The 238,873-nt window shown below is 41.4% G+C and overlaps 3 protein-coding genes across 6 annotated transcripts; all 3 read right to left on the bottom strand.

The window, feature by feature from the left end:
* Window positions 1-51,519: 51,519 nt before the first annotated feature.
* Window positions 51,520-71,887, bottom strand: adamts9 (ADAM metallopeptidase with thrombospondin type 1 motif, 9). 2 transcript variants are annotated; one of them, XM_079579205.1, is made up of 39 exons: window positions 71,530-71,887; window positions 70,871-71,271; window positions 70,168-70,330; window positions 68,939-69,279; window positions 68,384-68,467; window positions 68,167-68,291; window positions 68,050-68,090; window positions 67,868-67,973; window positions 66,953-67,099; window positions 66,566-66,707; window positions 66,338-66,442; window positions 65,694-65,839; window positions 65,419-65,600; window positions 65,201-65,337; window positions 64,830-64,947; window positions 64,660-64,755; window positions 64,305-64,471; window positions 64,062-64,191; window positions 63,344-63,470; window positions 63,057-63,267; window positions 62,813-62,977; window positions 62,461-62,622; window positions 61,740-61,859; window positions 60,794-60,901; window positions 60,558-60,725; window positions 59,844-60,092; window positions 59,593-59,754; window positions 59,003-59,179; window positions 55,958-56,128; window positions 54,959-55,135; window positions 54,011-54,181; window positions 53,752-53,940; window positions 53,496-53,628; window positions 53,173-53,267; window positions 52,871-52,965; window positions 52,630-52,763; window positions 52,246-52,337; window positions 52,061-52,165; window positions 51,520-51,956 (listed from the first exon to the last, which is right to left on the bottom strand). In XM_079579205.1, exons 1-39 carry the CDS (start codon window positions 71,624-71,626, stop codon window positions 51,867-51,869), a joined length of 5,829 nt encoding a protein of 1,942 aa, XP_079435331.1. In that variant the 5' UTR covers window positions 71,627-71,887; the 3' UTR covers window positions 51,520-51,866. The 2 variants fall into 2 exon arrangements, with proteins under 2 accessions (XP_079435331.1, XP_079435332.1); XM_079579206.1 differs by lacking the exons at window positions 51,520-51,956; window positions 52,061-52,165; window positions 52,246-52,337; ... (6 more) ...; window positions 54,959-55,135; window positions 55,958-56,128 and having other exon boundaries at window positions 57,439-59,179.
* A 31,186-nt stretch (window positions 71,888-103,073) lies between these two features.
* LOC306980085 (uncharacterized protein) lies at window positions 103,074-105,808 on the bottom strand. The gene is made up of 2 exons (XM_079579325.1): window positions 105,729-105,808; window positions 103,074-104,992 (listed from the first exon to the last, which is right to left on the bottom strand). Exon 2 carries the CDS (start codon window positions 104,931-104,933, stop codon window positions 103,806-103,808), a length of 1,128 nt encoding a protein of 375 aa, XP_079435451.1. The 5' UTR covers window positions 104,934-104,992; window positions 105,729-105,808; the 3' UTR covers window positions 103,074-103,805.
* A 27-nt stretch (window positions 105,809-105,835) lies between these two features.
* magi1b (membrane associated guanylate kinase, WW and PDZ domain containing 1b) lies at window positions 105,836-218,207 on the bottom strand. 3 transcript variants are annotated; one of them, XM_079579218.1, is made up of 23 exons: window positions 217,570-218,207; window positions 165,560-165,676; window positions 150,211-150,330; window positions 149,074-149,313; window positions 144,427-144,652; window positions 143,881-143,963; window positions 143,322-143,357; window positions 141,030-141,087; window positions 139,597-139,727; window positions 136,809-136,928; window positions 134,798-134,983; window positions 133,966-134,625; window positions 126,040-126,071; window positions 125,607-125,651; window positions 121,869-122,115; window positions 118,356-118,447; window positions 117,758-117,950; window positions 116,512-116,895; window positions 113,612-113,815; window positions 111,338-111,431; window positions 110,816-110,900; window positions 109,604-109,747; window positions 105,836-107,395 (listed from the first exon to the last, which is right to left on the bottom strand). In XM_079579218.1, exons 1-23 carry the CDS (start codon window positions 217,853-217,855, stop codon window positions 107,207-107,209), a joined length of 3,972 nt encoding a protein of 1,323 aa, XP_079435344.1. In that variant the 5' UTR covers window positions 217,856-218,207; the 3' UTR covers window positions 105,836-107,206. The 3 variants fall into 3 exon arrangements, with proteins under 3 accessions (XP_079435344.1, XP_079435345.1, XP_079435346.1); XM_079579219.1 differs by having other exon boundaries at window positions 139,615-139,727; XM_079579220.1 differs by lacking the exon at window positions 125,607-125,651 and having other exon boundaries at window positions 105,837-107,395; window positions 139,615-139,727; window positions 217,570-218,206.
* Between the last annotated feature and the right edge of the window lie 20,666 nt (window positions 218,208-238,873).

The following is a 238,873-nucleotide window of genomic DNA, read 5'->3' as shown; positions in this document are numbered from 1 at the left end:
AGTAAACACAAACACATTAAAGTGATAGTCTGTAAGCTGAAATGTTTTACAAATTTAATAGATTGTTTATAATTAACCGCCTGGGTCTGAAATTTGAGGTAACATGTAATATTAAATCATCTTTCCTTTCTCAAGTCCTTGCCTTTGCTGATTTTAGACACTAATCAGAAACCGCGGAATACCACTTTGACCAATGAGACGATCTTTTCCTGTGACCCGGCCTGTCAGGTCCAATCGGGTGGGGACGGGGAGGAGCTTGATCATTTACTTTTGAAAATTCAGTTTCTGCTCTCCTCATTTTCCGAACTAGGAGTTGCTTTCTGGACCACGAGGGGAGGAATTCGATTGTTAACTTTCAAATTTCACACTATCTCTCCTCACTTTGCAAACTTACAGACCATCCCTTTAAAGGCTGTTCTAATGATTTGTTAAACCTAATTAGTGCAATATTTTAAGAAGACAAAGTATGTTACTCCTCAATATGACATTTGAGAAAGAGCAAGTCTGTGCCTCTGATCTCTGACAGACAATTTAAGTTCTCCTCTCGTGTGCACCTACCCGTAACCTCCTTTTCACCTAAAAGGCATTCGGACATAAGCTGAAGGCATGTCATGGCTATCGCACCAAAGGGCTTTTCGGTGTCCATGTCCGGCTCGGATAAGTGTCCCATTATTCAACCCGTGTTCACCATTAACAGGATTAATCTGCCCCGGCTGAGGGGTGAAATGGTATTTGTCCAAGGGGAGGGAACAGGCGAGGAAATGAGTTGAGTGGCCAGCTTGGTTTGAAATTCTAATGAGCCTGTGGGTTCGTTAGCACACAAACTCAACTCTCAGAGCACGGGCCTCGCTGATCGGTCTGTGTAAGCCATTAAAACTAAAGCAAACACAGGCACGCAGCAGAAAAGGAAGAGAGAGTCAAGGGGAAAAAATGCTCGGGCATGAATTTTGGCGAGGAGAAGGCGCAGGGCAATGAGGTGACCTTGTAGAGGGACTCTTCAAGGGGAACGAGCTGCTGTCTGTCAGTCTGTCAGACCATCCATCTTCTCCAGTGTGGACAGGGCTTTTCCAAACCGGCGAGGCTCTCCCAGCAGCTTTGTGGACCAGAGATATTACAGCTTCTCTCAGCCTCACATTCACACATGTGCATTAACTCGGGGAAACTGGGTCACTTCTCCAGTAGGAAAAGGGGAAATGGGAAAGAGGACGTACAAAAGCATCCTGGCACGTATGGCAGAGTGAGCTTTTATGGAGGCTACATTACCATCATCTGACATTTTTTCATTCATTTTGTTAAGGTTAAGCTTAAAACAAATATGCCTAATCCTCTATAAGAGCAGAATAAGTCATTTTAAGAACTCTTCACCGGGTCGCCAATCACCTTGCAGGCTCGTGCCCACAATCACATGCAGACTGAGCAGATGTTCCTCTCGTTAATAATGAATATTAGCATAGCCATTAGCTAAACCACAATTGCAGGGTAGCGGCCGCACTGGCGATACTCGATAGCCTCTTGTTTTCAAAGCCAAGCCGAAGTTTGACAAAAGCCCAGCGTCAGTGCGGAGGAAACACAACAAAGGTGCAACACATGCTTTATGTGTTTGACACTCTCTGGCGAAGGCACTCCATTTGGCAGAAGTGGCCAAGTGATCTGTCGAAATGACCAAGTTTGTCTGGGTTGCCATTTTGCCAAGATGGTGGTTTGGACCTGTCCCCCTCCACTCGCTCCAGTAATAGTTAAATAAACTTTGCCACGATTAAGTACTTGCAAAAACCTAAGGGCAGACAGAATCAGTTCAGACAGACACTATTTCAATCAAGTGTTTCAACCAGACGTGGTGTCACTGTTTCCACGAGATTTCCCACGACTAAACCAACTGTACGTCCCTGTCAAAAATTAATGGCATGCAGTAATTGCTTATGGCTGAGTCATCGCCATAATTAAGTGTTCAGTCAACTTTCGTCTTTTGTATTATTGGCACACAGGTAGCAACAGGCTGGAGACTTCAATGACTTACATTTCAATCATTCTGAAGCACAATGAAAGAAATATTTAACCGTCACCTGAAAGAAGGCTAACAAAAGATCAAACATAATAGAATATTTATTTTACTAACTTTGAATCATTCACAATCAGACGGACACCGACTATCTTCACAGCGGGCATTCATGGGTTACCGAACACATGCATGTATTTGGACGGTTTGAGCCAGCAAAGAGGGAATCAAACTGTTGCCATTTACTGACTGTTTATTTGGACATTTTGCTTTGTCTGTGTCAATGTTCTGTTTGGCAAATCAGCAAAATTCAGGAAGCCCTGTGAGGCAACTGCTGTTGTGATATTGGGCCATACAACAACAATTTGACATGATTTGATTTATTTACACAAAACAGTTTATTTCTCGAAGTCCAAACTCCAAACAATGAGCGGTTTCCGCCCCAAAGCCAGTCCATTAAAACAGAGGTTCCCAAAGTGGGGGTCGCGGGACACTGAAGTGAGGGTCGCAAGATGATTTGGAGACAATGTTTTTTATATTTCTGGCATTGAATTTAATGCATTTTTGATTGAAAGCAGCAGATTTGAGTGTAATTGAGCCACATATCAAAATACAGTATCCAAACAACCACATTTGTAAATGTTTTTTTTACCTGAAAAGGAACTATACAGAGTTTAAAGATGTTAAAGGAATAGGCCACCGTTTTTACATACTGAGATATGCTCTTACCTCACTTTAGCCGAGTTAATATATCCCCGTCTGGTCTTTGTCCGTGCGCTCTGCCATGCAAACGGAGAACATACGCAGCCTCTCCCACATGTCACATAGCTCCAAAAAAGCTCACGATAGAAGCTACCAAGCTCTTCCACGTGTTCCCTATTTAAATAAAGTTACGTGAAGTGTTTTCATGCGAAGTATATTTACACAGAAATGTAGCATGTCGATTTTATAAGCAAATAAAAAGGGGGACTATATTGTGAGGCGTAATGATACGAGGAGCAAAACGTCCGCGCAGTAACTCCTAAAGACTTCCCCCACTCACTTCCGTCAATAACCTTTAGGAGTTACTGCGCGGACGTTTTGCTCCTCGTATCATTACGCCTCACAATATAGTCCCCCTTTTTATCTGCTTATAAAATCGACATGCTACATTTCTGTGTAAATATACTTCGCATGAAAACACTTCACGTAACTTTATTTAAATAGGGAACACGTGAGCTTTTTTGGAGCTATGTGACATGTGGGAGAGGCTGCGTATGTGCTCCGTTTGCGTGACAGAGCGCACGGACAAAGACCAGACGGGGATATATTAACTCGGCTAAAGTGAGGTAAGAGCATATCTCAGTATGTAAAAACGGTGGCCTATTCCTTTAAAATTAAGTATTGTTCCAGCCATGTCCTAATGTGTAGAATGAGCCCAGACCTATCCACCACAACTGCCTCTAATATCCTGCACTGTCACTCAAAAGGTTGTTAATTCGGGTCTGAAGTGCCGTCATGAACGAGCTTAATATAGAACCTGCAGTTACGCGTAAGACCTGAGGTGGCAGTAATGAGTATAAAATGACCAACTTGCATCTAGTACCTTTAAATTATAATAAATATGAATTGCATTTTACAGAGGGGGGTCCCAACCTGAAAAGTTTGGGAACCCTTGCATGAAAAAGCTGCAATAATTGAGACTGACCATAGATTTCATCACAATTACACAGCCCTGATTAAACACATAACCTTCCAGCTTTTTATGTATGGGCATTTCTATATTTTCAACACTATTTCCATTGTGTGATTCTCATTGAAGACATTAAACGAATGAACACGTGGGATTATGTAGGAAACAAAAAAGGGTGAAATAAAATATGCTTTATATTTTAAATCCTTCAAAATGGCCACCCATTACTCTTGACATTTTCTCAGAGAGCTTCATAAGGTCATCCCTGCAATGGCTTTACAGTCTGTGAAGTGAAAACCATTTCCTGGTGGCATTGTGAAGCACATTGTGAAAATGTCAAAAATGTTTAAAACAATCAAAGCAAAAGGCGGCTATTTTGAAGAACTTCAAGTCAGGTTTTTTGTTTAACATAATTCCATATGTGTTCAAACACCTTCAGTGAGAATCTACACTGTAAATAATCTTGCCCTGTATGTTTGGGTTAACCAGATTATTGAAGTTGCTAATAATTACAAGATCCCTGCATGATAGTGATGGAACTTATGGCTTTATGATGGGAGTCAAATCTTTGGGATCTGTTCACAGACAAGAGACATTCTGCTGTACCATAATTTCTATAGATGAGCTCAAAGGCTGCACAGGTCCTAGTCCAAGCTAAGTGCCGGTCTATCTTTTGTCACAAGCTCATTCTGCACTTGTGCTGCTCTCATCCGTGCACTGTTTGGAGCATGAGCCATTAGAAACCACTGAGAGAGAGCGGCGCAGAGGAGCAGCTAACTCAGCCCGGACTGCCGTATACACCACGGCTGCTTAGGGCGCTGTTTATTTGAACTGTGCACCTCTGTGTGAGCCGTGTGTGTGCGGAGACAAACCCGGTCCTGTGTGTATGTGTGAAAACCATGCAGCCGAGGCCCGCGGGGGAGGGGAGACGCACAAAACCCAGTGTCTCCTCAGCGCATGCAGACAGGGCTAAAATTTACAGTCCAACAGTGCCACGGAGTCTTCTCTGTGCCAAATCGAGTGTATAGCTACCATTTAAAGTTACTTCACTTCACCGTATGCCCTTTAGACGCAGAACTTCAACATATTTTAGTAGTGAAGCTTACATCATCGACAATAAGCTTCACAATATTTTGCTCGGGGTGAGATTAAAAAATGACTGTCCGTACCAGATTAGATTAAAATTTATTACAGATTGATATGGCAGGAAAAATAAAAAAAGGTTTGACCAGAAATGTGTAAATCACAATATAAAACAGTAAACACAATCAAGATTTATGAAACAAAAGCTTGAGGGATAAAAGACATTTCAGGTTTTTTAGTGTTGCTCTTCTTGGCTGCAAATTGTATTGGACGATTGTATTGTATCTGGGTCAAAAAACACATTTGTATGAGCATCACCAACCCTGTCTGGCCACCCGGAGTTGGCTTTTCTTTATTTTTATTTGCCTTATCGTTGCCTTATCTTATGTCCAGTAAAGGAGAGACCTACCTCACTGGCCTGGAGACTAGTTGGAGACTAGAGTGGCCGCAAGTCATGGGGATGACTCTGAGACGTCCCCTGGAGATAAGGCGAGTTGCCAGGTAGAACAGTTTCGATTTCAGCCGAGTCTCTGCATGGTCTCTGAGAGGTCTCCGAAAGGTCTACGCAGTCTTGAAAACATCTAACTGAAATCGAACCTGTTCGTTTTCACGGAGATTACTTGGAGACTCACCTTTTCTCCGGGGGACGTCTCGGAGACAGTCTGTGACCAGCAGCAATTCAAGTCTCCTAGTCCTCAACTAGTCTCCTCGAACGTTGAGATAGGCCCTTAAATGATCACTAAGACTGAACAGGCCTTTCTGTGTGGACTGTGAATGTTCTCCCTGAGATTCATCGGGTGCTCAGGCTTCTCACACTAACCTAAAACATGCAAAACAGGCCAAAATCCTCATGACTGAAGCAGCTCAAGCGCAGGAGACGGGTGCTGCACTGCGGTCGCTGTGCATTATCCCTACAGTATTTCCCCAACTGGATAATGAAGCACCTCAACAGCACCTTAACCGTATGATGCCAAAAGCAGTTCAAAATATGTCAGAATGCTAAGTCTGAACGCCTGCACGTATCAGATGGGGAACAGTAAGGTCAGTGTGCGCTGGTCAAAAGTGCAGCATAAAAAATAAAAGAAGCATACTTAGGCGAGCGGAGCATCAATGAAGCCAGTGTTCCGGAGGTGCTGCTTGGCTAAATGAGGATCTGCGAGGTCGCCAAGTATTCCGACACAAGAACAAGTAGATACACTGAAGAGGCGTGCTGAGAGAAGACGTATGTTCTCAGCCAACCCAAACACTTCACGCCATTTATGTAGCAGCAGAGCATGGGGTGAAAAGAGCACTGAAATTTGCTCCCAAATGTGGCCTATAGAATCTCTAATAGAGGCATGAATCATACAGAAAAAGCCCCTGAAAAGCAAACTTAAAACCGCCTTTTCAATCTAACAAAGGGATGTTTTAAGAAGGGCACTGCAGCTGACAGTCAAATGGTAAAGCGAGCCTGTGTTTAGATAGACGTTATTGATCTGAAGGCTTTGGTAGGACCGTGTGTGATGAGTGCTCGAGTTATTATCTATTCAGCAAATTGTCGGAGCCTGCGATTGCCCGAGACAAGCCCGGTTTCTTCACTGTCCATTGTTTTAAAATTACTGCAATGATTGGTCAAAGATACAGAATTAAGATGAAGATAAACCAGCGGTACGGACAGAAATATCATCAAGAGGCGACAGATGGGGGGGAACCTTACGTTAAAGCGTGAAAATCAGGAGGGATAAGCTCATCCATCTAAGACCAAGCTACATGCCAATACACCCATGTGCTTTCTTGCATGACCTATGGATCTGTCCACCAGTGCTGTTGACCTCTGGATTGCTTAGTGAAGAGGGCTCTTTTAACCAAAAGAGATGATGCAAAGCACTATTAAAATGTGCTTTCTTGGCTTTCCTATCATTACATTTCAGAACCTTGTCTTACAATATAACAGCGAATCAAAATGTTACAAAGGTTTTATTGAGTTCCTCCAAAGGACCAACGCTCCATTGACCGCAACAGACCTTATTGATTCTGAAGTCAGTTTCATCTTCTTTGAGAGGGACGTTCATTTTCTTAGGCAAGGTCAAATCGATGGCTCAACAGACAGCTGGATTTTAGAAGAAGACTCCTATTTCGTCTGGATGCTAATTGGAAAATGATCAGGCACGCCTATACTATATCGTAGAAATGTGTCCGATGTCAGAAAAGCGGATGCCAGAAAGCAGGATTCTTGATGATTTAGCATAAAACATCCAGGGAGCGAGTGAACAACGCATGAACTCTTACATCTGGGACACGTTTAGCCATGTGCTACGAATTAGGCCTTTCTGAAAACACAGTCAGGCTGCAATCTGCCGAGGACGGTTTACTTCTGCTGCTCTCTGTTTGGTCTGCCGTGACCCAAAGATCGTAAGCAAAGATCCCTCTGAAGGGATGTTGACAATCAAAGAGACTGTAAACTAGCCGAGCCACAGTGGTTATAGTCAGTCGTCAAAATGACACGGGCTTCACACTATCAGAATTCCCAGCTGTAAATGACTGTTTTAGAGGCCGGGAGTGAAATGTGTCACCGACCGGTCAACAGGCTGAGTAAACTTTACAGATCTTGCTCTATACTCACATCAACAGTCAAGAGTGGCACTGGCAATACTAGACTTAGACTAGGAAGAATCGGAAGAAAATAACTTCATTCACAGCATTATCAAAAACACCAGATCATTTCCTCTCAAACAACAACACAATTTAAAGTTAGATGCAATGAGGCAGGAAAACAATATTATTGAACACTTTTAATGCCACAGAAACTAACCTTAAAGGAATAGGCCACTGTTTTTACATACTGAGATATGTTCTTACCTTAGCTTTGACGAGTTCTTTAGGACCTGTCTGGTCTTCACCCGTGCCTTCAATTACGTAAACACAGCGTTAGCATTTAGCCTCTCCCCCTCTCCTCTATAGCTCCAAAACAGGTCAAGATAGAAGCTACCAAGCTCCTCCACGTTTTCCCTATTTAAATATGGTTACGTGAAGTGTTACACTACAAAGTATAATTACACAAGATTAAACAATGTGGATTTTCTAAGCGGATAAAAGGGGGAACTATATTGTAAGGCGTAATAATACCAGGAGTAGTTCAAAATCCGCGCAGTAATCCTCACTTTACTGCGCAGTAATCTTCACTTTACTGTGCGGAAGCCTAAAAAGGACAATAAAGCTTTGTTCTGAATATACTTAATCTTGAATTTGAAAATTGAAAAAAATGTATATATTACACTAGAAAAATGGGGACACAAATGCAAATGAACATACAGACAAAATATTGAGCCCATTATTAAACGATCAGTCAATATAGTAATTATCATGACAGTCCTATCTCAGACCTGAGTCAGTCACTACTCAGTATTCCTATGTTGTTTAGGCCAGTAGGGTATCGTCATGAGAAATATCCAGGAACATTTATTCACAGACAATACAAACCCACAACATTTCTGTTCAACATTTAGCTTGAAGAGTTCCTTGTGTATTTATTTATCATGGTGTTAGTGCGGCTAAAGCAGTCACACAGTCACACTGAAGACCACACTCCCACCTGCTCATAAAGACCTCCTTAACTCCAATACGGAATCTGTTCATTTGACTCACTGAACAAAAGAATGAAAATGACTCCTGTCCTTGATGCGCTTAGCACCAGATAATGTGAAGCCAGTTTCAAGCCTTTAGGATGGACCAATTAGGATAAAACATTCATGGCCATGGCTATAAAGCTGCGCTGCGCAATGGCCATCAACAGCTTTTATGATAATGTGTGTGTCCAGTAAGCCATAATTCCAGACAAGTATGGGAAGATGCAGAGCGATAATGACAGCATTAGGGCACAATGGATGCTTGCAATTCAACAGTGAAAATAACCCCATAGGCCTCGTCACTTGAAAAAAAACATCAACCTAAAACTCATGGGGCCAATGCAATTTGTCCCGCATCCAATTTAGCTCTAACCAAAAGCGTGAATAACAAAAAACAAATAACTGATGGATACTGAAGTCTGGAAAGATTGATATAACATGGATTTAAAAGACCAGTGATGACTTATTGTGTTCAATGTCACTAAATTGAGTCCCTATAGCCAAAACTGCCCCGACAAGGAGAGGAAAGCAGTACCTACTTTCACTGCAGTACTCTCAACACTGTACCTCAGTTTGCTGCAATCCGCTGAGTCACAACAACTCGAACAGAATTTGTGCAGAACAGCAGGACAAAGGCCACCTCCGCCGTGTGAACAAGGAGTATTTTTAGAGCAGGAAGATGCAATGGCCGGAATTGGACCCAGTCAGCGCACAGATTGTGAACAATTAAGCCATGAGGCAGGTGGAAGCCAGTGTGATATTTCTAAGCAGACAGTCAATCTGCCAGTGGAGGAAAGCCAAACATACAGTACACAGGAGGAGTGCTCGCACATGGCGCCGCATTCCCTGTACTGTATTCAACCAAATGTTCGGTTACAACATGCAGCAGTAAATGTTTGCATGAGCTGTAGTGAAGTGATGTTCATGACCAAATAGGGTCTTTTAGTGCGGCACTTTATTAATGCTGCATTTGTGAAAGAAGCGGCATATTTTTCTTTCCTTTTCATGCAATTCTTAACAGATGTAGGACGGTGAACAAACACAAGTATAACACTGACGAAGGCAACATGACTGAAAGCGTGTGGCTGTAGACTTTTAGCTTACAAACCTGCTTTTGGGCAGCTCAGCCTCAACCAAATAATGTCTGTGTGAGAAAAGGACACTATCAAGGGCAAAAGGCTGTATTGGTTTGCCGTTGTTTGTTTGTTTGAAACAGTCAATGCTCTGAATGGATCTGGTCTGGAATGGTTTATGGACTAAATGTAGAGGACATTGCCATGTTTTAGCTAATAGGCAACAGAATCCATACCATTCAAATTCCTAATATGTGAGTGAAGCAAAAAACAGTAATCCTGCAGGTAGTAGTAGTTTAGTAGTAGTTCATTATAAAGATTTAGAGCACATGTCACATATTTTCAAAGATCTTCTACATTATACAATAAGAAAAACGTGTACATTAAGTATGTTAAGTGCTAAATGATGCCTGACTGAAAGGCGTTTAGGCTGAAGTCGAGACTTATAGTGCCTAACCCCATTAATAACTGTGACACTATGACCAAAGATGGCACATTATACAGATAATCAACAAAAGCACAAAACTTCAACAATCAAAATTATGCTATGTGTCTGCCATTATCTTCTTTTCTAATGATCTTCATTCAAGTGATCTATACTTTTCCATATATTTAACTTATAGATTTTTTTTAATGCTTTAATAGTTTTGGAGCCCTTAAGTTGAATAGGTAAACTGTTCCATAGATCAACTCCTTTGACTGATAAACACCTCTTCTTAGTATTAGTCCTCGCCATGGTTTTTTGTAGCAGATCAGTACCTCTGAGGATTGAACAGTCAGGAAGCATGAAGTTATGAGCCTTGTACATCACTGCTGTGTAAACATCAACAAGATCATGCAATTTTCAGACATTTAATCTAATAAAAGATTAAATATATATACTTATTGCTCTGTTATATTGCCTTAATGTTTGGGGCAGCCCTGTGAGGCAACTCCTGTTGTGATATTGGGCTATACAAAACTATTGATTGATAGATTGATTGATAAAAAGTGGATTTGTTGGAGCGAGGTACTCTGCATGGCTGATTACTCTAATTGCTTTCTTTTGTAATAAGAAAATAGGTTGTATATTAGTTTTATCGGTATTCCCCCATATTTCCTACTACTAAGGTATGGAAGGATGAGGGAATTGTAAAACATATATAATGCATTTTAATTCACAGAGGTTTTGATTTGACATAATACAGCCTGACCAGAGACAAACATTATTACATATAAAAAAAAAAGTCCTAAAACTTTAAACTTTAATGGTGGATACTTCAAAGGGTACAAACTTTCTCACGGTATCAGTGAATCAAACTGTGCTCCCAGCAATTTCTTAGACACAATTTGGCAGTGTTTTGAACAGCTCTTAAAAAAAAAAATACCCCCAAGATACGGCTCTAGGCAGAACCTGTAAATCCTACCACTAATAGGTTAGTCAGAGACTTAATGATGCTGTCTTCTTCAATGTGAATTGTGTAGAGTATAAAAGCCCCAGGCAATTTACCGTTTGTAGCAGGTTCACTGTGACAGATCTGGGTTAAATGAGACACCTGAAGGGGAAAGCGTGCCAACTCCAAGTGTTGTCGCACGTGATCAAGTGGCGTGGCATGTGATTTGTGAAAAGCTTCTCATAACGGGGGTAAATTATTGACTCGAGTGAGAAGAGGGAACACACATGCCCACTCGAATCTACCTCAACACCTGTCATTACAGGACGCCCCACCTGCCAGTATCAAACAATTTCAACCAATTCGCTCCCAGCAAGGCAGGGAGCAGAGCCTTGGAGAAAAACACAATAAGAATGAGAATCTAGCCAAACATGTGCTCTGTCAAAAGTCTTTAAATAGGCTTTTCACACTATATACTCCCTATAAGGTTAAACCGTAGTACACGAGCGCTTTGGTTGGACAATGGACATCCCGTGAGTAAAGAATATTTGTAGCATTCTGTAATAATTAGTTTGGAAGAGCCGTAATCACATACAGATTTGTGACTTGAGGAAGCCAATGGAAGTGTGCCAGATACCAGCACATATATTTCACTTCCTGAATGTGTTTGCCATTATCTCGGTGTGAGCCTGTGCGTGTGGCGGGGCGAGCATGTTGCAATGATGGGGGCATCCAGCCACATGCAGCGCTACGTCGGAGGTGAAGTCAGCAAGTATGTTGCTTTTACGACTTAAGGAATCCCTCACAGAGCTGGAAGCCAACTCATACTTCACCACTGCACGTTTTAGCTCGAAAAATAATAAAATAAAATAAAAATAACCGGGAACATTTTGGATTTCTTGTGTGCCAGTGCTTAAGTCTGGCACTGACATGTTGGGACAAATATTGCTGTTACAACAAAACAAAGTACAATAGTTTAAAAATGCAGTTTTGTCCTACACTTGTGGCCACATAGAGATAAGAGCCATGGAAAGCAGGGGAGGCAGCTTCCTTATCTGCAGCATGGTCTTTGTAGTGACTGTGGGAACGTTTAGGGGTGGTCTGATCTTTCCTCAGACCTAATAATGGGCCTGCAGCTCGCTGATACAGGAGGCTACAGGAAGACATTCATTCAGTTAGAAGTAGCTTTACTTATGGAATATAGGACAGGATGAAATGTTGTGGAAATATTGATATTACAAATGTGTGTAACATCTTGTACATAGTCTCCTGACCTCTAAAATCTCAAATGCATATTTCAGTTGATGATTATTATAGACTAGATTATATGCTAAATAAAAAACACAAGGCATATTACCTGTATTCTATTCAAACAACATGAGCATCACAAATTTGAAAACAAACCAAACCTGTCATTTTATGTGTCTAAGAGCGTTTAAAAGTGCCTGACTGTGCACTAATGTCTCTGTGTAGGATTGCAAGTCTGCACTAAGCATTTATGAGCTCATTACAGTCTGGACAGGACTGGAAGCTCCTGATAAGGCTCGTCTCCGGCCCGCTCATTAATGCTACATGCTCCACTGAGGTTACACACATACACTTCACAAACACACCGGTCTGCAAAATACCACTGGCAGTCCAGTTCATAATTAGGCAGTACTTAACTTTAGTGGAAAACATTATTGTGTAATTACAGCTTACATTAAATTGTGACAAGAGCAGCTTAAGGGGATTATATGATGTTTCATCAACTACTCAGGAAGAGTATGACCAAATAAACTTCAAATATTAAAGCAATACTAAGTAACTTGTTTACCTTAATAAATCCTTTTCGTAGTCTCTCTGGGGGTAATACAAGTGTTAATGGGATGATTGGAGGGTCTTTCTTCTCCCCCTGGTGTGTCTGGCCAGAAAACCACAATTACAACTTGACTGCCACCGGACCGGAGTAACCAATACACTGTAATAGAATCACGAAGAAGAAGCTAACAGGCTAACGGGCAAAGCTAGCTGCAGCCTAGCTCCACTTAAACAGTATTTACAGCCAAGTTTGAGTCAAAAAAATTATTTCCATTGAGTCATTGGATGTACAATATCCCTCTCTCCCTTCGCCTTTTCTGTCAGCGTAGTATTTACTCACGGACAATTAATAAGTTATAAAATCGCAACTTGCTATGACACCTGCAGTTACGCTTATGGCCTCTAGGGGTAAGAGTTACTTAGTACTGCTTCAACAACGATAAACTGGATGTGCTTTTGCTAAAGATGCAACACAAATTCAAGCCACAAATGAAACAATGGAGGCACTGACTTATGTCTCAGGAAGCCTTAGAGGGCTCCTCAGAGGGTAAATCAGGTTACAAATCATTTCTCAAACTCACTTTACTTCAATACAACTGATGTAATTTCCAGCACAGAAACTAGCTAAATGACTGTTCACCTCTTCAACGATGGGCTTTTGAGTTTTGAAAGTTATTTGTGTGGTTATTTTATGTTGAAATATGTGTAAAGATGAGGCTACAGATGTCTAAATTAAGTGTCCTAACTTACCCTCATTTCCTTTTCTTGTTTCCTATCCTCATTCCCTTCACAAGTCTCCATTCTTCTCTCTCAGCAGCCCATTCTTCATGCACCACATTCCTCTCAATGCATTCACTGACAATGTTTATCACACTCCATTTTTTACACTGGAGAACGGTAATGCACTGTACACAGTTTTTGCAACACAAGGCATGACGAAACCACAGCTATTCAGTGAGACAGAAAAACACGAGCGTCGGGTATATTTTTTTTTACTGCACAGCTTTGGCCAAATGAGCGGAGACATGGATCACAGTTGTGCATGGAAGTGGTTCTCTAAACAATAGTCAAGATAACAGATGGTGAAAACAATGTGGCGAGAGGAAAATCAAGCTTAAGTCAGTGTTGAATGTAGAACATGAGCAATCCACAGGCTACAGTGAGCAGGACGCCAAGCACACCCACTCAAACACTGTGCACTACAGCCTCCCGCATCACACCAGCCAAGATCTACAGACCCTCTGACACGAGCATCTATTCAGGAACTAACACAACTGTCTACTGTGTAGTTTCAACAGCTTTAACAAAACAGTATTGCAATGTTTCATAAAAGACGTTTATTGCAACTTGTAACCAAAAATGTTAAAGCAATACTAAGTAAGTTGTTTACCTGAATAAATCCTTTTCATAGTCCCTCTGATACAAGTGTTAATTTCATATACCCCCGGTGTCTCTGGCCAGGAAACCACAATTGCAACTTGACTGCCACCAGACTGGAGCCACCAATACACACTAATGGAATTACGAAGAAGCTAACAGGCTAACGGGCAAAGCTAACTCCGGGCTAGCACCACTTTAAACAGTAATTACAGCCAAGTTTGAGTGAAAAAAAATATTTCCATTGTGTAATAGAATGTACAATATCCCTCACTCCCTTCGCCTTTTCTGTCAGCGTAGCATTTACTCTCACAGACAATTAATAAGTAAAAAAAATCGCAACTTGCTACGACACCTGCAGTTGCGCTTATGGCCTCTAGGGGCAAGAGTTACTTAGTACTGCTTTAAATTACCTGTTTATCTGTTTCCGTTTTACAGAACATGCAAATATACGCAACTTGAGACAAATTCAACTTTTAAGGCTGCACAATAAGAGGATTTTTTTAAATATATATTTGAACTGTCTAGTATTGACATTGGGAAACTATTACTGCAATATTTTTCATCAAACTGTGCCGAAACAAGATGTAAAACTATACTAAATCATCAAAGCAAGGCTAAAAAGATATCCAGATGGAAGACCTCGGAGATTTGTGATATAATGTGTGTTTAGTGGCTTCTTCTACATTGTGATTAATGCATGATCTGCAATATTTTGTCAATAAATTGTTCGTCCCTAAAGGCTAGTGTCTTGTTACTTGACTGAATGATAGAAATCTGATAAATATAGCCAACAGAGCATTATTAACACATAATGCCATATATGTGAAAGTTTATACCTTTTGCCAAAACACAATGCCTAAATAGCATGGGGCTGAACCTCACCCAGCCTAACCTGGTATACCCTTCTCAGTATACATTTTATAAAAGGAACTTTTAGCCTTGTCTTTGTTCCAAGTTTGTAGATAAACTTTCGACAAAATGAATGATGGGGAGTGAAAGCCTCTGAGGCAATCCTCCCTCGTGTTGAGAAACCAGGTCAGGTGCTCTGTGATTTAGTGCCTTCACACCAAATCCAATGCAGTCGTCTTCCTTTGAGGATACAATGATTTTCAACCACAGGGCTGTTTACCATCACTTCCCAACATGACGGATTTGTCCATTACCCAGTAGTCTGCCCTTGGATCTGACAAATGAAGCCGTAAGAATTCACGTAATGAGCTTGTACCATCTTGAGAACTGGCTCCCACCTGGCTGCCACTTTCTGCAGTTCAATGACTGCATTAAGTGGAGGTCGGTGTGGCTAAAGGGAATAACTTTTTTTTAAATAAAGATCAGCGCCAAAGCTGAACATAATTATTGTGCAAAACAAGAGAGGACGAGGATACAGAAAGAGACCAGAATGATTGATTGACTCTCCACTCTTTTGGGTCATTATGCCACTTAATTTATCAAGGCCTGTTTGTTCTTTTAAAGTTTAAAGAACTAAGTAACTATAGTTTACCTTAATAAATCCTTTTCGTAGTCTCTCTGGGGGTGATTCAAGTATTAATGGGATGATTGAGGGGGTCTTTCATCTCCCCGGTGTCTCTGGCCAGAAAACCCCCCTTGCAACTATCCCTGCACCGGGTCGGAGGCGCAATACGCACTAATGGAATCACGAAGAAGAAGCTAAAAGGCTAACAGGCAAAGCTAGCTGTGGGCTAGCACCAATTAAACAGTATTTACAGCCAAGTTTGAGTGAAAACAATTGTCTCCATTGTATAATTGAAAGTAGAATATCCCTCTGTCCCTTTGTCTTTTCTGTCAGCTTAGTATTTACTCTCACAGACAATTAATGAGGAAAAAAACTTAACATGCTACGACACCTGCATATCAGCATAAATCCTCTAGGGGCATGAGTTGCTCAGTACTGCTTTAAAGGGATATTTGAGGATTTTTGACATAGGGCCTCATTTCCTAGTTATCCAGAGTGTTGCTGATTTCTGGAGATATTTTTTTTAATTCAAGCAGTTCTTAGAAGAGTTTCGTGGCGCTAGGCTAGCACAAGGCTAGCGTATTTATACGATATCAGCTAGCCTGCATTAAAAACAGTCTGACCCGCTCCACAGTACTTATATTTGAGCAGCATCAACTTCGTGGTTGTATAAGCTACACAGCGGCGGAGTGATCTGCTAGAAAATAGTCCCTCAAAATGCGATCATTCATGTGATGTCAGTCAGTTATATTCCAAAAAATACTCTATCGACACAGACATTTATATGGTTAGTCTGGCGTTATAAGTGATTTGCCTCAGGTGCACTGTGCTTGGGTCAGACTGTTTTTAATGCAGGGTAGCTGATACCCTAGAAATGCGCTAGCCCAGCACAAGCCTAGCGCCACGTAACTCTTCAAATATGAGAACTGCATGAATTATATCTCCAAATATCTCCAGAAATCAGCAACACTCTGGATGACTAGGAAATGAGGCCCTATGTCAATAATCCTGAAATATCCCTTTAAGATCTGCATTGGAGCAGAATTCAAGTAACAACACATACAGAGGTTATGCAGTGAGGTCATAACATAGCAACAGCTGGACCATTAGTGTTCCAACAGCAGCAAATGGAGTGGCAAGTCTGCAAAGTTAAAGTAGATTTAAAATGTGCTTACCCGCTATAGAGGATTCAGTGGCCTTCGAAAAAAAATTGAGCCAACAATTAAAACTGCAGTTGTGTCTTCGAGCAAAATCCTTCATTCTTTCCCTAAATGTGTTTGGTATCGTGTTTCAAGAAGCCTCATGCAGTGAGTTTCTCCTGATCAAAATGCTACATTCAAGTGTTCAAGTGATGCTGGGTACTTTCAAGTGTTTATAAAATAAGATAAGGTATCAAGGAAATCTTTCATTGTATGGTTCCAAAAGCCTATCAAAAAAGGAAAAAGCAGAATGGTAAACAAGTGGCAAAAATATAAGCTCAAATATTCCACTAAATACAAATCCATAGTTAATAATAATAATAATAAAACCACACTTGAATCGAAACCCTACACTTCTTGTAGTGACATATGCACGTCCATTGTCTTCTCTATCGTGGCATTGTTCGGCGTCACTGGCGCGCGGACAAGCTGGCAAAGCGGTGACAACACCACTTGTTTACCGACAACAAAGAATCCACCAATTGTCTCATATCATATGCCGTACGTGTGGATGTCATACCCAACAATAGCTCGTTTATTTTACCAAAACCCAACTGCGTGCTGCCGCCACTTCTGGTCTGGAGAGAGAGACACAAAGAAACAAAGGGGGGTTGAGTTGAGATTGAGGAAGCAGTGGGTGGCAGGAGATGGATCATGTGTCTGAGGCAGTAAGTATGCAAGGCGCTGGTGGATTTGTCCGCGTGCCGTGCCAAGGGGCTATGGCACTTCTCCGCTCGGGAATCGGAAAATTCACTATGGGCTCATTCATCACCCCTGGGACAGCCTGGCACAGCTCTCCTGACCCCCCCTTCATAACTCTGTCCTGGCTTCTCTCCGCTGTTCCCTCCTTTCACCTCAGTGCTCTCTCCCCCCGAGTTTATGTCTTAGCCCTGGACAAAGACTTCCCGATGCTACAGTCACCTCCAAACGACCTTCATTCTTCTGCTCTTTTTTAATTAACTTCCTCTAATCCTCAGAGTCCTGCTCCATTCTCTCCAGCCATACATCTTTACATTTTCATCCCTGAAAGCCATTTGCGGCCGTTGAATAATTATTTACCTTTATGTACCAAGAATTCAGACATTTTAACTCTAAATTGTCCAGATTGAATAACTGTCTGTCATTGTGAACTCTTTTATAGTTTGATGTCGCTGCATTGTGCACTAAACACAACCATACTGAAATTGTTAGAGTAAAATATCCATTCTTCATGGGATCTTGATCTTAAAACATTCATTGTAAACGGCGGAGTCCTAATCTAAAAGGTTTCTCCCCAATTTCTTTCATTCGCTCAATCTCATCCACTGACCACACTAAAGGAAAAGTCGTGGAGAGTAAACCAACGCAAACTAATTAGACTAAACATTTCCATGTAAAAACTGTTATATCGCTTAATCGCTGCCAGCCTCCATTTGCAGGTGCTGAGCCCTTAATCTAAACTCCCCTGACCACTTGAATAGTGTAATAGCATGTGTGAGTAAGTGGCAGAGGCCTATACCTGATGTCCCATATGGTTGGCATTGGGCCTAATGAAAGGATTTGTTGCCCCACAAAGAGCTCCACACACGCTCTGTATTTATGGTAACTTGGCATTATAAACAAGGATAAAAGGAGGGAGCGCACGCACATGTCTCTATTTCTCTACATGTCGCCATAGAGACGTGCCACGGAAACAGCAGCAATCTATTATTGCAAATGTGAGAGCATCAGAAAGGCCTTTGTGTATTTTAACATTTTATTGTGAAAGAGTTGACGTCCAACAAAACCTGACACATTATTTATTGTGTCCACATGTACTTCTACCTTATTGTAGAATTGTGATTACAATTCCACTTCTCTGTTTGTGGAGTTCAAGTGACAAATGCAAACAATGGGGCATTAACATTTGAGGCAAAGTATGATATTTAAACTACTTCAAGAATCAGATGCGTTTGAGAACATGTCTAAACTACAGAGACCTCACAGAGACAGTAGCAGTAGAAGTAGTATTACAATTGCATTGCAGTCTTGGAACCAAAGACGCATAATTACCAAAATGAAAGTGCTATAATCTGACTAACAATCAACTGATAACGTTGCTCAAATAGAACATATTTTAATCAGGGCCATAATGGACTCAGTGGGGCTGGCACTTCCTCTCTCGTTCTATCCAAAAATAATCTTGCTCTGAGCCGTAAATTTAGCAGATGGATAAAAACCAACAAAGAACTTTCCAGTGCCAAATTTTCCATCATGAAACCTTCCTACAGACAGAGGTGATGCCGTGACTCAGCAGAGGGACCCATTTACTTTTAGGGTGCTGTGCTTCCAATAAAACTCCAATTTGTATTTTTTTTCCAAGGAATTTGTAATCTCGCATTGCAGGCTCCAGTTGTTGCAAGATTTATTATCCGTCTCCCTTTGTTTGAAACTGTCCAACTGGTGGGACGAGCTGATCGCAGAGTCACTGTAAGTCTGTTATTTCCACTATAAGATTTTGATGCTGTTGGTCCACATTTTTCCCCCATCTTTGTCTTTTTTTTTGTGTACCACTTTTCCTTATTTTTTGCCCTAATTTCCCCCAGTTTCCCCACATTTTTATTGTAAATGAATTGTAAATGTGCTTCCATTATTGTTCTGTTTTCTGGTTCTAGATGACAAATATGTTAGTACAGGTATCGTTCAGGCATTGGTATCGAAAACCCAAGTGTCATTAAAGAGACTAGATGCAAGTTGGTCATTTTATACTCACTACTGCCACCTCAGGTCTTACGCGTAACTGCAGCTTCTATATATTAAGCACTTTGGACCCGAATGAACACCTTTTTGAGTGCAGGATTTTAGAGGCAACATTTTTAAACCCTGTATAATCCCTTTAAAGTACTGGTATCGAAAAAAAGTAATGGTACCCAGCCCTAGATTCCTATCGAGGCAAAAGCATATCGTCCCAGCCTTAGTACTTCCACTTTGCGCACATTTTTACTTTTACTTGAGTAACTTTTTGGGTCAATACTTTTTCTTCCTTGTTGAGTCAAATTATTCTTAAAATAACACTACTCTTACTTGAGTAAATATTTTCGCTACTCCACCCACCTCTGCTCTTCAAACCCAAACACTGAGGTGGAGTCAGTGTCTCCGTTTGACAAAGCCTTCACTTTTTCAGAGCCATTGCCAGGATTATGGTGTAACCTAATCACAGCTTGAATGTGTAAACAAGAGAAAACTGCAGACAGAGAGTTTGGCTCGCTAAGCCAAGTGACACAAGACAAAGTCATGCTCAGCTGACGCAAACAGCCTCACACTTTTATACGTATGTTGATCCATAGGCAGATATTGTACTGTAGGTATACACCGAAATAACTGTATGAAGATAAAACCTTTGGAAGATGTGGCGTTTGAGAGAACTCTCTTTCATGAAGGCTATTTTTCCGGCCTCTCCGGGGACATACTTCAATCCTCCTGCTCCCCAGTCACTCCATATCTGCCCTCCCCTGTAATCTGTGCATCTCTGTGGGCTGACGAGGACAGGAGAGCCTCTTGTGTTTGATGGACAGGCCCTGAGCAGCTGACCTTATCACAGGAGAGGCACTCAGCTTTTTCCAGACACACTTCTCACCCCTGCCGCGCACGTTTGCCAAAGTGTGCGCGAGGTAGTGTGTCATGATAAGTCAACGCAAGGCACCGAGGAAACCACTGTAGATATATATCTGCAATTTGTTTTTTTAATGAGCCTGTTATTGTGACTTTGAGATGTCATTCATTCACAGCGGAACAGGGGGGGCCTTTGCAAAAATGGGTGCTCCCCTGTGGAGACCTTGTTTCCCCAAGATGGATGATGTCTGGCAAAACAGCAGCAGCAATCCTGATGCAATCTCGGATCATAGGTGCTGGTACTCCATTTTTTATTTTTTTTGCAGTTAACTGAAATGTCAATAGTGTCAAATAAAGTATGTGAACAACCAACAAATGTACTGCACATCAAGAAAGTCAAAGATGTGAAATTGATTCCTACATTAAAAGCCACAAAATGTATACTGGGCGAATAGATTAGAAATTCATTAGTTGTACTTTACACAGTATTCCTTCGTTTTCCCTCCCTTTCATCCAAGCTTGTAAATGTGCAGGTGGTACCTCCAGCCAAGCATATGATTAGATCTGTGAGTGTTATTGAGAACAACAACAACAGGATTTGGATCAATACATTTGATCAATGCAGCTGGAATGCTACAGTGATCCATCGACCTGTTTATGGTGCACTGACACAGCGGCGAGCCTCGGGGCCGGAGAGGGACTGCTCTGTTACTTTCTTTATCCTCCAGGTCTGAGGAGAACACGAGCGACTTAAAGAAGCCTTTCATTCGTTGCCCCTTATTCACCCGTGACTCTTGACTTCCTTACATTTGGTGAACTCAGCACCTTTTTGGAAGACTGTCGTCCTGTTTAAGTGAGTGACACTCAAACGCTCAAAGTAAAAGATAGATAGGATGATGACACTGCATATGCTTTTGAATCACATATCCCCCCAGAAATATTGCAGTGAGTCAGTGGATCACACAGCCAACAGAAATGATTGCATACTACATTTGTTTGCACATTTAACTAAAAAATGGCTTCTGGAAAATGAAATATGCACGCAAGATTCGTAACGGCGTGATGAGGGAGTGTCTGCTTACCTGGAAAAGGGATTGTGGAAAATGGTGACAATTAGAGGTAGACCAATATATCAGGCTGATATTTGGGGATTTTACAATATCGGCTATTGGCCTGTCTAGCACCGATAAAAGCCGATATCTCCGGGACCGAAAGGGATAGAGACTTCTCATTGTTTGCTTTGGAAAGCACGAAATGACTCAGAGGAACTGAGAAACATTGCGATTGATTAGATACAAGTTTCATCAGCTAAACCTCAGTGAATATGCACATGCTGCATGCCAGTGTGAAGGACAGAACCCGGATAATTCAATTGCTGAGTTAGTTTAAATCTCCGCCCACTGTATTTTTGATTGCTGCGCAAAATGCTACGGCTAATAACAGTATGCTAATGCTAACAGCAGCTAATCAAAGAAACTATGATTGAATCACCTAAAGTAGTAAAATAAAATCGGTCACTGCTGGAGTTGCCAAGTATTTTGTGTTTTTACAGGATTACAGACCAGACTTAGAAAAAAATCAGGCAAAAATATTGGTCAAAAATATCAGCCTTAGATCCCTATCGGTCGACTTCTAGTGACAATAAATGTGTTTCAGTCTAATTTAATTAAGATGTACATAAATGATGATGTTAAAATGTATAAATTGTCTACATTGAGAATCAGTTTTATACTTTAACATTAACCTGCCCAGGGACGACGCGTGAAAATTAGCATTTTTGCTATAACCTGGTACGTAGCATCTTTCTTTTTTGGGCAATGTTTAATTGTGCACATGTTTAAATACAAAAAACATACCAAACCCTACCATATGGATGCTCTTATTTTAGCAATTTCTCACAATGGTGCCATCACTGGTTCTCGCAGCATGTCTGTGAGGAATGCACTCACTTGGTTCAGATACACGCTCACATGGTCAGTAAAGTCTACTGAAGGAGCTACCACAAACGCTCTTAGCACCATCAGGTCCAGTGTGACTGAAGGTTCAACATAACATTGTGTCAAAGGGAATTGTATCGTATGGTGGAGTGCTTTCAAAATGACCTAAAAGAATAAAAAGTACACATGATGACTAGAAAAATAACAGGGCCAAAACCAGGTTAGATAAGCCTATGAAGACATGGCAGGATAAAAGCAGAATCAGGACTAAAAAACACACAATTAACATAAAAACAAAACCTAGATAAAAGCTCATCCACTACTTGGACCACTTTAGACAATGAAATATAACATTGCCTGATTCATTTATTTTATAATAAGTAAAGGATAATGTGCAACAACAATCAAAATGTTCAATATACGCACAAAGCTTTGAACAAAGCTTTGAGACAATAGTCAGGAGCCCAGTCAGTGTGTTAAAAATAAGGGAGAGGCATGTGGCGCAGCTGTGGGAGGGAGGCAGTCCACTTCAGTTCAACAGCTGAGAGGACAAGGCCTGGTGAGCAACTGTGTCCATATCCATTTGATTTAATTCATCCTTAAATCACTTCAAGCCTTAACCAGTCCAGCACTCCCTCGGCTGATCCTTATCACAAAACCATATACCGGCGCTGTCATATTTGTAACGGTTCTGTCTTTTGTTTTGTTGCTTTCGAAATTGTCACAGCTATGCATGTACGTAATTGGGAACTTGACATAACTAAATTAAGGTAAATTAACAGGGCATATGCGGTTATACCCTGTTAATAAATAGGACAATTAGCTACAATAACTTGTAAACAAAGCTGAGCCTTTGGGATCCGATCATTTTAAAGAGCCGTTCCAGCCGAGCCAGATAACTCAATCGATAAACCTTTTTTTTTTTTTAAATAATCAAAATTTACAATGGGACTGATAGTCACGCTTTGAAAAACGTGCTTGTTAATAAAATTTTGCACCACAACTAATAAAAAAAGGCTGCGACTGTCTGACAAATCATTTTTTAGTGTATTTAGATTTCACTAGAGTGCAAAAAGCTTTCTCTTGTGTTGCTCCATTGTTGAGCTGATTCTTGTGTTCGTTCGGGGGAGTCCTGAAAAAAAGATCTGTCTCGTTTCACAATTGAGATACAGTTGGAACCGCTCACTTTAAAGAGACGTTCAAAAGAGCCGGTCGGTCATGAACGTCACATCACTAGTTGCAAGATTATTTTCGGGCCTTTGTCAAAAACAGCTGTTGCCAAATTGGCTTGATCAGTTTAATGAGAAATGCTGTGCTTGAAACAACACAATATGGTCAGATAAGACTTTATTGATCTCACAATGGAGAAATACAAGAACACTCAGTGCGTGAAAATAGTCAGGAAAAAATTTCCATTCAAAGAAGAAGCAGAAGAAATCTCCCAACTGCAAAAATGTGGAAATATTAGTTAAATATCTCCCTTTCCAACTTCTGTTTCACCAGAGTTATCAGCTAATTGTCAGCTAATCCTTTGTGGAAATATTCATGTTAAATATTTGCATTTGGTGTATTTTCCAATGCAGCTTAGCCCGATTATTCCACCTTGTCATCTGATACAGCCGCTTTAATTTGTTATAATTTTGTGCTGTATTTTCATACATTGATATACCTTTCTTTGTCAAGCTCGACTTCTCCACACTACTGTATGTGACAGAGTAGACAAGCCTTTCAGTGTGTGCTCCAGCTTCCTTTATTAAAACAATCCTTTATGTGCGAATTTTCAACAGCGCCCTCGAGAAAGCTCCTCCATCACTTCCCCGGCGAACCTTCCGAAAACACAGTGTCAAAGTGGCAAACTTACACCGCCCCAGGGAGTATTCTGACTCGCTGCCAAGAACAACTCAGCAGCACCTATCAACGCTTAAGAAACCGACGGCATCAAATCAGCAGCTAAAGGAGAAAAATGTTTAGGAGCTCCTCACGGCATCCTGCTCCCCTCAAGAGTGTCAGGAATGGGGGTGGAGACCAGAATGTGCTTTAATTTAATAGAAAAGGTCTGTTATGTTAGTGGGATACACTGCGGACATGAGCAAGCACAAGAGAGAGAAGTTTGGTGATTGTAGAGGCCGATCTGTCTCCATACGGACAGAATAGTGTGAACGTGTGAAGAACAACAGGAAATCACAGACCAGCGCTCTGTTTCAGGCTTATAACACATAGCACATGAACGCAATCAGTGGAAACCGCAAAGTCCACTGCAGAGAGCCATCATTCCCCCAAATGTAGCCATTACACCGCAGGCAGACATTATGCACTGTCAGAGCTGAACAAACTGTACGATAGCTACAACACAACTACAGATAAAGAGACATTCCATACTCGCAAGTTTGAGAGTAGGAAACCGTAAATTATGTTTTGTCAAACAAGTTAGCAGCGGTATTATTTCAAGACAAACACAACTTTGTGCCAGACATGTTTTCAAATCAAAATTGTTTGTAATACAGAAGTTCAATACCAGCCCTTCCTGGAACTGCCACCTAAACATGGGGGAGGGGTTTGAGCACCTGAAGGATCCTGGTGCCCCTGGTAGGGTCTCCCATGGCAAACAGTTTCGAGGTGACGGGTCAGACCGAGAGTGGTTCAGAAGCCCCTTATGAGAGACCAACAGGCCCAGTCAGAATCATGAGGCCGTCCTCACATGGACCTACCACCTTCAGGAGGAGCCGTAGGGGGAAGAAGATGGATGGATGGAAGTTCAGTACCATCATTTTTCATGCCCAAATACTATATTTTAATGCCACAAAAGCAGTTCTAAATCTGCGGCATATTTAACTTCTTAAGATTTGAAAAAAGGAATCAGAGGAATGAGATTTGGACAAAACTGGCAACTTTTGAGCAAAAAATCATGGTCAATTTCAGCCGCAATATATTGTAGAGCACAATTTTGATATTTTTGATGAACTTACAGCACGGTAGCACAGCAGTTAGCGTTCGTGCTTTACAGCTAGAAGGTCCCGGGTTCGATTCCCATCTGGGCCTTTCTGTGTGGAGTTTGCATGTTCTTCCCGTGTCTGCGTAGGTTTCCTCCAGGTACCCCGGTTTCCCCTACCATTAAAAACATGTACAATAGGTGAATGCTCAAGCCAGGGGATTCTGACCAACAGCCTGGCTCCACATCAGGAGATGGGTCCCCGGGCGCAGCACTGTCGCCGCCCACTGCTCCTTACAGGTCGTCCCAGTGGTGTCAAATGCAGATTGTACACTTGTATGACAAATAAAGCACAGCTTATACAGTAAAAAATGTTGGGCAATGTCGAAATTTTCCAATAAATTTAGATTTAATGCCAGTTTGAATCTAATGTAATGCTTTTCAATGACATTTAAGGGCTTGATTTTGGCAAAATTTACTGAATTACTTTTAATGCTTTTTAATGCTCTGCGGAAACCCTGAGTACAGGCATCTTGGACTCTTTATCCCACACTTGTGACAAAGTTCACTGATACACCAAAAACCTACTGACTGATTGGATCTCAAGTCTGTGCTAGATTCCTGTGTATTCTATTAAACGCAAATTGCAGCTACGATGACTGATGTCTAAGGGAGTACAGCTGAAGTATTCCCGTCAGAGAAATCAATCAGTGAGTTGCCCTGAATCTCCACCGGGCAAAGGCCTGTGGAAACATCTGCAGAAGCACTCCTGTCTCACACACCGTCTACCTCGGATACTTTCAGGGAGCAGCGGATAACCTAATTCAGCACAAGCCCACTGTGACGCTGTAATGGCTCTCTAGATGCTGAAACCTAAACTAATTGTTGCTCAGTATGTCTGAATGTGAGAGGGAGTCTATGCAGCTCCTCCCTGCCGGCCACGACAAATAAATACAGGAGCAGTGAGCCGAGGATAGAGCCGCTGGTCTGTGAGGTGCAGTCCAGAGGTGTGGTTTGTGGTCATGTGGGTAGAATGTCCTCTCCTGCACTGTGCACTACTGTTCTTCAGCGAGCACTCATCCAGGTCATCTACACAGCTTTGCAGGTGAAAGAGGGCAGTCCTGTCTGCACCTAACAAGAGAGTTCTGTAGAAACACACTAATCTATTCGTTAAACAATAGCAATTTTACTCCAGCGCAGTTCTCACACGCAAACACAAATCCTTCATTGAGCGGTTCCTAGGACAGACAGCCACGTTTCTAGCTGAGCAAATGGAAAAGCAGAAAAAATCTGGTTATAGTTTTCACTATTTTGGTGGCATAAATTACATTTTCATGAATAAAGAAACAACAAAGCTATGAAACGGGTGAAACAGGCACATCTTAGCAGCTGCACTGAAGAATCATATTGTGCCAAACAAAGCGAAGGGGACAAACTTCAACCCTGTTGTTGAAGGAAAAAGTAAATCGCAATCCAGTCCATGTACTGTGAGAGGAAGAGGTAAATACAACCTTTGGAATTTCTTATATTTCTGCCTAAATTGGTCACAAAATGTGGTCTGATCTTTATTAAAATCACAAGAATGAGTAAACAGTACCACCCAAACATCATATTTGTATCGGCCATAACACACAGAGCAGTGAGGAATAAGTAAGTACACCCACTGGCTAAGGATCCTCCAATAGTTAATACGACAAATTTAATCAGACATTTAGAGTCAGTTGTGAGCCAACCTGATTTCCTCGGATGATTCAAAGGGCACAGCGCAGAATACTCAATGAGGTGAAAAAGAACCCTATGGTGTCAGATAAAGACTTACAGAAATCACTGGCACATGCCAACATCTCTGCTGACACATTTACAGTATGTAAAACATTGAACAAGAATGGGGTTCATCGAAGAACATCAAGGAGGAAGCCACTGCTGTCAAAAAGAACAAACATAGCTGCACGTTTGAAGTTTGCAAAAGAGTGGACTTGGATGCTCCACAGCACTACTGGCAAAACATTTTGTAGACTGATGAAACCAAAGTTCAATTGTTTGGGAGGAAAACACAACGTCATATGTGGAGGAAAAATGGAAAAAAACACACAAACATCAAACCCTTATCCCCTCGGTGAAGTACGGTGCAGGGAGAATCATGATGTGGGGCTGCTTTGCTGCCTCAGGGTCAGGACAACTTGCTATCATCAATGGAAAAAATGAACTCACAAGTTTATCAAGATATGTCCCAGAAATATTTGAGGCCATCTATCCAACAATTGAATCTCAAAAGAGGATGGGTGCAATGACCCAAAACATAGAAGTAAACCATCTTCAGAATGGTTTCAGCAGAATAAAATATGTGTTCTGGAATGACCCAGTCAAAATTCTGAAATAAACCTGATTGAGATGCTATGGCATGACCTCAAGTAAGCGATGATTCATCCTGATCGTCGTGCACGTCTAATCTGCAACTACAGGAAACGCTTGGTTTACGTTATTGCTGCCAAAGCTATTGATTCCAAGGGTGTACTTACTTCTTCCTTGTTGTCCTGTGAATGTTTACATATTATGGCCAATAGAAATATGACAACATATAATGTTTGGGTGGTATTAGTTTAAAAAGACACTGTTTACTCGTTCTTGTGATTTTAATAAAGCTCAGACGACATTTTATGACCAATTTATGCAGAAATGTAAGATATTCCAAGGGGCGTACTTACATTTTCCTCCAACTGCCCATTTAAACAACTAAAACATTTCCCAAATGAGGAAAAATATACTATCAAACAACACTATCAATGTAAACTAGTAAAATTCAGTAAAAGCAATACCATACAATAACAGTGAATTGGCAAAAATCATCATACATAAATCCATTTGGGAATTGAAATGAAATGCTGGGGTGATAAGAGACAATTGGCCACATTCATTGTTGTTGCACAATAGTCCCAGTCATTTTCCAAACGGCTGAGCTAACGCTTTTTCAGAAAGCACCTCATTTGTCAGCATTAACTCCAGGATGTGTAAAAGACCTGCAGTGACGGAGACAGCGGAGAAGAAAACCCCTGTCCATCCATCCCACACAGAGCGGTCCTGTCATGGGAGTAATGAAGTTATCAGTCACACTCATCAGTCTAGCACAGGGTCAAATATCAAATAGCCATCAAACTGCAAATCCAGACTCAGTTTGTAGTGCACATTTTAAAACACATCCATGAGCCGAAAAACAAAATATGAACCGCAAATTAATAGAAGAATCCCACATGGTTCAGAATATGTCTGTGTTGACAAGCAGTTACAACTTGTTCGTTCAACTCAATGAAGATTTTAGAAGTGGACTTTAAATGGTGGTGTTGCTTCAACTGCTAACCCTCATAACAAGCCTCTTTGCGTGATGTATTGATTAGAGAAAATTTTGCTAACCCACTTGCTTGGAGAGATCATTCAGAAATATTGAACACTTGCGTATTTTAGTGGAGCAATCCCCAGCAGAGCAATCAGGGGTAATAACATGGAAATGCATTCATTGCTCCAGACTGGAATGAGGTCAAATTTAGCATTCATATCCTCCTCGAGTTTTTGTAAATGATGATGCCCTAAAGTCATTAATAATACAGCCAAAGTGTTAAGATCATGTTTCGTCATTTTTAGCATCAATAAACAGTTTTAATCAGTTTTCTAGGGCTGCACGCCAGTGATTCAAAATCTTCTCTCAAATGTTAATGCTAATGTGGACATGTTTCAGCTGAATTTTGACCTATGCAGTCTTCTCTTCTTACCATATAGACACGGATTCATTATTATATTATAAAAAAAATGCTAATGTCTCCTTCTATTTAAAATCAATCACTGACACATTTCTCTAGGGTCACACTCGTCACATGTTGCTGCAAAATGCTTCGGAATTTGTCTTGTGACCCAACAGTATTACGGCAGATTCCTCGACTCATTGAACTGTCCTGTTTCATTTATCTAAAGTCAGCACTGTAGCGGTGCCTGAGAGGAACGTACTAGCCAGAGGCGACTATTCTTACGGACAAAAGGGAATGAAGAATAGACGCGGGTCACATGTACAGAGAGGGGAGACATCTTGAAGTATTTCGTCTTTTGTTTCGGAGCAAGAGGAAAACAAAAGTAGTGTGCGGCTGGGCTGGGAGAGGAGTACAGAGGAGGATCTGTGCTCATTCCTCTTCTCGTGGTCTGGCAGGGAGCCTTTTGGCAAACTGTGTGTTATCCATTGCATATTGGATAACCCCGCAGACACACTCATGCAAACAGAGGAGCTGAGTCAAAGCAAAGCTGCTAAATGTGTGGAGATTTAAAGCTCTGGTAGAAAGAATAAGTCCTACACGCTGCTTCTCCAGCTGTGGGTCCACTGGAACCGTTTCCAATCCTGAATTTGACACTCTTTGTTCGTTTTGCATTCTTAATTTTGGGCCATTCTCCAGTTGATGAGGAAACCACTTGTCACAGCACTGTTCAGTCCTGGTTTAATTCGATTTAGACTTGGTTTAGATTTGTCCCAGGTGGCCCCTGCTTAGTCCCATCTTTGTTTAGTCATAGATCATCCTTGTTTTGACCTGTCTAACATTAATCCTGGATTAGACTTGGTAAAGCCCTATATTAGTATTTCATTTGAGCTTAATTTGACCAGGAATTTCCCGCAGAGAATGACCTTCTCATCTCACGTCCTGGCCCCGAGGTGACCATCTATATGTCTAGTTGATGGGAGAAACCGGAGCACCTGAAGGACACTTACACAGAGTCGCAGATATCAAGAGACTGCCAACTCCACAAATACAGACAGCCCTTGTTTTGGAAATCACACCCTAAACCTTATTGCAAGGAGCAGCTTCTAACCACTAAGCCACTGTGATGCCCTTGGCCTGACTGTGTCCTAGATGATCGAGGTTTAGTCACATTTAGTGCGCTTTACACCGAATCCACTGAAGAAGACAAATTCCGTTGTAGAAATTCCTTTGACAACAAAAGCACCTTAACCATAATGATGGACAGAAGAATATATCACAGCTGTTTGTTTGTTTTCCACATGTGCTGTAACAAAAACAAGTCAAGAGGCGAGACATAGGAATGCAGGATGAAGGAACATTTAGCCAAAGCCCAGTAGAATTTCATTGGACAGTGCTCAGCTTTAACCCCGTCACATCCACTCCTCAGGCAGTTAGCAAAGTGCTCACCGAGCTCTTGAAGCAAATCCCAGCACTTACAGCCAATCTCGGGTTTCACGGTAGATAGCCATTTCACTCAAGCATCCACAGCCATAGAGTTTGTGTTAACAGGCTCACACGCAGATGGACAACAGCAGTTCACAAGTTCTCATTTTTCTCTCACATCTTTAACGGCCTCAATATCGTGTGTTTCTGCTTAAGTTTTAAAGCAGAATAAAGCTCTGAGGAAATGCAGACGCTCACGCACTAACCAGTCATTCAGTGCACTTTACAACTATAGTACTGTTAGAGAAATAACAATGGTGTTTGAGAGGGTAGATGAAAAACAGGCAGCAGTCTGGATGTCTTATGCAGGAGAAGTTTATTTACCATCGGTGCGGGACCCGGAGACATGAACTCGAGACATTGCGCTAGTCCCACCATTCAAGTCTGTCCATGCTTCCACAGAAAAGGGATAAATACCCTCTCAGAGTGTCACACTGATACGCAAGCATTCAGTGGCTGAGAGTCTCAAGGCTATGACAGAGATAGTACGAATGTACAGCCTGACCCAGTATGATAAATAGCGATTTAATATTATCCTCTAACAAGTACCTCGACAATACTTTTTCGATACCTGTATTAAAATATTTGTCACCTAGAACCAGAAAACAGAATAATAATACAAATTCATATCAGAAATTATTTTGAATTTGTATCACTTATTTTAGCTGAAACAACTGAGCACCTTTCTGTAATGCTCTCCCTGGACCAACAGGCATAAAAACTCTTGAAAGATTTAATATTTTTTTCCAGTACCTGCTTTTATTTTTCTATACCAGTAGTACCTAAACTTTTTTGCCCCCGTTACGATACCATACTGGTACCATCGAACGGTACCCAGCCGTATTCACAACTAACTTCCTGCAATATCTTCTACAAGAACTAGAGGGCGACGGATATAGGTTTTTCCAAGGCCGATATGATTTGGACGATTTTTCCAAATGTCTGGTCTCAATTTTAATCCAATTCAATCATAGTTTCTGTTCCAGCTTTTATAAGTTGTCGCTAGTATTAGCATGCTGCCGTTAGCATTAGCATGCTGCCGTTAGCATTAGCATACTGTTGCGCGGCAATCAAAAATACAATTGCAGAGATTTTAGACTAACTCAGCAATTAAATATTCTAGGTTCTGCGCTTCAAAATGACATGCAGCATGTCCATATTGACTGAGGTTTAGAGAAACGTATATTTAACAAACTTGAAGCTAACCAATTTTCATTGCGATGTTTCTCTGTTCCCCTGAGGCCGAGGGAGTTGTACACTCGATTTAAAGCCCTGACTTCACTCTATTCAGTGCAAAAACCGGGAAGTCTCTATCACTTTCAGTCCCGCGTCAGATCGGCCAACACCCAATATTGTAAAATCCTAAAACATATCGGCCCGATATATTGGCCGGTCGATATATCGGTCGACCTCTAACAAGAACCTTATTTCGACCCTCCTCACTGTGGGGTTTGAGCAATGTTTGACCGCAAAAGCGATGGTATAGCTAAAACTAAAACTTTAACAAAAGGAGTCCCAACAGTTAAAATAAAAATAGGACTACCTAAAAAAACTATTTTGAGCAACGAAAAATAAAAGGTAAAAATTTAGCTTATTCAATAAATGTACTAAAAATCAAGTTCCACAAAAAAACATCTCATAATGTTTTCTATGTTGATGCCGTGAGCTGTATGTGGGTGTCAGCCCAATCACATCACCATTACATTTTATCACTAACAAATCAAGATGAATAGAAGTCTTATTAATTTCCCATTTGGAGAAAGTGTAAAACACGGTTTGTGACAGCAACACTTAAAACTCAACGCCTCCATTTGTGAACGGGAATCGGACAAAGTGCGTTTCATAACATTTGATTGATCCAATGTTGGCAGCCGAAAAATAAATGAAAAATAAATGTCTCTTACTGCAAATACACAGTGGGATGAGCTCAAAGGTTCACATTCTCTTTTATTTTTTTCCCACCTTTAATGCGTCTTTTAAAGTGCTGTAAACCTCCATTGACGGCAGACACAGTTCCTCACACCCCCACATGCACTTTCACAGGCCGGCGTCATCCACTTAGTCAGCGCGCCACCTCCGCAGCTCAGTCTAATAAGAAGTGTCCATCATTTACTGTCAGTCACGCTAACGACGTGGACAAGGCAGTAAAAAAACAGAAAAAAAGGAACAAACCAGCGTCTTCTGAGATTATAAGAGCAGCTCCTGTTTGGTCAAAGCTGTCCCCGCTGCAAATGATGGAGGACTTAAGGAACATCTAAAACAGCAATTTCCATGGAGAGGTAATTAATGTGGACTAAAACTAAATTTGCCACCAAGCCACAGAGCAATAAAACATGCGGATACAAATCATTTGAACTCTGCATTTAAAAGACACTCCTTTCTATGACAGATCGTCGGGGGAATTATAAAGAGCTTAAGGCTCGTCACTGTGTGTATTTGTAACCAAGGAACAGTAACTAAGTCATCAACAAGTGTTAGTGATTTGTACAGGTACAGTTCAATCACAAGCGCATCCAAGTTTTGATGCTGTTGGTCTGGGAACAGCATAAAAAGACTCAAGACTCAAATACAAGATTTTCCCCCCATTCTTTTCCAATATTTTGCCAATATTTTCATTTTTTTTTGCCAAATGATTGCATAATTTCCCACCAACTTTTTTCTTATTTTTGCCCCAATTTTTTCTCGTTTTGCCAATTTTTCCCCTCATTTTTAATTACTAATATTTTCCCTATTTCCCCCGCATTTCCCCCCAAAATGATTTCCTATTTTCCTCACATTTCTTGACATTAGTGATGAACCCGATATTGTAAATTTGCAAATCTTCCAAACATTAGTGTTCTGTTTTCTGGTTCTTGGTGCCAAATATTTTAGTATCGCTATCGAAAACCAAGCATCGATAAAATACCGGTATCAAAAAGAAAAGTTACAGAACCCAGCTCTAGTTCTGGAGGATGTTGTCATAAGTAAGCTCCTTAGTGGGAGAACCGAAAACGGATTTTATCATAATTGGCCACATACTGTGTCCGCTAACTACTTATGAAGACTTATAGACAGTTTGAAGGAGAGTGTGTCACTGAAGACAAGACTGTACAAATCCCTTAAATATGATATGAAATAAAAAATGGAAAAAGTTAGCGAACCACTTTTAGATCCCGATCCACCAGTTGAGAACCACTGGTCTATTCTACAGACATTTTGGTTCATCAGAGAGTATAGAAATTGGGTAAAGGGTTCTGCAGCTCAATAAAATACACCATGTGACAATGTGTAGAAGGTACACTTAGGCTAATGGAGGATAGTAGTAAAGAAATTGCTAAGCCAGGTAAAAAACAAAAGCATTTTTATGTCAAACTCTAAGCTACATATTTTCTCTGCCCGATGTGTCCCCTATGTTTAGCCCCATCTTCCACCAAGCCTTCCAGATGTCCCGATCGCCTCTCATCCCACTCCAAGACGTGTTCCATGGCTTTCTTAGTTCGACCACAAACCCTCACGCGCCAATCATAACACAGACTCCACTCCCCTCACGGATGGGAACAAAACGGTTGGAAAGAAGCATCCCTCAATTACACGGTGGACACATGCCCCGCTCCGAGATCTCGTTAAAAAAGCCACTGGGCGATCTCAGGAGTGCCCCTAAACTAACAGCATCATGAAAGGGGAACTGGGCGGAGGAGCGTGCAAGCATCTGAAGGCACTCCCTTTGTATAAGCGCATAACAGGAGGATCACTGGGAGGGTTTACCAAAACGGGAGCGCGGCCTGTGCTCTGGCAACAGCTGAGACCCCCACCACTGCGGCGCACGCACATATGAACTGAGGTCTCCAGGGACGACTCAGCGCGACACAATCAATCAGTGCATATTGCTTTTATTGACATCCCCAGAAGAAGAGTCTCTTTCTGCTTGATGATCTCTGCCTTCCTGGGGTTTGCCGCTCAACCTTAACGTTCTCAACCGTTCTCTCTTCGCTCCTTCTTTGAACATTCCCTGTCGCCACCACCTACACTCCTGTCTTTTGTCTTGGAGGAAAACGCCGGAGGGATGTGGCCAGGAGAACAATGCGCTGATCCAAGCCTCTAACCGATTCAGACAGCACAAAATGATTTCTTCCTCTGGGGGTGCGGGGGGATCCACAGGGTCTCATGCATGTTTTATGGATGTGCTATGATACACTTTCAGCCTAATGCATAATGCACAGTGTGTTTAAGGATATTGGCAAGGGGCTTTAGAGGAACTAAAGTGGAAATAGTGTCATTTGTGCGAGGATTAAAACATAGAAATGCCAACGCTGCAGAAAGAAAAGCTGGCCTATTAAATTTACTTGTATTCAGTATTTAGATCAGAGAGTCCAAGGCATAGGATCTGGCAACCCAAAGTGCGGGGCTCAGTTGTTTTCCACTTGGATTATCAGCTCGAAATAGAACAAAAACACTTTAAATAAATTAAACTAAATTGACATACATATCACATGAACATGTTTGCTTCATATGGACATAAAGAGGTTTATGAAATATATTTAATTTATATTTAATATCCATCCACTCTCTTGATTCTTTCATCTTCATTTGCATAGTTTTGAATAATATGCATCTATTTATGCATCTGTTCTCTGTTGCTTCAATATATTTGAACTGGGAGGAAAATCCTTTTTCCCCACTCAAAGAATAAAGCGGTGTCTGAGAATTTCCCTTGCGTGAGCAGTTGAGTTCAGGGTGAGCAGATGTCATGCATCAGGCTGCTCGAGACCAGGCCAAGCCACTTGTCCCATTGGACATCATTTGACAGCACATACAGAACATCCTCTGTATTTTAACTTAACGTGGACAGACTTGGACCAACAGCAGGTCCATCACCCCACACTGACAAAGGAAATCCCTCCGCTTTAGTGCCTTTGACGCTAAGTTGTTAAAGTGCTTAATGCCTGGTTTTATCAGGGAAAAGTAGACAGGAAGTCACGCAGTTACAGCATGACCACTTCAGTTGAAGATCTCCACTTGAGCGGAAACAAGACTAAGGATCCTGATAGGGCTTTTACCATTTTACAGCCTCAACTTCCTCTTGATTTTTCCTTCAAATTCCAGAAGTATGTCCATTTATTTCTTCCATGCACACAACTTCATTTATTTCTCATGCGTACTGCTTTCTGTGAGGGAAGCAATGAAAATCAAAGCATAGTTTCCTCCCTCTTCTCAGTGGCTATGGACGACGGAAGACTAAACATCCTCCACACTTAAGAGGCCTTGTAGGATTTCTAAATGACGAATGAGATGAGGAAAAACCTTAATAGTTGAACAGATTACTAATAAGTCCTAATCCTTCAAGTAGTGTTGAAATTCACAACGATTTCTGTCAGACAGCCTTGGTTTGGCAGCAGCTATAATGCAGTCGCTCTATTTCCCACTCATCTTCCATCACAGCGATGACAACAATAACAAAGCTAGTTAATGCCAATGAGAATGCTTTCCTCATTGACAGACACCCCATTGTGTTTCTGGTTGGAGGCCAAAATGACGCATAAAAAGGTTATCAGCTGGCTCATTATAACGGGTTGGAGCGGAGTAGCAGTCATTTGTCACGCCAGAAGGAAGCGGTGACGGTGGGGGCACTCAGACGGGATTATCAGACAGATAAATGAGCCCTATACATCTGCTGGCTAATTTGGAGATGTGTTAATATTTCAGAGGCAAAGTTGTCAACAAAACAAAGTTGAGATTGTGAGTGGGTATTTGTTAAGGATATCAGCTCAAGACAAAAGGTGGAGCACGGGCCAAATGGGATTTCATTTGGGAAATATTTCTGATTGTTCAGACGATTGCCATTAGATCTGTAATTCACAAGCAACTGACAGTCTTGTGGATGAGGCCTACATGTGACAAAGAACTGTTCTGTCCTCAATGACACAAGAGTCCCAACCGGCTCCTCCATACTCTTCATTCCCTTTTACCCTGAACTATCCAGTCAAAGTACCACTTCATTACATAATTGACTTTCCGAGAACCACCAGGCCTTAATTTAGATCAAATCAAGACTGAACCGGGAAAAAAAAAGGGTCCATAATTCACCAAAATGCTTCAAAATAATAGAAGCATATAATGGGTGTAAGCCAGCCAAAACAGGGAGATCGTCACCCGACAGACTTGTCACAACAGACGCCTTCCTGACATAACCAGGCACAATATTGTGACTAGGGTGGAAAATGCCTTCAAAATGTCATGGGCCTAACACACAGAAAGAGCTCAGGCTTTGTGATCCTGCTCTGACAAATGCTGAGGACTATTGCACTACTGCTGGCCCAAATGTTTTGCGTGCAGTTTTATTCAGTTCACTACAATTAGTTTGCCTGATGGTAGAACTACGTTCAGATGGGCTTTATTTTCGAGATTTTCAATCCGGCAAAGGGAGTTAGTGGTGTGAAGCCGGGACCGTCTCTCCCCCCTCCCCAGTGTAGGGCCTATCAGTGTCCAGGTTTTTCTGTTCACGGTTCAAGGCTTTTTCAATGATTCCCCTGTGGTTCTACGAAGCGTGACAAAAGGGAAAGAAAAAACCTAATCATCTGCTGTCAGTCTTAGACAATGCAGGAGTGTAGCTTCGATGCAAAAACAAGACAAAGGGCACAGATGTAACACCAGAAATGTGCTACTGATTTATTACGAGAAGTCTTGACAAAATCCTTAAGAGTTTGAGAATGCGCAGTGAGTGGTTGGTCTGTGAGGGTTTCATGTTGGATTGTTAAAGTCGCATTGTGTTGGGCCCCTTCAAAAGCCCACAGTCGATGGGACAGATAACAAACACACAGGCCTCTGAAATGAAGAATTAAACGTGGAACAAAATCAATATAATAATAATGCAATTTTCACAAGGAAAAATGTTTGAAAAGAGTTTCTGTTGTATAATGAATACAACGATAATAAAAAAAACTTGAAGACTCAACATGGCAGCAGTAATTACTTACATTTTCCCGAATGGTTCATTTATTATCAGTCAATCATCCAATTATACTTTCAATTACGTTTATCAGTAAGAGGATTAGAAACAGCTGCAGCTGCGTATGATTTGTATGTTCTCAAATTAAAATTAACTCAATATTCCACTATTTCTTTAAAGTCTGAATCACTACTTTTAAGGGATTAAGATTCAAGCCAAGACTAAATTCCATACAATTATAAACTAGTAAATAATATCAGACCTCGTCCTACAGTCCTCCCCATTTTACAAAGTTTTGATTTTGACAAAGTTGGGCATATTTTTACTCGTTTTTTTACTCGTATTTTTAGGGCTGAAAAAGCGCAAACAACTGCATTGCAAAAAAAGGTTTTCTGGTGGAAAAGACGGAGATGTTTTCACCTTCTTATCAGCTATACTGCATTAGAAAATGTATATCTTTTGGCTTTTTTTCTACTGTGCAATTAATGCGAAAGATTACAAAGGTTGTAGAACAACTAGTAAAACATGTACGAAAAGGAGAAAACACATTCAAAGATTTTAAAGGACTGGGCAGTATTTTTGACAACCTAATCTTTGTTAAGTATGTTGTTCTATTATTGCCATATAAATGTGAGGATATGGGAGTGGTGGTCCTTTTTCTGTTTACTCTGCAGCTTTTCATTTGCTTGTGTCAATGTCTTCTTGGCCTTGGTCTGTGTAGCAGATGTGAAACATATTAGCACACACAACAGTGACATTTAGATATGAGTCGAAGCCGGGAGTTCCAACTATGACGAGCTACAAGCCAAAGCAGGAGGATGTGCAATAAATGAGTACGAAAAAAAGTTCATAAAGTTGCTCATATAGAGATGTTTTTCATTAAGAGTATATTGAAAATGTAATGGAAACTATAATTATTACATCACAATAATTTATACTAATTTGACTTTTATGGACAATGCCTGTATCATCGCTCTGAGCATCATGCATCAAGCATCATGATCCAACATGAGTCGACCAGTGCCCCATATCAGCACCACGTGTGCATCTAAGCCTGTAGAGGGCAGGAGTGTGAACTTTACCGCCCTAAACAAGGCAAACGATCCACGCAGAGTTTGATATAAGTCCACATGGAAAATCAGAACTAAACCAGGACTACTCTGTCTTAAATCTGAGATCAAATTAAATCTCTTTTTTATTATGAATCGAGTACGAGTAGCTAAATACAGTAATATGAAATTCTAAGGGCAGGGACAGAAATAGCCTCTCTAGAATCTTGTTTAATAAACCAAAATGCTGCTAGTACAGGTGTTTGCTGAGTCTATGGTGTTGGTTAAGCAAAGTCATGCCTCTCCCTTGTGTCACCACACATCATAAATCATAACAAGCTGTAAAGATGGTCTTTGTGCTAAAAATACAGTGTACTGTATACACACTCATTCCAGTGTACACAACATGGATTTTAGAGGTCGACCGATGTGGGTTTTTCTAAGGCCGATTATAAATATGTCTATGATCCTGTGTATGATGCTCCTTAAACTGTAAATGTCAGTGTAGAACTGTGACAGCAGGGGGCGCTATATGAGGGGCATAGGGCTGATTTATTCAGGGCATTCCTGTTTAGTAGGTACTCCAGAGGGATGACAAAGCATAATTATTGTTTAGTTACAATTTACCCTGGCAGATATGCAGATTTTGTCAAACTACTCCCCACTTTTCTGGATTATACTCCATCCAGTACCAACAGAGCTCTGTCTCCTGATTTACTTTTGGGCTAAACATCTGTCCATAACCGGAGGCACGCTTTCCGACTCAAATGTCAAGCTATTGAATATTAAGCACGGAAGCTATTCATAACAAGCCAAACATGGGTGGACACGTGCAGGAGCAGAGGTGCGCATGGTCTGCACCTGCTTTGGGACGTCCCACAAGTGAATGTACATTATGTTGCCCTGCTGTTACACCTCCCTCTCTCATTACCCACATGTTGCCAAGCACAAGGCAACCTGTACTCCTCACATACTAAACAATAAAACTACTTTTAGTTCTTTACTAAATGAATATTTTATGATAGAAATGCAACGAAGCCAGACCAACCAAAAGAGAGCAGACTTTAGAGTGAACAAGGTAGTAACCAGAAGTAATGAGCTTTCTTCTTTCTTTTGGAATAAGAGGTTAAACGAGACAACACAGGTTGCCCTTAAGGTACTGGTTGAAGAATATTTTCTGTCCAAATATCTGCTAAAGTCACGTTACTTCCCCCCCCCCCCATAAAACACCCAACAAGTGGCTTACACCAGATCACAACACAGGCACCACTAACGTCTTGTGGCAGATGCGGATCAAAAGCAGCTTATGAAGGGCAGAACAAATGAGCGCGCCTTAAAACTCATTAGACAATAAACAAACAGAGAAAGCCCAGAGGCGGATTAGCAAACCAGATGGGAGTGAAAACGCGCCATCAAAATCAGGCCCAACAGACAGGCCGTTCTCATCTCTCAGTGCTGCAGGGAAACTATTTACATTCATCTGCAGTGTGCTTCATTATAAGTCAATTAGTCTCTACTCTGAGGAGATTAGAGGGGCGGTAATGAGGAAGAGGTGGCACGGTTTTTGAGCGAATAAATAAATAAACTCGGATAAATAAAGGGCAGATGGGACAGGCCCTCGTCAGAATCAAACGAGATACTAATTACGCTCCAAGCCCGCTGTAAATACTGCAGACTTTGATGTCCGCGGAAAACGAGCGCGTGGGGAGCGAGGAGAAGTGAAAGAGGAGAAGTGGATGTGCTCCTTCAGGGCACTCTTTTATACACAGGTTTAACTGAGGTAAAGAAGGCGCAGGGGTACGCGTACAAAGCATTCAAACAAAGCAAACTGCCTTTGGGTGGACGATAATGTGTGCAGTGATTGTGGCTCAGGTGGAATAGAGGTCGTTTTATGACCCAAAATAGGCTAATCCTCCCATGAGTAATCCTAACCAAGATCCTGGCTCGAGATCTGTAGATAGGGCTGTACAGTTCAGGAAATTAATCTATTGATTGATTTTTCTGACAAGTAATGCAAATGTGATTAGATTTGCAATTTGTGTTTTAATGTAGATCTACTTTAAAGTGGACATGTCATGCTAAATCGACTTTCAGGTGTTAACGTTGTTCCCACGTCAAAGACAGATCTGGAGTGGTATTTCGCAACATTCATTCAGTTTTGAGTAATCCTCGGACAAAGCTGTTAAATTTAGCGGTTTCTTCTTCTACGGTGTCAGTGCCTCGTTTTGTACTTCCTTCTTTACTATTGCGCCATTGTTCAAACCCAAAAACTGTTCTCCACATTTTTAAAGGCCATAATCCAACATTATTAATTTTGAGCTGCTTAGTGCTCGACGTGTGTTTATCACGCAGTGCTGGAGTTGCTTACCACGCCGCACATTCAAACTTGAAGCTATTTGTTAAAGCAGAACTAAGCAACACAGGCCACTGCGGGTTAATTGTCTGTGAGAGTAAATACTACGCTGACAGAAAAGACAAAAGGAAAGAGGGATATTGTATATTGTGCCACAAACCAGTTACACAATGGAGATCATTTCTGATTTTTCACTGTAAATACTGCTAAAGCAGTCTCCGGCTCGGTGCTGGAAAAGTTGCAAGTGTGGTTTTCTGGCCAGAGACACCAGGGAGAGATGAAAGACCCCCCCCCAATCATCCCATTAACACTTGTAATACCCCTAGAGGATCTACGAAAAGAATGTATTAAGGTAAACAAGTTACTTAGGAATCATTTTCTTAAAGCAGAACTATCCTTCTGTCAGCAGGAAAAGCCCCAGTCAAGATTTTCGCCAGCTCTTTTGCCTTTATTTCGTTGTTACTATTTAATTCTGACAGAGACAAATTTTCAAATTATAAAACATGAAATATCAAAGCTGAAGCACACAAAATAAGGTTTCGTCTATTTTTAGGCTCTTGTTGGCTTTTGTTGATGTAACAAGTGAATTTCTGAACTGTGAGATCAATAAAGCCTACTGAAACTACCTATGTAGTTTCAGTTCATCAATTTGCCCACTGTGACCATTCAAATTCTGTCATCGATTCGACAACAAATTTGGCCCAAGTGGTAAGATGCTCGGGTGCCATCCTTGACTGTTTGCAGGATTGGACAATAGAGTACATACAATACAATACAATACAAATAACCAGAAACATTTGATCCCAGCTTTGACCACTTGCATAGGCCTGGGCACTGTCCTTGTGCAGGATACTTTAACCATGTATCATACCCCTACATCACCAAGCAGCTAAAGGAAAAAAGCACAAACTAAAGATATATACAGTATCCCATGGCGAATATAGTGCCATGTTCAGAATTAGTTTACGTTGATGTCACTGTTTTATGCATTAGATGTGCGTGTGATGGTGCAGTGGTGTGGGAAAGCCCCAGGACACAGGATTAGACCAGGGAAAAGGGGATTTGCTGGTTAAAGCTGCCCTTTGACATGAAAACACTGGCCTTTTGATTGAGAGATCAGCTCGTTTAGCTCAGCGCCTCTGCTTCTGCTGTCATGTTCATGTTCACCGTCACGGCTGAAAAAACGGATGAACGGACCTCGAGAGGACCAAGTGAACAGTTGTCAGGGCGCAAAGCTGCTGAGACGCAGAAAGTGTCATCACACAATGCTCATGTTACAACCGGTCCCAAGACATCAACGCGGCTTCATACAGGACTGTTTGCCGCTGTAGAGACTTGGACAGTCGGGTGAGATTCTTATCGTGGATATAAATCAAATTACACTGAAAACCATTCAAATTAGAGCCTTTTTGTTCTTCCGGAGCTTCCAAATTAGATGTTAAAGCTGGATGGATATCAAGGATCATGGAAATTCTCTGGAGTGAGAAAAGTGTTGCTCACATTAAAGGAAAGAGTTGCTCCACCATCCAAGTACTGCTTTAGAAGTGTGAAGAGACATGTTCAAGTAATTGTAGCCAAGTCTTTGGAGGTTTTTCAGAAGGCTACTCCACCCCTTACAAAACATAAGAGAATGAAACAGGTGGAATTACTTTCCAAAAACATCAATAAAAGAAACAGGCAAGGATTCATCACAATTATCTGCTTTCTGTTTTTAAGGAACACATTCACAGTCAAAACATTATTTTACACAGCAAGTCCTAGATAAGTTGATTATTTGGGCCAACAAAAAGCAATTGTATTGAGTTCAGGATGCAATGTTATGAATTTAACGTTGCCATAAAACGTCTGCAGTATGCTAAGTGGCACGGAGGCGCAGCAGTTAGCGCTCGTGCTTCACAACTAAAAGATCCCAGATTCTGTGTGGAATTTGCATGTTGTCCCTTTGTCTGGGGTCTGGGGGCTAATAAGGTTAGGGTTAAAGGGACTAAATGGAAGTTCTACTCGCTACTGCCACCTCAGGTCTTACGCGTAACTGCAATTTCTATATTAAGCTCGTGTATGACGGCAATTCGGACCCGAATTAACACCTTTTTGAGTGACAGTGCAGGATTTTAGAGGCATGCGGCGAATTGGTCTGGGCTCATTCTACACATTAGAGCAAGTAGGGGGAGGAAAATAGATAATTTTAACATTTTTAAACTCTGTCTAGTCCCTTAAAGGTGCTTTATTTGTCATTATACAACAACTGTACAACAAAATTTGTCATCCTTCGATGCCGCTTGGACGACCCGCGGGGACCCATCTCCAGATGTGGAGCCAGAATCAATTTCTGGCAGGAGGTGGATTCAACTATTGTACATGTTTTTAGTTGTTGTGCATGTGAGAGTGTGTGAGTGAGTGGTTGGAGAGGCCGATGTTGCAGATTGGCCGCCTTGCTTCCATCAGTCTGCCCCAGGGCAGTTGTGACTACAGAAGTAGCTTATCATCACTGACTATGCAGTGAATGTAGATTGTCCCATGTAAAGCGCATTGTGACCATATCTGTGAAAGGCTCTGCATCAAAAAAGGCCTTCCCTTTCCTTTTGTTTAGGGTGTCTGTACTACTAGTTAATAGAGTTTGGGATGGAATGTTATAAATTTATCGTTACCATGGAAATGTGCCATGTTTATGGATACTAGCATTGTCTATAGACGAACATTAGCTAAACGGTGGAGAAAAGTGCTGTGGGACAAGCCTATAGCAGCTGAGTCACTGCTGGTAAATACATCTACTGCTGTAGTATACAAATGTTTAAATGTGAACAACACCCCCAGTATTTAACCTTTCTAAATATCCTGTAGTTTATTATGGAAAAAAGTCCACTGCATTCATTCAGCGATCCAGAGGCCCTCGCTGCTTTTGTCCTTGATGTGCCACACTCGTCTGTAGTCAAGGCAACTGTAAACATAGTGTGCCCATTGCCTTGACAACCAGTCAACCTTTCACTATAATATTTTGAAAGTGCTTTCAAACTAGACAATGCAAATTACAGCACGTTTTACAAAAGCTACCCCTGTATCCCATGAAATCAATAAATATATCAATCAACCATGTTTAGGAGCTGACAATAGTGGCTCAAATAGATGATTGAGTAATGAACTGTGTAATGAACTCATTGTCTAAGTGGCAAAAGGGTTAATGTTGGGTAAGTGCATAGACAAATACAGCACATGAAAGGCCATACAAACTACTTGCTTACAACCAGATGGACATGAGTGCCTCCTGCTGGCCAACCATTAACATTATTCATAGTAAAGTATACCGAGTGTAACCTAACAATGAACAATGAAGTCCAGCACGTCAATATCAACTACAACCACAAATGTTAAAAATAATTATATACAAATATCCAAACATAACATGCAATGAGGATCATGGCAAACTTAAGAATTCCTGTGAGTGTGGGTTAAGGCCCTGGAGGAAGAAAGGGAGCTGCTCTGTGTATTTTTACTTGTTTGTTAACAAAAATAAATAAATAAATAAAAACTCCCAGGCAGCACAAAAGAACTCAACGTGAGTCTGTCCTCTGGCTGTGTGCAAAGTGGATAAGCTGTGTAACTAGTTGTGCAGCACTAATGATGCGCAAACTACAAAAAGCGTCTGACTTTAATACTAGCACATGGTCACCTGACACTGGGACACAGTGTAGTGTTTCACAGGCAGAGCCCACCTGCTGCATCAGGTGGCACACAGCTCTCCCATAATGCATGTGTGAATCATTCTCCACTGTTATCACAATGAACAACAAACTAAAGGAAGAGAAACATCCAATCTATATCATGGACTTATAAGTAGTCTATATTTTCTGCATTAAAATCGCTGTAAAGATCATGATTATCAAAGTGAAATCGGTCAAAATCAACAAATTAAAAAGCATGTATTACGATAAAAACAAAAGCTCTCCATTTGGCCTCACATCCACGACAGGCCTCTTAGCCAGAGCAAGGCATCTTCACACATAAATCTATTTTGAAGAGGCTGCCCACCAGTGGCTGCTCTATTCTCTGGCTCCTGTCTCTTCAGAGTAGGCCTTCCAGAGTCCTTTCACATGCCTGGGCCCTCACACATTTATCAGCCAGTCTTGTTAACACAGTGAATAGCAGGCCCAGCTTGTGTTATGCAGATCGCAGTGGGTTACCGAGGGGACAGGCGTCAGGGAGGCATTCAGGGCTGGGTTAAAACTCAACTTTAGTCATTCTTGTGCTGCTTCCCCTGAGCCCTACTCCTTCAGAGTGGCTTTATCTGGTTATGTCAGAGATCATTGGTATAAAAAAAAGTATTTAAAATCTAAGAAAAAAGTGTAGAAAGTAGTGTAGAATAAAAACAAACAGATCTAGTGAAAGCTTGGGCCACTCAACAAAAATATGATCAAGGAAAATTGAATATGAATAAACAGTGAAACATGGGCTGCAAGAATCACATGTATTGTACTTTTAATGATTTTGGGATAAAGATTGAATGGTTTTTGATAGTTAAATTCACGGTCATGCTTGAATCAAGAGTGCAAATTGTTTTTACTATGTTGAAATGTATATTTATTTGAGTCATGGCTTGCCCATGATTGGTTGAAAGTGGGTCCCGAATTTACACCAGTTGGAACCACAGGTGAACAAAACTTTATCATGGAAACGGTACATTCTGTCACAGTTGTAATACATTATCAGTCACGTTGTCTCCATAAAAACATTCAAAATGACTCTTCTCATCAGTCCGTAAAAAACAAAAATAAACAATAAATTAAACTAAACTAAATGCAGTCTTTGTGATCTCCGAACCAATCAAATTGCAACTTGACTTCGTTTGCGATTAGTTGTGCAACCCAAGTGCAGGCCGAAAGCCTCGTCTGACCACAGAGCATTACTATATGCATAAGGAGGCCCATATGATCTGTTATCTCAGGTTCTCCCATTGACACTCACACGTTAATAAGTCTGGTAATGAGGATCATTAGCACAGGCAAAATCAATGGAGCCAAACGCAGCCATGAAATATTCACAACACTCCTGACTCCTGTTGCTAAGTTGGGCCAAGCAGCAAGTCACTTTGCTCAAAAGATTGTCAAAGTCAAAGCCTCTTTTTACACAGACCAGAAACCATGCAAGGCCTTCCTTTATACAGACAGAGGAGACAAAGAAGATTGGACTGGATCTAAATGACGTCAGCTACAGAGGGCCAAGCCTACTGTTTGGGTAGGCCTGGGCGACAAGAATTTGCCTCATTGGCTTTCTCACACAATGAAAGTAAGACAAATCCTGAAACATTCAATGTGTGATAAAAGAAGCCATACAAACCGTTGGGTATTAGTGGATTGGGACAGAAAGTTTGGTAACTAGCGATACATCCCCCTTCAATGTAAAACAGTGCACAGAAGCCTAATACTCTGGCCAGTTCAACGGCTGCAAAGGTTTCCAATGGGACTTGCTTACTGACAGGTCAATCGCAGACGACAACTTACCTTAACCTTAATATATACTTTAAATAGAACTGAAATTCCCAGGAAAAAATCGTCAGAAATGGGTCATAAACAACCACTGGCCTCAAAAGGCTGCATCTCATATCTAAAGCCCAGAGTGCATTTGTGCTCCAGTACCTCTCTCTCTGTCTAACCTGAAGGTCATGTCAAGTCCAGCGCATTCCACAAGGCAGGACCGTGCTAAACTTGCAGAAAAACACATTTAGATTCTTCTCTTTTCCTGAGGACAAAGGCTGGACTCATAAAGACGGGCTTAGACACTTCTTGTAAACACTGATGCCAGTCTGTTGGGGGAAAAGAGGCTTGACTTTTTATTGTCAGCCTGAAAAGAAGACAATTAGGCTGCATTCCTGAAGCATCTGTAGCTCCTGTATCTGGACTCTTACTGTTTAGCCCCACCCCTTCTATTCAGCTGTCCTATTAAAACACAAACGCCTGAGAAATATATGGCCGTCATCTTCACATTCCACTGATTATCCTCACTCCGAGATGCGTTTGAAAGTGCACTGGTAAAACAGAGCCGAGTCGTCACAGTAACTATATATGGGCAATGCGGGCAGCAAAGATTTTCAAATCTTAGTCATGATCTGCCCTGGGTTGTTTAGAAGTTTGGTCTCTCATCCAAAGATACTGGGACGGCTACTTTTTGCAAACCTTTACCGTAATGAAAAACTCCTGTACAACTAAGAGCTTAGATGCACATAAACTGAATGGATTGCACTTGTTTCTCAATAAACTTTTGTTTGACTTGAGTAATACACCAGCACAGTTTCTGCCAATGGCATCTCACTTATCAATGTCATCAGGATTTCTATTTTTGTCTTGCCTTATAAGACAGGGGTAGGCAGGTTTGCTTGGTGAAGGGCCGTTTTTCTTCATCATCAAAAGACTAAGGGCCAAACCCCCCAATAGTAGTAGTTTTGTACATTTTAAAGGAATTTACAGTATTTTTCACATTTTTGAGTACTTTAGCAAGCATTTGATCTCTGATTTCTAAAATGTTATTTCTCAATATCATCTCGAGGGCCAGAGGTTTGATGATGGAGGGCCGGATTTGGACCCCAGAACTGACGTTACTTACCACTGATGTAAGATATAAGATGCAGTTCATTATTACCATTTAATTTTTTTTAGGAGAAAATACTATTACTTGACACAATGTTTAACAAAACTGTTACACTGAGAACAATTTTAACACTTTAACATTTCTTTTTGATGAATAAAGCATGTCAACTTAAGCTACTATTTGCTACAAAAAACAAAATCCACAGAAAACACAGGGAAACTAAAACAGAGACAATGTTACTTTGCAACTATGCTCTTGTGACTGCTGTTGTAATGAGGTGAGACCAAAGTCAGATGATGGTGATCTAATAAAAGAAAGTGTCGGCTCGCATTAAGGTGAATGAGATTCGCTTTGCATCAACATGGGTAATGTATTGTGAGCAGTCAACTAAACTAGACCATGATTTGCTTGAAAAAGAAAGAAATACTGTTCTGATGCCGACAATGTGGTTCGACTCTGTAAATATTTGTTGACACATACAGGGGAGTGTCTCGTGTTTCGTCTGAATATATTAGGAGTTTTGGTTACTGTATCCTATGCATGAATGGTTCTTTTTAATAATCATCCATCAACAAAAGCCTGGAGTTATTTTACCCATTAGTTACAGTATATACTGCAGAACACCAGCTTTGACATGTGGTGTCATTTCACGTCTTGGCAATGGTTATAGTGATATCCATTAGGAAGAGGAGACAACACTGTACCTCCACTTGTGCAGGGCAAACCCAGGGCACTGTTCTCCACAGGTGGCACAAGGCTGTCCTCTGTACACCTCCTCTGCGCAGTTCAGCTAAAACAACACACATCATCATGAAATGTTTCCATTAATAACTCTTTACATAACAAATTCTCAAACAGTGGCACAACGGTAAGACACAGGTACAGTGGGAAACATTATCCTAATTATAATGGGGGGAAAAGTGAATGTAACAGGAGTAAGGTGGTAGAAAAAAACATTCTAGTTTGTTGGCTAAATCTGTAGGATATCTACTTGAAGGACAGCAAAACCTCTCTTTAATTTAGCATCCATTTATATCCACTAACTACCATGATTAAAAAAAAAGATTACGCATGTTAGGCTACTTTATTCCCATGATCTTGCACAAAAAACACTTCTAGCTTCATGGCAATTTTAGGGTAACAATGCTTAAAACGGTTTAACTTAGCAATAGCAGGTAAACTTTGCACAGACAACAAGTGTTTGCATAAAGTGCTTAGCAACGAAACTTTAGGAAACGCACCGTCTTGGAAGAGCCGCCGAGGTGGTGTCTCTTCTTGGAGCTGCGGCTGAACATGACAGCAGGACCCGGGCCGGGAGAGCGAACTCACAACTCCAGGGTGAAATGCACTCAAGGAGGAATCAGAGAACAGTCACTCCAAATAAAGGTTGTCCAAGTTGAAGCTCTGGCTGCATCCTCGACCCGCGCTCATGACTGCAATGAATGGATGAATGGAGCGGTTACAGAAAACAGCCCCGCCCACACGAGCAGAGCGACCAGCTGAGCGCGGAGCAACGCTGGGGTTCAGTTAATACAACCAATAAGTCAACTTTTGTTGTGTGTGTGTGACAATCCTGACAAAAAAATAGACTTACAGAGAAAAGGTTGGGGCCACACCGCCTTTGCTATGCCCGATCCCGTCAGATCTTGGAGGCTAAGCAGGGTATGGCCTGGTTGGATGGAAGACCGGTTGGGAACACCAGGAAGTAAAAGGAGTGAGTGAGTGAGTGAGTGAGTGAGTGAGTGAGTGAGTGAGTGAGTGAGTGAGTGAGTGAGTGAGTGAGTGAGTGAGTGAGTGAGTGGTCGAAAGGACCGATGGCGCAGATTGGCAGCCTCGCTTCTATAAGTCTACCCTAGGGCATCTATGGCTACAATAGTAGCTTACCACCACCACCACCACCAAGTATGCAGTGAATGAATAATGCAATATAAAGTAGTCACTATAGGTTTTTGGTCTCATGCTTTGGACCTAGCAAAGGCTTTGTTAGGTCCACGGACTCTCGTTCTAACACTACAAAGAACGCCTGTGGTCACAGGTTTATTTCATTCTGAATTAGTGTTTATCTGGACTCAGAGAATGGCTCATTAAGTCCCTCAGCTGAGAGCAGAGAAAAGGTTTATGCGCGGTTTCCCTGCAGGGGAGCTGTGACTCAGAGGCACTTGTCACCCAAATGTGTGTTATTATGGAGGCACAGATTTTTCTGAAGCCTCTGATCAATAGGCATAATACAGGCCTGTCACTCTCTTGACGTTGGTCACTGCCAGTCTCCAAAGCACAAAGTACTAATTATTCTTTTTATTCTCAAATGCAAGTGAAGTTGCCAAACGAGAAATTATAGATACAAAAGCTGACTGATGCACGAATCAGACCAAATAACAGAGTTCGTCAAAACGAGATTCAAAACTTGCTACTAACAATTACAACCATTAAACTTAAGAAATAGTGCAGTGCTAGCAGAATATGTATAAATCTTAATGTGCAAATGTTTCATCTGTCCAAGAGAAGAAAACAAAAGTATACATTAGGTAAAAATAAAAAAAAAATCATCATCCCAACAGCCTAAAAAGGAAAACCTTGAGGTGCAGATTGATTATTAAGTCTATTGGAGTTGAAAATACAAATATGTCCACAGTGAACATCAGATGAGTGCACCTTAGGTCGGCAGACAATGTTGAGAAGATAGGAATGTTTATAGATGTCTACAGGAAGGGCAATGAACTTTACTAGGGTCTTAAAATTAGAAGTATGAGTTAGACGACATTAGACGATGTCAAAACCCTCAAATAATATATTATATATTATATAATAATAATAAATCTTCTACTATGATGTGTGTTGACACTATAGTTCACTTGTACGACTATAAAAAGAGCATGTAATTATGGGCATACCTTTGTTCAATATATGGAACAGCAGACACATGAGTAAACTTTTTTATTTATATCTGATCAACTTTATTTGATCACAAATGATATCCACTGATCCTGCTTTACATTGCACCAGTGAAAGCACATAAAATCACAAAAAAGGAGTTGCCAGATTGTTTTTGCATTCTCTGTCATTACTGAATACAGACTATATACATTCACAAGAAAAGTGAAATAAATAATTATAAAATAGGATGTGGTGTAACAACATACAAAATACAATGGTTAATACAAACAGTTAATATCAAAATGTTGTCCCTTCGTTATATACACACCCTGAGAAGTAAACATGATTCAAATAATCTCATAGTTAATATAATGAATTCCCTTTGGCTGTTGAATATGTCAGATGCAAATGTAAGCACAGAATTGTAGAAATAGCACCATGTACTTTCAAAGATTCTCAAAGTGTATATGACTTTTGAAATTTATCAATACAAATCAGTACAGACACAGTAAAACACATAAAAGTAACGTACCCTGATATTGTCAAGCAACCCAACACTTGTAGACAGAGCAATTATAGTGCACAGATCAGTCAAAACATAATGACCACAGATGATGTACTGTATGTTGTCAATGGCCAGTAAGAGGCCTGTGGATTACAGTTTGTAGACAGTACTAGTAGTATGCAAATCAATGTCACAATGATTTGCTTGATCAGTGTATATTCCAGATGAATGTGGAAAAAGTGATGAAAGAAAATTGTGAGGTACAATATTTCAGTCAGTAATAGTAAACCTGGACAGTGTCTGGACAGGTGTCAGGGTCCGGACTCAGCTGTGTGGATAAAAATAATCATGCAGTAGTATTTTGATGACCTGGGGTTCAGGAATTGATCTTGCAGCTTTAGATAATATTCTTGCTTCCACAGCCAGGGCCGTCAACAGAATTGTTGGGGCCCACGGCAAAAAGGTCTCACACACCCTCCTCTCATTTTTTTGCCATAAAAATAAATGATAAATTCATAATAGAAAACAGGCTCCTGGGGCTGGGGCAACAAACCCAGTTGCCACCCCCTGTTGAGGGCCTGCTCACAGCCAATAGCTCCCCACTGTCAGTGCATTGATTGACATGTAACCTGCAAGTACCATTATATTGAAAGTAACAAACAATAGCTACATGTTTGAATAAGTAAAGTATAGGTAGTTCAGTAAAATACATGTCTATACTATAACATTTCAAAAATTAAATAGAAATTGTATTTTTGTTATTAACAATAAAAAATGTTTTGTAAGCAGAAAATGCATTAATTGTTTAACCCAGTGTCTAGTTCAGTGTTATTTAATAATGTATAAATGTGGACTAACCCTCATTGCAATATTTTGGGGAATATTTTAAGAGTTACAAAGACTTAAAGAGCACGGATGCACATAAATAATAATTTGTAAGACATTACAGTACAATACAATATACAATAGTAATGCATTACAATGGAATAAATAATGCTGTTTCCTACTATGTACAGAAGTGTACACTATTGTATTTACACTATAAACACTATAAGAGGTAATGTGACGGACGGGCTGAGGTGGGAGGAGTGATATCTGAGTACAAAAACCTGAAAACTCTGGCCTAAAGGAGCCACATACTGAAATGTTCGGACTGTACACAATGGTTACTCCTATTGCAACTCTTGAGTATTCCCAGAATATACCACTGGATGGAACATTTTTGTGCATTGCGCTTGACTTCACATGAATGGAGGGGCAGTATGACAGGTCTATTCTACAGCCACAGGCAGCCGAGAGACTGTAGAGGGAGTACATTTACCACAGTAGCCTCCGCACACTCCTGATACTCTGCTGCCATCCTGTGGACAGTTCAACAATATGATGTACAAATACAGCAGATAAAACCTTTAGTATTATCACATCAATAAATACGTTACTTTAAGCACTTAATGTTTATATGTACCTGTGACTTATGCACATCAGCCACGGCCTTGTTGCCTTGTGTTATCCATGAGACGTCATCTGCCACTTTAAAACCAGTTCCTGAAAGATTCACTTGGAATTGTCCCTGAAATAAACAAAACACGTGAATCAGTCGCTAAATAGTATGTGTATACAGAGTACTTGAAAGGTCTTTTGTTGTCTCACCTGTGGGCAATGGCTGGCACTGTAGCAATCCCCAGCTGTAGCAAAAGGAATTTTCTGGCCTTCTGGAGTAAAAGCAAACCGCCAATCTGTTGCTGGAGAAGAAAAAAAAAGACAAATTAAGTGCTGCAGAAACTTGAAGGGAATTCCTAAGATGCATTTACACTGATAAAGCTAACATGCTATTTTTGAGATAACCAAAACCAAGCTCAGAGCTGCCTTCAAAATAATTCAAAAATAAACAACAAACTAAGTCCAACACAGACCTGCAAAAAGGCAAATCAGATAGCATTACAAGTGAACGTAAATATTTTTTTCTCCTTTTCACTAAACGTGAAATTGGTTTATATGTGGCCAAAAATGTTTGTGTGTGAATCAGCAGCTCACTGATAATGTTCATGGCGCTTATATCAAGGCGAACTTTCGAGAAGGTGGTCATTCCCGCAGCCCCATAGTCTTTGTGACAATCACAGTTTTCTCTGTTGGAGCCGTTTGCTGGACACAGGGTTGGATCATTCAGCCTGGAGAGTAAATATAGGCCAAACATTATTGCATTGTCTGATAACATAATGCAGTATATACAGTAGGCCTACTTGCACTGGGGCTGTGTTCAGTCTGAATTATTTACCTGAAGCCAAAGATCTCAGAAAAATTCTCCCCTTCACCCGTTGTCAAGGTGATATACTCCTGCGGCATCTCTGTCTGCATTCCTGCACAGAAGACCTAAGACACAGTGGGGAGAGGAGAGGGCAGAGAAGTGAAGAGTCAACGTGAGTGGAAAGTAATAAAACAAAAACAATCGGGGAAAGCGAAGAGTGAGTTCAAACATGGAAATCACACAAACGTTTTGCAGCTGTGTGGCACAAGCATGACCCTTTCCTTTGTTTTCATTCTTTGAAAACAAAAAAACAAAAAAAAACAAAAACAAACCTTGAGTGCTTTTCCTTGAATGTTGAGAACATGCTCGCTGTCAGGGAGTGGTCCACTGATGCCTCTGACATCCTGGCAGCTCATCGGCAAATGACCTGAACACAGGAGCAGTATAATTCAGTGCCCGAGTGTGCCCCACAACAACAACAACAACAACAACAACAACAACAACAACAACAACAACAACAACAACAACAACAACAAAAACAAAAACAAAAACAAAAACAAAAACAAAAACAACAACAACAACAACAACATCAACGACAGCAAAAAGTATACACACAGTTTGTTGTTGTTTTTAAGGGATATGTTTGTGCACTTACATGTCTGGTGGTTTTGGCAGAGTTTCCTGGAGTCTGGCATAACTTCTGGTGAGCACCTATGACCCTCTTGTCCATCTGCTGACATACACTGCACCGTCCTCTCCATAACACCATGTCCACAGCTCACTGAGCACTGCATACATTGAACACATGCACATATACATTGAACAAAGTCGGTCACCTATATATGCACACTGGACTTGTGAAGTGTAATCTATTGATGAGAATGCTAAGAAACAGATTACAAGGTACTCACTTGTCCCCAGCTTCCAACCCTCCACTCCTGCGCACATGGCCCGCTGTTACAGGATGTGTAGCTCTCTGGAGGGGTCCCGGGGCAGCTGGACACAGACTGATGGCTGTACTCATAGTTGTCCTTCTCCGTATGAAGCTCACTGCAGGAGACCAGGCGATGGCGGTAGCCCTGTCCACAGCTCACAGAACACTGCAATGCAAATAACACAGTGAACACTACGGTCACGCTGAGCCGATGAGAGCCACGTCCTCACACGTACCTCAGACCAGTCCCCAGTGATCCAGATGTACTCGCAGGCATGAGCGTTGCAGCTTTCTACGTGTGGTGGTTTGATCTGGTTTACACAGTACATCTCATGCACCTCCAGCTCCTTATGGTCCACACATTGTAGGGCCCGCTGTCGATGGCCGGATCCACATGACTTACTGCACTAGATTAAACAAGACACATGCATTTATGTGTGCAGGTAATGGAAATCACTGCTGTACACAAATACTAACAAGTCAATGAAGCTTTTGTAACATCCAGTAGTAACACATTTAGAATGTTTAGAAGAGACATATGCAAAGTGTTGTAATAACATCCTGCTGTTAATGGGACCACTTGGGCCGGGACCTCCACTAACTTTCCACAAACTTTCCACACTAATTAGAGCCTCCTTAAAGAAGACATATCATGCAGCTCTGTGACCCACATTGACTGTGAGAAGAAGACATTGCTTTAGCTGCGTGCTCCCTCCTAATATTCTCCACTCTAAATTAAGATTTATAGCCCCAAGCATACAGAAGAAAAAAGCTGAACTCACAGCAGGAATGTAGTCTAGGACCACTATTATTCAGAAGATTAGGAATGTTAAAATATTGTCAGAATGAGAGACAAAACACTGCATTATCTAATCAAAAAGGCTGATATAACCCAAACCCCATTATCCCATTAATACCTTAGATACACAGGTACAAAAGGAAGGAGGGGGAGAGGATTGTTTTATTTGTTATAGCTATCTTTGCAAATGACACCAACACAGTCTCCTTGGTTAATCAGTGTTAAAAGTGGAAAAGTTATTCCTGATGTTCCCTGAGAGGAATCAGCAGCTCTTCTCCCCTCCTCTTGGCCTCCTCCCCCAAACCCTACTCAATCACTCACACATATGGGACATACTGTAACAGTGAAGAGCCTCTACAACGTATCAGAGTCAGAGAGAACTCACCGTGTGCCACGGCCCCTCTCTCCAGCGAAAATGAGAAGGGCAGTCTGCCACACGGCAGCTCTGGCTGGAGGTAGGTCTGCTACGAAGGGAACAGCCGCTCTCAACCGAGCTGCGATGCTCTCCAGTCTGACAAAAGACTTTTCGACGCTGGACGCCATCTCCGCATGTCGCTGAACACTGAAAGTGGAATAGGTAAGTGTTATAATCACTGTGATACTTTGCTATTTGTTGAAGCAGTCATTCACAGTAATGCATGACTCAAAGATGACGTATTAAAGGTTATTAAATGGTAATACTTTTTGGTGTAACACTACATAATACTATCTACGGATATACAGGCTCTGATGTTAGAGACCAGAGACTGCGTGTGTATAAACAGTCTGTGCAAAGTAATGTGCATGTTAAAAATCAGTCTCATTTGCAGCACAGACAAACATGTAAAAAAGTATTTCCTCATGGCCTCAATCCTATCCACAGCTGTCCTGGGCTGACTCAAATCATCCCGGCCATATGGAGGACACGTGCATTCATACTTGAACCTCAGACCATTGAGTGAATGTAGACAGTAGTAAAAGAAGGGGCACAGGGATCTCCATGTGCATATATTGTATGTGATGCTTCTTGCACGGTGACAGAAGCAGGTAAGACCTTCAGATACAAGGCTTTTCACACATGTGGCTACAGAATCCAAGCACAATCAGGTCATGTACTCCAGGACAGAAAGTGATTAGGGGGGAAGGATGAAAGGGATAGAAAGGAGATACTTGGGACTAAAATGGAGTGTAGACTAGCAATTTTGATGCCTCTACTTCCTTGCTTTCTGCTCAGACTAAACCCAAACCCTGTTCTTGCACCCAACAAACCACTTCATCATAGAGGCAACTGTGTTAGAAGTGGCTAGGCACTGGGAGGGGAAAAAAACTACATATATTTTGTTGCAGATGTTTAACCACCACATGGCATTGGTGAATGGGGAAAGATCTTTGACTCAAAACCTACCTCCTCCCAGGTTCCTGCCCTCCACTTGGGGCAGTGTCCTCCTCGGCAGCGCCTCTGTCTGTTAGGCTTTGGGGAGAGATGCTGGCAGTTCTGATCTGGGACAGAACTCCCCGACCCTGTCACACAGCTCACTTTGCGGTACTTAAAACCTCTTCCACAGGAGGCAGAGCACTAAGGAATGAAAGAATAGGAAAAGTTAGGATAGTTCAAAACTATTTGAATGCTTTAAGTGTATGTTTCACAGATTATCTTAAATATTATTTTGTCTAGTGACAAAGGCGGGTGGATCAACCGGTAGTGTAATGTTCAACTTCCGAGTTGAGAGGATGAGCCTAACTCTTTATGACAGGCTGAAAAGTTTGTTGTGCTTGGATAATCAAGGGGGGTATTGCATGTGTGATAGATAGAAACTGACAGGCCCAAAGTTGAATGAGTGCGGGGCCCAGCGAGTGGCGCTCTCCCCTCCAGTAAGTCTTTACACTGGCTATGAACTCTCACCTCATTCAGGGCGGGTTCAGGGAGGGATAGGCGGGATCACAAGGATTTCATTTTCATGCATATTGATGAAAATCAAGTGCATACAGACTCTTTTAGTTTTCTTTCTATCGGATATGTTTCTTATTGCAGGCACAGAATATTACAATGTCTTACAATCATGGTGCAAAGATTATTGCTACTGTTACTTAAACATTAAAGCCAAATAATCTGAAATGACATAAATACTTTCATTATCTGGATGTTTACATTTTATCTATAAATTGTTTGTTAGGAATTGTTGACACCGACTATTGGAAACATCTGCAGTTCATGGTCCATAAAGCTTTGTTTTATCCATTTTCTTTTGAAGGAACTCCAGCACATCCCAGAAGTTGGTGTAAAATACAAATGCAGGGACCAGGGAGGCCTCCTGTGATCAAACGTAACCTCTGACCCACTATATCTATCACTACAGTGTTCTGCTTATGGTCTCTCCTACTGCCCCGGCTCAGCCAAGATTAGAGCATGGGGCCAGGTATGGCCAACATCCTAGGCTAAGCATGTGTCACCATTCATCCCAGAAAATGCACATGTTGGTTTTGAGAATGAATGAACATGGTACGTGAGATTAGAAGAAATGTTGTTTGATTGTAAGTTTGATATTAGCAGATGATGACACAGATCTGAGCCTGACCTGCGTGCTTTACAGGGCTCAGGATTTATTGTGAGTGAGTTAGGGTAAGAGAGGTAGATTGTAATGTGACAGAAAGATTAGGCGAGCCTTCTTGTTTGTAACTGAAGTGGGCCAGTTAAAGCATGTGACAAAATGTTGAAAATAAAGGAAAAAAGCCGTTGATAGTACCTCGACTTCTCTTTAATTGCAGTTTTTTTTCTCAAAATAAGCACATAGTAAAACATATCCATATGAAATTAAATACTGTAATTACATAGTAATAAAAACAATAAATACAGGTAATAATTACATAAATATACAAAATCTTGTACAGATACTAATACTGCCATTTGTGAAAAAGAAACACAATATAAACCCAGAATCTGTTGTTTTTGCGTTTGAGCTGTATCTCTGTAGCACCAAAATAAAAGACAAAAAATATAACATTTGTACATTGACCTCTTCAGCGTACGACTCTTAAAGGTTGCTTGCTTGTAATGACACATGGGAGACATTATGTACAGTAGTTGTCTTTAGTAAAATGAGCACCATAAAAGGCAGTCGCTGCTGTTTTAACAGGCCCTTAAAAAAGGTGTAATGTCAGCACAGACATTTATGACCAAACGGAGTCAGCCGGGTGGGCTGAAGAGACATGATGCTGCCCCCCACCACAGATACCAAATGAGCTTTAACTGGCCTCAAAGGGTGGTCAACTTGAGACAAAAGGAGAAACACACCATGGAACTGTGCAATATTAGGGCGAAGCAGCCTCTATGCTGCAGTTTAGCTTAAACACAACACTCCCTCCAGTGCAGGGAGAGCGAGGTGCAGCAGGGGGCAGTCATATCAGACACTGAGGTAGACACATTATGTTGGCTCAGAGTAAGAGCTCCATAAACAAAGCACTAGTAACTTCCCCTTCAGTATTTGACAACTACATCTTTCTCTTGAAGGTCAGGCTCAACAAGTCGACAGGGTATTTTAGTTATGGAATCTAACACACAAACTGTACAAGAGTCTCAAGTATGACATGAATGGCCTATTAATCATAAGTTGTTTGTCATACAAAATTACATTTGATCAACATTGTTTCCCTTGCATTTCATGTTAAAATCATAGTTTAATGGCTACTTGAGCTAGTTGTGAGGTATTTTGAGCACATCATATTGGACTAAACCACGTACACAACTATAAGGAGCAACCTCAAATAGACATTTGTTGAACAACTAAGAGTTGCAAGTGTGATGTTGCATATACAACTATTTCACAGTACTGGCATTGTCAGCGTACTTGGATACACAGTATTACTAGTATTACTAAAAGTGTTTACCCTATTGTACTGAATGTGTCAGGAAGTGTATTCTTTGGAATCCTAAGTGCTTCAAAACTACAATATCAGAACATTTCCTCATAAATAAGGGCCTTGAGACACCATTTTCGTAAAGCACCCCAGGAAGTGTTGTTGCAATATTGACCTATCGTCACAGATTCTACTATTACGGGCCTTTTCTTTGGTTCACTATGGCAGACTTTCTATTGTCAATTTCACTGCTTTTTCCTACTATACAAAACATTCTTTTGTTAGGTCAAATCATTTTTGAAAGGGTAACTGCAAGAAAACTGAGCTACAAAAGAAAAAAATAATAATTTAAGCCTATGTACAAACATAACTGTAATAAATTATAATGAAAAACAATATTTTACAAAAACTCAGAACTATGATAAACGTGTTGTATGTTGCAACTGCACGTCTATTTGTCATCAAGGCCCAACAGAAGCAATTTTACAGGTGTCTTGGGGAAGCAGAGGGCAGGTTGAGAGCCCAGAGTGGGAGCAGGAAAAGAAAGGGAAGAATGGGAAGATAAGCAGTAGTAATGTTTTATTTACGAGCGTACCGAGCTCCAAGGGTCTGTGCTCCAATGGGGGCCGGAGGGGCATGGCTGAGTATTGCACTGCTCTCGGTCCGGGGGCTTGTCGTGGATCTCACAGCTCAGGTCGTTGAAGCGCTCGCCGTTCGGACGCTGACAAACCACAAGCCTTGTCTTTATCCCGCCGCCGCATGGCTTGGTGCACTGTACAAGAAAGTCAATAAAAGTTTTTCAGAGAAGTTTTCATACTTTTCTTTGTACTTTGCACTCACTCAAAAATAAACATAATTGCCTTAATAGACAAGATATTTTTGGGGGCAGTGAATATATTTGTAAATAGTTCTCAAACAATTGATCAAGCAAACTGTTTTTTATAAAGTCCCTTATTGCAACAACAGTTGCCTCACAGGGCACAAACAGAAGAAATCAACAATATAACAGATATCAAACGTAAAAAAAAAGCAATCTCTACTGAATAGTACTCTTTTATACACTACACTGCTTTCAAGATTTGAACAAATACACACTTAAACCTTCATCGGAGTGAAACATGTGGTTAAAGTATCACCTCTGGATATATATCAGTGACTATTACAAACAAAAGAAGTTGGTGGTACCTCTCCCCAGTCGCCGTAGATCCACTGTGGACATGGACCTGACTCACAGGAGCGCTGTTCACTGGGCCTGCCACGCTCCTCACAGTTATTTGCAGGGTAACCATTCTCATCCTGGCACACAACCACCCGTCGCTGAAAGCCTCCTGCACAAGTGCTGGAGCACTACAACCAGACACACATTAAACAGTTAGAATCTGTGATCTGTCTAATGTACAAGGCACTCATAGGCTGCAGTGTTGAGCACAGCTCACCGCGCCCCAAGGTCCTGTCCTCCACTGATGTGCCTGGTTCTGGGGAAGGCTGTTTCTCGTGCTGCTGTTGGGTGAGGACGGGGACAGACGAGGGTCGCTGGAGCGGGAGGAACACTGAGACATAGCACAGTCCTGTTCTGTATTTGGACGATCATCCAGGTCACACTCACTGGCATCCACTTCCTGCTCATTGAAATTGACACAAAGCACCTGTCGTGTTGTTTTTCCCTGACCACAGGTCACTGAGCACTGCAAAACATAAAATGGAGTTATGGACAACTTAGATGTAGGCTCAGCCTTTCAATTCTGGCAAAAGTTTCTAGTGTGTATTGTACATGTCTGAACTGAACTTAAGCCAGTTTGCATTTGTGGATAAACATTTTCTCTTTGGGAGCGTCCATGAGCGCCATAGGCCCGGTGCAAGTGTGAGGGAGAGCATGTGTGTATATGCGCGGGGGTTGGAGTGACCAAAGCTGTAGTCTGACTGAACTGTATCACAGTGCTCTGATGAGAACCATCTGTAAACAAAACTCAGCCCCTCACTGTAGCCCCTCTGCTACTCTCACAACTCACCCTACTGCTTTCTTCAACACTCAACAGGTTTATGTGAAACTGTGAGCGCCTCTATGCTTCAAGCTAATGCAGCAACTGTAAACAAATGTATGTGAAGTTCACAGTATGTTCGAAGCCTGTGGAGTTTGTTAATTTCCTTACCATTGACCACTCCAGTACTTTCCACTGGCCACAGGCCACCACAGAGCACATCTCTCTTGCTGGGGGTTTAGGGAGGTGGGCACATGCTTGCTCCTCTGCAACACCACCTTGGTTGTCACGGCAACTTACATAACGCATACGGCTCCCTTTTCCGCAGCTGGCACTGCACTGTAACAGAGAGCGCAAAATCAGATCAACATGTGCTCACAGGTTAGACTGTGGATAAAACCACAAACCTGTGTCCAAGAACCATATCGCCACTGAGTTTTGTGGCTTGGAACAGAGGGTACTTTAGTTCCTGGAGGATCAGAGTGGCTATTTGGACATTGGGCCACTTCACAATCCTATAAAAAAATAATAATAATCAGTACAACAAGCTGTTAATCTAAACATACCACAAACAACAGACCTCAGCAATTGTGATGTACGATATAAACAAATAAACTTATTTTATTTTAAAGCAATGTGCTTTACCGCAGCCATTCCCAGCAACCCTGCCCCCCACCCATGTTACCAAAACAACAAGAAATAGGTCCGCTGTCAGTTCAAACTATGGATTGTGGTAGTAAGCCACTCAGCATAAAGCTCTGATCCCTGTCATAACAGGTCACAGTGGAGTGGTATTTGGGCCACCAATGCCCATGCCCGGCAGTGGTAAACTCCGCCCTCATCCATCCCTCGCCCTCACCTTCTGCCCTTTCACTTTTGTCATTGTGCCCTCTGCTGACCTCTGACCCTTCTCTCTAGAGGTGAGGCCCATAATCGAGTTAGACAGGCAGTGAACTGGCTCCACATTCCACACAGCCATTTCACGGAAGTCACTTAGAACGAGCTCGAAGTATGAAACGTTGATCAATTCGATAATGCCTGACAGTAAATTTAACCCGTTCCATTACCCGTTGCTACTAAATAATCTCTGTTGGTGCATTGTAGTGGCCATAGTAGTGGAATGGCTGGCATTGTGGCCCACTTTATGACTGGTTGGTTGAAATAATAGTGAGGTGAGGCCATTGGCTCTGTTAAGCCCATCGTTAAGCCAGCGGCTGGAATTCAGACCTTCTTGCTGGCATACCCACAATTTGACTCAAAAGCTTTACCGCACAAGATAAACAAACACAGTAACCTCATGAAAAGGCAACAATGAATGAAATTAAATGAAGTGTGCCAAAAGGGCTTCTTTACCTGGGTGTCAGTGGGACGGGTAGCAGCATTACATTCAGTATCATCCATTACAGCACCATAAGATCCAACAACACACTTCACTGCTCGCATCTGGTAACCTGGCCCGCATGAGGTAGTGCACTGAGTTCAAAGAGAGAGAAAAAAAGGAGTGCGGTGGGAGTATGAGAAGAAGACAAGAAAGGCATATCAGAGTGACTACAAACACTTCCACAGAAGAAAACGAGTAAATTAGCCCCGTCAACAGCCAGACGTTTTCTGCACTGCTAAATCATTGGAGCCATCTCATTTCTCTTCAGCCTCACTGCGTCCAATAAAACAAGGTCAAATCTGCGTAGTGGCTACTTCAACTACAATTTGACTATGCTTCATTTAATGGCTTCAAATGTTGCATGTGGCTATTCCTGAATGCTCTAGCTCGGCGTTACAGCAGCATATGTGCATCTGAAATTTTACGTTAGACTAAAGTGGGGAACTTCAGTCAAACTTGTCAAATTAGTTTAAACGTGGGCAGTGATTCATAGTGCACCAGCATGATCTGTTTTTAATGAAGTTGTATATTTTCATGCAGATTTTCAAGAATTAAGTTGATTTAAAATTTGAAATGCAGCCACACAGCGGTTTACGTCTGTAGCCAGAGCAACCCCTTGAACAGAACAATGGTGCTGACATTGGCGTGAAGTGTCTTTCTAAATGACACAACACAGACTAAAGTTACACTCACCAGTCCCCAGGGTCCGACCTGCCAAGAGGCACACTCCTGCTGCTGACATGTCTGAACTGACTCTGGTTTAGATGATCCACAATGGCGGTCTTCCAGTCGATCTTCACCAAACTGACACCAAATTTGCCTGTGTTTGTAGCCTTTTCCACATGTAACCAGGCACTGCAACATACACAAAATGGTACTGTCTAAAAATGTACTCAGTTATGTTTAGTTTCGGCACATGAACATTTCACACAAGGTAGATTAGAGATGTATTTAGTATGGGAGTATGGGAAAGAGCTTCTTATTAAAACATCTCAATTCTAAAAGATTTCAAACATGGTGAGAGAAGCAGCCAAAGTGAAGTCACCTCAGACCAGTCCCCACTTTTCCACAGTGGGCAGAGGAACTCGTTGCAGGACTGGACGGCGAGCTTGTCCCTTTGGCTGCACATGTTGTCATCACCCCCACTCTCTGCTGCCTTTCTGCAGACTGCCCCTCGTTGGCGGGTGCCTCCACCACAGCTCTTGGAGCACTACAGGCCATGTATGACTCATATCGTTACGCAGATTTATAAACAGAAACATATTCATACATAAACGGCATGTTATTACCTCTGACCAGGGCGAGTACTCCCAGCCCCCTGGGTTACAGTCACCATGACAACCTTCCTTGTCTTCAGGTTTATCCATGTTACTACAGTGACGGTCATCAACCTTCTGCATCTTACTATCCGTAGGATTTATTTTGGCACAATATATTTCCAGAGTGCGATATCCTGGGCCGCACTGGGCAGTGCACTCACTTTTACGAGCAATATACCACCTGTGTGCACACAGTTACATGTGAGTATGTGTAAATAAGCACATGTTTGTGCTAAAGGATTACAAGGGCCACAAACCTGAGTTCACAGTCCGTGTTGCAGGTCTCTGTGATGACAGCTGGCCTGGGCGTACCATGGCACCTCTGGTCTGACACCACCACTCTGTCGGATTCTCGGCTACACACAATCTTTCGCTTACGTTCACCTGACAGAACAAAGCCCAACTGTTTAATAGAATCAATGAATGACAAAATATTTATGGACAAAATAAAACATTTCACAAACGACTGTATATCTAACATAAATAATAATGACAACACTGGACAAAAAAACAAAACAATTATTGTTGATCCATCCATCTTCTTCCACCTTTTCGTTTCCGGGTTGTGGCGGCAGCCGTTGGAGCTGCCCAAATCACACTGCACAATTCTAACTGGGCCTGCAGGTCTCTCATAAGGGGCTTCTGAACCGCACTTTGTATGCCCTATCAACTAGGACCTTGTCCTGGGAGACTCTACCAGGTGCACGAAACCCCTGACAACAGAGCTCCCAGGATCATTCGGGCGCTCAAACCTTTGAGGAGGTTTGAGGAGGGGAATTATTGTTTATTGTGAAGTAATTATATAGTGCTCAATTCATGTCCCTGTCAAACATAGTTTATGTTTCACAGAACTCTCGACTGAGTGTTGGACAATTGGCCTTTCCTCCATCCCCCCATCTTTGAACCCATTCATTTTTTCACAGCTTCCATACAGTTATCACCCATCTTTGTCAGTGGGTTTTGCCTCCTACTCACCTTGGCACAAGCGACTGCACTCCTGCCAAGGCCCATAAGCATCCCAGAAAAAGTGCTGTGGTCTGTCCTCTATGGGAATGTTGAAAGAGTACCTGACATTTGGGTTGTACAAATTCCCCACAGACAACACCTGGGAAAATAAACATAGGAAGGAATACTTTAAAGACATTTTTGACAAACGTTAAGTTATTCATTAAAGCTGTAAGGGATTATTCTGCAGAGCACATGAAGATGAGGTAATACCTGAACAATAATCTCTTCCTCGATGCGCTCAGTACAGTTGATCCTTTCTGTGACATGGTCAGATCCACTATACTCAAGGATAGCATTACCCACTTTGATTTCCCTTTTAAACATGCTGACCACAAAGTCCCCGTTAAGAAGGAATTCTCCATGGATATTTGATATGGCTGCAGCGACAAAGAGATGATGCTTTCATTTTAAAATACATGTTTACAAGCGTATCTATGCAAACAAACAAAAAGCAAATATTCCGACATGCTGCCCAGAAACTCTGTCTAACAACTGAAATGATAATAAAGGGGTTGCAGTAGTCATTTTACAAAGTTTACAGAACTAAACAGCTTAAGGTGCTTACCAAGGTAGTTATCATCCTCTGGTTTTCCTGAGTAACTGTGCTGCCGAACATCTATGTTTGTAGCACCAACAGGTATGCGCACAACTTCATTATAGCCTGCCAATGACATGCGGCACATCATCTTTTATGTAATACATTCACAGTGATTTACATGTTGGTAAGTGTCATACCATAGCGGACTGTGTTGAAGGTGTCCGCTACAGGTTTGCAGGATGAATTGTCACCTCCACACACCCCACACTTGTCCCTCCTGGCTTTGGAGTTTAGAACATGGTCACAGCCTGCTTGCTTCATAAATTGAAAACAAAACACTGTAATCACATTGTTGTTTTTGTTTTATCTTTAGACTTTTTATAGCACTTTGTTGTGTATGTCTGTTCGAACCAGAGACATGAACATGGAAGAGGTAGTCAAATAGCTGTTTAACAAGTAACTAATGGTTGTTGATGTTTGGGATAGTTATAAAATAAGGATGGATATGTGTTTGGAATTTATAATCCCAAAATGTAATGACACAACAGAAGGAGAAAAACAATCTTACCCTGCACAAGCCCTGGACACAGATGTCGTTGGTGTCTGGACCACACGTTGTGCCGTCTATAACCCTGTCCCTGAGCTGATAGTAAGCTGTGCTCCCTGCCACCCTGCAGAACAGCTTACAGCGGTCTTTCATGAGAACTGGAAGACAACAGTTAGCAACAAATCATTCAACTTTATCTATTTGCGTTTAGTTACTCTGCCACAATGGAAAAGCCTTACTTCCGCTGTACTTGGGAACCCAGCGAACATTTGGAGGTAGTCCGTTGATGTTAAAATGCCTGCCATCAAAAGCAGCACACTGTTCCTCCCTAAAGTCCTTCTTTTGCCTCGAGCAGGGCTCAGAGTTACAGGAGCGAAACTTCATCCGACGGCCCACACAGTACATTCCACCATTTCTGGGCCTAAAAGAAGCACACAGTCAAAGATCTTTGTAAGATGTAGTTAACTAACCTGTTAAAACATAATAATGTGAACTAATGAAGTGAACTGCTCACACTGGTCTGTTGCATTCGCGTGCAGCCACCTTGATGCCACCGCCACATGTGCGTGAACACGTTCCAAAAGGACTCCAAACGCCCCATGCTCCCTCGACAGGGGTCGCATCCTGATCTTTGCCTATACACAGGCCATGCTTGCAGTGCTACACAAGAGGAGAACTGACTCTTAGTAATGTGAGATTGAGTTGAGGACTGGACAAAGAATGCAAAAGAGAACCAAGGAGCACAGCACCACAAAGCAACGATCAAATCGTATCCATGCAACCATAAACTGTATATGTACTGCAGTTGCACAGCCGCTCTTTTTAACACTTTACACACTAAAGTCATAAAAAATACATACCATGCATACAACACCATAGTCATAAGATGTTTTTTGTTTGTTTTATAAATACCACACATTCAAAGTCAATAATACCTTACAACTCCTCACGCTGGCCAAGCAATGACAACGGCAGCATGAAGAAAATGTTAAGATTATTGAGAGTTCTTGAATTATCCAATACAAAACATAGAACTTTCACATGTCTATTGGACAATGTGTGTTCAATAACTGCTGTTTATTATATACAATGACTTTATTATTATTTGACTATTTGGTGGTCACGTTACACTTATCTATGTGTTGATGAGGCATTTACCTTTCCAGGTGCACAGTCAGTGCCATCAGCCCAGGGCATGTGCTGGGTCCTGCAGCCGCGCTGAACCCCCTCTGGACTGGTGCACCACAGGCGCCGACACTGAGTCTACACAATGAAAGGAAAGTAATGACCCAACACTGTTTAATATTCATCTTAAATGTCTATTAAACTTCCTACATTTTTGTTTCTTTAGAATGTAACAATAGATTTCACAGAAGAACCTCTTACCATGTAAGGGCACACCTGGGTTCCTGGGCCAAATATCAATTCACATTGTTTATTGACATTGTATACTCGTCCTGGCAGTTGTTGTGAAAGACTGTAGGGTCTAGAAACTGGCTCGTCAAGTAAACATTCACCATATCCTGTGCTATTGAGAAAAGCAGATAAAATGGCATAAAGAAAAGAAAAGCAAACAGCCAAAACTCTCAAAGTATCAGGGACAGGTATTAATTATCATTCACAACTTCTGAACTGACATCTGGATTATAGATTGTTCTATGTTGATGCAGCAAATATAAGGATGCGTTTGTAAGACAATCACAGTATATTCTATACTATGCTAAACAGTGGTACATGAAATCAATATTCACTACTAACGTATGCGAAACTCACTCTAGAAACTCTGTGATATATTTCCTGCTACATTTGGACCACATCCAGGGATTTGTGTTGTAGTTGAGTGTGGGAGCCATCACATGCTGCTGCACTTTGACTCCATCCTCTTTACACTTGTTACTGTCATCGTGAGGCATGTTGAACCTGGCAGGCAGAAAACAGAAATCTAAAACGATTGCAGTCCATGTATGAATTTATCTTGCTTTAGACATGCAAGCACTTCTCGGTTGTGTAACGGCAGTCTGCTAAATCTTTGATAGGGTAATTAGGCTCTGGGTTGGTGCTAGATTGTGCCAAGAATCCTCAATGCGCTACTGAGCAGCCTACTGCGCAGGTACCATACAACGCTAAGCTCAATGGCTCAAGCTGTCACTACTTAATGCACAGTTCAACAATCCTCTCTTTTGTTGGGGTCAGAAAGAGCCTTTTCTGCAGATGACGGCTGTTAAGAGTCTGTAACAGTCTCCGGTGCAGCCGACTAACACCACAGGCACAGCCTGACTCAAGACTTTGCACAGACTTAGAAATAAAACCCGTGTTTTAGAGAGTGTGAATGTCTCCCTTTCATATTGATCCATCCTGTGTTTTGAGCATTTGATTCATCTGCATTCAAATAATCTTTCTTTCTGATCAGAGGTAACGTAATAAAAATATCATGAAAGAAAATTTGAGCACAGAAATGCTCAGAATGAATCTGGTGAAAGTATAAACACACAGTATAAAGACATGCAGGAGCACTTGTTGGAGAAGAAGTGGCCACAGGGAACTCAGGGAGATGGCCGACAGTATTACTCAATGTGTAAATGAATCTAAGCACAACCTCAGGTATGTATTTGACCAGGAAAAGTCAAATAATGGACAGCTTAAAAGATAATACAAATGCTATGCTTAAACGTCTAATGGATTACTTACACATGTCCAAGTTCATGGGCAATGGTGAAGGCAGTACTAAGTCCATTGTCTTCACTGATGCTGCAGCTCCTGTATGGATCACACACTGTTCCCAGTTCTGCGAGGCCTGAAAACATCAATTTGACATTATTCATGTTGTTTAGAATAGTATAGTTTGATTTATAAAGACAAGTAGGCCATACCTAAAGTGTCGCATTTATCTCTTGCTCGACAGATGTCCTGTCTATAGAATGGAAACAGAATCAGGTTAAATAGTAAAACAATTAATAGGGGTAAATAATATACATATTTTCTCACACCTTGTGATAAGGATGGCTGTGTCATGATGGGAATGATGGTTGTCATCGAGAATATTTTGACTCTGCTGCCAAATGCAAAAGTTTTTTAAAGTGGTCTGTGCATTGAAAGATATGACTGGACCCTCCTGTGGAAAAAGTAAATAAGAAAACTATGTCAAATTTGTTTGTATGGTAATACAAGTTTCAATGGCAGGCATTACTAATGTGCGTCTATTACCTGCTCATGGTTTAAAATGACCAGCTTTACAATCACAATGTTAATGACATTTCCAATGCTGGGGTCTTTGTATATTGAGGACACCTGTAGATACAATTAATAGAGAGGAGATTTATATCAAAACTTTAAACAAAACCTGCCATTCAATGTCATTTAGAAGTGTTTTGTCTTGCTGTCTCTAACATAAAGCTTGGTTGTTAAAGGATCATGTTGATAAAAGCTTGAGCTCCTGTTGAGAACACAATCTTTGCCAAGACCAAAATATAGGTCATCTCAATTCCCCCTGGGAACTGTTGGCCCCAGACACAGTGGATGTTAGTATTTAAAGTGGTCAAGAGACTGCTGTCTATGTAACATACCTTACCTTATTTTACAAGCGACAAACTGTCAGGAAGACCGTCTTTCCAACTGACATTTGGAAAGTTTGCAAATGTTTTAGCAGGAGAAAAATGAAGCTTACCAACTAACTAAATCTCTTTACTCACTTACAGATGTACAGAATAACTGACAGAAGAAAATGTCACATGTTCATATTTTCTCAGTGTGACGACTTACAATGGACATTAACGTCAGAATGTAATGCTGTAAATTGCTGCCGTGGTGCTCCACCATTTTGCTGTCGGCGACCAGCATGACTTCAACAAAGCGCGGGTAGGAGAGGAAACGCTTTGATCTCCTGTGAGGTCCGGAGTCGTTGCTGCTATCATTTGATGGTCCAGCACTGCCAGAATTGCTGCTCTCTGAAGTAAGAAGGGCTCCATTGGCTAATTCAGCGCTCAATGTCTCAATGTTGTTCAAAATATTCGATCTTGCCACAGGGGCAGCAGTGGAAGCAGAGGTGACTCCAAAAGCTGAGCTTCTCCTTGGTGTGTGTCTTTTATGTCTTTGTTTATGTCCTGGAAAAGTACAACAAAAACACAATTACTTGAAGCCATCTGTTATAAAACAAACAAAACAATCCAGAATACCTTTTCCATAAATTATATGTTAACACAATTGAGCAGCCTGAAGCTGCCATTGTCTGAGAAATAAGGGGCAATGAGGGCACAGAGTTTAAGTTAGGTCTTGCCAGTGTCCAGCCATAAAATATTCAAGAATAAACTGTCATGGCAGACTTAGTCGACTTATATAGAAAAGAGAGGGATTTGACCAGACTTTAATGATTATCTGCCAGCTCCTCAACCTGGACAGTATCCAGAATCATCCTGGATAAAGCCTGCACTATCATATCTATGATAGTCTTAATACTCCATGCGTATGGATGACCTGAATGATGAAAGACTTCTTTGTTTCATCTGTACTATCAGATATACAGATCAAAACACACAAGGATCATTTCGCACAACAAAGAAAAAGAACACACACACTTGCACGCACAATTGTATGACTCTGTTTGAATGTTCGTCCTAGCATCTCTTTGTGGCCTTTTGCTCATTGCGTCTACATGGAAGCCTTATCAAAGGGTGAGAGGAAGTACAGAGTCAACAGGACATGGATGCAGTAAACTGAGATGGGATGATACAAGACAGAACTTCCCAAGATCTTTTCCTGTGACAGCTGGAGATCCTTCGCTAATGCTGCTGGTCTTAGCGATGCCGCTCATTATAGTTACAATATCACAGTTCAGTTTATTATTTGTTAACAAATAATAATTAATAAATAAAACAAATTAGTGAATGGCTGAGTAAATGTTAAAGTGCCTCTAATCAAGAAGGTCAAATGTCATACATGAACAATTAGAAAGTAATTAACAAGAGAAGTTTGCATCATGTGTTTGGAAGTACCTGCTGTGTCACATGTGGCGTCCTCCTCAGACACATCTTCTTTGGAAGCTGTCTTCTTAAATACAATATGAGGTTTTATGTGTTCCTCTTCATAGTACTCTCCTTGATAGCTCTGTAGGGGTTCCACAAAATACTCCCCCTCTGGAGACCTAAAAGTGCCCAGCTGAATATAAATAAGAATGCATGTGGTTAACAGTCACTCGCTCACCACACATGAAGCACCAAGCGTTGGGAAATCTCCTGAGTGTGACATATGTCATAAACTTCTAAGATGCTCCCTAATCTCATACTTGTGCATAGCTGGAGGTAGGACCTCTCTGCTATGACGTAGGTATACTCGTACGCTGTGTAATATGCGTGCGTAAACACGTCACCTCACCGGCTACACTAAAGAGACGCATGGAAGCAAGATAAGAGCAAAGTGTTCATTAAAGCTGTCAGGAAGCAGGCGAGCTAAGAGCATTCTTCCGCCGCTTTACTACTTTGATGACACTAAGTGCAGTCACTACAGGGACAGAGGTGCTTCTTACAATGGTAGAGGTTCCCATATTTTAGGTTTCAAAGTTCTCTCCTCAGTAAAAGTGCACAGAATGTAGGTAAGAGCATTTCGATTTCACTTAAAATGCGAGTAGATTTATAATGACATGATTGATAATTAGCACGCCCACTGTCACGGTCTTCATAAAAATGTGCGTAAACTCACCAGTCCAGAGCACAAACTGATGACTGCGGCGTGTTCTGAATGCGCATTTACGAAGCCTTTATAAAAACAGTGCCGCAGCTCAGTGTCCTCCTCCTCCTCCTCTCCCTGCTCATCTGTTGCAAACGCCGTTATGTTTTCTCTCCGGTGCAGTCCCAGTACTGTGACAGTGTACATCGGCGCGATAAATCCCGAATCTCGCGTGAGGTTCAAGTGGTAGCTCTGTCCAAAGGCACGGATCCTGTAGTGGATGTTCGGTGAGGCCCAGTGATCTGTGGCATTGCCAGTGCTCTCGTCCAAACTTCGCCTTTTCCTCTTGAAATGCATAGCTGTTGGAAACTTGTCACCGGCTTCATTCACACGTTCCGGGGTTACAATTTCATAAACCCGCGAGTTATCTTCTCCTGTGGATCAAACAGTGAAGAAAAGAAAGAAGAAGAAAAAAAAAAGGCTTTTGAGCTTGAATGAGTCATTTGTAATTCAATAACCACAAGAATTCAAAGATACACAGTTATTTTCTTCTGTCAGTGAACTTTCTGAAAGAGGAGGAAAAAAAAAAAGTGTAGCTGCGTCCAATGCCCATTCATTCGTAATTTTCTGTGGAGCGGGACTAGGAACTAAAACAGAAGCGGAGAGAGACGTTCAAAGGCTTCATACTGTACCTGTACTCTGATTCAGAAGCACTTTGTCCGTAGATGCGGCTACATTCAACAAATCAGGGAATAGCAGCAACCCTAGACCCCAGAGAAGCACATGCATGATTGTTCACGTTCAGAGTAGAGCGGCAGTCCGTATTCCTGTGTAGATCTGCTCTCGGTCCGGTCGCTCCGGGCTGTCGGCCCCCTGTCTGCCTGCCACATCCAACTTGGTTATCCTCGACTCTTGAGTAGATTGTTTGTGGCCGCTGAAAAACAGAGTCGGGACGTGAGCGCTCCGCGGAGACCCTGGCGAACATGCATTCTGCACACAGGGGTGGGCTGCTCCTGCACTCGCCTGCGATGGGCTCTACTGCCTGTGCACCAGCTCTCCACTCACTCAACGGGAGGCGGGCTCAAGCGTACGAGCCAGTGTCCCACAGTCAAGCCCCTCCTGTTCATTGAATGTGGCAAGGGGTCATTTATGTCCACTATGAAGGAATAAACTACCCGCATATTTAAAATAGTTTAAGTCTGCACTGAAGAGAACACTCTCAACATGTGGCTGCTTAACTGTGTTTCTCTAACAGATTTTGCTTGAGTGTAATGTAATACTACACACTATTGTTACTTCTACTAATAATAGGTAGGCCTAATATGTTTTCACAAACTTTTAGACCTCCTTGCTTTCGTCTTAGGGTGGCAAAAGAGCAACAAAAATGTGCCGGAAAAAAAAAAAAAAATTAATGAAGTGACAAAAAAGCAACGGAAAAAGCGAATTAAAAAAGACAAAAACTCCTCCAAGATGTGACAATGCCGCAACAACAAAAAGCGACAAAGACACACAGCTGAAGAGTGATGTGAAAGCGTCAAATAAATCAACTTGAAAGCCGGGAAAGATTGTGAAAAAGGTGACAAAAAAGAGGGCGACAACACGATAAAAAAAGTCACGATCGGTTTTGTAGGTCTTAGCTTTCAATGGGGCGTTACACTGGGCTATAGGCTGTGAGAAGCTTTTAGATTTGGGTAAAGCTGAACTGGAGAAAATGTGCTCGGTTAAAGGAACAGGCCACCGTTTTTCCATACGGAGATATGTTCTTACCTGTCTGGTCTTTGTGCGTGCCCGTGGAAGAGCTTGGTCGCTTCTAACTTCACGCCGTTTGGAGCCATAGGAATACATTGGGAGAGGCCAAATGCTAACGGCATCTTTGGTCGTTTTGCGTGACTGATGGCACGCACAAAGACCAGACAGGTACTTATCAACTCGTCTAAGCTCAGGTAAGAACATATCTCAGTATGGAAAAGCGGAGGCCTATTCCTTTAACCTCTTACCCCCTGCCTTAAACCAGCACATTTACATTTTCAATTGTGTTTTTGTCCCCTCTTTTTTGCTCTCCTACCACTATGGGTCTTTTGTCACATTTTTGTTGCATTTTCATCCTCATTTCTAATGCTATTTTTAACCTTTTTCCATGAAGCTTATAGGAAGAAATTGTGCTTGGTTAAGGCGGGGGTTAAGAGGTCAAAGCCGGAGTTGAGAGGTTGAAACATATGGCCTACATGTATGGACCAAAACATAAAATATTATGTTGGGCAGTTTAAAGACAATAACTTAATCCATGCACGCCTTTACTGTGCAGCTCATCGGAGTAATGCACACTCACACACATTCAAGTTCATTTCAACACAGAGTCGATCTCTTATTCTCACAGCCTTCAAACATTTAGAGTGCTGTAGATAACATGTTGCCAACCCAAATTATGCCAACAGATGCATGCAAGCCAGTTCAAATGGTGCAACACTGTAAATGGCTCCAACTTTTTACGTCCACAGGGGATTTGACCTTTCAGTGGCGGGGCTAACAGTGTATTTTATGGTAGATGAAGTTGTGTGGAAAATGTGCTATAACTTTCTCAGTGAAAAACTTCTAAGCTCTGGAGAATAATGAAAAGGCTGGGGCTACTACCACTATGGGTAAATAGCGTCTTGACCACCACAAAATGAGAAAAAGCTGAAGAGTCTTGACTCAGGGGCAAAAGCATCAGTACTGGGAACTAGTCAGGTCAAGAAACTGACGCACTCAGCATTTGTCCAGAAATTCAAATTAAGCTTTTTGAATCATCCTTGGCAATTCTCAAGTGTTCCTAAAAGTCTCCATAAAACATGTTAACAGCTGTGAGGTCAGATGTAAGTGCTGGCTACCGATGTTTGTGCACCATTTACTCTGAGAGTGTTTGCTGACTCTCTGTGGAGCAGCTACCCTCGATTTCAGACTAATGCATCATTACTTTCACTCCGGCCATTTAAAACAACAACTCAGTTGTGGAATGTAAAAAATTAAATAATCCAAATAATTGGAGCATTTCAAATGCGAACAACTTTTTTTGAATAACATTTTTATTATGTTATTTTTTTTTTTTAATTCATTGGTGGAATAATGCCTGATCCCTGGTTTCTTTCTGTTTCAAAAAAATGCAATGCCTCAATTTCACCTTGCCAGGATTCTGTCACAATACATTTTGTAGGAAGCTTAGGTGCTACATTGGCGTAGAAAACAGGCATTATAGTCAGATTGTGTCATTCAGCTTTGACTCGTCTTGTCAATGGTGCGTGGGTGGCTCTGGTCTGGGCTGGGTCAGTATGTTTTGCGCTGACCGTATCACTGAGAACAACTATCAACAGTGTAAACGGCGCTTCCCCTCCAGATCAGATAGTAGGCTGATAGTGGAAAGCTTGAATGAAGTGGCCCAGTCAGGGATTTTCAAAGAGCTACACTTAAATGGAGAAGCTTGCAAAATCTCATTTGACTTGACCCCGCCCCAACAAGCTAAAAGGTCTCTGGGTGAACTGCTTGTCATGCAGCATTTTCTATGGAGCAGACTTCTGTGTTGCTTTGTATTGTATATGTAAGCAGAAAGCAGCAGTCTCTTACAGTTAGCAGGTGACGTATTGGTGCTGGGTGTAGGCCTTGAGGATGACACTGAGAACTATTCTACACAGTCCACGTTGTGTGCACACAGGTCTGCACTGAGTGCTATTTTGCTTTCGGAGGAGCTTTCACAGGGCCAAAGGAATGGAGCCAAGTAGCACAACAGCTGTACAAGGGGCCGTCCAACCAGAATGCTTTCCAGATCACTTCTCTTTCTGAAGAATGGTACCACCAGGCCTCACAACACAGACAAAACTCATCAGGCAGAGATAAGAAAAGCCACAGGTCACATATGTGTTCAAGTCGACCCACTCTGTTTACTGAGTGATTCCACCATTCTCTTCAGGCATCTTTTCATGGTAGTATGTAGTAGATGCCATTCTTTTATACTTAATTAACAGGTAAAGATTTTAATTTAAAGTTTTGGGGGTAATGGTTTTGACTCTCCCAGGCCTTTTTGCCCAATATTTTCTTGTTCTTCTGGAGCTGGTGAAAAGGCCTTCATTATTCAGCCAGCAGAAGTTCTCATCGTCCATTAACCAGATGAAAAAGTTTGTGGCAAACTAGGGTCCCGCTAGTTTGTGAAGTGCAATCAACCATTTCTTTAAAGTGCGCTATCTATTTTACATTTTCTCCTTCCTGAATCTGTGTTGATTCTTTGTTCATCAGCGCTGGGTAGACCTTCATACAACCATTCATATATCACCTTCTATATTAAGCTCCTGCATGACGGCACTTCGGACCCGAAGTAACAGCTTTCTGAGTGACAGTGCAGGATTTTAGAGGCAGTTGTGGTGAACAGGTCTGGGCTCCTTCTACACCCTAGGACATGGCTGGAATATGTGGGAACTCCGTATAGTCCCTTTAACATGAATGACTTATTTTCAACTTGCATCACAAAGGGCAAACAAATACAGGTACTTAATCCAGACCAAGATGTATAAAATGGCATTATGTATTACATCACTGAACACAAATGTCTAAAAAGTAATTTGTGTTACATTTGTACTTCACAGTTAGTTACAGTATAACGAGTATTTCAGTATTTCAGTTGGCCATGATTACACTGCGGTTTCACTCCAGGCTTATCGAACACAGGGCAGGCTTCATCTCCACTTTTGCGGCCCCAAAGTGACATGGTCCTTATTATCAGAGCCAGGCTCACTTACACATGCGCCCGCATGTTAATCCACAGCACATGTGCTCTCCCCACGTGTTGCTTTTTCATATGTCAAGTGACAATTCCCATTCACAGGGAATGGATATGTTCTCTTTGTACAGGAATGAAGTCATCACATGTACATGCTTCAAACTGAAAACAGCTGAGTTCCTTTGGAGAGTAAAAATACATCATTTTTAGTGTTTTTAAGATTTGTCGTTTATATCCAAAAAGTGGTGGCATACAATAACCAACACACTTATGTGTGATTTATGATTAGCTATAATCATCGAGGCTAGTGGCATCATACAACCATCATTATGCCAGAGTTAAAGTCAATGTCACATGCTTTATTCCAAGTCAAGTTATAGATTTTATTCAACCCAGTGGTTCTGAACTGGTGTAGTGTCGAGACTCACTATCACCCTATGATGAGCAGTTATGAGTCTAAATAAGTCCAAATAAAAATATTTATTCCTGTTTCTCAAATGTTCGATTATGTATCCCCTCAAAGATTGAGAAATGTCCCCTGGGAAAGGCTGGCGACCCAGTGTAAACGGTTCCACGACCCATTTTTGGGGCACGGCTCACACACTCCTTCAATGACATAAGGATCACTAATCAGAAAGCGTGCAGATGCGATTTTGCAATATATTTGTCTTTGAAAAGAAGGAAATTGAACAACATGCCAGGACTGCTCCAGTCTCTAAACAGCCTTTATCACTCAGGAGGAGTCTGAAGTGGAGCCGGAGAACACGGTTCTCTAATCTAACTGACATGAGGTTAACCTACACATTTGAACTGGTTTATCCTCCTCCGCTCCATCAGGCACTTTGTCATATTGTATTTAGTTTAGCGTTCTGGGTCAGGGCCTGTATTGTGTGGGTGTCAGAGCAGCCCGCAGGCAGAGCAATGTGGAAAGGGGTCACCTGAGTCCAGGCTTCAGGATAGGGCCCTCACCATGGTAGCTTAGTGAAACCTTGTTGTATGTTTACATCAGATATAGTCGAAGTGTTCACATTGAGTGGCCAAAATAGTGGAATCATCTGGTGCATGCGTGAACAGAAAAGAACTGCAGATTTAAACACGCTCAGATGATGTGAGCCTTGTCTCATTGGCTCCATACGTTGAATGGTGTAGATACTTTTCGATTTAGCATTCACCGTACATATTTTAATGGTATGGGGCACCAGGAGAAAACTAACACAGGCACAGGAAGAACATGCGAACTTCACAGAGAAAGGCTCTGTTCTCACTGGGGATTGAAGCAGGAGCCTTCTGGCTGTAAGGCAAGAGCTGAACTAATGTGCCACCAAGTCGCCTGAAGAATACTTTACAAATATGCCTGTTCATTGTTAACTAAAAGTTTACGATTGACACAACTTCAAGCATATATCATTGAGGCTTTGCATGCAAACATTTATTCATAATGAGTTCATTATTCGTTTTATAGTTATGGTAACAGTTAACTTGTGCTTGTAAATGCTTTATAGGTATGCATAGGCCTTACTAAAAAGTGTTACAGATTCTTTCAATTATTTAATGCGTCCCACTCGTGACATGTAGGTGGCACAAACAGTCAGATTGAAAATAAAAAATAAAGCTGGGACTAGTGTTTGAACGTAGAGTTTTGGTTCTGAAGTGTTGTTTTGACACGCGGACTCTGTCACCGCCGTGAAGACACTCTGCTTTTCACGTTACTCCCCCACAATTCACTTATACAAACAGTGTTAAAGCTGTGTTCGAGGGGTCAGTTTGATTGCCATCAAATGTCGATTATGGGTGTTTCTATTGCGATTATAAGAGTGTTAAGGGACAAAACACCACACCTTATTGATGATGGAATATTTTTGTTCTCTAAAACAGCTGTGCAAGAATGTTTTAATATTACAGGAATGCCAACTTTGACACCAAAGTTCAGAACAGCATGGCTTTACTTTACTGAAGCACTATGTATGTGTGGGCGGATCAATGTCCTGTTTTGGACATTAGTGAAAAAATTCCTATTACTGTATAAGGAACAAAAACACAAGTTACCAAAAAACAAAAACGTAAAAAACAAAACAAATTGGTTACTTTTTAAAATCTGATAAAACAAAGAGACGGATTCTGCTGCTGCATTTGTGAACAAAAATTAAAGCAGTACTAAGTAACTTGTTTACCTTAATAAATCCTTTTCGTAGTGCCTCTGGGGGTAATTCAAGTGTTGATGGGATGATTGGGGGTCTTTTATCTCCCCTTGGTGTCTCTGGCCAGAAAACCACGCTTGCAGCTTTTCTGCACCGGGTCAGAGTCACCAATACACACTAATGCAAACATGAAGAAGAAGCTAACAGGCTAACGGGCAAAGGTAGCTGTGGGCTAGCAAAACTTAAAGGAACAGGCCACCATTTTTACATGCTTAGACGAGTTGATACGTACCTGTCTGGTCTTTTGCGTGCCCAGTCAGTCACGCAAAACGATATATAGCTCCAAACGGGGGTGAAGTTGGAAGCTACCAAGCACGCACAAATACCGGTGCGTATCAACTCGTCTAAGCTCAGGTAAGAACATATCTCAGTATGGAAAAATGGTGGCCTGTTCCTTTAGACAGTATTTACAGCCAAGTTTGAGTGAAAAAAAAAAAAATCTCCATTGTGTAATTGGATGTACAATATCCCTCTCTTCCTTTATCTTTTCTGTCAGCGTAGTATTTACTCTCACGGACAATTAATAAGTAAAAAAACTCAACACGCTACGACACCTGCAGTGGCGTTTATGGCCTCTAGGGGCATGAGTTACTTAGTACTGCTAAGTACTGAAAATACCCTTGGTGGCAATCACTATTTTACAGTTTGTGTAGTTGTTCTATTATTCATTTTTAGGGTTCAGTTTGTCAAATCAGTTTGTTTGCAATAATGACTTTAGACTCAGTAATGTGCTTCCTTTTGATGGTCCCAATATGTCGGGCATCCCACTCTTCCTATTTTAGCATTTTTCACAAGCAGCGCTCACCCTCAGTCTGCAGCCTTTGTACTTTTTACTGTGTATTCAATGAAGAGGGAACCCGATTGGTTATGTGGTTTCCTGAAACAAGCCATCTGCAAGTGCTTGGCTTTTTTGCATGCCCTACAGACACAGGACAAGCACAAATCAAGTCTAATCATATACTTTACGAACCTCAACAAAGAAGGCCTCATTGCTCTGTAGACAGAATAGCCTCTTCGTAAAACATAATAGCAGTTAGTCATCCTTTTGCATTTCTATTTTGGCAGTTGTAAAAATTTTCACAGCAGTTTGCCTTTACAATCGGCTTTAAGGCATTTATTCTCTACAACTTTGGTTTCCTTTTATATAGTCCTTCGTCATGCTTGTGACATGCATTTGACCGGAGATTGGCTCAGATCAGGTGGAGGGAAGGCTGGATAAAAAGCTGACCGAAACAATGTAATTGATAAAATATGGAGATCCTTTATGTTAAAAAAAAAAGTGGGACACAGTGGAACAGTGCAGAGGATGACTGATGAGTTACAGGACAACGTGCTCTTTTTTGTCTTCATGGCACAAATTCGAAAGATTTACTTTGAAGATCAATCCATAGAGAAACGCCCGTTAAATTATATTATGGCCCATTTCCATGAGACACATTTCATAGATTATTCTATTAAAAGGATTGCAGTCAAAAGACCCACTGTCACCTATTAAAACATAATGTATTTTTAATGGGAGACCAGTGATGAAGACAACCAGAGGTGGGAGTCACCAACAACTTATTTATTTTTAAAGTAGTAAATAATAATAAAATAATAATAATAATAATAATAATAATAATAATAATAATAATAATAATAATAATAATAATAATAATAATAATAATAATAATAATAATAATAATAATAATAATAATAATAATAATAATAATGCCTTGGTTTTATATAGCGCTTTATTAACGCTCAAAGACGCTTTACATTGCATTATTCATTCACTTCATACTTGGTGGTGGTAAGCTACTATTGTAGCCACAGCTGCCCTCGGGTAGACTGATGGAAGCGAGGCAACCAGTCTGCGCCATTGGCCCCTCCGACCACCACCAACCACTCACTCACTCATTACATTTGCCAGGCTTCCTGGTGTTCCCAAACGGTCTCCCATCCAAGTACCGACCAGGCCCTTCCCTGCATAGCTTCCAAGATTGGGCAGAGCAAAGGCAGTGTGGCCCAAAATAGTGTAAAAAAGTAGATGAAGAAAATGTTACTTGTACTGTGAGTACTGAGTGTAAAAGTTTAGTATATATAGTAGTGACATGAATAAGTAACAAAACATGATAATAATATAATATATATATATATCTCCAACAAATGCTATGAAATATATTATGATAGAGAACTGAGTTATCCATCAGAGGCACATCGTTATGGAATACTTTGCTGGAGCACATACGAAACTGTTGGACCTTCCTAACATTTAAAGGGGTCCTTAAAAATTGTTTGAAATCCAAACAGTCATGCTTCCATTAATTAATGTATGCTTTCCCTTGGACTTTCTCTTTATTCCTGTTATGTTATGTTATGTTATCGCTTAACTAATGTTGTCTTATTATGTGTGTTTGTTTTTTTCTACCTGCCTTCAGACAATGGATGCAATTTAGCTTTTGTGATAATTCCAGCATATTTATGTGGAAGCTGTCGGCCGACACATTGATTAATATGTACTGTCCTAATTAAAATAAATTACATTAAATTACATTAAATTAAATTAAAAACACAAAATATTGTTTATCTATTTTATGCATCCAAATAAAGATTTGTCATGTAAAAATGTACTCACAGTGGAATGAGTAACTCCATCCATCCATTTTCTTCTGCTTTATCGAGGGCCGGGTCGCAGAGGCAGCATATTAAGCAGAGATACCCAGACTTCCCGATCCACACACACCTCCTCCTGTTCTCCTGTTCAAAGAGAGGCGACCCGGAGGCATAAAAACAGATCGTTTTGGTCGTTTTGTGATCGGAGGATCGGTGGTTCAAATCCTGCAGGTGCACACTGTCATCGTGTCCTTGGGCAAGACACTTCACCCTCCTTACCTCCAGAGCCTGCGTACACTGGTGTGTGAATGGGTGACTGGTTCCTTGATGTAAAGCGCTTTGAGTGCCTAAAGCAGGTAGAAAGGCGTTATATAAATGTGACCATTTACCATTTATGTACAGATGCCCGAGTCACCTCAGCTGGCTCCTCTCGACCTGAAGGAGCATCGAATCTACGCTGAGCTCCTTCCGAGTAACTGAGCTACTCACCCATTCTCGAAGGATGCGTCCAGCCACCCTGCGCAAGACACTCATTTCAGCCGCCTGTATCTGCAAACTTGTCCTTTCGGTCATTACCCATATCTTATGACTATAGGTGAAGGTAGGAACGTAGATTGAACGGTAAGAGAGCTCCCTCCTCACCACAACCGTCCGATACAGTGACCGCATCACTGACTGCGCTGCACCCATCCGTCTATCGATCTCACGCTCCATCCATCCCTCACTCATGAACTCGACCCCGAGATCCTTCAACTCCTCCACTTGAGGCAGGGACTCTCCAGCGACCTTTTTCAGGTGGAGAACCATGGCCTCGGATTTTGAGGTGCTGATCCTCAAACCGCTCCAGCAGCTGAAGGTCCTGATTTGATGAAGCCAACAGAACAACATCATCTTCAAACAGCAGAGAGGAGATCCTGAGGTTCCCAAACTGGACATCCTCTGGACCTGTCATAAATAGTGAGTGATAGTTCATGAATAAGTGTAATCTAAGAAAACAACATAAATGTATGAAGCAGCAGCATATACAATACTTCAATACAATTCTCCTGCAAATAGGCTTGACCATAAAAACCTGCCACATTTCCTACAATTCTTTTGCTGTGGCAACCATAATTATAAAAGGGAACAAGCTAAGATAGGGGGAAGGTTTAAAAGTAATTTCAAACTTTCCAAATCTGTTCACAACTGTTCAAGTCAAATGTGTAGAATTGAGTGTAAGAAACAAATTTGGCCAAACTTTAAAGAAGGGATAAGAAGGAAATCTTGATTTCCCCCCGAGGCCGCTCTGTGGATTTGTCTGCATAAGTCAGATGCTGTTTCTGCTGAAAGGGGTTAAAGAGGACATTGCTGTCAACTGCACATTACAAACACAGAAACAGAGATGGATGTTTATTCATTGTTTCTATAACACAATACCAACTTAAATCATGTGCGCAAAATGACAAACCTTGTCATTTAGCAAAGCATTTGTGCAAAACCACAAACGATTCAAGCTCACGAAAACGGTGCAATAAGCTCAAACTGCACAATGCCATCGGGCTTCAGTCTGTGAAATCCAGGAGTCGGCCAATAAGCCAACATATTATAACAGCAGCAGCATGAAGCATGTCATTTCTTGTTGGATGGCTGGCTTTAAAGAAAATACCTCTTTCATAAAATGGAAGCTCATTTCATTATTTCTCAGTCGTGCCAACTCAGGGACTGTACACGGGACACTGCTGCTCTGCATTATATCACAATAAAGTCTCTTGCATTAAGGTCATTTTAACTAGGCTCCGCAGAACCATATATTTCAACTATCCCAAAGACCTTATATAGTGGCAGAATGAAGACTGAGAGCCAATGAACAACAGATGAAGCCTATTACCTCATTTCCCCCTCTTTCTGTCTGTGATGGGAGCTCTTGTTTGAGTTCATCTGATAAGACGGCTGGCCTGAGGTGCCCTGCCGGCTCAATGAGTGAGCTCCTTTTACCCATAATGCATTGCTAACTTCCAGACCCAGGACCTATTGTTTTATGATTCTTTGATAGGAATAATACTTTAATTAGCATTGGTTTGGTTTGCATCAAGTATAATATGTCGTGACAGAAGTGATGCCACAGATAAGTCATAATGACTGTTTTCAAACACTCATTAAAAGACAGAGAGATGTATTTCCCTCACATAATACCAGCACTGTGGGAATATCAAACATGAGCTGTGATCCACTAAAGTATTTAATCCACTCCCTGTGCAAAAATAATGACAGACTTAGCCAAAAACATGTTTTAAACCAATGGCATGCCCCATTGCCATTGCAGAGCACGGAAAAAGAAAGTGACGTCAGCGATTTACTGCCGCTTTACTTTTTGGGATGTGTATACAAACATTAGTATCACATTCAAGTCTTTCAATAAAATATTTCAATAACACTGTCTAAGTCTGCGGCTGCTGCTTTCAAATGATGCATGAGCCCAAGATAAAGCTCGGATTAAAGAAGAAACTTTACCCGGGCACTTTGTCAAAAGGATGAAAAGATTATGAAATGCAATGAATCCACGACTACTACAAGAGGAGGAAAAACTCTTGAAGTTCAGATCAATAAAACAAATACAATGAATAGGGAATTTAAATCACTCGTGCCTCACAGCATTTTCTGGTTTTCCCCATCAAACTAAAACGTGGAAATGCCAGGTAATTGTGACCACCAGTCTGGCTTAACATCTAACTCTGCCACTAAAACATGTACAATAGGCTTGAATGAGAGTGTATGTGTGTGTGAGTGCGTGTGATTGCGACTGAGGGACAATGGAATCGTTCCATGCAATCTGCCCGGGTGTGCTTACAGGCATGAATGATTAAAATGCACTGTCCCGTCCAAATAAACCAATGAATGATAATACAGATGCACATAAACGCTTTCAACACATAGTTCATGCAGCGATCAATACTTGGATCTCCCAATAAAAAGAACACTAATTCAGATTCAACCGCGCTTTTGTAGACGTACAATTATGACACTTGTGGAGTACAAAATACGAAAATACTAGAGCCACGTCTCATTTAGTGTGCGCTCTCACACAAGTGTTTACAGGAGAGGCTAGCTGTACGTGTCAACAGACCTAAAGGAGAGTTAGAGCTTCTGACGTCAGTATTCAAAAAGTACTTAAACAAATATATAATTTAAGACAAGATGTTATGTAAGTAGAGTTTAAAGCAAGAAGTAACAACATTTTGGACACCATGGCTATTTTATGTTTAGTCCCAGTAGCTTACAAAAAGGGATTCTTAAACATCCAGAACTAGACAAAGTCCCATAAAATAAGAAGTAAATGTATATTCCTCCCCACCAAGGATTATCTCGCAATGCATAACATCTACATACACATAGGGAGTTATCGCCCTCTGATCCTGTAAACCCACTGGCCTTTGAAGCAGCAATGACGGAACTGCCGGTGAACAAATGGTTTCCAGCTCTCTTCACAGTCAGGATGTTTAATCTGAGGGGAGGCCAGATGTGCGCCGCAACAGGCCCACAAGCCAACAGCATCTTTTTTGTTTATAGGTGGCAAAAGCATCCTCTCTGCAGCTGAAAGTAGCAGATTTGAACGCTAAAAGAGTGGGGGGTGTCAGTAAAATGCTCACTCACCGTTCGTGGTTCTCGGGGAAGACACTTAACCTGCCTTGCCTGCATAAAAAAATCAGTGATCGATTGGCAGCCATGTTTCTGTCAGTCCCAGGGGCACCAGATAGTGACAGGGGGAGTGAATGTTTTAGTTGTACACTTCACAATTTTAGGATCAGAGCCCAGACAAATCAAGCTTATCTTGTACTTTTCAAGAAAGATGGCGATCCAATTTACTGACCCCTTGTGGTAGAAAGTATGATCATTGAGGAGTCATGAGCTGTCTCTATCCTGCAAGATTTTAGTGTGAAATTATTTTTTACAAATCTCACAGATCAGTTAATTCAGCTACAAGACAAGCACGTGTGCGGAGTTGGCAGCTCTGTCACATAAGTGCACTGTTGCCCCTCCAGTCTGCCACCAGCCTGTTTCACATTAGGCCCTTTAAAGCCTTTTTCTCAGCTCTTTACTGATGGATTCACTCACTGTGCGGCTTTAAGTCTAATCTCTCAAAATAATCCGACGTGGCGTGTTGTCATTCTCAGGGAGATAGTGTGTCAGAGTGAGTACCACACTGTAATATCAATGATGTTGTTTTCTAGGAAAGCTGTGAAAGGACCTCAGATGAGCTCATGAGTGCTTTAGAGCAGAGCCATATGCTGTTTTCTGAGTTTGGTGTGCGTATGGGGGGTCAGCACGCCCAGGGGACCACTAGTCACTGTGCCACTGCAGCGATAGGATGTGGATGTACCTCACACACGTAATCATAACAGGTACCCGCTTTTACTCAAATCTGGTCAGCAAATTGTTAGTCAAAAATAAAATAAACTTGCACTAAAGAGCTTGAGGAACGCAAGCGTCGACACAACCGTATTAATAATTGTAAAGGGTAGATTTTACTGTCTCCCACTAAGAAAATGTGCTGCATTTGGAACTGCTTGACACACAAAATACAGTAATGCGCAGTAGATCAATGCAAGGCCTTCCCATGGTCTGAGTAAGGGATCTATTTAAGAGTACCTATGGAGGATAACCATCAAAATATGCCTATTGTGCATGTTTATATTCATGATGGCAATCCCCACAAAACATCCAACCTATACATGCCTTTCAATCATGTGACTTTTGTGGTTTTGGTGGCCATTTTGAATATCAAAGTAGAATTATGCAGTACTACAACATGTAACAAAATCCCTCTAAATAAAAGACTGATTGACAGTGGCATTTTTATATACTCGTAATCATTGCTCAAGAAGAAAACAGTAAAAACACGACCCCAGAGAGAGTTTAGGTGAAGAAACCAGTGAGTCAGTGTTTAAGCTAACCGTTAACATGCTACTGGTTAGCATTTAGCTTCAACAGCTCAGCTCTGACCTCTCCAAGAGAAAGCCCGGAACAATATTCCAAACATCCAGCCTTGGATACAACATGTGACAGAGGTCAGAGCTGAGCTGTTACTGTAGTTTTTCCTCAGTGTTCATAGATGTGAGCCACACATGTGTTTATTGTGCCATTGACAGTTGCTAACCGGTAGCATGCTAACGTCTAGAGCAGCTTAAACACTAACTCAGACTGAGACTCTGTTGAAATGACGAACTGTAAAAATCACAGAGAAAGGTTTTCTGTTTCCTCTTTGATGTGCTTCTTTAGTCTGAGGAGTGAAGCAGAAATTAAGTAAATCCTGCTGTAGCTCGACAGACAAAACTACTACGTCTGTGCCACATTTGCTGGTTATATCGCATAAATTTGCGCTCTCTGGGACAGTGTTGTTACTGTTATCTTCTTGAGCAATTATTACAAGAACATAAACAAGCCACTGTCAATCAGTTGTCTTTCATTTTAATCCTGAGTGGAGATATTTTTCCATGTTGTAGTACTGCATAATTCTACTTCGGTATTCAAAATGGCGGCCGGAACTATGCATGATGTCATTGGAAATGCATGTATTGCCCTCGTTCACTATAAATGCTCCTCTCAATTTGGCTGCAGGAAAACCCATCCAGATCTTGAGCCGGGATTACCGAACAAGAGGTTTTTATTCCACTGTGCATGTCTTAGGATATGGGGAGAATATGCAAACACAGAAAAACCTCATCCGGCTGTGTAGAGTCAATAAGTCACTGTGCCAGCAGAACGTAACAACTTTTAATGCTTTGTTTCTATAATAAGAGATAGATAGATAATTAATAATTAAATAATGTCGCCGTCAGATTTGGTTTTCAATCTGCTTTACCTAATTACATGAAGGTAAAAAAAATATATATATCCTGTGGCAGAGAAGTTCATCCAGTTTCAAAAGGAAGCAGATTACTTGCATCTTACTTTCATCTCTAACCATCTAAATGCAGCTGTGCAAAATGGGAAATGTGTTATCTGTTTGTGTCCTCAATCCTGCAAAGTCCCGTGTTCCAAATCGCCTTCTTGAAGCCTTAAAGCCAGCAGACCCGATGCATTAATGGCATGTATAAATAAATGGGTAACTAAGAAATCATGCAAGTGTTAGAATTGTGGTAATGATCCTATTAAGGCACATAAGCACACAGATCAGAGCGTACACTGCTGTGCTCATGCATGTGGTGCTGGTTTATCAATAAGACCTTGGAAAGCTGTGGACTCAGACTAAATAATGGTGTGATGTTTGACATGCCCTCAGTGTTTCCTCCTCTCTTCCCTTTATGTGACCACTCTGTGAAGTCACGCACAGAGCAAGTGCGTTACATATGATTTACACGTGTTTACACAATCACTATTAAACTGTGTCAAACTGATGAAGGAATCTGGCATGTTGCATATTGTCGAGGGGCCACCCATGGAGTTTTAGTCTCACACCAGGGATGCTCAATTGTGGCAAAAATAGCAATTGTGATTACTTTACTAATTGAAATAATGATAATATTGAGTTTCTGCAACATAACATAAAATACATTCAATATTCATATTATTGGATGTGAAGTCATTCATGAATTGTTGATTAAGTTCATCTCCTGCTTGTGTAAGCTCTCCTTTATCTTGGTTCTTGAGCCGTCATCAGTTTTGGACATTTCGCCTCTCATCCAAGAAGTTTCATCAGCGACACTAATGATCTTGCAGGGATTGAACTTATACTAGAATTCTCCTGCAACAGTTTGAAATGTTGTTATGTCTTCCTCTGGTTTTTACTACAAAGATCCTCCATGTCCCTACAAATGGGTAAGGAAAGCACTTCTCTTTGGTCCTCATGCAGGGAGCTGACATTGCTGCAGTATCACCCCCTAGTGGCCAAGGGTAACTCCAAAAGAAACTTTTGGAAAGTAACTCCAAAAGAAACTTTTGGAAAGTAACCCTTGGCCACTGGAGACTTTGCACCTCCCAAACAAAACAAAAATGCTTTGACCCATTTGACGATGCTGGGCAAGGTATCATATTTTTAACCATGCTGGTGTTTGTTCTGTAGAATTAAAAAGTTTAAGTCTGAGTCTTTAGTTTTTTGCCCTTTTTATGAACATGTAGGAGGAGCAAGGCGAGCCATTTTAATTTCACTGACCACATGGCCCCATTACTATGAAAGGGGCTGAATGGCTTGTCTATCTCTTGTACTAGAACAAGCTTCCACATGGTTGTCCCCTCCTCAACAGAACAGCAAGTGCTAAAAACATGCACCGGCGCTTTTGCAACTACAAAGCGACATGACAGTAAACTACGGAGTAGAAGAGCAAACGGTCTGTGTGTTCGATGATGCACCGATTCAGAACTTAAAGGGCAGAATCAAGAGAAACTTTGACTAGTTGCACATCGATAAAAGATTTTCTAACCAACAAAATATAAGTAAAGGGCTCAGGATGTGTTTGAGATGATCTCAAAATGCCAGAAACAAACTAACACAAACCTCTGTGCTTAAAATAAAACAACAAAAACAAACTCAAATAATGTTGAAAAATGGTGTATAAGGTCAAACCTTTTGCGTTCAAATTGAGCCACCCATATATTACCCTACAGTGCTCCAGCTGGGCCATCCCAGTGAATAAGTCTGGTCTGATTTTGGTGTTACCTCAGTTTGAAAAATCCCCTCCATGAACCCATTAACCGGACACCATTTTAGTCAGGGTCGTTGTCCGTAGATGGAAATTGATGGTTTGTTTTTCATATGAAAAAAAGAAACGCACATTCCAAGTTTATTTTGTGTGGCTACGCTCTAAATGTTCTCCTAAAATCCAAAGCTCATGACAGGGTTGCGTGTGTTTTATAATCAACAAATGAATAAACCAATTTTCCCCATGTTGCTGGCACATGTTTTTCGACATTATACAAATATGATTAAAATTGATTGATGTTGTCTGAAAGGAAGAAAAAAAAACCTTTTTTGAAAGACACAGAGAAGAAAATTCAACTCTAAACCCTTTGTATATGAGTGAAGTGTATAAAGAATCTAAGAATATTTCAAATCCCTTTTTCTTTACAAAGATCATTTTAAGTAATTCATTTCTTATTGTCTTATGCTGTGAATAACTACTAAGTTGCTCCTGGTTGAATATTACTATTCCATGCTGATATTCAAGATAACCACAATGTTGTATTTGTGACTCTCTTTGTGAAAATCCCCGCTACGCATGGGGTCAGGGGAGCGGGCACATGTTGGACCACTTAACCCCCACACCGCTGCTGCACACAATCTCCCTGACCCGAACGTGACAGCACCTGATCGTGTGAGGTATGGGAAACAACAGGAGGCCAGCCCTGGCACTGATGGATTTCGTAACTGAATGAGCGGATATGTTACGGCGCTCGCGGCTCAGGCCAGCGCGTTCGGAGAAGTAGGATGTGTGGCTAATTCTTCCTTCCTGTCCGCTGCATTGTGTTGGTACTTTCTGATCAGCAGAACATGGCTTTGACCGCCCAAGGTGTGACACACGCGTGATTTTAAGTTCAAGGTCAAACACACACAAGACAATATCATGTGCTAGTAATTTTCCATAGCGGTGAAGCCTTTAGCTCTTTTAGCTTCAAATGACTGTTCAATTATTTGATTCTCACACTCTTTTAGATGGTATTTCCTCACTGTGTTATAGTGGGTTTTCTCTAGGTACTCTGGCTTCCTCGAATAGTCTGAAGCATGTATGAACTGTGAAGGTGAACCTGTGAATACAATTCATCTGGAATGCAGATTACATGTCCAAAGTAGACAGAAGGACCAACACAGCATAGCTAAATTAGTAATATAACTGAAAATGGCACATTTCTACATGAGGATGTGGCTACTTTGTGCAAACTCCCTGTCAATCTAAACTGGAAAAGTTAATTGGGTCTTAATTGGCCAGTAAATCTCCAAAACACATTGTTTCCTATCAGTAATAACCAGTCAAGGGCAGGGAGAGCAGCGCCCTATAGACTTGGGATTGAATTATTCTTTGTAATAAATGTTATGGACAAAAATGAAAAAGAATAGAAATGAATTGCTAAAAAATAGCAATTTATGGCGATGAGATGACGATTCGATTCTCATCATCATATCGCCAAACTTTACCCTCAGGTAAATCTGGGGTTACCTGAGGGTAAAGTTTGGCGATATGATGACAAAAATCGAATCGTGATCTCATCGCCATGACGATCGGCTTTTTTGGTAACGTCATATCATGATTCAGTGTTTTTTATGTTTGACACAGCTCTGAGGTGAACACTTTTCCCCATCCACTGCTTCTACCGTCAGGATTAAACCAGAACTAAACGAGGAAAAAACTAGGTCTAAACCAGGTCTAAAATCAGACAATGTCACGGACTGAATCTGGATCAAACCGGGACAAAACCAAGAAGTAAATTAGACTAAAGCACAGGCTGAAACCAAGGTCTGAACTAGGACCAAACTAAAAAGGACAAAACCAGGGACAGAATGAAACGAGGATCACCCTTGACTAAACCGGGAAGACTGAACCAGGACTAAACCATGGGGAAAGCGTGTCAAAACTAGGGCTGAAACGACTAATCGATTAATCGATGACTAATCGATTATTTAAATAGTCAACAACTATTTTAGTAATCGATTAATCGTTTTCTGGTTCACACAGACTAAAATGGAGCAAAAATGACATACAAATTTAGTATTTTTGATGAAATCCTACTTTGTTTATATAGTTAGGGTCTGTGTACATTTTGTTCATTATAAATTTCATGAATAGAGCCTCCAACAAACATTTTCCTTTAGTTTACTCCATCAACACATCTTCAAGCAGCGCCGCTTAAGCTATATGTGATAAAAAATAAAATAGAAAAAATAAAATTTTCCTACACCATTCACAGCCAAGCGATTACTCGATTAATCGTAAAAATAATCGATAGATTAATCGATTACAATATAATCGTTAGTTGCAGCCCTAGTCAAAACTATGTAAGAAAGACTGAAACTCTAAAACTCTAAAACAGGTCTTAACCACCAAAACCGAACCGAGACAACACCAGTCGTCTTTAAAGGAACAGGCCACCGTTTTTAAATACTGAGATATGTTCTTACCTTAGCTTAGACGAGTTGTACCTGTCTGGTCTTTACGTGTGCGCTCAGTCACACAAACAGACCAAAGATGTTGTTAGCATACAGCCTCTCCTCCTCTCCTCTATGGACCCAAACGGGGGTGAAGGTAGAAGCGACTTTCCCAATCTAAATACAGTTACGTGAGTAGTTACACGATCCAAGTCTAGTCACACAGGACGTCGAAGAGCTCCTAAGATATTACTATACCTTGCAATTATAGAACCCCTTTTTATCCGCTTAGAAAATCGACAATGTGTAACTACAGGATACTCTGATCATGTAACTACTCATGTTACAATATTTAAATAGGGGAAATGTGGAAGAGCTTGGTCGCTTCTAACTTCACCCCTGTTTGGTTCCATAGAGGAGAGGAGGAGAGGCTGCATGCGGACAACATCTTTGGTCTTTTGCGTGACTGAGCGCACACGTAAAGACCAAACAGTTACGCATCAACTCGTCTAAGCTCAGGTAAGAACATATCTCAGTATTTAAAAACGGTGGCCTTAAAAAGACAATATAAAATCGAGATTGTGGTTTAAAGGAAAGGAAAATAAGCATTTTAGGCCATATTTTAGCCCTACTTGGGGGCACGAGAAAGAGAGATGACAGTCAGATGAAAGTGGATCCCACAGCAACACCAGTTGGTTTAGATAAGTGCCAATGTTAGTGAGGGGCATGGGTACGGGGATGGTTAGATGTAGTTTTCATCCTCTTCCAGTCATTCAACACGTTAAGCAGCCGATCCTTTCCACAGAGAGGTACTTCAACATAAGATGAGCCTAACATCTAAGACCGGGAAAGTCAAAAGATTTAGGTGAAATACACGTCCCTATGGCAATGACCCCGAGACCCCTCACTCTCTCAAGCGCTTCTGTTGGGCCAATTGACTTGCTGAGCATGACGGTCACATAACACCTGCCAAAGCCTCCCCATAAATCACCAGTCAACAGCTCGTCTTTGTGTAAACTCCACCGCATACACCATCAGCCGCATGACATACTGCCATAGAGTGCTTTCAAGTAACCATAAATATGAATGCGACCACAGCAATGCACATAAAAGACTGAAGCTTACGAGGGTTAGGGCAACACAACAGACAATGTACTGTGCAAGAAATATAGGCCTCCCCAGACCATCAGCAATGGAAACGTACAGTTTTATAACATGTGGTTAAATTCTTTCACAACATTGTAATAGAGAGGTTTGAGTGTATTTATAATGCAAGTCCAGTTGGGGCTGCAACAGTTTTCATATACCTTCAAATCAGCAGTAAGGTTACTTGGAGAGGCAAAGGAGTATAATGTGTGTAAAGCATGATTTGGAGAAAGGGTGAGGTCGCGAAGCATCAGTATTTTGCAGTAAGTTAAAGTAGGTTTGAGTTCTTGCCTCACAACAAGAAGATACCAGGTTCGAATCCAAGACCATGTGGGAAGTTTGTGCACTCTCCCTCCAGGTGCTCAAGCTTTCCCATCCGTTTAAAGTATGTGCAATAAGTTAAAGGATGGGTCTCTGGGCGCAACATTGTGGTCACCCACCCACAGGATGCATCAAACTATTCCTATGGGGACAATAAAGTATAATGTGGCCGTAACAATATTTTGTTTCCTGGACAAACGCTTTGAAATCACCCCCCGCAGGTACGCAGACCCGTGTGACCGCTGAGCCAAATAAGCTGTGTTTTATTCAAGGACACAGTGACAGAATGTATTGCCAGAAGCGTGACTCAAAACCCTCTACCGTTTGACTGCTGAGCAAAGGGCCAACCCAGTGAAGCAAAAGGGCCACATTTTCAAAAGAAAGACAAAACGTTACAACATCGCACTTCACAATCAGCAAGCCTATATAATTTGAAAGGGGTGCAGCCTGAAGAATGGTATAAATACTACCCATGCAAAAACTGCCCATTACATGATATGAAACAACGTCCACCGAATGAATTGGTTTCCCTCGAAATGATCAGGGTTGGTTCCCAAATTTAAAGCAGTACTAAGTAACTTTTTTTATCTTAATAAATCCTTTTCGTAGTCCCTCCGGGGGTAATACAAGTGTTAATGGGATTATTGGGGGGTCTTCCATCTCCCCCTGGTGTCTCTGGCCAGAAAACCACAATTGCAACTGCGCTGCCTCCGGGTAGGTGCCACCAATGCACACTAATAGAATCACGAAGAAGAAGCTAACAGGCTAACGGGCAAAGCTAACTGTGGGCTAGCACCACTTAAACAGCATTTACAGCCAAGTTTGAGTGAAAGAAATGATCTCCATTGTGTAATTGGATGTACAATGTCCCTCTCTCCCTTTGTCTTTTCTGTCAGCGTAGTATTTACTCTCACGGACAATTATGGAGTAGAAAAACGTAACATGCTACGACACCTGCGGTGGTGCTTATGGCCTCTAGGGGCATGAGTTACTTAGTACTGCTTTAATTTGACAGGATGTCTAAATTTGATCCCTAGCTTGATGAAAAGCGTTCCCCCGTCGCACAGACCTTTGAGGTAAAGGAAATATTTTGGAGGATCCAGCAAATATTGTAGATGATACAATAGTGTTTAATATGAGTTTTACTGTAACTGATTTACAAAGAACTGGATGGCCTGTCCTCAATCTTCAGTGCCACTCGTCCTCCTCACATTAAACAGACCTGGTTCCTCTACCCCGTTAATATTCCCACCAACTATTGTTGAAAATTGTACAAAGTTATTATCCCACTTTAGGGCTGAGGTATACACCAGAGAGTTCCCAGTACGTGGGGTAATGAGAGGGGCTTGACAGGGGCAGACACAGGAGAATGAGTGGCCAACGGAGTCCCGCGGCTCGAGGGAGATGAGGGTCTAAGCTTCCAGGAATTCTGCTGCTTCAATTAATGTCCATATTTTTTATGTTGCTGGACGTCCTGAAATGGCCCCGCACAGTCTGGACCTCATCATGCCACCCCTGAGATACACAAAACGGTTACGCTACCTAACGTAAACGCAAACAAAGCCAGAATAGGTTGGTACAGGGGCTTTAGTGGTGTGGCAGAGGACCAGGCAGGGCGCGGGCACATGAAACATTCCGTGGGCCGCTAAGGAAGCAGTGCAGACGGCATGATGAGAGGCACAACAATCATCTGTAATGGGGAATGGGCCCAGTGAACAGAGAAGGGCCACCTAGAGTGAGTCTGGAGTGACAGACACTGACCAGAAGAAGTCAGTGAGAGGGTTCATTGGAAAACCTATTACAAAATGGTTAATCCTTTTTACTTTTTTTTTTTGTTATTGGCAACTAAATGTCTAGGTGCAGAATGACAAGGAGCTCTCTCTATTCATGGTAGCCGTTCTCCCAGATGAGGCACTGATGGCCTAAAATTTCAAATCTATAGACGTAGGCCTTGCATTATTTTGCAGAATTGGGGGAAATGTCTTGGGAGAGAAATATAAGGTCACCTGTGGCTGCTAAACTTACAACATGGCCCTTTGTGGAGGAAAAGGAAAAAAAAAAAACTGATTTAGCAAACCGCAGGTTGTTTGCGCCCAGATAATCTTTGTTTATCCAATCACAAACAATAGAAGTCATAGAGCTTGAAGAAGCGATGTCATGGTGTGTTTCATTACTCAAACATAGTCCTTCCTAGCCTTGTTGTAGCACCGTGATAAGTGTAACATTCAGGGAATGTGCACTCATATAACTAACAGTGGACTATACAAGGAGGAACAGATCTGTGGTTCTCTCATCAGCTCAGATAGTGCAAAGACAAATGATGTCTGGGCTGAATCTGGTTAGAACAAAACAGTTATATCATTCTCAGTTGTGCATCTAGAAACAGGCACACAGATAATGAGTCAAAAGTGTAAATATTTCTTCCCTGCCATTGGGACAAAATGACAAGCCGTGGGCAACTCAGGAAAGCAGTTTTTCAGGGACGTGAGAATGGATTTTGGTTTGACAGTGGACAGGGATAGGGTAAACTGTCAAACATACCAAAAACCACCTAAACATGAAAAAGTTGGGAAAATAATCTGATCTGAAGTTACTTAGATGCAGCTGTTAGGAAACAAACTTATCAAGCTGTGTAATGTAGTTAACTGCCAACTTTTAAATAGGAATCTTCTCCCTCCCGTCCCGCCAAGTAAAACATAAAGCAAAAAAGTACAGACTTCAAAGAGTGTTCTGGTGAAATGTGACAGCAGCATGTCTACATTCATCTCCATATGTTTCTCCACTGGCCTGGACCACGCCAGTGTTTCTGACAAACAACATTAGCTCCATAGACAAGCTGGTGGAAGTGGGAGGAACTTCTCATTGAAGTCAGAGAGCGCTGAGGTCAGAGGTCATTTGAAAATGTTTTGTGGTGCACGGTGTTATGTATTCAACGCAGACGCCGACACACAAAACGTCTGGGTGTAGGGTAAAGGATTCCGGGCTGCGCTGGTGCTTTACGGTCACCAGTGTGCATGGGGGAGATGAGTCAGCAGCAAATGGCTTGTTTTACCGCTGTCAGTCTGGGGGGCGCATGCAAGCCTGCAGTGCAGATAGAAGACCCTGATAACCCCCACCGAGCTCTGTCTGACATCATCACCAAAAGACAGAAGTCAGTGCATCTGCAATCGCACAATGGGCAAACACAACTGTTCAGGAGAAACCAGGGCACCCGGAGGTTGTGAACCAACATAAAAGTGCTTGTTTTACATGTTGAACAAAATTGACTGTTATCCCTGAGCTACTGTTGGCCAATCCAGGGTTAGGGGAAACCGTAGTGCGTGAAGAACGGGAACAATTCACTCAATGAGGTCCCACATGGAGTTTTTAAAATCAAATACAGGACCTTCCTGCTGCGAGAGGAGAGTGCTATGATACACCAAGTCAGTTGCCAAAACCATTCTGACCACATTGCAATATTTGGTGATTAATACTGCATTAAACATGTAATTTGCATGGTCAACAGCCTACCATTATACAATTATGTTTAAACTTGGAGTAAAGAATGTCTAAACCAGAAAAAACAACAACACATTATCTAAATGTCTTGCAACAGCATTAATCAAAACTATCTCCAATTATAATGTTGTGGATTGCCTCTAGTGCCAGTGTACCATGTGTACTCTTTTCATTTCTTTTTTTTTTTTTGAAAGTAATCCTATTTCAGACTTGCTTACAGGCCTAAAGTACTAATGTTGTTTTCTGGTTGAACATGGTGTTTTCACAAGCAATATGACGCGCTCCAGTAATGTCTAAACACAGATAGGAACTCCAGTACAAGGGATTGACGTATGTGCTGTGCTGGGCCTATGCTTGTGTCCGAACCAGACGGAGGTCCCACTGGAGCTGCTTTCGTCTGAGCATTAGCCAGAGCCCTGTAGTAAACTCGTGTCCTGCCAGAGCGCACGTCACGACGCTCGAGTATGAGGGAGCCGCTCCATGCCGTTACATCACCACGCTACCGAAACGAGCGGGAAGTCCTGGAGGAGAACAGCACAGAGTATGTCTCTTTGAGAGGCCTGCCTAAGATCTGGGACGTCTCTCACAGTCTGTTTATGGCTCTCGGTGAATGGAGTCCGACAAATAAATAAACCAGTGTGTTCAAACAAAAGGGAAAAAGGAAGTGTTCAAACATGTTGAGAATAAACTGATTGTGAATATGAAGATAACATCGGCCGCATGAAGTGCTTTACTTTAGTAGATCACATTTCAGACTGGATGTGTATTGTGTCAATGAGCACTGTGACATATGAACTGAATGCTGACTAGGGCCCGACCAATATGGATTTTTGGGGTCCAATACCGATACCGATATGAAGGGGGTTGGTATGGCCCGATAGCCGATGTAATATAGGCCAATATTTTAAGTCGATTTATTTTTTCTCAAAAAATACTTAAAGGAACAGGCCACCGTTTTCCATCCTGAGATATGTTCTTACCTGAGCTTAGACGAGTTGATGCGTACCTGATCTTTGTGCGTGCCTGTGGAATAGCTCAGTCGCTTCTAACTTCACCACGTTTGGAGCTATAGGAATATGTAGGGAGAGGCTAAATGCTAACAACATCTTTGGTCTTTTTACGTGACTGAGCGCACGCACAGAGACCAGACAGGTACGCATCATCTCATCTAAGCTCAGGTCAGAACATATCTCAGTATGGAAAAACGGTGGCCTGTTCCTTTAAAGATGTACTTTTACAGTAAAGGTTTCAATCATTGAAATATATAGAAATATATCAAATAGAGTTCGACAATTATTGGGTATTGTGATTGGCCGATATGCACCGCTAATATTTTTGGCCTATATTTTTGTGTCTCATCAATAATTCTGTGTATGATGCTTCTAAATGTGTCAGTGTTGAACTGTGACAGCAGGGAGCGCTGCATGAGGAGCATAGGGATGATTTATTCATTACAGTCATGTTTAGTAGGTACTTCAGAGGGAGTTTTGTTTAATAGACAAAAATCCGTAGATTCCAAAACCAAAATATGGTAAGTCTCGAGCTCTTTCTGAAATTATGTGCGAAAGCCTACAACATAAAATATATAAAATAGGTGTACAAACTTCTGACCGATTTCCACCCTAATATTTCTCCGCTCCTCTGAGGCCTTGGAAGTTGTTGGGAACAGTTCCTGAAATGTCAACCTTTATATTGGCCAATATTGTAAAATACCCAAATAATGGCCCAATATATCAGCCGGCCAATATATCGTTTGAGCCCTAATGTTGACATTAAAACATAAATCACAAAACTAATCACAATTACAGCACTTTACAAAACCAGCAACCCTAGTACTGTGATTACAAAGGAACAATACTATGCTAAAAAAAATCCTTGCGGTCACATTATTTCTTCACTCTCTAATAAAATGTTATTCTATTTGCTATGCAGTGGCTTTTATGTGCATGCTTCACTGTCTTTTATCTACTGCGGTCTAATAATCTGAAGGGAAACTGAATTGTACTGTTTTTTTTTCCTCGAAAAGTCTCTCCACTGTGTCGTACGGAGCATGCTCAGAACACTTTTCCCACACATTGGTTTTATGTGGTCACTCCCTCTGCCTGACCCCATCTTACTTCATACTGTGTTCAAGAAAACCCCCACTTCCTTGCTCTGGTCCTCCTCCCCAGTGGACTCTTACGCTTAGTTCTTCTCATAACCCAGTAAGAGACTATTGTTAAAAGACTTTAATCTATTTTTGCACTTCAATCCTATTCTTAGCCTCTTCCTTTTAGTCTTTGCCTAACGACAGCAGTGTGCAGTGGCTCCACGGGATGAATATCCTGGATATGCGAATGTTTCCTCAGAAGTCACGTCCGAAATGGGAGTTTTCCATTCATCATCAGGTGTAGAACTTTTCTGGCCATGCCTTTGTCCTGATTGGTCACACACCCCTATTGTCCGGCAATGGGCGAGGTGGTCACATTGAACATTTTACAATTGCAGGCGTCATGTCCTGGTCACGCCTGCTTACTCACACTTCTTTTCACATTGAGAAGAATATGTGGAAGGAATCAAGAATTATATCCTGCAGAAGTAGAAGCTTGTTCTTCAACTCTTTCACCATTATTTACTGTAATCTATCACAGGCAATCATTGCTCCTGGCTCCACAAGGCCAAAGACATTTTAGTTTCACACTACAATAGCACCCTCTGCTGGTGTCATAGGTATCTGCTGCACAATGCCTGCAGGACTAAACTCTGAACCCACAACCTATGTAAAAAAAAAAGAAAGAAAACGATTTGCGTGTTAGTAGTACCGTGGAGACTTTTTTGTTGATATTTGTCTGGAACATTGTCTAGAATCTAGATCATTTTACACACACATGGATCTAATTACGCATGCACATCTGCACACACGCACAAATATCTGCATGCACATCTGCATCTGCTATGCACGCACACATCTGAATATGCACGCACACCAATATGGACATACAAAACCTACTATGCTCGCTTCTCTTTACAGACAAATATCTAATTCAAGCACAAATATTTTTTCGACGGTAATAGCTCCATAGTTGCACTACATTTGCTTCTTTTGGAGGTGGTCACCCTAGTTTCAATTCCTAAGTAAAAAGCTGCGGTTTGAGAACCTACAAAATAGATTGTATTTTTTTGAAAGCAAAACTTTTGCATGAGCACATGACATGAATTAAAGTCTGCCTCTGCAATCTGCAGACCATATCAGGCCACACAGGCAGACTTGTTTACTCCAAACGTACCTTTCATTATTCCTTTGTCTTCTGCCCATAGCAGCGGAGCCAGCACATTCAGCCAGATTTGCTCTCTGAGGTTCTCTCACTGCAGGTTGATTAGCATGTGGTGAATTTCCTCTCCTTTCCGTCATTCATTTCTGTGGTAAGAAGAGGCCAGCCTTGCAAATGTCGTGTTTTGCCATTAGCAAATATCCACATGCAGCTGTAGAAGAAATACACATTTGGGGTAGGATTTAAATAAATGAAATGCAAAAATTTCATTTAAACCTGACTGAGTCCAGGTTCTCAGTGTGACTTTGTGGGTCTCAAATCCCTTTTGCTTTTTACTTCGTTGGCCTAGGGTGTCCAAACTTTTCTTAATCGATGGCCGCATTTTGAAATGTATACAATATTGAGGGCCACAAACCAGTGGTCAATGCAGTGAAACATTCAACTGGATGCATTTAAGAGTGGTTTTAACTGTGTCCCACATAATAATTGAGACTTGGAAGTAGGGGTGGGCCATATTTTTTTTTTTTATATCATTGTAATTTTTTATATCGTTGTGGACACGATATAAGTCATGATAAGGCATAAACACTGACTGTAAAACACAGGGACAAGTGCTTAAAAAGTGAAATGAAATGAAGGATGTAAACTGCTTGAGTAGATCATATTTGCAAGGAAATTAGTATGCTGTTAAAAAAATAAAATAAAAAATATCACTGAATTAATCTTCCCAATAGGCTGGGATTTTGAAGTAATTTGTCCATTGTCAATTATATTGTCGAATATATTGTTATCGTAATTTTTTTTTTATGATGATATAGATTTTAGGTCATATCGCCCTGCCCTACTTGTAAGCTTAATGCAGCTCTGTCTAATACAATATACAATATATATATAGTTTTTGAGGCTATAATTATGCAGAATGATTACACTGGTGATGTGTGCCAATTCAACAAGAAGCTTGAGAGTCACCAAACATTGGTCTGACGGCTGCATTTGGCCCCCGGGCCGCACTTTGCGAACCACTGGCCTAATACAACTCAACCCTAGGCGTCTTAAGCTGCAAATTGAGGACACAAGCAAAAGTTTGAAAGCTCAGAACGTCAAGAATTGTCCCTGGGCTTTGAGTGATGGAGACCTGCACAAGCACCGTCTAAAAATGATAAACAAAGAGGATTTTGAGAGTTTTAGTTCATACAGATTTCAAGCATAAGATGCTGTGTTGATCATTCAACTTTTGATAGGATAATCACATTTAACAAGAACAACTTTTACATAAGTTTCGGAGCAGTTTAGTCTCAATTCAATTGTAGAAAAGAATCAGTCTCACTTTTTTATCACATCAGGTTGAAAACCCTTAGCAAAAATTGCGCTCATTTTGAATTATTCTGAAGGGCTTTTGTGTAACACAAACACAGTTTTATACCTCCTTTTGCATCCCTTTACTCGTAGCCTACCCTGTTGAAAGTTGTCAGGACACTAGTAGCCGAGACGTGAATCTGTGCCCCATCAACAGTAGAGGGCGCTGCTTCCTGGTGACATCGGCCCTTTCTGCGCTTCTGCTTCATCAGTTACACGAAGGCATTTCAGGACAATATCTCAGCTGAGATGTGACATTTCAGCCCGTTTCGCTGAGAGCAGACTTAGTCTGGTGGTAAATGTGTGAAGGTTGCATAAGCTCATGCGCTCCTGATGTCCCCGTGCAAACGGAAGCGGGCAGCGCGTGCAAGTGGATTATGTTTTGAACGTCACGCGCTGCGCATGACGCGGGGCGGCGGGGAGGAAGAGTTTGAAAGTGATTATTTTATAATAGCTGAGGCTGTTAATGAGGGAGAGGCTCATCTGTTGTTTTTCTGTCTTCAAGGCAGCCACTTTGAACAAGATGACTGTCCTTACAAGAACACGACCCTAGATGGCGCTGTGGCTTACACACAGTAACCTGGTCGTGGTGATCTCACTTTCTGCTTTATGTGTTTGGTTTGGTTACGAATGACGTTATAGTTCCAACCTTCCAATCCCATCTTTATATTTCATTCCTCCAATAAAGGTCTAAGCAATAAATACTATGAAATTATGTTTAATTCATTTCATCCTTGCATTTTGAAATGTCTGAAACGGACTGGGCCTATAAGACACTGCATTTTCATTCGATAAACTACGCTCCAGAAGAAAAAACTGCCAGTGAAAAGTGATGCAAATTACTATGTTACTGGGAACCAGTGAGTCTTATGCATTCCAATGAATGATCCAGCATATCCACTGCGGAATGCACATGATCCTCTTTGCCTTTTTGGTTGTGATTGATCGAGGGAACTGCTAAACAAATCGGCAAACTGTCAGTCTGCGCAGATCAACATGGCTGCAGGAAGGCGCTTCAGACCGGAGCCTAGCCTACTGCTTACCCAAGGCCCAGGGAGGAGAGGGGCCCTCAAAAACTTGTTCAGAGCTTAAAATAAGGAGGTTTGCTCTTAGGGCCCAGAATTTTGAGCTTCGCCCCTGCAGGAAGGGTATTACCAGACTGTGTGTGACAAAGGTGGGGAAGAATAATGCACTAAAATTTAAAAGCAATTTTGAGAGTCTACAAAAACTGACAATTCAAATTGCAATATTATCAAACTTATATATGCTTTTTAGTAATGAATTAAATAATTGAATACAGTGTTGTGCTTTGAGAAACTTGTCAACACAGGCTTGTTGCTTAAAGAGCAATACAAATAAGTCGTCTTAACACAAGATTGTGTTTGCTCCACTGGTCAGTTTTGGCTGTAGCTAAATCTGGAGACAGAAGACACACTGACGGTGTTACACACTGCATAAATTTCAGATAATAAATCAGTTGCATTTTAATGAAGAAAACGGTCAAGATGACAAAGCTTGTACAGCAGGAGTTTGCATGGGGTGCAACTAAGAGCTTCTGATTGATTAGTGTGGCAACCACAAGGAGCCATAGTCATTCCTTTTCTTCATGAAACCATCCGCAACAAATTACCCAAGCGCCTGTTTATTAATAATAAAGTATATCCTGTTGAGTAGGTTATTATAAGGCTGTACACTGTACACACCTATCTTTCTGAAAAGGCCATTTCCATGCCCAGCTGAGCATGAGGCAGTACAGTATGAGGACAAAGAGCTATAGCAGACGACATTAGGGAGGAAGCCAGTCCATCAGGCTGTCCAGTGTCCACTGACTAAATGTGGTTATGGCTTTAAATCTATACACGCTTGTTTTACATCCCAAAATCAATCCTAAAAAGACTCTGCGTTCCCGTTTGTTGAAACGTCTGTGTATGTGCTGCAGTCAGCCCGAGCTCACAGCCTGTTGCATGAGCGTTTCCACGGTAACCGGGGAGGCAAAACGTCTAGGAGGTCGGCGTGAGAGCACCTGAAGCCAGGGGAGGATGTGAATGGTGGCCAACCTGTGGTTCTATAGACATGTTGCTGTTGAACGTTTCATTAGCGTCCCCTGCCTCCGCTGATATGATAAAGTGTATCCACTCCCGCTGTTAATCATCTCTGGGGTCACACAAGCAATAAAAAACAGGGCTCTGTTCCTGCATTTGATGATGAAAAGAAGTGCAGTGGAGCCTTGATAAAAAGTGTGTGAGAGAGATTTAAAGAGAGGGGAGGAGAGCGTCTCAGCTCAGGAAAGTGGATTACATCCATTATTTAGGAGCTGCTACCCCATCACTGAGGAAGCAGAGAAAGGCAAACACATATCTGCAATAAGTCTATTAGTACTGTATTCTAACAACACAAAATCATGAGGAAAACGGTGCCTAAAAAGTGGTGGTGCCAACACTGAACAAGCAAAACCTTTTGACCTGCCTGAATTTACTGCTGACTTGCTTCAATCTTGTAGTGAAAATAAGGAGAAGTTTTATCTCTTTAATGAAGCTTTTAAAACCAGGCCAACCACACACACATATCCTTCACTTCTGCTTCCCATTTGAAGAGTACACTCTGTCCACGGTTTCCCAGCATAGTGAAAGTGACGGAAAGTTCAGAGCTTGAAATATGGGTTAGTACAGTAACAGTGTAAGAGTTTACTGTACAACGAGCTTCTAAATATATAGTCTATCTAAAGCTTAACCTTTGATTCTTGTTATTCACCATCTAGGGCTGAGAGATGACAGATTGCAGAAGTTATATAAAGGTCTTGGTATTGATAAAGACTTAGAACAGGGTTGTTAGAAAGGGTCACAGAAAATGGAGGAATGAATGAAGCACAAATCAAAGTGAAAGTGGAGATTATTCTCCCCTGTCTTATCCTCACTTTGATGTTGTAGAAGGGTGAAGGCATGCAGTATTCACAGTTTGAACACCGTTTTATCTTTACCAAAAAGAAGGCATAGCGCATTGTTTTGCTTGCTTGAAAATGTTCATGAATAAAATAAACTTACATGTGCTCATTTGTGGAATATATTATTTTATTTTAACATCATTGTCATAGTTGAACTTTTAATTTTCCCTTCATTCATTTAAAATGACCACCTCTGAATGTACACAAACTGCAAACTGTCAAAAAATATACAAACAAATGCAGGCTTGTGCTATAGTCTGGTCAAATGTCTAAAAACAGTGGCACTGGGGGAGCTATATAGAAAGAGAGAGACAGAGAGAGAGAGAGAGAGAGAGAAAGAGAAATCAAGTGGGAGAAAGAGAGAAGACATTGAAAGTGGTAAAGACATGCACAGCATTATTGAGAGCACCAACTGTGGTGATCCCAGTGCGTGGTCCTTGGGGTCATTGGAAAAGTCCATACATTTCATCATCGGACAGAGAGGCACAAACTGCCTGCCATGGAGTAGGTCAGAAACTTAGGTCGCTTGTTGATGAAACTGTTAGGCACATCTTTGTTTTTTGTGGTTTTACATTTTCTGGAAAAGTCAAGTGTCATTTAAATGTTAATGTTAAACAAAATAAAGAAGAAAAATGAAACATACAGTAAAAAAAAAAGAGAAACAAAGCTTTTTAAAAGTCACTCTGGAATCTCTGTCTCGCCAGTATTTGGAGATTGGCACATATTTATAACAGACTGGGTAAGGTTGTGTTATCTGTGTGTTTTATTCACTCACTACTGGGTATTTTCAGCTGTTGGGAATAATGGGTATGGGAAAGCTGACTTTGAGCTGTTTTAATGCAATGATTGGCTAATACCAGCCTATCAAATGCTCAGATCTTTGGGGTTCCCCTTGTAGGTGCTCCTGGGCTCTGGGACAGTGGATGTGGAGGGGCGGCTCTTGTTAGTCTTCAGGGTGCTATAGTACTCCCTTACTTTTTCCGCTACAAAGTTGTCATCATCTTCTTCATCTTCTGAGTCGTCCCGTCTATAGTTTCGCAGGGGGGAGATGTCGCGCCCCAGGCTGTGGGATCGGTAGCGAGGCTCTGGAGTACTCCCACGACTAGCGTAACGATCATTCCGGTCCAGCCTGTCAGGGGATCGACCCCGTAGCAGAGAGCTGTACCTCTGGTAAGCTGAATCTGAGTCAGGAGTACGCACCCTCGGTAGGGTGAATGGATCCCTGTTGTTCCGGGACGCTACATCCCGCAACAGGCTGTCTCCTCTGTAGGCTCTCTCCATGGAAGAGGCTCTATTGAGAAGGCTGTCCTCCCCATACAGACGCTCCTCCCTACTAAATGACGGGAGTGTGGCCTCCCTGTTGAGGCGGTCCAGGGCTGGGAGCTCCCGAAGCACACTGGGCTCTGAGGGGGGGGTGGGCTCAGGAGACTTGGGTACCTCCTTCAAAACATCTCCATTGGGTTTCTCATTGGTGGCTCCCCTCTGTCGGTTTGGAGAGGCGTACCTGCGGTAGGGGTCTGGGGAGTGGCGGTGTCGTCTGGTGGGGGAGTGAGTCCTGTGGCGGTGGGGAGAGTGGTGGCGGTAGGGGGAGCGGTGAGGTGAGCGGTACGGAGAGCGGTGTCTGTGGTGAGGGGAATGACCGTTACGTCTGTCTGGTGATCGGCCGTGTCTGTAGCGACTGTCCAGCGTGTTCTCTGCACTGTGAGAGCGGTGTCTGCGTTCAGGGGAGCGGTGGCGGCTGTGGTGGTGGTGCTGCTGCCCGCTGGAGTGATGCCGACTGTCTTTGTCCTTTTTCTTGAACAGCTTGGCAGGGGACTTCCTCCTTTTGTGTTTCCCTGTACCGCTCTTTTTATGAGGGGAGCGATGCCGATGACTGGAGTGGTGGTGCTTGCCGGTGCCTGTAGAGTGACGAGTTGTCTCCTTCTTGCTCCTGGATGAGTGTTGGGGTACAGGTGGAATGCTAACCTCCGACGGTTCATTGGTTGAGGGCATTACTTCCGCAGCGTTTTGTAACCCTGTGGCTGCGTTGACTGCGCTGATGTCGTTGGCGTCTGTAACATAGGGCATGGGATCAAACATACATCACAACGAAAATGGGGCATCTCAGAGTGCTTAAAGAACCCTAATAAACTTGATTTGGTTGACTGCTATAGGCTTTTAACTATGTCTTTGCCAATATCGTCGTTATCAATCAGGCACAGAGAACCCCAACCAAATTCAGCCGGTTTTAAGCACTCTAGGATGAACACCCAAACGCTAAGCACCTATCTGTTATTTTCTTTGACCATGCTGAACCGCTCAGACAAGAAACTGAAGACATTAGCATGAAAGCCATTGTGATGTTTGAGTCAATTCTTGAGCCAGTGGTAGCTTAAAGATGAAAAGCAGAGACAGAATCATGAGGCAGCCGTTAACTAAAAAGACACACCTCTATGTGTGAGTTTTAGCAGCCCTATTACACTCAGTGCTTGCATGTTGTGTTTTCTGACTAGCCATGCTCTTTCATGCGCTCAAGACATAAATGTTTAAGTCCACTAAATTTTCAAAGAGATTATCTAAAAACAAAGCTTCTCACTTTAATTACTGTATTTGACCTCATATTGAGCATGTAGCATTACTGTGGTGGACGGCATGGACTGTGATTGCGGAAGCGACGGCAATGATAATGGATTTACAACGACAGATGAGTGTGAATAATTTGGCAAATGGGTGACCGCACATGACAAAGGACAACCCAGAGAGAGACAGGCTTTGTGCGGCGGACGACAGGGGAGGACAGTTACAAACCGTGGTCTGATTTTGGAGGACAGAGGCCTCCCCCATCTTGTCATTTTTCATACATGCAGTGAGATGGGGAGCAACCATCCCTGAAGAAACACAAGAGCCCAGCGCAAAGTAAGAAGAGGAGAAAGAGAGAAAAGTACAGTTTAAATCACACTGCGCCAACCTGAAGCAAGAAAAGAGGGGTTTGTGTTGATTTTTCAATAAAAAAGTGTTTATTTCATCATTGAATCATTCAGAATAGAGACAGTCCAGAAAATTGCCCCAGTGGACCCACACACCCACACAGACATAGCCACACACACATGTGAACAGAAGCAGCAGAAATGGAACTCAAAAGAACACAGTGAGACCCACAACACCAGCGTTTTACATGGCTGACAAATAAAAAACAAAACGGACTGGCTTAAATGCCAAACCAACTAAAATACAAACTATGATCAAAATATACAAGTAAGCACAATGTGATAGTGGTGCATGTTAACTTAAGACGGCACATTCTTAGCGCAATCAGTTTACACCGATGGGCGTCTCAAGACAGGCAAATGCATCTCCACTGATGTAAAAGAAAAGTTATAAGACAACAAAACAATGACTTGGGACTATTGAGTAAAACTGATCAGTACAATAAAAAAAATAAATGTTCCATAAATATTATGGAGAATAGACATTAAATCAAATTTACAGTTAAACAAGTCATGCAGCAATAGACTTTTATCCATTAATATGTGGTTTCAGTTCATGGCTCTGTACATTGAACAAAAATACTTGTAAAAATGCCTCTTTAAGTCACTGTACAAAATGTATATTTAATCTATTCCAGGGTTTTGGGATGGGGCGGATCCTAGATTCACCGCCGATCAATGACATTAACAGTGGGTGCAAATAAATCCAAGGATTAGTGAGTAATGTCAAGCACAATTCAGTGACATTTTCTCCTTTTCCGATAGCACAGATGCCTGCCATTTCACCTCGGTTCTGTTCTCAGCTCAAATCCTTTGAATTCAGTAGCTTACATTCACCTTCAATAAATATCATAAATATGTTTGTGACACATCTCAACCAAGAGTAATGCTTTAACAAGAAAATCCCACTTCACCATGGGATGCAGTGGATCAAGTTTTTCCTCGATGCTAAATAATATTAATACAAAACATTTAGAACACTTTCATCCACGAGGAATACTGACTGGACTAATCTGCTCATTCACACCATGTAAACGGCATTAACGTAGCACTGACATGACACCCACACCATGTAAAGTCCCAGCAGAGTGCTTTTGGCTATAAGGTGACAAGTGACAGCGGGATGACACACAAGTTGAGAGCAGGTGAGAGGCCAACATCAACAATTGGTACCCCGTCCAGCTAAAGCTTCCATAGAAAACAGTGACCTCCACCCGAAAGACACCAAAAGACCCGGTTATGGGGGTGGTCAGTTCATCAGTTTTAGGCCTACCACCGTCCATGTGGAGTCACCCCTGCTCAGGGCGTGAAGATTGGTGAGAAGGGAATGTTTTCATAGATTGACCCACCATATTCAGGCACTGAGCCGTCCCCCCTCTTGAGCACCAGGTGGACACGGCGGCCCCCGCTCTTGATGAGCTCGATGGCCCGCGCGTGCTTCATGCCTTTCGTGCTCTCGCCATTGATCTCCAAAATCTCATCGCCGACCTAGCAAACGAGAAAACAGGGAAGAGCAAAGTAAGATACAAACAACAACATCAATACAAGCTCTCGGACAGAGTCGGGGGGAAAATATTGGATTAATAAAGTGAGAAAAAGGTGTGCAGGTTGAAACAAGAGAAACAAGAACTTAAGTGAAAACTGTAAGAGAAAGCGGTTGCACATCCTCATGGTTTCTCTTTTTTTTTAAACTTTTCACACCAAGTAAAGTTGAAGCATTGCTAGGCTAGATCAAAATTAAATCAGGACAACACTGGACGTCAAAAAGGGGTCTAAATTATGCCTAAATTGGATTAAACTAGGGATGCACCGATCTGATACCGGTATCGGATATTGGAGCCGATACTGGAAAGAATGCGATATCGGGTATCGGCTACAAATTTGAAAGGATACATGGACTCAAACTATATAGCGCTTTTCTACCTTAATCAGGCCCAAAGCGCTTTAGTAAATATCCAATACTGAACTGATATTAGATTTGGCTCTCAACGCCAGGTTAAAGACACAACTTTTACCACCTAAATCTAAGTGAATATGGGCATGCTGTATATCATTGTAAAGCTAAGAACCTGTAGAATTAGATCGCTGCATGTTAAAGCTAGCGGGAGGATGCTAATGCTAATGAAAACTAATCAAGGCTGGGTCAGAAGCTTAACTATGATAGAAATATCTAAAGTAGCCTAATAAAATAAGATAATCACTGCTGAAGCCAAGTGTTTGTATTTCAGTTTAAGAAATAACTGATCTCACATATTTGTAATGATCAGGTCACTTCATGTGAGTTGTTTATATTAATGTAACCTAAAGCCTGTCATATACCCAAGGATATTTAGTGTAAAAATATGTATTCAAGTTTATCAACAGACATAACTGATCATTGATCTGCAACATGACAATAAAATATGACTTCATCAATCTTACAATGGAGAAGAGTCAATAAAATTTTTCACACAGAGAATGCCACTTTTAAGAAAGTCTCTTAGTATCGTTAATTTCGGCAGATACTCAAACCCCTGTATCGGTATCGGTAGCAAAAAAGCTGGATCGGTTCATCTCTAGTCTAAACCAGCTATTTCTGAGCCAGAAAAACACCTAAAATACAGTAGTAGTAGATATAGATATAAATATAAATATAGATATAGATATAAATATCTCAAATAAAAAATAAATAGAGTGTAAAATTGTACCCCAAGTATCCAGTGTTTATGTACCACCACTGGTCTATGGTATGTTTTCTAGTTTGTATATTAACAGTTTCCAGAGGGGCAAAATAGTGTCTCAAAGCAGCAACTGTGACGCTGAGAGAGGGGAATGAGAGAGAGGCAGCAGACAGGGGAAGAAAGGCTTTGTGCTTCTCGGTTCTTGCCTCGGTGTCGGCAGATATCTGTCAGCGCAGTCTGCACCCAGGGAATTCCTCCCTGCATCATGATCTCGCTCTGACACCTCTGCCTCACACAACTGCTGCTATTCATATCTGGGCTAATAAGGTGCGCGAATACCAACACATTGACACTATTGCATTTTAAGAACTTCATAAGCATCGGGCAAAACCAAGCACTCATTTGTGTTGTCTGTCATTAAGAGATTAAATCATTTAACCCAGCACTGAAAAAGAACAGCCCAGAGGAAAAAGCTTCAGTTGTGTGTAATTAATCAAACAAAGGTTAAGCCTTAGATGATGAAGGCTTCTGTAGCACGTAGCAGATCTAAAAGGATCTGTTTAGTCCTGACCCTCATGTCTATATGCGCCGTGTGGACGGTACTCGCACACCGTGACGTTTATTGGTCAGGCCTGAAGGGAACGTGTTTACATTCAGCCAAGCAGCGCCAACAGTAATTGGTGGGTACATTATGCATAAGCAATTATCTTGATAGATGATGTGTTTTTTTTTTTTTTTGGTCTCTCAGAGCTGTAAAGGCTATGTGACTGTCCTACGGCAACAGTTCCAGCTAACAATGACTAATTAAATAAACAAAGTTGACTTCTTTCAAACTCTCAGAGATTCATACTATGTTAAGCCACAGAGCACAAAAGTAATAGAATTGTGAGCCTTGAGCACCTGCAGGTAAAGTTTATGTTTTGATAAACTGTAGTGATCTGCATTCAAATTCTTCAGTGAAGCAGCACATGGACAGGATGCAATTATTCAGTACAAACAGGAGTTTTTGAGAACACATTACTGCTTTTGTCCATACCCTCATCTTGCCATTGCGGACAGCAGCTCCCTCCTCGGCCAGCCGCAGCACGTACAGGTCCATGTTGTACTCCTTGCCTCCTCTCAGACTGAAGCCAAAACCTTTGTTGTCCCGCTCCAGGTCCACCGAGTAGAACTCCGAATCCTGATGCACCACACACAGACGCAGAGGGCCAATGAGACAGAGACGAGCATATATCTACAGCAAGGGCACTATTGTTATTGAGATTTGAAGTGTCCTTTGAAGCGGTTACTATTTCAGGACCACGGGATGAATGCCACCTTGAGGAAAGTCGCATCCATTTAATAGCGTTGCTCCCAGACATGCACATGCCCAGGTGGAGGGATGCTGAATTATTTATGCCTTAGGTTAGTGGTGGACACAGAGACTGGGCACAGACATAGACAGAGACAGAGGGAGGGAGAGACAGACAGACAGGAGGAGCCAGGGCAGCTAAAGGACGGGCAAACAGCCCCAGCCGCCCCTGTCCTCACGGCCGTCCTAATCTGGATCAATGCTATCAGAGCACGGCATCTCTACAGCGGCAGATTAATGTGGCGGCCAACACAACTGGACTGAGGGGTTACTTTGAAGCAAACACGCTCCCCCTTAACGCACTGATCCTGATAAGGCCAGCGGGTAGTGGCACAAGGAAATAAATAAGAACACAATTTGTCCTTGGGCATCTGGGTGGCCTGGAAGAACAGGCTCATGGGGGTACAGTGTATGTGGATGAGGCCTTGTAATAGACTAATACAGTGGGTTATGGAAGTGTGACTGTGCATTCCTAAGTCATTTTGCAGTGACAAAAAACAAAAAAAAAACACATAGAATATTGACTATGCTACACTTACACTGACATAGAGCTTTCATCTTTCTTTATTTGTGTAATTTCATTGTGCTAGGACACATCTCCAGATCTTGAGCAAGGATCTTGATCAAGACTACTTAAGCTGGAGGTTTTGGTGCATGCTAGCCTTGGGTTGACACAGGGAGAACATGTAAAGTCTACACAGAAAAGGCTCCACATAGCCCAGTCGTGGAAGCTGGGACATTCTTGCTTTTGACATTTCAGAAGATTACTGAAACCATGCCATAGCGAATGTGTGCTGTAATCTAAACTAAAGCCGGTCCAAGAAATTGTCAAGAGCATGTGACCTTGTGTGTGTGTGTGCATGAACAATAAAGTGTATTGTATTGAGTCTGCCTCACCTGAGAGACTTGTGTCGGAGGTTGTGGAGGCGGAGCTTGTGGCGCTTTGAACTCAAACGACTCCTGTTTTGGTTTGGTGTTGTTCCTGCAAAAGACAAGCGAACAAAAGCACGCCAACATTAAAAGGAGTTTATGAAACCGATAACATTGCAGTAAACATTGAAGGCCAGGTGGAGGGTGGCTGGTTTGCATAATAAATAGCTTTATGACTTGATGTGAAATAAAATGGGAAGGAATTTACCTCAGTCATATTAAAATTTATTGCTAGTTGTAACCCTCAAAACAACACATGCTGACTTTATTAAAACAAATAAAGATCTACCATGAATTTGACTAGAACTGCAGTCCATTTGCTTGGAACTGTCCAATCGCTCCATCACTGAATACTATAGAGCTGCTTATAACTCAGCTACTAAAATTACTATTTTCCACAACCCACTCTGCGACTCCTCTGACGCACGTTTTTTTCTCCCTAAGCAACAGTTTTGACTTGATCTTCTCCATACATCCAAGACAACTTACCGAGCCTCAGGTGCAGCCTGCTGCTGAGCTGTGTGAGTGGTGGTTATAGTCGCTATCTTCTCTGCGTTGGTCAACAAAGATGCATTTGAAGATTCTAGAATGGGTGGAAGGGAGAAGATGTTTAAGGCATTTTAAATTCATCAAGGAAGAAGAAAACAAAAAAAAGGAAAAATCAATCAATTCAAAAATCAATTTATGTTGGTCAAAATATTGCTTTTCGACAGCCTGTGTGGCTCAAGCATCTCATTGCTAATGTTTCTGCCTCAAGCAAACATGAAAAAATCTTCAATTAGCACATTTTATTGATATCTGCCACGTCCACCTGGAGCCTCGCTCAATACATCATCGGTACAGAAAAACATCAGCAATGCTACATTCATATTTTCTCCTACCTAGCCACATAGACTGCTGATAATGAGACTGGGAGCAGCAGCACTCCCTTGGTTTCCTTTAACTGTTAGCCAAGGAGTAATACAGCACTCTCATTTGTGCCTTCGATCTTTTTCTCTGCGTGCTTGACAATTTCCTTAAAGGTACAGTACATGTGTCAGTGGAGGCTCTTCCTGCCAGCCTTTGAGCGATCAGACAGCAAACACTCACATCGGAGGAAAAATAAATTCTGCTTTCTTTCATCCGGATTCAATCATTCCGTGTTGTCAGTGAATCAAGGCATCATTACACTGCTCTTGCTGCACGAGGAAACTTTTCGACTCCCTAACAGCCAATTCCGCCTCGTCTATCTGTTGTTATTGGGTTACAGCACTGCACCTTTTCTCCCCGCTCGCTATTCTTTTCACGATCCGCTTCCCTTTTCTCATCTGCTATTCATCTCCCCCACCGCCACCAGCCCCCAAAATGGCCAGTGGGCTAAACTTTGATTAAGCCAGGCCCACAACTGCACACAGTAGCGGTGAAAAATGCACAGTGGCACAGCTGGAGGAACCTTTCTTTGAATCCATCGGGAGAACTTTGTAGTATGGCTCTTTCTCAGCATGATATCCATAAGGGTAATAATCATCTATATGAATTTTGCATTAGAAGTCAAACTGTAGAACGAGTCTCTGTAAAGCCATAGGAGACAGAAAACCTCTTCCGTACAGGTTCCAATTCATGGCTGTTTTTGTAAAGAGATGTGGGCTTTCGGTCGTCGCATTGATTGCTCATTTTCCATAAAGTTTATTGGGTGGTTGGAATAAAGCAGTACACCCAGCACAATCAGTAGTTTGCTGAATGATAATGTAAAAGTTTTATGCCAAACTCCACACTGAGGCAAATTAAACGGCAACAAAATAGGGCTGCATAATTTTGTGTGAACGTCTAAATGCAATTTAGAGTTGCAATTGTGATCAGATTTGAGTCCATCTTAAATTCAAGATCCAGTTCATTGCAATAAAGAGCTGAAGGTTTGAGAAAAGACAGGGAGATCAAGTGGTAAACTCCTACTGGAATCACACGAGCGCCATCTTTATAAAAAACTGAAGCAGGGGTTAGTAAAGGGGATTGAACTGCATAAGTAAGTGCAGTCTTTGAGAAATGCCAATTGCAACAACAACACTGAAACAATGTCATAATCTTGGCATGCATTGCAGCTCTGTTTAGTCGTTGCATGCACACAAACACAAACTTTCCATTTAATCACATCCTGCTTTTCCGCCTCCCCTCTTCCCTGCCCTGCACATCCTTGTAGCGACGCAATTTCGCCTTACTCTGATCATCGGCTTCTGTACACTGAAGAAACAGCCTCTTCATCCATAAGAAGTGAGCCGGAAAGCAACCAGCAGCGGACAAATAGCTCCAATTTCTAGCGGCGCTCAGGTTGACAGGAAGCATCGCCTCCCTGGCACGCACACATACACTTAATTAAACTCTATTTGCAGGGGCTGAAAAGCGGATCTGACAGCACAAAGCAGCAAGTGCTCTCAGGCTGAGACGACTTATAAAAACTTTAAACCGCTTTGGACACTGAGGACAATCCCCGGCATTTTGTCTTTCTGACACCCCGACTTATTCCTAACAGCACATACTTTTCTGCAGCGAAAAATCAAACTAAAATACATTCTGAACAAACTGGGGATGTAGCGGTCAAGACAACGAAACTATATGTACAAATGCCATCTTTCAAACCATTCAAACTCAGCAGCAGAGCCATTACCCCCCACAGTCTCTTCACCTCCTCATCTTCACCACTACAAATATAGTAAATCTAGCCCCCGGTTTCAACACCAAGAAAGGGTTTCCAAGCAGAACCAAAAATCAAAGCCAATGAATCCGTACCGTCTCCGGGAATGATGCGCAGCGTGACGGTGTTGCCGGCCTCTTTGATGAGATTGACGATGTCCGAGTGGGACTTGTTGGTGATGGAGCAGCCGTTGACAGCCAGGATGCGGTCCCCCACCTTCAGCTTCCCGCAGCGGTCCGCCGGACTCCCCTCTATGATGCGCCCTATTTTATGGGGCATGGCCACACATGCATTGCCAGCTGTGGTCACCATTGTCACATTTTCAAGTATTTCGTGTGGTGTTCATATGCAGGGAAATTAGCGGGAAAAGGGAAGGTTGGAATAAAAGCAGAGAAGAAGAAGAATGTTAGGGGTTATAATTTACCGAAAGCAAGCCAATCCAAAGCACCAGGAGAACTGAAGGGTTGCAAGTCTGCTTTGCATTTAAGTAGTAGGAAAACGTCTTTCCATATTGCTTTCTAAAAAGAACTTTTTTTAATGGAATACAGATTGAATATAAAACAGGTATTATGTGCATGGCTTTCCTTCCGCATCTCTGTCCCTCTAAGCTACTCTAAATGGTATAATTCGATAGGTTGAGTCTCTTGAAAGCTCGTGGCCCCTTGTACATTTTCATTGTCTTGTGCTTTATTACGCTCATGCATCAGAATGGCCTTTAAACTGATTCGATCCGCTGTGGATTGTAAGCAACCGAGAAATCTGTGGACAGAGGCTGGATGAGCTGTCTTTCAGGAGATAATAATGTGCCTCTCTAAATATTGACAGCAGTGCTAGCGTGGGCAGAACTATTGCTTTTTTTGTTTCTGCAGCAAAACAGACTTTGGAAAACTTTTGGCCTGCAGATTCTGAATGTACTAACAAACGTGCATACAGGGTAAACTCGTAAAAAGCTAGCTCCGAGGGTACTTAAATAGGGTTGAGCACTTCACAAGTCAACCTGGAGAGATGAGCATTTCCAGTTCTCCCACACAGAAAGACTTAAGCAAGGGTAAACTGTAGTAAAGCTTGTAAGAAAAGATCAGTTGCACTCTTACTTAGGCCTGCAGCCACGCTTTAACTTAAAGGAATAGGCCACCATTTTTCCATACTGAGATATTATGTTCATACCTGAGTTTAGACGAGTTGATCTGACTGGTTTTTACGCTCACGCTCAGTCACGCAAAAAGACCAAAGATAGCATTTAGCCTCTCCTCCTCTCCTCTATGGGGCCAAACGGGACCAAGCTCTTCCCTTGTTTCGTTGAGGAGCACTTCGACATCCGCGCAGTAAAGTGAAGATATTACTGCGCAGACGTCGAAGTACTCCTAAGGTGTTATTATGCCTTACAATATGATACCCTTTTTTATCCACTTAGAAAATCAACATGCTTAATTTTGTATAACTATACTTCTAACTATACTGTAACTACTGTAACTTCACCCTGTTTGGCCACCCAGAAGAGAGGAGGAGAAGCTAACTGCTAACACCATCTTTGGTCTTTTTGCGTGACTGAGCGCACGTGTAAAACCAGACAGGTGCGCATCAACTCGTCTAAGCTCAGGTAAGAACATATCTCAGTATGGAAAAATGGTGGCCTGTTCCTTTAAGTCTAACATTTAACATCAGACTAATGTAAGAATGATGTGCTTTTGAGGAGATACTTTTAGAAGTCTAAACTACTTGATTAGTAGGTTTTATACATAACAAGTCATGGAGAAAGACTATTTGTTGTTTGCAAAGGATAATGTATTACATCATAGGGAACTGTTGCGATTTGGTAATTGTGACCGTTCATAGAGAGATCTTGCTTCAAACGGGAATAATCCTGCGACCCTACTGCAAACTATGACGTTTAGCATTTTATAAACTTGACAATTGAAATGAATAAGTATTAAGCTCGTCGATCATTTTCCGGTTCGCTCATTATGCTGCTTAAACTGCTTTAAGCGTTTGTTGGCAACCTGGCTGATAGAAGCCATTTAGGTTCAGCTGAATAATACAAGTGCCTTATGTAAGACTCACTCCACTTGTGATCAATTATGAAAGCCTTGTGTGAGTGGAACAACAGCCGCAGCAGAGAAAGGGTCTCAGTGTCTTAGTTTGACAGGCGCAGAAAATGAAAATGAGAAAGAAGAAACGCGGCTTTGAGGAGCGCCAGTATTGATCTCCAGCCACTGTAAATAGCTCGGATTGGTGGAGGTTGTCAGAGTTTTTAGCACACAGAGGTTTTTATAGAAGAGACAGAGTCAGCCCATACAGTTAAAAAGGATAAAAGGCCCCCAGCCATGAGGGAGAGCAATAAAATGTGTTTTATGTTGTGAAACTCGATAGGTCCCCATCAGCATGTTCAGTCAACAAGATACAACGCTCTTTGCCAATAATGCACCCTTGTTAAAATGTTGTTTTGGAGTTTTTAGGACTTCATGACCCAAACAACAAAATAGCTGTTCTCAAGCAGTAATTCAAGGGGAATACCAGATGAGAGAGCCTTCCAAACATATTGAGATCATCTGTACTCGGAGGTTTAAAGTGTTTTGCAGACGTTTCGCCTCTCATCCAAGAAGCTTAGTCAGTTTTGGTGCTAGATCTGTAAACGGTGTATTCAGCTTGCTGCCAAATACATATCAGTTGTCATTGACAAAGTTTATTTGATGAGAGGTGAAAAATCCTTGAAACGCTTGACTTCCGAGTACAAACTTTTGTCTGCAATGAAAAACTCGTCTGACTGCGAGCTCACGCAAACATGTCAAGATCACTTATCGCTTGTGATTTTTTGAGGTTGGAAGGTCATTTTGTTTCTTATTCGTGGCCAAAACCTTTTTTCTTTTTGCATTATTTGACAAACTTACATTTCAAAACAAAAAAATGTGAAGAGCGCCATTATTAGTTGAGAGAACACTATATGCTTGGATACATTGTGTAGGTTCAAATCATTTTCAAACCGCAGGTGTCTTACCGAAAGTGGTGCCGGCATCTGGTCGCGACACGGAGGAGACTATTACGAATCCGAATCCCTCGTTCTCCCCGCGGCGGATCTCCACATCGTAGGGCTGCAGGGTGGAGCTGGAATTGGCAGTGGAGTTGGTGCCGGGGGGCTGTGATGACGTGGTCGTGGCTGAGATAGGGACCACTGTGTTCCCGCTGTTTCCCCCGAGCCCGCCGCCTCCTCCGCCGCCACTGCCGATGCCCGACGTGGAGCCGCTGCCCGAGCTGACTGTGTTGAGGGAGTTCTGGCTGCCCTGTGGAGTGCGCTTGCCGATTTCTTCTGTCAGACTGGGCGCCTGGTTACTGCTGTGGTGTGATGAAGCCGGGGAGGGAGGCACGTCTCCTTCAGCTTTCACTAAAGATCAGGAAAGGAGGATACTGGTTGACAACAGGACATGACATAACAAAAAGGAGGCGATTTGAGATTGCACATGATAGTACACCGACACATTCTCCTGATCCACAGCAGGTTGGCGATAATAAGACTAGCCTGGTGAGATAGGTCTGAAAGAAGCTGCACATCTATCTGTTCATCTGTTCACAGCAAAATATGAACTGTGTGCTTTGTGTCTGGGCATTTCATTTCCTGTACAACTTGAAGCAGGCGCCTCATATTCTTGACGCTCCGAGGCAGACGAAGAGAAGCAATGCACTAAAGTCTGGTTGCTGTCATCGGGCCGAAGGTTGACTAGCCTCTCCATCATATTTATAGCTCTTTCGTTATCGTGTGCAGAGGAAAAGAGCGGAGGCGAGCTCAAGGGAGTGGCTATTAGTTGGTAAAACAGTCCCACTGCTTTCTCAAAACATGCACATGAGGTTTATCCTCCAGGCAGGTGATTCTGCCCATTAACCCGGCTCCGTGTCTGGGGAAGGGACCCCGGCCGCTGCGCCCTAGCGTCGCCAAAGGATGGGTCAATGCAGAAGTAAATGAAAAACGTAACCCTTTCCAGCTCGTCCACACAAAAAGACATAATGTAGACCAAATGTTTGTTGTTTGCAAAGGAAAAAGTATTACCTTAAGAATTGGTTACTGCTATTACAATTACAGAGTGACTCGGAAACATGACGACTAGTACATTACAGTTTGAGAACCACTTATCTAAAATTCAGCAGCTCAGAATGTCTACATGAAGCATGCCATAAAATATAGTGTAAACAAGTGATCATGCTACCTCCTGGGATACCAGAGAATGCATTTTGTCTGGTGTTTTTCTTACCGGCATAGCTCGTTTTGCGCCGTACAGTGAGGTTGACATGGCCCTGCTTGGCAGCTTGCTGCATCAGCTGCACCACCAGTTGGTGGGACTTGCCCACCACCGCTGTGCCGTCCACACATATCAGTTCATCACCCGAACGGAGACGCCCATCCTCATCCGCAGCGCCATATTTCACTATGTGGCCGATGTAAATCTGCAGCACAAGCACAACTGTGACTGAACCTAATCAACAATGGAGCTGAACAGTCAAAGTAAATATCCCACTCTAAAACTCAATACATTTTTAAAGTATAAGAGTATAAGAGCTTTGTCAACTTAACTACAGGAAATAAAACAAACTTTTGTGTTACCACAGTTTGTCCAGTGCATTTCAGGCTTATGTCAAAGTTTGATGGGTTTTTTTTAATATTATTTTTTATCATCAAAACATTATTCAAAATAAACATTGTCATTCATTAATTTGCCATAGATTAATGCAGAATTTTTGGTTTAAACAGAGATACACCAATTACTATAACGCTTATGGAATAATAATAAAGGGTTAGTTTGCAGTATATAAAATATTAAGATAGAAGTTGGAATGGAATAATTGACTCACTGGTTCTCCCGGCTCATTTCCTCCGAGGATCCTAAAGCCGAAACCAGTGTCCTTCCGCCACAGGAAAATGTCCTGCTCCTGGAAGTCTGGAACTGGAGAAGAAACAAACATTTAGATTGTACTGGGTGGGAATCTATAGTTAGTTCTACATCAGACAAACTATCACAGACAGGAAGACCTTGCACCTGCTTCTGTCTGCATTCAATTAGAATTCTTTTTGTTTGTTGTAGCTTTGTAGCGAGAAATACTGGTTTCAAAGATGAACTATTTTGAGCATAATGAGCTTCAAAGAGCTAAAAATAGCAGTCACTTTCCCCAAAAAATATTTAGAGATTACTTTTCTTTATAGACCTATTAATATATTGATCTTGTTGTCTAAAATAACACTTCCGTCTACATTAATCTGATGTTACACTATGTGGAAATCAATCCCCTCCTGACATAGACATGTACACAAGCTTGAGTGGTCATTGCTCTCTATCTATTTATTTGATTAGGTTGAAAAATCAAAGTTGATATGTGTGTGCAAGCCTGTCACCCTTAATCTGAATCCAGTGACAGCCCATGCGCGCAATGAATGCGGGTTTGTGTGCTCTTGTGCTAGTGGGAGGACTCTTCGCTTCGAGTTATGCATATTTGTACAAGTTGGCGTGGATGTGCAGGGCAACTAACTAACTTTTACAGCGATTTCCATTGAGCCATCACAGGCCACAGTCTCCAGGGCCACTAAAGCCAGAAGAAAACGCCAGTACGGCAGAAGGCCTTAGCAGCCTGCTAACAATCTGTTCTCTCAGTCAACAGCTAAAATCCCTGTGGAGTTCTGCCATCTCCTCCAATATATCACCACGAAGCTGCGAAGGAACCAGAGAGGAAAAGTCACAGGGTTAACTATAGCAATCTGTGCTTCCACTTTGGAGGGTCATCCGCAGTTAGGCCAAGCTGCTGTCAATGGATCCATAAGTGATTCCCATGGAGGGGAATCAAGGATGAGAATGGATCGATATTTTCCAGAGATGGATCACCCCGCGCAGAGTTCAGGACATTACTGCTTAAAACTGTTAACCACCGGTAAGGACAGCTAGGTCAGGACATTGCGCTCGAATTAAAAATTAATGTGTGTGAAGGTTAAAAATCTACAGGTGAGTTTTACGCCTTAGGCTCAGAGCGGGTCATTCTGCAAAAGGAATTTTCAGCTCGGCACAGTGTGTGCTTAAGACCTTGATCTCTGCAGACTTTTTCATTACAGCAAATGTTGCGTAGAGAAACTTCTTAAGCATAGCCAAGGCCTGGGGCGGGGTGCGAGCAGTGGATTTTAGGGAGAAGGCTCTATGCACTATAAAGAAGAGGGCGATTTACACCTGCTTTTACAGCTTAGACACATCCTCCTTGTGCTTGTGTCCATACTGTTTAAATTCATCTTGCAGTCCATAAAAGCTAACTAAGTAGAACCCTACAGCGTTCATTGGTATACAACACCTGGGGTTCATGTCTATAACACAATGTCCCTGTATCATTATCTATTAACAGTGACCTTGTGTCAGTCCCCTCTCCCTGCTGTTAATTCACTCTACCCAATGCCGACTCTTGAGAAAAGGCGCAGTATTACAGCTGCAATAGCCCCACTTCTCAGAAATAGACAGCGTCCCTCTTAGTCTTGTTTCACTCTGTTCTATACTTCTTTATTTTTGCTGTATTCATGACAGGCTGTCTTGAAACAGTGTTACTAGCCTCAGTCTTTCTGTCTACACCACTCTCATGGGCATTTCAGTGATAAGAAGGAGATCCAGGAGGAGTGACGAGATGTTTTTTTTTCTCCTCTGCTTCCGCACACTCCTGTTTTTTACTTGGCAGGGAATGTAAGGGTTATTTCATTTAATTGGAGCATCCCCCTCCCTTTGGAGAGGCGCAAGCTTGACAGAGGCGTGCGATCCACAGACATTCATTCTACTACAGCAGCTAAAAATATGTCCAAAGTCTCTTCAGGGATGTCTAGTGTAAAAGTATGTCAATGGTGCCACTGCCATTGTTGGCAAATGGAACAAAATCTCCTCTATGTGCGGGCTAATTAAACATATGAGGACGGCAGCGGAATAAGATCTCAAGCAGAATATTGCCCATTGTGTGTAAAAGAAGAACCACAGACAGCACGTAGGAAGATCTTTAACAACAATAAGCATAAAATCATGGTTATTTAAATGAGTTGGAGCCATTAACTGTGGCTTCCACCCATTTCCAGTTCTCACAAATCCTTCTATATTAAATTAAAATTTGTAATTTGTAATTTCAGATTTTACAACTTTTAGTTTGCAATTTACCGTTTCACCAACAAACCAACAAATCCCCGAGCATCTGTGTGTTTTCCATTTTTATAATTGGTTAAAATGCTAAAAAGCACATGGCACAAAGCCATCTAGTTTATCCCCTCCTTAAGCATCTGCTTTTAAAATATACTGTATTGGGGCAACTTAACTAACAAGTAAAAAATGTAGAGGAACCTTGAGTAAACCTACACAACCTTCCTAGATGCATTGTTTTAGTCCATAAATCGGTAACTGTATTACATTTATAGAGTGGCATGCTTTCTGCAGTTATTTATTAATAATTTACACACATCTGATCACCGTCTTAGACTTTGTTGGTGAAAAAATGCTATATTGATAGTAAAAGGTATTTAAAGTCATGAAGCCCCTCCTACCTCCCTCCCCGCGCCTTCACAACAAACTCTGTAGCACACTGTGTTGACATGTCTGGATGAGTCACAGAGCGAGATGCTGGGTGTTGCAGTCAGTGTTCATTTTAACGACATATTTTAATTTTGTTTTAGCCTTAGCCTTTTGACAAAAATGTCATTTACTTCAGTAATTTACATCAATCAAATAATTCTCTTCAATTTTGGTCTAGTTTTAGTCGGCTAAAATTGCATGTGAATTTAGTCGACTCAATTTAAAGATGAATTTAGTCGACGTAACATTAATAATGTCTATTATAATCATATTTAATCTTGGTCCTCTGCTTCATGGAGCTTCTCCCACATGAACAAAGCTCAGAGCTGTTCCTTTGGCAGAGAATTTAAATGAGCCGAGGATCTTTCAGACTGTCAGTGGAAGTTATGATTTTAGTCGCTTCTTCTCATTTTCATTTAGTCATATATTAGTCGACTAAAATATCTGGATATTTTAGTCATAGCTTTAGTCTCATAAACAACTTTTTTTTTTGTTTTAGTCCAGTTTTAGTCAGCCAGAATATTACTTTGATTACGTGGGAGTGCCTTTGGGGTAAACAGGAAGAGCATTGTATAAGCTGGTGCTAAGAATTATCACTTGGGAAGATTAAAAGGTATCACAAACATGCATGTGTGGCTCAAACCGCCAAGTATGAGGGTCGCAGCGTTTTGATAACAAGCACAGAAAGATCTATTTCCCAGAAGGGAGTCAAAAACCATCACTTACTAAAACCCACCCTAAGCATCATGCAGCCATCCTCCAAAAGCCACCGTAGTAAGACAATACTTACGCCTACTTTCATACATGCTCCTGGACTGCACCCAGATTTTGACAGGGTCTGGTTTCCTTTGGATGGTCCCGTCAGCGGGGGAGTCCTGGGGGGGTAGGCCAGGCAGAGGTTGTGAGGGTGGTGGGGGGGCTGAGGTCTCGTTGAGTGGGGGGGCCAGGGACGGGTGCACGGGCGAGTCTGTGTGGGCGCTCCTGTGGCTGGACACGCTGTGCTGGGAGCTGTTCTGACTGTCCTTCCTCGTGAGTTGCTGCAAACAAAGGAGGAGGAGATGGATCAAATACACCAATAAGATACTGACAAGAAAATATGTGCAATCGCAGAGACAGACAGGAATCATCCCACGCCGGACTGGCAAGCAAACGTCTCTTTGTGTTTTTAACAAATTATTTTGGAAATGAAACGAGAGTTTTGGTCTCATACTTTCTGACAAAATTAAGTAGATCCTTTATTCAAGTTCACAATTTAATAAGATAAAAAGAAAAATACAACAAACAATGCAGGAGTGTGCAGGGCTAAGTGTAGGAAATGATCTAAAAAAATGCTAAATTCAAGCAGCCTTCTAGTTGTTTAAGATTGGTCAAGCTTAAAGTGGACATATCATGCAAAATCGACTTCCTCGTGGTTTAAAGAGACTAGATGCAAGTTGGTCCTTTTTATAGTCACTTCAGCCACCTCAGGTCGTACGCGCAACTGCAGCTTCTATATTAAGCTCGTGCATGACGGCTTTTGAGTGACAGTGCAGGATTTTAGAGGCAGTTGTGGTGAACAGGTCTGGGCTCATTCTACACATTAGGACATGTATGGAACATGTAGGGGGAGGAAAATACATCATCTTCACATTTTTAGACCCCATATAGTCCCTTTAAACCACGTTTTAACGCTGTTCCCTCATCACAGACAGACCTTGAGTAGTATTTTACTTCGTTCACGCAGTTTTAAGTAATCCTTGGAGAAAGCTGTAAAATGTTGTGGTTTCTTCTTCTACGGTGTCAGCGCCTCGTTCTGTACTTCCTGATTACACTTGCGTTCTTGCTCAAACCCAACTGTTCTCCCCATTTTTAAAGCCCGTAATCCAACATGATCGAAGTGTGTTTATGTACGTCCAATGTGGAAGTTTTGTAGAAGATTTTTCCTATATCTGCCAGAAAGAAGACATTTTCACCAGCTCTTTTGCCTGCATTTCATTGTTGCCATTTAATTCTATCAAACATATTTTCAAATGATTAAACTTAAAATTTCAAAGCTGAGGCACCCAAAATAAGGTTTATATAAGTCTTGACACTTGTGAGAACACTGAACTGTGAGCTTTGTCTGAGTGTGAAGTCCATACAAATGATTTTCACATAAGGACAAAGTTTGGAGGAGGCACAGCAGCACTCCACCTATGCTTTTGCATTTCAGCGGCTCAGTGCCATCTGTGCGGGTATTTCCCATAACACAAAGAATTATGGAGGGCTTCTATATCGAGATTTTTCAAACAACAGTCAAAACGGGCTCTGGTGGTCTCTCATGATTAAGTCATTCAGCTGGAGAGAGGAGATGCCACAGCTCATCTTAGCAGAGTGCATTATACATTCCTTTTCTTCCACATAGAGAAACATATTGAGAAGGCACCGCTTCATGTGGAATGATAGTGACTTTAATAATGCACTCAGAAGGTTAATAAAAAAGGAACTCCTAACGCTCACTCACTCTAGACTTATTCAATGACTCTCACTGCCCTGTAACGTGGGCCTGGAAGCACCTGCTCCAGTGGTTTTTCTACGACCTTGACTTTGCACTACACTCACTAATAGAGGTTGGAAGTGCATGCATACCGTTTGACACAAATTTCTTCAAACCATTGTGAGCAGAATTCAGCGGCACCTGAGGACCCAGCTTCAGACTGTGAACGAGGGTTGGTCAGGACTAATAACTAGCAGGAGGATGGGCTCATTGTGCATGCATTGTATGAGAAAGTATGAGATTTTCGAATCGCTACCCCCTTAACCCCTACCTTAACCAAGCACATTTTCTCCAGTTCAGCTTTACCCAAATCCAAAAGCTTCTTGACTGGAGCTTACAGCCTTTAGGCCTCATTTGAAAGCTAAGACAGACCAAACAGATCTAAGATTATTCCTTGCGTTGTTGCCACTTTTTCGTTGTATTTTTTTGCGATATTGTCAATTTTTGATGCTTTTTTTCCCAAGAAGTTTTTAGATTTGGGTAAAGTTGAACTGGAGAAAATGTGCTCGCTCAGTTAAGGCGGGGGTTAAGAGGTTAACTCAAGTAATGCCCAATGCGTCCTAAAAGTAAAATAAAGTAGATCCCTACATTCTCTTGGTATTTCTGAATTTCCTCAAAAATCCTTTTTCTAAAGCTATTTTTAATGGTCTTTAAATGGGTTGGCTTCTTCAGATAGTATTTATACTTACTGTAAGATGATTTCATTTATAGTAATCTATATGTGGTCGGTGTTTACCTGGTTTAGACATGGTTTACACCCAGCTTAATTTAGTCCAAATTACAGTTTCTATTTTAGACCCTATTGAGGCCCAGTTTAGTGAATCAATCAAACTCTTCGCTATTGTTTAGTCCGGATTCTACCTTGATCTGGAGCCGGTGTATAGCATGCAATCCTAAAGCACATAAGCAATGCCAACATTTCCCTCCCTACTCCGCGAATGAAGTCATCAGTAGGAGAAACAAAGAGAATAAAATAACCTAGTCTCCTTGCAGCTCAATACGATTCTGTCCTTTAGATGTGAAGGATAAAAATACACACAGAAAATGGGTGGAGGCGAGCCGCTCATCTCCTCTCCGGTATCAAAGGCCTTCAAAGTACTTCTCATTACTCTCCAAATCAGCCTGACGCACCTCTGCGATCCATGATTTATTTATCGCAATCTTTGAGTAAACGTTAGCATAATCCAATCGATGTGGCCTGAATGACAAGGTTGTTGCGTGCGTGTCCAGCGCTTGGGAAATGTGCAAAAAAAAAAAAAAAGTCCGAAATCAATAACCACTTGTAATTAGCCACAAATGTCCAGCTGAACCTTGAACCTGGACCCTAAACTGCCAAAGTCGATCAGCCAATCAGGGGGTGCACGATTTGTCACACACCACAACAGAACCCTATTCTGAAATTCTGGATGGGTCTATTAGACTTGACCTTCGGCAGTCACTGTGCTCCCGTCTGGTCTGAAAAATTATTAGGAGACACGAGATGAGCAACAGGCGGGGAGGGGCTATGCAAACAAAATCCGTCCCGCTTTATTGAATCGACGAACACACAAAGACAAAAGGGAGAAAAACAAACAAATGAAAAATGAGTACAGTGCCAACAAGCTATTAACTACACAGATCTACTAGTATACATGGAAGAAATACAGGTTGCATTTTTTGACCTTTCTACCGTGTTGTAATGCTGTTCCTTCATCCGAATCCTACTTGCAGCTGTGTTTTGTCCTCTGTTGTAAAAGTAATGTCGAATAGCACGCTTCAAATAGTGTGTACTCTACTTACTGCACGTCTCAGTTTCCATCATTAGCCATTTCTTATTTTGTAGTTAAATAAAAGCATTCTAACACTGCGTATGAAATCCGTTCTGTCTGCTTGTTACAGAAGATAAGACAGTGTATTCCCTGTATTACACCTCGAAGGAAATCCTCCATTTTGCAGTAGAACCCTATACAGTATCTTATCTATATCCCAACACCATTTGTACAAGCCTCCATGGGCTAATTTGGCGACACATACCGTCCTAGTATAATCTCTGTACGGAGGAGCCAAGCCATAATCATCCTGCAGGAACACAAAAACAACATGTGATACAACACTTGTCACTGAGGCACCAGCACCAAGCCCCGTCTCCCAGCTCGCATCGCGGCACGAGCAACTAAAGCACCAGCAGCACAGCACAGCACCCCAGCCTTCATAAGCCTGTTAGCAATCCAGCTCACGTGGCCATCAAAGACCCCCGCGCCCCCAAGAGAAGAGGGTGATGATGGGAGAGGGGAAAAAAAAAAAAGCGGGGAGAAAGAGGAGGGGAGATAGGGCAGCGGGATCCACCCACGCATAGCATCTGATACGTAGCTTAGACACACACCGCTTGAAGTTTTAAGTAGAGTTAACAGGTTTGCGATACGAAATAAGCAAACGGCAATTAAAGGAACAAAAGCAAACTACTCACCAATTTAGGGCTCTTCTTTGCAGGCACCACTCCTGTGAAGCCAAACACACAGAAAGAAAGAAAAAAAATAGGTTAGATGATCATTTAATAATACTGAAGGAAAAACAGGTCAAAACAGTGCACGCCCAGCCCTGATCTGCTGTTCTCGCCACTATCTCCTCCCCTGCTAGGACGCTTTCCTCAACAGCGGCGGTAGTGGTGGTGGTGGTGGTGGTGGTGGTGGAGGAGAGGTGGGGGTGGAGGAGGGGTGGGGGGCAGGCAGGCAGCGCTGCGATCTATCTGCATCACTGCCGCGGTCAGCGCTCGCTTTGACTGGTGCGGCGCAAAGATAGAAGAGAGAGGCTGGCCAGACAACCCCCGGGGGTGGGAGCAGGCGAGAGCTGCTCCTGCCCAGCTCCGGACCGCGATGCAGGGGTGACGGGGAGAGCGAGGACAGAGGGAGTTCACTCACAAGAGCCCAAAGAGCAACTAATGCCACAGGAAAGAGAGAAGACAGAAAGAAAGCGGTGCTCTGGAGTCCACGCCGTAGCATTACCCATGGAAAAGGAGTCCAAGATATTGAACATTAAATCATAGGCAACCGTCAGTTCTCCTCTTACTGAGACCATCTTCGTGTGTCCGCTGAGCGCCGCGCTCCTCGGTCGAAGGCTCCAGCATCTATAGGCAGTTAGCGCGTCCTCCCTTCTCAGTCTGCTTTTTTTCCTCTCCCTCACCTCTCTGCACACTGCCCTCCCCTCTCGCTCTCTTCCCCTCAGCATCAGTGAACCGCACTCACTCACCCCCCCTGCTTTGCCTTCTTTCCAAGCCCACATCCATGCAGCTGCACACACAAATCCAAGCGTGCTCAAGGTGTGACAGGCAGCTTTCTGCGTGAACGAGCAGTTCCCACAAATATCACAGCAGAAATATCATTATGCCAGACAAAGGAGGAGTGACGGATGACGGCTACGCTAACTCAGTCGAGATTTGACCACAAATGTGCTTCTTAAGCACACCACTGCTCCGCCTCTCTTACTCAGCCAGCATGAAGCTGTATTAAGTTATGGAAATGAGAAGGTGATAGATCGAACACAGCAAAAACTCCCTTTCTTTTTATAACATTTAGGACATAACTACAAGCATCTATTAATCTCTGAATGTGTCCCACACTTCCAGCTTGAGACCACAGTGTGTTTGACAAAAGAAAACGAGCCACATCGGCATGTCAGTCCTTCGGGGAAATAGAGGATCAGATATGGAACACATGAGCCTTCTCTTCTACATCTCAGACATCTGCTCCATTCACAGCTGACAGCTCCAACTGTGTTGTGTCTGCAAATCTATTCTCCCCTCTCCTTCCTCCTTCACCTTTGTTTCAAGTCAAAAGAAATCAATTCCCGGCAGAGAATCATTCCCTAGATTAAATGCAAGCGAGAAATGTTTTCAATCTATGCGCCTTGTCTTGGTACTCAACACAGACGTCTTATCAGTGAGCTGAAAATGCCAAAAACCGCATTGACGGTGCAGATAAAAGTACTTTGGCATTAGTTGAGACATGTTTGAAGGACTGGATCAAAAAGTTGTGGACATTTAAGGCTAACCTCTTGTCTTATTACACGCTTGCTCTCTATTTAGCTTCCTACAAAATCCTCCCATTCTCTCAAATAATCAACTACCCCAGACCCGGAGCTCATTTTATTCTGCTTGCTCAATCTTACGGCGTTTGGCAGCCAATATATCCTCCAAAGTAAGTAATGACAGACTGTTCAACATAACGGCACACTATTTGTATGTATTGCTTATGTGATGGATGATCAACAGTTTGCTCTGCATTCCAGCGAAGACTATTAATGCAATAAAGTTGAGAAAAGCAAAAATCAACCAGTTGAATAGAGAAATAAATGCTCTGAGACACCGAATCAACTGTAAAGGCATCTTTAAACACTCAAGGTCAGTGTGAATAGCAATTACAACCCCCTCTACACATTTTCTCTGCAAGTCCATTCTGTTAAATTTTAACAGTTTTCAAGTGGTCCTTGAATAGATCTACTTTATACATGGTCCTAGTTTAGACCTGGTTTAGTCTAGTTAGAGTATTCAATCTGCTGAGTGTGTATTGTAAATGTGCATAACACTGGAGTTACTGTTCATCCAAACAGTGTGTTGGATGTATTTTCCGGTGGTGACCCGGAATTTAACAGGGTTGTTCCGTGATTTCTTTATATTTTGTTTTTGGTTAAAGTTAATGTATGGACAATGTTTGCTCTTACCCCGTATGTTGGATTTCCACTTTGAAATATAAAATCCACTCTATCCCGAACTCAACAGTACCATTACAGTTTAAGATCTATTAGTGGTACATGGAATGTTAAACTCGTCTTTCTGTAGTACATGGAGTGAGTGCCTGCTGCACATACAGGAAGTTGGGCCCGGCCTCAGAGCCTTGAGTTCCCCTGCTGAAATAGCCTACTTGGAATCATTTCCCTTCACAAAACATGCAAAAGTACAGGGAAAGTATCAACAGTTGCTTGGAAGTGCAGATAGTTCAGACTTTAGATGCAGGGCCCTCTCAGCAAACAGGCGATTGTTGGCAACACACCTCTTACTAAACAGTAGCCATTACACAGCAGATGACACCGTCCTTTTTCCTGTGCCTGTGTGGACGTGGTGCTAGTTCACAGCTAGCACCGACTGCCTCCAACAGGCAGGTCCATCTGTCACCGTGGCGACAATGCCGAGTGACCATGAGGGGCTGACAGACGGTCTCCAAGCAACAGTGTTTGTGGTGATGAGCCGCTCCGCATTGTACGCTCGTGTTGATTTCTGAATGAGTTAGATCAGACTTTTTTTTTTTTTTTTCCACAAATGCCTTTTCATTTGTAAGAAGATTGACGTTATTTTTCAAGGCAAGACGCGTAGCATTTCTCGATTCATAAGGTGAACACCCAACCCCCACATGCGTACACCCCACACAGGAGACCCCACTGTGGATAATCTGCAGAGTATTGTCATGGAAACTCGCACAAAAAAGAAAGGGGGGAAAAAAAAGGTGCACTGGTAGAGATTTGACTTGCCCGTTCGCTATTGAAGTGGTGGCCTGTAACCAGTTAGGGGCTGGTTTGAAGCACCTTTTCCCTGAGCAACATGCAGTCCTACACTACAGAGAACGAAGGGAAGAAAATACAAAGTGATACATTGGCATCTAGTGGGCAGACCGCACCACTCTCCACTCGCATTCCCTTGCTTGGTCGTTCATTATGGTGCCACGAGGAGTTTTTAGTCAGCAGAATATTAAATGCGAACTTGGCAAAAACACAATGCTTCCTTCCCCATAGAGAGAATCGATTTGGTCCCCTCTATGTTCATCTCCTCCTAATCCCTGTGCACAAGAGTATCCGCTTTACACCGCTGGTCTCATGACGCGCCTGCCTATAGCCGTTTCCAGGGGTTATGCAAGTTCCCCCTTTTATTAGCGTTTTGCGCGCGCATGTGTGTCCTTAAAAGGCACCGGTCGAGCGGACAGAGTGCTTTTTGACAGGAGCTATTTGGAAGCCGTTGCAGCGCCTGCCCATCATTATGCCAATAAGTGCTATCAAGTGTGGCAGTGATCCACTCTGTGTTTTAGCCCAGTCACACAAACCGCGGATGACAAAAGGCACGTGCGCTTTTCCTCTGTCTTCAAGGGTATAAATCTGCAGCCGGCAGCTCTTAGAATCAATGAGGGGAGACTTAAACATGGCTAAACAAGGTAAAGACAACTGCTCGTGTGTCAAGATACCGTAATGCACTACAACTATTCTGTTTTTTGTTCCACAAGACCTTGCTTTCTTGACAGGGAAAAAAACATTTTATTTAGTTGCCATATAATTAACTATCGCCTTTTTAGCTGCGGGAACATTTGCAGTAATCAAAATACCGCGCAAATGGATTTTTTTCATGCCAATTGCGACTGATTTATGAGCTAGCAAAAAGTATACGGGCAAGGGGTTTGATTCCTTGGCTCAATGTTTCCCACAGCCTTGGTCAGAAATTCCGCATTTTGGTTGGTTAATTTGCAGAAGAACAATACAATTCCACCACTGCTCATACATGCGGTGGCATATTACTCATAGATGTTAAAAAGTTCCTCCATCAAATCATTATTTAAGTCAACCTACTGAAGTATTTGCTGTGTTTGCTGCTTCAAAGACATGAAGATTGTGCCGAAAACCCACAACCTGCATGGCAACAGGATAAAGGCAAGCCTTCTTCTTTGTCATGAGTCAGTGGCATTGACAGTACATCCACACACAGCCACCTACCGCTCTGGAGTGTGCGTAATAAGGATTCCATTTATCTTTCAAGTATAGTAAAATAGATTCTCAAAAACTCTCCGGCATGTAGTAAAGTATGTTTTTGTGATTTAATGCAAGGGTGAACTGGTGTTTGACAGTAAATCATTCGATCTGCTCCGCAATTGCTTGGGCTGTGAAAGACTGTAATCAGGCTGTGCTCCAACAATGAACATCACGGGAGCAAAACTTTTAACTTATCTTTCCCATACATTTTACCCCAATTTGTCCCCAGCTGCATTAGTTCTGTCATCCCAATGCATCCGTAAGCAGCTGCCGGACAAATTACCCATTTATTTATTGTCGAACACGGCGAGGTGTGGCACACAATTACATCCCGGTAAAAATAAATGGCCTCCATTTTTTTTTCAAGAACTGACTAATGACTTGGTTTGCGGGCTACTCAGGGACCATGTTTCAGAAAGCTCAACTGCAGACAAGTTTTTGCTGACAAAGGCCTTTAAAGGGCAGGTGTTTATGACTCTCCTGCATCACACCATTTCGGGGAGATCGGCGGGAAAAGGAAATTAGTGCGTGTGGCCATATTAGCGGGGCCAGATCTGACAGACAGGGGGAAATGAGCACATTAGCGGTGTAATTAGACAAACTGTGTCTCGTGGAACAGAGACAGAGATTGAAGCCATAAATCAGGCGTGCAACTTTTAAAGGCACCGTGCGAAATGTGTGTGAAATTGCTGTGTGGTTCAGCTGCAAATGAACGGGAATGCATACTTAGCTGTACTATTTCATCTTGTTGCTAGGTTGCACAAAAGATTCATGTATTCGTGCTGTGATTGTGGTCATGGTAAACAAGTGGCGTTCCAGTCATTATCGTTCACTCGTTTAAAGGAACAGGCCGCTGTTTTTTCATACTGAGATATGTTCTAACCTGAGCTTAGACGAGTTGATGCGTACCTGTCTGGTCTTTGTGCGTACGCTGAGTCACGCAAAACGACCAAAGATGTTGTTAGCATTAAGCCTCTCCTCCTCTCATTTATGGACCCAAATGGGGGTGAAGTTAGAAGCGGCCAAGCTCTTCCATGTTTCCCCTGTTTAAAAACAAAGTACTCCTAAGGTATTATTACGCCTTACAATATAGTACCCCATTTAATCCGCTTAGAAAATAGACATGTTTAATTTTGTGTAACTATACCCTCGTTTGGGTCCATAGAGGAGAGGAGGAGAGGCTTAATGCTAACAACATCTTTGGTCGTTTTGTGTGACTGAGCGCACGAGTAAAGACCAGACAGGTACGCATCAACTTGTCTAAGCTCAGGCAAGAACAAATCTTAAGTACTATTGGGGTCATTTACCAAGCGTGGACATTGCGTACGAAAGTAGCTCAGTAGAAGAATGTGATTTGTACTTATTTTTCCTCCTTACTCAGGCAGCATTTTCTTATTTACATATCAGATTTTGGTACATTCGGTGAAACGCCCACAAAAGAGCATGTTTTACTTTCACCAGTAGTATCTATACTTTTACTCAAGTGCTACAATCAGGTACTTTGACCACCATGGCTGATCTCAACATATGACTTCATCCTCTTTAATCGACTGTCTCTACCAACAGTGGCAAGGTGAGCTCTTCTTCTGATTGGGTTCCTCACGCCAGTTTCACTAATCACATACATCCATCTTCCACTCTGGCGTGTCCTATGTTTCAATCCCTTGCCCCATCATCCATCACTAACATCTGCAGGACAAATACACACGTGCAATTGTCAGTGGGAGCCATGTCGTCATGCATAGGACAACAACTGGAGATTTCTTACTCTTACTGCAGCCTCATTTCGTTTCCCACCTTCTATTTCAAACGCCACTGAAGAGATTCGCGCTTCTCGCCCACATCAGCCTGACCATCACCGATCACACACACACGCTCACACACCTCATTCACGCAAGGCCCCAAGGTGTCCTTTGCACATACACACAGACACACACACACATGCACATGCACACACACGCACACAAAATGCTCATAATATTGTTAAATGACTGCTGTTCTACCTGTATAAATGATGAATTGAACAGACTGGTGTTTTATTATTGAGCCCCACGCTCCAGATGGGCAGGTGCGCCTCTAATAGACCGCATTTGTTTGCCGCATTAGTATGTCTTATGGCACTTGAAGTTCAATTAAAGACATCAGTGCGTATTATGATTATGTTTACCTTTTTCTATTCGAATCCGATCCGTCTTCCTGCGGGCTATCAAAATGAGCCATTGTGTTTAAACTGTGCGCTGTTGTATTGACAGTGCATTAGGCTCCGTGATGAGGTTGTATCGCTTTACGGGCGTGTGCTTGTGCTGAAAACAGTGCTCATTAGCCGGAGACAGTGAGGGGGAGTGAAACATATTGGCCCGTGTGGCTGTGTGGGAGCAAGACGGCGAGAGACGAGGCGACGGCGGGAGAAGGATGAAGAGATACAAATGGAGTCAGATGTTTAACAGACGCCGACAAGAAAGACACTTGAGATGACGCTACATGTAACCAGCCTGTCGCTCATCTGACCAATTTCCCCTGACAGACAGAATCTAACCCCGCAAGAGGAGATGATACACATGTACAGCAGGAACATCCTTCAGTTACTTGCATTAATAAGGCCCAGCATAAGGGTAGAGACAATCTGAAAAGGCAAAAATGGTCCATTTACCAGTATCACAGCGCATTCCGAGCTCTGCAGTATTAGAGTCTTGCAGCAACAGAAGAGGAATATATAACAATCCAATCAATGTTTCATCCTTCATCTGCGCCTGCTTTGTTTACCAAAAGCCTTTATAAGCCATTGCTAAATAACGCTCAGGAGGAATGTTAACAGTCGAAAGGCAGCTCCCAGCAGCAAGGATCATGATGAAAGGCGCCACCACAACTAATGGCATCCGTCAGAAGTCTGGCTTTGACACAACAGGGTGCAAACCTCAAAATAAACCAGGCGCGTGCAGCAGAAAAAGGAGGAAGACGGAGAAACATTAAGGAGTTTGAATGGGATTTAAGGATTATATACTAATCAGTCAGACTTTTCAGGGGTAAACGATCCAAGATTTTTCTTTTGAGAGAATCTGACAAATAATCTCAGCTGATCAAACTGAAACTGCTTCCCCCAATCCACCAAACCAATATAAAAGTGTTCCCGTAACAACTAATTCACAACTGAAATGCTGATTATCATGAATCATTCACACCCAATATGTGATTACAGCGCAGATTCCTGTTTGCTGAAGACTTCATAAATGAATGTATCCAAGCTGCCCCCTTTTCTCCATCCCTGCCAGGATCAATCTCTCTATCTTCCCCTCGGTGCAGTCTTATTTTGATTGTGCAACCTGTATTCACATGAATAAATAAATGTGTGTCCATATGAGAGCTCTCTGTGAACAGGAACAGCCCGAGAAACAGAAGCCTATTATTTCCCGTCAACAGCATCAAGCAGATTCATGAGAGATATTTGTGTTTGTGTGGAATATTTCAACATATGGCCGCATAAATTAGGAATTGCAGCAAAAACAATTCCCTCCGACTTCCATATCACCATCTGTTGTCATTGCTCTTAATATAAGCAATAAATGTTTTGATGAAATAAAGCATGCATGCAGCTGAACGAGCTGGCACTCACCTCTCTGCACCAGCATGGTGACCTCACTTCCTTTTGGACATTTGCTGAGCAGGTCCACCACTTGGTTATGGGACATGGTTTGCACGTTCCTCTTGTTCACCTCCACAATGATGTCCCCCTCCTTGAGCCCACGGCAGCGAGGATAGTCCACAATCTGTTTGACTCTCTGTCCCCCGCCTCCAGGGCTGTCTGCTATGGTAAAGCCAAAGCCCTTGTCTCCTTTCTCCATGTGCACGGTGATGAGCTCAGGCTGCGTGGCTATGGATGAGGCCAGGTTGACCACATCGCTGGAATAGCCATGCTGGGACGAGGTGTCTGAGGATACCTCTTTGGCGGGGCTGTGAGGGCGGGGCAGCCCGTTGAGCGGCGCTGCTCCATTGGTTGACACATTGTTGTTGTTCTGGCTGCCGTGGCTCGATGGCGAGTCGTAGCTGTTTGTCACCTCTTGGCCGTTCACAATAATGGGGTCCTTGTTATCAAGAATGGCCACTGAGGTAACCAGGCTGGTGTTGGGGTCATCGGGGTCAAAGGGCAGTGGGTAGCCGCGGCAAAGCTCCAGGTCAACCATGGAGCCGATGGGGATGGACTGGAAGATCTTCACTACTTGGGCATGGGTGTAACCTAGCACGCATATGTCGTTGACGCTAACTATCACATCACCTGAGAGTAAAAAGAGAAACACATTCATAAACTATTAAACGCTGTGTAGTGTAGAGTGAAACTCACAAGAAACTGTCAGGAGGTGCATTGCAACAGTTAAGCTAAACAATTATGACTGTACAGTACCTCCAATCTCTAGACAAAGAGTGCCTTAGATAAAAGTGCAATTTACCTGTCTCCATTTTTCCGTCCAATGCAGCCGGTCCATCCAACACCAGGCTCTTTATCTGCAGAAACTCGTCCGGCTCGTCTCCTCCCACTACAGTAAAGCCAAAGCCTCTGCGACTCTTCTTCAGCTTGGTATTGATAAAAGTGCCCTTGAGCTCAGATCGGTTGCGGGTAAAGAATGGCTTCCCTCCTGTACACAGCGAAGCACAGGTTGACTACAGCGTAACAGCTCTAAGTGAATTAAACAGCCTGGTGTTTTTTTTAATTAAAACTCTTCAGGGCTGTAGTGTGTTTTGGGGATTTAGTGCCGTGTCTCACAGGTGTCAAGCTGCACGGTTTACGAGCACAGTAGCAAGAAACAGACTCGCCGAATATGATCCCCGCAAAAGGATCTCTGTAGCCACATGCAGGGACATTATCGACCCCTTAAATGTGCATCCACTAAAAGGAGCACATACATTACTGCCTATTTTACTTGAATAAAACACAACTGTTAATATTGCATCCCATGAATCTCAATTTTAAATCAAAATCTGTGTGTGTAAAGGTGTTTGCTATGTTTTGTCCAGGAAATATTAGACATGGCCTCCAAGCACAAAACTTTTAAGATGTTTAAATGTTTTTGTACAATGTTATAGACACATTGTTGTGTATATAAGGCCTTGGAAAAATAGACAAGATTTCTGAACACTAAAAGATAAAATGTCAGTTCTATACACACACGAGATTTCGCAGGAGGAACATGAAAGCGCTTCGAGATACAAGATTTGTAACGGTCTCCTTGACTGAAGTAATGTCAGGGCTATAGACACTACAGAAGTCAGGTAGGCATGCGGGGCAATACAAAGCTAGAGAAGCAGACCAATAGGGACAAAGTGCTAAGTGCAGCATGGGAAATACGCAACTGGCCAAGGAGAAAAAGCAGGAAGCTGACTGAGGAGGCTAAGAATAAATGGGGTGAAGCAGTTAATTTTCTGCCATGACGGTGCTAATTACACACGCTGCTGGTGGGAGGCGAGTACAAAGAGACCTGGCAGCAGTACGAGATAAGACAAAGCGTGGCTAGACGCTGTCAAGCAAAATAAAATATGATGCTGTAACAATAAATGCCTTACAGAGCCGGGCTGGAAATAACCACCATTTATAACCATGTACAGATTGTGTTCATGTGACATTGTTGGAAAGTCTAAAGAATTGCAAACGCCATGGGAGTGCTTGCTTGGGAGGCTAGCGGTGAAATGCTCCTTTACTGTCTGAAGCACTGTTTACGCAGGTTAAGCAAAAGTATGAGCATCGTCTTATTGTTATCGGAAAGAACTGACTTGGAAATACGTGTTGATTTGCATAAAGACAATGCAAGTAATGTCACAGCACCAGCAGCCTATGAGTGGCACGTGTGCATTGTTATAGTTTGTTTCCCTAGAATTGACTTTTTATCAGTTTGAGTTTCACTCCTCACTTGGGCTCAGGTGCTGTGACGTGTCTTGTCAGCTAATTTAAGCAGCTTCTGACACTGTCTTCCCCCAGGTAAGTGAGAGTAAAAGGCTTCCAATACTGGTTTATTGTCCCATAAGCACAGCTCTTTTGCCTCCTCATTACAGCTTTTTTTTTTTTTTTTTTTTAGCTCCATGCCAGTCCATAATGTATGACAGGACACGTCAAAGCAACATCACTCCTAGGTAGACTGAAAGTGAGAAGTGTCAGGCATCAAAACTAACGAAGAAATCTCAGCTAGGAATCATCGCGTGTGTGGTTGGTGAATAAATTCAGCTCTTGGTCAAGTTCCGATGCGAATGCTTTTCAAACTAATGCAATAAAAGTGTTTTTTTCCTGAGACTAGAGCTAAATGTATAACTTTCGTCTTTGTAATATTATAGTTAGACAAGACAGACAATAGCTTCGAGTGTCAATTCCAAAACGCAGTCACAGCCCAAGGCACTGAGAGAGCCCCATTCTGTACATCCTAATAAGGCGCTGTGGGTATGGCAGCAGCAGAGGTAATGAGTCATTCTTACGTTTCTGTCCCACAGCGTTGGGCACCGCCGGGGTAGTCTGCGGGTCCCTGTAGGTCTCTTGGTGGTTGGCAGCGTAACTGGCCAGTGGTGCACCGGCCATTGTGGAGTCCTCAATCCATTCTGTAAAAGCAATTTGGACATTTTCTCTAGCAGGGTAAAGGCATGGAGTACGTAAGAAAAAGAGTCCATCAGCTGCATCACCTACGGAAGATGATGTAGATTATCGCTAAAATAAAAACTCCTATTTCGCATTTTCAGTTTTAAACTTCCAAATCAATGGGCATGTAGCGGGATTCTGTTTTCTTATTATTTCAGCATTGGTAGAGTTAGTAGTAGAGACAATGAGCCTAGAGATGCAACGATCCAGCTTTATTGCGACCCAGATATACGACATTTACCGATACCAAGAGACTTTCTTAAAAGTGGCAATTAAATCTATTGATTAACTCTTGGATAAACATTTAACAAGGATGACATTCCCACACTAAATTATCATTGGGTATAAATTATCCTTTAGGCTGCATTAATATAAACAACTCACATTAAGTGATTAAGTGGTTACTTTATTTTATTTAGGTATTTCTATCATAGTTTCTGGCCCAGCCTTGATTAGTTTTCATTTTCCTGCTAGCTTTAGCATGCTATTGCTAACCGCAGAATCTTGCGCGGCGATCAAAATATGTTGGTTTCTCCAGGTTCTTGGCTTTACAATGACACACAACCTGACCATATTCACTTAGATTTAGGTGATAAAAGTTGTGTTTTTTAAAGCGTTGAGAGCCAAATCTGGTATCGGTTCAGTATCGGGTATTCCACAGTTACCATGGAGATCCGCCATCTTTGCAGCTGTTAGCATACATTTCCATTGACTAACATTAGCTAAAAACAATATAAAAAGTGGAGAAAATAGCCGTGAAACAACTCTGTTAGCTGCTGAGTTACTGCTGGTAAATACAATTAACCCAATGTGGTGTCCAAGTGTTATAATGTGAACAATAAATCTAGTACTTTAACTTTTTAAAATCTCCATTAGTTTACAATTGCTGCTAATCCCATAATGCTTAGCGATATGACGTCACATTCCCGAACTCTATACCCGATATTGTATTTTTTCCAGTGTCAGATCGGAGTATTCCTAAATGAGTTATTTATATCTGTAAAAATCTGGTTCTAATATGGATTAAATCTGTTTTTATTTAGAATAAGAAAATAAAAAACAACATGTACTCTATTCATAATAAACTCAAATGTCACAGTGACATAACTTCTCCAATCATACTGTACATACAACTACTGCAGCCCTACAACATTGCTTTCATTCATGGCTGTGCCGGTTCTGAACCATCAAAAATGTTCATGTGTGGTAATCTCCATTGATTGGCTATAATCTGGTGCATTTATAGAGAATCTTAATTTTTAGTTTAGTTTTTTTAGTTTTTAGTTTAGTTTAGTTAATTTGAGCAATTTTACATTCATTTTTGTCTTTCAAAATTCATATACAATTGTGGATGCTCAAAATGAGTGTACTTACCCCATATTCAAATCAATATAAATTTACGTAGGCTAGCATGATAAATAATAAGGGCAAAACAAGTGCTTCCTGAGCTAATGGTAATAAATATGGTAAAAATCTATCATTATGATGTTTCTGTGTCTTCTAGCTCACATTGACCATTGTTTTGGCTACTGCAGAGTTGACCCTACAGTCCTTGGCTCTTTAGCGCTAAAATAGGTCACAAAACAGTTGGACATCAAACAGGTGCTCGGCTGTTGTAGGGCAAAGCAGGTCAAAACATGTGTCCAGTGGGACAACAGTGGTCTGTCCTTATACTGCCGTAATCCCGTGCATTTTCTCCAGTTTGGCTTTACCCAAATCTAAAAGGTTACAGCCTATAGGCCAATGCAACGCCTCATTTGAAAGCTAAGCCATATGCTCGGTTAAGAGGTTAAATGTGGAAAACAAAACCTTCCCTGTAAATAACACCAGATATAAACTGCAGGCATTTTAAGCTAATACTGCATTAAACAGGCCTTCATTCTTATTCCAAACTGAAGTTCACGAGAAGGTGAAAAACACGCTTGAAGGTATTGAGTTTTTGGCTGCGATCGAGCTGTAAACCGGTGAGGCGTCAGCAGGTGATCGAGAGAAATCAAAGGCTTTCTGCTGAGCGAGCAGAGGACGCCGCTCCCACGTGGGAATTCTCCGCATATACAATTCATCACTCCAACTTATGCATGTGTAGAAGACAAAACATGAAATAGAGGTAGAGCAGGATCTTGAAAATAAACAGCGTAAGTAACACAGTATAAGGAACACAGTCAAGGCCAAACCTACCTGTGCAGACGCTCTAATTGAGTAACGCAGCGCCAAAGGCATCATTGTATTATGCAGAAATTAAGTTAGTAAAGGCTGAGGTCTACAGCCGCAAATCATAGTTATGCCTTTATGGATTGATGCTCAGCAAATGATAAGAAAGTAGCAGCACGCAACAACAGTAATAGCTGGCAAAACATACATTTTGTAGGGCTGCACAATATATAGCCACATTATTGTTATAATATCAACTGATGCAATAACCATACTGCCAAAAACCTCCCCAAAAAAGTCATAAAATCGAGTAGTAGCAAAAAAATATAGCAATTGTCTTCGAATTAATGTTACCATTTTCACAGTATTGTGCAACCCTAACATCCAGTCATACAGACGAACATGGACAGACGCGTCAATCTCTCACATGGGTAGAAGAAAAAGGAAAATGACGCCCTGATTGAGGGCTTGTGAACGAACCTCGGATGTAGCGCTCACCTTCGGCCGGCTGCTGGCTCTGCGGCTGAGGCTGCTGAGGCTGCTGCTCCTGCTGCCTGCGCCGCTTAGCCTCCAGCACCGGGTTCTCATACTGGGTCTTCCTGTTGATGTGACTGCGGGAGACGGGTAGAGGAGGTAAGTGACAAAAGAGGGAAATGTCAGTAACAAGGAACTGGAGGAACAACAAACGTTTTGCAGGACGGTCTCCATTATATTGGGAAATACATACCATGTCTCTGACAGTTTACTTCTTCATACTGGGATAGGGTTATTCCATATGATCATGCTTTTACTATGATATCCATGTACTTTGTACTTAACAAAACTGTGCTGCAACTGATTTCAAAATAATCACATCGGCTACAGAAAAAAATACTTGTTTGGAAGAATAAATTCCAATGACTCAAGAATTCTCTTCTGTTATTCTCCCTTATTTTATTCACACTCGCATCAAATACTAAATTCAAAATCATTTGTGTGTGTTTGAATCTTCTTGCCAACAAATCACCATGTTTTGGTGCATGGCGCATTGAGTTGCCTTGTGTTTGAAATGCGCGGTATAAATAAACATGCCTTGCCTTACTGTATCTTGCATTACCATTTTTACAGTAAGTATGGTACACAACCGAAATCCAGCTGTGACACAGGGGAGACTGGGAATTACCACTGCCTTCAGCCCTCGGGTGCAGATTTGAACATCATAAACAACATAAAACAGATTTGTATCAATACATAAGACCCAAGGGCTTTAGACATCGACGAGAAAAAAAACTCCAGTGCCTGCAGCGGCTCATGCTCACCGCTGCATTTACAAATGATAATGACATGAATCAAATGACCTACATTTTACACTTCACAAACAACTGGAAATAGCTGCAGAAGAATATGCCTGTGTTTTACACAATAGTGTTGTTAAACTGAACTCTCTCTTTCACTTACACTGTGAGATGCTGTGAGATACAGTGTGTCTCTTCTCTGGGTACATATTGAACACCAACAGAACAGCAGAGACAATTGCAAGAACATTACTCCTGCCTGCACTCAAAGGAACCGGGGGTGTATTTGTTCTTCTATAGAAACATAGGAATGAAAATGTATGCCATTTTATTCCAACTACCATGTTTTATTACATGGAGTTTGACAGTGACTTTCAGAATGTGGATGCATTTTCTAAAACCTAAAATTTTACACTTTTTATGTGGGGGAAAAAGTAATTTATAGTTCAATTTCAGAAGCCATTAGCCTTAGAATTGTTTTGGTGATGATGAGAAAGGCTTGTGGTGTTTGGCCTATTGCTGATATTGATCGTGATAATGACGAATTTAGTACAAGTATTCTTCTAAATTGCAAAAAAGAACATTTGCATATATAACGATTTGTGATGAGGAGAGTTAAAATGATGTACAGTCACTTACTCAACATAGTAGACCCCGTACACTGGATCATCGATCTTTTCCCATCCCGGTGGAAGTTCTAAAGGGACAGAGAGAGAAAAGAAATAGTCATAACACAGAGCAGACGCGACAGAGGAAATAAGAAAAAGTGACGGAGGCCGCACTCTCGGAGACCCTGCAGATAGTGGTTCAAGGGAAGGCCACGAGATGCCTACATCGTGTGTGAGCCTGTCAGACACTCCCCAGGGCGGCAATGACTCAAACACTTCACGCACCCTATTGCCTGTCACCGCAAACTCCTGACATTTCCGAGTGTCAGATAAGAATAGAGGTAGACCCCCACGGGCGGGAGGGGCGGATGCATGGATGGATTGAGAGGCGTAGTGAGGGAAGAGAGAGGGGAAATAACAGAGTACAGTTTTGTGTGAGATGCAAGCCATTGTGTAGCATAAAAGGAAATTACAAAACGTTTATTATTAATTATGCATGTGAAAACATTTCTCAATTGAATAAGCTTGTAATGGTTGCTGAAGCTTTTAGACCAACACTGATTTCCTAATGTGTACTGCAAATGAGCTGAATGTTTCAACGGCCAAAGGAATAAAGAAGGCGAACCGTACCAAATGTGCATGCTCTATATACAAAACAAACATTTCAATATTTAGAGCTGAGGATCTTAAGAATGCAACAGATGGTTTAGTTTTTTGTACATGGACCAGTGAAGTTGCTTCTGGGAACAATTGTTGATTTTGAGAAGTAACCGCGTGAATGGAAATCAGCACAATCAACACTGATGAATGCAAATATGGAGTCTAGAGAATTGCTCAGTGGCTCAAATGTGAGGCAGGTCGGTGGTGTTTATCAGAAAACAGGAGCCGCACCATGTGATTTTGTTATTCTGAATATTGGTCGGCCTCAACATTTATGTCAGAGGCATCTAATTGGCTGCGTGTAAAGATTGCCAATAGTTCTTGTGTATAATGCATCAGTGTTACATATCATTACACTTGGTCAATTATGGTTGGCCCTGTGTGAGGAGGCAGCAATTATAATCATCCAGCTTGGAGAGCCTCCCTCAGCTTCCTAATGCTTATTCAGAAGCCAAAAGCCAATTAATGGAGATGCCACTTTTACAATTACATATGTCAGGCCGGTCAATGTTTGTCTGAGGCCTCCTGGAAGCTGCTCTTGCACAAAGCAGAGGCAGAGGGGCATGTTGTGGAGAGAGAGGGTAGTGTTGCCCAGGTGAATGCACAAAGCGGGCCTAGTGAAATATGACTCAAATGCTGTCAACCGGAACGGTAAATAAAACGCAGTCGTGACTTGTGCCTTGCCACAAAATTTCCCCCACAGTGCATGAGGTGGGCTCGGCTATAGCAGCTGCATGTGTGCGGGAGTCAGAGTACAGAGTGGTGTATAGAATTTACAACAGGAGAGGGACACGGACAAGGACAAGAATGTGAGTCATCACTGGCTATTTTCTTTTTGACATTGCTTTCTTACAATATTCCTCTCATCTGAAATCATGACAGACTCAGAAGCACATGTCTCTCATCACAGTTGTGTCTTCATGTGTTTTTAAATCTGTGCAGTGTCTTGTGAGCTTTGTTCTGTGAAAGGCATTTAACAAATCAAATGTAATATCATCAATATTCCTATTGTGTGACCTGTGAGCTAAAGACACAGACTGTAAAAAGGTATCTAAAGATGAATCAACATTGAAAAAAAAAATGTTTGAAGCCAAGTCTCTTGTTAATTATATTGATTTGCTCATGTATCAACCCAAGAACATCAATAATATTAAACACGCTCATCTATTTGACAGACATTAGTCTGACTGATCTCAAATTAGCGGCGCATGATGCTCAGCTTTGGAAAGTGTAAACGACTCGAGGGAGGATGGCACAGTTGAAAACACTTGTAACTGAGTGGAAATACTGAAGGCACATTTCTATGGCCAAGTTAAACCAGAACATTGAAAATGAGTCCGTGTATAAGCGGGTCAGGACATTATGAGAACAGCAATTTAGGACATACCCATTCACATGTATTTGAATTGAAATGATTCGACAACAATAATCCATAATCAGACAATGGTGCAATAGCAAGAGTTTTAACAAACTTATAGCACAGACTGACCACTGCCCTTAACGTGTCATTAATACAATACTAGTTAAAAGTCCGTATCAAACACCTCGTTTTGTTTTTGCCACTAAAAGTTAAAAACTTTGTGCCTTTAAGATGTACATTAAGTCAGCATTACATAACATTATAACACGATTTAAAAAGCTAAAGGTTGTATCTTGTACTTACCGAGGTCATTGTCCAGCTCTTCTGTATGTACCCCTTCTGCTCACAAGGTCAGAGGAAAACACGGAGATAAAACAGGTCAGTCGATGTCACATGGTTCTCAAAGAGCATTCATCCCAATACATGCACTATATAGACAAATTTTGTTGAATGCTTTAGAAAAATGGTCAATACTGCTGATATTTTCTATTGCACTTTTACAATCAGTATGAAGAATAAACCATGAAGGAAAAAGACAGACTTATTTCACTTTTGGAAAAGTCTCCGGAGATACTAAATGTAATAAAAATGCTTCACAAAAATGTGTCTTCAAACCCCAAACTGCTAATGATGTCATATCTGAGGAGCTTCCACCCTATACCACAATACCTAGCTCAACACTGACCCCTATGTGTCACACCGAGTATCATGGCTTCACACATTACAAAGGCAATAAATTAATACAATAACAATGACAATCAAATCACAGATTATGACATGCGCCTTAACATTGAAACATCACATCGAAGCTTTAATTACTGTCAATTCATCATCAACTAATGAGATACAAAAACAAACAAACCATCATCTTCACTTTCTTCCAGGGGTTTCTGAGGCTTGTCCAGGCACCGAGGGTCGATCCACGAGGTGGTCTTTGTATTGTGGCTGCACAACAAAGAATCAGAACTTAAGTTATAAAAACAAATCTAAATCATCTTTACACAAATTACAAATCTCGCTACTTTCTACGACATGATCCACATTGTGTAAAAACTATATCTTGTTTTGTGCAGTAAGCAGACACTGTTATTATGCAGTTTGCCGCTCCACAGCTTTGGATGGGAAAGAACCTGTGTAGTAGTCTTTAAAGAGTCTCTAAAGAGAGTTAAATGAAACCTCTCTTCATAGATTCAATGGGTTTTGTTGTTTATCTTTTTTACTCTGTACTCACTTGTGCTTAAATGAAAATTCAATGTGTTATCCTAGGAGAAAGTTGATTCATGATTGCTTTTGACCATGCTGATTCTTTGCACACTCACATTTAGCGTACCGGTTTGTTATTTGTGGTTGTACACATCTTGATTTTGATAAAACATTTCACAAAAAAACAGCACAGAAGTAAACTCACTCTATGAAGTAGACCTCGCCGTTCTCTGTGTAGGCCATCTCCCAGTTGTCCGGCAGAGGTCCCAGCGGGTCCTCTGGGGGAGGCTGGCTCAGGTTAGGGTGGGGCTGCTGTGTGCTCTCCGTGGTGGCCGCTGGTGAGGGGCTCGTCCCCAGGTAGGAGGGGGCACTCTGATGGGGGGCAAAGGGGCGCACCGAGTGATGAATCTCGTCAAATTCACTAGAGTCTCCTGCAAAAAATAACACAGTGTTTCAAATTTAGTTTATCAGTGCATTCAGGAGCATTCACATTTGAGAGAAAACATATAGAGGAACCTATACCACAAGGTTTCAGTTGCTAAATGTATAAATAATGCATTTCAGAATATACTTGCACAGGTGTAAACTCCAGACCTCTGCAGGCATCAGGTCTGTAGTTTAGACCTTGTTTGCAAAGGACACACCCTTCTAAGGCTGCACAATACATCGCAAAAAATACCATATCACAATATTAGGTGATGCAAGCCACAGTATATCGAAAACCACTAAAGTCTTTCGTCTGACTGAGTTCGACACATTTTTTACAAACTCAACCTAAAAGAAAAAATGCATGAAACTTGTAAATGTGCAAAAGTTCAGATTAAGTTCTAATTTTCCTCTAGTTCTATTTTTAGCCTCACTTTGGTGCTGATTTAGTGTTTTTTTGGAGTGGTTTTGTTGAACCTCTGAAGCCCCGCCCTAACCAAGCACATTTCCTCTAGTTGTACCCAAATCTAAAAGCTTCTCAACTGGAGCTTACAGCCTATAGGCCAGAGTAAAACCTCACCTACAAAATTAGTCTAAGCTTCTTCCTCATGATGATAGCCACATTTTCCTCCTTTATGGTTGTGTTTTCATCTTGTTTCATCTTTGGTCACATTTACAAAATGCATGTAGCAAAAAAACGGGACAAGGGCAAGGAAAGCGTGACAAAAACCTGGCTTGAAAACAAAAACAAGAAGTTTAGATGAGTTTTGTAGGTCTTAGCTTTCAAATGAGGTGTTATACTGTCCTACAGGCTGCATTCGAGAAGCTTTTGGATTTGGGTAATGCTGGAGAAAATGTGCCTGGTGATGTTGTTGTTATAAAGCTATAGCCTATACAGTGCGTGTAAACCAATGAATGGCTTGACTGATCTACAGACATCCTGCCCTTTGAACCATTTGCTGGAGTTTACTGGGGGGACGGTTCACACCTCCACCCCAAAGCCTCAAGTCATTTCCACTCTCACACTTGACCGGCACCATCTTCATCCACAAACAAACCACTGTTGGTCACCTGCATGGCAAACACACAGAAACAGCAAGAGCTCAATCGACTTCTGCAGCGACCGACGGTTCAGGAACAATTTCTGCAGAGTTATGTTTAAAGTTGATATTGTTAATGCTCAACACGTTTTTTTTAGACTACGTGATGTGAATAAGTGCATCTCAGCTGATAATATTAAAATGTAGCCGCTTAACCCCCACATAAGCCAAGCATATTTTCTCCAGTTTGGCTTTACCCAGATCTTAAAGCAAGAAAGTGGCAAAAGAGCAACAATAACGTACCAGAGAAGCAGCAGTAACACAACAAAAACACACAACTAAAGAGTGATGAAATCAGTGTTAAATCAATGTCTTTATAGTCTTTATAGTGTATTATTTATCTAAAGTTATATGTTATATGTTTCATGTTTCATGTTGCACGATCGAACGGAAAAAAATCCTAGTTGTGAACCCGTTCATAACCAATGAACAGGTTCAATAAAACCAATTCTGATTCTGATTCAATAACGCAACAAAAAAAGTGACAAAAACACGACTAAAGAATGGTGAAAAAGCAACAAAAAAATCAACAAGAAAGCTACAAAAGAGCGACAGAAATGCGATGAAAAAGTGTCAAACACAATCAGTTTTGTCGGCCTTAGCTTTCAAATGAGGCGTCACACTGACCTTCTAGTCCGGCTCACTATGTTTAGATTTCCACGTTGTGGGATTTTCGTGGAGAGTATAAAAAAAAAAAATATTTTTGGGAAACCTTATGGTAAAAGCAATGAGAAAAACAATGCTTTTTTGTGCAATTATACCATTTTTGCATTAGCGTAAATGGGGAGTTCTGGTCATCGCTACGGTAACTCCATGAAACAAATGAATGCAAATGAGAACATGGTTTGTTTGATTGCATATTTAATAAAGTTTTCAAAAATGTATCTTCAGTGAAATTACATAGTGAACTGGACTATAGAGGTTGTAAGTTCCAGTCAAGAAGCTTTTGGATTTGGGTAAAGTCGAACTGGAGAAAATGCGCTCGGTTAAGAGGAAGTAATTTCAAGAGTGAAAACGCTCTAAAACCAATAAAACTGAATTATTTTCTTAAACACAAACATAAAAGCTGATTCATTTTATTAACTTGTCAAGAATTAGGTAAACACTCTCCACAAAACTAGAAAATCCTTGAGAAAGCTTTGTGCTACCTAGAGCTCTGAAAAGATATTCCACCTTTGCAATTAGCAACATGCTGTAATATATAACCATTTATCATTTTTGTTTTGTCAATCACTTAAATGACATCATAAACTAGAATAATAAAAATGTACAGAAACAAAGACATTGATAATGATAAAAATGCATGGTTGTCCTTTCCCGTTAGCAGCCAGGTGGCACTATTTTACATGTTTGCTACGTGATAATACAGACATCATGATCAAACCCAGACACAACTTACTATTCACCGCCCAAACAAAGCCCCAGCAGCCACTGGAGAAAAGACACAACAGCAAAAAAAGGGAAAAATCCTCCGTTTGAACCCCCTCTCCAAGCGCTTATCCATGCCGAGTCTATCCTCTTTCACAAGCCGACTGTCTGCTCTGACCGGTCTTATTGAAACTCACAATCCCTTCCCCGGCCACTCCTACTCTCCCTTTTATTTCCTGCCACCGTGTGTTACTTCAACTCTCTCCCAGTTCCTACACCTTCTCTACTGTCCAACTGCAAATAACCGGGCCACACAAAGGGAACCGTGAGGGCGTGACAGAGCTCGTTTCAACCACAAACAATAACAGAGGAGTCCAGGAATGAGAGGCATGTAAATGTAAATGGGTAAAATTCGTATTAAATGCCACTGTTGCATGAGTGAAAATGAGACACACGCACACACTTGTATTATTAAAGCCAAATGTGGCGCCGTAAAGGTGATTTTTCTGTAAATATGCCAAGTTCAATTTATCTTGGTTTAACATTTCCCTTCTGGACTTCTTTCAGCCTGATATTATAAGAACTCAGACACACAAAACTGCCTCCGCTCATTTTTCAAAGCACTAGGGGCTCTTTCACAACTCACATGTCAGACATACTGTGTTTTAGGTATTTATATGTCTAGAATGTTATATGCAGGTCTTTAAAAACTTAAAACAGAACGTTATTGTTAAAGCGCTTTGAGAAGCTTGTCAATCATGTAAACTCACTATTAACTGAAAAGTAGCAACTATTTAACACCAAAAAAGTGAATTTTCTAACAGAAAGTCAAAGGTGGAAATCTTGACACTTGTGATAATTTGATTAAACATTTGCTTAATTGCGTTTGCTAAAACAAACAATAGAAGAATTTGCTTTAAAATAATCCATCCTTCCTTTTTTTCCCCGTCTTTTAAACCTTGGTAACATTGTCAATACTACCAGAAGATTTGGTAGTGGTAGCATTTTAATTAAACTCAAGTAAATGTCAATGTGTTATTAATGTTTGGTAACTTTACACCTACTTCAATAATGTGAATGTACTTAATTGTTTCCAAAGGCCAATCAATTTGAGTGAAAGTAGAACAGTACTGTAGCCTACTAGATGAATTAGAGCATTTCTGAGTTCATTTTGTCAAATGTTTACACATAAAACAGCCACAAATATCTATTAAAGGTCACTTTTATGTTTTCTGAGCAGACCAGGTTAATTGAACTTAAAGCTGCACAATGCAACTTTTGAAGTGAAAAAAAAAAAAAAAAAAACGTAATATTTGTGTATATTTGACTTGAAGTGACTTTATGGGTCCAGCATGGCACCTTTGCTTTCCCTCATCCCTCACAGTGGCCTTTATGACGCTCCAGTTGTGTTTGTGGGTTTGTACCAGAAACTGTCCAGAAACCCCAAAACCATTGATTCTGGATCATCATAGACGCCACTGTGAGGGAAAACAATGGTGCCATGCTGCACCCATAAAGTCACTGAGTCACTGTATGTCAAATATACACAAATATCAAGATTTATTTTTTTCACTTAAAAAGTTGCATAGTGCACCTTTAAGTATGCCATCTGAAAGCTGGGGTACCTGACTTGGTGGAAGATAGAAGTAGAAGTTGTACACTGGCGTGAAACGTGCATACAATTCATTTGCTTGAACAAGTCAGATGTGCTGGAGGGATTGTGAGAGCTAAAAATCACAGTTTGAAACCAGGTACCCCAGCTTTAAGTCTAGGGCAGGACCATACCTCTATACAGCCTCTCCAGTCTCATTCATTCATTCATTCATTCATTCATTCATTCATTCATTCATTCATTCAGTCTCCGCTGAAAACCCAAATCACCCAAATTATTATGACATTCTAACAATTAAGTGTAACAACAGTATCATTGATGTCCCAGACCCTGCCCCATCACGTACCTGTAAAGCTATTGTTCATCTCAGGGAGGTCGTCGTCCTCCAGATGCGTCTCTCCGGGCACTAATCCAGCATTGTGCATGTCATGGTAGGACTTGGAGCGCAGAGATGAGGAATACTGCGAGCCCGGCAGGCTACCGCTGAGCCTGTCTGGCAGTGGGGCATCACCGCCGCTACTGCTATTGCTGATCACTTTCCCACTGGGGGGCTGCACCGGCGGCTTGGGCGTCCCATAATAGTTACCTAGGCAACAGAGAGAGAAAAAAAGAGAGGGGGTGATTGGATTAAGCACGGGAGAGGAATGAAAGGGGAGCGGCCAGAAAGTTTGGGTCTGAGACAGCTATTGTATGTTAATGAGAGCATAAACCTGAAAGTAAAGCCTACCAACAGTAAGGTGAAATGTTTGAGCTTTCTCCAGTTCAGCTTTACCCAAATCTAAAAGCTTACAGCCTTCATTGTGAAATGAATTGACAGATAAATAATCGTTGGCCCATAGAGTCAAAGATGCAGTGTAATTCCTCATTTGAAGGAACTACAAAACTCATTTAACTGATCTTTTTCCTTTGTTTTTTTGTCGCATTTTTTGACATTTCTTTTCATTGATTTTTTGTCACTTTGTTTCCACTCTTCTGTTTCTCTTTTGTTGCGTTTTTGTTGCTTCTCTGTTGCTCTTTTGTGGCAATTTTGTCACTTTTTCATCACATTTTTGTTACTTTTTTGTTACGTTTTTGTCACATTTTTGTTACTTTTTCATCATATTTTTGCGACTTTTTATCACATTTTAGTCACATTTTTGATGCATTTTCATCCTCGTTTCCCACTCATTTTTGTCACAATTATGTATAAATAAGAGGTTAATAATGGCAAAATGAGAGCTTACACTGTGTAGGCTTCCTACCTATTAAAATACATGTACAATAGGTCAGGATGAGATAAAGAGAGATAGACAAAGAGCTACATGTAGAATGGATTGACTGACAATTCATTGGGTCTTTAAAGGCAGTAGAAGTCTCTTTTTATACATCTCTATTTTGCCTTTTATTATTGTATTAAACATGCAGATTCACATTTACACACATAGATGGCATATGTTTCGAAACTCCCAATCAAGGTGCACAGGTTTTAGTGCCTCCTCCTCACCTTCATAAGTGCCTGTCTCCAGCAGCGTCCCAGTCTTCTCCAACTCCAAGAACTCGTTCACCGACAGGAAGTTATAGTCCACTCCTGAGACTTCTCCGTCACGAGGGGGGCGGGTAGTACCTGGACATCCAATCAGAGCAGAGGATTCATTGAGACAGAGATAGCTGTTTTGTGTCTGTGGCATTAGATTTTCACGCGAGGGTAGGGTGTGAGGTGTCAGAGTAGCACCTTGGTGGGGTCCTGCCATATGTTTTGCCGCCTGGTAATGCCTGAGGATGTATGTGTGACTTGGCATGCCGCCTTTATTGACAAAACAGTCGGTAGCAATGGTGCCAATGGTAAATACACTGCTGGCAGATCTTGTAACAAAGTCTTGATAGATGTTTCACTTTAGTGTGTTATCTCGATTCAATGGGAGATTTTATTTATTTGTAACTTGGGTCTGTAATTTTGCCCAACCTCCTGGCCAGAGTTTTATCCTGGTTTAATACATTTTAAAAAAGGAGCTTTAAACAATTGAGACTTGTGACTTCATCATACAAAATATGAAATTGCATCATTTCACGTCCTAGTTGCATGGAATTAGTAGCTTGGCAAATTTCCAGAATTAAGCTTATATAGACATAGGGAGGAAAAGTCTTTACAGGAAAAACAGCAGACAATCTAAAGTAGAAATCAAACTAGGCATCTGCTAATTGTTAAAATATTTCACGACTGCAACAACTGACTGAAAAGCATAAAGACCAACTATGTCCTTGCAGAATCCGATCTAATGCAGAATAAAGCGCACAGCATAATTCACACAGGTGTCATACCAAATGCCCCATTTATTTTACATATATCCTTTTTAAATTCATTTTTTACAGTGGGGGTCCCTAATTGTTTGCATTAATATTTTAGGGGTCGCGACCTGTGAAGTTTGGGAACCCCTGACCTAAAGAATCAGTACATAATAAAATAATATCTCGGAACCACTGGCCCACATTCGGTGAGTGCAAGTTATAATACTGAAAATTATGAAATATGAGCAGTGCACACATTCCAGACATTTCAATCACACGGGGAGGGCTTTCCTTTGTTTAATAAGTTCATCTCCCTATCAGTGACCTACGGTGAGTTTGTAGAAGATGGTCAAAATAGATGCATGGGGTTTGTATGAGCAGAGGGAACTCCTGCTGCAGCCATGAATGGTGACACAAGTCATAAATCACACATGTGCAAATCCCTGTTCAAGTAACCATGCACTACACTCACGTAAGCAAGCAACGTCTGTGAAGGACAAGGGGGAAAACTACCAACACACTACGAAAAAGTCAAATTCCACACTGTCCCCATTATGTCCAGGACTCAATACCAAGTTCTTGCTGATGTGAGCGAACTAATGTCATCATGCTGCTAGTAGATACAAGTTTGGTTGATTTTGACCCCACCTGTTGTGAGAAGCTACAGAGAATCCCTCAGCATGTTTAACAGAGTCAGAATAATCTCGTTGTCCAATTCTAGTCTTCCTCCATTTCTCTACTGAACTGCACAATGATCTCATTCTACTTCCCAGAAAGCCAAATTACTGAAAATATTGTTCATGATCATTTTATGGTGTGTGGGGAAAATTACCTTGCCATTAAAATGTTGCAACTCTTTGTACAACTGATTAAGAGTCATATTAATATACAGTGGAGAGGGATGGGGACCGGAATTCTACTTCATCAACCTCTTCTTGAACAAACTGTGTAGTCGTCATGGTGCTCCGACAAACTATGAGTCCTAAATTTCCCACACAAAAGTTCCCATTCACTCCACTCAGACCTTGCTCCTGTAAGAAAAGCAAACAGGAAGTGGAATTGTGACCAGTGAGACAGAACCTTGGCTTGGACCCAGTGGCTAGGACAAGTCATCGCTATAGACTTAATTCATTCAATATCCCTGCTACAAAAGCTCCTTTCAGTGAGAAGTGAGGGAGGAGAGACCAATCGCAAAGGATGTCAGGGGATGTGGAACTGGGCTACCTGTAAGCAGGAACGCACTTTTTTCAGTGGACTGTGTAAGACTGTTTTATCATTAACAACAATGATCAGGACAATGCAAGAGCGAATGGTTCTCCTGTGGCAGAACCAATGAGGTCATCTCAGAGGGAGATCTCATTCACATGCACCAATAAACTATAGCCTAGTACTGGGCAACAGAGGTGGTGCTTCTCTGATCCAGTCATGTAGCTATCATTCATCATAATTATGCTCTTGTACAATATATTCCATAACATAAATTCTCCTTGTTCGATTCTGGCCTGAACTCTCCAGAGAACTCGTCAGACTTGTGTCTTGATATAAATGACAGGGCCGATAGCTGAATGACTAAGGGGGAACTGCATTTTGTATCTTTGCTGAGACCCCGTGTGGTATAGCTGCTCTGTAAAGAATAGAAAGAACACGGCTCAGGCACTCAGGCAAGTGCACTAGAATGTAAAAATGCAGTTTTAGTTTGTGACTAGACTCGGCACAGGCTAGTTTGGCGAGTCCGATCTAGGAAAAACGAATGATGACGCCCCAGTCGAAGCTCCCCGATTCACAAGGACACAAGGAATCCGCTTAAAATTGGACTGAGCTGGCTGTCAAAAGAGGTCAGGTCTCACCAATAAATACTGATTGATTAAGGACAATATAGGGAGGGAAAGGTGGTCATGTGCCCTGGTCTGAGGCTAAATGGGAACGGCTGAAGGTTAATCACCTAAATGGAGCTCAGTGAGCCCATCTCTGTTTCATTACCATAACAGCCATGGGGCACCACCCACAGAGACCAGATTAGGCCTCTGCTACCACCGCATGTCATGAGAGAGCACATTGCTTTTTTGGCTCCTGGACATCCTCAAGAAATATCAACAACTAAACAAGAACACAACTAGATTCATGCAAGTAGGCCTTGAACATATCAAACAAAACACTGAATTTCAAAAGCTGTTTTGGACAAATTTTCCAGCCTTTTTTTAATAGGGCGATGTATCGATATCAATATATTTTTAAATGAGGTATGGAATTAGACCATATCGCATATATGGATATAATTTGCACTGTAATACTTGCTTCAGGAAAGCCGCTGATCGGAGTTCCCCGCACTGCTTCCCGCGGACACAAATGATCAGATGAGCAACAAAACCACGCTATATGTAAGGAGTGCCATAAGCACATTGCAGCCAGTGGTGGAAGCACTACGAATCTTTTTCACCACTTAAAAATGTGGCACAAACTGCAATATGAAGAGTGTTTGAAACTGCACGCTGCAGAAGCCACAAGCACAAGAAGCCGTCCCCAACCCGAAGCCAGATGCCGTTGGCAGGCTGGTGTTTCTTGCACAAAATGCAATCTAATGTCTACCTCAAGACAGCACGACGGTTTATCAAAGTAAAAAAAATGTTTAATGAGTTGATAGTCTTTTTCTTGTGCAACTGGTTGAGACTGTTCAGAAAAGCTATTAAGTTGACAAAAAGAAACAGGTCTCAAGCTGATGTTTAAAAGTTTATCTTAAACTGAGCACTTCATTGTGTTATCTCTTTATATAAATATATAATGCTGCCTTCAGAAAAAGTTTGCCCTATTTCATTTTGTAGGATCTTTGTATTGAAGATATATATTTTTTAATTTAAATGTGCACTATACGGAGCTTTATTATACAGTGTTTATGTTTACATTTTATGTAAGTTTTTACTTGGCTTTGACTTAACATTTAATTTCACAGCTCTCACTTTGCGGAAAAAATATCGGGATATATATCATATATCGATATTCATTCTAAACATATCGGGATCTGACTTTTGGTTCATATCACCCAGCACAACTCCAAAATATCTTGCATAATACATTTCTGAGAAGAGAGTAGGGTAAGTAAACATTGCACATCTGTTTTTCTATACACTGTTTTTAAATAAGAAGGCACACATCAGAAATGTGGTGACTGACAGCATGACACCATGCCAAAATCAATATGTGACAGCAGCCAGACACAACCCTCTCTGTGACCTTGGCCTTCATACTTTACCCAAATCGTCACTCACTCAGCATTTACAGAATCAATATCAAATGTATTTTTCTGTCATTCAACTGAACCTAATCAAATGTGGCATTAACGACAACATCCCCACATTATGTGCTAATAATGCTCACTGAAGTGTCTTTTTCAAAATGTTTTTTTTAAAGTCTGGAGCCTCAGCTTTGGACCAGAGGCCATGTACTCCATACATTCAAGAAACAATTCATGGTCACATTCAGCAACGTGAAATGAAAGCTTTGGTTGAATTATGACACATATGGGGACAGAAGCTACAGTTACGCAGAGCAGAACTACAGTCTCAAATAACAGAGATTGTAAGTCAGTCCAAGGGTCATTACCCACCTTCCACCAAGATGACAATGCTACCAACTCGGTCATAATTATAAATGGTTCCTTTTACAACATCCACAACTCACTGTAGCCCAAAAATATGTTTGGCTACTGGTCATTGATCAGACTGTTCATCATCTTAGGCATGACACTAAGTCATGAAAAGATCTACTGACCACAAATGGAGCCATCCTCCGTGGCTCCATCCATCAGAGCCACGGAGTAATAAAACATTAAGTCATTTCACAATCACTTTGCAGGACAAAGTGATTGTGAAATGCAGAAATACACCAACAGAAGGTGCGAGACTGGCATCTGTTCTTATTGTGAGAAACGATTTTAAACAAATCCAAAAATCAAAACAGTGAAGCTTCATGGATTCATGGACTTGCTGAGCAGCAGGGAGGGGCACATGTTCAGAGAAAGTACAAAGTTAAAAAATAGATTTTTCATTTAAAGCATGAAGATTGTGCTGAATGGGACTGTTTCATATACAGTTTAGTCATACAGTATGTTTTGGGTTTCACAACTCATGGATTCATGAAAAATGCAACACCACTTTGCATGTAGCCATAACACAAAGTCTGTCTACATTTCTGCACCTGCTTCCTCTAGAACAGGGGTTCCCAAACTTTTTAGGCTGGTACCTCAAAAATTGACACTGAAACAACTCGGGGACCCCCATAAGAGCGATCGCTGTTATTGTTTACTTCCGCAATTTTCGCCGGATGTTTTGGTGAATGATATGTAACAGCTGATGCATCCAGGCTTCTAACACGGTTTTATAAAATGATCGATCTGCTACAGCGCAAGAGAAGCAATGCTCTGTTTATGAACATGTAAAGCGTCTTTGTGTCCCCCGAAAAGCGCTAAATAATTGTTTTTGCCGATCATAGAATTCTTATCATTTGTTTAAAATGTAAAATGCCTGCCACGGCCTCCGGATGTGACAACATTGTGATCGCTCGGATTGTATAAAGTTATTGCCAGCGCAAAAGTCTGGTACAAAGCATCTTTTCATATGCTGATTAATGCTCCTGTACATGTCCCTGTCAAATAAATAAAATAAAATAAACTTTCGCTACTTTAGGCAAAAAAACATTTTAAAATCAAGTTAATATGTATTTTAAAACAGTTCATGTTGATTAATTGAATAGATTTCACAAATTATACTGAAAAACACTAAAAACAGTAGATTTTTGCTTCATCTTGAAATCATATAGGGACAAATGATTCAAAGGCCTCGCTACACCCTGAGGGGTCCCGACCCCCACTTTGGGTCCACTGCTCAAGAACAGTGGTTTTCAAAGTGTGGCACGTGTACCATTTGTGGTACTTGAGCTACAGGTGGTACTCGAGCTACAGGTGGTACTCAGGATCACATGCAATTTTAGATTCTATATATGACATATAATTAGTACTTTAGTAATGCATTTAAGTTAGGAGTTCTTTCTGGTTTAAACATGGTTCACACCCAGTGTAGGAATAATTACACCAATTTAGGTCTATTTTGGACCTTGTTCTAACCCCAGTCCTGACTCGATCTATGCTCTTGGAATTCAGAAGGTAAAATATTTTCTGAGGTGGTAGTTGTTGTAAAAAGCGTGAGAACTACAGTCCGAGAGCATTGGCACAGCCAGGGTCCGTGTCTCCTCCAAACATGCCCCTGTAGTTTAGCCCTGACCTACATTTGACTCCCTTCACCAGAGCAAGATGGGGTCCTCCTCCTTGGCCATGCTCTGCTTCATGGCCAGGAGCTGCCAGACTGACAACCTCAGTATATTTATTTGGAAGTTTCAAACTCTTTCCATTAACAACTGTTTTGTCTTGAGAAAAAAAGGCATCAAGTGAGCCAGACAGAAAGACTTCTTTCATACTGTTGGAACGCTTTCTCCTCTTCTTGCGCACTCCAGAACAAGCCCAAAGCTCCAGGGGGGAAACGAGTACATGAAAAAAACCTTAAGGTCTTCTGGTGTAGGCGACGGCTTCTCCACATGATACTAGGCAGTCACAGAAAGCAAAATCCAATATTTTTATGGTACCATTAAAATCCATTAACAAAAAAGATCATTTGAAATGTGTTCATCACTCACAACAACACAACGCTTATTAGAGTAACTTCCTGTATTTGAGGAGGAGGACCTCATTCTCAGCCTGAAGCTCTTTTATTTTCAGAGGATGCCGACAAAAGCAATAACAGAGACTAGTTTCAGGCAACTTTCTCAGAAATTGGAACTGCAACTGAAAAATGTAATCACTAATCAAATTGATATATTATTTCACTTTTGCAGAAACCGTTCATTACAAAGAAGAGACGCAACAAAAGTACCACTGTTCAAGTCCTACACAACTTTTGAAATCTCCATTAGTTTGACAACACAGTGTAACATGGTGGTCATGTGTTCAAAGCAACATGACATTTCCCTGTGTGTAATGTCATGTGGAGTCCTGGGAGACAGTGAAGTCAACAGCATGTGACCCGCAGGTTAGACTGGTTCTACAGCAAACAGGCCCCGATAGCCTAGTAGGTAAGGCTGTGCGCATGTACGCCGGACACTCTTCCGGCTTCAGCATCATGTTTTTGAGTTTCAACTATGAAAGTTTGCAGAATGTCTCTCCCTTTCCCAGTGCACTGTGGTGTCCAATAAAGCCCAAGGGCCACAGAAAAAAAGCTTCTAGCAAAACTATTATTTATTCTTTTAAATAGTTTGCATTTTTTTCAACATAATATTCAAAAATCACTGTTAACAACAAACATGTAAAAATGCATTATGCTTATCAAAGTTGCTTAGAAAAACATGAGTGCAGGGTGATTCATTTATTTATTTATTATGTACTTTGACGTAAAGACAGGCAGCCTTAAGTTGCCATTGCCAATGTTTATGTAGAACAGAAAACTGCTCTACTACTGTCAGAGGTGTGGTCTTGAAAGTCAAGATTTAGACTTAAGCCAGCCTTAAGAGACTAATTTGACAACTTGAGATTTGACATTGGAAACAAACTAAGACATGGGACTTGACTTGGACGAGCCCTGGCTGTTATTCGATGAAAAATTCCAGAAAACTTAAATAAACACATTGTTTCAGCATGTGACACTATATAGACCATCCAATACAATTGCAGTAATACCAGTAAAAAAAAAAAATATTTATATATATATATCTTTATGATCTCCCTACACAATTTACTTTTGATCAATCTTCAAAGACTTGAAAGGACTTCACATTTTGAGCATATAAGAACATGGAGCCAGCTTTTGACTTGGGGTTGTTGTTTGGCGATCTTTATATTTACAATATCTGTGTGTATTCTTTAGTTAAAACGTCATTACCAAAATTTCAGATTCCATGCTGTAATGGCTGCACTGTCAAAATTATTATAATGGAAGTCAATGAGACATAAAAGGCTTTAAAAAGGAAAGCATGAGTATTTTGTCTACAAGCAATGAAACAGAGAAATCACAGAAATGCCTTGAGCTAGCTGAGCCCGTTCCTACAAATGCGCACATTTTGTTAGTCGTCAAATCCCGGACCCGATTTACACTGAACATTCCATCCACATGAAAATAAATAGGGAGGTCAGTCACAATACTATTGTATAGGGAGGTGTGTTTTGTCCAAAGCCACTGGGTATGTATTCGACTACACAAAAGGCAGAAACCTAACTGAATATGAGGTAGCATTTAGCTAAGAGGCCACTTTTAAACGCCAATTTGTATCTAAAGTAAAATTTCAAAAGTTCTATACATTCATTAATGATTTCTAACTAGGTTTTGACCTCACATTTACGTGGTTGATGGGTTGACAACAGCTGAAAACCCCTGGATCGTCCATAATTTGCGATGATTGATGGCTAATGCTAGTCGGCTAGTCCAGGAGACTTTCCAGAGGTGAACTGTCCGCATATGCTAGCATCATACGCCGCTTCTCCTTTTTATTTTTATGCAATTAAATGTATCGTTTTGTTTTGATGTGTATGCAAAATTCCAGTACACACCGTGGCCATTGATGTGGAGTCCAGTTTGAGAAATGACCACAAGAGAGAAAAAATACAACTGGAAAACCCTATAAAAGGTGCCTGCGGGTTGATCTTACTCATAACTTATGCCCTGTTCTTCCCACTTGAATATTCTGGAGAGTGATTTGAGCAACTTGATACTGTATGTTGACTACTGCAAGCGAAAAGCAGGCCATGAAATGTGTTTTCATAATTGCTCTATTAATAGAATGTCAAATCGGCTTGTGAGCCCATGAGGTCACTGGGGAGAAAAGTCAAGTGAAAAGTGCATCTAAGACGGATTCCAGAACAACAGCAGAGCCCAAATAAAATGGTAATTTCCCATAATTTAGGAGACGCATCCTTGACTGCCAGTATTTAGTTAATCACGCTACGGGAAACAGTTACCCACAAAGCCTCAGCCAAACGAGACGGCCTCGCTGTCACATATTTTGCTTCTTTTCTCCCAGAAGATCATGTGGCTCTGCTTCAAATCTGTAACACTAGCAACTCTTTTAATCTTAAGTCATTATCCCTCATCCCTTCCTGGATTTGAAGAAACTTAATGCCACTGTCTCTCCACCCAGCCTCTGATCTGCTCATTCATGTTTTCTCCCGACTCCACTGCTTCTGGCATTTGTGACAACTGCCTGTGTGGCCCTGCCTAACACAGCTCCGGCTTTCTGCTTTGACTCGAGGACAACCGCGCTTCTTCTTTTCACAATCCGTTGAGCGAAACCCAAATGCAAAGGCTCAGTCTGCCTTTCTCCGTTATCTAAAAGTACAAGACACTACTGCTGCTACTGCTGCTGCTGCTGCTGCTGCCTTCGCGTGAACTCTCTCAAATTAGCGGTGACAGAGAATGCAGACTTTGGGAACTGAAAAGTAACACAGAACATAAGTGAACACAGGAGGAGCATCCACGCGTCTGAATTTAAAGATTACAGTGCCCCGCATGTGTAGAGTTTGAATCCCACACATTAAATCCGCATTAGTAGGCGATGGCAAAGTGCTTTGGAGAACCCGACTCCTCCGGTTCTCCAGCAATGTTTTATGTAGATTATCATTGATTCAAATGTCCCGTGGAGTTGAACATTTATACTCACCTATGCTCAAGAGTTTAAAAGAATGATGGTGGCAAATGTGGTATTTCATGGACATAAACCAGACAATTTCAATTTAAAGATTTATCAGAAACCTTAAAAACTGGAAAGTTATAAAAGCTTTTTGCCCTATTTCGAATAACTAGTTATAAGTTAAGTATTTTCTTCCCATTTAAATACACACTACGGTTAGCAGTTTACCACATGTAGCCTCTGTCTTGCTTTTATACTTATACTATATTATAAAAAATCTATGGGGATTTTGATGCGATTATTACTTTCGGAGCTTGAGTGGGATATGCGATGGGATTCTTGAGCTCCTTTCCAGCGTTTCCCAAGCTGTGGTTTGAGTACAAGGGATACGCAGGCTCCTGATGGTGCCCGGGGTCCTCAGCAGGTCTAGTCTTTGGCCGAATCAATCACTCAAGCCAGCTTTTAGAGCAGGGATCTCCAATCAGAAGCCATTTTTTGGTAGCTTGCCAAAGGCTTTCTACATTTCTACACGAGCTTGACAGGTCACATTTTTGAGGCATTTTCTGTTTCTTTTGAACAAATCGAACAGAATCGGAAAAGATTTGGGAAAACAAAGTCCAGAATAAGGACAAAATGGACTTCATTTTCTTAAATCGTGTTCATCATCTTGGTATTTTGGTAAGTATTTTCAAAACATAAGAAGCTCCTTCACGTTTCATGTAGATGTTTTTTAAAAGGCACACTGTGTAACCTTTTGGACTATACGGTTGCCATCAGTACAAAACATGTTCCTATAATGACCAGCTCCACACATAAAATGCAGTGGGTAATCAAAGAATGGATTTGGATGAGGACCAAAACTGTTTAAATCTCAAATTCTGCTGACTTAAGTCGACATCTCCGTGGAAACGAGCGGGAGACGTACCCACTAAAGTTATAGTCATGTCTTCATGGTGAGGCGCGCACAGCAAAGGTACATGCTTGTTTGTAGTTAATTTTCAATTATGAAAATATCTGTCATATAAATTAAGCTCCTATTGCAACTTTATTTTTTGGGCAAAATTCAACACGATGTTGCTTTAAATATATGCTTTTTTTTTAAATCCATATTTGCCTTCCAGCAGCCTGTTGATTTCTAACTTCGGAAGTCACTGTCAGGATGTGCACAACGGATATCTAGAAACCCTATAATGTTTGTAATATCCCATTTCTTGGAGCATCATCCACACATTACTGAAAAATGTCCCACAACTGATCTTAAAAGTATCCAAAAAATTCTAGTAGGAGACATATCGAGAAACAAAAGAGAAAACTGTAGACATTGTGTCTCAGAATTCTGGCTTACAGTCAGCATCCCAACTGTTGTGCACAAGCTATTACAAAGGCATTTTCCTCAGTCTCCACAATAAACATGCTCTGGTGGTGCCATGCTAGCCAACATGTCCACATTTTCCAACAAGATACTTCCCTGAATCATTTCACCACACACAAAGCACACACACACACAGAAGAGGAGAACTAGCAGACTGTCATCATATTCCAAAACCCAAACAGATCTGTCCACCATCTTGGCCAGTGCTTTCCTGCCAGTGCTGATTTTTTTTTGGGGGTGTGTACCACATGCATGGACACACACTAATGCAGGGGGGGGGGGTTCTGTCAGCTCGGCAGGGGGATGAAGCCATCTGTCCCAGTAAAGGGTTAATCCCACCAAAAGCACAGGCCGCAAATTCCAGCTTTTTCCTGTCCCTAAATTTTCTGGCTACAGTTCTTGTTTTTTGCTTTGTGTGTTCCCGCGCGGACACATAATGCACTTATGAATCTCACTGACACCACAATGTGACGGCTTTGTTGAATCATAGTTGTTTGTTTTGGAGGAGCTCATGTCTCAAGAAGACAGTGAGGAGATTTCACATCCTTTACTACAATGACATCAAAATAGGCCTCTTTTTTTTCTCCCCCCCCCCCACCCCTGAAGTGACATGCTACAATACTCCCTTCCTCATGCACCCCCAATCATGCCATTTCCAATAGTAGGTGTATTATGCCAGGGGTTCATGCCTGTGCACTGGACACATGCTGACATCCGGCAAAACCAGATTAGAATGGGGGGGGAAAAAAGACAACAAAAAGCTCAAGTGCCACCGGGGCAGCGTGAAGTTAAATCACGCAGAAACCTTCTCCAAATTGCCCCCCACCCCACCCCCAGCTCCCCTTTGCACACACACGACCGGTCTTTGTCTTTTTATTCCATCCAGAAAATGGACCGTGAGTGAGCTACTACCTACGGCAACGTATGAATGGAAGACAAACAATTTAGCCTGGGAGGTGGATAGGCGGGAGCTAGTAGACTGGCAAATTTAGCAGTCAAGAAAAAAAAAATGGGGGGGGGGACGAGGTGGCACAAGCTGCACTGAGAGAGAGAGGAATGAGGTAGAAGCTAGCATCCTCCAGCTGCAGGCAGACGCGCAGAAAGGCAGCATCATGGTACTGGAGGTAATGGCTTCCAAAGACATCCCGGGGCTCTCTAAATAACAGCTTTTATGTTACGATTTCATGTCTGGAGACGCACACCTGAGACACAAACACATCAGCCTCCATTACCGCTACTGTCTCCCCTCTCTCCAGCCTGACGCCTTCCGCCTGCCTCTCCATCCCAACCCCCAACCATCAAAATCACAGCCACCCCGACAACATACCTCAGAGCAAGAGCAGACGGGGCTTTTCCTTCTCCTGCTTCTCCTATCCGTGCCTCCTGGTATATATATATATATAATAGTCAACAAAGCGCGGCGGTCAGCAGAAGGCAGGAAAAAAAAAAAAAAAAGGGATATAAATTCCAACCAGGTGTGGATGAGTGGTGGGAGAAGCAGCGCAGTCCTCCGATCCACCCTCCCCTTTGCCTCCCGTGCGTCTGTCCTCTGTCCAGCGCTTGGGCTTTGTGATGCTAAGCTAACGCTGGTGGTGGTGGTGGTAGGGGGGGGGGGGGGGGGGGCTAGGCTAAAGCAGCATCCACACGTCTCATACCAATACTAAGCTTGTCTAGGTCTGTGCATCTTGCTGAGTGACTGGGTGCCGCTGTCTCGCGTCTCGCACGCACCCACATGCCCCCGCCCACCTCTCTCCTCTCTCCAGTTTTTTTTCCCCCGCTCCCCTCTCCTTTGCCTGGCTGTCCACCCCTTTTATTGCCTGCTCTCACCAAACACCTCGGCTTCTCTCTGGACACTGATGTGATTACGCACAAAGAGACCCGTACACATGTTCTTTGTGTTTCACCTAGTCTTGGGCAAGTCATCCCTGGACGGCGTGCCGGCGCGGATAGGGAGAAAGGAAGAGCGAAATGGGCAGCCTTGCAGAAGAAAAGCAGTGGACAAGCAGTGCTACAGATTTTACTTCAAGTGCAGAAAGAAGCAGTTCATGTACGACAAGTAAACACAAGCGCGGTCACATAAGCGGAATATCTGCCCAACATTGAACAGACAAAAGAAACTGGTTTAAAACGCATGTGGGACTAAAACTAGCCTTCCACAAAGCATCGCGTCCACAGCTTTGCATATGGCATTCACACGGTCACATTGATTTCCCCAAATTTCGGGGGTTGGGAGGGGGGTGGGGGTTTCGGGGGTTGGTGGGAACAGCAGTGAAGTCACGAGGAGAGACTAAGGTCGAGTGTCGTGACCCTCTCTCAGGCCGTATAACCTTTTCAATCTGCCCCCGACCAGTACATGCATAAAGATTAGGCAGGTGTCACGATCCATTATTGCGGCAAAGTGGATTTAAACAATCTTGTTAAATGTCCATGGAGTCAGAAAGTATGTACTGGTTGTAAGATGTTTTACCAAATAAACACAACAAGCATTGATGGATATAAACGGCACACTATATTTGTCTGACTTTTGTATGGTAGCCTATCGCTTTTGTCTCACCATGTACATAACCGAGCCATGGGCAATTGGAGAGACAACATGTGCAGCTGCTAGACCTGAAGTGAAGTTAGACAATATTGCACATTTCTTACCAAGAAAGGTAAGAATATAGGATGTTGTGCTCTGCTTGTGTCAGCATATAAGCTACATTGTCATTCCCAACTTTCAAAACATGAGCCTGATCGTGTGTCTATTCCAGCACATGAGACCTGTTGCATGTTTGTAGCCCAACAAAAGGTTATTGTCCGGCACAGCATGGGTCTTTCTCGGTCACATCCTTGTCCTTAAATAAAACAAACAGTCTGTGTCGTCCGTCTGGTGTAAAGTTCGACCAATTTATTGAACTTCGTACAAGACGCAGCCATGATCGATTCTGCGCTCTTCAAAACAACATCCCGTTTGAACATGCTGAGTGAGTGACTCACTGACAGACAGCCAGACAGACAGAGGAAAACAACTCCTTTCTCATTTCTTTGGCGAAATATCATACTCCCCTGTGTACCCATTTATTTTGTTAAGGTGACACAAAGAAGTTGCATCTGTGTGTGCAATGCGTAACATCACCAAAACACCTCCAGGCGGGCTGCAAAAATCATTCTGGCGTTTACAAAATGCCAGAGGGAATATCATATCACTCGCCATACGAGCATATGCACATGTGTCAGACCAGTATTGTTTATGTTAGCTGCACTGCTAGCTGCCATGTTATACGAGTTACCAATGCACTTAGCATCGCTCCATCCGCCCCTCTGCCATCCCCATCCCCCTTCTTGCCCCCTCTTTACACCCCGAAGTCCACCCCACCCCCATTTTCTGCCCCCGCCTCCCCGCCAGCCGCCCTCTTAGCCTATATACACCGCTCACCCATTCGTCTGTGCGGCTAGCTCGCACTTCATTAGAGGCTCACACATGAAGCTCCTGCTAGCATAAGGCTCATTTGAACTGGCTAAAACACCCCACTGCGTTTAACAAGAGCAGCCACGGAATGATGATGTACTTGCCTGGATGCAGAAAAGACTACCTAGTCACAGAGAGCAGCTTTGTAATCAGGTGGAGAGGAGATAGTGCTGTCCCGCCTTCCCTCAGTGGTGTGAAGTGGCAGGGTTTACGACAGGCAAGCGGCAGTGGTTGTGAGATTGTGGAAGCAGCGTCATGAATTGAGGGAATCAGAAATCAGAGTCAGATCTTTGGAAGGTGGGGCGGTTCGGGTAATGACAGATTGTGAATGCTGAACAAGTAGAGGGCGAGGAGAGCGAAGAAAGAAACGCTGAGTGAGAGAGGTTCTTGACAACTAGAAGTGTTGGAAAGGTGCCATTATACATCATCAAAAATATGCGTATGCAGCATATATTAATTTTTTTAAGATTTGCAAACATTTCCTCAAACAGAGGAAGGAGAAATTCAGCCAAAACTGCAACTTAATATGTTTTAGACCATCATTTTGATAATGAACTTGTACTGTAGAACTTGTTGAGCACTGACATAATTTTTTAATAAGTGTAGTTTTAATGCCAATTTGAATAGAATCTAATGCATTTTAGTGACATTTCAGGCCTGGATTTTGGCACAATTCATTTAATAACTTTTAACGTTTCAATGCCCCGTGGAAACCCTGAATCCACACTGAACCATGGCTGCAATGTGTAGCCACACTACAATTTATTTATTTTTTCATGCCAATAATGTTGCTGATTTGTAACTATCCTAGTGACTTCGAGTTCAAAGAATTAACACTGTTAGCGCAAATGTGACTAAAGCTTCTCAGCTCTTAAAAATATTCTGCTGCTGCTGTGGATGAATCGCTGTGGAAGAAAATTATACATTCCAACAGAGATTTGCCCTAACTGTTGCACACTGATTATGTGGAGAGAAAATCTATACAAATCTACTGGACATATGAGATACTGAAAGCATGTAGAAGTGACTGCTTGACATGCCATGCCCTTGAGAAGAAGGTATTGCTGTTGTGCATGCACTCACAAGGCACAGCGTGGCGGTAGAGGTTGTCTCGGATGGTCTGCTGCAACTCGTGGTCAGGCGAAGACTTCTGGAAGCGCAGACTTAGGTAATGTTTGAGGTCCTTGGTCAGCTTATTACCTGCAAACACAAACAAAACATGTGGTGAGTGCATTCACACTTACCAAAAGGCCTAAATTACTAATAGTGTTGCAAGGTGTGAAACGCCAACATTACTTTGGTTCCATTATGAGAAAGCAGAAATAAATATATAAAAATATGGCAGAGCTAGATGCTGAGTGGGTAACCGTGAATTGTGCACTTGCCATTGTCACTTGGAGGGGAAGCTGGCTGCGCGCTCCCACCATAACCAGCCAAACTGCTAGCACCATGGATTGCACTGGGAAGCAGGCCTCCTACAGCTAGGCCATCTGGACCTCAGACACACATTACACTACTGAAGGGCAGAATGGCTGGAAAGTGTCTGTCTGCTTGCAGAATCGCAAACCTCTACATGACCACCGTCAATTTGTATGAACATGAGAAGACAAACCAATGCTAGTAATTGGTAATATCCCGTAAAATTACTATCTTTCACAGTGAGCATACACATAATTTACACACTATCGTTGCATGGTAAGCTGGAAGCATTTGGTTGTCTTCGACAAACAACCAGTCATAAAAGGCCTGAGATCCTGTTTCCATGGAAACTGTGTGTATGCACATTTGTAAAGATGTGTGTGTTTAATGAGATGATTGAGACTGTTGGTATAGAAGCGTTCAGTGACTGTGTTCGCACAATGCTAAAGTACAACATGTACGTCCCACTGCCATGATAACAACAGATATTTATTGACCATGTAAACAACTGCAGCATCTGCAACTACAAGCGTTTAAGACATAACATGGACTGAACACTTTTCAGCTGAACATGCACATTAGTCAAAGCCACCTATAGATAAACTAAAGTATGAGATGGTGTGAATTCTAAGTCATCCAGGTGGTTAATTCAGTGTTGTGTAACCTGGACATTTTTGTCGTCTCTCAAAAACCCAGTCAACTTTACAAGATTCAATTATGACACTTTTGTTTTGTTTAAGGATTTGGCTGCTACCTGTAACCTGTAGCTAAAAAATGATTACTTTTTAAGCAGGCTGGTCCTGTTTTGTCTCACAGCCTAAGCTTTTTCTTGGAGAGATTTCGGTTCTGGCCTGGGCCCATCTGGACTTGTAAATGTGTTGTAATCCTCACAACAGGTCACCAGCTCATACTCCAGCCAAAAAATTGAGCCTCATAGCAGCCTGAAGTATCTTTGTACACACACCAATTACTAAACATCACAGGACAATCTGAACCAATTACCCCAACACACAGTCACTCCTATTTCAAGCATAGCTGCTACAACACATGTACTTTTTATTATGCGTTATTGTAATGCATAATAAGTAGTCATTATATGTATTTTGTCAATGTTTAGACCCTCACTTTATTGAAGTGCTTCAACTTAATCAAAGGTCTCAGACTCGTGTTATGATCCTATTGCAGAATACATTGTTATTCCCATATTTGTGACGATGTGTCATGGAATGTGACTAAATCTGTGACACCATTACAATGGCCCTTTACCATAATTTATACCGTACGCCAGATTTGAGCAAAGGATTTGATGCGAGTGCCACATTGGGTATTTGAACTTTCCACGAGGACCAGACCAGTTGTGAATTTGGTGGTTTAAAACAATTCCTATTCTCAAATAGGCTGTAATCGCCTAAACACATCAAAAGAGCAACACAATGGCAGCTTTCTCTTTCTTTATGTCAATGGAAATATATATATATGTATTTTGCCATATTGTCCAGACCTGTTTTGACTTCTACTTCCTGAAATGAAACATAGACTATGGATTAATAGGTCATTATATCATTTTTGTTTCAAATACCAAAAATGAAAACCTTTTCCTTCATTAGCCTACACTAGGAATTCTGCTAATAATCACAGCACTACCACCCGCATCACTACCACTACCACTACCACTACCACTACTACTACTACTACTATTACTACCACCACTACCACTACAGTAAAAAGCCTTTGACACAACAGATCACAATTCACTGCTCAAAAAACTGGAGCAAACAGGCATTAGAAGAACTCTATTATGGGTTAAATGTTATATTATGAATGGACAGCAGTTTGTTCAAATGGGCAAGTATCAGTCACCATTAGAAAACATTACCTGTGGTGTCCCCCAGGGATCAGTGCTGGGGTCTTTGCTTTTTTTTGCGGATTATAAACGACCTGTGTAATATTAATGAAAAACGTAACCTAGTTCTTTTGCTGATGACACCACCATTCTTTGTAGTGGGAAGAAGTTGCAGCAATAGTCAAAATGGGTCAAAAGTTAATTATAGAGGTAAAAAAAAAAATTGGATAAGATATAGAACTTGTTAAAACGCACAAACTGTTTCTGAAAGCTAAAACCTTAAAACTAGAAGACTTAATCACATTTGAATCACTCCAAGTAATGTACAAGGCATAATATGCTTCTAAAAATATCCAACTAATGTTTAATAACAAAGAAGTTAAATATAATCTTAGATGTAAAAATAATTTCATAAAGCAATATGTCCGTACCACAGCAAAGCACGTGTGGATTTGATATGGAACAATCTGGATCAGGAAATAAGCTTCCTTAGAGCAGTTCAAACTCAGGCTCAAGCAGCGATACTGCATCAATATACTGAAAATGAGAGCGAATTGACTGATACTCAAGATCAAGAAGACGAAAACAAAAACAAATCAAAAATAACATATAATGAAACAATAATGAAATAGTAATACATACATTCTTGTTTGTGTTCTTTGAAGGGCTATGCACATTAATGATATTCATATTGTTGTATAAGGAATATGTAAACAATATGTGCATACGCATATAGACTATATTTTTTTCATCTAGGATTGTCATCTAATACATTTGGAGTTTTGGACATGGACTGATAGGAGTAATAGTATTGTGCATGTTCTCCTCATGTCATGATGAAAGTGCATGAATTTATGGTAAGGACATGGTACTGGATGTACTAGGTTGACATGCATTTGAAATGTTACCATAGCATGTTACCATATTTGAAAGTGAAGCAAACTTTCACTTTCAAATATGTAACTTTGAAAGGGGGTAGGCACTTACAAGCTCTTTGCTTCTGCATACTCCTTTGAGGCGTCATACCAGTTATTTGTTTATGTCATGTCACCTGCTGAATACTCAGCTGCTCAAATAAAAAAAAAGATGAATGAATGATAAACGCTTGCCCTTGAATGAGCCTGAGAAATACCGTTTGTGATCAGGGGTCAATACTGCGTGGATGCTGTGACAGTAATCTGTCAATGCCTGAGAGGTCAAGTGGATCATGACTTACCTCAGCTAAGCTTTTAAGTAAGCTCGTCTGTCCCTTCAGTCACACCATAAGCCCATTAACTGCTGCTCGCTCAGATCCCTCATTCTGTATTGGCACTAATTACATTAGGGCTTCAGATAATAAGATGCACTCCAATTAACAATAATGTGCACTAAAATTACTGAATTGTTTTTCCGATACTGCGTTTGTGCATTTATATAAAAACTTTATTCTTCACCAGCCGTAAGTTAGATTGGATTTTGTACAGGGTTCTAGAAATCAAGTACAAGTTTTTTGCTATGCAGCTGCTTAGAATGACATCAAGTTTAAAGGTGTATTTAACAAAAAAGATCAAAGGATAAAATATGTAAAGCATTGTTACTACAAAGTCATGTCTGCACAAGTAAGTATATTCCTGATGAGGAAAGTTAGCCTACAGATAGAAAGTAGTTAGTTCATGGCGAAATCCAATACATTTACACGTAGTAAGTAAATATAGTCTTGATGTCTTTGTAGTCATTTTTGATAAAAAGTAAATGGTCCTATGACCCACTGTTCTACAACACAAATTTCTAACCCTATTCCTGACATTACCACTATAAGCCTGACACTTTTACCACTAAAAAGGTTACTACTATTACTACAGCTGCCATTTTCACCACTGCGGCAAAATAAATGTATATTTTTTTCATAGTACTTTTACTTTTACAGCATTAAACAAACAATACAAAAGCTTCTAAAAAGAATGCAACGTGTGAAGTGCAAAGTAAACCAACCCACATTGTGCGACCCGTTCTTCAGCCACACAAATCCTTCAGCGGATACATGATTAGAAAAGACGTTGCCTTCAAACACAGCCCACCTGTTACAGATTTTCTCTGAGCCCCCTAAAACAAGCCCGGTTTGGGGGGGAAAAAAAGGCACAGAATCCACCACAGAAGGGGAACTGGGCGGACCGGCCATTCAACAAAGAGCCGTCCAGTATAAAGAAGGAGAAAGAGAACAGATTTTTGGAAAAAAGTTAGTTAAGATGAAGCAACTTTGTTTGTTTTTGTTGGATTTTGTGTTGGACAGAGATTGCTATACAAGTGTTAATCATAGATGTTCTATTTTCAGGTCAATGAAAATTCAAAATAGACAAAACGTCCTGCTTTGAAACACACATGGACGACTGAGAGCTTGCACAGACGTACAGCTTTTCTGGCAAAAACAGTTGTGGTATTTACTCAATGGTACCTATGGACATATGCACTGAATGAAAGTCTAAGTCCGCTGTGTAGGTTTGAGCTCTGGTAGTGATCAGGGAGCCACAGCCTTGCTCAGACATGCAGAGGCAGACACGGCTCCACTGGGCCCTCCACAGCCAGCGGACATCTGTAGTCACAGCATGGAAAAACCTAAGCTGAAACTCAATCTTCCACTCGCCGGGCAGTCGAGAAGCCCAACATACAGGAAAGGAACGGGCTGACTTATTTCTGCTGATTAGGACATACCTCACACGCTTCATAATGGTTGGAAAATTGTGAGTGTAAATCAAAAAAAGGAAAAAAAAAAAAAAAAGACTGGATGAATGTCTTTATTCAAGTTTGTGGTCACACTTGTGTAGTTGAAACGCAGAGATTCCCACCAATAGTGTCACATTTACGCCGCATCATTTACTATGTCAGGACTGACTATGATGGACTAACATGCCTCAAGTATAAGGTATGTGCACTGACCAGCGTAAAGGCGTTTATTCTGAAACAGGGAAAAAGCTTGCATGGTGCATAATACTGTATTTGATATTTTAATCGAGGGAGTGTGAGTAACAGATCCTAGGTGCAGTTTGTAACTGAATCAAATTAGGCTATTTTATTTTCACACAATTTGACTGTTTGGCAAATCTTTCTTTTTTTTAAATCCCTGGACTGGTTCATTAGCACTGTAACTAACATGTCATAATCTCACTCTTAATTCAGTTCTGAATGAAAGAGAGCACAAATCACTGACATGATATACAGGTGTAACACGGAAAATTAGAATATCGTTCAAAAGTTCATGTATTTCTGTAATTCAACTTAAAATGTGAAACTAATATATGATATAGACTCATTACATGCAAAGTGACATATGTCAAGCCTTTGTTATAATTTTGATGATTTTGGCTTACAGTCCATTTTCAAAATCTTCTAATTTTAGGAGATTTTTAATTTGGGGTTTTTACAAGCTGAGCCATAATAATCAAAATGATGACAAATAAAGGCTATACATATCTCACTTTGCATGTAATGAGTCTATCATATATTAGTTTCACAGTTTAAGTTGAATAACAGAAATTAATGCCCTTTTTAACGATATTCTAGTTTACCGACTTTCACCTGTACTTTACTGATCCCAAAGAAAATGGTTTAATAGCATACAATAGCAACACAGTGATATATTCCATCATTTATGGAATTCATTTATTTAGTGCTTATTTGAAATAAGCCTAGATTACAGAGAAATCCGATGTTGCTATCACATGTGCGGCTAATTCGGAGCCATCTCTAGAAGGTCTTAAACAGGTCATAATGCGGAAATAATGTTGAAATGCCTACAATAAAGTAATATGTCAACATAAATGTAATGGTTAACACAATATGTTTGTAATTGTAAAAGTCAATTATGAAGGCCTATACCATGAAGCCCCAAAGACAAGTCAGAAACAATCCCATGCCAGCCTTGTTTTGCACTTTGCAAAAAATCAATCAGTACAGAGGTGTTTCCCAAGTGTTAGCGTACAAAAATCCTCACCTCTAAAAGTCACATCCCGCCTTCACCCATTTATCCATGAGACACGCTGTACACTGTCTGGTTATGTCTCAAGCAATCATCTCTTAAGTGAGCAGTCCACCCATGGCTCTTAATCAGATTATCAAGGGAAATCATTGGCTAATTGATTAAAACAAGCCTAGCTCAACATTCTAGTTACAGGAGAACGCCACAGCAGACCTAAACCAGGTCTTCCTGCATTATTTTCTGTGGTATTTTTGCTCTAGGACTGGGCAATATGACAAAAAAAGAAAGAAAACCACAAGTGTCTCGAAACTTATCTTCTGGCAATTATGTGTGTCATCTTGGCTGCTGCCCTCCAACTGAATTAAAACTACATATTGGCAAACTCCTACTATTTACAAATCACAAGCACTAATGCCCAGACCAAAATGGACAGACTGCAAGTTTTACAACACCACAAGACCATTTTCAGAGAGTCATACCAGGTTCTGCAATTGATTTGAGTTAGTGTGCGCATGTAGCCTGTACTCAGTGGAATCCAGTGCACAATATGCTGGTCATGTGAGAACAACACTAGCCCCTGTATTGCTCTGCGAGATGTGGTGTGCATGACAGCACTAGCCGAGCCACTGTATCCATGGCAACAGCTGCCAAAGGAGAGGCTGCTGTGAGGAGGGTGGGAATGGTCAAAAGGCAGGCTATCACATAATCTGCTGCCCCCTTCTGGACGACGTGGGGGTTACAAAAACAAAGGCCATGTTGAGACAAAGAACATGGGAACACACACAGTTAAGAGTGTCTATCATGGAGGGACATAGAGAGGAATACACTAGATGGATGGGATGGGATTTCTATTAAAACACAGCAGACTATTACATTCACCACACTCACACACACGCCGCAGCACAAAATGCTTTTTTTTCTTCTCGCCTGATGAGCCATGAAAAAGGTCGTTTCCAGTCAGTAGCTTCATGAAGTGGTAGCGCTTTCAGAGAGAAAAGAGGAATTCACCATGTCCTCAAGACATTTATTTAGACATTAACCTTGAATAAAGGAGGAAAAGGCATTTTTTCTTTTCTTTTTTTACACAACCACAAATTCTGTTAAAGGAACAGGCCACCATTTTTCCATACTGAGATATGTTCTTACCTGAGCTTAGATGAGTTGATGCGTACCTGTCTGGTCTTTGTGTGTGCCCTCAGTCACGTAAAACGACCAAAGATGTTTTTAGCATTTGGACTCTTCCAATGTATTCCTATTGCTCCAAACGGGGGTGAAGTTAGAAGCGACCAAGCTCTTCCACGAGCACACACACAGACCAGACAAGTACGTATATACTCGTCTAAGCTCAGGTAAGAAAAAAATCACAGTATGGAAAAACGGTGTGCCCTCAGTCACGCAAAAAGACCAAAGATATTGTTAGCATTTGGCCTCTCCTATGGCTCCAAACAGGGTGAAGTTAGAAGCGACCATGCTCTTCCACGGGCACGCACAAAGACCAGACAGGTGCGTATCAACTCGTCTAAGCTCAGGTAAGAACATATCTCAGCATGTAAAAATGGTGGCCTGTTCCTTTAAGTGTAATAGTCAGTCAAAGATGATACTCACATGCTCGACTTAAGAAGTAATAAAAACAGGTAGTGCTCAAAGTAAGAAATTCCTTTATGTCGTCCAAGAGCACTATAGAATTGTTGTCAGGTCAATTATGTCGTCAACCGCATGTCTGACACCCTCCTTCACGCCCCTTCAGAATGTGTTCATTGATCGTGAATTGCCGAATGCATGAGGAGCCTCATGTATTTGTTCATAAAGATTATACTCTTCATCTTGGTCAGGATTGCCCTAGTGTGCATGTTGTTTATAAATGAAGTCACTCTTGGGCGATGTTGTTATAATTTGAAGTTATGCACAGAATCAATTGAGTTTTAATATGTTTTATTATCATAGCAGCTTGTGTGGTATTTTAGGACATGATGATGCACTTTTAGAACAAACGTTACCGTCATTTTTATACCTGAGAGTGACAGTATCTAATATCCGTAGAGTCAATAATATCGTTTATCGCGATACTTTCCTGCCTCAATATAACGAACTTCAAATTTGTTATCGTGACAGACCTATGAATGACTTATCCAGACACATTAGGAAGGCAAATCCTTTTAATACCCACATATCTTGAGCACTACTTTTATATATGAGAGCAGGAAAAATCTGTTTATTTCCTGGCTCAAATCGTAAAACTGTACCTGCTGCATTTGGCAACATTGTGTTATTTTATGTGGAATACTTAACCTTCTGCTGTAACAATGTGGAAATGCATGGTTTTCCATAAATGATGAAGCAAACAAATCTCACATTTATTGGGGCTTTATGTTGCAGAGGGAGAGGGGGAAAAAAATCACTACAATATCTGCTGGCCTTTCTCTACAGCTTCATTCCATTTCGCCGCATGATAAATGGGCCACTGCTGAGGTGTAATCAGAGGCGCGGCGCTAAGTCCCCCCCCCAAGCCCACAGCGGGTGGACCACTGTGCTGACAGACCAACCGCTGCTCACAGCTACCACTGGCACATGCAGGAGTGTGCTTTTGATCTTAATAAGGAGACGATGGGCGAGTAAAGAGGCCGGTGTCAAATATGCAGAGGCAAAAATGCAGGGATTTCACACCATAACACACATAAAGTTTTCAGACCAGTTTCTATTTCTGTTATAGCATGATGCTAAAGCAATTGAGCATTTCTTCATGGGTAATATCATGTTTACAGGGAAATCAAAAATGTTTTAGGGGAAAAAGACTATTTCTTATAGCAGTATAAGTAGGGCTGTCACGATTACACTTTCAATAGATGGATAAACGATACATTTTTGGGCTCGATATTTATCATCTGTAAATTTCTTAGCATTCCACCGCTATTTGACTTTGATTTCTAACTGAAGCAAATTAACTTACATTTTATTTCATGTTTATTGCAGCTTGTGTGGTATTTTAGGATATGATTAAGCACTTCTAGAACAAAGGTTTACTGTCATTTTAATGCCTGAGAGTTGACAGTGTCTAGTATCGCTAGATTATTGTTTATCGCGATACTCCCTGCCTCAATATATCGAACTTCATATTTGTTATCGTGACAGGCCTCGGTATAAGTATTTAGCCCCTAAGACAAATTGCATTGTTCTCAATCATTATGTGCCTTTATTAAATATTCATGAAAGTTAGATCTGTGGTAAATGTGTTGCCTACTACATGACAAAGTAATTTTATATATTGAGGCAGGAAAAAATCAAACGATATTACTGACACTAGATACTGTCAACACGAAAGCAAAAATGACAGTAAATCTCTGTTCCAAAAGTGCACGGTCATATCAAATACCACACATGCTGCAATAAACATGACATATGATGTAACCTAATTAGCTTAATAAGGAAAAAAAAGGTTAATGAATACACAGACCATAAATATTGCGCCCCAAAATATTATATAGTTTAGCAGTTATTTACTGAACAATCGAGTCGATATAGTAATTATCGTGACAGCTCTACAAAAGGTTCAGCCGGATTATTTCTATTCTTAGAATAATAAAAGAAGTGCGAAGCAAGGCCACGGCAGTGAAAATGTGCAATTTCACTCTTGATTAGGCAGGATTGAGCAGCGCAGCCGGCCTGGCCTCTGAGCTCGGGGCAAGCTCATTATATCCACCACCAGGGGGCACGTGTCAGTCAGGATCACTGGGTGAAAGGGACAGAGTGAAGTGAGCAGGGATGTGCACAGTCTGCGCTGAATGCACGGGCTGTGAGGCTGGAGACATTCGGGGCGGCTAAGGCTCATCAGACATCTCTTCGATTATGCTAATGTTTGAACTTTACCGACATTACTAATTGATGTATAATTGAAGGAATCTTTTATTAAAATACATGCATTTTCGCTTTCATTCTTTATCTGGTTCAAAGTTCAAATCGGTTCAGGTTTATTATCTGTTGCTACTTTGGCCATTACACTAACACCATTCCAACCATTACTAAAACTATTTCAGTACCATATGTAGAGGAGTCAAATGAGGGACACTTTGAACTTCTAATATGAACTATTAAATGGCAGCAATTAAACTCTGGTGGATCAGTATGAACCGGTTCAGAGCCGTATTGACACAACAGATCAACATTTTGAAGTTCCGTTTTCCTCCTGAACACATCCATCGCCTCATCTGTCCATCAAAGTTGTCACGCGGGAGCCTGGGGTGGACACGGCTGACCCACTTCATGCCCGTGTCGCCCACTCCCCCGGCCTGTGCTGAGTCAAGGCACGCGGCTCAAGATGCTCGCGTGAACGGGCGCGCTCATTCAACCGCACACAGCTCTCGCCGCCTCATGCGTGGGAATACGTTTGCCAACACACTCAGAACAATGAGGCCACTTGAACACAGCACATCTGCTCACTGGGCTAATTTTAGAGCGGCGACACACTCACTCTTCCGACACAAAAAAAAAAAAAAAAAAGCATCAATGTTCATCATCGAGAGAGAAGCTGTTAAGGCGCACAATTATAAATGCAATGCTCCAAATATGCACTTAAAATGACAATGTGGAAGGGGTTAGTATGAGGTTTGTAGGCTAGTGGGGCAGCGGTCACAGCTGTTTCTGGGTCGATATCATCATCCAGCGCTTTTCCCAACAGCTGACTTGAGACAAGACAGATAATAAAGAGAGCAATATAGCTGCGGTGCTGACTTTTGACCAGCAGGGGCGCTTTAGTTCGAGTTATTCTGGATTTCCTGCCTCAACTTTTCATGGAGTTAAAAGAAACGCATCATTATAAACTGAAATTGGCTCCCACAAATGACTACACTACAAGAGCTTCACTTTTTATTTAAAATAAACAAACTTGTAGAAAAATCAATGTTTAATTTACCGTGCAGAGGAGAGGAGAATTATAATAAGACTGACACAGGAACTTCTAATGTAATACATCTCATGAGATCTAAACTGTAAAATAAGTGGCGATTTAGAATGTGATGATGTCATAATGTCAGGTGGAGGGCAGGGGCCAATACAACTCTACGTGAGAAAATTTGTTTTTGGAAGAAATCTCCAAAACAAAAATGAACAAAAGATTTCCCTCATCAGTATCTGAATCTGTATCTGGATTCACAAACCTGACCTGTATTATTTTTTATGTCTGAAACTCCTTTCTATTGGTCAACATATAGTCATAATACCTTAACCTCTTAACCCCCACCTTACAATTTCTCCAGTTTGGTTTTACCCAACTCTAAACGCTTAAAAAGAACAAATAGAACAAATAATGTGCTGGCAAAGCAACAAAAAAGTGACAAAAAATATGACAAAAATGCAACATAAAAGTGACTAAACAGTGACATAAAAATGCAACAAAAACGGCAGAGTGACCACAAAGCCCGGGCCTAGCTTTCAAACGAGACATTACACTGTTGCTCTGCAGTCAAGAAGTTTTTAGATTTAGGTAAAGCCGCGAACTGGGGAAAACGGGCTCGGTTAAGGGGTTAATAATTGATGCCTTTGTTTTAGCTCTTTCTGACTTTCTAGTCTATACTCCACTTCAGATAAACGCCTCTCACTGTTTGGTTTGGTTTGGTTTATCAAATCCTCTTCTGACTCAAAGTTGCTCAAATTTGTGGATGTAATTTCTAACAGCTCAAATCATGTAGAAGGCTAGAAAAATGTGTTGCCAAATAATATACAAAAATCATGTAAGAATAGAAAAGGCCAAAAAAACTTTTCAAACAAACAGATTTTGCATTTCCTATTGTGGTGTACAGGGGTGGAATAACATGTGTGAGGAGATAAAAACAAGTGCAAGCATAATACAATTCAATTCTAAATAAAAAACACTCCTGTTAAGTATATGATGACATGGAGGGATAATCATTGATGGCTTTTATGTAAATTAAGGGTTTGGATTTATACGTTTGGTGCTTCCATCACTCATTACTTCTGCAAAACTTCAAAATGCTCGTTAAAAAAAGTAACGTAATAATAATAATAATGTGTTTTGGGATGTTTCAACGTTATGGATTGGTTTGTGCATATGCTCACATCAACTGCACAGCTTGTGTTCCATTAATGCGCAGACCTTGTCAATTAGTGCACAATGTACTACTGCCGTGTTACACCCGTGACTCATGCGCATATGTCCATGAGGGGCATGCATCCAACAGACTCGCTCCATAACCCTACCTCACGCGGGGTATCCTAGCAGCATCACATCAAACCCAACCAGCCATGCAATGCAGCTTAGGAACGCAGTGTAGAACGCACGCACATACAAGTGACTGAGCAGAATCTGGCCACGCTTAGTTGGGTTTTTTACACATTTGGGTGAGTGGAGGCAGGCCAAGTGGACCACATGCACACACGCTTTGGTGCTCACTGTGTCAGAAGCGGAACAGGGAGGGAGCGAGCAGGCGAAGGATCAGTTTTTTGGTTGGTCTGCAGTTTATAAAAAAAAGGTGTAATCCTCCACATGGTGACTTCCAAAACGGAGACAAGTGACGACACACACAGACGGCAGGCTAACCCGAAACTCCACACATTTGACTGTATGCAAAGCAGGGAGAAGGAATATCATCGTGTGACATCCTGTGTGTTGAGGGTTTTAGTGATGCATAATGACAAAATATTCATATAATTCAATAATGCAGCAAAAATCAAACGCAGCTTTAGGCCCTTCTTGACACAATGCTCTCCACTTTTTCATGTTTGGAGCAGCTACAAACTACAAGAATCTCAACAATACAAAACCAAACACGTTGAAAAAGTAGGCTATAGTTAGGGCTGCTCGATTATAGAAAAAACGATGCAAAACATTTTCTTTCGACAGTTAAAAGAGTCCAAATTATATTAAATATGCTACCATTTCTAAACTAGTTCTCTATTAGAGACATCCCTGGCTCACCTGCCCCTGTTGGCCAGCCCTCACACTGCCCAAACAAAACCAAGCTCCACAGCCTGATGACATCATGATACAGCACTGTTTGCATTTCTCGTGCCAATGGAAGAAGCTTTGTTCCGACAAAAACAAAGGGAAACAGAAACAATCATCACAGCGGCATGAAATAATGCGAGTTTGCTTTGAGCTGCGTTTGTGATATCTACGCCTGAAGAATAGACTTTTCTGCAAGAACCAGCCCTGGGCAAAGGATAGAGGCTTCTAAACTTTGGTTCCTTTTAGCAAAAGGTGAGCACTTATCAGAAGCGTTAGCTCAAGAGCTACGTGTAAAAAAATATTATTATTATATTATTATTTCCACGACAAATACAACAGTTCATCATGCTGCAAGTAGTTTAGCCGAACTTTCTGCGCTTTGGGTGGACAAGCAGGAGGGCATCCTTTATGATTTTCTCAATTATGCCATTTTTATAATCGTCTAGTTTAATATTTAAAATTGTAATTGAATTTCGATTAATTGCACAGCCCGAGCTATAGTTTATAAAGAGATTTTGTTTGTGAGAAGACCACAATAATACAAAAGGCCTGCCTGAGAAAATGTGGCTTTCAGATAAATAAATCTGAAACTTATAGATTCAAAGCGGGAGCAATAGAAAACAGCGTCACAGGGGAAGCTTGGGGGTTGAGCAGGGGGAGGGGAGAGGGTGTGGGAGGAAAGCAGAGGCCTGGCAGGGCTCCAGAGCAGTCAGTGTGCCACAGATGTGCCCCGCGCCCCGCACACACAGAGAATGTGCTGAGTGGACATAATGCGCACAGTCTCAGCTATGCAGGGGCTTTCTCCAGCGGGACGCCTCAGGTAAATATTTCACATAGACACTATAGACGGCTCACTACACTATCCTTACCTAAATGATGCATGTGCTGCCAGAGGTCAAATACTGGATTGTTACAGAGTCGCAGAGTAGCCAAACATGACTCAAGTTACTGTAATGCAAGTATTGTGTATCAAAACACTTAGACATGCACTTGCTTTTATAAGTAGCAAGAAATGCAGACTCGCAAAAACACACAAGCTGATCTTAAAAAAACATCGCCAACAGCCTGTGAAAATCCAGTGCTTTTCCGAAGTTAAATTATTCTTTGCTCCACGATGACAAGTCACACTATAACCTTTATAAACTTATTTCTGTTTTTCCAACATGCTCTTTTTTTAAGTGGCTATTACTTTTTATCCCTCTTCAGAAAGTTTGCAACTTCTGGATCCTCTCTATGGTAGCACATTTCTGCAGATCACACAAGTGGAATGGAAAATGCACTAAATGTCAGAAAAAAGTGACACACAAAGCCTCGCTCTGGCTCAAGGGGATTGCGGGCCATAAAATGAGAAACGGGAAAAGGGGTCATTTTTTTCCCCTTTTTTTCACAATCGCAGAGAAAACGGCTCTTAACTTAATCCTCGCTGTATGACATCCAGCTATTTACTCTTCACAAGTTCCTGCTGAAAAACTATTACCACGATTAAGCTTCTCTTGGGCACAAACCACCAAACAGCTCACGCGCAGGGGGCTACAGTTTGTCAGGTAATTTCAATTTCAAGATCCACCAGCTAAGAACAAGCTGGTTGGTGGTTCGAACGCTGCTATCAATCATTACAAGATGTCATTTTACTACCAGTGACTGTGCACATTGCTTTACTAGTCCGGCTGAGTGTAAATGGGTGAACTGACTCGGAATTTACGGCATTATCAAATCACTTTCACATTCACTGTTGTGTTGAGATGTGTTCTCATTTTGTTAGGTTGTTTGTATTATTGCCGCGTTCATGTGGTCTGGGAAAACCTTTTCTCCAGTTGGAAAATCACTGTGGAACTCGGGTCAAAACGGGCTGCCCGACGTCCACACCTGACTGCAGAAATCATCTGATCTGTCCATTTATCGTTTAACGGGAGGTTTGTGGTCAAACATTGACACTTTGAGTTAAAGGGATATTTCAGGATTTTTGACATAGGGCCTCATTTCCTAATTATCCAGAGTGTTCCTGGAGATATATATTTTTTTGTATTCATGCTGTCCTTATATTTGAAGAGTTTAGTGGTCCTAAGCTAGCGCATGTCTATGGTAACTAGTAGCCTGCATTAAAAACCTCTTCAAAATCATCGGATAGTCCTCCAAACGTTGCCATATCTGATTTGTAGAAAGCTCCTTTGTGAATTCCACGTGTAGTAATGCCGCCCGCAGGTAAACAAACTACTGTAGATCCGGTAACCTAGCAGATCACTCCACCGCTGTATAGCTAACAACCAAGAAGCTGATGCTGCTAAAATATAAGTTCTTTTAAATGCAAAATGGATCTATTAAAAAAATGATTCAGTCAACACAGACATTTATATCGGTAGTCTGGTGTGTTGACTGTTTTTAATGCAGGCGACTAGTTACCATAGACATGTTCTAGCGTAGCACTAGCCTAGTACCACTAAACTCTTCAAATATAAGGACTGCATGAATAAAAAATTAAAAAAATCTCCAGAAATCAACAACACTCTGGATAACTAGGAAATGAGGCCCCTATGAAAATATTCCTTTAAGTGTAAGCTGCTGTTGTCCTTGGTGTAACATTAATGCTCACAAAATGAAAACGTATGCAACATGTTGTAAAACCCATAAACTAACTGAAAGGTTAGCTCCGGTAAAATGCTAAACACTGATCGAATAACTTTTTATTTGGAGAAAGCAAACTTAAAAAGGTGCATCATGCAACTTTTTATGTGAAAAAAAAAGGTGGTATTTATGCTCATTTGACCTTGTAATGATCCAGTGGCTGCATGAATGTTTAGCATGGTTCCTTAACTTTCCATCACAGTGGTCTGTAGAACGCTCCAGGATCAATTGTTTGGAAGATTTTCATTGATGAAAACCTACGAGAAAACCAGAAAACCTACGAGAAAACCAGAAAACCTACACAATAAGTGATCCTAGTTGTAGAGACCACTGTGATCGAAAGTAAAGGTGCCATGCTGACCACTCATACAGCCACTGGGTCACTACAAGGTCAAATATGAACAAATATACATTTTATTTATTTTTTTGCATAAAAAGTTGCTTAATGCACCTTTAAAAAGCACATGAACACAAACCAAATGGGGACAACGACTTCACATAACAAAAAAAACCCGAGCTCTCCAGTCCACATGTATGCAGCATATGCCCCTAAATTAGGTGTTTACATTGTTTCATTTTCATGGCAACCACTGTATGACCTATATTTGATCATGTGACCACTGCTTACTGAATGACATTGCACATGGGAAATAAAAACGGTGTGCCCGTGGGTGCAGGGTCACACAGAGTACAGACGTGTGCTGTGCTGTGTTGTGTCATGATCAACGCTGTGTAAAGCCTCTTCTAACATTCACAACTACAGCACTTAATTTCTTTAATATGAAGATATTTGAACAAAATTAGATCTAATTGTGCGCAAAATCTGCTAACTCCATAGTTAATAGAGACGTTTGTTTGAATTAGTTGACCGGATGAAACATTATCAGTCAGAAAATAATATTGCAGCCCTGATAGTAAGGGATAATTTTGCACCCTGCTTTTACACAGAATACCTTCCCTTTGCCATATTTTCAGTTTGAAACTTAATCTCAAAAAGAGGAGTATAAAAAAAGAGTCTGCATTGTGTGTCTTGTTATTTTTCTCACCTGAATAAATGGAATACATCGTCAAGTCCACATCAAGGGAGGCAGGACAATGAAACAGAGAAAAATAGGATATTGTCAGAAATGTATCACAGTGAGGAAAAAAAATACATAAAATGAGACAAAACTTTATACACTGGCTAGACGCTTTTATGCAATAGTCATCGCATAAGAGAGCACATCACAGCTCAAAGGCTCACGGTATTTCGAGTTTATAAAAACGGGGGGGGGGACTAAAGGGTATTTAAGATCCCATTACAAATCCCCAAAGTGTAAGACAATCTGTAACCCCAGACCAACATGTGTGCAGGTTCTGGCAGGTCTGGGGGCAGCAGATGAGAATGTGGCGCGAGCTGGTGGAAATTGCCCGTTTTAATTGGGGGCAGGCGGCTTCTGGTGTTGATGGTGTTTCGTTCAACAAGCTCTAAAAGCAGTGGCGCTAGCGTTAGTGTAAGAGCCAAACGCAAAGCTAAAACAACACAGAGCTGAGGTGCAGAGGCTTACCATGTGTTTACCCTGGAGGCAGAAGGGATGGGGGGGAAAGGGTCTCCGAAAAAAACCCAACAGTGGGGGAAAAAAAGGGCTTTTGTTTTAAATATTTACAGGCCGTGCAGTAATCTGTAATAAAGTCAAGTTTATTTATGAGAAAGTACCTCTACTACAAATGCATGGACAGTTACAACTGCCCTGACTGCTACCTCCATCATCCGTACCACAAAAATACTCCCCAGTCTTTTGCAACTACAGATAAAGGCCTTTTCAAACCTCTCTTAAAGGAATAGTTCACCGTTTTTACATACTGAGATATGTTCTTACCTGAGCTTAAACAAGTTGATGCGTACCTGTCTGGTCTTTGTGCCTGCGCTCAGTCACGCAAAAAGACGAAAGATGTTGTTAGTATTTGGCCTCTCCCAATGTATTCCTATAGCTCCAAACGGGGGTGAAGTTGGAAGCTACCACGCTCTTCAATGGGCACCCACAAAGACCAGACAGGTACGTATCAACTCGTCTAAGCTCAGGTAAGAACATATCTCAGGATGGAAAAACGGTGAACTATTCCTTTAACCTTTCTCCTTCGGGGGGAGATTGCTCCAAGCAAAACCCTGTGTGCTCGTCCATGTGTCTTTTTACTAATTTCTCTGCTAGCTTTAAGCAGTTAGCCGACTTGATAATAAATCAGATTCAGAAAACTTTCATCAGTCAACTGCTCCTGCTGCTACTATTACACCCCTCACTCCAATTTACAACTGTACGAGTTAGTACCTGTCATTGTTATTAGAAAGCATTTGGTAAGGGATGCAATTAGTGTGCTTCCAAACTGAGACAGTGGTTTTGCCTCTTCAGAAATACTGTAGCTACCACTAAATGAGACAGTATAGTACTACATATGGTGCAATTATTCTGGCATTTATTTGGAAGGAGTAAAAATTAGGATATTGATCAGTAAAAAATAGAGACGACTGATTAAATTTATTATCAATCAGGGCTGGAAAATGAATCGAAATTTAATCGAAATTGCAATCCCTGCTTTGGTCATTTTCAATGATTGTCATGGGACTTCCTAATTGAAATTGAAAAAAATCTAATCAAATTCAAAATCAAAACTGATCAAATGATTATTATTTTGCCATTAATTGATGTTTCAGAGAAATATGTATTCCTTGCAAATTGATAATTTAAATAATTTAAAATGCATTTCCATTTTTTAATAGGGGTGGGAACCTCTGGGTAGCTCATGATATGATGCAAGGTACATGGCTCACGATAACGATAACCTTATGATATACCGATACTGTGATATATTGCACAAAAATAACCCACGATGCATCACGAATTTTAAAGAAATTGAATTTTTAACTTTTTTGAACAAGCTACTTTTCATTCATGATTTACATTTGTTTTCATGTGCATTTTACCCCAATCCCCTCAATAAATAAGTGAACAATCCCTGACTGAAAATCTATTGATCCGTCATTGGCATCACTTCATTTATATTTAAATAAACAAGATACCACTGTCCTATTTCAAAAGGAATAAATCAAGCATTACTAAAAAGTAATGTTTGGTAATGAAAAAATATACATATATATATATTATTTTGGTCCAAGTGCTTAAAATTGTTGCTGCCCTCGACTTTTGTTAGTGAATTTTTGATCATTATTGGCCTCTATTGACTGTGAAAACTGTGGAGCACTGCTACCTCATTAATATGCATGATGTTGGTCATTAAAATGCATGACATCATCAAAAGTATCGATATCGGAATATAAAGTACTGGTATCGTATCGCCCTGCAAAATATCACGATATATTGCCAAAATCAATATATTGTCTCATCCATAGTTTTCAATCAATTGCAAGAAATTGTTTGAATTTTATTATGTTTGTAGACAAAATCATTAGCAGTCACAGCTTTTGTAATCTGCTAATTGGAATCGAAATAGCAATTTTGATTTGATTGCAAAGAAATAACCATAGTGACAGTGATGAGATAATTGAGGAGGACCCATCAAAAACACAGAGACGAGCACAAACTGTGAGAGGTCAGGCGCTGTCACACTTCCTGCCACGGCCTGTCAAGAATAAGCTGCTCATTACATACAGCGGCCATTACATTTGAAGTGTGAAGATTAATACGAGGGAGACCATCCTTTTGGGGCTGCTGCGCTCAATAATTGACTTTATGCCAGAATTTAAAACATAGCTCCGCTTTAGTGCCAAAAACAAATCTAATAGGCTACAGGGGTAAAAGAAATAGCTTTAGTACGTTTTTTTTATGCCTGTTTGGAATCTTGACAACACGCAGTGCTGCATTAAAATCAATTTATTGGCGCATACCACAGGAAACTTTCATTTAAGCAAAAAGCAGTCAAATAAAATTGCAATGAAATATTATAGTAATTAAAGGTCGACTATATCAGCAACTATAGGTCTGCCGTCTTCGTGTTTAAAAGCAATGCCACTTTACTATGTACTAAACAAGAAGTTTAAGGTGAATCGTAGTTAAAGAATCAACAGAGATTGGTTATAAATTTATAATTGAACATATAAAATGTTATGGTCTTATAATAGTATACCATCTGTGTTGCAATAAAGAATTGTCTCTTTAATTTGTGTGAAAACTAAATGACTGACGGCTGATCCCTCATAAAAACACGAAAGGGATATTGGTTTAGGAAATGTTATAAAGTAGAGAAGGAATGCGCAGAGGATGTGAGTCAGAGAGAAGGCCAGGAAGGACCATGGAGGGGAAGGGAGGGATACAAGGACCCGGGATACAAGCTGCTCTGTTTGCGCCGCATGACCTGATCCCAGATAAAAACATTTTTTTTAAAAAGGCTGCAGACACAAGAGGAGACTTTCCAAAACGCGCCAGCAAAGGGACACGGGAAGAAGACTTTTATATCTGCAGAGTGCTAAGGAGTCTTCTCAGCCAAGAGTAAAGATGACTTGGAAACTTGGCCAAAGCTTTTAGCCCTCACTCAAGCACAATTAAAGGAGAAGAGAATTAATAGGCCATTTAAATGCAAATGACCTCCAATCAGTGACAACCCATGGACTAGAGTGAACGCAGTGAGGTGTGGCTAACCCCGAAACAACACGGGTTTGCGTGATGGGTGTGTGAGTGACAGGACTGCGCTGAATGAGTGCATGATACTGTTCCCATTTATGAATCACCGTTTAGACAACATGCAATACAGAGCAAAAATATCAATGTGTCTGTCATTAATCCAACTATTTCTGATATTGGCAGCTTTCAGCCTCCTCCAGATGGTTCGGCAAAGTGTCACCACTGTGAACAAGATTTATTTAATATCTTGTAGAAAGGTATTTATTAGGGCTGCAGGTTTTCAAGTTTTTCATTAACCCCCCCCCAGATTATTTTCATTTATTTTACCTGCAGTCATTTAGCCCGCTTTTTTGAAACATTGTACAAAGAAACAGTCATTCATGCGAACAGCAATAACATCTAACTTTTTAACAATAACGAGAAAGGTGAGTTTTGTGCATTTAGCTTACCTAGCTACCTCCTAAGTGATGCCCAGGTGTCGGCTGTTGAGATAGTACAACAACAAAGTTGTATTTGACGTATATCTAAGCACTGCAATGCAATACTTGCATTTTGCTCCGTCATTCTCAGTTGTAAAGAGCTCCCACGCTGTGCTTTTTTTGGCCCGCTGCATATTGAAAACTACCTAGCCATGCGTGATGACTACTTCTCGTGGGCAAATGTCTGGGAGTGTGGTGCGAAAATTTATTTTCAATGGTACGGCAAATTAAAGACGCCAGTTAAAGGAACAGGCCACCATTTTTACATACTGAGATATGTTGTATGTCTTGTCTAAGCCTGAGCTTAGACAAGTTGATGCGTACCTGTCTGGTCTTTGTGCGTGCGCTCAGTCACGCAAAATGACCAAAGATATTGTTAGCATTTGGCCTCTCCCAATATATTCCTATAGCTCCAAAAGGGGTTAAGTTAGAAGCGATCAAGCTCTTCCACGGGCACAAAGACCAGACAGGTACGTATCAACTTGTCTAAGCTCAGGTAAGAACATATCTCCGTATGGAAAAATGGTGGCCTGTTCCTTTAACTGAGCAAAATGCTCTGGCCTGGATGCGCAACACCCTCTAGTATTTATTCTTCTTAAAGTCTTCTGTCCAAGTCATCTTTCTATAATTTAGTTTGGAAGTGTTTTACTATTTCATATTTCCCTGTGAACCTTAAAATATGTCTTGAGCAATTATGCTACAGGAACAATTTGTAAAGTAAAATTAGATTGAAACTTTTTGGGAACTTCTCATAAACTGCAAGAAAAGCATTTTGTTTTAAATCAGTGGGGAAAAAAAACTCCTCCCAGGTTTCTCACTGTTTCTCCAGGACTACAGGACACCAGATTTCATAACTCCACAGCATGCAGCCCTTGTTACCTCTAACCAAAGCTGAAGTCAATAGTGTGCCATGGGGGGGGGGGGGGGGGGGGGGGGACTTATGGGAAAATCTCACCTGATGACATAAACGCAGGCAAAACAAACACTGTGAGTAGTGGATAGACTGCACGATCTGGCCTTGGGTCCCACAGGGGAGAGACAGTGATAGAGCGAGTCAGAGCCAAGCACCGTATCCCATATTAGAATAATTAGTCAACTTCCCCCCGACACTCCCCCCCCCACTGCCCCTGTGAGCCAACACTGAGGCCAAGGCTGCAGAAGCAACTCCGACATCCGACAAGTTAACCCTTAACAGACTTACATCTATTTCACAAAGACGGATCTGGGAAAAACAAACACACAAACTACTGCTGCCACTTATTTATAAAATGTAGGACCTCATTGTGTTGTTTTGCAAGACTTGCCTGGTAATAAAAGGAAGGGAATCCATTATAAAAAATAAAGCAGAAGTGCACTTTTTTTTTTTATTATGCAGGTGTTAACACTTGCTGAGGATGAGTTTGCGGCTGGTGACTAACAGGGTTCTGAATGTAGGAGCTGCAGCACATCAGCCTGTAAATACCATGGTATACTTGCCCTGGAGCTATCTCTTGGTTACCCACATATTTCATTTTCAGTTCCGTTTTTCCACTTTAAAGGAACAGGCCACCGTTTTTCCACACTGAGATATGTTCTTACATGAGCTTAGACGAGTTGATGCCCGTCTGGTCTTTACGCATGCGCTCAGTCACACAGCAAGACCAAAGATGTTGCTAGCATTTAGCCTCTCCTCCTCTCCTCCAAGGGGCCAAACGGGGTGAAGTTACGAGGCACCAAGCTCTTCCATGTTTCCACAATTTAAATATGGTTACATGAGTAGTTGCATGATCCAAGTATAGTTACACAAAATTACACCCCCACTTGGCCCCATAGGAGGAGAGGCTAAATGCAACAACACATTGAAATATGTTCTTGCCTGAGCTTAGACGAGTTGTTGCGTACCTGTCTGGTCTTTGTCCGTGCCCTCAGTCAAGTGAAACGACCAAAGATGTTGTTAGCATTTGGCCTCTCCCAGGCTATTCCTATACCTCCAAACGGTGTAAAGTTAGAGGCTACCAAGCTCTTCCATGGGCACGCACAAAGACCAGACAGGTACATATCAACTCGTCTAAGCTCAGGTAAGAAGAACATATCTCAGTATGGAAAAACGGTGGCCTGTTCCTTTAACACAGGTAAGCAAGGTGGGAACCCTCAACTGCAAAGCAACACTTTTTTCCAATCACCCCGATAAATGTGGGCGATAGAATTCTTAAAAATAAAAAAGTAGTCATAGTTAGGGCTGGGTACTGTTAAATGATACCAGTATGGCATCAGAAAAAAAACCTACTTGTATCCAAAAAATATGTACGTTTTGACGCCTGTTGGGTCCAGGGACAGCATTTAAGTAAATGACTTGGTTGTTTTAGCTCAAACAAATGATACAAATGTAAAAGAAATAGTCTTCTATGGATTAAACTAACATGGTTCTGGCTCTAGAGTGACAAACATTCTCGTACTGTTAAAGTGCAGGTATCGAAAACAAACAAACAAACCGATACCCAGCCCTATAGTCGTAGCAGAAAAAGCATTTTCAACGTAGGCTACTTTTTGCTTGGACTGTTTTCCTGTGATATGATTGATCAAATATTTGGGGAAATTGATCACGGATATGCACACACATACACTGAACAAAATGCAGTAACATTGTTGGTTGAGGACACGCCTCCGTCATCTATAATCCCTCTTACAAATATTGTCTCTTCTCTGTTTAACCTGGGGGAGAGCCATAGCACTGAACTGTTGCAATAAAAATGTGTTCAACCCTTTGGAGGAATTTCTCGGAGCTGTTCCCTGCAGAGAGATAATGCTGGGGGAACATTTTGGAGAAATGAAAGGGAGTGTCCCGATGAATATTACATGCTGTATAACACAGGGAGGAGATGCATTTGCTCAGTTGCACTCAGATAAGACGCTGTCACAAACTTGATGAGTGAAGGGAGTCTCTTTGCTTTTGAAGGTTTAGTACTTGCTGACCCGGTAAAAATGTATTACATTTCCAATATGTTACAGCTCTGAAGAAAAGGTCTATTGTCTAAGGTCTATTGCAGAAAACTTACGATGAGGGAACATTGTGTATTATTTAGATGTTTTGTGGCATCTTCCTTTTATTCAGGACTGCTTGTTCCCTTGTTTTTAACAAACAGCAAATGGAAAGAGGCTTCAACCAGAGCTGGTTTGCATGCACATTAGTATTGTGCAAATTATTACCTTTTATTATACAAGGTTTATTTGAATGGTCAATGGAAGTTTCCCCTGTTTTTCTCATGCTCGAAACCGAGAAACTGATCTAAAAGATTCATATTTCTTCTGGTTCACAGGTTAAAGGCAATAGCAGAACTGTAAACAATACGGATATTTTAAATAAGTTAACAAATAAACCAAAAAGTATGAAAAATAGAAGATAAACTGTTAGATAAATAATAATAAACAACGTCTGCTTCCGACTCACAATGACATAAAAGTATGGGGCAAGAGTTCATGGAAACAAAGAAGAAAATAATGAATATCCATTTTTATTCATATTTTTCTTTACTAAATACTAAACAAGAGACACAAACCTGCAGACCCAATGCAATAATGATGTAATCTTCGCAAGGGAGAAATGTGATTAAAAGGAGCCAATTCTACAGCTGACATTTTTATTCAGACCACATGCAGCCGCCGGCAGTAACAAGGATTTTGGCAAACAAAAAGCTCTCTTAATGTACTGTATAACTTTGCGATGCTTCAAAATGCAGCAGCAGCAAGTCATTTACAATCATTAAGTGCCTGAATGTTAAACATGAAGGTGCAGACACCAAAGTCAGTGTTTTAAATGTATTATTTGGGGCAGGAGAATAGAGAAATGTACCTTACAAGTGTGTTTTCTTTCCTCTTGAAAACTAATATTGGCTGCTTACAAGCATTAACGGTATAATAGTGCTGCTCCAGGGTCTTCAAGAGGCAAAAGGTCATGAGAAAAGGAAAATTACGCAGCAAATGACATTCAGAGGCAGAAAAAAAATCAATAAGTGGTTAGCATTAATAAGGAGGACTGTGCTTTTTAAGCAGCGGTAACAGAGCTATTACAAAACAAGACGAAGCAGCAGCCAGCGAGATAATAATGGCATACAGAGGTTTATGAGGTGTCAACAGTGCAGAGCTGCCCAGTGAAGAACCATTAGCGATAATGATTTAGCCTTCAGTGGTCATCGCAAACACCAAGTCAAAAAAATATTGTTTTAAGAGCAGAATTTACACTGTACTTTGAGGTCACATCCAATGAATAACTGCTAGATGGTAAATGGTCTCAAATAATATAGCGCTTTTCTACCTTCATTAGGACCAAAGCGTTTTACAGCAAAGAACCAGTCACCATTGTTCATGTTGACAACATAATTTAATTTAGTTTTAGTCTTGGCCTTTGTACAAAAATGTCCTTAAATTTTAGTCTAGTTTTAGTCAACTAAAATTGCACGTTGACTACATTTAAGACACATTTGGTCAACTTTTATAACATTTCTTTCTTATAATAATATTTAATGAAGGTCGTCTGTTTCATGGAGCTTCTCCCACAAGAACAAAGCTCCGAGCTGCTCCTTTGGCAGGGAATTTATATCATATGAGGCTCTTTCAAACTGTCAGTGGGGGCTTGGATTATTTTACTCTCTTCTTTTCATTTTTATTAAATCATATTTTAGTCAACGGAAATATATGGACATTTTAGTCATAGTTTTAGTCTCATGAAAAACTTTGAATTTAGTTTTAGTCCATTTTTAGTCAGCCAAAATATAACTTTGACTAATATAATGACTAAATATTTAGTCGACGACATTAACGTTGATTCATACACTAATAGACACTGGAGGCAAGGTGAAGTGTCTTGCCTAAGGACACAATGACAGTGTGAATCTTCAGGAGCTGGGATTTGAACCTCTGACCTTCCAATCATGAACTCTCATTCATCCTGTCCTACTGTGCATGTTTTTAGTGGTAGGGGAAAACCGGACAGACACGGAGAGAACATGCAAACTCCACACAGAAAGGCCCAGTACAGGTGGGAATCGAACCTGCGACCTTCTAACTGTGCTCTACACAGACCCGTGCCGTCCCACTCAACCTATTGGTCAGCCTGCGCCATGTTCCGAGTGAATTCAACCAATCACAGAGAAGTGGCAACTCTCAAAACAAGCAACATAAAAGCGACTAAGTGTGCAAGGGTCTAAAAGTTGTACCATTTTCATATTTCTCACCCCTTTTAAAGCATGTTATAAGCATGTTGTAAGCTCTTCTAGCTCCCCTCCATATCAGCTTCAAAGGTCGTCTCACAAGGTTAACACATGCTTTGTTTGTAATTAATAAAACAATAGTGACAAAGACGGTGTTAGGGCTTTGCGTGACACTGACTAAAATGGAATCCGCCACATAATAACCTCCGTTTGTTTGTTCTACTCAAAAAAAAAAAAAATGGCCAAACGAGTGTCTTCCAGTCTTATTATAGTCTGGAGCAGAGGAGAAAACAGGAGAGAATTAGCTTCAAAGTCAGCCTGGAGCCTCCGCATACCGTTCATCCACGCGCAGTCTGCACTACCCCAGCTTCATTTATTTGGAAATACGAAAAAAAAACAAAAAACTGACTCAATCTTATTTATCCTGGGTCATCTCGAGAAGCCACTTTTCAATTCTGAGACATGTTGCCACACTTCAAGGTATCTGTAAAACTCTGGAGCTATAAACACAAAAAAACCCAATTGGAAGTTGCCGCAAGGACAAAAAGCTCAGATCAAACTTTGTGAGAGAGGCAGTTAATAATGTTTACTTTGATTTCTGTCCACCGTGGCAGAAGGCTGCAGTGTACACTTTCTCAAGACATTTTGTGGACACAGGGAATCAATACAGAGTGAGTGAATGATGCCTTCCTCGCAGTGTGGCCTCGAGCAGTTTAACAGTGCGCTTACCCACGATGCAAACCCTTCAGCCTCTTATTAGTCATACTGGTCAGTCATTGACAATACAAGGGAATGCCACTGTTTTTCTGTCCATGTTAGCTGGAAGGGCTCCTCAGGTGATGCAAGAGTTCAGACCTGGTTAGGTTTCAGATTACAAATGGTATAAAGCAAAATTTGAAGCCTGTGATCTCGTCCTGTTCAGATTATTTTCATCGATGTGAGACTGTACCCTCAGTGTGCGCCACTTTTTATTGAACTTTGTTATCATTATCGATTATGTGACTGTGTTAAGCCGGGCCACTGTGGGTGTTTTTGGTTTATTTTTGTAATGTCCGTCTTTGTAATGTGTCCATGTCTTTGCATTTATGTTTGCAACTGATTCTCCTCCAAGTCAAATTTTGCCCTCGAGAGACAACATAATTCATGCAATATCTTGATTATTTTACTATGAGATGGTAAATGATAAATGGACTCAACTTATATAGTGCTTTCTACCTTTATCAGGCTCAAGGCGCTTTACAGTAAGGAACTAGTCATCCATTCACTAACCTCCCTATCACGAGATGACCCCCTCTACCATCTGCACCGCTGTCGCTTTGGCACTTTGGAATCCATACAAAAGCACTAAAGCCGGCCTTTTTTTCCCCTTCTCAATTAAAGCAGCACTAAGTAACATGTTTACCTTAATAAATCCTTTTTGTGGTCCCTGTGGGTGTAATATACATGTTGATGGGACAATTGGGGGGGTCTTTCATCTCCGCCATGTGTCTCTGGCCTGAAAACCACACTTACAACTTACCTGACTCTGGATTGGAGCCACCAATACACACTAATGGAATCACAAAGAAGCTAACAGGCTCACGGGCAAAGCTAACTGCGGGCTAGGGCCACTTAAACAGTATTTGCAGCCAAGTTTGTGTAATTCGATGTACAATATCCCTCTCTCCCTGTCAGCGTAGTATTTACTCTCACGGACAATTAATGAGTAAAAAAAAAAAAAAGCAACATGCAGTTACATAGTTCTGCTTTAATGTTTTTAAAGACGCCAGAGTGAAAACAAAATATTGTATGTGAACTAGTGAGGACTGGGTGAGAAGTAAAGCATTTCATTAAAACTAGTGTTCAACTTTCGAAATGTGTGTATCATGTAAATAGAACTGTGTGCCACAAGCCACAATTTAAAAAAAAAAGAAATAAAACTAGACTATATACAATTGATATGATTATTTTTTGGTATAAAAATCATGAATTGCTCTGCTGTCACAATTGTTTGTTATACTCATACCTAACTCTTCATGACAAGTCAGTTCATGCCTTGTCTGTATTGATATAACTTGGACACTGGTGTCTATAATGCTCATGTGCTCACGTCTATCAACCCCCCTCAGAGAGATGTAAAGACGCCATATTGACCCAAGCCCCTCCCATACGCTGGTGTATCAAAGCAAATGTGGTGTTGGGGCTGGGTGGAGTGGGCTTACTTGTCACACATAAATATTAAGTAAACGCTTGAGAAAATGTAGCGGAATAGTTGAGATTCTTCACATTTCAAAGATTGCAAAACCTAGCGCATTGTCCCTCACACAAACACATCACGTTAACATTCTGCAAACGCAGGGCCTCCCTTATCGGACCTGGCAAATTATACTATGGTTGTATTATAACCTTCCGCCAATGACCACCACTTTTCACATTACATCACTGCCCCCACATGTCTCTGAAGTCATCATGTCTCCACATAAAGCACAGGCTCTGCAAATGTGTGCGCTGGGATCAATTACCTTTTCATCTTACAACAGGACACCCACTGCACATTGGCATGGGCTTTTATGTGCGGTGGAGATAGCCGCCTTCTGACCTCAGCTTGAACATGAGTAGCTACAACACATCTGGAACAAAGAGGCGAGGACTGCCGCAGACGCACAGGTCAAGAAGAATGGACTCAACAAAAAGAATGTAATATTCAGCTAAATGAATACATTGTGGATATGAAAACCAGATGTTTCGCAATTTCAAATCACAATGACAGAACAGTGTCCTTTAACTCCCTCAATGCCCCCGAATTCATTTTCCATGGTCATATCCTGTCCAGCTATTTTGTTAAACCATAAGTAGCATATGGCTCCAGCCTCCACTGGGGACAAAGCAGCTGTTCAGCTCGATACAACAAAGTCCAGTAACTTTCATGTTAAGTGTTGTTTCACAGGGCAACATCACCAAAGAGAAGACTAATGTCTCAAGAGTTCAAGACATAAAAGGCCACCACACACAGTGTGTTTTTGGCAAATGCTCCATCTCTGTGCCGTTTTGCAAGTAACGCTGGAAAAGCACGAAAATCAAGTATCACCAAAAAAGAAAAACAACAGTTCCTGAGCTATCATGTGTACTTTGTAGTTTAGGTGTTTGGCGGTTTACCTTTCATCCAAGAAACTTCGCCAACAGGACTAATGATCTTAGTTCTGGCAGCAGGGGAGAATCTAAAAGACCAGTGGCAGGAGTGCATAGGTTGTAAGTTTATATTATTGAGCTACATTATTGTGACAATGTAATTTCCCTTCTGGATCAATAAAGATTGTCTAAGTCCAAGTTTACTTGAACTAGTGCCACCCTTATTTATACCAAAAACTACTCCCACTGGCCTTTTATATTCAGCCTGCTGCCAGGACTAAGATCATGAGCGGAGCTGACAAAACTTCTTGTATGAGACCTTTAAAGAACTTTTGTCTACGATGGAAAACTCTTGTACGATTGAAAGCTTTCACAAACATATCACAAACATAGTTACAGAACAAACAACTGTGCTTGAAAAAAATAAATAAATCAAGCCTTTAGTAAAGTTTACTAATCACTACTTCATCAGTACTTCAACTATCATCATAACTACAGCAACAACGACAAGGCCTGCACCATCTCTAACCTGTTGCTCAAGAGAAAAGCTCTTCAGCCCTTTCTATAGATTTGCTACATTGCTACATACACTTGTGAATGATTTATAATGGCAATAATATGTAGCATTAATAGAAACAAAGGTAACCTCCAAACATGTATTTTCTCTATGTTCACTGCACCTTTTGGTAAATAATAAAGCATCAAGGGGACGCTAAATTCCTGGGTGCACTCGTCCCAAGTCCCGTAGTTACCCTAGTAGTGGCCATTTCTCGTTTTGTAGAAAAAGTCCAGAGGGAAAAACGTCTAGAGGTTTCCTTCCCTACATATTCAAACAACACCAAAAAGCCTGAACTTACCTTTCACCAATGTTGCCAGCACAAATGGTGCCTTGAGTCTACCTGTGTGACTTTTGTGTTATTCTGTCTCCTCAGCAGATCTTATGGCACTGTTAGTAATATCTACAAACACACCTGCTGATTTGCTGCTGAGCCACAGTGGGACGGGCTGCTTCTTACATGCTTGTGTCAAAGGCTCAGTGCATAATTATATGGTCAAAACAACAGCAGAAGTGCAGGATGTTTTCAATTAAATGTTCTATTTTACAATGAAACAGTCCAATACTAAAATCATGTAATACAATAAAACAGAATTCATTAAATTTTTGGGGATAAAATTGAAATGGGCTTACGTTCCCTTAAACGCATGAGTTCCTCTATAAGTCTTGTGCAGGTTAGGCCTTGTAATTGGAACCTTTTCAGTATAAAACCTCAACATAACATAGGTAGGTCCAAATATAAAATATGAATATGTCCCGAAGTGAAAACACTGTATACGAGTGTAAACTTTGACCCATATTACAGAGACACAAGTTTGAGACAAAACCTTTGAGAAAATATATATATATATATATATACTATAATGCAATTCCAGCAGAAATTGTGATGTAAGATCAAAGTGTTGCACAAGTTTATGAAGACAGAAACCAAAGCTGGCCCGTGCAGTGAAACAACAGAAACCGGCCGCGTGAGTGAGCGGTGACATCAGACCACCCACATTCCTCTGAGCAGGTCTGTCCGCATGTGGAACATACAGTTCAACTCCAGCTCCGCAGCATCACCGTCCCCTCAGCATTAGTACTCACCCTTACAGAGCCCCAAAACACCAGCTCACAAACTGCATCGCATCTGGAGGCTACACTTCTGCGCTTTCATAGAAACAAGTTGATGATTTAGTGAAGTTAATTATTTGTTTGGAATCAGTTGGGGCATGGAGTAAGGCTGCATGATTTTGAAAGTTCTATGGAGAAGAATGATGACTGCAATTAGAGTTCATTAAGCAAATTCAATTCACTGTGCAAGTTTAAAAACAGATCCACAAGAATAACCATCTGAGAGCAGGCTGAAATATTAACAGCTCATAAGGAATCACATTACTTTCAGAACATGTTTGTAGATGACTGTTTAAATAATTGCCGACATGGAGGGCAGGATACAATATGAGATGTGCAATTTTCAAGAGACTTCAAGTTAATACTTTAACTCACGATTAAAAAAATAACTAGTGGTTACTACAGGTCTGTAATTAATTAATCACAGCTTAATTGAAAACCAAATATAAACATTTTTTGCACTTAAATTATTCAATAAATAGATAGAAACAGGAGTTCAACAACAAATGTATTTATTATTGTAGATCTGTATAGTTATTCAATTAACAGAGGCAAAGTGCATTTATAGCTATTTAGCTGTTTCACAATAGCTAAGTGTTTTAGGAACCTTGCCACCTTTATATAAAAGTAAAAAATAAATAAAGCAAAGGGGCCATAAAACAGTGTCTTTAAGTGTTTAACAATTGCAGTAAACAGGAATCAAAGCACCATTTCTTATACTGACATGGGTGCGTTAAAAAAATTAATGTTAAAGTCCCACCCCTAAAAATAACACACTGTATCTGAGCACACATTATCTGAGAGACACAGCACTTGTGTTAGCTACATATTGTATGCAGTGGTCTGCAACCATTTTACATGATACGGTACTTTTATGTATCAAAAGCAACAGAGAGCTACTAATGCATCAAAGAGGCTTGTCTAATTATGCTATTTCAATGAAAATGACTTTAATGCCGTCCTTATACTCTTCTTTATGTACCTAAAAGTTTGCAGATTCTGTTGAAAATGTTCAGCACCCAAAAAATCTTTTATCTAAAATGTGACTTATCAAGCGCATGTAGGAATGTTGAAAGCCTTGGGCGAGCGACCAAGAAAGGGCTGGAGAACGACTGCCTTTGCTCTGCCCGATCCCGTCAGATCTCGGACACTAAGCAGAATAGGGCCTGGCAGTATTTGGATGGGAGACCGTTTGGGGACAGGCTTCCATTAGTCTACCCCAGGGCAGCTGTGGCTAAAATAGTAGCTTAAACCACCACCAAGTTTGGTGTGAATGAATAATGTACGAAATTGTTAAGTAACTTTCAGCCTCTGGAAAAGTGCCGTATGCAGTAAAACTAATGCATCATTACAGGTTGGAGATGCCCGTGATAAACTGCCATGCTTTTCCCATAGAATTATGTAATGGGCTATATTTGGTTAATAAAATGTGAGCAAATGCTTTCAATTTAAGTTTTTTCAGCCAAGTATTAATGATTAATATAATTATTAGAAAAAATAACCATGATAAATTGTGATTAATTGAATTTTACAAGTATAATTAATCCAACAACATCGATTGACAACACTAATTGCCTGCAAGTTACCACCATATAGGATTCAAAGTTGTCCATCACCTCAATGGTTTAGAAGAACTGTACTTTAGTCATGATTTAGTCATATCTTATCTGATTTAGTCGTAGTTTAGACATGATTTTGACCTAGAGTTCCGTTATGAACCAGGTGTAAGGCGGTACTCAGAGGGACATTTTTTCCTCAGTACTTGGTGCGTAAAGTTTACAGAAAAATGTGTCCTTAATCAAACAATGCTACTTAAATCTGTCAGCAGCAGTAGGTGAATGCAGCAAAGTTACCCTTCTTGAGGTAAAGTACTGGACAATAGCATTTGAGGTAAATGTGCAGCCAACCCAGACACAGGGAGAACATGTAAACTCGACAGATGATGAGGGAAGGTAATAAATAACTGGATCAGAAGATAAAAGTGGCAAAATCAGACTGACATAAGCCAGTGAGCAGAGGCGGACAGATGGAAGGGAAAGTGGGCTTGTCAACAAGAGCAGGGATGGAGAGATTATGCAGGAGACACAGGTAGCATCAGTGGAGCACACGGCCATCTGGACAACACAGCCATTAGAGGAGTCCTCAGATAACCTCCCCCAACTAACTGAAGGGAGGAGAGGACCCGGTCATTCATCAGATTCCCATTTTTACACTGGGACAATAGAGAAGAAGAAGCGAAAACATAATTCAGCAAACTAGTGTGGTCACTGGCACTGTCACATCACAGGAAGAAGGCTGGGTTACATTTCTGGGTGACATACGTTCTTTCCATGGGTAGATTGGTTTCCTCTGGGTGCTCTAACTCCCAGAGATCAACCCAAAACATCCACACTAGGCAGCCAAGTGCTCCCGACCAAGCTCCTGCCTTAAGACTTGGAGATGGGTCCTTGGGGCTGCTCCTGACCATCTTACACCTCACATAGGACAATAAAGTTGAACCACAAACAAGAACTCAGTCCGTCTTTTGTCAGTGTTTGGAATTGTATTTGCATGTTCTTTCTGTGCACTTGCATCTGGAAAACAATCATTCGTCCTAAAGCACATCATCATCAGTCATTTCAGAAAACAGCTTTTCCCACAACGATGGAGTGTATAACGCGAACTGATTAATAAACCAACCAGCACATACCGAGGAATAAAGTGCACAGCAAAGCAATGTGTATAGGCATAATATAGCAGATAATTCAACAGTGTAAAACTGACCTTTGACATGGTGTTACATAAAACAAAATATAAGTGAGAACTATTTTACACATTCATGCAAGTCAATAACAAGTTGGCATGAAAGATTTAGTCACTGTCCACATGCGAGGTGTGTGAGTGGCCTAGTGTGCAGGGTGAGGAGCAGGTTCAGAATGTGGCCCATGTGGAAGTGGTTATGATCGGAGAGTTTACAACAGTGAACCCCCCCCTCCAAGTCTGACCGGGGTGTGTCTGAAGGCCTGTGCCAGTCAGGGCTGTCTCTGACGTTAAACAGACTCAAGGTCCAATCACAGTATGAGGTTGCATAAACTAAAGCTGATGTGAATGTCCTTTTTTGTTTGTTTTTTTACCGTACGTGGCAATGAGAGATGTTAATGTCTTATCATTGAATATGTAAAGTAATGTAGATACTCCCGTAGCAATTAAGAATTTGATATGCAATATATTAGGGCAAAGAGTTAAAGAGACTAGGTGCAAGTTGGTCATTTTATGTTCACTACTGCCACCTCAGGTCTTACGCGTAACTGCAGTCTCTATATTAAGCTCATGATGCAGTTGTGGTGAATAGGCCCGGGCTCATTCTACACATAAGGACATGGCTGGAAGAGGATGAAAAGTAAGAGGATGAAAATAGTTAACATTTTTAAACTCCATAGAGTCCCTTTGAAGATTTGAAGGGAACAATAAATAATAAATAATCATTTATTTTATATAAATGAAAAAATCTCCAGTGTGAAAAAATCTACAGCATGCGTTCAAAGGCAACATATAGAAAGAGGGCGGCAATAGAGGCCAAATATGTCAACGATTCTTTAACTAAACTTAATTCTTTAACACTTGTCTGGGACATTGAGGGTTCTCTTCGAAAAGGAAATGAATATAAACTTTTTATTAGAAAAGAACTTGAAAAGTAAGCCATTATTTTGGATGTGCGAATGTCTCATTTCTTTCAGACTGGCCTTAATAAAGTGAATCTAATTAAAAACTATTCAAGCTAATCCAATTAAGACTGGGATGGAAGAAATATTTGGGACATTGGGGGAGGGGAGGCTTCTGTCTATATTTCCATATGCTCCAAGTTGTGTAGTGTATGTCAGTGTCACTGGCACCTGTCAGTTCAAAGTAAGCACACTAAGTCAGTTTCGCCCTGCAGCACATTTATGAGGTAGGCTATACAAATAATGATGGAAAATTTGTGCCTGTAACATTTATTATGCATGTTATGTGCTCCTTGGATTATGGAAACCATTATGGATTTACTCAGCAGTATTTTTTGTATCAGCTTCTCCTTAAAAGCTATTATAAATGGCATTAAATATGTACCAATCTTCAACATATTTAACACCATTGCTAAACCTCTTTTGCAGTCCGGTGTAGTGTAAATACATGCCCACTATTTTGCATGTGATTGCATGCCTACAACACATGCCTGACCAGCAGACCGTGCAGGGGATTCCATCTGCTATACTTCTGCAAACCTTTATTTCATTAACATAATTGCCCAAAACACAACCGATTAGAACAATGAACAGTTCCATCACACCTCAATCACACACACACACACACACACAAAATAAAACCGGAAGTTCTCACTGGCACTGCCCATCGCAGGAAAATTAGACAGAGGAAGATCAACCACTTGCTAAAAATGCATTCATTGGATCAAACCAGGCCAGTCGTCAACGTCAACTCCTACTTCTCTCATCAGTTGTTATCAGGAAAACAATCACCCAAGCATGAAGTAATTATCCACTAGGAGGCTCTTTCCTATGCACAACATCAACCAAAAAGTGTATTTTCCAAAAACTGTTCACAAGACGACCAACCATAGCAACGACACAATCGCTCGAGTCATCATGGCCTTGCTTTGGCCCCGTTCTCATTCACGGATCAGTCGCTCCCATGTCACAAAACCGTGATAATACTGCCAGAACAATGTCAACATGGGCAGTGTTTGGTGTGGGAATGCAGAGGAAACTATACACCCAGGGCTGTTAGGAGGAGGAGGAGGGAGGAGGCATGCCCGAGAGGTCACATTAGCCTAGGAGAGTTTCAAGACCAGCAAAGGACAGCCCAGACGATATGGATAAGGAGAGCGAGCAGAGGATCAAAGAAAGGAGACAATGGGCCATGTTATGTAATTGGGGTGCTTGCTGATATGGGCTTGGGGACCACTGGGGACTTGGTAACTAAGAGTGTGGGGACTGTGTTAGAGGACTTAGTGTTGGGGAAAAGGATTGATTTCTGTTTGCTTAAATGAGTTTCCAGGGATGGTAGATTTAAGATCTTGTGTACATTTTCCTCAGCTCCTCTAGGCTCCATGACGCTGCTAATGTCCAAGCCCCAACACAGGCAACCTCAAACCTCAGCACCTTCTCAAATGTTATGAACCTTACAGCCGATCATGCGTATGCAAAAGGATATTAGTTAAAAAAGACAAATGCAAACATAAGTGGGCTGTAAGCTGAAGAAAAAAGAGCTTCATAGGTCATGGCTGTTTTTATATCTGAGCCAATTGGCACTGCGCGCAGCCCTCACGTGACCGTTCCACCAGCGATGGGTCAATATAGACCACAATGCATTGCGATACTACCATCAGACGAGAACCCAGCTGGGCGCAACACAACACAAGCATTTTTCATGAATAAACTACTTGAATAGAAATGGTTACAGTGAAAAAGGTAGCTCTGACCTTTAGCTTGAGCTGTTGAATGATCGTAAACTTCCTCTCTCAGGCAAAAAGGCAATCATGTAAAATTCATGTGAAATTAAACAGATCTGACTGATATTTTTTCCATAAATATTCCACTGTTTCTGGAGTTTGGTCGGTCTTTATTGCAGAAATACATTATTCCCAGACATATAGTAGAACTTATAATAGCTGCAGTCACTCATTCTGCTGACATTGGGCTCACTCCTCTCTGAACGCTACAGTGCACATGATGACGCGCAGCGAGTAGGCAACACTACACTTGACTATATAGTCTACTACAGTGGTTCCTAACCTGGGGCGCGCCTGGGACAGCAGAGGGCCCAGAGCTTTGTGGTCATCAGGTCAGGTCATGTAATATTTATTATTTGTTATAAAATATAACATCAAATGTGACTACAGCATGTGCAGGGGGGGGCTTCAAGGAAAAAAGGTTGTTAACCACCGGTTTCCTATATAGTGTGGGCCAATATAGTGAATGAATTAAGGACAGGAGGACATTTTTTTTAACTCATGAGCTCAGAATATCAAATGCGGAGACTAGTCTTATTGACTAACAATTACGTAATATAAATTAATCGTTTTATAACAATATTATAGCCAAACTTTCTGCTATACATAAACACACTTGGAGGCTCAGAGCGGTCAACTACAGCTGGCTCTGAGCAGACACACACACACGCAGCTGCAGACACATGTGTCTGCAGCTGCGTGTGTGTTTGCTGCTGTGTGTAGCTGTCCACAGTGAGATGAGAGCGGGGGTTAATCTATCCTGACACCGAGTTCAGCCATATTCACCAGGTGAGCTGCATTCCCACCATCCCAGAAATCATTAACAATGAGGAAAAGAAAGGGAATGGCCTGAAAGAGAATTTGAATACACGTTCATTGCTGAATAGTACAGATACAACCAACTGCCTGTAGAAAGGCTGGTCTATGTTTAGTGCAGCAAAACAAAGTCACTTTTATGACCTTGTTTGTGCCTTTTGGCACACTATAAATTTGAGCAACAGTAAGAGCCGTATTTAGACCACACAGAAGCTGCAAAAGAAAAGCTGTGGTCGCATTTGTCGACTTAGAACAAAGGATTTTCCTTTTCTGTGTTGCACTGGGGACCAGGCTGTAATGTAATGTTTTGAAATATAGACCTTCAGAGAACACATTTCCAGTGGAAATATTACTGCAATTTCTATCCATGCCTTCTATGTATACATTAATTCACATGTGGTTTTAATACTGAGAGCTGAGCATATGTGGGCCAGTAGTTTTAGTGAACATAGCAGTGACAATCAAATCGCAATTTTTAAGTCTTTGTCCAATTATATGTACTTATGTATTTAATCATTATTATTAGTATTAGCTTAATTATTATTATTGGATATTGAAATAAATGTTCCTCAAGTCAAGTTTCTAATTTCTAAGAATAAAAATGAGTCAGTGGGTGAAGTAAGACATCATTAGTCACTTTACGGCGGTAATCCTCTGACCTCTCCGATGCGTGCCATAGATTAGTAGAAGCTGGGGGCTCTAGAGCTGGCGGCCTATAGCTTATCTGAGAGGGCACGCCTGTGGGGGGGAAAGGTGCTGGCAACGGGAGGAGAACCCACTTCACATGCAGGGCCTAATACTGAGTCACATTTTTCACTTCACTGCTGTGCTGAATGGAAAAAGGCATTCATCATGACTTTGAAATACCTGAAAGTGGAGCAAGGTCTATGGAAGTAAGCCTTATATAGCAAATATGCCTAATATTGTCTGCATATATACAAAATTTGTATAATATTTAACACTTAAACAATACTCAGCCCAAACGGGGACAGAAGGGCTGACATACCTCGTGTCTGGCAGAGCAATGACAAGAATGCAGTATGTCCGTACTGAGGGAGCTAAACAAAGTTATCTGCCTGCAACATCATGGGACTTAAGCACTCTCCTCCCCACCACTGTTTATCTACTGCCTTCTAAGTCACTGCGTCTGGATGCGTGTGTGGGAAGATTGTATTTAGTAATCAGCCAAGCCCCTGGAGATGACTGGCGCCTTAGGATTTAGGACCCTGTTGCCCGGGAAACCAAAAGGTCACCTGACACCAATCACCTCAGACGTCATGCTTACACACTATGGAAAAGTGGAAGGAAGGCTAGCATGATATATGCAGAGGTGACCAATACAGTATAGAGTCTGATATTGTGTTGAGATTGCTTTTTTCTGGAAAATACGCAAAATGACTGTACAGTAGGGCCTGAACATATTTGGGTATTTTCAATTTCGGCTATCGGCTGTATTTTTATGATCGAAACCTTTAGTATGATAATACAATACAATACAATACAAACATCAAATTAAATTACTTATAATATCGGCCTGTATATCTGCCATTAGCCATGCCAACCCTGTTCATATCGGTATTGGTATCGAACCACAAAAATCCAATGACAATCAATGACAAGAAACCAACAAAAATAGTCCCTGGTTGTCGTAACCACTAAAGTACAAGAATATTGACGTCACCCATCGGATAACAAATACAAATCTGTGGTTTAAATGTCTGGATGATGACTGTCGAAAAGGCATGTTGCTTTTGATGACTATTATTTCCGTAGGCGGGACTGGGCTCAATAATAAACCAATGAACAGATAAGAGAGCTGCAGTATGAGCCACACGACTTGGGGAATACTCTCTGAATCGTTCTCCTCCATTCATCATCACAGGTGCCACTTTGCTCCACCCAGTTTTGTGACAGTCAGGTACAACGGATGATGAAAGCTATACGGTTTCACCCCAACCTGCTCGACTGGCCCAGCTATAGAAACACACAATAAAACCTTTTAGCGAGCCGTAAATAAAATGAAAATGCTCTACACTTTGAAAGAAATGCAATGCTTTTGGATGCCGGTGCTATAAAGTCAAAAAGGCACAAATCCAAAAGGCACTAATGCAAAAGTTGGAATAGATTTGCCGTGAACAGTGACACAAACATGGCGAAGGGAGGGGTCTGGTCTGTTCCTCCCAAGCAGAGATGTTGAGATGATAAACTGCCCCGACTGGCTGTGTCGGATTCCAACCATTCCTCCCTAAAGGACAATGAACCAGCCTGGCTTGAACATAATGATCGTGCATGAGGGTTTGGGTCATCATATGTTTCGTCATAAACACACAGTAATTACCGCTTTCAGGTTTCGGTGTCAGTAAATGTGCGAAGGTTGAGCAACTCCTGCAATTTCTTACTCAATTTTAATTTCATTAAACTTTGATATTTCTGGTTATAAGTTGTGAAATGAACAACCGAGAAAGACTAGCAAAACACTGAGCTGGAGAAGACTAGTACAAAACAGTGATTTCCTATCAAGATTCTGAAAACTGGAAACACTCAATCACAAAAGGTCCAAGTTGAGTCATTTTTGGCCAGACGGCAGGTGCAGACTTTCCCATCGTTTTGTTATATCTGTGTAGTCGAGTCGTCTAAACATTGTCCAGTAGAGTTCTTCATACTCAGCAACTGGACTGGACTGACCCCAACACCCCGGTCCACATGGGGGACTGGGGGTGACGCATGTTCCCCAAATAATTACTCAGCAAATACACAATCAAGATTCATATTGTACTGGAACAGCACATCTGCAGCGGATAGTAAAGCATGTTAGCATTATCTATCTGGTGGGTTTTGAAGTTAATAAAAAAGCAGGAAATGCCAGCTCTGGCTAAAAATATCAAGCAGAAAACCGACAATGGACTGAGGAAGTGACACAGGAGATAGTAAAGAATAAAGCACAGCAACACCAAAAGTCCCTTCTCTACACTGGAGGAGCTCACGATCAAAGTATAGTGAAATGTAGTCGGCTTATCGCGGGCATTCCCTCCGCGGACTTCTCTGGGCGATAACATTGTCCACTAAGTGAGTCTCCCTCTTTGACTCTGGCTGGATAAAGCACTTCACTAATACACTTCCACAACAGTGAAAGAGGATCTCCAGTCCAATCCCAAACTAGACTTCCTCACGAGAGCAAGTTTCTTCTCCTGTGACTCAGCAAGTAACTAGGCCACAATCCAGCCGCTGTCCCTTTATCAGCCCATTTACATCAGGAAGAATAAGAAGTCAAGAGAAGAAACAGCACGTCTTAGTGCACTCGGAGTCTAAAAGCCCCGCAGGGAAATTAGATTTCTTGTCTAATTTATGAGCTTTGCAGACCCAGTACAGCTTCAGGACAGGAGGGACATCTGTGTACGCCTGCATTCCCCCCCCCTACTATTTGCACCAATGAGCTGATATTTCTTTTTATAAGTAAGTTACTGTCTATGTGTAGTAAGCGAATTGGTGCAATAGATCAATGGCAAAGGAACTGTCATTTCTCTGCAAGGTGTGTTGAGCAGGAACATCAGAGAGATAGAGATTATTTAGGAAAGGCATGCTGCTGATGTTGCACACCACTGCTACAATGATGCACAAAGGAGATTCAGCTCGTAATCAGGCAGAAAGGACACACTTTGTTCTGTAATCAGTGAGCTGGCAGCGCATCCGTCAAAATAAAAGCAGCTTTGCGTAGAATAATAGGCTACGCTTGTTTCATCTAGACCAGCTAATAAAAGGTGTTGGAAAAATAGATGTTACGTAGATTTCAAGAAAGAATTACAGGATGGTCAGAACTAACGAATCACAATATCCTTTGGAAATAACAAAAAATCTCTACTCTCAGTAAGGCTGCGACTCCTGGAAATGTTCATGTAGTTCGAATCGTACCACAGTATAAATCGTTGTCGAGATTTAACATCAGCTGAGCGTATAAGCACATGAAATAAGTGGCAGTGACCCAGCGCTGACACCTGAGACACTGGTGTGGTGATCTGAGGCAGGCGCAGCTAAGTAAACACTGAATTCCTCCCGCTCATGAACATGCTCTCAATCTGCAGGGAAAGGGGAGCGTGCCAATACAGCGCTGGGACGGGGGTGACTCGCTGCAGAGATTAAATGGTGGATGACCTTTAGGAAAATCTAATGTAGCTTTACTGTTAGTGTTAATATGCACAGCAGCAGACAAAGACACCACAGCAAAGGCACTACAACTTTACAAGAAGTTCTAGTGGTTGAGCCGGTACTGTTATGAGAGGAACAGACAGAATAACAGGGAAAAAACACATCAAACAATAATACAAGATTTGCCATATTTAATATCCTTCTCTCTTATTTCAAACTACAAAAGGGTAAGGCCAGATGGTATTATGAAGGAACACACATGGGGGCGAACACAAACAACATGCAAACAATTTACACATATAATGTATGTAAATATGACTTACAAAACAGTGCCCAAGGCCACACAATAATACACCTCTGGCTGTTGCTAGTTGTTCACTATGGCCAGAAATTCACTCTACATCACTCTAAAACAGGCGTCTCCAAGTAAATTTCGCTGGGGGCCAAAATATATTGGGAGTGTATTGCCGGGGGCCATAAACGATAGCTCCAATAACACATGTTTTGATTGGGAAAATACTATTGAGGAAACCTTTTTCCATAAATGAATAATATGAGCCTGGAATGTAACCTTACATATTCACTCTGCACTTGGCGGTGGTAAGCTACTATTGTAGCCACAGCCGCCATGGGGCAGCCAATCCATTTACCACGTGATAATAATGTGTTGTTTATATCCTGATCTCTTCTTATGTCAGTGCCCTCTGCTGGACACGAGTGGAATTATTCCTTTTCTTAATTTAAGCTGTCCCCTACTGGCTGAAGGGAGCATTCTGGTTATTTCTTAAAACAAAATCAAAACTCCATACAGGAATGGGCTTGACACTTTTTTTTTTACATACTCAAGAATTTGTGCTCTACAAGTCGGGGGCCAGATTGAATCATCGGGGTCTCCAACAGAAGGCCCGCCTGTTGGAGACCCCTGCTCTAAAACATAGTCAGGCTGTACCTTATTCTCAGTAGCTCCATTAATTTAATAGAATCAAAAGGAAAACAAAAACTTAAAGTTCATTCAAAAATGTGAAACATGATACAGGATGGAAAGGTTTTGGAGAAGGCAACACCAGCATACATCTGTCAGGAGCTAAGAAACGATAGACACCAGTGGTCTCTTAATTAAGGCTCAATCCTACTCCTGTCTGTGCTAATTAGTCTCTGCTTGTCTAATTAAGATTATTTCAGTGGGCTGTCAAAATTACATCACAGATGTTGTTGAAAAAGAGCCAGCCCTCACCCTGTACTATGCATGTGGAGTAAATCTGTTGCTGTTGTCAAAGACAAAAAAGCTGGGTTAGTGAGCGGAGAGAACTTTACGAGCTGAGCTGAGCATAATCCAATGCTACTGCTGACTGAAAATCATGGCTCAGATCTGCACATTCTGGCTCGATCTGCACAAGATTTGTCACCCGAACAGTAAATGTGCATTATGCTGAAGAGTAGGGCTGCACATTATGGGCATATTATTGTTATATTATTGACATGCCACAGGATTAAAAACACAGCCTAAAGCAATAACACGCGGTAACTTAAAGATGTTGAGCAGTTCAGTTTAAGTCATGATTTTCCTCACTTAGTTCCATTTCAGGCATGTTTTGGTCCTGATATTATGTATTTATATTATTTATAGGATACAATAGCTGAAAAAATGCTTTGTTTAAATTTAATATTACACAGTATTGTTGTTGCAATATTCAACTTTTGTTCATATCGTGCAGTCATATGGTGCTCGTCCATGGTGGCCCAAACTGTAGGGAGCTAGGCCGCCTCACGCCCACAGTTGCTGAGACGGGCTCCAGCCAACAGCAACCCTAGCATCTATTCTGGCATCTAAACAGTCTCCTTTACATTTTAGCCCAGGCAGCAAAAGGTTGAACCCGCAAGCATTGGTATTGATCAGATACTAAAAAGTTGTGTGTGTGGTCCAACTAATTGTGAGTAACAATAGAGCGGATCAGGCTGCTGCAGTGAGTGGCCGGCTTATCCGTGCATTGCAAACAATAACAGCTGACACAAGATCTCCCACAGGCAGAGACCAGTCATACAAGGCCTCAGCTGCTCAGCCACTGTGGGTCCATCAGCACTGAGAGACCACCTGCAGAGCTAATGGCAGAGCCGGGTCCCCCTCTGTCATTATCGGATATTACAATAGTTATTTTGTGTCATGGAGACCCCCTGAGAGCCACAGGAGGCTCAATTAAAGCTTCTTCTGAGGACCATTGAAGAAAAAAAAACTTCCATGGGCAAGACACACGGTTAAACACACTTCCACTAACAATATTGAAGATATACGGTTGCACAGAGGCACGGTGTCTCGTTTTTCTCTCAAAGCTGGACGGCTCAGAGTCTTAGTGGAGTTTGTATGTTAGAGCTTAAAGGAATAGGCCACCGTTTTTACATGCGAGATATGTTCCTACCTGAGCTTAGACGAGTTGATGCGTAACTGTCTTACAAGAGTGTGTGCGCTCAGTCACGCAAATAGACCAAAGATGTTGTTAGCCTTTAGCCTCTCCCAGCATATTCTTATAGCTCCAAACTGGGGTGTACCCGTTTTTGACCGCTTAGAAAACCATGTTTAATTTTGTGTAACTATACTTGGATCGTGTAACTTTTTACGTAACTGTATTTAAATCTAAACTGTATTTAAGAGCTATAGGAATATGCTGGGAGAGGCTAAATGCTAACATCTTTGGTCGTTGTGCGTGACTGAGCAGTAAGAACATATCTCCGTATGTAAAAATGGTGGCGAGCTCTAACAAACTTTCAACATATCCAACTTTATATTCAAGATACAGTGCATCCGGAAAGTATTCACACACCTTTACTTCACCCACTTTTTGCTCAAGAGAGAAGCCAGAATATTTACTCAAGAGAGCAATGCTACGTTTACTCAAGTAGAAGCACAATGCAGAGTCCTAAAGCATTTCTCAAATTTAAGTGGTGAAAATACTTCTCGAGTTCAAACATCTGAAAATAAGGTTGACTTGTTCGATAATTTAAATGAAGGACAATTGTATTGCATCAGCATTACAAAATGGTATGCTCAGTCACATTGTTTGAGATATTGTCTGAGGCAATATTTTGTAATGAAAAAGAAAAACAGGCCAAGTAATCTGAATATTAGCACTTAAAAAAGCAGAACTGTGCGCAATGGTTGTGGTATTCCAACCCAAGACGTAGCTCAGAACCACTAATCCAACCGTCAGAGCACCCTTAAAAGCAGAAAACAAGAGGTGCTTCTGAAAGGTTAATCCAGAAAATGTGATTCTTCGGTAATCTCCCTTCACAATGGCTGCCAAAACCCTGTCACCCATAACCTCAGTGAAGTGGCTCGCGGAGGAGTCCTTTCATTATAGCTCTTAAACAGGAAGGAGACGGGGCCAAGTCACAATAGTCCGTGCAGGCCTAAATACGAGCGGCCGCTACTCCCACTGTCAGGCAACAATGAGTGTGGGAAGAATGGGTGACATATTTGAGAAAGGGCGGAGAAGATAAAGATAAACCAGCGATAGAAGAAAAATTAGATGTGCTTGGTGTTGTATTGTGCCATGATTGTCCGGCCAAGGCAGGAGCACCCCAGAAGTTTGTGCTGACAGACACACTTGTGGTCTAAATCCTCTTAATCTGGTCTCCCTAAACCATCTCATACTGCTTTGTGCGCACCGACGAGCTGTACATTGATGGGATTTGTAAACAGAGCCTAAGGCCTTCACCACAAAGTAATTAAGGTAAACAAAGGAGCTGGTAGGAGAAAGAAGATGAGAGCCTTCACGTGTCTAGAGGCGTAAGATCAAGCATAGATTTATGGAAGCAATCTGGAAAGACAACGAGGTGATCAGACGTAATAGCGACAAATGGATCTGAATTGGTGCAGGAGTGAGGACGTAAATCAGTTGTAGAAATTCTAGGCCATTTAATATGCCAGCACGTAGGGCTGTCGCGATATTTACTATATCGACTTATCGTTCAATAAATGACAGATAGACAATACATATTTGAGCTCAATATTGGGCGACAGGTGGAATGAATGAATGTAGTGAGTGAGTGGTCGGACGGGCCGATGGCACAGACTGGTATCCTTGCTTCGGTCAGTCTACCTCAAGGGGCAGCTGTGGCTACCACCGCTGAGTATGGTGTGAATGAATAATGAGCACAGTGTAGCGCTTTCAGAAACTTGGTAATACAGGCTTGTAAAGCACAATACAAGTGTGAGCCATCATGATCGCCAGGTCATGGGTTCGAATCCAGCCTCCCGCAGGTGCACACTGTCATGTGGCCTTGAGCAAGACACTTCACCCACCTTGCGTCCAGTGTCTGCGTACATTGATGTGTGAATGAGTGTGTGAATGGCGGAGTCCATTCACCACTTCGGTTTCATTTGCATTTTTTCCCCATTTTTCTCATTTTTCTTTTTTTTTACCAAATGTATGTCATGCTCATTGTGGGATATTTTAAGATTAAGTACTTTTCGAACAGAGCACAACTGTCATTTTTAAGATTTACACTGCGTTCCAAATTATTATGCAAATTGTATTTTTGTGTCAAAAAGGTAAAAATAAATAAAAAAATAATGAAACTTGTGGATGGTATGGTGTCTCGGGGCTCTATGAATCACTGACATTAATCTCAGAGACCTGGGATAATTAGTTGTCAGGTTAAGCCCAGTTAAGGGAAAAACTACTGAAAAAGGGTGTTCCACTTTATTATGCAGATCATCATTTTCAAGCAATATGGTTAAGAAAAAGGGTCTTTCTGCTGATGAAAAGTGTGAAATAATTGAATGCCTTGGTCTAGGTATGAAAACCTTCGATATTTCATGAAAGATTAAGCGTAATCATCGTACAGATAAGAGATTTGTGGATGATTCAGACACACTCGGGTTTATGCAGATAAAGGCACAATATGGACGGTTTCTGCCAGACAAACACATCAGATTAGGAGAACAGATGCTACAAAGCAGCATACAGGTATTTGAAGCAGTTAGGTGCCTCTGGAGTCTCCCGAACATCAAGGTGTAGGACCCTCCAGAGGCTGCAGTTGTGCATAAACCTTCTATCCGGGCCTCCCCTAAACTGTTAATTGAATGCTCATGAACAGAAACGGCTGCAGTGGCTCAGAAATACATGAGGACTCATTTTCAAACAGTCTTGTTCACTGATGAGTGTTGTGTAACCCTGGATGGTCAAATCAATGGAGTAGTGGATAGTTGGTGAATGACCACAATGTCCCAACAAGGCTGTGACGTCAGTAAAGAGGTGGGGGAGACATGTTTTTGGCCAGAATCATGGTGAGAGAGCTGGTCGGCCCCTTTAGGCCCTTTTAGGATCCCTGAAGGTGTGAAAATGACCTTTGAAAAATATGTGGAGTTTCTGACTGACCACTGTCTTCTATGCTACAAAATGAAGAGCCGTGCTTTCCCTAACAAAATCCTCTTCATCATGACAACGCACCATGTCCTGCTGTAAAGAATACCTCTGCATCACTGGCTGCTATGGGCATAAAAGGAGAGAAACTCATGATGTGGACCCCCTCCTCCCCTGACCTCAACCCTGTTGAGAGCCTTTGGAGCCTCAACAAAAAAAACTTCTATGAGGGTGGGAGGCAGTTTTCATCCAAACAGCAGCTCTGGGAGGCTATTCTGACATCCTGTAAAGAAATCCAAGCAGAAACTGTCCAAAAACTCACAAGTTTAATGGATATAAGAATTTTGAAGCTGCTATCACACAAGGGCTCCTATGGTCAAATATAACTTGACCTGTTAATATTTTTTTGATTGAAATAGCTTTTGATTTCAGTAAGTATGACCTCCTAATGCTACACATTCAACAAATGACCATTTTCAGTTAATTACAAGCTTCAAAATGTATTGAAACGATGAGTTGCATAATAATTTGGAACAGTGGATTTTGAGGTTTTTACTATATTTATTTTTGAAAAAAATACCGTTATCACTAGGAAATTTTTTCCACCACATTTAATTGATCCTCTACCAGCTAAAGACTTGAAAATTATGCTGACTCTCATTTGAGTTGGCAATTTAGAAAATCTTAGAAAAATGTCATTTGCATAATAATTTGGAACGCAGTGTAGAGTTAGTGCATCATAACATCTATTGTTTATTGCAACAGTTTCCTACCTCAGTATATCGAACTTTAGGTTTTGTCATCGTGACAGGCCTACCAATACACATTTTTCAGTGTCAGATGTCCAGAACAGTACTGATAAACGAACATTAAAAACAAATGTTAATTGTTGACTAAATTATTCATAATTTTACACAGTACTGTCCCTTAGAGTCAAGGGTGAGCCTAATAGTGCATAGTTATGTGTGAATTGCTTCTATCTTAAAGTGGCTTGAGAAATATCTGCCTCTAACACAAGTGCAGGCTGTTTCATCCAGTAATTACTTTAGCAGATTATCAAATAAGCATCACAAACATAAAAAGGTCACAGCAAGTACGTTATCAAGCAAATCACATAGAGCCATCATTATTACCTGCATATTTCCACTGTGCTGCTGCTGCGAGTACGAAACTAACTGTGTCAGGTGTGACCAAATCTTATGCACACTCAGCAGCACAGGCCAAAGGAATCGGCAAAGACGTTGTACTTTAAGTGAATAGAGGACGAAATATGCGTGCTGTTGATTTATAAATGGTGATGTACAGCAGTGATGTAAGATTGAACAAGAAAAACTACACAACAAGAGGGTTTGGCAAAAGGAATCAAAGTGGCGTTGAGATCTTGACAAATGACAGCTACAAGCTAAAGGAGAGTGCTGACATTTGCCAAGGTCTTACACATCCATTTGTTAAAATCCTCTCCGTATTTCTTGAGATGCAACAACAGTCCCATCGACAATGCATTTTGCGGCTCTTCAAAAGGTGTGTGGCAATCCTGAACAGGCAAATTTCTATCTAAAAAATTCTGGTCACAGAGTAAAATATGAAACTGCCTGGCTGTTGTCTGAGAACACAAAGGTGGGTGAGGCTAAGAAAATAAGCACTGTGCAAATTCTTGCTGTGAAAGAGGGAATGAAATAAACACTTCCACATGCAATGACCCCCCCCCCCCCACACACACACACACACACATACTGATAATAATGAAAGTAACAAAGTGCTATAAATGTATATGGGCCTTAACATTAAGCTGCCACAGGATCAAAAGTTGCTTGCTCATAGTATGTAATATAATGACACAGTGTTTAAATGACGACAAACTGGAATAAAATAACTGAAGTTTGTAGAGTCTAATTAAGATTTAGTAGAAACAACTCGGGAAGCAAGGTCTGAAATAAACAAAAATCATCCGCATTTCAGTACATGTTTATCTTGGTGTGTTCTAAACCATCCCGTTGTGCATGTTGTTTGCGACATGACCACTTCAGATTGCAGTTTCATCTCTGATTAATTGTGCAAACCGAGGCCTTAAACAGCGCTTTCACCATGCAGAGTATTGCCACAACACTTAGTATCCCGAATCACTTCTCATTTTCCCAATATGCCACAGCCATATGTGTAACAAAGTGGCTGCGACTCTCTCTACTCAGATGACCGTTTCTCACAAATATCCTGGGGAATCCCATCAACTCCGAGCTGCTGTGCTATTTCTCATTCCCAAAAAGCACACCGAGCTATATTTATGCGTTTGTTCTGGTGTGTAGGAGACCTTTACGGGGTTCAAGCATACGCAAGTGCAGCAGAACGCAGAAGGTCAGCTTTTGTCCAAGTCACAATAAGAAACACGCTACACTGTGTGCGTTGGAGAAAGAATGGGATTTGCTGTTGACACAAGGAGAGCGGGCCAGTAAAATATGTCATCATCCATTTAAATGCTTAAGAATCGAAAAATGACTAACATTACATCATGGAGGTTTTAGGACACAATGAATGAACACAAAATTAGCTTTACAGACCAGACAAAAGAGCATGAGATATGCAACAAAAGTCAAGATCAGCGACCTTTATTAATTTTAAAACGTGGTTGGAAACTGCCAGTTAGCCCTTTCTCACAAAACTACATCATGATATATCCATGAAAGCTCTCTCTGTTTGCTTGGATAATAGCCACCGAAAAATATACTATACACAGACTAAAAGACCATGCACAGATTAGGTCGCTGTGTGATTTAGTAGGTCAAACTGTGGTTGGTTATCAGTTTATAATATGCAATATCTAGCAATAAACACTGTAAGGTCAAAGGTACTTGTGGGCCTTTCCCCTGAGCTCAATGGAGGCGTGATGGCTTGTAATGGTTATGCATGAACTCGGAGTAGACATTGCCATCCACAGCCACTCACAGTACAAGACTGATACTGAACACATTTACTTTTTCTACTGCATGACTGAGCCGAAGCACTGCAGCAGCACCTTACCTCACATCTCCCTTGATTAGAGCGGGAAAATGGCACGAGTGCTGGCAAGAATTAGGTCACTTGGATTTTTACAGATGGCCCCTGTTGAAGCATATTTTTCCAATTAGGACTGATTAGGGAGAGGGAATTCCCAGACAGTGTGAATTATTAAAAAATCTGAAACGGAAGCCGAGGTATGGGGTGACAGCCAGCATCCCTCAACAGGACAAGCAGCTTTGGGACCCTCTCAATGGCTGCATGTAAGGGGAGCTTTCCTGCCATTGTTCCAAATCAGACTGGGGATAGTAAAGAGGCAGGATGTTGTCAACACAGGCGGGCAGTGATAACTAAAGAGCTAATTTTAAACCGATGCAAGTTTCCTGTTTGTCATTTCAGTTTGTTCTTCATCAAATTTTGGTCACAGAATCCGGGGCTTACCTTGTCGGGATTTTGTTTGCAAATGTGAACTGGGAAACTCCGGCCAGGAGCTCGGGAACTACCAGTAGCTCTCCAGCCCTGTCCAAGTAGCTCAACAAAGGCTTTCTTCCTTTTTCAAACTCTTTATGAGTAACACTGAACACTCTATTTATTTTTGTTCTGAATTTGTTGAATACAATCTGCAAACACGAAGGCAAATGTTGAAATATCCTCGAAGCATAAGTCGCTTTCAGCCATTTTTGTATTTTGTGATTTGTAATTCAACGCATAATCTTTCCTTTTGGCTTGTCCTTTCTAGGAACACGACTCCAACAAAACATCTCCCTGAAAAGATTAACATCCAATGCCAGTTCTGTCTTTGTTTATTTTTAGGACAACAAACGCGAAACTCAAATCATCAACTGAGCCCATGAATTGATACCTTCATTGAGAGGCGGTGGGGGAAAATAGGCAACATTTCTCGAAACCATCTGGTAAAAGTGGTTCAAAAATACAAATTGCTTGTCTGAAGGCAGGCGAAAGTTGCTGCCAGCTTTCACGGACTGGGAAATGATTGTGAGAATGTCCTTGAAGTGTCTGTGTGAAGTTGCTGGGCAGTCTGCGGCGGTGTCCGATTGGGGGCATGTCACAGTGATTCAGTGTCACTCATACCAGATCTGCTAAGGAGAAAAGACCACAAACTACACGACGGACCAGACTGGCAGGATAGCACACTTGAAGTTGGCGCCCACGACACGCGACAAAAATGCCACCTATCAAGTCTATCGAGGGATACCTGCTCTTACAGGATAAACACCTGGAAGCTTTAAACTGCTCTGATGAGAGTGAGGTACAGCAGGAGTAATCTGAAAAGTACTGGCTGCACAGCGACCGAGAGGATGTGGCTACTTCAGTGGCACGGTGTGTGAGTTGGGTTTTGTGTGGCTCTGTCTGCTGTTAAGTGCAGGCTGTGTAAACAGGGTGTGAGTGCTCTGTGGTTATGCCCTCTGACGCGACAGGTGGCCTTTTCTTATGTATTTCACAGGGACAAACGACGTAGAGCCATAAGTCCCGCTCATGGATTATGATGTTTTCAGACAAGCACTCATGCAGTGAAAGCCATGGACTGTCACCAAACATTTTGTAATTTATCTCACTAATAGGACGTGTCAGCGTGAGCGTACAAACGGAGTAAAACAACTCTAAATTGAATCTTTGGCTTTCGATGCTTTCTGCAATTAGGGGAAAGGGATGTTTAGGCGACTCTTTTTGAAGAATCTGGTCTTTCAAGAAGGAGGATAATGTGTTATGTAAAATCAGTGGTTCTCAAACTGTGGTACATGTAGGCCTACCACTGGGGTAGGGCTGCAACTAATGATTATTTAGGTAATCGATTGGCTGTGAATGGTGTATGAAAATGACTTTTTTATTTTTTATTTTTTTCTTAAGTGGCACCACTTGAGGACATGTTGATGGAGTAAACTTCAGGTGAGTGTTTTTGGAAGCTCTTAGTGCTAATCCTGCTTTCCAGTAGGATGAGACACAGACAGATGTTTAGGAAATTGTCAATGTATAAAACCCTAACTTTAAAAACAAAGCAGGTTTCCATAAAAAAATAGAAACTGTTCAAGTAATTTTTGCTCTATTTGAGTCTTTACAAGAAAACAACTGATTGACTGATTACTAAAATAGTTATCTACTATTTCAATAATCGATTAGTTGTCGATTAATCGATTAGTTGTTTCAGCCCTACACTGGAGGTACTCAAGCTTCCTCAGGTGGTCATCTGCCATCTGCAATCGTCTACTTTCATTTATTAGACTTTCCAAGCTATATATAATTTCATAGGATCTAAATGTATACCTTATGTTAAGTGCTTGACTCACATAAACATAGTTTTATCCCTTATTTAGATCCAGTTAATTCTAGTTTAGGCCTGGGGTGATTGGCCTAATGTGTTATGAGGTGGTAGGCATAGGTCTATATGGTGTGAAAAGTTTGAGATCCACTGGCCTGGATCATCTCTTACCTTGTCTGACGGTTTTTAACCTGACGGGACCTTTGCAGTTCCTTATGACCGTGTGCACGTCGTAGAGCGGTAATCCAGAGATAGAAAGGTTTTCGACTTCTAGCAGCAGTTCCCCCTCAGCTACAGTCCCGTAGTGGTAAATCACCTCCGCGTTGTTCACCGGGCCGATGTAGGCGAACTCCCCGTGCTCCGCGCCGCCGCGCAGCGCTACGTTCAGCTCTCCGCGGGCATCTTTGCCCGCAGCGCACTCGTTCACTCGGGAGCTCCAGTGGCTTTTCTTAGCCATAGTGAAGAGTTCCGAGCGCCCCTGCCAAAATGATAAAACAAATTCACTGCAGTGGAGCGTTTACAGCGGCAAATCCAAGCAAGGAAGAACAAACTTTATTCCTCTCAACAGAAGCACACGCGCGCCCACCGTGCTCCAGTGGGACAGTCAAAGGCATCACCACGGCCCCTCTTCTACACTCTTTCTAATCATTGTCCAGTTCCTCCACTTTTATCCCGCTTTATCGATGTCATCTCACGTCTGCTAAAGTACCACTCGTGTAATGTACTCCACAGAATGTTGTCCTTGTTGTCGTAACTCACTTCAGGCGTTTCTTCCTTGACTCCGCCGCATGCAAAAGTGGTTAAACGCCGTCCTCTTCGCGTCCCTACTTCAGTCCACGGCAGGAAGACCGCTCTCGTGTTGGTTACTACTTATCTGACTTACTCCGTGCTCGTTCTGCGACTCAAATGTGTTGGCTGTGTTGCTGTTCATGCGCACTTCAAGTAACATCGGACAATTTGAAATCCAACCCTGTGCGCTTTTGCAAGATGGGACTTTCCCCCCTTAAAACACAACCCAGCTAAGTAATAAATCTACCGACATATTATAAGTTGCTTCTTATGTTACTAGTCTTCAAATGGCATTCGTCTTTAACTTGCAGAATGATTCCCGTCACCTAATCCCAATAAATGTCCAATTAAGTTTTTTTTTTTCCAAAGCAAACGTTCTTCAGTTTGAGAAATTACGGAAGTAGCGTGAAGGCAGCATTAGTACAATGGGCGCATGCGTATTGTTTTAAAGCGGTGACTGCTGTTGAGGGCCTTTCCATTCTGTTTTTCATTAAAATATAAAGCCAATAAGCTGTTGGGAAATACTTGGCTAAATCTTACAACACTCAAACATCGTGGGCGATATGCAACGATACTTAAATAGGCAAGAAACCTGTTAACCTCCAATAGGAATAAGGTTAGAATATTCTTTAAGAAAAAAAAAAAAAAGAATATTAAAGTTTACTGTAAAATGCAGTTTGTATAATTTTATTAATTTGCAAAGAGAAAAACAAAGATAGAGAAATTCTATCCGGTCTCACAGGTTTTCAGCATTTCAGGTTTTACAAGTCCATGAAAACCTCCCCTTGTTTGCTCCAGCCTCCTCTCTCTGTTTGTGGCTGCAGGCGCCGTTGTTTTATATTTTACAGTGCTTTTATTTTATTTCCTTGTGAGATGTGAGTGCACGTATAGAGAGGTCCGTTCTTTATTTTTCCATTTTTTTTAAATTCTATCTTTTGAACATGATTGTCAATGATGTCTCTTACGTCAATATTACGCTCAGCTTTACTACTCTTCACTCATTGTGTTCAGATCATTATGACCTCCACTGTAGGGGCTTTAATACAGCGAGTCTGCCAGCTTTCTGTCACACAGCATCACCCAAATCACAGCGACAGACACAGACAGCCACTGGCATCACATTTCAAATTATTTTTACACTCATCCATCAATTCATGCCAGTCAGCATCTCTTCGCTGCTTCACCTTATTTCACCACCATTTGGCCTTTCATTGAGTACATTTTAATTATCTTACGGGCTAAGATAATTAGAATGTGTTCATCTGTGTAATTATCTTAACAAGTGTTTATGAAAGCCATCTTTCTTTCCTTTGTTCTGTCTGTGTGCAATATCCAAGCATAAAAGTCATCGTCATAGTCGTTTGGCAATGTTCTAACACATTTCAGAAACTTGCAAGTTACTGTACAGATAAGTCTCAAATCCTTAAAGTGATAGTCTGTAAGTTTGCAAAGTGAAATTTGAAAGTAAACAATCAAATTCCTTCCCTCTTTAACCAGAAAGCCCTTCTTCAAAGTAAGCGATCAAACTCCTCCCCCTCCTCTCCTGATTGGACCCAACAGGCTGGTTCACAGGAAAAGCTCGTCTCATTGGTCAACACAGGAGGACACGAGACTCTGATTTAACATCAAAAAGCAAGACCAGGTGATCAATTTTGCACATTTTATACAATGTGTAATACATTTAGACTTCCAGACTATCACTTTAAAGGCACTACACCTGATTCTTTTCTAGCGCTGAAATAATATGTGCTTTGGCCATGAGTATATTGTAAAAGTAGACATGTGAAAAAGGACACACTCAAGTGGGTGAGTTGTCTAGCTATTAAAGCTTTTTATTGTTAGCATTTAGTTTTTACTTATGCCCATGAACTCATTCCTGAGAATAATTGGGATGTTACAAATAGGGTGTAACGATACACGTAAAATATTGAACCGTTTCAGTCCAGCACGTTCGGTTCAGGCACTTCTGTATCATTTTGAGACAATTTCAGGTAATTTATTTTCAGTTTCACTTGTTTCACACAGATGCTATAGAGTGGCGGACTCTCCCTTGGTGTATTATTTACTAGCTCTACCTTTTGATTTGTCCCCTCACAAGCAATTTATTTCAGTCAACTTTTAGTCCTCTATCGTGCCACTGTTTACACACTTGAGGTAAAGCACTCCAGTGATGCACAGACGCTCCCAAAGCTCATTGCTCTGTCTAATGAACTGCGGCTCTATCTAATGATCCACAGTTTGAAATAATAAGTGTATTGAAGAAATAATCTAATAATATATAGATAAATCTACAACAAATGTGCAATATTTTTAAAGATCTTATTCATGTCTACTGTCACAGATACAGTTCTACTTTCTAACTTTCAGGTACCAGTCTTTGGAAGGTGCAAGGATTTAGCACCAATTGTGGCATGATCTACTATAAAATGTATCTTCTCACCTCTACAGTACCTGCAGAGCCGGTGCTGGCCCTTCTGGGGCCCTAAGCAAAAATCCACACGGGGCCCTACAGTAGGCTACGCATCTCATGGTTATTCGACTAAGAGCGAACTCATTTACAGTCAAAAACAGTTCCACTGTGCAGTTAGTGCAGGGCAGAAGTGGAACATAATGACCTCAGTTCAGGCCCCGCCCCTCTGTGTGAGAACCACTAAGCCACTGTGACTGGGATTTTTAAGACGAGGCTATTCCCCCCACTTTTTAAAATGGTAAAAGGCAAATGGTCACATTCTCTCACCTCTGGTCCCTGACCCACAGTTTGGGAACCGCTGATTTAAAACTGACGCCTGCACCTGACGGTTAGTTCTGTCTGACCACTGAGAAGTAGCCTGTGAGTAACCCAACTCGGTTTAGACATTCAGAGAACCAGAGTTACTGTAAGTAACTGCGCGCATGAGAACCGTTGATTAATCAGTGTGACAGCACCGTAGTTTGACTGAGATGCGGGGCCCTTGCTGCTGCGGGGGCCCTACGCGACTTGCATAGTTTGCCTATTGGAAAAACCGGCTCTGAGTACCTGCATCATTCATATTCTGAACATAAGGCTTTTACTTTGGGAAAACAACACAACAACCCAACCTGTGTGGCTTTGCAAACTTTTGGTGGAGTCCCATTCTTTGACTCTTTATCCCATGCGCTCATCCGCTCACCCCAGGCTCTTTGCACGAGGAGGGTCACATTAATCTACTTTCCCACAGTGCCCTGATAATACCACGTTCATCATCATATCCACAAAGCATTAGTGAGAAACAGAGAGAGAGAGAGAGAGAGAAAAAAGTCCTTCTTTTAACTAAAGCAGCCATGCGAAGCTCAGTGTTCCTCTGAAAGATTACGAATGAATGGGCAGTGCAGAAAAGGGCTATCAGATTATGTGGCCATAGAGACTGCTTACATCACATGACAAAGTGGGCAGGACCATTGAGCGTTGTTTCAAATGCAGTATTCATTTGTGCCATCTGCGTAATTCATTATGAAAGGTAAGTATATGACTTTGTGTTTGTTTACTAATTATCCCATCTCAAGCAGTATGAGAGAACAGAATGGATAGAAAGACATTATTTATTTATTGGTTTATTTGGTAAAGACAAGACCAGAAAACACATTTTTGAGACTAACCTGTATACATCAGTATTGTACGAGTTCATGAGCATAGCCTTGAACTCCTATAGGGCTGGGGAAGCACTGAGCGAATGATCCACTTTATTCAGCGTATTTAACTGCCTAAATTCACATCAGCACATTTTCTGAAGCTGGATCGGATCCATGCGGGGGGAAAATGCAGCAAATGCTTGGCTTCTCCAAGACGTTGATAAAGCGCACAACATCGCTGACTGTATTTAGTATGCAAAAATAATTTATGTTCGCAGGAGATACGTGCACACAGGCAACGTGATATGACGGATGTGAAACACCGAACTACTGCAGACGGAATGCACATAATTTGTTTAAAAGACAAGAAGAAGAATATATCGAGCCAACATGTCTTTTATTTAAAGGGATAGTTCAGGATTTTTGACATAGGGCCTCATATCCTAGTTATCCAGAGTGTTGCTGATTTCTGGAGATTTTTTTTTTTTGTAGTTCTTGCAGTTATATTTGAAGAGTTACGTGGCGCTAGGCTTGTGCTAGGCTAGCGAATTTCTATGGTATCAGCTAGCCTGCATTAAAAACAGTCTGACACACTCCACATTGCACCTGAGGCAAATCACTTATAACGCCAGACTAACGATATAAATGTCTGTGTCGATAGAATAATTTTTGGAATAAAACTGACCTTCCATCACATGAATGATCACATTTTGAGGGACTATTTTCCAGCAGATCACTCCGCCGCTCCGTAGCTTGTATAACCACATAGCTGGTGCTGCTCAAATATAAGTTCTTTTAAATGCAAAATGGTTAAAATGTTTCTATCGACACAGACATTTATATCGTTACTCTGGCGTTATAAGTGATTTGCCTCAGGTGCACTGTGGAGCGCGTGAAGCACTAGCCTTGCACTAACCTAGTGCTAACTCTTCAAATATAAGAACTGCATGAATTACAAAAAAAAATCTCCAGAAATCAGCAACACTGGATAAAGAGGAAATGAGGCCCTATGTCAAAAATCCTGAAACATCCCTTTAAGTTTTGTTTTTTTGCTTATTCGCCTGAAGACTTGAACTGTACTGACAGGAAACGTTTTGTTTGCTGTGTATGCTCATATAGAGCTATATACATTTATTTGTTTGTTTGTTTGTATACTTTATTGTCCCTGTAGGGAAATTTGTCCTCTGCATTTAACCCATCCTTCGATGCCGCTGCGGCGACCGGTACGGAGCAGTGATCGACGGCAGTGCCGCGCCCGGGGACCCATCTCCGTGATGTGGAGCCAGGCTGATGGTCAGAATCACCTGGCTGGAGGATTCACCTATTGCACATGTTTTTAGTGGTAGGGGAAACCGGAGTAGCCAGAGGAAAGCTACGCAGACACGGGGAGAACATGCAAACTCCACACAGAAAGGCCCCGTCCTGGTGGGAATCGAACCCGGGACTTTCTAGCTGTGAAGCAGAGGCGCTAACCACTGTGCTACCATTATATATTGTTAACAGACAAAAGCAGTCAAGTTACTCAGACATGTTTGTGTTGACCCTCAGGCTTCGTGCTGACTTGGCACACATGGCCAGAGGGTTTGCAAATTTAAAGGGGCTAGGTGCAAGTTGGCCATTTTATACTCACCACCTCAGGTCATACGTGTATCTGCACCTTTTATATTAAGCTCGTGCACTTCGGGCCCAAAGTAACAACTTTTTGAGTGACAATGCAGACTTTTAGAGGCAATTGTAGTGAACAGGTCTGAGCTCATTCTACACATCAGGACATTGCTGGAACATGTAGGGGGAGGAAAATACATAATTTTAACATTTTTAAACTCCGCGTTGTCCCTTTAATAATCCACCAGTACCTCAATAACAATCCTTTTAGTGTGAGAGTTAAAGCTTTAAGGGTTCAAGCCAATTGAATCACTGTATTGACCTGTCTCTCTGGCTCTATTTTCTGGCAAGAAAGGTTTGTCACCCCTGGAGTAGAGAGGGAGATATGCAGAGATTAATTTACAGAGAGGATGTGCATATGAGTGGTCAGTGCAGTCTCACTCAAACGTGTATACATTGCACACATTAAGCAGAACATAATTAATTCAGAACAACACAGTGTCTGCACAGAGCTTTGTCGTGCTCTCAGCCTGCTGCAGCCAGGGCGGTCACAGCACTGGGCTCCCTCTAACCTCAGCCTTTGTTCAGTGCGTTTCATTCAGCTATTACTAAACTGTTCTTGTTAAGTCTAGTACAAAAGGAAAGAGAAAAACATGAATAAATAACATGACAACCAAAGAAATGGGCTGTCAGTGTTCACAGATGGATCATTCATGTTGGGAGTACAGAACACAATAATTGCATCTGCATTCTGACTGTAGTGCCTGCATCACAGACAAACATTAGCTTTTACTTCATCTAAAATATACAGTAAGTACACACATACATTAATGTACCATCTGCGACACTGTAGATAGTAGAGCAGCTTGTCGGATGTGGAAGGTCGTGGTTCGTATCCCGCTCCTGCAGGTGCACACTGTCACCCACCTTGCCCCCAGTGTGTGCGTACATTGGTGTGAATGAATGGGTGAGTGGTTCCTTAATTTAAAGTGCTTTGAGTAAAAAACAATATAAACAATAGGGGTCCAATCATCCGCCTGGTGCAACAACAGTGCTGCTCAAGATAAAGTCGGTATCTTGCGTACCGATAATGGTGCGCCAGTGCTTTTGCCGGTTAGCCTGAGAACGACGCTTAGAGAAAAAAGGCTGAGGTGTGGTGGCCACAAACAGTGCTGACTACAACTAGTGTTTGCTGTTTCCTCTTCGTTCTCCTTTTCTCTACATTAATGCACACATCGTATCAAGCAGAACAAATAACAAACTGTTTCTCCCAATGTGAGTTAAACACTGTCCATCCCCCAAATGATCCTGCTCCAGCGCTGCGCTGGTATTAAAGAGCATGGACACGCCGCAGATATGTGGTCAAACCACCAGCATGTGCATCCACCACACCCACCGCCCCCCCACTGTAGTGGAAATATTCCAGTGCTGAAGCTGAAGATATCACATCGTGCCCCCCAACTACGCAAAAGTCTTCGGGCCCTAAGAGTCTTACGATGTGTCACATTCAATGATGCATTCAGACTGATTTGAACAAAGCATCTTAAATTATTGGTTATATTGTACTATATACTCCATATCTTTACTGTAGCTTTCTCAAACACAAATAAACCCTTTTTGCATTATGTAAAGAGGGTAGCCACAAGTGCACCAAGACACTCTTGGCTGGAGTAATGACATTCAGCAATATGTTTTGAAGAGAATTGTATAATCACGATCCGCTAGTGAGTTAAACTAAGTCATGTGGGAGGAGAGCATCAGCCTTAAAATGTATAGTTTTTCAAAGATTTACAAAAGTCTGAACTAAAAAGTTGCATACCCGGAGAGAACTTAGTCTTGCATATTGAAACAATTCATAAATGACTGCAGAGGAAACCTCTGGGCAGTTGGATCACAGGCTTTCTTCTGGAAAATACCTGTGTGGCTGTCACAAGGCAACCATTGTGCCCAGGTGTGGCTTTGTTTGCCTGATCCTGCCTGGATACGGCATGACCACATGCACTAAGAAACAACAGAGACACGTGGGAAACTTCCCCACAGACCTTCACAAACGGCTTTTGCTGAGAGAGTGCTTCATTGATCCGTCTTATGTCAAAACTCACTGTGTCAATGCTCTCTCAGTAGCAAAGCTGTTTTTTGCCCTCCTATCGGACCAAACTGGAAGATATTTCTAAAGGCCTCTTCCCAGCCCATGTCTTAAAATCTGGACGCAATCCCAAAACAAATAGAAACATTATAGTATGTATGAACAAAGTATGTAGAGGTCAAGAGCTGGAGGCTAAAATGTTTTTGCATGAGACCTCATACATCATACGGAGGAGATCGTCATAGTGTCAACAACACAGTGAGATCAAGGCTGAGGGTTTTCATTGGTTTTATAGATGCAATATTTCAGAACTTTGGACCACGCAACTTGCTTTCCATGGCAACTAGTTGAGACAAAGTGAAAACTCGCCACCATTTAAATATTTTAAGGGGGAAAAGGTCCTTAACACTAAACAAGGGAAAATGATCATTTACAGTAAAATCACGGGACGATATTCTCGTTTTAGGGGAGGACTTTTCCGACTCCAGCATTCACTCAGGAGCACATGGGCTGGGCTGGAGAGCAGGTGGTTCCCCCTCATTCTTTACTCAGGACTGGACCAATCCATCTCACTGAACAAAGAGCTTTGTGTTATAGCAGCTGGAACTAATGGTAGTACAACTGCCCTTAGCACTGGGTTCGAGTCTTAGATGAGAGGAGCGATAAGTGGCTGACAATGACATCCAATCTGTTTGCAATACAGCGAGAAGGAAACACTGAAGTTGCCGATTTCATGCAGTTTTGTTTATTGCTTTGTGTTTGTGACGGGGTCATGGCACAGTCTCAAATCCTCCAGTCCTGCTTCAATGATGATGATTCATGCGCATTTTCAGGTGACTACAATTTCGTCTGTCTCTGTTGCTGACCCCACATAGTTTCATGAGATATGTCCGTTCATGATAAGCCAACCCTGCAATAATTACTATATATTGGAGCAAGAATACAAAAGTGTAGATGCCTTGTAACACACTGCATAATATTAGGAGCGCCGCGAAGATGACACGACAGACTTGGACACACACAGGCACAGAGGTAAATATTGACAGTAGGCAGAGCGCAGGCAGGAGTGGTTATTCTGTAACAGGAGCCTAATCTCTACTGTAGTTTATGATCTGCTAAAGTGGAGTAGGCAGCAGTTTAGGGGTCTTTACGATGAGGAGTGCAGGTTGTAAGCTCTGTCAGAATGTCTATGGTGTTTATATGGTCTCAATATCTGAAGGTGCGCAACAGGAATTTGTCTGACCACGACTGAAACAGATGTATAGTACATTTAAAATGATTTTAAGAAATGGAAAGAAAAGGAGTGTTTACATTGCAGAGGTGTGGCTAGCTGGGACTACAATGATCATGTTATATTAAAGTTTATAAATTGCAATGTATTCACTTTCATCATCCGACCAAACCTTAGTAACTAGGCTTGAATTTACTTGAATTATTTATAATTAGTTTAATATTAGTTTTAAGTTTGGTGAACAAAGCACCACATCATCTGGTTTCTTTTCCATTTCTAACAGAGGCGGGTAGTACTCAGTTACTCAAGTACATGTACTTGAGTACATGTACGAAGTTACTCAAGTACTCATGTACGTTTTTAATAAATTGTACTTCTTCGAGTAGTTTGATCATACAGTAGGCTACTTTTTACTTCTACCTGAGTACATTTAAAATGAAAATGCCGTACTCTTAATTGGGTAAAAATAATTGTTACCTTTAATATTTAAGTGGCAAATGCTTCATATTGATCTAAAAAATAGATTTAGAGACTGATAGAGACTGAACCTAATTTTGAACGAAATGGGTGAACCCCTTTTCGTCACATATTGACTATTTGGTTTGACCATACGGCGCAAACTTTACAACATACTTTCTTTTTACCCTATACAAAAAGAAAAAAAATGTCAGGTATAGCTCCTTTATTATTTGTTTTTCTGTATTTTCATTCCTCACACTTTATGGCATCAATGAAAAATGAATCAGACTTTATTTACTCAGACAGTTACTCAGTACTCACAGTACTCAAGAAACAGCCAAGTTTTTTGTAACTTTTACTTGAGTAATTGTTTGGGTCACTTATTTTACCTGTACTTGAGCAAAATTAAGTAACGTTACTCTTGCTTGAGTAAATATTATGGCTACTCGACCCACCTTGGATTTCTAAAGACTATAATTGGCCCAATATAGAACAACAATAACCTTTTTTAGCTGATTGTGGGAAACAGTGGTGTCGATCCTGTAAATCATAGATCCACGAAGAAGTGGTTTGTATAATACTCACATACAACAAAGATTTATTTTTATCTCAGCGATTGCATCACTTAACATTGCAGTCAAACTGTGCAAAGAAATTCTAAAAATACACATGTCTTCTAAAAATAATAAGACAGTAGAAAGTGTTCTATATAAACAACAGCGCTTTCCTTTTTTCAGAGACAATCGCCACGGTGCAGTTTGTGTATAAGCTAAAGCTTGTGGTGTGATTTTAATGGGTTCCATATACTACCATAACAGTGGTCCTTGTGCCACTGGTGAGCTGACTGAGGGCTTGGCAGAGCTCCAGCAGATGTAAAGGGAGATGAAGTGAGTTGTCCCCAGGAGAGAGGGCCTGCCTGTGGGCTACAGTGGGGCCAGGAGTGCCGCTCTTTACTAAAGCTCCTCGTATGGATGTCAGCCCTGGATTGGGTTTCATTTGTGCTCTCAGGAAGTGGAGAGTAATTCCAAATAGCGTTTCAACGACGGAGACGTTTGGAAATTCATTCATGATGTGGCCTGCCCAAAAGCACAGCCCTTAAAATAAAATTAAACAAAAGTTAATTCAAAATAAAAGTTAAGAGAAGAACAAATCATAGCAAGCTGGTGTAAATGGAACATCCAACTTTAGGACCCATTTGATCTACTTTTTCTATCCTAAATCATAGCTCAGATGTTGACTCCTACATCTTCCTCTCCATTTACACACAGAGATGAAGCCATTGCTCACCCTTAGTTCAATTCCTGGACTGGATGTGTCTGGATGGGTTTCTTCTGGATGCTCCGGTTTCCCCCACCAACCGAGAAACATGCACAATATAAATTAATCCTCCAGCAGGTGATTCTGACCTTTAGCCTGGCTTGACATCTGGAGACGGGCGGGCACCATGTCCCCTCCTCTTTACAGGTCGCCCCAGTGGCGTCGAAGGATGGGTCAAATGCAGAGGACAAATTTCATTGAGTTGTATTCTCACAAATAAAGCACCTTAATCTTAATAACATTACTTGCTCATATTATTAGCTAGGTAGGATCCTTCTCGTAGACAATTCTCGTGACAAAGGAAATGTCTACGCTCAGTATACATTTATGAGCATCTAACATTAAGACATTACTTTTTAATGCTTCTTGTTTTATGTTTCACAAAAACAAAGTGCATTTTATTTTTGTACCTTGGTTGCAGTTTTAAGCAGTCTTTATTCGGTGACAATAGCATCAGTTTCTGTAGTTGTTGAAAAGGCTGTAAAGGTGTTAGTAGCCAGAGGTAGTGGTGGTGTAGTACCAGTGGCTGCAGCAACAACATCAACAAGTTATCAATTACATAGAGGCTTTCACATTGTTACAACACATGACATAAAGCGCAAAAATAATGAATAATCCGACTTATTGCCTTGGAACTGCTGTCTTTAACTGTGTGCTTGATCTCCAATACCATGTTTGGTTAGATATTGCACCAGAGACTCTCCCGGCTTTAGTATTGATCTCACTTGTTAACAGCTTAAGGGCCAAGGACCTGCAGTGTCGCTTGTCACTCACTAGAAATGATTATATTTACTGCATGTATTAACCTATACATTATCTCCCCCATTCCAACCTTCGGCAAATGTGTGATTTATACCTCAGTTTACTCTTTCTGAGCTTTGATTGAACTCCTGACCTTCTTTTTTCAGGATGACGCTGCACCACATGGGCCTTGGTCCCCCACTTTGTTACATATTGTGAATGTGTGCCTCCATCTTCGGCTGTTTCTCAATTTGCAAACACTGAGACACACAAAATGAGCTTCTATGCCGCTGGTGATAAGACGTAATGCCTCTCAGAGAAACACTTAGTCACTCTGCTGCACTCCGCCCTTGTACTGGGTGGAGACACAAATATAAACATATAATTGATGCATGTGACACTGAAACATCTCCACAGTGACTGGTAAATGACTAGATGCCTTTAATGTCGTCGAGAAAGAGGCTGTTATCATAAAGGGGTGTGTTGTGCATCCACATCTAATCAGACCAGTTACACAAGTAAACAAAGTAATTCACCAGAGAGTATCAGCTACTAAATTGAATAGTAGAGGGGATTGGGACATCAGTACATCTAGAAAAAGAAGACAAAGTGTAATGTCAGTTTCTTGCTTAGTCAGGTCTAATTTGTTTGTGTAGGCCGTGGGTGAAGTGTCTTGCCCAGAACATAATGCCAATACACACCTGCGAGAGCCCGGATTCAAACTGCCGACCTCTTGGTTATTGGACGACCCACTCTACCATCTGAACCATTGTCGCCCCGACTAAAAAACAACATTTTTTTGCAGAAATCCATGTCTCAAGTCATGTGTAAACAGGCAGCAACCTCCCTCTCTCTTGGTAAAGCTGCATTTTTTTATTTTTTTTTGTACGTCTTTGCCGTGTTTTTATGGGGATTGGTGGATTTTTTTTTAACTGCAAAGAGTTCATAATGGTCTTGAAGAAAGCAGATTTTTAAAAGTAAACAGCTAGCTTATCAGCTAATAGTGTTTCGTTCTGTTAATTATGGGAACAGTTCAAACGGTGGTTGTGAGTTTGGTTTGCGTTAATAAGCTGTTCTGAAAGGTAACAAGTTCTTCATCTTTTTTGCTACTGTTCCCTGTTGTTTTGTTCACATTGATTGTACTATGTGAAATAAAATGTATCATATTGAGTTGGGGGTAGGTGCTCATAAGCCTCTTGCTTCGGCCCACTCCTTTTGAGCAAAATGTGTGCTCAAACAAATAAATAAATAAATAGCTAAAGACATTTTAGCTCACAAATGTCTTGTTCTAAGACACTGACGAGGCACCAAGAGCTACACCTGCAGCACAGGGGTGGCGAACAAGGAAGGGACAAACGAGGAGGTAACCGGGCGAGACTCACAGCTGAGCCACACATGCCTTCTATTGTTCTGGCTAATGGACGTTCATTGGAGGATGAAACAGATTATCTGCCAAGCTCTTCCCAGAAGATGGTGAAAGACTGTTGTGGAGCGGAGGGAGCTGCGCAGGAGGAAGAGGAAACAGGAGGTGGAGCTGACCAGTGCAGGACACAATGCTCTGAAACAGGGACAAACCAAGGAGGCGGTGCACCGTTTAAGAGGATCAGAGGAGCACTGAAGCCAGCCAGGTTTCCTGCCGGTGCTATGGACTCCCCAACCTCCAAAAACATGCTGGTCAGGTTAGCCAATAGTGGCTGCGCGGCTGAGTCGCAGCGGCTCAGGACTAACACCTGAACACTGTTTTGTTGTATGCTTTTACAATGACAAAGTGCATTCTTATTAAACCTTGCAAGCTGCAACACAGACAAGATAATCAAGATAATCAAATAGTAGAAAAAATAAATGAACAAATGTAAAGAGGATGACACAAGGGCTATAAATGACAGAGTTGAAGTGAGCTGCGGTGTTGGGGAACTGGAGTGGCATAACCGTAGAGCAGGAATCTCCAACCAGTGCCTCGGGATCTCCCTGTAGCTCTCCAGCCCTTTCCAAGTCGCTCACCAGAGACTTGCCATATTTCGATGTGCTTGATGAGTCACATTTTAGATGCATTTTCTGTTTCTTCTGAATAGAGTCTGGAAACATTCAGGTAAATAGAATACACAGATTAAGAGGAAGCTCAAGAAAATGCAAGAATATTCAAGTAAATCCACCTAAAGCGTTACACAAGTGTCTTTGAAGCGTAAGTAGCTCTCTGACACTTTTGTTCCATAAAAGTAACTCATTGGGGTAAAAGAGGTTGGAGACTCCTGTGAGACCCCTCTTGCATCCAGTATTGTTTTCATTAAAGGTGCACTTTGGAGCTTTTGCAGGTAAAAAAAAAAAAGTTAATATTAGTGTATATTTGACCTTTCAGTGACCCAGCGGATGTATGTGTAGCTTGGTGCCTTTGCTTTCCAACCCGGTGTCTCTTATCATGCTTCAGGATCAATTTTATTTCAGGTTTTTTAGGATTTCTGGTAGGTTTTTGGAATGGAATGTATATGTAACCATGCTACGGCCGAATCAGCAGTGAAGTTGTTAGGTTAAACTAAAGAACCCCAAAGCAGAGGACAGAAGCAGGAGGCAAGTTAAACAGTTTATTTTACAAACGGATGGTGGCAGGCAGTGGAGGCAGGGAGCTGGCCGACGAGGAGCAGGTCACCAGGAACGAGACACCAGGAGAATCTGTACAGATGAGGACACAGCAGGTAAGTATTTTCCAGGTAAGTAAAAACACAAAGTGCTTCCAAGACAAGGAGCTCAGTAACGCTACCGAACAGGACGGAATTATCTGGCAGTGTGGTGCTGAGACATCCAGGCCTTCATACTGTGGTTGATTAGGTAATGACGTGCAGGTGTCCAGTCTGCAGCACCAGGAGGAGTCAGCCACGCCCCCTGCCACACACTGCTCTGCTGCAAAAAGAAAACAAAAAGGGGAGGGGGACAGCACACAAACCAAATCATAACAGAAGTGGAGCGTCCTACTGGGTCACTGAAAGGTCAAATACGCATTAATATAAACTTTTTTTTTTTTTACATAAAAAGTGTTGCATAGTGCACTTTTAAAGTTAGATTAGATTTTATTTGCAAATATATGAAGTTTACAAATGGATAAAAACACTGTGCAGGAGAGAGTGAGAAAATATAAAACCACCTCCCCAATATCACATGATCAAACAGGCGGCAAAAGGCATGAAGAAGCAAGTCAGTCATGACAATGACCAAACTTCACTCATTTAAATGTAATGCAAGCGGTGAAGCAGACACTGTGCCACCAAATAAAGAGTGAGAGAATACTGCTCTTTCATTAAATTATCACTTTCATTTGAGCAATAACACAGGCTTGTGATGTATTATTTATTGTATAGAAAATAAGACGAGAGATTCAAGTGCTGCAATACTTTGCATACTGCTTAATATGTCTAGACTGCATCCAATCCAAATGAATTATAAGCTTAATTAGACATTGAATTCCTTATGGAAACTACTTTTACTAACTCCAGAAAGCACTCAGTGAAGTGCAAATACAATCCAGGCATTCTTGAAGGACTTGCTCTTTGTGCACGGCCCTTTTGATGCTATTATAATATGTCCTATTGAAGTGGTTAAAAGGGATTAGTTTATTCTGTCCTTCTTATTTCTAAAACTCAATCTGATTATCCACCAATGACATTTTAAGAAGCCACGGTCCTTGAATTGAGGCAAAAGCATATGCCAAAGGAGCATGAGAAAGTTTCAAACATGCAACAAGCTTTTGAATATACAAATACACTGAGAGATACAAAGAATTGCTCCTTCCACATGACGGATCACTCACTACTATAAGCTTTTCATCTTCAGATTTTTTTTTCATGTCCTATATTTCACTTTGCCAGATATCATCTAAATTACATTGAACAAACATCATACAAACGTTCCTTTCTATCCATTCGGAGTGCTTATGGTGCTTATTGATAATAATGATTGACACCTTTCATGTCAAAGTTTGGCTCTTTTAAAAGCACCCAGCTTTCATTTCTGTACATCCACTCATCTTAGTATGACAACAGATAGTCAATAACAAAAAGTATTAGACCTCAAATGGCTCCAGAACCACAAGGCAAAAGTCTAAAATGCAAAATGTACGTTTGTTTAAACTAAATATTTGAACAGAATCAGAACCTGCCCCATCTGACTATTTGCGCGAATAAAAAGATAAAATGAAATAAAGCAAGTACGCCATCTACTGGTAGATACAAGTGGCACAAGTTTTCTGTTACTTTGCCAGTCACATCAGCTGTATACTCACAACTACAACTCACAACAACTATCATTTTTTATATATGAATATTTAATCGGCCTCCTCAAAGTACAGTACAAATATTGCTCTGTGCGGTAACAGACAGGGGCCTGGACACTTCTGAAGAGTCACGGAGGAAAAGTGACGTCAGGTAGTTCAGGAGGTTAAAAGCTGTTTCCTTCAGACAAGTGGAGAGAATGACTCCAGTGTGACGTTCTAATGTCAAATTAGTCTTCAGATTTTATATGTTGTCTGAGCACATCGCTCCAAATCTCCCAAAAGGTAATACCACCGGATATTGAAGTTTATATATATATTTGAATATGCATATTCTGAATTGTTCAACATATTTGTTATGAAGCCTAGTTTGGGATAGAAAAGTGAGAGCACACTCGTTAGTCTCATCTGCATTTTCTATTTTTCATTTGCCGCTTATAAACCAAGAAAGTCCCCCTGAGATAGAGAAACTGTTGAACCTAGTGTACATGTCTTAGGGATAAGCCAGAGTACCGACAGAGACCGACACAAACATGGACATAACTGCTGCCCCACTGTGCCGCCACAACACACTTAGAGGTTACTCTATGACACATTGTCTGGAAAAGTGTACATGTATGTGAAGTCTGACTTTTAATCTACTTTCCTTTTTTTCTTATCTTGCTTGGGAAAAAGAGCAGGTGAAATATTTTATTATTAGACGGTATTAAAGAGCATGCCCACAATGAGCAATGTGCTATCTTAAACACCTTGAAAATGATTAAATCCAAGCACTTCAAGGATCTTAAAACCCTGTGGGATCTATGATTCTGTATATATTAATGGAGGCAATTACTTCAAAGACGAATGGAGATATTTGCACATTAATTGGTTATTAGTGTTCAATCAGCTCTGTTCCCAAAGGCGTTTCTTTCTTGGCATGGGCCGACAACACCCCATATGTTACACAATCTAAGCAATGCCTGAAGGTGGTTAAAATGGAAAATAATTTATTTATCCTTTATTTCAAGCAGACAAAATAATGGAGAGCCAGTTAGAGGAGAATGACATTGCACAAGGTGCTCCATGTCCTTCATTCATGTTAAATTAAAATTAGTGCTGTCAATCGATTACATTTTTAAAATTGCAATTAATCACATTTGTGGAATTTGATTATTTTTCGTTTAATTTTTGCTTATAATTATATTTTATTGAAACTTGGCCGACCGAAAACACTCAAATTTAAGCATTTCCTCACATTTCATGAAATAAATAGTCACAGTTTCATAATTCAATGCGAAAAGTCCAATAATTTATAATGGGGATCTCGCTCGCCCAAGACATTTTCTTTGGTGCTGAAAACTTTGAACAGAATCTGCAAACTTTTAGGTTCATAAAGAACAGTTTAAGGACCAATTTTTTTTTTTTTTTTTTTTTTGCTGAAATAGCATGATTAGACAAGACTCTTTGATGCATATCATTTGTCTCAGGTTAAGGTTAAGTTATTCTTTATTATAGAAAAAATTGGTCTCTGCTTTTGACCAAGCCTCAATGCCGCAGGGGCAACAGCGGAGCAATAGAGTTGCCCGTGCTCAGAGACCGATCTCTAGATGTGAAACCGCACGGTGGTAGTGCAGCGGTTAGTGCTCGTGCTTCACAGCTAGAAGGTGCTATGGATCACAACATACTCGTGAGCAATCTACAAAAATATGGGATAAGAGGTATTGCTTTCAACTGGATCAAATCCTACTTAACAAATCACAAACAGTATGTTCAAATGGGTTAGTACAGATCCATGTGTGATGCCCTAATGTTTGGTGTCCCCCAGGGATCGATGCTGGGACCTTAACTATTTTTATTATATATCAATGATTTGTACTTGGTTTCCAAGAAGCTCAAACTGGTTCTCTTTGCAGACGATACAAAAAACATCTGTTGGTACCTGGTATCAAGAGTTTACTGGTGCTTATCAAGAGTTAACAGTAAACAACTTCTGTAAAGTGAAAATGTATGTCACAAACTGCAGCTTCATGTATGATAAGTCAGGGGTAGGTTTTACATAAGTTCTGTGAACTTCAACCTACTCCTTTTGAGATTGCAAATTCTCTCGTTTTCCTGTGATAACATGATAACATCTGTTGTCTGCTACCTTTGTTTGCTGCTCAAATAAACTAATAAACAAACAAATAAGGTCCCGGGTTTGATTCCCACCTGGACGGGGCCTTTCTGTGTGGAGGCCAGAGGATTAACGTACTGTACATGTTTTATGTACATTACAGCAATAGATGTTCATATCAAATAACCACATATAACTACATTGTTGATGTCAATGTCAATGTCAATTTTATTTATAAAGCACATTTAAAAACAACCATTGTCGACCAAAGTGCTGTACAAGAACAGTAACAATATGTACAATAAACACAATAAAAGTTAAACACAGGTAATATATAAAGGCACAAACTGTATCTGGTCTACATGGAACCGAAGGCCAAGGCAAAAAGATGAGTTTTTAATTTGGTTTTAAACTCCTCTACAGACTAAGCCGAGCGCACATGTAGAGGAAGGCTGTTCCAAAGTTTAGGGGCCGCCACTGAGAAGGCTCGGTCACCTCTGGACACACGCTTGGATTTAGGAACAGACAAAAGAAGCTGGTCAGCAGACCTCAGAGCTCTGGAACGACAGTAGAGCTGCAGCAGTTCTGACAGATACTGAGGTGCCAGCGAATTTAGGCATTTAAAAACAATCAGCAGAATTTTAAACTTGATGCGAAAGGGAACTGGAAGCCAATGTAAGGAGGACAGAATGGGAGTGATGTGCTCCCATTTTCTTGTGCCGGTCAGCAGGCGGGCTGCGGCATTTTGGACTCCCTGCAGGCGCTGGAGGGATTTAAGGTCCAGCCCTGTGTAAAGGGAGTTACAATAATCCAACCTTGAAGTGATGAAGGCGTGTATCGCCTTTTCTAAGTCTTTTTTTTGGCAAGTAGGCCTTAATTTTCGTAAGAAGTCTTAGTTGGAAGTAGCTGGCTTTTACAACTGATCCAATGTGTTTTTCAAATTTGAAGCAAGTATCAAAAGTCACCCCAAGATTTTTAACAGTGGGGCGGATAAAGGAAACAAGAGGCCCAATAACACTGTCGGTCTTTAGGTTTGACAGGGGGTTGCAACTTCCGAATACCGCTATCTCTGTTTTGGTTTTGTTCAGAGACAGGAAGTTTGAATTTAGCCAAGACTGGACGTCACTCAGGCAGTTTGTTAAGGTTGTTAAGGAGGTTTTACTGGTGTCGACTGTAATTGGCAAATATATTTGAATATCATCTGCAAAGCAGTGATAGGAAACGTTATGCTTTTGGAAAATAGAACCCAGTGGCAACATATATAAGGCAAAGATGATTGGACCCAAAATGGATCCCTGAGGGACCCCACAGCTAAGGGGGGACACAGTGGACGAGAACTCTCCCAAGTGCACAGAGAACATTCTGTCAGAAAGGTACGAGCGGAACCACTGGAGGGCTGTACCCTTGATGCCTACGCACAACTCCAGACGAGATAAAAGTATTTTGTGGTCAACAGTGTCAAATGCAGCGGTAAGGTCAAGAAGAACAAGAACCGCTGATTTACCACTGTCCACAGCTAAAAGCAGATCATTAAAAACCTTTAAAAGGGCAGTTTCAGTGCTGTGTTTTGTTTTAAAACCGGACTGAAATTTCTCCCCAATCCCATTAAAATCAAGATATGACTGAAGTTGAATATAAACAACTTTCTCCAAGATCTTTGACAAATAGGAGAGTTTAGAAATAGGCCTAAAATTAGACAAAGCATTGGGGTCAAGATTATGTTTTTTGAGTAGCGGCTGAACGACTGCATGTTTGAATACAGCAGGGACCGAACCGGTCATCAATGAAGAATTAATTATTTTCACAATACAAGGTCCAATTACTTCAATAACCTCCTTTAAAAGATGAGGTGGGATAGTGTCCATAGGACAGGAGGAAGGTCTAAGATGCTTCACAATTTCAGTCACGCACAAAGTGGACACTTGCTCAAAATTCTCAAGAACAGAACAGCACATAGGAACAACAGCAGGATCACAATCACTGGTAGATGGGGATGGCCTGACAGCTGACACTTTGTTATTAAAATAATTTAGAAAATCTTCACAAAGTTCAACAGAAGGTACAACACTATTGGGCTCACATGGATTTAAAAGAGAATCAAGAGTGTTAAAAAGGAACTGAGGTTTATGTCTGTTATTACGAACAAGATTGGAAAAGTAGTTACTTTTTGCACATTTTATGGCTTTTTGATAGTCTCTCAGGCACTGTTTCAGAATTTGTAAAGAGACATGAAGACAGTCCTTTTTCCATTTTCTTTCAGCGCGTCTACAAGCGCGCCTAAGCTCACGGGTATTTTCATTTAGCCATGGATCAGTGGCAGGCTTTGCGCGTTTTTGCGTAAAAGGGGCCACAGCGTTCAAAATATCTGTACAAGCCACATTAAAGTGTGAAAGCAACTGGTCCGGGCCAACATCAAGGCAATCATTTTGCGTTAACAGCTCAGAATCACTAAGAGCAGCTGAGAACAAAGACGCAGTCTGGGCATTTACTGTGCGCTTTAAACGCGCGGAGCTGCAGGGTTTAGCTTGACACGGGCGCAATGTCACACCAAACAGAACCGCATAATGATCAGAGAAGTGCGTATCACAATTCATTGATAATTCATCTACAGTATTAACACATATTTTACTGTAGAATCCACAGCAAAATGATCTCTCACATGCTCAACCTGAGGGGATGCAGTCTGACCACTAGATGTCGCTCTGATACCACAGACGAAGCACCTCCACACCCGGATGATGGAATGATATCTATAACCTGCTTTGTACATCAATAGAATGATTGATGCTTCTGTTATGTGTATTTGCAGTGCTCAGTTCATACACAGTGAAAGCAAATATTTCAAAGAGTTTCACAGATTAAATCAAGATCAAATCAAGTATTGTTAAAGAGCAAATAAATAAACTTACAGGTAAAACAGAAAATCAATCAAATATATTTAAGAATTAGAGCTAATCTCAATTGAAAGTGGTCTTTCAGGTCTGACACTCACTCACAAACACATTCACACAGGCAAGATGAACGAAAGCTCCGTTGGGAAACATTTGAGGGATCCCTTTTTCCTGTATTTTATGAGGTTTTATCAATGTCAAGTAGAAGACAATTTGAACTTCAATATTATTGATATAAAAACTTGAATTTGACCATGCATATCTGTGCATATTTACCTCTCGTTCTGCGCTGTATATTTGACTTTGACACACATGTTCACCTACAGCCATCGTTTTTCATTGATTGATGCCAACTTATCAATCGGTACATGCTTTTGCAGAGAAACCAACTCTGAGGAATCTCATTCTGGCCGAC

The sequence above is a fragment of the Gobius niger genome, assembly GCF_951799975.1.
Source record: "Gobius niger genome assembly, chromosome: 20".
NCBI lineage: Eukaryota > Metazoa > Chordata > Actinopteri > Gobiiformes > Gobiidae > Gobius > Gobius niger.
Note: the sequence above shows the minus strand (reverse complement) of the source record. Positions and strands in the feature narration are given on the sequence as shown.

What these genes read in the sequence shown, in the direction of transcription:
- adamts9 (XM_079579205.1), bottom strand. Translation starts at nt 71,626, where the DNA reads ATGCATGTGCTTCTCTGGGGTCTAGGGTTGCTGCTATTCCCTGATTTG. An exon ending in CGCGAATGCAACAGACCAGT is followed by an intron (nt 65,601 to 65,693) that starts GTGAGCAGTTCA and finishes TGCTTCTTTTAG; the next exon opens with GCCCAGAAATGGTGGAATGT. An exon ending in AGGTCGGACCCTGGGGACTG is followed by an intron (nt 61,860 to 62,460) that starts GTGAGTGTAACT and finishes CTTTGAACTCAG; the next exon opens with TGCACTACCTCATGCGGGCC.
- magi1b (XM_079579218.1), bottom strand. Translation starts at nt 217,855, where the DNA reads ATGGCTAAGAAAAGCCACTGGAGCTCCCGAGTGAACGAGTGCGCTGCG. An exon ending in GATGAACAATAGCTTTACAG is followed by an intron (nt 144,653 to 149,073) that starts GTACGTGATGGG and finishes TATTTTTTGCAG; the next exon opens with GAGACTCTAGTGAATTTGAC. An exon ending in GCGCAAAACGAGCTATGCCG is followed by an intron (nt 116,896 to 117,757) that starts GTAAGAAAAACA and finishes CCTGATCTTTAG; the next exon opens with TGAAAGCTGAAGGAGACGTG.
- LOC306980085 (XM_079579325.1), bottom strand. Translation starts at nt 104,933, where the DNA reads ATGCCCTCAACCAATGAACCGTCGGAGGTTAGCATTCCACCTGTACCC.